At 38.4% G+C, this 288,358-nt stretch overlaps 4 protein-coding genes across 16 annotated transcripts; 2 read left to right on the top strand and 2 right to left on the bottom strand.

Moving 5' to 3' along the window:
- Positions 1 to 76,865: 76,865 nt before the first annotated feature.
- On the top strand, positions 76,866 to 99,905 carry AKIRIN2 (akirin 2). Its single transcript, XM_003404086.4, has 5 exons — positions 76,866 to 77,694; positions 94,223 to 94,366; positions 98,072 to 98,221; positions 99,225 to 99,296; positions 99,554 to 99,905. The coding sequence occupies exons 1-5, from the start codon at positions 77,460 to 77,462 to the stop codon at positions 99,562 to 99,564; spliced, it is 612 nt and encodes a 203-aa protein (XP_003404134.2). The 5' UTR covers positions 76,866 to 77,459; the 3' UTR covers positions 99,565 to 99,905.
- A 166-nt stretch (positions 99,906 to 100,071) lies between these two features.
- On the bottom strand, positions 100,072 to 193,770 carry ORC3 (origin recognition complex subunit 3). Of its 7 annotated transcripts, none has more exons than XM_023543936.2 (20): positions 193,666 to 193,770; positions 188,251 to 188,305; positions 175,466 to 175,563; positions 174,206 to 174,350; positions 171,759 to 171,863; positions 170,171 to 170,322; positions 168,792 to 168,925; positions 166,825 to 166,984; positions 165,468 to 165,617; positions 162,752 to 162,885; positions 162,189 to 162,252; positions 148,015 to 148,131; positions 147,097 to 147,176; positions 123,913 to 124,046; positions 119,630 to 119,709; positions 118,350 to 118,450; positions 113,012 to 113,153; positions 111,206 to 111,322; positions 110,177 to 110,253; positions 100,072 to 109,595 (listed from the first exon to the last, which is right to left on the bottom strand). In XM_023543936.2, the coding sequence occupies exons 1-20, from the start codon at positions 193,687 to 193,689 to the stop codon at positions 109,490 to 109,492; spliced, it is 2,175 nt and encodes a 724-aa protein (XP_023399704.1). In that variant the 5' UTR covers positions 193,690 to 193,770; the 3' UTR covers positions 100,072 to 109,489. The 7 variants fall into 7 exon arrangements, with proteins under 7 accessions (XP_023399704.1, XP_023399713.1, XP_023399709.1 ...); XM_023543945.2 differs by having other exon boundaries at positions 168,792 to 168,922; XM_023543941.2 differs by having other exon boundaries at positions 119,630 to 119,706; positions 193,666 to 193,769.
- Positions 193,771 to 193,832: 62 nt separating this feature from the next.
- RARS2 (arginyl-tRNA synthetase 2, mitochondrial) lies at positions 193,833 to 251,398 on the top strand. 2 transcript variants are annotated; one of them, XM_064288854.1, is made up of 20 exons: positions 193,833 to 193,939; positions 197,731 to 197,804; positions 202,547 to 202,649; positions 203,985 to 204,068; positions 216,280 to 216,377; positions 217,462 to 217,517; positions 220,199 to 220,282; positions 223,296 to 223,372; positions 234,713 to 234,871; positions 235,832 to 235,938; positions 237,301 to 237,396; positions 240,411 to 240,471; positions 241,730 to 241,806; positions 242,374 to 242,498; positions 246,289 to 246,356; positions 246,439 to 246,548; positions 246,985 to 247,080; positions 248,248 to 248,299; positions 249,758 to 249,821; positions 250,283 to 251,398. In XM_064288854.1, the coding sequence occupies exons 1-19, from the start codon at positions 193,904 to 193,906 to the stop codon at positions 249,779 to 249,781; spliced, it is 1,587 nt and encodes a 528-aa protein (XP_064144924.1). In that variant the 5' UTR covers positions 193,833 to 193,903; the 3' UTR covers positions 249,782 to 249,821; positions 250,283 to 251,398. The 2 variants fall into 2 exon arrangements, with proteins under 2 accessions (XP_064144924.1, XP_003404406.1); XM_003404358.4 differs by having other exon boundaries at positions 248,248 to 248,322.
- A 998-nt stretch (positions 251,399 to 252,396) lies between these two features.
- On the bottom strand, positions 252,397 to 285,675 carry SLC35A1 (solute carrier family 35 member A1). 6 transcript variants are annotated; one of them, XM_064288879.1, is made up of 9 exons: positions 279,910 to 280,021; positions 273,088 to 273,190; positions 272,790 to 272,976; positions 263,729 to 263,888; positions 263,384 to 263,536; positions 258,301 to 258,367; positions 256,094 to 256,270; positions 255,505 to 255,639; positions 254,553 to 254,867 (listed from the first exon to the last, which is right to left on the bottom strand). In XM_064288879.1, the coding sequence occupies exons 3-9, from the start codon at positions 272,834 to 272,836 to the stop codon at positions 254,734 to 254,736; spliced, it is 873 nt and encodes a 290-aa protein (XP_064144949.1). In that variant the 5' UTR covers positions 272,837 to 272,976; positions 273,088 to 273,190; positions 279,910 to 280,021; the 3' UTR covers positions 254,553 to 254,733. The 6 variants fall into 6 exon arrangements, with proteins under 6 accessions (XP_003404407.1, XP_064144949.1, XP_064144932.1 ...); XM_003404359.4 differs by lacking the exons at positions 254,553 to 254,867; positions 272,790 to 272,976; positions 273,088 to 273,190 and adding exons at positions 252,397 to 253,399; positions 285,575 to 285,674 and having other exon boundaries at positions 279,910 to 280,087; XM_064288862.1 differs by lacking the exons at positions 272,790 to 272,976; positions 273,088 to 273,190 and adding an exon at positions 285,575 to 285,675 and having other exon boundaries at positions 279,910 to 280,087.
- Between the last annotated feature and the right edge of the window lie 2,683 nt (positions 285,676 to 288,358).

Raw genomic sequence — 288,358 nt, 5'->3', positions numbered from 1 at the left:
GCATCCATTTGTTGAAACACCTCAACTGGTGTTCAGTCAATTCCTGGAGGCTTGTTTTTTGCCAGTGCCTTCAGTGCAGTCTGGACTTTTTCCTTCAATACTGTTGTTCCTTGATCATATGCTACCTCCTGAAATGCTTTCATGTCAACCAATTGTTTTTGGTACAGTGACCCTGTGTATTCCTTCAACCCTCTTTTGATGCTTCCTACGACTTTCAATATTTTGCCCATAGAATCCTTCAATATTGCAACTCGAGGCTTGAATTTTTCTTCAGTTCTTTCAGCTTGAGATATGCCAAGTGTGTTCTTCCCTTTTGGTTTTCTAACTTCAGGTCTTTCCACATTTCGTTATAATACTCTACTTTGTCTTCTCAAGTCACCCTTTCAAATCTTCTGTTCAGCTCTTTTACTTCATCATTTCTTCATTTCACCATTCGTTTTAGCTACTCTATGTTCAAGAGCAAGTTTCAGAGTCTCTTCTGACATCCATTTTGGGCTTTTCTTTTTTCCTGTCTTTTTAGTGACCTTTTGCTTTCTTCACATACAATGTCATCCCATGACTTTCCATGACTTGTCTGGTCTTTGGTGCATATGAGCAACTGATGGTCTGTAGTTGGCCCCTGGCCTTATTCTGGCTGATGATATTGAGCTCCTTCATTGTTTCTTTCCAAAGATGTAGTCAATTTTATACCTGTGTATTCCATCCAGTGAGGTCCATATATATAGTAGACGTTTATGCTGTTGCAAAAAGGTATTTGTAACGAAGAAGTCACTGGTCTTCCAATATTCTATCACACAACCTCAGATCGATCTTGGATGAGAGTAGAGAATACCAGAAAGATGTTTATCTGTGTTTTATTGACTATACAAAGGCATTCAACTCTGTGGATCATAACAAATTACAGATAACATTCCAGAGAATAAGAATTCCAGAAAACTTAATTCTGCTCAGGAGGAACCTGCACATAGATCAAGAGGCAGTCTTTCAAAAAGAGCAAGGGGATACTGAATGGTTTAAAGCTGGGAAATGTGTGCATCAAGGTTGTATCCTTTCACCATACCTATTCAATCTGTATGTTAAGCAAATAATCTGAGAAGCTGGACTATATCAAGAGGAATATGGCTTCAGGATTGGAGGAAGACTCATTAACAATCTGCATTATGCAGATAACACAACCTTGCTTTCTGAAAGTGAAGAGGACTTGAAACACTTACTGATGAAAACCACAGCCTTCAGTATGGATTACACCTTAATGTCAAGAAAACAAAAATCCTCACAACTGGACCCATATGCAACATCATGATAAGCGGAGAAAAACTGAAGTTGTCAAGGATTTCATTTTACTTGGATCCACAATCATTGCCCATGGAAGCAGCAGTCAAGAAATCAAAGGACACATTGCATTGGGAAAATCTGCTGCAAAGGACCTCTTTAAAATGTTAAAAAGCATAGTTTGTTCTGTTAAACTTCATCTACAGTGCAATAAAAGTAAAAATTAAAAATAAAGTGTTAAAAAGCAAAGATGTCACTTTAAGGGCTAAGGTGCGCCTTACCCAAGCCATGATGTTTTCAATTGCCTGATATGCATGTGAAAGCTGGACAATGTATAAGGAAGACAGAAGAATTGACACCTTTGAATTTTTGTGTCGGCAAAGAATATGGAGTATACCATGGACTGCCAAAAGAATGAACAAATCTGTCCTGGAATAAGTATAGCCAGAATGCTCCTTAGAAGCAAGGATGGTGAGACTACATTTCACAGAGTACGGACATGTTATCAGGAAGGATCAGTTCTTGGAGGACATCATCCTTGGTAAAGCGGAGGGTCAGCGAAAAAGAGGGAGACCCTCAACAAGATGAACTGACACAGTAGTTGCAACAATAGGCTCAAACATCGCAACAATTGTAAGGATTGTGCAGGACCAGGCAATGTTTCATTCTGCTGTGCACAGGGAGGCTATGAGTCAGAAATGACTCAACGGCACCTAACAACCACAACAGCATCGTTTCTATCACCAAGGCCATATTTTCCAACTATAGATCCTCCTTTGTTTCCAACTTTTGCATTCTAATCACCAGTAAATATCAATGCATCTTGATTGCATGTTTGATCAATTTCAGACTGCAGAAGGTAAAAAACTTCAATTTATTCATCTTTGGCATTAGTGGTTGGTGTAAAAATTTTAATAATAGTCGTATTAACTGGTCTTTCTTGTAAGGGTGTGGATATTATTCTATCACTGACAGCATTATACTTCAAGATAGACTTTGAAATGCTCTTTTTTGATGAATGAGATGCCATTCCTCTTCGATTTGTCATTCCTGGCAGAGCAGACTATATGATCATCCAATTCAAAATGGCCAATACTAGCTCATTTCAGCTTACTAATTCCTAGGATACCAATCTTTATGCTTTCCATTTGGTTTATGATGACTTTCAATTACCCTAGATTCATACTTTGTACATTCCATGTTCCAATTATTAATGGATATTTGCCGCCATTTCTTCTCATTTTGAGTCATGCCATGGCAGCAAATGAAGGTCCCAAAAGGTTTACTCCATCTACATTATTAAGGTCGACTCTACTCTGAGGAGGCATCTCTTCCCCAGTCGTATTTTGAGTGCCTTCTAACCTAAAGAGCTCATCTTCTGGCACTGTATCAGGCAATCTTCTCCTGCTATCCATAAGGTTTTCACTGGCCAAGTTTTTCAGAAGTAGATCGCCAGGTCCTTCTTTTAGTCTGTCTTAGTCTGGAAGCTCTGTTGAAAGCTGTCCACCATGGGTGACCCTGCTGGTATTTGAAATACTGGTGGCATATCTTCCAGCATCACAGCAACACATAAGCCACCACCATATGACAAACTGACAGATGAGAAGTAGCTTCCCCTGGTACCTTATCCAATTCACCACAAGTGAGTCTTAGTAATTGTGATGCTATCACATACCACGGGTTATCACCGTTCCACCTACTACTAACAGTGGGGTTCTTACTGCCATCTGACCAGTGAAAGACCCAGCTCTAAAACCCCACACTGAAGGTTTGCTTTGTATTGTCAATTCTGGTACCAACAGTCTTATCCCAGGTTCTCCTGAGAATTGAATCTGAAATAAATCCTGTGTGCAAAGAGCTATTCAGAAATTATTGCAGTCAGTAGAACTGAAGATCAGGAGTAGTGAAACAAGAAAGGAAGAAAGCCAATATAAGGATACATTACCAAGTTGGTCACCACAGGCAACTGATACTCAATCTTGTTGGGACCTTCCAAGATGCCTTCTAAGAGGCATCTCATAACTGTTTTCCAGGCACAAAAGAAGGAAGCATTTGTTCATTATTTCCCATTCCCAAATGGTTAAGGATAACCCCATGGATATTAACTCCCCTGGACTTATGATCTGCCCATGCATGAGTGTTCGTGATCCTGTGGGTGTCACCCCTCAGGATCAGACAAACCCTAGGGGAAGAACTAGAAGGTGAGGTAAGGCACTATCAGAATAAAACTGCATGCAGCTACTCTAAACCTGCATGGAAGTAGTTAACACAACAGTGGCTAGAGTCATAGACGGGGCCAAGAGGAGGTAAGGTGTGCATAAGAAGTGTTCAGTGCTTTTACATTTGATAAATCCAAGCCAAATTTATTCAGTAAAGATATATTTGTGTGTGAAACAATGCTGAATCCTAGAAGTTAGCATTTTGTGCCCCCGCAAAACGCGGTTCTGACATCTGATTAAATATAGCTAATTGAACACATGTAATTTATGCCTCTTCCAGTCAAAATTCCACTAAATAAAATTAAAAGAATAGAAAAGGTCCTCAAAGACAAAGAAAATGGAAGAGGAAATGAAAGCAGACAAAAGTGTTCAACAAAAATTTTGGAAGCTAGAATGCAGATGGATAACCAGTAACTGATTGAGCAAAGTAGGAAAAACTGAAACTAAGCTTTCAGAAAGGCAGAGAGGTAGTCAATAATAAGCATCCCCGTCAGCCTCAAGAACTTAAGACACCAAGAAACTCCTAAGTTGGAGGAAGAGGTAGGGCTGAGAACAGGATCATGATTGAAAGTATGTGTGAGGAATACTCAGAGCACCTGAGCACTCTCCCCCATCACTTTCCACTTGCTGTGCAGCAAAAAACAGTTCTTTCCCTACCCTAGCAAAGACTGTTGTTTACAAAGGTTGAACCAGACAGATTCCAGGGGAGCAAATTGATTGAATAACCAATGTACTAAAATATTGAGGAGAAATTTTCACTTCTGTCAGCAAGTCTCATGATGAATTACCAATAGGCATTGTAAAAAGGGGGTCCCTGGGTGGCATAAATGTTAAGCACTCAACTACTAGCCTTACAGTTTGTCATTTTGAACCCACCCAGAGGAGCCTCAGAAGACAGGCCTGGCGATCTGCTTCTGAAAGGTCACAGCCTTAAAAACCCTGTGGAACAGTTCTCCTCTGGACATGTGGGGTCACCATGAGTTGGAATCAACTTGACAGCAACTAACAACAACAATACTGTCACAGGAAGTCTTAGAGACAGAAGCATTTAGAAAAAGAAAAAAAAAAACTTTACTTGCAAAGAATATAAGGAAGTCAGACTCAGAAGGAATGGCTCACCAAATCAAAAACACAAGTTTTTAAATAAAATATCTACAAAATTACCAAAATAATCAAGTTTACATAAATCTATTCATGACGGAAAAAACAATTTTCTCACATGACTGTCTCGTTGACAAAGGTCATGACTTATCCTCAGTCATCCACATAGTAAAAATCAGGGATAAAATTGTTTTTGTTAGGGGGTCCAGGTTTACAGAAAAGATTCAGGTTTTATTATCTAGGGGCCAGAACCAGACAGAATGACCCTGTTATTTTTGGCTTGTCTCAGAGTGAGAACTGCTTAGTCATATTGTAATCAGAGCAAAATGTGTTTGTTTCTACAGTGCACATAGTAAACTGAATAAACAAGCAAAAAAAAAAAAGTGAGGCAATTATTAACTCCAGGGAAAACAAAAGATTATATTGCTAGGTTTTCTTCTTTCCCTATCTTCTTTGCCTCAGGCAGCTGACCTCTATAAGCTGCATGACTCAAGTTCCTTTTGTTCTCTGACTTCTATTTGGGTTCAACCAGTGGGATGTCTCCACTGCCATCAGTGTTTCAAGCAGGGCTTTGAACTGGTTCATTCTGGTTTGAACCTCTGCTGAGAATTTGCATTTCTAACAAGTTTGCAGGTGATCCTAATGCTGCTGGTTCGGGACAAATTCTGAGAACCATTACTAGAGCACTGGATCTCAAAATTTATACATAAGAATCACCTGGGGACCTTGTCAAACTGTAGATTCTGATTCAGTAGATCTGGAGTAGAAATGAAAATTCTCAGCTGGGGTTCAAACGAGTTCCAAACCCTGGTTTAGAGCAAGAAATCAAAGGGTAGGAAGGGTGGGATATTTTTGCCCCCTTTATGTTCCCCACCCTTGCCGCTAGGCCATGGCATTTTGTCACCAGATATATTCTATGACCTGTGGTCACAGCTCTGATCTGGTGACCCTTCTTCCACAACTACAGCTCTCTGTAGGTCCCAGGAACCAATCAATTCTTCCCCTCCTCTTCAAGTTTGTTTCCTAGTCCCTGAGTAGTTCTCTAGACCTTAACCCTGATCATACATCTATAAGTAATCTCCCAATTAAATAGACATCAATAAACCCTTTTGCTTCCAGGATCCTCGCTGATACTGTTTAAAAGAAAGAAAATGTAATCATAGCACACCCAAAGGCTCAGCTATAAATGATATTTTAGAGTCATAATTTTTTAAACACTAAATATTTACTTAACAAAAATGGATGATGTCTTAGTTATCTAATGCTACTATAACAGAAATACCAGAAGTATTAACAAACAGAAATTTATTTCTTCACAGTTTAGAAGGCTAGAAGTCTGAATTCAGGCCGCCAGCTTTAGGGGAAGGCTTTTTCTTTCTGTCAGCTTGTGGAAGGTTCCTGTCTCTTTAGCTTGTTTCCTGGTTCTTTGGAGATCTCTGTGTGGCTTGGCATCAGTCTTCCTCCACCTCCGTTTGCTAGCTTGCTTGTTTAATTTCTTTTATACAGGCAGTCCCTGGATTACAAACAAGTTCGGTTCCTAAATCTCTCTTTAAATCAAATTTGGACATAAATCGCAATAGTTAGATACGGCTCATATCTAATGTCAGTCAAATGTTTGTCTTATATAGTATATAGTGTACCTTTTGATGCATAAAAAACATTAAAGACACTTCTAGACACATTAAAACATCTTTAATATAATAATACAGTAATAATAATGTTTTGATGCGCGTCACAAAATAGCGCCCATTTATACAACTATTGTATACACCTCAAATTTTAAATACAGTTGGCTTTATGGGGGTCAGTTTTTAACTAGGAGTTGTATATAAGCCGGACATTACTAACCGGGGACTGCCTGTATCTAAAAGGGACTGACTCAAGATACAACCTACTCTATCCTGCTCATTAACATAACAAAGACAACCCATTCCCAAATAGGATTATAATCATAGACATAGAGGTTAGGATTTACAACACATATTTTGGGGGGACACAATTCAATTCTTAATATTCCACCCTTTGGCTACCCAAAATTCATGTTCATCCCATATGCAAAACACATACATCTCATCACGTCATTCCAAAAGTCTTAAATCAACTCCAAATCCGAAATCTCATCTTCTGAATCATTTAAATCAAATATGGGTGAGACTTTAGGTGTATTCCATCCTCGGGCAAACTTACTCTTCATCTATGAACCTGCGAAATCTATACTACAAGTCATTTTTCCAAAATACAATGGTCAAACAGGCACAATTTCTCCTTTACAAGGAGAAATTGGAGGGAAAGACAAGATAACGGGCACCAAACAAGTCCGAGACCCAGCAAAACAAACAACATTAGCTCTCGAGTCTTGGAAATAATCCTCTGTTCTCTGAGCCCATCTAAGCAATGGCCCTCCCCTCCAGACTCGGGGTGTTGGCCATCCTCTCTGGATTCAGGTGGAGGCTCCTTGGCCCTCGGCTTCCGCTCTGCCTTCTTGGCTCACTGGGATGCCAACTCCGCTCCCTTGGCTTTGGGCAGCCCCATTCTCCAAGTCCATCTGAGTGGCAACTCCACCTGTTCAGCCCCAGGAGGCCCCATTCTTCTGCCCATTGGGCATGGAAGCCTCACTCCCTCAGCTTTGGACAGTGGCCGCATTCCCCTAGCACACTTTAACGGTAGCCCCACACTCCAGAACTGAATTGACAAAGATCTGACTCTTTGAAAGCTAGGAGGCTTTGACCCTATCCTTTGAAATCATACTCCTTCCAACGGTTCTGCTGATCTCCGAGCTGCTCCAGGGATGGTCCTTTTCTTTTCTTAGAGAACAACAGATGTAGCTTCTTTGGCCTGTTTCCTGCCCGTAGAATTCCAAGAGGCAGACAGCTTTCTTTCGTTTTGTTCTTTTCCTCTCCCCTTCAGTCTAAACTGATGGGTTTTCTGCTGTGGCAGTTAGTTAGACCCATCAGTCACAAGCTTAATCTCTTAACAAAAGACTGTGAAGCCACATCCTGGGTGAACATTCTAGGATACATGTCCTTAGTTTGTATAACAGAAGTTTCTAAATCTTTAAGTTCTATTTTCATTTTGCACAGTTCATTTTTAAGTCCATCTCCTTCTCTTGCATTTTACTTTAAGTGGCAAGGAGAAACCACGTGGCCTCTTTAAGATCTTGCTGAGAGATCTCCTCAGCCAGTCCAAGTTCATCACTTACAAGTTCTACCTTCCACTAAACATTTGAACATAATTCAGACAAGCTTTTTGCCACTGCTTAAAAAGCATCGCCCTTCCTCCATTGTCCAATCACATATTCATCATTTTCTTTTAAAGCCTCACCAGAAGTCTATTTAATGTTCACATTTCTAGCAACATTCTGTTACTGGTGCCAGTATTCTCTAAAATGATAGAGATTTTCCCTATAGCCAGAATTGCCTTTGTCATCCATAATTCTACCAACAGCCTCTTCAAGGCAATCTAGGCTTTTACTATTAGGTGCCTTGAAACTTTTCCAGCCTCTACCCATTACCCAATTCCAAAACTACTTGCACATTTTACGTATCTGTTAGAGCAGGACCCCACTCTTCCAGTACCAAATTCTGTCTTACTTATCTAGCACTGCTATAACAGAAATACCACAAGTGGATGGTTTTAACAAACAGAAACTGATTTCCTCACAGTTTAGGAGGCTAGAAGTCTGAATTCAGGGCACCAGCTCTAGGGGAAGGCTTTCTTTCTCTGTCAGCTCTGGGGGAAGGTCCTTTCTCTTCAGCTTGTTTCCTGGTTTCTTGGAGATCTCCATGTGGCTCGGCATCAATCTTTCCCATCTGTGCTTGCTAGCTTCCTTGTTTAAAACTCATTTATATCTCAAAAGAGATTGACTCCAGTTACTCCCTACACTAATTAACATAATAAAGACAACCCATCCCCAAATGGAATTATAGCCATAGGCGTAGAGGCTAGAATTTTTAACACATATTTTAGGGGACACAATTCAATCCATAACAGATGATATAACCATATTGGGAGGATGGGAAGGGGAGTGAAATGTGTGCTTTGGCATGGAATGAGTGGTAAGAAAGCTAAATCCTCATCTTTTATAGTAGGAAGTCTATAGATAAGATCTAAAACTGAAAAAAGCAATAAAAAAGCATCAGCAGTATATTATTTAGAAATATATATACAAATACCAGAAAATAGCTGGGGTTTTTTGTGTTTTTTGTTTGTTTGTTTTAGCTAATTTTGAAAGTGTTTGAAAATGTTGAAAGTTTTTGACTCTTAGATGAGGGAAGTAGGAGATGGAGAGAGACAAAGTCCAGTGTATACATATTTACTTTAAAAAAAATTAAAATTCAGTTTTAATCAAAGACAAAAAAACAAATGTACCTCAAACTGAATTCCCCTTTTTGACTTCTTGACCAAAAGAAGAGGGGAAAATGCCCAGACATAACCTAGAGTCTACTGAGACTTTGAAACGTGGTCCCACCTGCCATGGCTCCCATTTCAGGATCGTTGCCCAAGGCCTTGGCAACTGGGCTTAGTAGCTGAATGCTTTAACTCAGTGATGAATTCCAGTTGGCTTTAAATGTTTGTTCATCTTTGAGAGACCCCAGTGCATATGAAACTAAATCCACAAAGCAATCTTTTTCCTCAAACATTCCTACTTTGTTAAAAGAATATATTAAACTACCACATTTGAACTTAACTTAGGGTGACCGTTCCAACATTTTGAGAAATGTAAACATTAATTTAATTTGACCAATGAAGTTATTAAAGAAAAATCAAGCCACAAACACAAAGCCACTGTCAGCTCCTTAAAATCAATGTGTCTAGAGCTGTTCTCTGGACAGTCAGTCAAGTATTTGACTACACTAATGAAGCCGTATCTTACCTTAGGGTTAGCTTCAACTGTTAGTGCATACAGAGAAAAGCACATGTAGGCAAATTGCCATTGAAACCCCTTTAGAAAGACTCCATGTTGAAGATCATTACACTCAGAAAGTTCCACAGAGAGTTTCTGCTCTGCTGTTGGAACGATTGTTGTTTTTTTGGGTTGAGCACCAGATGAAATAACTGAGATGCACTTGGAGTTGTAAAAAACTAAGTACCTTCAGTGACAGAATCATACTGAGTTTGCTGAGATTCTTACTCTATGAGAAACCCTTGAGTACTGACAGAGCTAGGGAATAGCATGTTCACATGTCCCAGCTCACATTTACTCAGGGGACACACACTCATTTAGTGAAATGGTGGGTGGACTTTCCCCACTATTTAAAGAAGTTTTCTCTCTCTCTTTTTTTTTTTTGAATAGTAAGTATTCAACTTGCAAAGTTAAATGTGTATATAATGCAAAAAAAAAAAAAAAAACTCATTTGGAATTAAATAAGGATCAATCTAAATAGGTTCAATGTAACTGTCCAGATATTCAAGGATATAATTTCTTTATCTACTGCTAAAATTAAACTTAGCTCTCAAAATCCCAGTTCCCTTAGCTGAAAACTTAGTTGTATCAATTCTAGCGCCTCAAGTCACTTCCGGCTTAAAATACAGTCTCTTAAGCATTTTTCCTTTACTGTCTCTTTCTTCTATTCTTCCCAGAAGTTCTAAACTCCAGGAGGGGAGGGGGCTTACATATTGTCCTAGCATCAGGGGAGAGATACTAATCCATGTGTCATCGTCTGTCTTCACCAGCCTTCCTGAGGTGTAACTTGTTTCACCAGCCCTTGGGCAGCAGCCTCTCTCTCTCCACTCTCTTAGTGACTAAGGTCAGGCTGTGGTAATCTATCTTTTTTGCCCCTTTGTTATGCCAGACCCACTTGGGAGATTGGTAGGTCATGGTCTCTACTTTGGGGTCACCTTGTTCCACACCACAGTGAGTGACCCTCTGACATACACCAGCCATCAGTTATCAACCTTATTCTGGGCCCCACTAAGGCAAGCAAAATGATTTTCAGATCTGTTCCAATCCCATGGGACTGAGGGATATTTGTGGGGAGGAGAGAGTTGACTTTGTCATAACCTGTCCGCCTAACATTCTATACTTCTTTTTCTTCTCTATTATGAACCCCCAGGTTGGCTCAGGGCACTCTTCCCAGAGCTGCATGTGGTTTGAATAATATTCAGATTTATTTGCACCCATCAAAATTTTGATCTTAAGAGTCGGGGCGCAGAGTGAAAATCCCTACACTAATATTTCAACTATGATTCTCTTCTCCTGCCAGCCCAAAAAAGGGGTCTTATCTCCTCTCTGTGTGGCTGGAAACACCTAACATCATTATGCATGTTTCCTTACACCATGTGCAAATGGTATGCCTTAAATCAAAATACACAGCCACATTTTTACAAGGGGGAAGGAGACTTCCCCCCTCCCCTGGTGGGGGGAACCTTACTCTTGCAAACCAAAAGCTCTTTAGCTCTCAAGTTTCATCTCTGTTATAGACTTTCTTTTCAAATTTGGAGAGTTTTCAAACATTATTTCATCAAGAATTCTTTTTGCCTCTTCCTCCTTCCTCATCTTATGGGATTCCCATTGTACGTATGCTGATACACTTGATGGTGTCTCACAGGTTTCTGAGGCTCTGTTTATTTTTCTTCATCCTTTTTTCTTTCTATTCCTCAAAATGGATAATCTCAATCTATTTTCCAGTTTGCTGATTTTTTTTCCACCTGCTCAAATCTGCCATTGAATCCCAATTATTATGCTTTTCAAACCCAGAATTTCCATTTGGTTATTTTTTAAATTATTTCTCTTTGTTGATATTCTCCACTTGGTAAGGCTAAGGGAATAATTTCTTTTATAAGGATTACCACAAGTCTGGTTCCTATGAGGCAGAAGTTAAAGTCCCAAATGTCCAACTTTTCCAAACTGCTGTACTACTCCATCATCTCTAACATCAGCTACTACCTCTCCCCTCAGTACTCTCCCTCTAGTTTTGGGGTTTGGCAATTTCCTGCAACACCTACCTCACAGAAGTTATGAACTGTACTTGCAGTCAAGTAGTTTATTAGGGAAGTAACATGGTACAAATTGGGATCAAGATCAACTTGGAAGTAACAGGAGCAACTCAGCAAGCAGTTCCTCAATCAGAGCAGCTTCTTTTTACCATCTGTTGCTATGCCCTGCTGGGGGCCTTCTCAAGCAAATGTTATAACTCTTAGCTCTGTTTTACACGAGTCCCCTGATTCTTGCTGTCTCATGCTGCTATAGCTCTTACTACTGCTGCGCCACCATCTTTCACTGTCTTCTATCTTACAGTTCCTGTCTCTCTCTCTCTGTCTCACTTTAAGATGGCAAAACTGACCAATAACCTTGTTAGAGTTCCATACACCTTATTTGTATGGTCCCACCACCACGAGAGCGCCATGCACCTTATTTACATTATTAGCAGACTCTCCAATCCCCTAAGTGGGCCATAAGCACATCATTTGCATAGTTCCACCCAGTCACTTGGTGGGAGTTACAAAGACTACGGCTTTGTAGCTATGGCTAGAAGGGCCATATTAATTCATTGCACCGCATATACTTTCCTTTAGTTCTTTGGCATGATTTCCTTTAGTGTTTTTTGTTTTTTTTTTTAACATATTTAAAATAGCTGATTTAATGTCTTTGTTTAGTAAGTTCAGTGTCTGAGCTTCCTCAAGGGCAGTTTCCGTTGATGCTTTTGTTCCTGTGTGGGGGCTATACTTTGTTGTTTCTTTGTATGACTCATGACTCATAATTTTTTGTTGAAAACTGGACATTTAAAATAATATAACGTGGCAACTCTAGAAATCAGATTTTCCTTTCTTTCCAGGCTTTGTTGTTGTTTGCTTTTTTTTTTGTTGTTGTTTAGTGACTTTTCTGAACTAATTCTGTAAAGTCTGTATTCTTTGTCATGTGGGGCCACTGAAACCTCTGCTTGGTTAGCTTAGTGGTCAGAGAGTGATTGAATAAAGCTTTCCTTAAACACCTGGAATCAATATATTTCCCAGTCTGTGTGAATGTTGGGGCATGACTTAAATACTCAGCGAGACAGTTGACAACTCTGCCTCAACCTTCACCTCCTGCTTTCGCAGAGCCTCAAGGTAAGTCAGAGGTGAGAGTTTAGGGCCTTTTCAAGCCTTTTCTGAGCACACACACACCACCCTGGTTATACACACAGCCTCATGCATGTTCATGGCCTCCTACAGTGTCAGGAATATGTCAGAGCTTTTCAGATACCCTGTAGACATCTCAAGGAGTCCTGTGGTGCAATGGCTAAAGTGCTCAGCTGCTAACCAAAACATTAGCAGCACAAACCCACCAGCCACTCAGAGGGAGAAAGATGTGGCAGTCTGCTTCCATAAATATTTCAGCCTTGGAAACCCTGGGGGACAGTTCTACTCTGTCCCATACAGTCACTATGAGTCAGAATCAACTCACTGGCAATGGACTTGGGGCTTGGTAGACATCTCATTCTCCCAGTTTTCCTTTTAAGTTTTTTTGGTTAGCTTCTTTTTTGCACCAACTACTTCCCACTGTCTCAGGTGACCGCACAGTTAACCAACTGCTTCTAAATGTTTTTGACAAATGCCCCACCCTGGGAAGAAGGTCTTTTGAACTGGCACTATGTAAGCTCCAAGTTAGGTTAAACAAAGACAGTCTTGCAAATAGGTCTTCCAGGGAACCACCAGACAGGCAAATAATGACAATTATCTGGGAATGAGGCTTTAAAGGAACTCCAATCCCATTCTGCCCAGTCTGGTGGCTGCAACAATGCTGGTTTTCACCACGATTGTGGGATGTTGGGTTTCAGGCTACCATGGAGCTGGAGGGGAAAGGGTAGGAATAGGGCCAGTTAAAATGCCAGGAATCTCATTGTTCTTACTGAGAGTGAGCTGTTTTTCTTAAATAAATTCTCCCAAGATTGCTGCAAGCCTTTAGTTAATCTCCAGAGTTCTGAAAAACTTTATGATGACAATTTTTTGCCAGTTTTCTCATTTGCTTCATGGAAGAGAGAATTTTCAGAGGTGCTTACTCCACCATTTTCACTGGCATCACCCTGTTATAGACTTTTAAAAGCATTTTAAAACTTAAAGCTAAGCACTGGCTATTCTGTTTTTAACTGTGTCTACCCTTTCTGGGCAGTGTTTCGACTCGATGGCACCTAACAACAACAACAACCTTTTCTGGATGATAATAATGATAGTAGTAGCAATAATAAAACACTTATTGAGAACTATATGCTTAATGAAGAATTTTACATGTATTATCTCAGCCTATTCTCAAAATAATCTTATTAGACAGCTACTGTTATCTTTCTAGTGCAAAAATAATGAAAATTTAGCATACAGAGTTTTTAAGTAGGGCCTAAAATCAGTAAGAACTAAGTAGTAGAGACTGGATAAGAACCTGGACTGCCTGGCTCTAAAGTCAGGGGCTGTGAGGCAGTTTGGAAAAACTAGGACTTACCAGAGTGAAAAATACCTTAGTTAATATTTTTAAAAATAACAACCCACTATATGTTGTTGTCATTAGGTGTCATTGAGTTGGTTCCACTCATAGCAACCCCATGCACAAGAGAATGAAACATTGCCTGATCCTGCACCATCCTTGCAATCCTTGCTATGTTTGAGTCCTTTGTTGCAGTCACTGGGTCAATTCAACTCACTGAGGGGTTTCCTCTTTTTTTTGCTGATCCTCTACATTATCAAGTATGTTGCCCTTCTCCAGGGATTGGTCCCTCCTGCAAACTAGTCCAAAGTAAGCGAGACTAAATCTCACCATCCTCACTTCTAAGGAGCATTCTGGCTGTATCATGGACTGTGAGAAGAACGAACAAGCCTGTCTTGGAAGAAGTATAGCCACGGTGTTCCTTGGAAGAGAGGACAGCAAGACTTCATCTCACGTACTTTGGACATGTTACCAGGAGGGACCAGTCCCTGGAGAAGAACATCATGCTTGGTAAAGTAGAGGGTCAGTGAAAAAGAAGAAGACCCTTGATGAGTGACACAGTGGCTGCAACAATGGCTCAAACATAGCAATAATTGTGAGGATGGCACAGGACCAGGCATGGTTTCGTTCTGTTGTAACTAAGGTCGCTATATGAGTCAGAAATGACTCAATGACAGTAGAATCTTTATATAAAAAATTTAGCAAATAAAAAACAAAATATTTTACCAGGAATAGGGTAGCTATGAGTCAGCATTGACTCGACAGCAACAGGTTAGTTAGGAATACCTTTGAAAGGAGCCCTGGCCCCAGCTAACTTAAAGGTTGGTGGTTCAAACCCACCAGCCATTCTGTGGGAGAAAGATGTGGTGGTCTGCTCCTGTAAAGATTTACAGCCTTGGAAACCCTGTGAGGCAGTTCTACTGTGTCCTGTAGTGTCACTATGCGTTAGAATCAAGACACCAGCAACAGATTTTTCATTTATACATTTAAGGTCCCTTCCATGCTGAAATCTTTTTGAAACTTGGTTTAGTTAGTTAGTTTCCAATTCAACAACAATCTCACAGTAAACACTTTGCGCCAGACAGTGAGGATCTTATGGTGAACAAAGCAAACTCTACCATCCTGGGGCTCATACTACAGTTGGGAAGATAGTCATGAAGTAATAAAAGGTGTGGTTAGTATCATGAAAAAGAAAACACGGCTATTATGGGATCATAAGATAAGAGACCAGAGGTACTCTGAAAGGTTGGAAAAGGTATCTTTGAGGATGCGATGATTAAAATAAGACCTAAAAGACAAGGATGAGTGGAGGAAAGTCTAGGCAGAGGAAACCACAAGTGAAAGCTAGAGGTCCAGAAAGAATGTGGTGCATTCAAGAACTAAGAGCAATTTAGAGTGGCCACAAAACAGAAACTGATGGGGAGAGGCAAACATGAAGATAAAAAGACTGAGCTGGAGGTCCTTCTTTGTTCAAAGGCATTTGTTTAGACGGCTAAAAGTTCCCAGAGTACAAACACACTATATTTATCTTAAAATGCTCTTTTAGAAAATCATTAAGGTGTTGCCCATTGACAAGGATTCTGTTTCTGGCTGATAAATTTTAATGAATTGCCTCATTCTTCAATATAGCTAAAATCTATCTGCAGGTGGTGTTAGGACAGAGAGATAAGAGGATCACAGCAAACTGGTAAAAACAAGCCAAAATATAAGACGAGAGAGAGAGACAACAATAAACCATGATAGTTTCCATCATTTGCTGGTAATTACAAAGCATACCTTGATTTCTGGATGCTCTATTTAACACCATGGGAAAAGAAAACTAATGAGAGGTTGGTTTACTGCCTTTGTTAGATAGTTAGAACCATTCACACCCAGGAAGACTGAGAGAAATGGATATATTCCAACTGTGAATTGATGTTATTTGCTTTTTCTTAGCTCCACCTCCCATTCTCCTTCTTCTGGACTCTTATCTCCTTTTGTATTTGGAGCCCTCAGAAAGGAGACCTAGAAACCCAGATCCCATCTGTCTTGTAGGGGCCTTGTTCATCTTTCGGTTGTGTTTGCCTTGGTGTCCTAGCTCCAGATCTTTTCCTGATGTCTCAGAAAGGTATATTGTCCAAAGCACAAATAGATCCACGCAGATCAGGCAATCTTGCTGGGGTAAAGCCTCTGACTGTCTTGTACTACATGTATTGTCCTGATATCAACTCATATAACATCTCCACTGTCTTTTGGTGATCCTCTCACCAAGGAGACACGTATCTGGTGAAATACATCCTGCCTTCAGTTTTATATAAACAAATGTAATGGCAGCAGACAAGAATTAATGACTGCAACTAAGAGAGCATTAGCTTCAAAATAATAAAGCACACAACTCCTTGAGATTTTACTGCTCATAACCTAATGTGCTGACTTGCTGGAATCATCAAGAGAAGACACCTTATTTGCTTTCTTTCTCAGTACATGCTGGAAAGAAAATGAGCATCTTCAGTACCTTCTTTGAAACTTTGACGTCAAAACAAACTTTACAGCTATAGATTCTCTACACTACACTTTGTAGAGAGGTTGTTCCACTTTCAAGGGTTATAGTATATCATGAGGGCTCTCTATGGTGGTGTAGATGGTTAAGCACTCAACTTTAGCTAAAAGGTTGGTGGTTTGAACCCATCCAGAAGAGCCTCAGAAGACAAGCCTGACGATCTGCTTCCAAAAGTTCACAGCTTTGGAAACCCTATGGAGCACTGTTCAACTCTGCACACATGGGGTCACCATGAGTCAGAATCAACTCAACAACAACTAACAACAACAGTATAACACGAAGTTCTCTATATTTCACCCTAAAAATACTTCATAGCTCAAATCTACTGTCCTCTCTCCATTTTCACTGCCACTGCTCTTGCTGCATATGATCATATCTTGCCTAGTCTTCTGCAGTATCCTCCTAATTGGCCTTCCCATGTTCAGCTCTTTAATCGCTTCTCCACACAGCAGCCAGAACTAATATTCAACTGCTTTAAGTCATTTCCTTGTTTAAAACTCTCTAATGGCTTCCCTTTGAATATAAGATAAAATTTGAAATCCCTAACCTGGTGTATAAAACCTACCAATTCAGGTCCCTGCCTACTTCTCCAGCCCCATCTCCTTTGCTCACTGCATTCCAACAACACGCTGACCTTCTTTATTTCTCTTGAGATTACAAGTTGTTTTCTACCTCAAGGATTTCGTATATCTTATTCTCTCAACCTGGAATTCTCTTACCCCACGCTTTGCATGAGAAACCCCTGCTCATCCATTATATTTCAGCTTAAATATCAGTTCCTTGGAGAGGACTCCTCCATCCCTGCTCCTTTTTTATCATCTGTCTCCTAGTCTGTCTTAGTCTGGAAGCTCAGCTGAAACCTGTTCTCCATGGGTGACCCTGCTGGTATCTGAATACTGGTGGCATAGCTTCCAGCATCACAGCAACATGCAAGCTCCCACAGTACAACAGACTAGGAAGAAGGACCCAGCAGTCTACTTCTGAAAAACATTAGCCAGTGAAAACCTTATGAATAGCAGCAGAACACTGTCTGATATAGTGCTGGAAGATGAGCCCCCCAGGTTGGAAGACACTCAAAAGATGACTGGCGGAGAGCTGCCTCCTCAAAGTAGAGTCAACCTTAATGACGAGGATGGAGTAAAGCTTTCAAGACCTTCATTTGCTGATGTGGCATGACTCAAAATGAGAAGAAACAGCTGCAAACATCCATTAATAATCGGAACCTGGAATGTAAGAAGTATGAATCTAGGAAAATTGGAAATCGTCAAAAATGAAATGGAATGCATAAACATCGATATCCTAGGCATTAGTGAGCTGAAATGGACTGGTATTGGCCATTCTGAATTGGGCAATCATACAGTCTACTATGCTGGGAATGACAACTTGAAGAGGAATGGTGTCGCATTCATCGTCAAAAAGAACGTTTTAAGATCTATCCTGAAGTACAACACTGTCAATGATAGGATAATATCCACATGCCTACAAGGAAGACTAGTTAATATGACTATTATTCAAATTTATGCACCAACCACTAGGGCCAAAGATGAAGAAATAGAAGATTTTTATCAGCTGCTACAGTCTGAAATTGATCGAACGTGCAATCAAGATGCATTGATAATTACTGGTGATTGGAATGCAAAAGCTGGAAACAAAGAAGAAGGTTGGGTAGTTGGAAAATATGGCCTAGGTAATAGAAACAATGCTGGAGATCGAATGATAGAATTTTTCAAAACCAATGACTTCTTCATTGCAAATACCTTCTTTCACCAACATAAACGGTGACCTATACACATGGACCTCGCCAGATGGAACACACAGAAATCAAATTGACTACATCTGTGGAAAGAGACGATGGAAAAGCTCAATATCATCAGTCAGAACAAGGCCAGGGGCCGACTGTGGAACGGACTATCAATTGCTCATATGCAAGTTCAAGCTGAAACTGAAGAAAATCAGAACAAGTCCACGAGAGCCAAAATATGAACTTGAGTACATCCCACCTGAGCATCTGAAGAATAGATTTGACTCATTGAACACTAGTGACCGAAGACCAGAAGAGTTGTGGAATGACATCAAGGACATCATACATGAAGAAAGCAAGAGGTTATTGAAAAGACAGGAAAGAAAGGAAAGACCAAGATGGATGTCAGAGGAGACTCTGAAACTTGCTCTAGAACGTCGAGCAGCTAAAGCAAAGGAAGAATTGAGGAAGTAAAAGAACTGAACAGAAGATTTCAAAGGGCGGCTCGAGAAGACAAAGTAAAGTATTATAATGACATGTGCAAAGAGCTGGAGATGGAAAACCAAAAGGGAAGAACAGGCTCGGTGTTTCTCAAGCTGAAAGAAATGGAGAAAAAATTCAAGCCTCGAGTTGCAATAGTGAAGGATCCTATGGGGAAAATATTAAACGAAGCAGGAAGCATCAAAAGAAGATGGAAGGAATATACAGAGTCATTATACCAAAAAGAATTATTTCATGTTCAACCATTTCAAGAGATGGCATATGATCAGGAACTGATGGTACTGAAGGAAGAAGTCCAAGCTGCTCTGAAGGCATTAGTGAAAAACAAGGTTCCAGGAATTGATGGAATATCAATTGAGATGTTTCAACAAACAGATGCAGCGCTAGAGGTGCTCACTTGTCTATGCCAAGAAATATGAAGACAGCTTCCTGGCCAACTGACTGGAAGAGATCCATATTTATGCCTATTCCCAAGAAGGATGATCCAACTGAATGTGGAAATTATAGAACAATATCATTAATATCACACACAAGCAAAATTTTGCTGAAGATCATTCAAAAACGGCTGCAGCAGTATATCGACAGGGAACTGCCAGAAATTCAGGCCGGTTTCAGAAGAGGAAGTGGAACCAGGGATATCATTGCTGATGTCAGATGGATTCTGGCCGAAAGCAGAGAATACCAGGATGTTTACCTGTGCTTTATTGACTATGCAAAGGCATTTGACTGTGTGGATCATAACAAACTATGGATAACATTGAGAAGAATGGGAATTCCAGAACACTTCACTGTGCTCATGAGGAACCTTTACATAGATCAAGAGGCAGTTGTTTGGACAGAACAAGGGGATACTGATTAGTTTAAAGTCAGGAAAGGTGTGCGTCGGGGTTGTATTCTTTCATCATACCTATTCAATCTGTATGCTGAGCAGATAATACAAGAAGCTGGGCTATATGAAGAAGACCAGGGCATCAGGATTGGAGGAAGACTCATTAACAACCTGCGTTATGCAGATGAGACAACCTTGATTGCTGAAAGTGAAGAGGACTTGAAGCACTTACTAATGAAGATCAAAGACCACAGCTTTAGGTATGGATTGCACCTCAACATAAAGAAAACAAAAATCCTCACAACTGGTCCAATGAGCAACATCATGATAAACAGAGAAAAGATTGAAGTTGTCAAGGATTTCATTTTACTTGGATCCACAATCAACAGCCATGGAAGCGGCAGTCAAGAAATGAAGAGACACACTGCATTGGGTAAATCTGCTGCAAAGGACCTCTTTAAAGTGTTAAAGAGCAAAGATGTCACCCTGAAGACTAAGGTACGCCTGACCCAAGCCATGGTATTTTCAATCACATCATATGCATGTGAAAGCTGGACAATGAATAAGGAAGACAGAAGAAGAATTGAAGCCTTTGAATTGTGGTGTTGGCGAAGAATATTGAATATACCATGGACTGACAAAAGAACAAACAAATCTGTCTTAGAAGATGTACAGCCAGAAAGCTCCTTAGAGGCAAGGATGGCGAGACTGCATCTTACATACTTTGGACATGTTGTCAGGAGGGATCAGTCCCTGGAGAAGGACATCGTGCTTGGCAGAGTACGGGGTCAGCGGAAAAGAGAAAGACCCTCAACAAGGTGGATTGACACAGTGGCTGCAACAATGAGCTCAAGCATAACAACGATTGTAAGGATGGCGCAGGACCAGGCAGTGTTTCATTCTGTTGTGCATAGGGTCGCTGTGAGTCAGAACCAACTCAACGGCACCTAACAACAACATCATCTGTCTCAGGAGTCCTGGTGACACAGTAGTTAAGCACTTGACTGCTAGGCGAAAGATGGGTGGTTTGAAACCACCAGCTGCTCTGTGGGAGAAAGACGTGGCAGTCTGCTTATGTAAAGATTTACAGCTTTGGAAACCCTATGGAGTACTTCTACTCTGTCCTATAGGGTCACTATGAGTTGGAATCAACTTGACAGCAACGGACTGTTTTGGTTTGGTTTATTATCTGTATCATAGAACTCATTTCCATAATTTTGAATTATACCTTAATTTGGTGTTTATTCTTTGTCTATCCTCCCCCCATAATAAATCTTCATGCATACGGGGACCTTGATGCCTTAGGTCTCACTGTTCCCACACCCAGAGCAGTACCTAGCACAATGATGGAATTAATATTTGTGGAAGAAAAGGAATCACAACCACCAACTTATCCCTCAGCCTCCATTCAAGAGCCCTGTGATGTACAAGAATGAGATATCCAAGGAATCCAATGTAGCTCATCTTAGACAGTTTTCACTCCATTCTAACTGAGGTTTTTGTGGGGATAGGCTTTTCACCATATCTCCACTCTCCCAAATTAATCAGCTCTGCAGAAGCCTCTAACTGATTTTGTCATCAATGGTCTTGTTCTCCCCTTCTGTATCCCCAATTCATTCTGACGTCAGAGGGATGCCCCCTTAATATGTCACGTAAGGCCATTCATTATGTTCTCTTTCCAAACCCTGTACCCATAAGCCACACTGGTCTACCCCTGGCCCTTGAAGCTATTTCAAACAAGCCCTTACCCCCAGCTCTGTTCAATAAATGCGCCTTGGACCTAAGCTCTGCCTCCACACTTACTCTTTTTTTTTTTAATAAACTTTATTTTTAAGGGCAGCTTGAGGTTTACAGAAAAATCATGTAGGAAGTGAAGTGAGTTCCCATATTCCACACCCCCCAGCACACATTATTTCTCCTATTATTAACATCTTGTATTTTTTTTTAAAAAAAGAAATTTTTTTTTTGTATTGGTGTACATTTGTTACAATTGATGAACTGATATTTGTGCATTACTATTAACTAATTTTTTTTTTATTAACTAACTAAAGTCCATAGTGTACTTTAGGGTTCACTATTCTATGGTTTTTTTGTTTTTTAATTATTTTACTTTAGATGAAGGTTTACAGGACAAACTAGCTTCTCATTAAACAACGAGTACACATGTTGCTTTTTGACATTGGTTACCAACTCCACAACATGTCAATACGCTCCACTTCTCAACCTTGGGTTCCCTGTTACCAGCTTTCTTGTTCCCTCCTGCCTTCTAGTCCTTGCCCCCGGGCTCATGTGCCCCTTTAGTCTCATTTTGTTTTATGGGCCTATCTAATCTTTGGCTGAAGGGTAAACCTCAGGAGCGTCTTCATTACTGAGCTAAAAGGGTGTCCAGGGGCCATAGTCTCAGGGCTTCTCCAGTCTCTGTCAGGCCAGGAAGTCTAGTCTTTTTTGTGAGTTAGAATTTTGTTCTACCTTTTCTCCAGCTCCACCCAGGACCTTCTATTGTGATCCCTGTCAGAGAAGTCAGTGGTGGTAGCTGGGTACCATCTAGTTGTGCTAGTCTCAGTCTGGTGGAGGCTGTGGTAGTCCTGCACTTATTCTTGAGTCTCTAGTCCATTATCCTAGTATCCACCCAGCTCCTGATACTCAGCTTTGCCTCCCAGTTTTGGCCCTACTCTCAATGCTTTTTTTCTCAATGCTTAGATCAAATGACTGTATGAGCAGCCCTGGTTTGGGCTTCTCTGCTCCTAAGGGCAAGACTTTTATCCTCTAGATTTCTCCACTTTGCTGTTTGGGGAACCTCTCACCCAGACACCAGCTCTCTGGCCAGAACTCAGGCCAAGCGTACACAAGTTCCCCTACCAGAGAGGAGGTCAGAGAGATCTGGCTTTTGCCCACCTCTGAGGCCTCATTTCCCTCTGGTCTTCCATGAGCATTCCATTTGGCATCTCATTCTTTTGTGTCCTCGGTCTGGAACACTCTGCCCACCCCAACTCCTGCCCACCCACTAAACCTGGTAACCAATTCTAACCTTTCTGTCAAGCTTATCTCCTGGATATTCTAAGAAGCCCTTCCACCCGTCCCATCTATTCCTCATGACCTTTTCATATTCAACACATGACAGTCTCTACAGAAAGGTGGAAAAAGAACTGATGCAGATTTAAATCCCATCCCTGTCACTTACTAGCTATGGTGTTTTGATCAATCAACTTAAGGTTTTAAACCTAGGCTCTTAATCTATAAATTGGGAATATCAACTTTATAACATTTGGCTGCTAGCACAGACATGCCATGTTGTAGGCATTCAATAAATGTGCACTGAAAGACATGAAGAAAGAACCTATTAATATCATTTGCCTGCAGGGATACAGTGCTATGGCTATAGCAAAGAAATGAAAGGCTTGTTTCCAGTTATATTATTCTTGTAGATGCTGAGAGAAACCATGAGAGCAGTAGAGCCAGGGAGAGATGCATGGAGAGGTAGGTTTGTACCCCAGGCCTTAGAAGATGAGTAAAATACATACAGGAGGAGGAGAAATGGAAGCTTTCCAAGAGTAAAACTCATGTAAAGCTTTTACTTGAGTAAAGCCTCAATGCAGCACAGTCATGGGACCATGAGGAGGTAGAGTTGAAGAGAGTGAAGGGAGCATGTTGAGGAAAAGCAGGAAATACATCTCAAGAGATAGAGAAGGGCTATCTCTTGGAAAGACCAAAGTGAGACACAGGATTCCCCTGACTTCTTGCCTTACATCTATTGCTTTAGGATTTCCCTTCTCTCTAACTGAATACCTCAAGATGCATCATCTATAATCATTTGATTACTTGCAGACCATTTAGCCTAGCCCAGGGAGGGACATAGCCCATGCTTTATCCAGGTGAATAATTAATGTTTGTAAAATTCAAATGCTCCCTCAAATAATTGCTATGAGAATGTCGCTGGGCATCCTGCAAATGCCTTGGCCTAGCACCGGGCATGGTGTCAGAGGCAGGGACCTTGCACTCTGCTCCCTAACCTTGTATTACTCTGCTTGTTCCTTAAACATTTGCTGACATCATATGGAGATTATTGTGAAATTCTCTTCCAGTGAATAACATTTGCAGAAGTTTGTGAAATCTTGGGTTGCTAATCTTAACTCTTTTATAAAGTGGTTGGGTTTAAAAAAAAAAAAAAGTAGACTCAAGGAAAAGTTTTGATTGTGCTCATTTCTCTACTAGTTTGGACCTTTAAAAAATGATACCTATGCTAACTCCAGGTAAGTAGCCCAATGCTAGTGCTGAATGAGGGCTATGTATCTGGCAGGTATTTTACCTGTAACATCTTATGTATCCTTCACAGCAATTTAAAAATTAGGTACTATTATTATTCTCAGGAGCCCCTAGATGGTGCAAATGGTTAAGTGCTTGACTACAAATAGAAAGATTGTCGATTCAAACCTACCTTGAAGTGCTTCAAAAAAAGGCCTGGTGATCTGCTTCTGAAGGGTCACAGCCTGGAAAACCTTATGGAGCAGTTCTACTCTGCACACATGAGGTCACCAAGATGGCAACTGAACTGGAAATTATTATCCTCATTTTATAGACAAGGAAACTGGGGCACAGAAATATGTTAAGCAACTTGACCAAAGTCACACAGAAGTGATGAAGCTAAAATTAAACCAAGCAGTCTGCCTCCACAGCCCATGTTCTCAATCCTCTTGCTATACCACCTCCTTAGTACATATCTGGATCCTTAATTTTACAGATAGAGAAACTGAGTTATGGAACAATGAAGAGAATTACCCCGGGTCACTGAACAACTCAATCAGTGGCAAAGCCAGAACCAGAACTTTATAATCCTGGCTCTTTCCTGGCTCAAGGTTTCTAACAACCAATGTGTATAAGGACATTCCCTCTCTTATTATTATTCCATTTTTAATAGTTCCCAAGGAGATGGGACTTGGGCAAGGAAGAAACAAAAATCCATTTTAAAAGCTAAGGCTAAGCTTCCCCTTGGAAAAATTCTATTTTCCTAATGCTCAGGATTCCTAAGGAAAATAGAATCAGCCAACCCCAGCCTTCTGGCACCCTATCTAGTAAATCTTACATGGCCCACAGTCCAGAGAAATGGACAAGTCTTTTCTCTTGCTCAGGAGGTCAGGGATCATGGACATCAATAGGCAAGATTACAGACCTCTGGGGTATTTTGAGTGCCTGAGTTACAACATATGAAGATTTTTTTTTTTTAATGATTACTTTTAAACACTTGAAGATTTATGAATTTTATTTAAATCCCAAGGAGGTCCTTTAAGCTGCCTCATCCTTCCTGTTTAACCAAGGAGGAGCAAATAGGGTTTGGGGAGCAAAATCCATCTTTTTACATGGGAGTTGCCTGGAAAACAGATAACATTCTCCCCAGTTTAATGATACTTACATTCTAATCTTAAAAGCTGCAAGCCTATAAAATTTTATTTGGATTAGAGAACCGTTTCTTACTCAGGGCTTGCTGGCATCTTAGATTTTGTTATGACAGTTTTAGAACAGAAAAATCAGGTTAAGCTTGATCCTCCTCCAGAAACATCAGCAGCTACAGTACTGGAAGTGGTCTCACTCCTAAGAGGTAATGATCCTGAAATAGGCTCTGGGGAGGTTGCCGTGTACCAGGGCTACACTGGGAAACGGTATACTGCAGGACAAGGGACAGAAGGCATTCAGTTCTGTGTCCTGGAGCCAGCCAAAATTGAAGTAATAATAGAAATTTCATCCAGCCTGTTCTGTCTGTCGAAAATAGTCCAGAAGTTTTCCTACAGCAGCCAACCAGAAGCCCAACTAGGAGCCAAAGTCGACAACTGGAAGCAAAGTTGCCAAACCCCAGTTTCCCACTCTGTGTTGCATTATTTTGTGTTTTTTGTTCTTCTCTTAGCATTTTGAACTTAGATGTCAGTTTTAGACTTAACTAAGATGAAATAAAAACACGAAGCTCTTCTGCTGCTGTGCATTCCAAGATAATGCCATTGAAGGCAGTGACCATCTGCATGGGGGTGGGCGTGGCTGAACTGAATGTCATGTGAGGAGCAATTCTCCCCATGTGTGCAAAAACGAAGATTTCTCAGGAGTATGAAATGATCATTTTTAGTTTTGTTTTCAGTTCACATACAATCTGGCTTAACTTTCCTCTACTGAGGATATACTAACGGTATTTATTTTTACTATGTGCTTGACACTGCAAAAGGGCAGGCCTAATTTAGGTTAATGTCCTGTTAGCAAGGAACAGCTTCATGGAAATTCATTAAGTGGAACACCATGTCTTTAGGAAGACTGCCATTCGATGAGAAGTTGGCTAATGGGAACCCTTCCTTTTGAAAGCTAAGCTGCATCTTTCACAAATTCTTAGGAAATCAAAGCTCAGCTTCCCTCAGATAAGTTTTATGGTAAAAATAGAAGCCTTGGTTTAAACAAATAAATGATCAGAGTTAACAGTAGAAGGAGTCCCTGGGTAGTGCAAACAATTTAAGTGCTTGACTGATAGCAGAAAGGTTGGCAGTTCAAATCCATCCCAAGGCACCTCAGAAGACAGGCCTGGCAATCTGCTTCCAAAAGGCCATGTTTTTGAAATCTCTATGGAGCAGTTGTATCTGCACACATGGGGCTGCCATGACTCAGAATCGACTAGACGGCAAATGACAACAACAACAACAGAAGTATAAACATGAATTTGCCTATAAATATTTTACATTTTCTGACCTTCCTATAATTTTTTTTTCCCTTGGGTGTTTAATTCTAATACAGAGAGTGCCAAGCAAATAGCAAGTACACAAAAAATATTGAAGTGGGTGACTTCATCCATGTTGAACCAAGCATATTATTATGTGTATGATGAATAACAGCTTAAGCTGAATTAATAAGAAAACAGGAAAATGGTCAAAAATTGCCAGCACCATGAGCATAGCTCATTCCTGAAGGATAAGATCACCTTTAATTTGGAGAGGTCTCTGGGCTCATGGTCTCGCTTTTCTCAGCACATTACATATCCGTGGTGTTTGATCACTCTGTACGTTAATCAGCCCTTAAAACATCCCTAGGAGGTAAGGGGATGAGGCGTATCATTAGCTCCCTGTGGCAATGGGGCAGACCAAACACATGGAAATTAAATGACTCACCTAGAGTCACTCAGAACCAGTGGAGGAACTGAGATAAAAATATACAAGATTCCGCTTTTAATTCAACCAACCCTTAACCCCAACAGGGCCTCATCTGCTGTGAAGCTGAGCATGTGCCCAGATCACCACCTAGGAAAACAGGTCGTAGTCATTGACTCAGGGTGCTGCATTGGAGGGAGAAGGCACTGAGCCAACATCACCATACTCTCAGAAAGAAAAAAATTCAAAATCTTTAAACTTTAGAGTTTATTTTTGAAGTGCCTTTCTCAGTAGGCAGATAAATAATAAGCGATTTGAGAAGGAACTTTACCTTAAAAAAAAGGGGGGAGGGGGAGGCTTAAAAGGGCAATGGTGATGGGCTTTTTCCCAATTAAAGGGATCTGAAACATTTCTGGTCAATGAGCTTAGAATAAAGTTCAAATTCAGTTCACAAGCTTATCTCCAAATTTCATTTTTAAAAGTACCTCAAACATAAACTCCCACTCATCTTGATCAAAAGCCTCTCCTGCTTCAAGAAACAGAGCAACAATCAGCCCTCTTGTTCATTTAGCCAAGTCAATGTTCTTAATCAGCATAAAAAATATCAAGAGCCAAAGGATGGTTTTTTAATAAAGAGTGGTTTGATGAGGCTCCAAACTGGTGGCAGCATTCTCAGCCCAGAAAAATATGAGTCGACTCCTCAAACACGCAAACAAGACCAAGGGCAGGGGCCAATTACAATAACCAGTATTTCTTCAAGGCTCAAGTTCTCTCTTGTACTTCCTCTTCACTGTCGCCTCACCACCACCACCACCACCACCTCCCCCCAACCCCCAGCCTCTCTCCCTCAGCATTCTACACTGCTCACTCTTGCTTGGATCAAGGCTTCAGTGCCCTTTCTCCTTCTTAAAAATATGTCATTGGGGCTCTTCTTTCTTCTCCCTCTCTGAAATTATTAGGTTGGACAGAACAAGGTAGCATCTGTGCCTAATGGAGGCTCTGTGGTGGCCCAGAGCAGGGTGAGGAGGGTGTTCCTGCAGGGGACAGTCCAGCACGGACTGGCAGAGTCTAAGTGGAGTACAGAGGGTGTCCCCATAGAAGGACAGCCCAGTGGAAAGTATCAGACTCCAAGCAGAGTCCCTTCTTGGGTAATGGGACAGATGTGGGATGAGATACTTGTTATATAGAGAAGATTGATCAAATAAGTAACTATATTAAGGATAATTGGAGCCATGTTTCTCACTGTTGGAGAAGGCAGTTACAAACATTGAAAGACAGAGAACTAGAATGACCCCTGTAGTTGTTGGATTGGAATTGGAGGTATCCAAGTCAGTGGCTGGTTTTCAATATATTTAAAAAGATACAGAAAAAATTTAGAATTAAATATGTGTATATGTACATATATATTGGGGTAACTAGAAGAATGGCCCCCCAAAGGTGTTCACATTGTAATCCCTGAAATCTGTGAATACGTTACCTTACACAGCAAAAGGGTCTTTGTAGATGTGATTAGATTAAGGATTTTGAGATGAGGAGATTACCTTGGATTATCGTCATGGGCCCACTGTAATCACAAGTGTTCTTATAAGAGGGACACAGGACTGATAGAGTCAGAGAAGGAGAGGTGAGGATGGAAGCAGAGGTCACAAGGTGAAAGAGAGGTTTCAAAGTGCTATACTGCTAGCCTGAAAGATAGAGGAAGCAGTCATGAGCCAAGGAAAGTGGGCGGCTTCTAAAAACTAGGAAAGACAAGAAAACTGTCTCCTAGAGCCTTCAGAAGGAATGCTACCCTACTGACACCTTGATTTTAGAGCCTCTGACCTCCAGAACTGTAAAATAAAAGGATTATGCTGTTTTAAGACATCAAGTCTACAGTAATTTGTTACAGCAGCAATAGGAAACAAATACTCGTGTATATTGCTTAGCTCTGTCCAGTCCGAGTTCCTGGGACTAGCAACAGCCCAACAGCAATGAGCATACCTGGCTTATCAATACCATTCTCCACCAAAAGGAACCAAGGTTCTTCATAAAAAATGCCAATTTCTAGGACAGGAAAAGCCCGAGATAAGTAGGAAACAGATTTTTGTGTCAGAGAGCAAATACTCCAAGGATGATTGGAACTTATCAAAAGAATATAGGAGCCAGCTTGAAGGAGCTGCCATTTGACAAAACTGGGACAATCTAAGCACCAAAATAAACAAATGATAGTAATAGATCATAACCCTTTGAATAAAACGGAAACATTAGCCATAACGACATAAAGTAATCAATAAAAAGTTTGATTAAGAATGGGATATTTACATCATTTCAAAATACATGCCCACAAAACATGTATTAATTGCAAAAGGAAAAGGAGTAGCACTAAACCAGAGCAACTTGGCAGCTAGCGATCAGAGTACATATTCTCAGAAATGGAACAAATCAAAATAGCATGAGATCTGATAGAATGCAACGAGAACACAGCATTTCTTCTTTGCTCATTCCGGTCAAAGATGCATAATCTGAATCTAATCAAGAAGAAACATCAGAGAAGACTAAACTGAGGAACACCTTACAAAACACTGGCCCATATTCTGAAAAAATTTAAGGTCATAAAAGTGGAAGAAGGGTCGAGGAGCTCTTTCAGATTGGAGAAGATTAAAGAGACCTGACAACTAAGTAAGGACAACATGTGATTCTGAACTGTATCTTTTTGCTATAAAGGAATATTGGGACATTTGGTAAAACTTCAGTGGGGTCTGAGTGTTAGATGCCATGTTTCCAATGTACCAGTGTTACCGTCCTGATTTTGATGGCTGTATTATTTTTTTTTATGTAGGGGGACGAAGCATTAGAGGATGATAGGATATTAGGTCGGTAAATTACTCTCAAATGTTTCTGAGAAAAAGTTCTTTGTATTGTACTTGCGGAGATCCTGTGTGGCGCAAACGGCTAAGGGCAAGACTATTGACAGAAAGGTTGGTGGTTTGAACTCACCCAGAGGCACCTCAAAAAAAAAGGCCCGAAAATCGGCTTGTGAAAAATCAGGCATTGAAAACCCTACGGACCACAATTCTACTCTGACAGACATGGGGCTGCCATGAGTCGGAATCAACTGGATGGCAACTGGCTTGGGTGTTTTGTTTTATTGTACTTGTAACTTTTCTATAATTTGGAGATCATTTCAAACTTTTTAAAAATGTATACTATTTGCTCCAAAATCCTTTTCTTATGATATAATTAAGTCTTCTCCCTCTGACCTTGGCTTCAGTTCTCCTGGTAGAAATAGGTATTTCTCGGTTCCTCAGGAGTCAGAACATCTCCAGGTGGCTCACCTTAATCTGAAGGTGTCCTGAGTCTGGGGCATGGAGTCTGGCAGGAGTTGTCACAATGCTGATTGAATCCAGGGTGGTGTGGATGCTGAGGAGAGGTATGAGAAAATGATTTTGAAAAGCAGTCAGAAATGTCCTTGCTTCACTTTGTTCATTTCCTAACACCTGATTAAAACACTCAAGTCCACTGAGGAGTGTCAAGAAGAAAAGTTGAATGTCATCTGTTAGCATTTTTGTTTTAAGGTCAATTTAACTTCCTCAGAGCTCTCTGTTTGAAAAAAGCAGATAAACCTTTTAGAGAGACTTGGCCTGAAGGGAAGAGATTATTAGAATGTTACTGTTCTCTAAATCCCAACTCCTCTTTTCCCTAATTTTTCTCAGCAGATTAATTCAGTGAAATGGCTTCTGCCTTTTCATTTCACTTGTACATTTACTTATAGTTACAGATGTTTGGGTGATATTTCAGGCTTCAGAGAAATCTGGCAGAGTGCAAAACATAGTTTAAGGTAGAAATTAGACTTGACTCATGTCCAAAAGTTCCAAAAAACTTACACCACTCTTTAAAAATATGTATTTGCCCTGTTTATTAAAAACCAACAATACTTATAAAAAAGATAGTATGGGCACAACCAAGGAAATACAAATATGGACTGGGTATTAGAAATTAGGGAATTATTGTTTATTATGTTAGGTATGGTAATGGCATTTGGTTATGTAGGAGAATGCCTATATTTTAGACATGCGTGCACGTGTGTGTATTTAAGTACAACATATCATGACGTCTGTAACTTTCTTTAAAATAGTTAAAAAAAAATACATATATACACATCCATGGTTCATAAACACATGCAACGGTCTGGAAAAAACTTAGATACGTATGTATATGTATGTGTATATATGTATTTTCTGAACCGTTTTAAAGAAAAGTACAGACATAATATACATATATGAGTCAAATATGGCAAATGGAAAAGTGTTAATAATTGTTGAATCTAAGTGGTGGATCTGTGGGTATTCATTGTACTGATTTTGTTGGCTTTGAAAACACTTGAGCTGGTTTATCTTCTGTATTCCCAAACGCAGTCTCCTTACCTTACTCACAAGCCTGCCTCAAAAAAGACTTTTTGGGAATTGTGGAAGACATGCCATGCTACGTACATTTTGGGATGAATTCAGCTGCTTTGCACCTATACCTCGTTCTTTTAAGGGACTTAAAATCATTATGCACCTATTTTTAAGTTTGAGTCTTAACTGTTAAGCATCCTTAGCTGGTAAGGAGATATTCCCTTTACCATCAGGGATGTCTGATGTAAGTGCTCTGATCCCTGGGGGAAGGTAGGATCCAGAGAGCAGTGCTGTTAACTAGTTAATACTCCTATGGTTTTCCTTAAATCTGCCCAATTATACATCTAATGTATTCATATATTAGATTGATATATAGATAATATATGCAAAAATTGTATATATATATAATGTCATATCGTATTATACAGACTGTATGCACATCTGCATATAGTCAGGTGTGGCTCTCTCTTCTTTGTTGTCGCATATGGGCATTCATATTTCCAACTGTTTTCCTAGGAAAATAGTCAATTATCTAAATTTCAATAAATAAGCCAGCTCCAAGTTTCCCATCTCACATCCCCCACTTAAAAAAAGCTTCTCCTTGAGGAATATAATTAATATCACCAAGCTGTACATGTGAAGATTGTAGAAATGATAAATGTTTTATTACCTATGTCTTTACCACAATAAAAAATAAGTTAATTTAAAAATATAGTTCTCATTTCCAAGGGTATTGATTGTGCCTCCCACACAGACCTTAGGCCCAACAAGCATCAGCCCCTTCCACAATGCCATCCTGCTTTTCCCTCTGCCTGCAAGGCCCGGGTGGATAGACACACACATACTTATACACAAAGTCCTACTTGCCATGCAGGCCCAGTTCAGTTGTCACTTTCTGGATTCTGGAGGCACAATTAGTTGTTCTGCCCTCTGGGTTCTCTCAGCATTTTGTTCATAGTCATAAAATGGCACTCACTGCTTTAGTCGTTTATAAATCTGTTCTCTCTCTTCCCCACAGGCTCTGAGTGCTTCAAAACAAACTATACCTTATCGCGTACAGGCCGACACACAGAAAGTGCTCAGTAAAAGCTTGTAAGTGAAAGAACAAATGAATGTTGTTGAGTTGGGGTCTAGGAGAGGATTAATGATTTGAAAACCCTATTGAGTGTCAGCATTTCTAATACCTCCCTTCAGATCCTGACTCTAATCTTACGAATCTTACCACAGAGAGTCATTAACAGTAGCTACTGCTTTACTGCACAGGAGGTTAAAACCAAAGAACATTAGAGTTAAAGCTTAAGATTTTTCCTTGACAAGTTTCACTTTTTCACAGCCTGAAAATTAGAGCTCTAATAGCCATGCAGAACACCCATCAAACACTTCCATGGGATAATAAACGTAATAAAATATTCACAGAGGACATATGGCCTCTCCCGACAGTTGAGGGTGGTGACCAAGCAAAAGCACTAAATTCAGGAAAATCCGTCTGGAAAGGGAAGGAATTTTTTTCTTTTCTTTTTTTAAATCAAATGTCAGTTCACATTTATGGCAGGCTCTGTTCTAAGGGCTTTAGGTATATTATCACATTTAAACCTCACACCAGCCCTAAGAAATGGGGTCTATTATCATCCCCATTTTATAGATAAGAAGACTGAGGAATGGGCAATGAGCTCACCTAAAAGTCACTCTGAAGCAAGATGGCCTCACTCCAGAGCTTGTACTCTTACACCATGCTGAGCCACCTCCCGACCTGGCGCGCGCGCGCACACACACACACACACACACACACGCATGCACATAGTCCTTGCCTTAAAGGATCTCAACAAGTAGAGCACAGCGCATAATGTGTACTGATTTCTTAGACCAAAAACTGTGAATATTTTCAAGCTTGAGACAGGCATTCTTGCTTCAGCAGGAAGGGAGGAAGGAGTAGAGCAAGTATTGTTTGAAAAAGCTCCTCAAGTGATTTTGTTCACTCTCCTTCACACCCCACTGTTCCCACTAAAAACAAAACGAAACACTGTGCAACGCTTGTGCCTCTTGACTGATTAGTGGTAAGAAGTGTACATTAGGGCTGTGGCTTTTAGGGAGAGGTTAGATTAAAATGTACTTTTAAATGTTATCTTAATTTTTGAAAATAAGTGATGGGAACCATTTTTGTGTGTTTAAATTTTCCATAAAAAATGGAGAAAAATCCGTTTTTGTTGAAGGGGAGCATGAGGGCATAATGATATACATTCTTGTCTATGAGAAAGGGGAGTCTCACAATTTGCCCATCTTTGACATCTACTGGTTGTGTAACTTCGAGAAAGTTACCTAACCCTCTTTGAGCCTCTGTTTCAGCAATTGCTTAATGGGGATAATTGTACCCATGTATCTTAGGCTGGGTTTTCTAGAGAAAGCAAAACCAGTAAAGCGTATAAATATATGTAGAGAGAGATTTATATCAAAGAAATGGCTCATGCAGTTGTATAAGCTGGGACGTCCCAACTCCGTGGGTCAGCATAAAGACTTCTGATTCACTAAGTCCAAAGCGGCTGGTGAACTCAAGATCTGCAGGTCAGAGAGCAGGGCTCCTGCTCACAGGCTGTGAAGACAGATGAATCCCAAGATTGGCAGCAAGCAAGACACCAGGTAAGCTGCTAGCTCAAGTCCCAAGAACCAGAGGTCTGACATACAGGAGCCAGCTACAGGATCCACAGGGAGCAAAAGTCCCCAAGAGTCACTTATATATTGCTAGAAAGTCCACTTATATATTCGATGCAGGCCACACCCCCAAGGGAACTCCCTTTCAACTGATTGGCTACTCACAGCAGATCCCATCATGGAGATGATCTCATTATATTAAATCTCATCACAGAAGGGATCACATCATCATGTGACTGCCAAATCATAACTGCCAAACCACCAAGAATCATGGCCTAACCAAGTTGACTCACAACCTTAACGATCACACCAAGTCAGAGGGTAGGTGAGGAGTCACTGGTATAATTCATGTCAAGTGCTCAACACAGTGCTGGGCACATAGGAAACAACGAGTGATAGCTACTGTGATGTTGATGATGAGGATGATAATGATTCTTCTATTGTACACAAACCTTGATAATCGAAGAAAATAGAAACACAGATAACTGTCCAAATGGGTTTTCCTAGCCAAGAATATATGAAACAGCAATCTCAAGGAAGGAAAGTTACTTCCTATTTCTGAACCACATTTAGAAAGGGATTTGTTTCCTGATATTTTAAGGAAAAGCAAGAAAAAAAGTATCTGTACTTTGCTATGTCAGATCTCATCAAATTACTCATCGAATATTAGCTACATATTTTGAGCCATCTAATCAACCCATTCGAGGTCTAGAGGGAGAAATTGAGGCCCAGAGGAGTGAATGGCCTCACCGGGTGTGTAATAAAAATTTTGTCTGGCCTTTGTCCCAGGTTCTTGGGAGGTAACCTCTAGACCTATGTAATAAAGAGTTTGGCTAGCATTTGTTCCCAGTTAGTGGGAGGTAACCTCTAAACCCTTGGAATTTCCTGAGTGGTTGGTTGTGTTTGTTGTTCATGGTGGACCCTTAGGACCACACCTGATAGTTTATACTAATAAGATGACTCAGGATGGAGACTGGTCATGCCAGAAAGACCAACCATGTGATTAGAAGTTTAAAGCTTTGAGCCATGTGGTGTCAGCCCAACCTCTGGGGAAAGAAGGGCAGCTGGAGGTAGAGTTTAATCATGTGGCCAACAGCTCAGCCAATCATGCCTATGTAATGAAGCTTCAATAAAAATTCTGGACACTGAGGCTTGGTTGAGTTCCCTAACTGACCATATTCATATTGTCACACATCGATATACCGGTAGGATCACATGTCCTGACTCCAGGGAATAGAAGCTTCACCTTTGGGAGCCTCCCAGACCTTGTCCTGTAAGTCTCTTCCTTTGTCTGATTCTGATCAGTATACTTTTGGTATAAGAAAACTGTAATCATAAGTAATTTTTTTCAGTTTTATTATACCAAAATTAACTCATAAGTATAAGGAGCCCTGGTGGCACAACGGTTAAGCACTCTGCTACTAACCAGCTGCCCCTCTGGAGAACGACCTGGCAATCTGCTTCTATAAAGATTATAGCTTAGAAAACCCTATGGGACAGTTCTACTCTGTCCTATAGGGTCCCTATGAGTCAGAATTGGCCTGACAGCACTTAACAACAACAATCATAAGCATAAGCATATGATTTTTATATGAGTCATTCTAGAAAATTCTCAGAATCTGAGGAGGTAGCAAAAAGTTCGAAATTTGTAGCCAGTTGGTTAGAAGGAGGGAGTGGCCTGGGGATCCCTTATCTTGGGGCTGCTGTCTAAGTAAGGGCAATCTTTATCTGCGAAGTTTGGCCTAACTTTGGGTAGTTGGCTTCAGAAGTCATTGCACCAGGTTTATAGAGGTTGTTTTCAATAGACCTGGGCTAGAATTGAGGGCCTGGGTAGTCAGCCAAGGTGCCTTCTCCCTTGATACAGGGCCCCTCTTCTCATCTTCTCATAGTGCATCATCTGGTTAGTCAAACGGCACTTATCTTCAGGTTGCTTTAGGGGTAGTTAGTGAAATTAGACAGTATTTCTTAGCAAATGAATCTCAGGGTGTTTGTATCACTCATACAATTATGTTTAATATGCTCAAGCTAAGTTAATATGCCAATAATAACCACTGTCAATGAGATGAAAGCTAAAAAATAGAGATATTTAAGGCTGTTTCCCACTCAGCAAGGTTCAGTTTTGTCACAACTTGAAATAAAATGGGAGTCTCTGTTGGGAATGTATATGATTAAATATCAATTTTCTAGCAACTGAACCACTGGACACTCTTTTCTAAGTGAAACAAACTCTACCCTGTGCTTCTCTGTGGGTGCAGAGCTATAATTAAAGGCACGTGGTTAAACATTCTTCCGTTAACTTAGAAATGAGAAGCATAGGGGAGAGAGGGTATTAACTGAAATGATTTTCTTTTTAAACTCTTGATCTTTCTGCATTTATTTTCAAATTCATGTTATCATTTAACTTGCTGCCACCAAGGTTTTAGACTTTCCAGATTTAAAACTAAATTTAAAATTAAATATAACATAAACATGAATTCTAGATTTGTCAAAACTTGAATATTGGATAGCTAACCAGCAATTTGAAGTTTTATTCTCTGCCCTCCATTCTTTCAGGCAACAGTAAGACAAGGCATTAACACGTTTCAGAAATGTGTTTAACAAAGAAAACAGTAATTTGTGCTGTCAAGTCCAGTGTGAAACAAACACCCTCTGTCTTCTATTCTCCCCTAGAATGGGTGGGCCATATGCCCTCTTCTCACCAGTGGCCACGTGCTACACTCCCCTGAAAAGAGATTTCTCAGGATGCACCCCTTTCAAACATCTTTTTTTTTCTTTTATTGTTGTCAAAATATAGATAGCACATTTGCCAATTCAGCATTTTTTATGTGTTCAATTCACTGACACCAATTACATCAATCATGTTGTGCAACCATCACCACATCTGTTGCCAAATTTTCCACCACCAAAAACAGAGACTCAGTGTTTCCTAAACAGTGATTTCTCCTTTCCTCCTGCTCCTGGTAACCACTATTACACTCTGATCTCTATGTATTTGCCTATTCTAGGTATTTCATATTAGTGAGTTTGTACAATATCTGTCCTTTTGTGACTGACTTAATTCACTCAGCATAATATTTCCAAGGTTCATCCATGTTGCAGCACGATTCAGAACTTCATTTCTCATTATGGCTGAGTAATATTCCATTGTATGTGTATACCACATTTTATTTACCCATTCATCTGTTGATGGACATTTGGGTTGTTTCCATCTTTTGGCTACTGTAAATAATGCTACAGTGAACATTGGTGTATACATGTCTCTTTCAAACATTTTTTAAAGCCTAGTTTTCCCTTTCAAGGTTGGTGTGTTATAGAAACAAGATGTATTAAATGTGAATGCATCCAGGCCAAATTAAATACCACCTGGTGAAATCTGATTTCCAAAACCCTGGTGGAGTAGTGGTTAAGTGCTACAGCTGCTAACCAAAAGGTTGGCAGTTCAAATCCACCAGGCGCTCCTTGGAAACTTCACGGGGCAGTTCTACTCTGTTCAATAGGGTTGCTATGAGTCAGAATCGAGTTAATGGCATTGGGTTTAGTTTTTGTTTCGTTTTGTTTTGGTGAAATCTGGATTCTCTGACTCTTCCTTCAGAACTTATTTGTGCTCTTCTGCTGGAGAGATTTGCCAGAATTTTATCACAGGGAGCCCAACTAACAACAGAATTAGCTTTATAACCATCAGAGTTGCCACCATTGTTTAAAGGGTATCTGTGCCAGATACCATGCTCCAGGTTTACTGTGTTACCTGATTTAGCTTGAACAGACTGCCTTCCTGGAAGCTGATGAGTTCAGTAAAAGCAGGCATTTTTGTCTTGTCAAGGCAGGTCTGTCTTCATAGGTCACAGGAATGCAGGGGAAAAGCTGCTATGAATTTATTTTTTTCTTTTTGGGAAAGAAAAAAAACACCAGTTGCTACCAAGTCGACTTCAACTCATGGCAACCCCAAGTATGTCAGAGTAGAAATATGCTCCAAAGGGTTTCCAGTGGCTGATTTTTTGGAAATAGATTTCCAGGCCTTTCTTTCGAGGCATCTCTGGGTGAACTGGAACTTCCAACCTTTTGGTTAGCAGCAGAGTATACTAACCATTTGTACCACTTGGAAAGGGACCCTCTGATATGTTGCATCAGTTATTTTGCCAGAAACTCTTCCACATTTTTTCTGCAGTGCAGTAATCTTGATTCTAGAGGAGGAACAATCGGAAAAGACTTCCATTTCAAGTAGAACGGGGGACAGAGGTGCAGGCCATGTTCCAGCCTCTGCTCCCCTCTTCTCCATCCTCCGCCCCCTCCCACTGGGCTTTCCACAGACTCAGAGCTGGTTAAACTGCTCCTCCCAAACCCAAAGAGTCTTCCCCAGAAGTCTGGATGTCACAAGATTTCTAGTCATCACAACCGAGGCTGCCCAGGTCTCTGATTATATTTCCCACTCAAGCCAGATTAAAAAAAAACAAACCCATTGCCACCAAGTCGATTCCAACTCATAGCGACCTTATAGGACAGAGTAGAACTGCCGCATAGGGTTTCCAAGGAGCGGCTGGTGGATTCAAACTGCTGAGCTTTTGGTTAGCAGTTAAGCTCTTAACTACTGCACCAGGGTTAATCAGAGCTCCCAATCCAGATACAACTACCTTAAATGAGTACATTCTAGAAACTAATACCAAGGGTAGGATGATACTTTGTTTTTTTGTTGTTGTAGTTTTCAATCATATATTTTGATATTTATTTTTTAATCATTTATTTTATTTTAGGATAATACTTTCTAACTACAGAAAGGACTATGGCTTCTCACTTTAAGAAAATAAAAACAAAATCTTATTAAGCTCTTTCCACTAATGCCATGAGGAGTCTCAATATTAGATTTCTCTTCTCCTAAGCAATAAGGAAGCAAAGACAAAAAAAAGAAAAACCAGAATAGAAGTCCTCTTGTGCTTTGGAGGTCTTTCTCAATACCGAATGTTTTATGCATCATGAACTGAGGTCATTTTTCTTTATTAGAACTTACAGAGAGCTGAAGTAACCAGTAGATGCTCTGATTACCAAAAAGCTGGAAAGATTTTTTTTCTCTACAAGTTCCTCTGAACTACTATATTTAAATCCTAAAAAAAAAAAAGTATTACTATAATTCAAAGCAATGCCTTTGGTCACTATGAGGAATTTTAAAAAGAGAGATGACTAATATAGTCCGATTTTAGGGGGTTACCATCTAATTGAGTAGATATATATACATATAAATAATAACCAGTCAATCAACTCTGACTCATGGCAACCCCATGTGTGTCAGAGAAGAGCTGTGCTCCATAGGGTTTTCAATGGATGATTTTTTTTAAGTAGAATTCCAGGCCTTTCTTCCAAGGCACCCTTGGGTGGACTTGACTCTCCAACCTTTCAGTTAACAACTGAGTATGTTAACCATTTGCACCACCCAGGGACTCCTATATATATAATACAAAGAGTAGACAAACAAAAAGGAGAGGCAAGAAAAGAACTAAGCATGAGTGAAAAAAAGGAGTAGCCTTTTAAAAATTCCATCTCAGGAATCGTGAATGGTAGAGTATCCAGTGGTGTTCTGAGAATTTCAGTAATTAGTAGATTGAGGATGCAAATGCAAATAAGACACCTTCCCTTGGCCTGAAGGAGCCAGTCTAGTGAAAAAGATAGACATGTAAATAAATTTATTACAATAAACAAGGCAAGAGCCGTAGGAGATAGAAATGAAATGCTGTGAAAACTGAGAGAAGAGAGCAACTAGCTCTGCTCAGGAAAATCAAGGAAGGCTTCATAAATAAACTGACGTTTTGGATATTCCTCCTTTTTAAGCAGTGAAACTTTATTATCCTCACCTTGAGTGTAGGCCGAGCTTTGTAACTTGTCTCTTCGAGATGCTAATAAAATATGGCAGAAGTGATGGTATGTTACTTCCAAGACTAGGTTATCAAAGGCATTGTGATTTCCACATTACTGTCCTACTTGGATCACTCGCTCTCGGGGAAGCCAGACACCATGTCATGAGGATACTCAAGCATCTGTGTGGAGAGGCCCACATGGTGAGGAACTGATGCCTCTTGCCAACAACCACGTGAGTAAGCCATCTTGGAAGCTGGCTCCTCCTGTCCCAATTATGCCTCTGGATGACTGCAGCCACAGCCAGTATCTTGACTGAAAGTATGTGAGAGGCTCCAAACTAGAGCTAAGTCACTCCCAAATACTTAATCCTCAGAAAGTGTGAGCTCATAAATGTTCATTGTTGGTTTAAGCCACCACCTGTGGGGTAATTTTTTACACAGCAATAGATTACTAATATGCCAGATGAGTACCACTTTGCCAATTAGAAGAACTGAAAGGGTCATAGTGAGAAGCTGAAGGTGGCTGGAGTGTAGGACATGTGGTTGTCACTCCTAAAGCTTTTAGTGTATTAGTAATTGCCCTAAGTAGTCTTAAAAACAGAATATTCTTATAAAAATTAATATTATTGAATACGACTTTTCATTGCACTTAGGAAAAAATCCAAATCCTGTAACATAGCCTAAAAACTATTTCTCTAGCTCACCCTGTGCTACAGTTCCCCTTGCTCACTACACCTAAGTCACATTTAGGTTTTCTTCAGTTCCTCTTCCCTCATTTTTTTTTTTTTTATTGCTTCTGCTAAAATGCTCTTCTCTTGACCTTTCTTCTGGCTGACTCTTCCTCTTATAGGTCTTGGTCTGAGTATGCCTCCAAGGGGAACTCTTTCTTCACCATCCACCCATTGTTCTCTGACACAGCCTTTGTTTCCCTTATGGGAGGAACAACTCTCTAAAGTTATATCATTTATCTGTTTGCCTGTTTATGTCTGTCTTCCTCTCCAGAGAGCACATTCCAGTGTGGCAGGGACCACATCAAACTTGTTTGTTGTAATATCTCCAAAACTTGGCACAATGCCTAGCATGTGGTAGGTACTCAATAAATGTTTATTAAATTTGTGGTTATTTTCTGTCATGGACTGAATTGTGTCCCTCAAAAATATGTGTCAACTTGGCTAGGCCACGATTCCCAGTATTGTGTGGTTGTCCTCCATTTTGTGATCTGATGTAATTTTCCTACATGTTGTAGGTTATGAGGCAAGATTAGGTTATGTTAAAGAGGATTAGGGTGGGATGCAACACCCTTACTCAGGTCACAGCCCTGATCCAATGTAAGGGAAGTTTTCCTGGGCTGTGGCCTGCATCACATTTTATCTGTTAAGAGATAATAGGAGAGATAAGCAAGCAGAGAGAGAGGGATCTCATTAATACCAAACAAAAAGAACATGTCCTTTGGACCCAGGGTCTCTGCATTGATAAGTTCCTAGACCAGGGGAAGATTGATGATGAGGACCTTCCCCCCAGAGCTGACAGAAAGAGAAAGCCTCCCCCTGGAACTGGCACCCTGAATTCAAACTTCTAGCCTCCTAAACTGTGAGAGAATAAATGCCTGTTTGTTAAAGCCATTCACTTGTGGTATTTCTGTTATAGCAGCACTAGATAACTAAGACATCTTCTCTCTCTTCCTGTGTAGCAAAACCTTTGCATTAGGTATTCTCATATTAGGACTGTTTGCCTGTGTTACCTCCACCTCAGGAAGAAGCAAGTGAAATGAAGGTCTACTACAAATATTGAACATATAATCTGCTTAATCCGTGTTACTTTATATTTGATATTGTTTGATGATCCCATCTTTCATGTCTTGCACACTAACTCATGTATTATGATATCAGAAAGCAATAGGAACAGCCCATCCTGCTCCCAGTTAAAGGATCTCCTCTCCTACCTCCACTTCCATTTCCAGAAAACTGGTTTTTAATAATAAAATATTTAAAATATATTGAAAAGTACAAAGAATGGTACAATGAACACCCATGTCCAATAAACAAAAAATTCTCATGTAACACAACGCCATTATCACATCTAACAAAATTTCAAATAATTTCTATCATTATCTACCCAGTTTTCCCAAAAAATCCTTTTTTTAAAAAAAAAAACATGAATTTGACTTGTTGAGAAGTCCAGGCCAGTTCCCTTGTAGAATGTCTTAACTTCTAGATTTGTCTGATTGTTTTTTCATGGTATTGCTTAACATATTCCTTAATACTCTATATTTCCTGTAAGTTCAAATGTAGACATAAAAGTCTCAATTAGATGCAGATTAGACGTTTTAGCAATAATGCTTCACAGATAAAGGCCTTTACCTGATAGTGCATGCTACCAAGGGGTACATAATATCTAGTGTCTCATCACTGATGATACCATAATTTTTCATTAGGCTTGGATGGTGACCCCCAATTTTGTTTTAAAGTTCTGTTTTTCCCCTTGTGACTGGCAAGTCATTTATGGAGTGACCCTTTGGTAATATGCAAATATACAATGGGCTTTTTCTCCCGTTTTGCAGAAGGAACCTAAAGGCTGTGTCTATGCTGGGGGTTGAGGGGGAAGTGGAGAAGGGGCTGAGCCTAGTGCTTCAAAGTGTTATGGTTCACATCTTTATGTACTCATGCTGTACGTCGCTGTCCATGAGGCAACCCACATGTGTTCATCAAATGGCTGCCTGGATTTCACTGGCCATGAGACAAACAATAGAAAAAAAGAGAGAGAGAGAGAAAACAAAACCTGTTGCGGCTGAGTCAATTTAAACTCATGGTGATCCCATGTGCTTTAGGGTAGAACTGTGCTCCATAGGGTTTTATAGAACCAGATCACCAGGCCTTTCTTCCACAACACCACTGGATGGATTTAAACCACCAACCTTTTGATGAGTAGCCTAGAGCAAACCGTTTACACCACCCAGCTTGCTCTTTAACAGCACCGAAAGGATGTACGTTAGATTTAAGGGAATGCAAGACTCAAGGTACGATGCTAAGAGAGAAAATACAGGAGACCAAATTGTACATACATTATGATTAAAGTGAAAAAACAGTATGATTTGGGGGAAAAAAACTGAAAAAAATATATCTTCTATTGGTATTTGGAAAGGGGAAATGGGACTATGAGGTTTTTTTAAATTTGTTGTAATATTGTTATCTTACTTTTGTAAAAAAAAGTCATAAATGTATAAGTAAATAAAAGCATGTAGGGAAAGCTAAGATTTTATGAGAAGAAACAATCATAAATAAAAATGCGTACAGAGAACATGTTAGATGAAGCAAATTTTTATTTTTTTAATTCATTTTGCTTTTTATGTGTAAGTTTTTAAGGCAAATTAGAGACATAGTGACATCTCACCCATAAATACCTCAGCATCCATCACTAAGAAGTAAAAGCATTTTTTTTCTTCATAGCTAAAAAAAAAGAAAATCTCACTGGACAAAATAAATATTAACTCCTTTTTTTTTTAATAATCTAACAATCGATTCATGTTCAAATTTTCTCCCAATTGTCCAAAAAAAATTGTTCTTTATAGCTAGTTTTCCAAACTGGGATCTAAACCAGAGAAACGAGTTTATAAATGAACTTAGAAAAAACTTTATTACCTTAGATATGGACTTTCTTTTATAATTTCATATCTTAACCACTAAATTCACAAAGAAAAACTTTATTGTTATTGCAGTAAATGGATGCAACATGCATCTAGTTAGGATATTTGCTAGCTCTTTCAGTTCAAAAATTTACCATCACCGATAACATTTATATCCTCATGATTTTTTCTAACAGGAAAACCAAACCTGTAGCCATAGAGTGACTCCAATTTACAGTGACCCTACAGGTCAGAGTAGAACTGCTCCATAGGGTTTTTAAGGCTGGAAACCTTTTTTGGAAGCAGCCTGCCATATCTTTCTCCCGCAAAGCAGCTGGTGGGTTTGAACCACCAACCTTTCTGTTAGTAGCCAAGCACTTAACCACTGTGCCACCAGGGCTCTTACTAATGGTAAAGAAACCTTAAATCACTATGAGATTCAAATATGTTTGTTTATAAGTTGAGCCCCAGAAGTGAGTCTTGCGCAGTGACTCAGAATCGTAAACAGATTCTTAACAGTAAGCACCATCTCAGAAGAAGAAAGAGCAAAGCTTGATGTCTGGGTTCAAGCTAAGATGTCAGGGACGAGAGAAATGAAACATTTCAGCTTCTCAGTATAGAGGACTCAGATGTAAAAGCTTACAGAATCCCCCTTTTCTTTATAATGACCCTTTAAACTTTCCATGCCTTTGCTCAGGTCTGTTTATTTTTCTAAAAGAGTATTCATGTTTCAGCCACTCCCTGCTCAAGTGTGGAAATTAGCAAGTCAAAGATGATATATACAAGACATGATATCATGCATCTTTCATCCCTCTGCACCCCAGAGTATTTCAGCTGTTCAAAAATAACAGTGTGCTTTCATTTTTACATTATTTATGATGAATAGAGAAAAAAAAATTACAATTTAAATTAACCTTTTAATTATATACTAGGGCCTACGTTATTAGAAAAGAAAAACAAGGAAGCTTATTTATAGCTTTTTGTTTCTATTATTCTGGTCTGAATGTTGGCAATTTGCTTGATCAGTGACATTAAAATATGTTATAATTAGAACTCTCAATTCCAGCTCATAGCGACCATAGAGGACAGAGTAGTACTGCCCCATGGAGTTTCCAAGGAGCACCTGGTAGATTCAAACTGCTGACCTTTTGGTTATCAGCTATAGCTCTTAGCCATTATGCCACCAGGGTTTCTTCTTCTTTTACATGGGATCTTTAATATTGAGACCTCAAAGTTCTTTGTAAGCATGATCTGTTTGCAAATAATGTTGGTCACTTTGAAGATAGGAATGTTAAGGAGAGAAAATAGCCTACACCCTCAAAATTATACAAGTCAGGACTAAAACTGGGCCTATAGCCCCTCAGGATTGACTTATCTTAAAGATTCTTTGCTCTTTTTAGGCCCACAGTACAGGCCTAAAATGTTTTGGGTGCTCTGACATAAGGTAATGATTCTTCACTCTATATGTAGACCATTTTTCTGTAGCTATATGAAATATTTATGTATGAGTCAATGGCATGGTTTATGTGTGTTTATTTTTCCTATTTGTTTTTAGTGACTGCACACTCAAGAGATGCAAGAGTCTATATAATCAGGAACACAGGAGAAATAGATACTGATCATTTTGATAATTTATTGTTCTTTTCTTAGATTGCAAAGGTAACACATTGTCTCAGTCATCTAGTGCTGCTGTAACAAAAACACCACAAGTAGATGATGGCTTTAACAAGCAGAAATTTATTCTCTCACAGTCTAGGAGGCTAAAAGTCCTAATTCAGGGTGCCAGCTCCAGGGGAAGGCTTTCCCTCTCCATCAGCTCTGAGGGAATGTCTTTGTCATTAATCTTCCCCTGGTCTAGGAGCTTCTCAGTGCAGGGATCCTGGGTCCAAAGGACACACTCACCTTCAAAATTTTTGCAACAAATGTGCCTAATGGATATAATTAAATCCATAACACCCATATTTATTGTAGAAATTTTGAAAATCCAGGAAAAGCATAAAAAAGAAAATACATATTACCCATTTTTCTACCTCCCTCTCCCAGATGTAGCCACTGGTATCATTTTAGCTTATCTTAAACATTTTGTCATGCATGTGCATCTCAGCTGTCATTTGGAATCTGCCTACCGCTAAAGATATAGACAAATTTGGCTCAAACCCAAATCTGAAAGTCCAATCACCTCCTGAACATTCTGCAAATTCCTCCAGGCCTGGCAGCAGGTGGGGACGGTGGGAATTTTTTATCGCATGGCACCTCCAGCTCTGATTTCTTGCCTCTTGCTTTGCCCCTGCTAATTCCTGTTCTCTGCTCATGAAACATAGCCCTGTTATGGTTTACACATACACACTAAATGTGGGGCCTTTCTGTGCCAGACTTCACTGAAGGTTCAGGAAGCTTGGAAAGAGGGAGAATGTGATAGAGGTTTACTTCCCTGTGATATAAACAAATTACAATTGAATATTTAGTGTCCCTGTTCTTCAAATCTCTTAGTTTTTTGACAGCTTGTACAACTTCCTCTTCCCCAACCTACCCTGAATTCACTCAACAGCTCTATTCTCAAAAAAAAAAAAAAAAAAAAAAAAAAAATTCCACTTTATTATACTAAGCTATTCAGCTTCCTTTGACCTACAAATTCAGGGATCTAGGATCAAAGTGCCTAGGTTAAAATCCTAAGACTTGTCCTTGGGCAAGTACACTCTCTTTCTAAGTCTCAGCTTTCTCATGTGTAAAATAGGATAGTGTAATAGAACCTCCTTCATAAGCAAAGCACTTAGCTCATGGTCTGACGCATTTAATAAACACGAGCTAAGATTTTTTTCCTTTTTTTTTTTATGTTTATTCTTATTGAGAAATATTTCATCTGGGCTGTATGAAGCCTGGAGAATCTCTCTGGACCTCTGTTAAGTGCTCCTTTCTAGTGACCAAGAACACTTACACAGAGGGAGAGTAAGACTTGAAGATTAAGAACACACGGTCTGATGCCAGAATGCCAGTCGTTATGTTATTGTCAGCACTCTCACAGTGCACTTCTCAGGAAGCAGACACTGAGTGAGACAGAGTCTGGGATGCAAGATGTTTATTAGTGATCAACACCTATGGAAGGAAGAGGAAGAAAGCAGGAATGCTTATTTAAGGCAACTAACCTTTTTTTAACCATCCTGGCCTGCCAAGGACTGAGGGTATTCTGGGACACAGAATGTGGCTAAAATCAGGACAAAAAAACAAAAACAACCCATTGCCGTCGAGTTGATTCCAACTCATAGTGACCCTATAGGACAGAGCAGTACTGCCCCAGGACTGTCTCAGGCAAAATGGAATGGTTGGTCGCCTACCTAAGTGGGAAGTCAAACTGCGACAAAGTTTCCTCAAAGCCTCAGCCAGCCAGGCAGGGAACTCTATTTTGAATATTACTTGTCCGAGTTGTCTCATGTCAGGCTAAGATGTCTGGGCCCTTATACCTTGCTTCTCTCAGTCACTTGATATAGGCTGCACTGGGAATGGCATGGCCTCAGGCCAAACACCTGAGGCTGAGGCTGAGGCTGACCCTGAAGAAGTTGACAGCTGGAGGCAGCGAGGCAGAAAGTCCTTTAAAGGGAGATCTGGATCGTGCAGCTCTGTGTCTACTGCAGACACCATTTTGTGCCTCAGTTTCCTCAATTGCAAATGAAGATTGTTGTTTGTTGCCGTCTGAGTCAGCCCCAACTCACGGTGACCTCATGTATAACAAAATAAAATGTTGTCCAATCCTGCACCATCTTCATGATCCTTAGTGTGTTTGAGTCCTCTGTGGTTGCAAATGTGGATAATAATGGTAAATGCCTGAAACCATTGTCGTGAGGATTAAATGAGTTAAAGTGTGAAAATGCGTAGAACAAGCCCAGCGCAGAGTAAGCTCCTAAGTATCAGCTGTTTCACCAGATCAAGTGTCTTCCTAGTGTTTACTGTCAGATCCTGAAATTCTTGCTCTTTGTTTCTCCTCTGTCAAATCACCACCCTCAGGTTTATTATTACCTCAGTCTGGTTGTAATACTAATTACCAATCTACAGCTTTTTTTTTTCACTTCAACAGATTTATCCACACATTAGTTTCTCAATTACAGCCAAGAAATTGGGGTGGTCAGACTTCCTTTTGACTCAATACTGAAGCACTTCTGAGGTTCACCCTTCAGCCAAAGAGTAGACAGGCCCATAAAACAAAACAAGACTGAATGGGCACGCCAGCCCAGGGGCAAAGACATGAAGGTAGGAGGGGATAGGAAAGCTGGTAACGGGAAACCCAAGGTCAAGAAGGAGAGAGTGTTGACATGTCATGGAGGTGGCAACCAATGTCACAAAGCAATATGTGTACTAATTGTTTAATGAGAAACTAATTTACTCTGTAAACCATCTAAAATACAATAAAATAAAAAAAACTTGGGCGAAAGCATCTTCCTTTTTTCTTCTTACTCCCTGCCTTTTGGTTAGGTTTGGAGACCCCCCTCAACTATTGGGTAATGGAAAGGATTAAGTGAGGAGAAAAAAGACACAAAATTAAGGATAGAAAAAAGAATTTTTAAGTTTTTTTTTTTTTTAAAGGGAATTTAAACACGGGAATTTGGAAGCAAGGGTAGAATGCATAGATAAACGGCAGAGTCACTGAAGACCAGTTTCAGCCTGAGTAGCCTTTGTGATCATGAGGCTAATGAAATAAATGATCCTCTCCCTGACCTCTGTTTCCTCCAAAATAAATCATGTTGTATCATTTCCATTGGCCGCCATTGGCTTGCTCACTCCCTCCGTTCTCAAGAAACTAAAGTTACCGAAAGTCATGCGGGTCAGTCTATGAGCAACAGTAGGAATACAGCACTCGATTAAAGTTTGGAGTGTGACATCCTCAGTATGAAAATGCTTCCCTCCCTGCAAGAGCTGGACACAAATTCCTTTTTTATAGTAGCCCTTGGCTTTTCATTTATCAAGGAGGGAGGAACGAGGTAACAGGGTTTCATACCCTCTTTTACCTGGATGACGTCCCTCTGTGTCATCTACACAGATGCTACATTAGAGCAAGGAGGTGGGTTATTTACTGCCTCCTCTCATCACCTGAGCTAAAGCAGGCAAGCAAGCAAAAGAGCAATCTCGGAAGCCATTTTAAAAAAAAAAGGCCTATAAGACCTCTTTTGGCTTGTTCTTCTTTTGAATTCCAAGCATTATTTGTTTAGGTTCCCTTGCCTGAACTGTTGGCACAAGAGGTGCAATTTTATCCTTCAAGCAGGGTGTTCCTCTGGCACTGAGCCAATGTAGTTGGCTCATTCACTTCCTTCCTGGTACATTTCTTCAGGGCGTTCTGCATGTCAGAGGCCTATTATACGATGATTCAGGAGGGGATACAGGAAGTATTGTTCCTACTCTGACGTTGGCTGCTCACCTCTTTCTGGTCAAAACTGGTTTACCTCACGAAGGAAGTCACAGAGTTTCTTTCATCTTTACGAGTTGGTAATTATCATGATGGACGTCTAAAGTAGAAAAAAGAAGGACCTCCCTGGCCCTTCTGCAGGGCAAAGCGGCTGGGACTGCAGCTTCTGGTGAGAAGCCTAAGCTGTTATGTGTCACCACTTGTCTCATGTCTAATACTCATGGTGCTGAGGCTCTTTTGTACGGGTGACCCAGCTGAGCTCTAAGAACACACACATTCACGTTTCCCTAGTAAAGGAATTTGTGTGAATAACTGCAACCTTTCTCTCCTGCCTGGTCCTTTCCAAGAACCACAGCACACATTTCCAGTCCTAAAATCTTATGATTTGGGGCACCTGGCCCAGGCTAGAGATGCCCAATCTGCATTGCTGCCAGCTTGACATCTTTCCAGGAATCACCCAGATGACCTTGATCTTGGGTCCTAGCCAACTGCACAGATCATTTCCAGGGAACCTAAGGGTCACCTTCCTTTGTGTTGTAAAGAGATGCTCAGCCGGATTTACCTGCCTTTACATCTCTACAGAGGCTCAGGATTCTGATCCCGACACCAGTGGGCCAAGGGGGGATGGAATTGGAAAGTTGATTACAGAATCATGGTAGGGGACAATCTGTGTGCAGAAAGGCTTCCATGTAACTGGAGAGAGGAGAAAAGTTCAGCCTGCTCCTTTTCATCACGCAGCTTTGAAATCCTCTTACCAACTGGAGGGGAGCCTGGCCTAGGCTTCCACTTGGACAATGCATGAGATGAAATGAGTGGGCTGGTGTTTGAACAAGAGTAATCAGAAAGGTACAAGAAAATATTGGTCTGTCTCTACATTTTGTACTTCGTCCTTACAATGTGCTGATTAAAATGAGAAATGTGAAAAAGAAAGCACAACATCTGGGAAAAATGCCTTTATGTGCCCAGACTCAAATTTTATTTTATGGACATAAAACAAATCATATCCCATCTCAGAATGACTTGCACTTTATAATTTATGCATTATAGGGTTTCAGGTCGACTGTAAATCTAGCATGAGCCTTTTTATATACTATAGAAAATTGGGTAGATTTGGTAACTCTTTCCCTCACTACCTGTAGTGAAAAAGAGGAAAACCCTCGACGAGATGGATTGACAAAGTGGCTGTAACAATGTGCTCAAACATAACAAATTGTGAAGATGGTGCAGCACCGGGCAGTGTTTCGTTCTGTTGTACATAGGATGGCTGTGAGTTGGAATTGACTTGTCAGCATCTGACTACAATAGCAACAGCAGTAACTATTTCCCTCAATATCTCTTTTTTTCACTCTCTGCTTTCAATATAATCTCTGCTAAAATGATCTGATAATCTATTCCATATACATAAAATGTGACACATAGCTCATGTGGGGTTAGATTTTTAAATTAGTGTCTGTATATAAGGAAGAAAGGCCTAGTGATTTACTTCCAAAAAAAATCAGCCAGTGAAAACCCTATGGATCACAATGGTCTGATCTGTTGTGCAGAGGCTCATTGTGAGTCAGGAGCCCACTGAACGGCAGCTAACAACAACATCTGTATATATCTCTCTGAATGTTTGAGAAACTGGTTATTAGAAAAGGAAGCAGAGGGTAGACGTTACAGTGGTGGAAACAGGCATTTAATGAAAGAAGTCAAAGTACCCGCCATGTACCTCTGGAGTCACATTTCTCCTCTACATCCCTTGCTCTCCCTTGTCATGTAGCCTGCCTTCCTACCACATCCTTAAAGTATGTCTCTTTCCTCTTCTAAAGGAGTCCTGATGGCTCAGTGGTTAAGTGTTTGGCTGCTAACTGAAAGGTCAGAGGTTTCAACACACAGAAGAAAGTTGTGACAATCTGCTTCCCATGCATCAGTTCTGCTCTGTCTTACAGGTTGCTATGAGTTGGAATCGACTTGATGGCTGTGGATTTTTCTTTTCTAGTATTCAACGAGAGAGACGAGGATTAAACTCAGGTCCCAAGATAATTTTCCAGCCTTCAGATCCCCCCAGAGTGCATCTTAAGCTTGGAATCAAACGAAAGAGCTTACACCTTCCTTGAAATGTCTCTTCCCTTTAAATTCTTTTGAGCCACTTCAGCAGCCTGTGAAATTTCTCCCTTCAAACATTGCAGGATGCCCTTCTCACACTCACCAGTCTTTCTTTTCTTTGCCTTTTGATGAATTTTGAGACGGTTACAAGAGTTTAGTACACAGGAGCAAGGTGTGTTTCCCAAAGGAATCATAATGAATAAAAAAAAAAAGCAATGGAAATCTTGTACCTATAGGATGTAAAGGCATTTTTTCCTAATATTTTCTAGAGGAGAGGTTTTTGAACGCTAGTTGCAGGACTCAATCTATAGGCATAATATTCCTTTATGAACCATAAGCTGAAATTGTTAAAATAACTATGGGTGGACAGATGCCAAATGGCAAAGCTGGGGAGGAAAGTAGTGGTAAGAACGGATTTTTACTGCTCCATTTATTCACAGGAAAACTCCACCCAATAATTTCTGCAAAGCAAACCTATAATACGTTGAATCCTCTGTTGATCTCTGAAAGCTTGAGCCTCTGAGTTAGGGTGAGTAAAAGATCTTGATTGAAGTCATTAAAATAAACGCTGGTACGAGTGCCCAGGGAAAACTGGCAATGGTACTGCTGAGAAATTCCCTAACTTTTCCATTGTCCTAAGACTCTGTGCTTGTGCTGACATTTTGAATCTACTTGCCAAAGAAGTTGCCTACATTCTCTTAATAGACGAATACCCTGGGGTGTTGGGGAAGACATCTGTAAGAAAGCAACCTAATAAAGGCAGGCTGTATCAGCATAAATTTCATAGGACAAATTGACTGGTTTAGATCATACTTTTCTACTTATTAAAAAAATAACAACTGTGAAATGTTGAAAAATAAAAACAGTGCTTCAGAAGTCCACCAGCTTGATCCTAAACCGTTCCCACTTTGAGGACACAGAGAAGACAAGATTTGAGTAATAAACCAGTGTGATCATTAAGGTTGTGTGTCAGCTTGGCTGGGCCATGATTCTCAGTGGTTTGGCAGTTATGACGTAGTTTGGTGGTCGTATAATGATGTAATCACGTCCGTGATGAGATTTGATATAATGTGATCATCTCCATGATGGAATCTGCTGTGAGTAGCCAATCAGCTGAAAGGGAGTTTCCTTGGGGGTGTGGACTGCACGCAATATCGGTGGACTTTCAGACAAGGCTCGTGGGCTTTTGCTTGCTCTGGATCCTGCAGCTGGCTCCTGTTCGTCTGACCTCTGGTTCTTGGGACTTAAGCTAGCAGCTTACCTGCCATCTTGCCTGCCACTGATCTTGGGATTCATCAGTCTCCACAACCTATGAACCAGGAGAAGCCTCCAGTCTGATCCACAGACTTGGGGCTTTCCAGGCTCTACAACCACATGAGCCACTTCCTTGATATAAATATCTGTATGGTGGTACAGTGGTTAAGAGTTCGGCTGCTAACCAAAAGGTAGGCAGTTCGAATCCACCAGCCATTCCTTAGAAACCCTATGGGACAGTTTTACTCTGTCCTACAGAGTGGCTATGAGTCGGAATCAACTCAAAGGCAATGGGTTTGGTTTTGGTTTATATATATATTGTTGCCGTTGTTGTTAAGTGTCAAGTTGGTTCCAACTCACAGCGACTCTATGCACAACTGAATGAAACAGTGCCCAGTCCTGTGCCATCCTCACAATTGTTGCTATGCTTGAGCCCATTGTTGTAGCCACTGTGTCAATCCATCTTGTTGAGGGTCTTCCTCTTTTTTGCTGACCCTCTACTTTACCAAGCATGATGTCATATATATACACTTTTCTGGTTTTGCTTCTCTAGAGAACCCAGCCCAAGACAACTGGTGTGGTCAGTGATATGTGTTTGCAGATGACTATTTGCATGAGTTTATTTGCATGGGAGGAGAGGAAAAGAACACCTGTGTATTGGAGAAAGAATACAGAAATGGAGAAGATAGAAAACCCCAAAAAACCCATTGCTGTCAAGTCAATTCTGACTCATAGCAACCCTATAGGACACAGTAAAACTGCCCCACAGGGTTTCCAAGGTTGTAATCTTTATAAAAGCAGACTGCCACATCTTTCTCCTGTGGAGCAGTTGGTGGATTTGAACTGCCAACCTTTTGCTTAGCAGCCAAGCACTTAACCAGTGCATCACTAGGGCTTCATGGAAAAGATAGGCAGGACCCTGTTTGATCCCTTGGCCCGATCCCAGGTGCCCACGTCTGAACCCTGGAAAGGGAAGGGCTTTATGTAGCCACTAAAGGAAATATTTCCATAAGGGGAACCTGTAAGAAAAGTGGGAATAGGCTATGGTGCTTTGGGTCCAGGTATGACACAGAGTGAAAGTATTAAGAGGCAGCACACATCTGACATGGGCATCAGTCTCCTCATGCTAGGCATTGACATAGGTAGCAAGGCAACAGTCTCAAATGGCTTCTTAGGCCACAGCCAACAACAGAGAAGGCAAAGGTGAAGAACATGAGAGGACTGTTTGTGAGCACACGAGACAACCTGGGACTCTGGGAGAGACTTTAGGTGAGGCCGGAAAACCTGCAGCATGGAAGTGGGAGACAGAGCCAGTAAAATTCTGGATTTGTCATTAATGTAATCCTATTTATATGGCACTGGGTGTATTTATATCTACGGGCTGGTGAAAGCTAAGGAACAAGAAAAATAAATAATTTCTCAGCTCTTCGGCCTAATATAAAATCGTGAAAGTAGGTATATTATTCAGAATTTTTAGTTACAGACAAGAATCCACTCTTGCTAGTTTAGACCTCAAAAGAATGCTTTAAAGGGCGTTAGATAGCACATAGACTATCTCAAAGTACCAGAATATCATGCTCTGAGGCTTCTTGGCAAGGAGTGATGCCAAATTACACTGTAGGACAGCTGCAGTAGGGACCCTTCTTTCATGGCCACTAGCAGAGGCACTGTGGACGTGTTGACAGCACTCTGCAGGGAATCCCAAAAGTAGGGCTGCTACCATTTCTGCCTCTGTGCCTCTGCTGAGCTCCACGGCCCACACCAGAAAATAGATTCTACATGGCACCTACTTTCTCACAGGTTTCTCTTCTGGATTGCAGTTTCACGTGGCTACATCTGATTGCAGAACTAGGTCACATGCCTGCGCCCTGGTTGCAGATAAAAAGGCTGAAATAGTGTGTTCTACTTTTACTTTGAGCAGGCAGGACTCCTTTGATGTGGGAAGGGCTTTCAAGAGATGATGGGTGGCACAAATATAACAAATGTCCACTAGAGTAGGCATGAAATAATCAGGCAATCAAAACCTTGCAAAGCAGCAAGAGGCCACTGTTTCACTCTTTCTGCTAGTTAAGGAGCCCAGGTGGCACAGTGGTTAAGAGCTCAGCTGCTAACCAAAAGGTCAGTAGTTTGAATCCATCAGTCACTCTTTGGAAACCCTATGGGGCAATTCTACCCTGTCCTATAGGGTTGCTATTAGATGGAATTACCTCAACGTTGATTTTTTTTTTTTTTTACTCATCAAGGATACTTATGATTGATGCAGAAAAAAGCCATGGAAGGACTTTCTGTAATGAAAGAAAGGCTTTCAGGTGGTACTCAGCCTATAGATTGTTTCTTCCGTGCTAAATATAAGGACAGAAACAACGTCCTTCCCACCCAACTCAGTTTTGCAGAGCATTCCCAGAAACGATACAGAAGTTATCACATCTACAGGAGAGTCACATCTGTACTATGACATAAATCTGAGAAACAGTAGATAGGAAAAAAAACAATTAAAGCAATCTAAATACAGTTGTTGAAATCTGTGTAGTGCAAATCAAAAGTTCTCCATACCGAACTATAATTGCAGACAGAGAGACTGAGATCTCTCCATCACCAGTAGGTCACATCAGTTGGGAGTTGTATGGACCTGCACAGAGTGGATCAGCACAGTGCACAGAATCAAGCCAATATGAGAAAAAAATTGGACCTGAATCACTACTATTATCTAAGGCAGAAATGCCCAATAGATTTTACTCTACACGCCAAGATCTATGGATTGGTTGTGGCTACCTCGATTACCTTGTTGAAGACTATCAAGAAAAATGTTCTTATGTGAACTTGTTTTCACATGGTTGACACAGTTTTGTAGTCTGGTTTTTTCCTCATTCATTGGATCATAAACATCTTTCCATGTTGCTTAATTTTGATGGTTATCCTTTTTAATATCTGCATTGTATTTCTTCAGCCAATGATTCCTAATTTATTCAATCATTTCTTCATTATTTTATACTTAGATTACCTCTGAGAATTTTAGAAAGGTAAGTGGAATTTTTCAAAAGGCTCTTTCCATTATCCTAAAAAGATTAGCATAGGAATAGTACCTGGGTCAGTCTTGGACTTAGGGAGATTCCACAAGTACATCTAAAGGAAAGGAGGTTTCGTGGAAAATCAGGCCCAACTCTTTCTTGGAAATATCAGAATGAAAAGAGTAGGAAGTCCTGATATACATTTGCAAGATGGCAACCATATACCCCAATGAGATTTCTATTCCTGGACAGAATAGCTTTAGGGTATCCTTGGGGCATGACCCAGCGTAAGGCTGGGAGCCACCTATCTTGAAAGCTTAGTCTCCAGGGTCTCTGTAATTGGTGAGGAGGCTGCAGAAAGTCAACCACCCTGTTGTGGGTTTTGAGATATGACCGTGATTTCCACAATCTTCATAAAAAGCAGCGCAGTCTTTCCACTCCAAAACATGTTCATTATGAGTTGTAAATTGTCTCGTTGTTGTCAAGTCAATTCCGACTCATGAAGTTGTTGTCAAGTCCATTCCGACTCGTGGAGACCCCATGTGACAGAGTAGAACTGCCCCATAGGGTTTTCTAAGCTGTAATATTTACTGGAGCAAATAGATCATGGGGTTTTTCTCCTGTGGAGCTGCTGGGTTGGTTCGAGTCTCCAACCGTTCAATTGTCAGCTGAGCACTTAACCATTGCATCACCAGAGGTCCTTGTGGATTGTCTTAGGAAGAATTTAGATGCAAGGAACAGACTTTCACTTAGCTGAAGTAAAAAAAAAAAGGGTTGATTGAAAAGCAGAGGTTATTATGGGGTTATAAAAATCCAGCGTGGGAAATACATCTAGGTACTATTGAACCAAGAAGGGGATCTTTACAGCTTTTTTTCTCTTTCTCTCTCTCTTCTGCTTTTCGAGGTACATGGTCTTTCTGTTTCTCTCTGAGCATGTCCGCTCCATCCTTCTTTTTCTCTCTGAAGACTGTTTTTTTCTGCTGACTCATGGTTTCTTGGCTTCCCCTCACTCTGGCTAGCTTAAGGCTTTGGCCTGCGGTAGCACCAGCTCCAACCCCAGCCGGGCATGACCTTGCAGCTTGGCTCAGCACAGCTAAATGATTCAGCCTCTTTGTCCCCATTCCAAACTCCTGGGAGAAAGAATCCAATCAGCCCAGCTTAGGTCAACTGTCTACCCTTGGGTCAGTCACTGAGGCTGGCGGGACACGATATGTCATACGGTATGTAGTACTGTCTCTCCCGGGGTATTAAGTGGGGGATGTGGGTAGGGAGGGGCAGAATGTAGGTAGGGAGGGAATGCTTGGCATCTCTGAGACAGATACGGGTCTGAGAGAGGCACACATATTTGTGATAAAGAAAGAGCATTGAATTTGAGTTAAAAAAATCTCTGCTACCTTTTAGTCATAAAATCATAGACAACATTCCTGATTTCAGTGATTCATTTCTTCATACATAACCTGAGGGAGTTGAACAAGATGACCTTCCAGTTCTCGCTATCTACAATTATTTTCATCTTAAGAATCTCATAATATAAGGAATGACCAAGTCCAATATTGATGATTTGGCAGGTGTTAAATAAGCAATCATTCAAAAAACTGCCTTGATAATAAGTCCAGTGGTTTATTATTCCCAATATTACCATTATTGTGAACATTTTTGGAAGGCTGTTACATGAGCTAGCAACGTTGAAGTCCCTAGCTAGACATTCAGCAAATGTTTCTTGCTTAGGGTGGAATTCTAAAAGAGCAGGAGTAACAGACCTTGCTCTAAGAGTTTGCCTGTCAAGTGTACAGGCTGAAAAAGGTAAGTGGTGAATAGATATTTCAGTTTTAACAAAAAATTCACTCAATTCTACGTGGTGGTGAATAATGCCCTAAAATACATTATTAGTGAACTGCCTATTGTAAATAATAACAAAGGACTGTCTGTGTTAATTGAAATTGCTTTCTTTCCATGCCAAATTAATATAGCTATTCTATGGTATATAAGGAGCCCCGGTGGGTCAGTGAAGCCCTGGTGGTGCAGCACTTAAGGGCTTGGCTGCTAACCAAAAGATCTGCAGTTCAAATCAACCAGCCACTCCTTGGAAGCCCTATGGGCAGTTCTACTCTGTCCTATGGGGTTGCTATGAGTTGGAATCAACCAGATGAGAATGGGTTTGATTTTTGGTTTGGTGGCTCAGTGGTTAAGAGCTCGGCTGCTAACCAAAAGGTGGGCAGTTCGAATTCACCAGCCACTCCTTGGAAACCCTAGGAGCCGTTCTACTCTGTCCTACAGGGTTGCTATGAGTCAGAATCGACTTGATGGCAAGGGGTTTGGTTTTTTCTTTTTCTAATTCTTATATCCAGTCCCTCAGTTGGTGCCACATCTCCATTTCCACTGTTTACCTGCTTCCTCTTTTCCTATATAAATATAAAAATATTATTATTTGATTTGAATTGAAAATTTTAACTCAATCTGAGTTCATTAATTCATCTGTAGCAGAGGGGGAAGGCCTGTAATCTTTATAACCACCACGCATCTGTCAGTTTGTTGTACTGCGGTGGCTTGTGTTTTATTGCGATGCTGGAAGCTATGCCATCAGTATTTCAAATACCACCAGCATCACCCGTGGTGGACCGATTTCAAAAGAACTTCCAGATTAAGACAGACTAGGAAAAAGGACCTGGCAGACTACTTCTGAAAAAATTGGCCAGTGAAAACCTTATGATACAGTGCCAGAAGATGAGCTCCTCAGGTTGGAAGGCACTCAAAATATGACTGGGGAAGAGGTGCCTCCTCAAAGCAGAGTTGACCTTAATGACATGGATAAAGTAAAGCTTTTGGGACCTTCATTTGCTGATGTGGCAGGACTCAAAATGAGAAGAAACAGCTGTGAACATCCATTAATAGTCAGAATGTGGAAAGTACAAAGTATGAATCTAGGAAAACTGAAACTCATCAAAAATGAAATGGACCACATAAAGATTGTTATCTTAGGCATTAGCGAGCTGAAATGAACTGTTAATGGCCATTTTGAATCAGACAATCATATGATCTACACTGGGAATGACAAATTGAAGAGGAATGGTGTCACATTCGTTATCAAAAAGAACATTTTAGGACCCATCCGGAAGTACAACACTGTCAGTGATAGGGTAATATCCATACGCCTACAAGGAAGATCAGTTAACACAAATATTATTCAAATTTATGCACCAACCACTAGGGCCAAAGATGAAGAAATAGAAGATTTTTATCAGCTGCTGCAGTCTGAAATTGGTCGAACATGCAATCAAGATGCATTGATAATTTCTGGCGATTGGAATGTGAAAGTTGGAAACAAAGAAGAAGGATCAGTAGTTGGAAAATATGGACTCAGTGATAGAAACAACACCAGAGATCTCATGATAGAATTTTGGAAGATCAACGACTTAATCACTGCAAATACGTTTTTTCAACAACACAAATGGTGGCTGTACACTTGGGCCTCACTGGATGGAAAACACAGGAATCATATTGACTGCATCTATGGAAAGAGACTATGGAGAAGCTCAATATCATCAGTCCGAACAAGGCCAGGGGCCAACTGTGCAACAGGTCATCATTTGCTCACATGCAAGTTAAAGTTGATGCTGGAGAAAATTAAAACAAGCCCACATGAACCACAATACGACCTTGAGCATATTCCACCTGAATTTAGAGACCATCTCAAGAACAGATTTGCGGCATTGAACACTAATGACCAAAGACCAGACAAGTTGTAGGATGACATCAAGGACATCATACATGAAGAAAGCAAAGGGTCATTAAAAAGACAGGAAAGAAAGAAAATACCAAAATGGATGTCAGAAGAGATGCTGAATAAACTAGATAATTGGGAGCCCCTAAAACTTAAACACCCTTATCAAAAGACTTTACCAAAAGAGTAAAAAGAGAACCTACAGATTGGAATAAAACCTTTGGCTACAATATATCCGACAAGGGTCTAATCTCTAAAAGGTATTGAACACTTCGACACCTAAAAAAAAAAAGACAAATGATCCAATTTAAAAATTAGCAAAGAATATGGACAGACACTTCATCAAAGAGGACATTCAGACGGCTAACAGACACAAGAGGAAATGCTCAAGATCCTTCACCATTAGAGAAATGCAAATCAAAACTGCAATGAGATACAATCTCAACCCAACATTACTGGCACTAAAACAAACACACACACACACACACACATACACACACACACAGAAAATAACAAATGCTGGAGAGGTTTCAAGGAGATTGGAGCTCTTATGCACTGCTGGTGGGAATGCAAAATGGTATTACCACTATGGAAAATGATATGGCACCTCCTTAAAAAGCTAGATAGAAATACCATGTGATCTAGCAATCCTGCTACTAGGAATATATCCTAGAGAAATAAGAGTCATCATACGAACAGACATATGCAAACCCGTGTTCATTGCAGTGGTATTCGCAATACTGAAAAGATGGAAACAACTTAAGTGCCCATCAACAGATGAGTGGATAAACAAATTATGGTACCTACACACAAGGAATACTGTGAAATGGTAAAGAACAATGATGAATACGTGAAATACCTCCCAACATGGATGAATCTGGAGGACATTATGCTGAGTAAAAAAAGTCAATCACAAAAGGACAAATATTGTATAAGACCACTATTATAAAAACCCAAGAAAAGGTTACATAGAGAAAAAAAAAATCTTTGATGGTTACAAGGGAGGGGAGGATGGTTACAAGGGGAGGAGTAGGGAGTGGAAATTGCTAACTAGATTTAAGACAAGTTAACTTTGGTGAAGGGAAACACAACACACAATATAGGGGAGACAGCACAACTTGACCAAGGCAAAAACATAGAACCTTCCTAGACACATCCAAACACTTTGAGGGACCAAGTTGCTGGGGCTGAGGGCTGGGGACCATGGTCTCAGGGGACATCTAGGTCAATTGGCATAACATAGTTCATAAAGAAAATGTTCTACATCCTACTTAGGTGAGTAGCATCTGGGGTCTTAAAAGCTTGCGAGCAGCCACCTAAGATACATCTATTGGTCCCATCCTGTTCAAAGCAAAGGAGAATGAAAAAAACCAAAGACACAAAGAAAATATCAGTCCAGAGGACTAATGGACCACATGAACCACAACCTCCACCAGCCTGAGCCCAGAAGAACTATATGGTGCCTGGTTACCACCACCCACAGCTCTGACAGGGATTACAATAGAGGGTCCTAGACAGAGCAGGAGAAAAATGTAGAACAAAATTCAAATTCACTAAAAAAGACCAGGCTTACTTGTCTGATAGAGACTGGAGGAACCCCCAAGACTATGGCCCCTGGACACACCGCTAACTCAGAACTGAAGCCATTCCCAAAGTGCACCTTGCAAAGATTAGACAGGCCTATAAAACAAAAAATAACACACGCGAGAAACTTGCTTCATAGTTCAATCAAGTATACTAGATGTTTTGGGCAACACCTGTCCAAAACCAAAGACAAGAAGGCAGGAAGAGACAGGAAAACTGGACGAATAGACACGGAGAACCAAGGGTGGAAGGGGTACAGTGCTCACATATTACAAAGATTGCAACCAATATCTCAGGACAATTCGTGTATAAATTTTTTAATGAAAAACTAATTTGCTCTGTAAATTTTCACCTAAAACACACAATAAAATTAAAAAAAAAAAAAAGGAAGTCTGAAACTTGCTCTTGAACATAGTGAGTGGAAGAAATGATGAAGTAAAAGAGCTGATCAGAAGATTTCAAAGGGTAGTTTGAGAACACAAAGTATTATAATGAAATGGGCAAAGACCTGAAATTAGAAAAGCAAAAGGGAAGACACACTTGGCGTTTCTCAAGCTGAAAGAACTGAAGAAAAAATTCAAGGCTTGAGTTGCAATATTAAAGGATTATATGGGCAAAAAATTGAACAATACAGGAAGCATCAAAAAAAGATGGAAGGAATACACAGAGTCAATGTACTAAAAACAATTCAACATTCAACTTTCAACCATTTCAGGAGGTAGCATATGATCAAGAACCAATGGTACTGAAAGAAAAGTCCAAGATGCACGAAGATATTGGTGAAAAACAAGGATCTGGGAATTGACAGAATACCAATTGAGATGTTTCAACAAACGATGCAGCACTGCAAGTGCTCACTTGTCTATGCCAAAAAATTTGGAAGACAGCTACCTGGCCAACAGACTGGAAAAGATCCATATTGATGCCCATTCCAAAGAAAGGTGATCCAATAGAATGCAGAAGTTATCAAACAATACCATTAATATCACACGCAAGTAAAATTTAGTAGAAGATAATTCAAAAATGGTTGCAGCAGTGTATCAATAAGGAACTGCCAGAAATTTAAGCTACATTCAAAAGAGGATGTAGAATGAGGAATGTCATTACTGATGTCAGATGTATCTTGGCTGAAAGCAGAGAATACCAGAAAAATGTTTACCTGTGTTTTATTGCTATGCAAAGGCATTTGAGTGTGTTGATCATAACAAATTATGGATAACATTTCGAGGAACGGGAATTCGTAAACACTTAATCCTGCTCATGAGGATTCTGTACAAAGATTAAAAGGCAGTCTTTCAAACAGAACAAGGGTACACTGTGTGGTTTAAAATCAGGAAAGGTGGGTGTCAGGGGTGTATCATTTCACCATACTTATTCAATCCATATGCTGAGTAAATACTCCGAGAGGCTGGACGATATGAAGAAGAACGTGGTATCAGGATTGGAGGAAGACTCATTAACAATATGCATTACGATATACAGATGAAACAACCTTGCTTGCTGAAAGTAAAGAGGACTTGAAGAACTTACTGGTGAAGACCAAAGACTATAGCCTTCAGTATGGACTACACCTCAACATAAAGCAAACAAAAATCCTCACAACTGGACCAATAAGCAACATTATGATAAACGGAGAAAAGATTGAAGATGTCACGGATTTCATTTTACTTGGATGCACAATCAACAGCCATAGAAGCAGCAGTCAAGAAATCAAAAGATGCATTGCATTGAGGGAATCTGCTACAAAGACCTCTTTAAAGTATTGAAAAGCAAAGATGTCACCTTGAAGACTAAGGTGCGCCTGACCCAAGCCATAATATTTTCAATCACCTCATATGAATGCAAAATCTGGACAATGAATAAGGAAGACATAAGGACATCATGCTTGGTAAGGTAGAGGGGCAGCAAATAAGATGAAGACCCTGAATGAGATGAACTGACACAGTGGCTGCAACAATGGGCTCAAACATAGCAACAATTGTGAGGATGGTGCAAGACCAAGCAGTGTTTCATTCTGTTGTATATAGGGTCACTATGATTTGGATACAACTCAACGGCACCTAACAACAACAACAATCTTTAGGAGAGCAGATTTCCAGGTCTCCTACTTTGGAGTTTCTGGGTGAGTTCCAACCACCAACCTTTCAGTTAGCAGCCTACGGCTTAACCATTATGCCAACAAGGCTCCTACTGTAGTAATGGTTACCATTTATCAGGTACTTACTATGTGCTTGCTAAATGCTTTACATGTGTTGTTGTTGTTGTTAGGTGCCATCAAGTCAGTTCCGTCTCAGTGATCCTATGTGCAACAGAACTTAACACTGCCAGGTCCTGCACCATCCTCGCAATTGTTGCTACACTTGAGCCCACTATTGAAGCCACTGTGTCAATCCATCTCATCAAGGATCTTCCTGTTTTATTCTGACCCTCTACTTTACCAAGCATGATGTCCTCCTCCAGGGACTGATCTCTTCTGATAACATGTCCAAAGTACATGAGATGTAGTCTCACCATCCTTGCTTCTAAGGAACATTCCGGTTGTACTCCTTCCAAGACAGATTTGTTCATCCTTTTGTCAGTACATGGTATATTCAATATTCTTGGCCATCACCACGATTCAAAGGCGTCAATTCTTCTTTGGTCTTCCTTATTCATTGTCCAGCTTTCGCATGCATATGAGGTGATTCTGCATGCATAGGAGGGTCAGGTGCCCCTTAGTCCTCAAGGTGACATCTTTGCTTTTTAACACCTCAAATAGATCTCTTGCAGCAGATTTGCCCAATGCAATGCATCTTTTGATTTCTTGACTGCTGCTTCCTAGGGTGTGGATTGTGGATCCAAGTAAAATGAAATCCTTGACAACTTCAATCTTTTCTCCGTTTATCATGATGTTGCTCATTGGTCCAGTTGTGAGGATTTTTGTTTGCTTTATGTTGAGGTGTAATCCATACTGAAAGCTGTAGTCTTTGATCTTCATCAGTAAGTGCTTCAAGTCCTCTTTACTTTCAGCAAGCAAGGTTGTGTCACCTGCATAACACGGGTTGTTAGTGAGTCTTTCTCCAATCCTGATGCCCCATTCTTCTCATATAGTTCAGCTTCTCGGATTATTTGCTCAGTGTACAGATTGATTAGGTACGGTGAAAGGATAGAACCCTGATGCTCACCTTTCCTGAGTTTAAACCATGCAGCATCCCCTTGTTCTGTTTGAATGACTGCCTCTTGGTCCATGTACAGATTCCTCATAAACACAATGAAGTGTTCCGAAATTCCCATTCTCCGTAACGTTATCCATAATTTGTTATGATCCACATAGTCAAATGCCTTTGCATAGTCAATAAAACACAGGTAAACATCTTTCTGGTATTTTCTACTTTCAGCCAGGATCCATCTGACATCAACAATGATATCCCTGGATCCACATCCTTGTCTAAATCCTGCTTGAATTTCTGGCAGTTCCCTGTGGATATACTGCTGCAGCTGCTTTTGAATGATCTTCAGCCAAATTTATCTGGCATGTGATACTAATGATATTGTTCAATAATTTCCTCATTTGGTTGGATTACCTCTCTTGCGAATAGGCATAAATATGGATCTCTTCCAGCCCCTTGCCAGGTAGCTGTCTTCCTAATTTCTTGGCATAGACAAGGGAGCCCTTCTAGGGCTGCATCCATTTGTTAAAACATCTCAGTTGGTATTCCGTCAATTCCCGGAGCCTTGTTTTTCGCCAGTGCCTTCAGTGCAGCTTGGACTTCTTCCTTCAGTACTATCAGTTCCTGATCATATGTTACCTCCTGAAATGGTTGAATGTTGACCAATTCTTTTTGGTATAATAACTGTGTATTCCTTCCATCTTCTTTTGATGCTTCATGCGTCGCTTAATATTTTTTCCATAGATTCCTTCAGTGTTGCAACTCGAGGCTTACATTTTTTTCTTCAGTTCTTTCAGCTTGAGAAATACTGAGCATATTCTTCCCTTTTGGTTTTCTACCTCCAGGTCTTCGTACATGTCATCATAATATTTTGTCTTCTCGAGCTGCCCTTTGAAATCTTCCCTTCAGCTCTTTTACTTCATCTTTTTTTCCTTTGCTTTAGCTACTTGACGTTCAAAAGCAAGTTTCAAAGTCTCTTCTGCCATCAGTTTAGGTCTTTTCTGTCTTTCCTGTCTTTTAACAATCTCTTTCTTTCTTCATGTATGATGTCTTTGACGTCATTCCACAACTCGGTCTTCAGTTATTAGTGTTCAATTCTTCAAATCTATTCTTGAGATGGTCTCTAAATTTAGGTGCGATATACTCAAGGTCGTACTTTGGCTCTTGTGGACTTGTTCTAATTTTCTTCAGTTTCAACTTGAACTTGCATATGAGTAATTGATGGTCTGATCTGCAGTTGGCTCCTGGCCTTTTTCTAACTGATGATATTGAGCTTTTCTATTGTCTCTTTCCACAGATATAGTCTGTTTGATTCCTGTGTATTCCATCGGGCCGGGTTCATGTGTATAGTCATCATTTACATTGGTGAAAAAAGGTATTTGCAATGAAGTTGTTGGTCTTGCAAAATCCTATCATAAGATCTCTGGCATCGTTTCTATCACCAAGACCATATTTTCCAACTACCGATCCTTCTTTTTTTTCTAACTTTTGCATTCCAGTCACCAGTAATTATCAGTACACCCTGATTGCATATTTGATCAATTTCAGACTGCAGAAGTTGGTGAAAATCTTCAATTTCTACATCTTTGGCCTTAGTGGTTGGTGCATAAATTTGGATAATAGTCATATTAACTGATCTTCCTTGTAGGCGTATGGATATTATCCTATCACTGACAGCATTGTACTTCAGGATCGATCTTGAAATGTTTTTTGACGATGAATGGTATGCCATTGCCCTTCAGGTTGTCATACCCCACAAAGTAGACCATATGATTTTCTGATTCAAAAGGACCAGTAGCAGTCCATTTAAGCTCACTAATCAATGCCTCGGATATCAATCTTTATGTGTTCCATTTCATTTGGGGGGATTTCCAATTTTCTTAGATGCATACTTCGTACATTCCGGGTTCTAATTATTATGAATGTTTGCAGCTGTTTCTTCTCATTTTGAGTCATGCCACATCAGCAAATGAAGGTCGCGAAAGCTTGATTCCATTCATGTTATTAAGTTTGACTCTACTTTGAGGAGGCAGCTCTTCCCCAGTCATATTTTGAGTGCCTTCCAAACTGAGGGGCTCATCTTCTGGCACTACATCAGACAATGTTCCACTGCTATTTATAAGGTTTTCAATGGCTAATTCTTTTCAGAAGTAGACCGCCCGTCTTTCTTTCTAGTCTGTCTTAAACCGGAAGCTCAGCTGAAACCTATCCACCATGGGTGATCCTGCTGGTATTTGAATACCGGGGGTATAGCTTTCAGCATCACAGCAACGCACAAGCCCCCGCAGTATGACAAACTGACAGGTGCATGGGGGTTTACAAATAAAAAAAAATATATTATTTAGTTGGTGGTTATATTATTGCTCATTTTACAAAAGAGGAAACTATGGCTTAGAGGGGTTTAGTTACTTGCCCAAGGACACAGCCAGAAAGTAGTAGAGCAGGATTCCAGTCTCCTCTGTCTGACTCTGCTAAACCACCTGCTCCCGGGCTGGCCCAGCTCAGCATCTAGAGCCCAGAATTGAGGCAACATTGCATTCTAGGGCAGAACTGTGGTCTCCAAGATCACGACCTCAGGCCCCCGCTGACTGCCACCTTCAGATTCATGTCTTTCTCAGAACAAGAGGCAGACTGGCATTCCAGTGGCTAGCAGCCTTTTGGGCCACTTGCAGAAAGGCCTTGCTGCTCATCTCTAAGGTGACGTTTATGCTGGACCCTTCGCTAAACAAATGGGACAACAGCCTTAGATGAGTTCTGAGGGCTGTGCAGGCTGCATCCCAAAGATGGGCTGGGGTCACCAACAGTGCCATCACTCATATCTCTACCCTAGGCTGGTCTCTCAGGCACCAGCTTTCCACCCTCTTCACGGTCTACCTCCTCTATAATCTTGATTTTGTTGTTGTTGTTGCTAATTGCCATCAAGTCAGCTCTGACTCATGGTAACCCCATGTACAACAGGACAAAAAAACATTGCCTGGTCTTGTACTATCGTCGTGATTGTTGGTATGCTCAAGTTCATTGTTGCAACCACTCTCCATTTTTTAGTGCCTTCCAACTGAGAGGGGCTCACCTTTTGGATATAATGATAGCTGTCATGGATTGAATTGTATCCCCGCAAAGTATGTGTCAACTTGGCTAGGCTATGATGCCCAGTATTGTGTGATGGTCCACCATTATGTCATCTGATGTAATTTTCGTGTGTTGTAAATTCTACCTCTATGGCGTTAGTGAGGCAGAATTAGAGGCAGTTATGTTAATGAGGCAGGGCTCAATCTACAAGATTAGGTTGTGGCTTAAGCCAATCTCTTCTGAGATACAAAAGACAGAAGTGAGCATAGACATGGGGACCTCATACCATCAAGAAAGAAGCGCCGGAAATATAGTGCGTACTCGGGCCCAGGGTCCCTGCACTGAGGAGCTCCTTGACCAGGGGAAGATTGATGACAAGGACCTTACCCCAGAGCTGATAGAGAGAGGAAGCTTTTCCCTGGAGCTAGCACCCTGAATTCAGATTTCTAGCCTCCTACACTGTGAGAAAAGAAATTTCTCTTTGTGAAAGCCATCCACTTGTGGTATCTCTGTTATAGCAGCGCTAGATAACTAAGACAATAGCCAACACTTAGAAGAGTTTACCATTCAAAGCACCTTACAGATACTAACTCATCTCTTCAAATCAGACCTTAGAGTTAGGTACTATTAGTATTCCCATTTCAGTTGAGTAAACAGAGGCACAGACAGATTAAGTGATATGTTCAAGGTTACACAGCTAGTGAGCAGCAGTCAGGTTTGCAGTGTTGGTGGCCAGACTCCATAGACAGCCCTCTCATTACCGTGTACTATATCCCCAACAGAGCCAAACAATCAGATGTGATCACTTCTTTGGAATTTTGGTATTACTCCTACTCCATATTAGAGTTGATACTGAACTCTCTTATCTCCACTTACCCCATAGATCTATACTGGAGGACAGGAAGGACTATATTGGCTTGAGTTGCCCAAACTGGCCTTGTCTTTGCAGACCACAATAAAACCCACTGCTGTCCTTTTTTAGTATCAGGGACCCCTTCAAGTAACTGATAAAAGCTAAGATTCTCTCCTCAAAAAAAAGTACGTATTCATGATGTTGTATAGTTTCAGGGATTCATTTCAAAGGGCCCCCCTTACTATCAGTTAAGCCCGTTACATAGAAGGGCTTGGAAAATTTAGATGCCCTCAGGGGCAAAGCAGAGAATGTTGATGAGTAAATGACTTGATGGGAGAAAGGACAGTGGGGCACTAGATAGTGCACAGTCCCTTCCCAAAAGCATTACAATGAAGAAAGAGAGAGAGAGAGAGAGAAAAAGGCTAATTTCTTATACTGGAGCAAAAAAAAAAAAAAAGCCTGTGTGTTAAACTACTCTCCAGCTCAGGGAGGATCTACAGCTTGACTTGAGTGCTTAGAGCTGCTCCTCTCTTGACTCCCACCACCCTTCCAGGTTGACCAGGGCCCCAGTCATCTTCCCTTGGGCTTCTGATGGGCCAGGGATGTTTTGAGGATTCCATTGTCCAGATAGAATGAGTTAGATAGCATCGCTCCTGCAGACAGTCAAGGGAATGGAGATAGGGGAGCTAAGCACTGGTAATTCCTAGCTCCCTCATGATTCCTAGACACTGGAAGATGCCCCCCTGTGGCTGAGCAGTCCCTAGCTTCTGTCTTCCTGGCCCCTTCAGCCCAGCCCTCTCCTTTCATTGAAAGGCTGGGCATAGACAATTTAAATAGAGTATTGCTATTACGCCCCTACTTTTTTTTGTCATTCCACATTTGTGACAAAAGAAGTTACTAAGGAAAGAGTAATTCTTTATATTAAGTGGTGATATGCACCTTGAAACAAACACTTTACATACCAATATTTAAAGTTTTTCATGTGACAAGTGTGCTTGCTTTTTGCTTGTTAATTTATCTAATCTCAGGTAGATAAATTAACTAATACTCAGAAAAGATCATGTATATCTAAACAGGTTCTATGTTTGTTTTAATAACATTCATAGTAGTGAAACTAAGCTCAGAAAGGTGGGTTGATGAGAAAGGAAGAAGAGAATGTCAAGCCATTTCTGCAAGCTCTCAGAATTTTAACTTTTATCTAAAATAAAGCACATGATGTTGTCTGTTTCACATTCATTTTCTATCCTTCATCAATAGTCAGCTCCAAAATTGATCCTTTTAGGTTAGAGTTAGATTTAAAATATTTTTAATGGGCAAAACAAATTCTGGACTTTGTGCCCTTTTGAGTTATAGCTGACAAATTAATCTTAAACTATTATATGTGCTTCTAGTGTATATGACTAATAAGCAGTTCGTGCCATATGCAAATCACCCATTCCAGTTCAGCATCCAAACTATATCCTGTTCAACGAAATTGGTCCTCTGATCACGTGCTTATATGTCGTGACAATGTCAAATTGCTATAAAAGTTTCTAAACTGTTATTATTGATTTCTGCACTTATTGTGGCTAGGAACAAACCCACAGACCAGATTTTGAGTAGCACTGATATGGGGCACAGTGTTAAATGTTGAGTTGCATAATTTTCGGAGAAATATCATTGGATGGCAGGTGATGCTTCAGTTTTTGAGTTTTTTACTTCTGGAAGAAAGAATTTTTGTATTCATACACTTGCATTTAGGTGTTAGAAGAATTCTTGAGAGGAACACCCAGGCCATGAAGCAACGTTGCGAAGTTTGCAAGGATAAGGAAACTTGTGCAGAATTAGTCGTTTCCTTTCCTCTGCAAGTCACAGTCCTCTGTTCACACCCACAGACTTGTGTAATAATTGTTCATACTGACCTGTCAGCTCCATGAGAGCTGGAACCACGGAATTTTTATCTGTAACAGTAGCACCGAGCACAGTGATGGGTGCATAGCAATAAATGTTTGTGAAATGAGTGGATTCCAAGAAGCTTAGCTTTTGTACAACTCCATTGGAGCATACGGAGAGATAGTTACTAGGGAAAGAAGGAAGAGTTTAGTGGTATGGGAGATATGTGTATCGTTCCTTTTTCTTGTTTCTCCGTTCTTGGATTATGATCTCTTGAAAATCAAACAAAACCAGGGCTTCAAACCTGCATTTCTAACAAGTTCCCAGGCAATGCTAATGCTATTCGTTAGGGGACAATCCTATGAAACACTAGTAGAGCAAGGGTTCTTGAAATTTACTATACATAAGAATCACCTGGGGATCTTGTTAAACTGTAGATTCTGATTCACTATATCTGGGGTGGAAATGCAAATTCTCAGCAGGCATTTGAACAGGAATGAACCAGTTTGAAGCCCTGAACAAAACATTCAGGGGCATTGTGTCCATTAAACCATTCTAAATTCCACTCTTTTCTCAGAGCAGGGGCACATTTAGACACAGAAAATCTCATTGATTCAGTTCAGCTCTTTTAGATTGCCTAGACCCCTTTCTTTTATTCTTTGTATCACAGGGGCCATGTCATGATTATTTCAGTATCCCTGCACCTTCACAGAGGGCTTGGCACACACCTGAAGACCATGGTATTGTTTTATTACCACGTCTGTCAGAGAGAGACTAAGTGAACAAGAACAGAGTGTCTCAAATGTAATGTGCTTAGGAATCACCTGGGGATCTTTTTAAAATGCAGATCTTGACTCAATGGCTCTGGGTGGGTTCCCAGGTGATGCCAATGCTTCTGGTCCATGGGTCACATTTTGTTTAGTAAGGAACTATGGGAATGAAGGGAATCTGAACTTCTATTTAGGTACTTGTTAGCAAATGAAGATGTGGTTAATATGATTTAGGGGAGATTTTTACTGATCTGTATATAGGTGCTAGCTGTGTTAGTGACAAATGAAAGACCTTTTTTTAGGCAAGAGAAATAAGTCATGTGGACCACATGTCATTTCACAATACTCTCTGGGAACTCACAATTGCCTTGGAACAGAAACACGATACTGCAACAATCAATCATCTTTCAAAGTTCAGTACTCAAGTGTCAGATTCCAGGAAGAAACAAATATAGTGAAGCAGTCATAGGAGACATTTTTTGTGTGCCTTCTAGAACATACGTTGGGTCTCCGCTTTAAAAAAAATTGAACACCTGCTACTTATATCCAATATGATGCTTTGGAAAATTTAAATTAACTCATCTCATTCCTTCCAAGTTTCTTTGCTACCCAAGTCAACAGTGTAGAGCACAAGAACACACCTTTAAGATTTTACAAACTTCAGTAATAGTCTCAACTCTGATCCATACTAGACTGTATGATCTTAGCCCTGATACTTGTCTTCTCTGAGCCACAGTTTCAACAATAAAATGGGATTAACATTACTACCTCATAAAATTTTTATTAGAATAAAATAAACCAAAAATATATTGGGCCATGATGGGATCCCTGGAAATAATAATTTTATTGCCCGCAAATATTGCCAAGCTAGGCTCTAACTCCCCTATGCTAAGCAGAATTAAAGTGTAGCTTATACCCTGTTACCTGTTTACCTTGATTTAGACCCTAGAACGTTCTCTGAATTTCTTTCTTTGTTCTCTTTCTAGGATATTTGTGTACACATCTCTCTTGCTAGATTGTAAGCTTCTTTAAAGGTGTGAACAATGTCTTATAATCTTTCTACCCTCCATGCTGCCAAACAGTAACCCACTGCCGTCGAGTCGATTCTGACTCATAGCCAAACACTAGCAGCTCTGAATACATGGTTATTTAAACAAATGCATGGAAGAACACCCAAAAAATTTTAAATAGCTTTTGTATACATCCCAATTCCATCTTTTATGTCATTTTCATAATCTAGAACAAGCTTCCGAAGTGCTAGTTTAATTAACCGATCACTATCATCTTATCTTATAATTCCAAAAGGCAGAAGGGATTTTGGAGATCAGAAATCAGGCCATAATCACTGACACTCATTACACTAGATTGCTTGGTTTGTCAGAGACCATTCAAGTTGGGCTGGTTGATCCTCTTTACGAGAAATAATCATGGCCTTGGTTTCAGAAGTATTGTGAATTTTGGCTTAGAAATTGTAAATGACCAGAACAACTGAAAATGAAGCTCTAATTAGAATAGGAATAATGCAGCTCAAGAATGGTTGAGAATACCAGTCTGACAGCTGTAGTCTGAACATCCCACTCTCTTTTGAGAAAGCTCATAAGAAATCTTTGAAACACAATAGAAGATAATAAGGACCCACTCTAGAAACGCAATCAGAGGTAAGAATTAAGGCTTATCAGCCAGTGAAGCCCTCTTCTTAACATAGGCCCCAAGGTGTGCAAGTGACCAGTACTTGATCCTAGGTTGATGCTTATTATCAGTGGGTAACAAGTGATCAGTGGGGATTGGAAAAGCTGCTCCTGGGGGAAGAGTTGGGTCTTTCATCATTTCCTTCATACCAAACACCTGACTGACCCTTACAACAATGGGTTTATAGAAGGAAACCCAAACTACTGGGGAAGTGTAGGTATCATTTCATTCTCTTGAAAAACCTCATTGGGGAAGTTTTGTGGTGCCATCATGGAAGCACAAGACAATAGGCACAAGAGGAAACGGGACCCTGAGGCCAACAACTCTGAGTCAGGCTTTGACTCAAGTGAGACAACAGAGATGGCACCTGCAGTAAAAGGTGTGAAGGATTTCTAAAACTAAGTGACCAGGCGGGGCTTGGGGACAACCCTCAGGGGCTTGAAGTACGCATTGCGGAGGAGAGTATGTGTTAAGCCTTTCATTATTCATCCAATATTTATTGTTTACTTCATGCCAGCACTCTGCAGTGAATACAACAGGTATAATCCATTGCAAGTTGATTCCAATTCATAGCGACCCTATAGGGCAGGGTAGAACTGCCCCATTGGGTTTCCAAGGCTGTAAATCTTTACAGAAGCAGACTGCCACAGCTTTCTCCTGTGGAGTGGCTGGTGGGTTCGAACCATGAACCTTTCAGTTAGCAGCTGAGTGCTCAAGCACTGCGCCTCCCGGGCTCCCCGCGACAGGGATAGCCCAAGTTATTTCACTTAAATTAGCTTGCCAGATAATTGAAACTTTTTCTTAAATACTATCAATAGGACATTTACTAATATTGTATTGGAATGTGAAAACTGAAACACTTTTTGAACAGCCTGCTAAACTTAGTTTGAGGTTTTTCTTGATGTCTCAGGGTCACTGTCTTGCACAGCATTATCTAGGGTTGCCAGCTAAAATATAGGACACTTAGTAAAATTTGAGTTTCAGAAAAGCACATACAATACTTGATCTGAAATTTAAATTTAACTGAGCTTCCTATATTTTTCTTTGTTAAATCTGGCAACCCTACCATTATCACACGGTGCTATAATAACGCAGGGATGCTTCAGGTGCAATTGAGCTCTGTAATTGTCCTGATGTTTAAGTGGCTCAAGGCCGCTGTGCTTTTTGAATTTTGTAGTTTTTTTTTTTCTTTTAATAGTCTTTTTCCTTGCTCTTCAGTGATTTCTATTGTTTGTTGTAGTCAGTGTACAGCAGCATCTCCAGTCCTCTTTTCCCACTCCTACTTGATTCTTCTAATTGGTTTGGGCTGGGAAATAGAATCCCCAAACGAGATAGAATATTCTGAATTTTTAAGTTAAATAGTTTCAGAGTAAGGTACAGAGGTTCTCCCTTGAGAACAACACCCTGCAAATTTTAAAGTAAGGACTTCTTATAATCCTTCCACAGAAATTTCCATAGAAATCGTGCTGTGTTCCTTTGAAAGTCCCTCAGGATAAGTGAGTTATAGCTTATTTCCTGGAGTGCTCTGTTCTTTATAGAGCACGATACAAGTAGAAATCAGCTTCTAATGTAGAAAAGATTAAAGCCAGATTAGAGAATTTGCAATGGTGTTTTTACACTTGACCAGGATTCTGGATGTTGTTCCAGAAAATCTTTAGGAAGTCAGACAGATACCTATCTGGTTTGAGCAGAGTATAGGTATTCTTGCCTAGAGGCTTGAGGCTGGACTATGTGACCTATTGAGGTTACTTGAGGCCATATGGCTTTGATTACTCTGTAATAGCAACTCAAAATAATGACACAAATTCAGAATAATGAAGCCAAAGTAAAATTAGCCAGCATCTTATCTACAATGAAGAATTGTATGTATTTCAAACATGGTGCTTAGAAGAGGTTTGGGCCAGCCTACAAAATCTTGTGAGGAACCAATTACAATGTCTATTCTTCCCTAACTGTGCTCATTCACACTACGATTAAACATTTTAATGCTTATTCTCAATGTAGACCTGAAGTAGCTTCTGAATTAGAACTGCTTTTCCTAATGCTGACCCTATGATTACTCAAACTCAGTACGCAGTTAGCAAACATCTCTCCACACCTCATGTATTTGCATTTATCTTTACTTGATGTCAGAAAAACCGTCTGAAGATGGTTTTTAATATGAAGAGGCTCTTCAGGCTCAGGATGATGAGACTTTGTGTCACCCAGCCATGTCTACTTTTACTGGCTTTAGTCAAAGAATGACTCATCAGAATCAGATCCTAGGGAATATTTTAGGAGGTGTTAGAAAAGCCTAATGCTAAGTTATTCCAGCATGTTGGTAAAACAGTTTTTCTTCAGAGGCTTCTGAGATTTGTACAAATCAGAAAATACTTGTTAGATGATGGGAAAACTATTCTAAATAATTCAAACCTCTAAAATTCCTTAAAAGCCTTTTAGTCACAACAAGAGCAATTCTGGTCTTCGTAGATCACTGGAGTCACTTGCTGTACTCAATATTTAGGTTCATGTAACCTGATTCAAATTATTAATGTGTTAAATATAGTTTTGTTTTTCAATTGTAGTCGAAGATTATTTTAGGTTTCTTCTTTTTTTTTCCTCCATCAGCTTTCTTCTACCCTAAAACGGTTGCTATAATATTTTAGCAGATATCTATCTTAAGGCACAGGGTGATGTGGGCCGTGGGAGGATGTTTTTGTGAGTTGCCATGGAGTCTATTCCGACTTACGGGGACCCCATGTGGATAGGGCGATAAAAATAATCCTTTAAGAAACATTCACTGAGTATTTATTAAAGAGTAAAACGCACTGTACTATTGGCAAGGAGCTTACACAACGATGAGAGAAGTAGATTTATGAACAAAGAATTATATTACAATGTGGTGAGGGTAATGATGAAGATAATTTATCACTAGTAAAACTAATTCAGCCCTGAAGGGTTGAGAAGACTTCCTGGAGGAGTTAATCCCTGGGGTGAGTCTTAAAGTGTCAGTAGGCACAAGCCTGGGCAGTGTTTTTCAGTTGTTCGTGGGGTCGCTATGCTGGAGGCTGACTGGAGGGCAGCTAACAACAACAACCGAAAAAAAAGAAAAAACCAAACCCATAGTTTCATGGGTTTCATGGATTAAAGTTTAGTATTTAGTAAAAATTTATCTAGTAAGTGTCATAGTTAAACTAGTATCTCATTAAAAGCTGATCTTTTCAAAAGATATTTTCCACAGTATAAGTTAAGATTTACATGGCTTAGTTGTTGAGACTAACCTTGTGATCAGGACTGCTGATCTTTGAAATGCTGGACAATTCTATAAGCACATATTGAACTACTATCCAAAAACAGTATAAACAATAATAGACAAAGTGGCTACAAAACATCTTTTAGTTACTAAATAAACGGGCATTGAAAGCCAGTATTTGACATCTATAATCATTTGATAGAATGCCATTCACATAAAATAGTTTGTATTAGACTGGTGACAGCTTCTATAGGCCGAGGACATGCTAGTTCTTATTAACGCTGTATTTAATTATTTTAGTACCTGATCAAGAGTATAATTTTCATAAACTTTTTTTTCTCTGCTTACAAAGTGGGTTCAGTATTTACTACTTACACATTTTATTTGGGTCCCTGGGTGGTGCAAACAATTTGCTCTTTACTACAAACCTAAAAGGAACCCTGATGGTGCAGTGGTTAAGTGCTGGCCTGCTAACTCAAAGGCAGTGTGAACCCACAAGCCACTCCACAAGAGGAAGATGTGACAGCTTCTGTAAAGATTACCTGTTGCCGTGGAGGCGACATTACAGGACAGAGTAGAACTGTCCCACACAGTTACCAAGGAGTGGATGATGGATTTGAACTGCTGATGTTTTGGTTAGCAGCTATAGTTCTTAACTACTGCGCCACCAGGGGTTCTCTGTAAAGATTATAGCCTTGGAAACTCTATGGGGCAGTTCTACTCTGTCCTGTAGGGTCTCTATGACTCAGAATCCACACAATACCAATGTGTTTGATTGGGTTTTCGGTACTAACCTAAAGGTTGGGGGTTGGTGTTCATCCAGTGGTGCCACAGAAGAACGATCTGGTGATTTGCTTCTATAAAAATTTTGCTGTTGTTAGGTGCTGTCCAGCCAGTTCCAACTCATGGCAACCCTACCTACAACAGAATGAAACACTGTCCAGTCCTGTGCCATCTTTACAATCCCTGCTGTTTGAGCCCATTGTTGCAGCCACTGTGTCAACCTATCTTATTAAGGGTTTTTCTTTTTCAATGACCCTCTACTTTACCAAACATGATGTCCTTCTCCAGGGACCGGTTCCTCCTGATAACATGTCCAAAGTACCTGAGTCAAAGTCTAGTCATCCTGGCTTATAAAGAGCATTCTGGCTATACTTCCTCCAAGACAAACATTATGAAGCAGTTCAGCACATGGGGTTGCCATGAGTCGGAACTGACTGGACAGCAAAGGGTTTGGGTTTTTTTTTTGGTTTATACATTTTATTGCCTTTTTAATTCTTACCATCCACATAGGATATACGCCAATATGCAACAGAGATAATACAATTTCTCATATTATTCGCTTTTTATCCAAAGCAAAACAGTTCGGTTCTGGACATTGTTCAAATCCTATTTATTACAGAAATAAAACTGTCTTTGCAGAATTAAGTGGATGCAAGCAGCTACCTGGCAAGGGGAAAAAATCGAGTTCAAATGAGGACCCTGTAATCTAATAGTGTCGCTCGCAGTCCTAACTGGGTTCCATAATCTCATTTTCTAGCCCCTCGATGTGACAGGTTTTGGAACTCTTATTATTGAAATTAACCTTTCTTGGACTGTTAGGTTGGTTTAGTTTTGTATTTCCCAGTTGTTAACTCACTAGGGGGAATGGTATGAGAATAACTACCTCCTGAGTTTTTATGGTCTGTATATTTCTTAATCCGCTTTTGCCACGGGTTTGCTCTCCTCTCTCCCTCTCCGGCTTTTACCTCTTTAGCTCAGTTCCTTTTACATTCAAGCTGTGTAAGGGGGATTTAAATCCAACCCGGAACTCGGACTCTCCCGTCTTGCAAGACGGGAGTCGTAGTTTGTCCGAAGGTATCTCACCGCCTTTCGGGCCGAGTCTTTCTCACGGAGAAAAACTACAACTCCCATAAGACACCCTAAGGGGAGGGGGTGGCACCTCCCTTACGCGCACGCGCCTTGAGGCCGCAGGATTTGAATCGGCGGCGTTGTTGTTGACGCCATATTGGGGCCGGCGGCGGGTGGAAGAGTCATACAGTGGAGGGGAAAGCGGCTGGACGTGTTCGTTTGAGCTCCTGAAGCCGCCTCACCTCGTAATCCCTCCGCATCGACCGCCGCTCGCAAGCTACTGACCCTAGTCGGGGACTTTAGGAGCCGCGTTCAAGCCTCACACTTCTCGGGGTTGTTATCGACTTCCGAAGGGAGCCAGTCTCATCGCGGGAGCGCCTCAGGCGCGGCGCAAAGCTCGCACGGACGGTGGGGGCGGCCAGAGCCTCTCCCCGGGGAGCCGCGCCTGAGGAGGCGGAAGAGCCCCCCCTGACGCGGCTGGCGTGAGCCGCCGCCACCGCCCCTCTCGCTCCTGCCCCTGTCGGCCCCGGCCACTGCCCTGCCGCGGAGGCGGCGGCGGCGGCGGCGGCTCTCTTCTCCTCAGCCGGCGTTCGGCGATCAGCCTTTCTCTCTGTGAACCCGTTGGTTAGGCTTTCTCAGACCCCGCGTTCCCCCTTCCCTTCCTCTGCCTCCCCCCCTCCCGTCACCCCTTCCCGACCCCACCCGAGCCCGGCGCCTTCGCTGCCCCCGGCCATGGCGTGCGGAGCCACTCTGAAAAGGACTCTTGATTTCGACCCACTGCTGAGCCCGGCGTCCCCAAAGCGGAGGCGATGTGCACCGTTGTCGGCGCCCACCTCGGCCGCTGCCTCTCCGTCGGCGGCGGCAGCGGCCACAGCCGCCTCCTTCTCGGCCGCCGCTGCCTCGCCGCAGAAGTATCACCGAATGGAGCCGTCCCCCTTCGGCGATGTCTCCTCTCGCCTCACTACAGGTGGGTCCTGGCCGCCGGGGTAGGGGAGAGGACCGGGGTCCCGGGGCCGCGGGATGCGGCTGCTGAAGTGGGGGTTCCGGACTGTTCCGCGTGTCCTGAGCTAAGTAGCCGGGCAAGCACATTTCTTTTAATTTGTTTCTCCAGCTACAGAGACACAATAGAAATGGGTTTATGTCATGGGGGTCGGGAGGTGGGGCGGGTAGGAACCGTGTTCTGCCGGTACTGTGGGGAAGAGGACGATGCTTTTCTCTAGGCTGAATGACTGGAATTGAGTGTTTCCGTAGTCGGCAGAGGCCCAGCGGAAACGATCAGATAAGGCGATATTATTCATAAATTTAGGCGAGAGAGGAGTCACATTTCACTCGAATCTCGTCTTTCTTGCCTGAATCGATTGGTTGCAGCTATTAACGCTAGGACGGCGGGGTGGGGGGCTTGAGGCGAGGCGGCAGCCCCTCCTCCAGTTCAGACATGGCTGATTTTAGTATAGAGGGGGTGGGGGGTGGGGATGGATGTCACTGGGGCGAGTTCTAGGCCTGTCATTAATCACCCACAAGAACGCCACTTTGGTTGAGTCAAGACCTGTTTCTCTAGCAGGGTCAACAACAAAGAAAATGCGTTTCCCGGGTACGGTAATATGACCACACAATATGTCAAAACCAAAACCATTGCCGTCGAGTCGATTCCGACTCATAGCGACCCTGTAGGACGGAGTATAAGTGCCCCATAGGGTTTCCAAGACTGAATCTTGACGGAAGCAGACTGCCTCATCTTTCTCCTGGTCTAGAGTGTTGGAACCACTGACCTTTCAGTTAGCCGCCAAGCGCTTAACCACTGCGCTACTAGGGCTCTTTGCTAAACGTCTAGACCCCGAGAAATACTGAACTTCTAATGACAAGCAAATGGTATTGGAAACACGGGCTGAGCATTTGCTTTTAGTTGGAAATGCTTTATTTCTGCCTAAGAAAATATGTTGGGAGAAAAAAGCCTAGGCATTGAGAGTAATAAATGAACCCCACATTCCGAGGGACTTTTTCTTTTCATGTTGAAACATTTTCTGAAAGTGACTATGGGGAAATGCCTTTTGGCTGCTCCCTACAGCATGTGTATGCCCAATTTTTTCTGTACTTTGAAACCCTTGTGTGCCCCTGGCACAGTCCTAGGATAGGCTTTTGTGGACTTGAAGTGTAAATCTGTTTCCTTTGTGTGGAGCACGCAAAGGTTTTGTATATGAGCCTTTGGTAATAATATGACCCTAGATAAAAAGCCTTTTTCATGGCTTGATTTAAATGTCTCGTTATCCTTAGTTTAAAACAAACAAAAATCTGTGGGCAGCATGTAGCTCTGTATTTGGTAACTTCAATTTGAAATTGACTGGTTTTAAATTTTATTGTATTGAAGTCAGGTTTTTAATTTCCCTTTCCAGATGGTTGGGGAGAGGGGGCTTACATACCCAGGCTTCCGTTTTTGCTGTTAAATATTTGGTCTAACTTAAGGGCATGCTGTTTCAGAGTGGTAGTGAGCCTTGAATTCACAGGTAATTTTATTTAATGATCATATCAAAATCATCTTTTGTGTAAAGGCATTCACTGATTTATTGTGAAACTTTACTTGAAAACATAAAGGAAACACAGTGTTCAGGATGAGCTGGTATTTAACATTACATTTAGAGTTTGTCTTTTTAGTGAAATGGTGTCAGTTGAAATGGTATCATGGAATCTGTACTTAACTATCAAGGCCATTTAAAAATAGCTGTAGCTAACCAGCAATAAATTTCCTTCAAGGGGGTGAATTAATACAGTGTTGGGTTTGGGAGCTGTAAGCTAACCAGCAATAAATTTCCTTCAAGGGAGTGAATTAATACAGTGTTAGGTTTGGGAGTTAAAGTATATTTCAGTGCTGAAACAGTCTTGAGCATATGGTAAGCCAGCCCGAAGCTGTACCATTTTCCCCACTTTAAAGGTAACTTATTCCGAAAGAATTGTGATCCTTATATTTGTAGCATTGGTTGATGCAGTTGGCTCTGAGTTATCTCACATATTTCAATTGATTAAGTGGACTTTAACAATAAAACAGTTGGAATTGTTAAAGCCAGCTAATTCAAATTCACTTTCATTTTCAAAACACTGGTTATGTCTTCTTCAAGGTACTTTTCGACATCTGTTTTTAAAGCTTGATCATATCCTGAAATCTGAAGTCATATGCTAATTGAGTTTTATTGAGTTGGCTAAAAGTTATTGGGCTATTTCAACAAATTTGAATACTAACATAAAAAGTTGACAAGGGAAAACCAGTTAAAATTGATTTTTTTTTTTTTAAACTGAGTTTGAATGACATTCTAAATGTTTTTTAATTTGGCTTTGCGATCACATGGCCGGTTTTGGGTATGCTCGTGTCTAGTTTTGTAATGATGTTGTTATAATGGGAGCTGCAGTGTTGTGCAGGCATAAAAGAGTTCCCCAGTTGTTACGTCACCAGACTTGGAAACAATTTTCCCATCTATCTAATATTTAGATTCCTGTTTTTGCAGTGGTGATTCTTAAACTTTACAGGCCTGGGTACCCATATATCCTGATCTGAAATAAATGGCAAGGGTTGCAAGTGGACAGTCCAAAAAAACCGAACCGACTGCTGTCGAGTCGATCTTGACTCATAGCAACCCTATACGGCAGGTTAGAACTGCTCCATAGTTTCCAAGGAGCGCCTGGTGGATTTGAACTGCCCGCCCTTTGGTTATTAGCGGTAGCACTTAACTGTTATGCAACCAGGGTTTCCAAGTGGATGGTGCCTCACCAAGTTGAGATTGGCTGAGGCTGTGCAGGGGCTCTTCTGTGAGTTCAAGTATAATTTGACTAAATTAGAACTAGAGTACTGAGGTGGATTTTTTTTCAGAGTGTATTTATAATTTATCTTTCATTCTTGTTCTCTGAACGCTTGCCAGGTGTTTTCTGATGGTGTAGTTACTTCGTGTTGGAGCTTTGCTAGTAATTTCAAGTTTTTTTGGTCAGATATTCTTTAGTAAGGAACTTAGACAGCTTTTAAACCCTAGCTGTTAGTATTTGAGTCATTCCAAGAAGACGATTACAAAGTTTGCCCTGATTACTGTTCTTGTTTTAATCAACATTTTTCAAACTGTTGCAACTTAGTATCAGGAAAAAGGAAAAGGCTGGCCCAGCTGTTAAGCTTTCCTAACTGCAAGACTTGGAGACTTTATTATGCTGATTAGCATTGTGACCTTTTTAGGGGGCCTGAATATGCAGCATACCCCAAACTGACTTTCGTTGCACCTGTTAGACTTTCTTTGGAATGCTTGAGGTGCTATTTCAGAAATACTTTCCAGGGCCTAGGGCAAGGGTCAGCAAACTACGGCCCTATTTTTGTGCAGCCCAGGAGCTAATAATGTTATTTACATTTTTACATTTTTAGATGATTGGAAAAGAATCAAAAGAACACACTTTGGTGAAATTCAAATTTCAGGGTCCATAAATAAAGTTTTATTGAGATACAGTCATGCTTATTGTCCATGGTGGAAACCCTGGTGGTGTAGTGGTTAAGAGCTACGGCTGCTGGCCAAAAGGTTGGCAGTTCAAGTCCACCAGGCGCTCCTTGGAAACCGTATGGTGCAGTTCTGCTCTGTCCTTTAGGGTCGCTATGAGTCAGAATCGACCCCACGGCAATGGGTTTTTTGGTTTATTGTCCATGGCTGCTTTAACGCTATTGTAACGGAGTTGAGTAGTTGTGACAGACTGTATTGCCCCAAAGTGCAAATATTTATTGTCTGGCCCTTTACAAAAAAAGTTTGCTCACCCCTGGTGTAGGGTGTCAGCAGTGAGGTTTATAAAACCCCTGGATGTGGAAGAGGAAAAGTGGATGAAGAGTGGAAGTATGGGAGGAAAGAAGCATTGACTGTGGTGGGGGAAATGAATACCCTTTAGTAGCTGCACCAGTACTAATCTTGGTAAGTTAGTTGACAGATTCGGAAAGCGTTTATCTGTCTTGATTGGTTTTTGTAAAATCTCAGAATATTACCGTTTAGCCAAAAGATTGTCATGACATTCTCAAGGACAAAGTTATTTTGATAAAACCAAAATATTATGCAACATTATAGGAGACTGTCAATCAAATCCAGTTCATTGTTTTCATAATTAGTACACAGCGAATGGTCTAGTGAAGTGCTTCTTGTAGATGTTAACCTGTTTGTGAGTTTGCTAAGTACATTCATATGCATTGTTTATGTCCTGGGTATTGCCAAAATGGTAACTTGTTGAGCAGCTAATCTGAAGGTTGGAGGTTTGAGTCTAACTAGAGGCTTCTTGGAAGAAAGACCTGGTGATCTGCTTCTGAAAAATCAGCCATCAAAAACCCTGTGGAGCACTGTTCTACTCTGACATGCATGGGGTCGCCATGAGTGGGCAGCTGGTTTACCATTGGCAATTGGTCTGCCTTAAAATAGAGTTGAAGGGTTAAAATTCCTTTTAAGAACTCATTGTATTTACTGGAAGCTTGCCATTAAAATTGGACACTGCAGCTTGTGAATGGGGAAGGGTTTACAGGAACATAGATTGTTCACTAGACATTGATGCATGCCTGCAAACGGAGACACCAGCTGGTTTAAATGAAGTATAAATGGCTCTAGGAAAACAAATGAGATGTCTGTTGGAGGAGGCAGAATCTCACTTCAGATGCCGTTTATTTTGAGCCAGAAGTGTTTTAATATTTTGTGGGTATTTAGATAGCTGTTAAGCTGCTTCTAGTTTCTCTGTGTGTTTGGCAAATAGACTGTTTTTGATGGTCTTTGTACATTGGATTTTAAACCTGATATTTTATTTGGGACTACTTATGTAGCTGCAGTTAATTCATAGTTCTATGAATTATGCGTTTGAGAACCCTGTAAATTTATGGCTGTTAAAGCAGAGTGCAGCTGTATTCATTATTGAGGTATTTTATTTTGAAGGTAGAAAAATAAAACCTAACTTGAGCACAAAAACACATAGGGTAACATGGCTACATCAGAGTTTGGTCCCTCTTTAGATACGCCTAGTACTAGCCACCATGGTTGCTTTGGAGGCATAACCTGAGATGTAAGGAAGAATAGTAAACTACTTCAATTCTTGAGTGGCTTTATAGGAAAAAGAATATGTGTATTACTCAGGTGTTTTCCTATGTGTTTAGATAGACCCAGGAGGACACAGTGATAGAAACACTTGTTTTGAAAAGTTGAGAGTAAAAGAGATTCATGAAACCCAGTGCTGAGTATTTTTTTACTATTTGCAACGAAGCTTTTGAGTCTCCTTTCTCTTATGTTAAGAAGAATGCAAAGTGGGTTGAGTTTGGACCTCAGGTCCGATCTTTTATCTTTAAAGGATTTGAGTGATTTAAGTTACACCAGAGTTCTCATGTGATAAGATCATACTGCAGCTACATTGAGCAGGCAGTTCTTACAGGTAAATAAAAATGTTACTGTTTGTCACTTTGTTCAGATCTGAGCTTATTTATTTATTTAGGGCATATTTTGCCAGATTTTGTAACCTTTCTTGGCATGGTAGGTTTTTTGGTTGGCGGGTAGTGGTTTTTAACCTTCCGGCACTAGAAAAGCAGCTCATGATATACCTTTAGTTTGTCTTCGGATATAATTTCTTTCTCCCTTTAAAAATCTTGTCATTAGTTTTTATATCACAGGTGTCATAGACAGAGCATCCTGAAATGTACTAGTCTTTAGAATTTTTTGATGTTTATTAAAATTACAATCTTTTTCTTAATACAGTTTTTGGGATTTGACTTAGTTTTTAGGATCAGGCAGTGTTCCATTCTATTGTACATATAGAGGGTTGCTATCAGTTGGAACTGACTCGATGGCATCTAACAACATGTCTATTCATATACCCAGCTTTTCTCAGCTTTACTAAAAGCTAAATTTCAACTGTAGAAGTCATTGTTTAAATCTTTATGAACCTCATTTGTGTTTCATATACTGTGCCAGTCAGGCAGAAGGGGGAAAAAACATGAATAAGACAGGCTCTCAAGGGTTTGATAGAGCAGCCACTACTGATATTTTCTTTTTTGCTGTTTAAACTTGAATGAAAACATTTTAATCTTTGGTGCTTGATTACTATGCCTACTTTAATTCCTTGCGTACATTCCTCCCACATTAGCGTTATTGTCACTTTTTGCAGCCTGAGTGTTGAAATTGGTTTACTGGTTAGCTTATACTTTTACTACCCTTGAAATGTTAAAGAAAAATTGATTTTAGGTGAGGCTTGAATCTTGTGTACTGGCTAAGTTTCTGAAACTCTAATTCTATGATACATCCTGACTTTGGTCTAGCATTCACTTTTCATTTTATTAACGCTTCCGTTACTACATTTTTTTCTCCTTAGCTATTAGAAAACTCCTTCCAACAGACTAAAGGGAAAGGTTGGCGAGAGGGACTGTGGAGTGCTTTCTTTCCTTTGTTTCTTTTTTAAAAAATAAGATAGTATTGTGGAATTGATGAGCAGTTGAGAAATAGAAAGGAGTGGCAGAATTTGAAAAATTGTGGAAAGTCAGTTTTTCAAACATTACTGTTCCTGAGCTATGCCTTCATAGGGGATTGCCTTGTTTCTAATGCTAAAGTATTAATTCTCTGGAAGAAGAACTTTTCTAAGTTATAATTGGTTAAAAGTATGGGAGATTTTAGGTTACTATGACAGAACAGGGAAACCAGATGCTCACTGTAACAACCATCCATGGCCCAAGATGAAATAATGCGTTGTATCAGAGGCTGGCACTGTAATTAGTCGTGCATGAGTAGAAATGCTAACCTACCAACTTAAAATAATTTTGTACTTTTAAAACACTAACAAAACATTCTGGTTGGATATAGTTGCCTATCCTAAGATCTGTCTTAAGCAGTGTCTCTTGAACCATCCCTTATGTAAAAATTTGAATGTACTTTGAAGCTATGTCATAACTTGGTCTGTTATAGTAAGTGATCATTCCGTTCCAGGCCTTTAAATGGATGACGGTTATGTTTCATCTTCATTACTACCTTCTTGACAACAATGGTTTTGAAGTTTCAGTGTGTGAAAGTGCCATTGCTATATGGTAGTGATTCCTCTCTTTTGACTGAAATCTTGATTTTTAAAAATTAGCTTCCCTTATGTGATCTATTGTAATTTTAGGTACTTGATGGAATATTGGCTGGGTGTAGTTACACAGTACTGGAGAATGGAGAAGGAAGTAGTGCTAGGATTTGGGCCCTGAAGTTAGGCTGTGAGGTCTGGCATGTTCCAGCTTTGTAACCTTTAAGAAGATATTGAAGTGTAGACCCATTTCATTTTCCTCATCTATAAAAATATGCACATGATGATAGTAGTACCTACCTCCCAGAATTGTAAGGATGAAAAGTACTTCCTGCCCCATAGTGCTAGAGACATCACAGTAGGGCAACCTCAAATGGAACTTTTTTTTTAGCACTGCCCAGCAATCCTGCTGCCCTCTGCCTTTCAGTGAATAAACCTTGCTTCCTGCTTTACCAAAAAAATAAAACCACTTGCCATGAAGTTGACTCTGACTCATGGCAACCTCATGTGTGTCAGAGTGAAACTATGCACCACAGGTTTTCAGTGGCTGATTTTTTTGAAAGTAGATTGCCAGACTTTTGTTTTGAGGCGCCTTTTGGTGGACTCTAATCTTTCCGTTGGCGGCTGAGTGGGTTAAACATTTGCACCACGCAGGAATGTGTCTAAAGCAGTTTACACAGTGCTTTTTAGCTGGAGTTTTCTAGGGATCCTACTTCTGTCAGAAGAAACCTTAGTCTCTTGATTATTCCCTTTTTTTCTCAACTGGATCTTTGCTTTGGCCTTTAAATATCCTCAGGCCTCTCATTATAAGGTAAATGAAACACCCTCATTCTCGTCCAGCTATTATCCGGACTCTTTCGTTTCAAAAACCAAACTCCAAAGTTTTCCAGTAGCCTGTTTGCTTCCATTTTTCAGTTCTCAGCTCACTCCCAGTGTATTTGTGCCTCCAAAATAGCTCTTGTGAAGTCACCACTGACTTCCATGCCACTCAAATCACTCCTCACCTTGTTTGACCTCGTTGGTGCAGTGGTTAAGAGCTCGACTGCTAACCAAAAGGCCGGCTCTTGAAAACCCTAAGGGGGCATTTCTGCCCTGTCCTATAGGATTGGTATGAGTTGGGATCAACTAGGGCAATGTGTTTGGTTTTTCAGTGTAGCATGCATACTGTTGACCACTCCCTTCTTTTTGAAAAAACGTTTTTTCTTTGGTGACAACACTGTTTTCCTCTACTTCTCTGGCTCCTTTTACTGTCTCCGCTTGGCCATTATACTTAAGAGTTCCTTAGTTCTAGGTTTAGCACCACGCCTCTCCTCATTTAATACTTTTTTTTTAAGCAGTTAACCAAAAGGTCAGCAGTTCAAATCTGCCATGCGCTCCTTGGAAACTCGGGTGCAGTTCTGCTCTGTCCTACAGGGTCGCCATGAGTCGGAATCGACTTGACGGTACTGGGTTTGGTTTTTTTTTGTTAAGCAGTTATATGCAAGCCTTTGACTTCAGTTTCCACTTTCAGATGACCCCCTAATTTATATCATTAGTTCAGACCACTCTTAATTCCAACCATGGAGAATTTTTATTGTCAGATCTTCCCAGTAGCTTCCCCCTCCTCACACACACACCAGAAAACCAGAGTTTTTGCGAAATCTATTGATTTTTAAATGTTTGCAACTAATTTATATTTAAAAAATAGGATAAACAAAAGATGTCTTGAGTTGCCAGTCAGCACCCCTTGGTGTGAGAGGTGGTCTTAATTACTATTTTAAAGCAGACATGATAGGGAAGCAAATGAATTTGTTTACCACTAATCACATACTGATGAACATGAATTTCATTTTTTTAAAAAAAAAGTGTTATGAGAAATGAACTTAATTGGATTTGGGTAATACGGAAATTATTATGGAGGATACAGCTCTTAAGAAACTCTTAAAGTGATAGAAGGATCACGGGAATTTGAGATGGTGCAGAGTAGGTGTAGGTGGAACAAGCTTGGCGAGGGTAAAATACCTTAGTGTAGATAGCAGTAAGTTAGGAGTTCAGGACCACCTGTTGATAAAGGTGAGGGCCTTAAATACAATTGCCAGATGACTTTGTGATCTGAACAAGTCCAAGGCTGTATTAGAAAGAATCAAATGTATGTATGTTCCTGTCATGTAATGATTCTTAGTAGGTCCAGTCAAGTTAAATTAATTTGCAGAATATTTTCTTGCTAGGAAGTGATGTTTAACTTAGAACTACAAAAGCCATTAAAGTGAGGGTGGCAAAATGAATTTAGATCAGTTTAGATATTTCTGTACTTGTAATAATCCTCACTGTTACTGCCTGCCTTCTGCTGCCCTGTATTTCCTGGTATGTCCAATAATTAACCAGCCACCCCCCCCCTTTTTTTTTAATTGTCATGGTAAGGGAGTTAATATTTTCAGTAAGTTTCAGGCAAATAGTATCAATGAATGATGTAAAACTTAGTGGGGACTAGTGAACCTCAACTTGCTGCTGACCAGCAGCATCAGCACTATCATGTGGGAACTTGTTAGAAATACAGAATCTTTGCTTCCACCCTGTCTCCTGAATCAGAATCTACAAGATCCCCCAGGAGATTTGTGTGCATTGAAGTTGCCTTTTTTTTTTTTTTTAACTTTTTTATTAGCAGTGTTACATGCTTGACAGACTATTAAACACACATTTGCACTGAAGCTTTAGAAGCACTAGAGAATTTATGCCCAAAAGGCAGTTTCAGCTGAGTTTTGCCACTTGAGAATATAGCTCAGTGTTGCCACATTGGTCCAGTTTCCCACCTCTAAGACCAGCCAGAAATCTTTTTATGTAAAATCACCTGACTTGAAATGTTGGCCACAAATTCACAGTTGTTTTTAAAAAAAAAAAAAAAAGTGTTCAGGCCAAACATGTCTGTGGGCTCGATTTGGCCTGTGAATCATCAGTTTGCACCCTCTGGTTTCCTGGTATGCTATAGCTCAGGTTTTGTGTGCATATTTGTATTCTGTAGCTCAACTTTTGCGTGCATGTGTGTTTTTGGTACCCTAACAAGGAGACAGGTTTGTTCTTCAGCTTGATTGTACTGCCCTAGAGTTGCTTTGAGTCAGAATCAACTGAGGGCAGTTGGCTTGGATTGTTTTTTGTTTTGGAGTTGGGGTTTTTTTTTTGATGTTAGAGTCCCTCGTAGGCAGTCGGCTTTCCCAATCCTAGCAAACCTTACCTTTCCTTTTGTTCATGACTGATTGGAATAGGAACTGTACCTCAGTTTTGGAACCACATGTTTTGTGCAGCATGCACATTTTGGGTTTTGGATCGATTTCCGCTTCCTCTCCCCATTTACTGCTTTATCTTGGTCTTACTAAGTCTGTATTTTTCAAGATTGTAAGCTATTTGAGAAGCTATTCACAAACAGTAAGGAACTAGCAGATAGTAAAGAACTAAACAAAAGCAACAGGGTAACGTATCCCCTTAGAATCTAGTGTAATATAAACTAGAGGACTGAGACTTCTTGGGTCTCAGGGAGGAGCCACCTGTTGATACAGAGAGTTGTTGAACTTGTATTAGTGAGATCCCATTGTGCAGTTAATTTGTAAAATGTATACTTAACTTGCAGGGTTTTACAAATTGAGTCATTTATTTTTCAAATAATTAATCGACAGTCACTGTTGTACCAGTGGAATAGTAGAATTTGGCCTCTAGTGATTGTAGTTTTTCTTCTTCCTGTGGGAAGATAAATGAATGCCTCTCACACCATGAAATGTGTTTATAAAGTGTAAATTTAGAACCTAAGCCAGAGACTTGTAAAATATTGTTGATAATACCCTAACATTTATATAACTGTGCAACTGTATTATGCATATTAGGATTCATGTTAATTCAGATACAAGTTAAAACTATAGGAGTACCTTGACTGTCTTGTGTTTTAAGCAGGTTCCAGGCAGGTAGTATTAATGAGTGATGTAAACTTAGATGGGAACTAGTGAACCTGAACTTGCTACTGACCAGAAATGTTTGTTTCTGTTGTTGACGTTATTCGTTGTGTCCAGGTTTTCTTAAGTAATCAGTGGCAACTTAGAAATAAATAAGGCTTTATGGATTTGGAGTAAAAGTTTACTTTTATATATCACAAATTTTTAAAGCTCCTGTTAATGGATTCTTGATCCAGTTTTGCTTTTAATATAGCAGGTATTTTAAAGTGAATTGAAAATGACATCATCTCATTCCTTTTAGTCAGATAGCTCTTGCCTGGAGAAGAAAATTGTCCTTAAGATTCTTCCAAGGACAACATAAGACCTGTTCAGTTTCTGAAGAGACGATCCTGGGAAAACAGCTGATTTACAAAGATGGATCTCCTGAGCAACTCTCAATTGTGTTTTAATTTATAAAGTAAATATACCAGTATCTGCTATGTAGTTTAGAGGTTTAGATTTGTTTTATTTTATTTGGAATAGTTACTTAACTTTAGGTCTTTAGTTCCTGCCGGTTTCCTGTACTTCATTATATATAGGTTTCCCATATCATTGGTGTTCTTGCCTAGAGTTGACAGACTTTGAAGATTTGTTTTTTAATCCCATTGTCTGTCTGTTTAGGTGCACTTTCACTTTACATTTTTTCAAAGATACTCCATAATAGAAATGAATGGTCTTATTGGCATATAAGGTGATACTTGTGCACCTAAACTTAAAATTGTTTACAAAAACTTAATATTTGATCTAGTAATGATGTCAGCAGGGAAAAGACAAGGCTTTATGAATTTGGAGAAAAAGTTTAGTTTTACATATCACAAGTTTTTAAAGCTCATGTTATGTACTCTTGATATGGTTCTGTTTTTAACACATTTTCTTTTGCTTCAAACTCCGTGGTCTTTCCTGTGCTCTCAGTCCCATCTTGATGCTGTTCCTCCTGCCCTCATTAAATGCTACTTTTTATGCCATCAACTGCTTTCTCTTGTTTCTGTTGTTGGCTATATTCTATGTGTCCAGGTTTTCGTAAGTCATCAGTGGCGACCAAGAAGAGTAAAAAAAATAATAAGGGGGGGTGTTGAGAGTAGGCTTAATATTGCACCCTAGCTAGTTTTTCTTTTCACATTTACTTAGTGTTTTTCACATTTACCTAGTGTTTTGTTTTTAATATTGCAAAGGATGAAGTGCTGCCTCATTGATATCTCCTACCTGTTAAGCAGGAGAACTTTATTAGCAATTTCAGTGACATTTTCTAGATTTGGGAATGAAAATGCCATGAGTCATGGAATTTGCTGATTTTTAATTGACTTTCACTTTGCCTAGTATGGTGGTAAAAAGTCTTAGCTATATGTCACGGTACAAAAGTAATATAGTTGTAGGGTTTTAAAAAGGGCTATACAGCCATTTAGGATGTAGATTGCTATGAAGATAACTCTGCGTATTTTGCTGTGACTGATTGCTGTAAATTCAGGCTGTGCTTCATAAGGCAGATAGGAATACCAGGTGATTAAAACTGGAGAATGCAGCCGATAGTGTGCAGGTGAAGCTTTATTTGACTTAGTTTTAATGAACCATAAATTGTGTTGGCAGCACGATATCAGATTTTACAGGTATTTGGAATAATGTTACTTAGTAGTTTGATGGTTAGATCTAAGTAGAGTCTTCAGTTGCTTGAAGTCCACAATACATTCTGTGAAATAGGACGTTAAGTGATTTGGACGTTGTGTGAACATGAGATTGGATGCTGCTGCCTATGAGTAGAAGAATACACTGTTATTAGGTAAACTTTTTATTTATAAGTAGGGAAAATTCACATTAAAGTAACGATAGAAAGTTCAGTACATAATCTAGTAATGTAGGTGTTTGACTGTCAAGACCTATGTATTATAGGTTATATATGTATTGTACCATTATACGGCTGACAGCACAGTTGGTGTGTATACAAGAGAAATGAATTACACATGTATGGGAAGCTGTTGTGTCTGCTGTGTCCGTTTACGTCTGCTACATCCCATTCTCCGATTGAGGTTTCTGAACTCTTATTATAACCTTATGGGACCAAGGATCTTTGTGGTCGGACATTGTCCAAACAGACGTTATGTGGCGCATGACTGTCCCGTTGTTATTGAGTCGATTCTGACTCATAGGGACCCATAAGATGGAGTAGAACTGTCCCATTGAGTTTCCAAGGAGTTCCTGGCCAATTCAAACTGCCGACCTTTTGGTTAGCAGCCGTAGCACTTAACCACTATGCCACCAGGGTTTCTGACCTCTTTCCAGCTGTTATTAAAGAAACTTAAGCAAGCAAGATATCTAGATTGAGCTTAGAAATGTGAGTTGTGGAATCGTGAATTTGGAGAAATGCCATGAGTTAGCAGCTTTAAAACTTTATACCTCCTTACTGAGATTAAATTGAACTTGTAGCTAGCAGATAGCTATTTGCTCCTTGGCTGTGGAGATCTTGGCCAAGTTAAATTGGGCCATTCACTGCATAACATTGTTGATCACATGTTACCAGTTTTAGAGCATTTGAGGGCACAGTAAGGCTTAGATGACACAGTTGCATCATAATATATGTAAGAAGCAGTGCAGGCAGTAGCACTCAAAATTCTTTAGCCCTTTAACTGACAACATCAAGTGTTGGCAAAGATGTGGAGCAGCTGGATCTCTCATACATTGCTGGTCAGAATGCAAGCTGGTGTGGCCACTCTGGGAAGTTTGGCAGTTTCTTACAAAGTAAAACCATGTGTTTACACAAGAGAAATGAAAACATCTCCACCCAAAGACTTGTACTTGAATGTTATAACAGTTTTATTCATAATAGTCCCAAATTGGAAACAGTCTGAATGTCCATCAGAAGGAGAATGGATAAACAAATTGTGGCATATCTATACAGTGGATATTGGATGCTGCTGCCTACAACTGGGTTCCAGTTGGATCCAGTTAGTAAGAAGGAATGAATTACTGATTCCATGCAATATCATGAAGGAACATCATACCGCATTTTGCTGAGTGGTGAAGGAAGTCACACTGAAGAACTACACTGTATGATTTTGTTCTTATGAGAGTCTAGAAAAGGCAGAATTATATAGTGACAGCAGATTGAGGGGGCAGTCAGCTGTAAAGGAACATGAGAGAATTTTTTAGGGTGATCAGAAGTTCTGTATTACGGTTCCAAGGCTAAATGAACTTGTTGAAACATAGTAAATTGTGCATTTAGAATTGGCGAATTTTTTTGCTTGTAAATTATACCTTAAAATTCTTTAACTTGTTGGTGATATCTCTAAGTATCAGATGTATGGAGGTTTGTAAAGCTAAATTTAAAAAAGTTTTACCATATCTTAATCCTGGATTAGATAGATTTCTGTTGAGGCTGTCAAATGAACAAATTTTGTAAAAAGTATTCTTTTGATACATCTTAATTGTGCTTTAGTTGACTTTTTTTTTTTTTTTAAGCAAAAGGAAGACTAAGGTCACCTGAGAAACAGCTGTGTGGTGACCAAAAACTGTACATAAGCCACACAAAGGATAGCTATTAAGGTCAAGTTACTCTGGGCTCAGAAACCAAAAAGCCAGACCCTTTGCTGTCAAGTCGATTCTGACTTGTAGCGGCCTTACAGGACAGAGTAGAACTGCCCCATAGGGTTTCCAAGAAGCAGCTGGTGGATTTGAGCTGCCGACCTGTTGGTTAGCAACTGAACTGTTAACCACTGTGCCACCGGAGCTCCACTCTGGGCTAGTGCCTCTTGAAGCCTCTGCTTATGAATAAACTTTAAGATGCTTTGAATGGTAGTTTTGATCAGGATGATGGTAGCTTTGAACAGAAAGTGATAAAACAGTGAAGCTTGTTGTCTACCAGAGGCAGAAATATCTTTGCCTTTGTAACTTTTTAGAATATTCCCATAGAAGAGAGTTCTGCTTTTAAAAAAAGTACGGGTATTTGTGCCTGTTCTGCTGGTATAGAATTTTGCACTAGTTTTGTAAGACACTTCTGGTGAATCTTAGGAAGCCCATTTATATCAAGGGATGCTTAGAGCTCAGTAGAGAGCCTTTTTATTTCACATTAGTAATTTTGCTTATATATTAAAAAGTTTATGGATTTACAAATACAGAAAAGAACTGAAAATGACCATAACCCATATTAAACAAATGTTAACATTTTTTTTTTAATGTTTAATAACGAATTAAAATACCCCCACAACCATCCTGGAGTTATTCTAATGTGTGATTTTGTACTTAAACCATACATTCATGTATATATAAATATGTTTGTTTACACACAAAATTTACACAAATGCTGTCTTACTGGATCTTTTACACCTAGTGTCTCCGCTCTCCTGCCATTAAAGTAACAGTACATAAAATGTTTAAGGGACTGATTTGATGCCCCTTTAGAGTATATATCTCTCAAAAGTCCTTAGAGCGGTTCTCTACTAGGGGAGCAATATAAATTAAGGAAAAAAACAGGTAAAAAATAAGTATATACCTAAGAAAATCACCAGTATTAAATTTAGAAAAGGATTGTTGTCATTTTACATGTCTTTTTAGCCTTCACTTGAGTTTTCATTTCTTAAGGATTATTGTAGAATCTAATATTAAAGCTATACTCTGTTACACCTGAAAATCTTTTTATTGCCACCTTAAAGTTTCATTTGTTTGGTCTTGCTTTGGATTGAGATTAGTAAACTTACTGGGATTTAGTTTCAGATGGATAACATTAATTTAGAAACTATGGGGGGCGGTGGGTGTGAGAAGGTCTTCATTGAAGAGTGGAAGCCTCATGCAGGGATTTTCTGGAGAGGTCAAATGGTAACTCTTTTGAGTTAGAAATCTTGCCAGAATGACTCATTCTGGCCTCAAGAATATATTGGACACAATTTTTCCCCCTTTTTGATGGTTGCGGGCCATGATAATTGCACTGTGGTGATAGTGTAGTGTATCTTTTTATTGGGTACCTGCTATGTATCATTTTATGTGGGTTTCTCTCAACCCCCAAGATTCAGAACCACTCTTAGCTGTTAATGCTATAATATTCTTAAACTCTGTTGAGCTTCACATTAATAGCCATGACTATTTAATGTATAATAATGTTTTTTAGCTCCCGTCTGCTGTATCATTTTGCTGCCTACGCTGTCACTTCTCACTGATCTGTGCTTGAATGGACAGTCTTATCCCTTTTAATTATCTCTGGGCATGGAAGAGTCTATTCTAATGTTTCTAGTGTATGAATAAATAAAAATTCAGTTGGGGACTCTTAAGAATCTGAGTAAAATGTATATGTAGTGCGCAGGCTCTCTGGCCTTTATTTTGAACGAAAGCCTTTTAAGTTTATTTTTTGCTAATCAGCGCTCAAGAAGAAGGATGTCGTTGAAATAGCTGTATTCCAGGTAGTGTGCCTGTGCTGTTTCTGAATGAGTGCCTCTGTTTATGTTTTTGGATAGATTGGTTCTACTAAGTAATTGTTGGAAACCCAGTCTTGAAAGTTTTTATCTTGCCAAATTTTAACTTTTTTTCTTTTAGAACAAATTCTGTACAATATAAAACAAGAGTATAAACGTATGCAGAAGAGAAGACACTTAGAAACTAGTTTCCAACAGACAGATCCATGTTGTACATCTGATGCACAGCCACATGCATTTCTCCTAAGTGGACCAGCTTCACCAGGTAATAATAAACTTAATAAGTAAAAGGAAATGTTACTAGCATGGGGAATGTGTAATCCAAATTGTCGTTAGTCTCTTTAGCTCCTGCCTCTACCCCTTAAGAAAAATATTACACAAGTAATACATACCCGTATATAATTTTCCCAAATTGGACTTTCTGTAAATGCTATGATTTGTAGCCTCCATTTTTTTTTTTAAGTCAACCGTATGCCATGTACTTCTTTGTTAGACACAGGTGTAAAAAAAAAAAAAAAAAAAACCAAACCCAGTGCTGTCGAGTTGATTCCGATTCATAGCGACCCTATACCTATAGGACAGACTAGAACTGCCCCATAGAGTTTCCAAGGAGCACCTGGCAGATTCGAACTGCCGACCCTTTGGTTAGCAGCTGTAGCCCTTAACCACTATGCCACCAGGGTTTCCTAGACATGTGTATCTTGCCATAACTGACTATTATGCCATTCTGTGGATTTACCGTAATTATTTAACTATCCATTATTGATAGACTCAAAATTTATAATATGTGCAGAAATATCCCTGTAATCTGCTGTCATCAGAAAGTCTAAATTCATGAGGGGGAATGAGAATCAAGATTGGTACAAAGCTGATTCCTGTGAAGTGGTGGTCAAACATACTTCCACTGTCAACTTTTTTACTCTTTCTGCACCAGCCCTCTTTCCCACAGCACTTTCTGCCTCTCTGTTGGATTCCATAATTCATTGCCATGGCTATACAGAACTTACAGACCATACTCATGGTTATGTGGTGTATTAGGGAGGTAACAGGCTACAACTCAGGAGACAGGATAGAATTCATCCATCAGGACAGCTTCCAACCAAGACAGCTCTCAGCTTCCTCTCGGCTGTGCCAGCTGCTGGTCCTCCTCTTGGCCTCTGTGCCACTTGGGCAAGGGTTGCAGCTCTTTTGACTCTTCTAATAAGTGCCTGAAGGCACCCTATTCTGCCAGCAAGCCTCCTGCCTGAAGGCGGTCAGCTGTCTCTCACTCTGTGGTTTGGCAAGCCCTCTGCTGCCACCTTGTGCTAGTCTCCTGGTTCCCACTGCTAGTGCCGCTGCTGCCGCCATCCTGTGCTATCTCACACTGTCTCCAATGTTAACAGCTTTGTCTCCTGGATGTAGGAGGTTATCAGTGCAGGGACCCTGATTCCAAAGGACATGCTCCACTCCAGGCTCTTCTTCGTGGTAGTGAGATCCTCATCTACTTCTGTGAGATTGGCACTATTATAAGCCTAGCAGGATGGTAGAACTGACCAGTCCCCTTGGTAGAGCACAGTCACTTAATTTGCACAGTAATTGACCAATTCCCAGAAGTTCACTTAATCCTATTGGGTGGTTTTATGCACCCTATTTGCATAGTAGACTAATCAATCCCTTTGTGAGATTGTGGCCTAGCAAATCATTTTGCCAGAACTACAAACCCAGGGCCAGAAAAGCCACATATAAGAGAAACCCAACCATACTGCAGTCTTTGTACATGTACATACCCTCACATACTTGTCCTGTTATTATGGATTCCTAAAAATGATGTGTGTGTGTGTTTAATCGTGTTTCTGTTTATATCCTTTTGTTGGAGGGAAAATTGAGGACTGTTTGAGGTGAAGGCAAAGGAAAGTTAAGGCAGTAGCTTCTTGCTGACAAAGGACCATCAGAAGTGGTTCTTACCTTTAGTAAAGTTCTCAGCAAAGTATTATTCTAGCAACAGCCTTTGCTTGCCTGTCTTGCCTGCCTGCTTTCTCATTAGGAAAACCTACCTGAACTACAACAAAAAAAATCATTCAAAGGCCATGAAACAGTCAAATAAAATTAGATTAGAAAACATGAAATTATTCAAAAACTAAAATTACCACAGTACTCCTGCCGTTTTGGGGGCAAAATACAAGTGGGTAAAACATGGTAAAGGCATGTAAGAATGGAGACAAGACTATCAGCAAGAAACCAAGACCATTGTCATTTATTAATCAGTTTACTTCACAGAAGATCAATTGACTGGCAACCTCAACTAAGCTGAGAATTTGAAAGTAAAGATAGCTTTAGTAGCTGTGTAGTACTATGCACCTTATTCTTCGATAGACACAGTTCTAACAAGCATAGTTAACTGGTCCTAGCCATGGCAGGTTATAATGATCAAGTCAAAGGAGAGGAATAGAGGATGCCAGAGGCAGATAACACAGAGCACGAGGAAGAAACCATTGATAGTAAATTAGTGCATATGGGTTTGTGTGTAAAAAATTGCAGCAGTACTAATCAATGAAGATCATAATCCTGAGTTTCTCAAAAAAGATGAATTTCAAATGTTTCTTAAGTGGGGAATGATGATTTTGGAAAATTAAAACAAAGTGCCTTAAGTAATACTTGAAGAGGAATGCATTTCTGACGAAAGCATTATTTTATATGGAGTATTTCACCATCTGATAATGCCAAGTGGGCGTTAGATTAATAATCTTTAGGAACTCTTAACCATAAAATATAAGTGTCGTATGTTAGGTATATTTTTGTCAGGATTTTCTTTTTTTTTTCTTTTTAACAAAGTGGTCTCTTAGTATAATTAAACACAAAAACTTCAGTAGAAAAAGTACCAAATTAAGAAATAAAAATTCAGTGTTCCTTCAAGAGATCACAGAAATGCGCCTTCTCATAAATTTCTGCTTAGTGTCTTAAAATTTTTAAATTTTTGTTATTAACACAAAACATTGTTCTATCAAAAAAAAAATTCTAGTAGGTATAAAAAGGTAATTTCTTTACTAATGAAATTGACAAACACTAGCTGCTTTGGGGTTTAGTTGCCTTAGGACTCTTAGTATGTTAACAGTGTAGTTATATGACTATATAATTTTGAGCCTATCATTATCAACTTAATGCTTAAGCTTACTTTTCCAGTATTAGAAATGCTATTGTTGTTAATTTAATGGAAGTTAATGGTTTTGTGTTTGGAAACCTAAAGAACCAATTATTATCCTTCAGTAAGGAATGAGTATCCCGATTCCAGAATGTTTTCAGAGGTCATGCTGTACATTCTTCTATAACTTCTTTTTAAACATAAAGCTTTTATTAACATGTTATCTATTTTCCTTTTTTTTTAGAGAAGAAAAAACCCCTTTAAGGGTTTGGGAAATGGGAGTGTTGCAGTGAAATGGTGGTAGAATAATTCCTAGTTTGTTGTGGGCTGTTAGGATATTATGGCTTTAAAGTATAGCAGTGTCTTCTCACAGGTGTAAATATCATTTGTTAATCTGGAACCAAATAACATTAAGCTTTAGACCAGAGATGTTCTTTATTTCTGTTGTAGGAGAAGTTAGTCACGAAAACACTATGGCGTGGTATTTGCCAGAGTGGAATTGGGAAGTTTGGTACTGGGACCCATCAGTGTAGCGTTTGTTACAAGTTATGTGTTCAAAAATTATAAATTTCTCTACTTACTTTTAGACTGTAAGTTTTCCCCTTATTTTTTGGCTGCATTTTGGTGTGATTTTTCTAGTCACAAGCTGATAGAATTATTCCTTTAAACGTATTTTAAGACTCCTTGGGAAATGCTGTGGTAAAAATTGATAGAAAATGCTTTTTTATGTATGAACATTAAACCCATTGCCATCAGGTTGATTCCGACTCATACAGCAACTCTTTATTAAAAAGATGTTAATAAATTTGTTTCTATGATGGCTCTAAATCATGCTGTTTTTTTGTTGTATAGGGACTTCATCTGCATCATCCTCACCATTAAAAAAAGAACAGCCTTTATTCACTCTGCGGCAGGTTGGGATGATCTGTGAACGTTTGTTGAAAGAACGTGAAGAGAAAGTTCGAGAAGAGTATGAAGAAATATTGAACACAAAACTTGCAGGTATGAGATGAGTTTATTTTAGAGTTTCCCAGAAACTCATGGTAAGAAATGTGTTACTTCCTGTGTGTATGTCCTGTCATTTAGAGTACTGTCTGTATACACTGGTACAATATATTTTCTAAGAACCAGAGAATTTCAGTTCAAGAAGGGAAATGAACTTTCTTATAGCTCTAGTGACCTTGAGAAAGAATATTACCTAGCTATGTAAAACAGCAGCAGTATTAGTGACCTAGATTTTTCTTTTAGTGTTCCTTGTGCTAAACAGATTTTACCTGTTTACCTGAAATTGGTTGTTTATTTCTGGACTTTCAATCTCCCGTGATAATTTAGCCATCAAGCTAGACATTTAAATATTTAACTGGCACTATATACATAATTTTAGAGTTTTATAATAATTTGGCGTTTGGGATTAATAAATTTTTTTTTTGATCATTTAAAGTACAGTAAATAAAATTATATATCGTAACTTAACCAGAATGTTTCAGTTTTCTAATTTTAAGCCATGGATTTTACTAGATATAGGTATGTACGCTTTTAGATTAAGGAGTTAAATCAAGGTGCATAATATAGGCGAGAGAACTTACTTAGCTCTACAGCTTATTTTCCTTTTAATCTAATTTTTTCTGTGGCACCTGATTAAGTTACAGGTGGGTGTTTTTGAATGTTGTATATTTTCTTAAGCTTTCATTGTCCTGTTTGCTCTCATTATGGTAAATTGCCACTTTTTCAGTGAATTTCAGAGCAGAAAGATTATCTTTTTATTTCAAGCCCTTTCATAGGTTAGGAATTAAGTCCCACCAAGGGCATAAGTGATTTGGACTAAAACCTAGTACTGTACTCTTTCCGTTTGATACATTATTACTGAGGCTATGTGATGTCAGATTAAAGTGCCAATTTAGAATTGTTTCACTGTGTATCTTGGATTTGCAGACTTTGTCTAGATCTAATATATTAGGGAAAGCATTTTACAAATCATATAATTGACATATACTTTTATTTGTAGAACAATATGACGCATTTGTGAAGTTTACGCATGATCAAATAATGCGACGATACGGAGAACAGCCTGCTAGTTGTAAGTATTTCATTTTTGAAGATATAAACTGGAAATAAGACAGTCTTTCAAGGAAAAGACATTTATTATAAATGTTTTCATACCCAAAAAGATTTTAACAAAGTCTTTGAGAAAAGTCATGTAGGAAGTAGGCAGCAGAATTCACAAGGCTTATTTTTGGTTACTTAAATACCTTGGGCAGTATTGGGGATGAGGATTTGGTATGTATTTGAGTTTTGGCCTGGTCTTTGCACTAATTGTCTTTTTTCCCTCTTTAGATGTTTCATGAATCACGTTTTCTGCAATTGTGGGCTGCCTTGTTCCTTGTTGAGTTGTTGCAAGAGGTCCCAATTATGACATGCAGCAATGCCAATACCCCTCTGTGAATACAGGTTATTTCAAGCTTTTGTCAGTGGCAACCACTCTTAGGTAGCAACTGGTTTTGGAAATTTCCTTGATGTCAGTACCACCCGGATGTGGACCTTTGCTACCTGTATTAATACCAGTGGCCTCATTTGCTATATCATTACAATTTGGCTGCTTATATTAATGATATGTTTGAAAAGGATTAAAGCTGGTATTCTAGAACATGCCTTTCACTGGTTGTGTAAATAAAACTGTAGAATGACACTTCAGACTGAAGTTAGTGTGATTTTTATTATGCACTACAAGCAAGCTATAACCTGTAACCAGTTATTAATAATTTAGAATGTAATCCCAGGACAATGTTAAGCAAATAGCCTACAGTGTTTCCTGTGAAATAGTGAAGGAGGAGGGTATTTCTGTATTCCTGGACTTCTTGGGGTTTCAGAATGGGTTTATATGATTTTTTTTTTTTTTTTTTGGTAGTTTTTATTTATTCTATCAGTCTTTTTAACAAATGTTTATTGCTGCATCCCCCCAGTGTATCATTGTTTTACTGCCCTTGTAGTACTGGAATTTAGTTGAAAGAATAAAACATTTACTTCTAATCTGCTTGTTTTTTTAATGAACAGATAGATGGGTAGTATGTGAATAAAACCAATGTTTTAAATGTGAGCATTTTCCAGGAGTCAAATGAAGTTGATTTTCTGTTATGGTTTAAAAGTCAATCTTTTAATACACCAAATCATCTAAGATTTGAGTGCTATTATAAAAAACTTGAGTTCTGATTCTAAATTACTTCTCCTGTAACTAACTACATTATAGAATATTTGGTACATAATAGATCAGCTTAACAGCTGTTGAGTTTTTTCTCAAAGAGATTAGTAGAATCTGGTTTTTTTTTTTTTTTTTTTAGGGATTTGATATGTGAAAGCATGATTCAGCAAATTTAACTCATTTTCCATACATGGTGGCTTAGGTTTCCTACGAAGAAGGGAATAAAATATGCTTCAGTGAATTTTTTCTTGAATTCTAATAGCATATTTCCACTAATTAAATCAATTATAAATGTACTCGGAAATACTCATTTATAATTGACCTAATTAGTGAAACAAATTATGAACTTTTTTTCTTTTTAACTTGGTGATTATATTTCACCAATTCTTTCTTTAAAACAAACCCCAAAAGTGGTATAGGGCTTTCACAAGATCCCCAGGTAGTTCATATACCTGTTAGTGTTTGAGAAGCATTGGTGTAGTGGATGGTAGCCATAAAAAATTTAACCTGGTTTTAATGATCCTTAGTACCTTAGCACTATTGACATTTTGGGCTGGAAAAATCCTTTTTGTGAGGGGCTCTTCTACTAATGATATTGTTTGATAATTACTGCATTCTATTAGGTCACCTTTCTTTGAGATGAGCACAAATAGGAATCTTTTCCAGTTGGTCAGCCAGGTAGTAGTGAGTACCTCCAGTGCTACCTCTGTTTGTTGAAACATCTCAGTATTCTGTCAATTCCTGGAGCCTTGTTTTTCCCTGTCTTCAGTTTAGCTTGGACTTGCTCGCTAACATTGGTTCTTGATCACATGCTACCTCCTACATATTTGAACATCGACCAAGTCTTTTTGGTGCAGTGACTATGTATATTCCCTCCATCTTCTTTTGATGCTTCCTGCGTCGTTTAATATTTTCCCTGTAGATTTTCGGTATTGCAACTCAAGGCTTGAATTTTTTCTTCAGTTCTTTTAGCTTGAGAATCATGGAGTGTGATCTTCTCATTTGGTTTTCTAGCTCCAGGTCTTTGCACATGTTATTACACTACTTTACTTTCTCTTCTCGAGCCACCCTTTGAAATCTTCTGTTTAGCTCTTTTACTCGTCATTTCTTCTGTTTCGCTTTAGCTACCCAACATTCAAGAGCAACTTTCAGAGTCTCTTCTGACATCTATTTTGGTCTTTTCTTTCCTGTCTTTTTAATGACCTCTTACTTTCTTCACATACGATGCCCTTGATGTCATTCCATAACTTGCCTGATCTTTGATCATTAGTATTCAATGCATCAAATCTATTCTTGAGATAGTCTCTAAATTCAGGTAGAAATACTCAAGGTCATACTTTAGCTCTAGCTCTCGTGGACTTGTTGTGATTTTCTTCCGCTTCAGCTTGAACTTGGAAATGAGCAGTTGATGGTCTGTTCTGCGTTGGGCCCCTGGTCTTGTTCTGATGAATATTGAGCTTTTCCATAGTCTCTTTCCACAGATGTAGTTGATTTGATATCTGTGTATTCTGTCCAGTGAGGTCCACATGTATAGTCTCAGTTTATGTTGGTGGAAAAAAAGGTATTTGCAATGAAGAAGTCATTGGTTTTGCAAAATGCTATCGTGCAATCTCCAGCAGCATTTCTTTCCCAACTACCAGTCCTTCATTGTTTCCAACTTTTGCATTCCAATAACCAGTAAGTATCAATGCATCTTGACTGCATGTTTGATCAATTTCAGACTAAAGAAGTTGGTAAAAATCTTCAATTTCTTCAACTTTGGCCTTAGTGGTTAGTGTGTAAATTTGAATACTAGTTGTATTAGCTGGTCTTCCTCTTAGGTGTATGGATATTACCCTATCACTGACAGCATTTTACTTCAGGGTAGATCTTGAAATGTTCTTTTTGATGGTGAATGCAGTGCCATTCCTCTTTAATTTGTCATTCCTGGCATAGTAGACAGCATGATTTTCTCCTTCAGAATGGCCAGTGGCAGCCCATTTCAGCTCAGTAATGCCTAGGATATCGATATTTATGTGTTCCATTTCATTTTGATGATTTCCAATTCTTTAGATTCATACTTTGTATGTTCCACATTCGAATTATTAGTGGGTGTTTGCAGCTGTTTCTTCTCATTTTGATTCATGCCACATCTTCAAATGAAGGTTCCGAAAAGTTTGACTCCATCATGTCATTATAGTCGACTATGAGAAGGCAGCTCTTCCTCTAGTCATATTTTGAGTGCCTTCCAGCCTGAGGGGCTCATCTTCTGGCACTGTATCAGACAATGCTCAGCTGCTGTTTATAAGTTAGTGGCAATTCCATTCTTGTAGTTCCTCAGCAAAAAAACCTTAGCCCCAAACTCTTCATGGAGCCCTGGTGGCACAGTAGTTAAGAGCTTGGCTGCTAACCACAAGGCTGGCAGTTCCAGTCCACCAGCCCCTCCTTGGAAACCCAATGGGGCAGTTCTACTCTGTCCTCTAGGGTCACTATGAGTTGGAATCGACTCAGTGGCAGTGGGTTTCGTTGTTTTTTCTGAACTCTTCATATCCTTTCTCTAATTTAGGTTCCACCTAAAGTCTCACTCTCTCTACTGCTGTTACTCTAAGACATTGTCATGTCTTGCCTGGATTATTTCACATGTCTCCTAACTGGTCTTTGTTGTCTCATTTCTGTCTCCTTATCCATCCCAGTCTGTCCTCATAGCAGTCATGTCAGTAGCTTTGAGACACACAAAATACGGCAAAATAACTTCAAGTTGAGAGTAATCCTTTATAGAGCTTAGTCTTAGATGGCTTATTCTCTAAGTAAAAGTCAGAAGACCTTACAATGGCCTACCAGTTGCCCTCAGGTCAACTCCTACTTATAATGACCCCATGTGTCAGAGTAGAACTATGCTCCATAGAGTTTTCATTGGCTGATTTTTTTTAGAAGTGGATCACCAGGCCTTTCTTCCAAGGCACCTCTAGGTCGATTCTAACTTCCGCCCTTTTGGTTAGCAACCATGTGTACCACCTAGGGACTCCTGCAACTTTCTCTTGTTAGCTGTCTTCTTATAGGCCCGTGACTGTTGGTGACCTAATGCACAACTGAACAAAATGCCATCTGCACCTGTGTCATCCCCACCCCCTTGATCAGTTGTGGATCAGACCATTGTGATCCATAGGGTTTTTGTTGTCTGATTTTTGGCAAGTTGATTGCCAGGCCTTTCTTCCTAGTCTGCCTTGGTCTGGAAGCTTGCAATCTGTTCAGCATCATAACAACCTGCAAGCCTCCACTCACAGACTGGTTGGCTGCATCTGAGGTGCACTGGCCAAAATTGAACCCAGGTCACTTACATAGAAGGCGAGAATTCTGGCACTGAACCTTTCATCATTTTTTACTCATATGTTACCTCCAAATTTGCAGCCTGACATCCTGGTTCTCTTTACCCTGAAACATATAACTTACCTGTTGTACTCCCTCTGGTAGAATGCAGTAAGGGCAAAGGTCTTTGTTCATGAAGTATCAAAAGTACCTAGAACAGGTACCTGGCACATAGTAGGTGCTCAATAAATTTTTTTTTTTTAAATGAATTTCAAGCCGCACTTCAATTACTTAAGGGTTGTCAAGTTAGTCTTTTACTAAATTTAGTGTACCAGAATACCCATCGTATTTTGACTAAGGTCTTACACTGTATTAAGGCATGGGCACAGAACTGAGCTGACATTTCATAGGTGGACTTGAGGGCTTTTGTCCCAGTAGGGATTGTCACAAATGGGCTTCATGTTTTAATTTTTTAGCTCATTTGAGTATAAATAATGGAAATAGGACAGTATCCTGCTAAGAGAAATCAGAGTGGCTCATACATGAAATATGTACTTTGCATGTTTGCATGAAATTCAACTAAGTGACCAGCAAAGGAAAAAAAAAGTAAACCAGGGTTACTTTACCCATGGAACCTAAATCTATGCCTCAGACAAGTGAACCTGCTGGCCAGCGTGGGGCCTGGTTCCTCTGTACCTCGTAGTGTAAGCATTTTGCTGTATGAGTCCACTGTTTTAAGTTTCTAAACACTGACTTCATCTGGTGCTCATCTCTCTGAAAGCTGGAGAAGCTACATTGTTCGCGTTGTTGGTACTCTATTAAGATGACAGTGGGATATTGGAAAACCTTCCCCATTGCTGACTGCCTCATCTAAATAGGCCATAGAGGGGAAATTCTAAATCATTCACACATTCTTGTCCTAGATTTTACTAAGTGTCTTTAAAAGAAGGGAACTTCATAGTTGAGGGTGCATTTGACTGGAGGGGAATGACTTAGAATATTGATAAATCATGGAATCTGACTTGACACAATACAAATTATTCTTTCTTCTCGTCATCCAATTGGCAGAGGCAGTACTCCATGCCATCATTTAGGGACCCATAGGATGACAGAGCCTGTGCCTTTAACAGGGGCTCCAAGGTGTCAAAACACGTATTTATCTGGCTTCTTATCTCGTAAATTCCTTTATTTCAAGTCGACAGCTATTTGTGCATGTGCTTAAATTCTGCTGAGTAAGGAACCTTGGAATTTTAAACGAAGATGGTAAAATACCTAATCTACCTTAACTAATGCTACTCAAATTGTCTTTCTCAAAGCTCTGTGATTGTTTTGTCAAGTGTCCTAACTCAGACCTAAAGTATTTTATGATTGAAGACAAATAATAAATATTAAATGCTTTCTGAAGATCATGGGTCTCTTGGGATAGCAGACTGCTTAGTACCTGTAACTTATCAGTACCAGGCTATGAGCTCCCTCGGTGAAGAAGCACCCACTGAGCTGGACATTTTTTAGCACAGTGAATAGTAAACCCTTTCTTAAATTTTTCCTGATATAAATAAACTCTGCCGACTCTTAAACGGGCAGACAGAATTAATGCAGCTAGTTTTATATTGTTAGTTGCTGTCAAGTCGATTCTGACTCATGGCGACGTCATGTGTACAGAGTAGGACCACTGCACAGCTTTCAAGGTTGTGACCCTCAGAAGCCGATCGCCAGGCCTTTGTTGGTGCCTCTAGGTGGGTTGGAACTGCCGGCCTTTCAGATGGTAGTAGAGCACTTAACTGTTTGTGCCACCCAGGGACTTCTAGATTTATAATGGCACTCCTGAAGAGTGATATCTTCAAAATGTATGTTTATTAGGAATGTTTCATTTCATTCAAATTATAGGAGAGCAGTGGTCAGGTTTCTAATAGTTTGAGACATTTTCTAAATCTTTTATCTTCATAAAATTAAGACATCTTTAAACTACCAAAAAAAGTACCAAGAGTAAATATAATAATGCCCTATATACCTATCTAAAATTAACAAATATTAACATTTTGCCATATTTGCTTCAGGTTTTATTAAAGGAATAAAAAGTGAATATAGTGAAAGCTCTTCTGTCCCTTCTTTCATCTACAAAGAACTGCTTTCCTAAACTTGGTGTTTCTTTCACATCCAAGTTTTTATACTTTTCTCCATATGTATGAATCCATAAACAATACATGGTATTGTGAGTTTAGATGAGTATTTGTAGGTTAAAAAAAACTCCTGCTATGTTTGCACTACATATTTTTGTGGCAACCTTTTTTTCTACGTATTCATTAACATGTCTTTTTAGTTCATTTACTTCAATTGTTATCTATCCCCCTAATGGCAGATAAAATTAAAATTCCTGCTATTACAAATAATGCTGTGAACATATTTGTACACAAGGATCAAAATGTATGAATTTTTCTCTAGGGCACACTCTTGAAAGAGGAATGGCTAGCCCATAGGGTATAGTATCGTCTGTATTAGGTATGTAACTCTATAAAATGTTGATCAGTTTGCACTCTCTTAACTTCAGATGAGTCCTTCCATTGTTCTCTACAACAGTTTGAAACAGCAGGGACTAGGCAATCAGAATCCAGCAAGTGTTCAGACAGAATTTTCAGTTTTTGGGAAATACTGGAGATAAACAAGCTGCATTTGGTTACAGTCAGGGTCCACTCAATGGCAGCTGTTTTTTAAGTTAAATTTTTTTTCATCCTAACACATTGCTATAGTTGATTCTGACTCATAGCAACCCTATTGGGCAGGGTAGAACTGCCCCATAGGGTTTCCAAGGCTGTCATCTTTACAGAAGCACACTGTCACATCTTTTCTTTGGAGGAGCAGCTGGTGGGTTCAAACCACCGACCTTTCAATTAGCAGCCAAGCTCTTCACCACCACCCCACCAGGGCTCCTTTTTGTCAACCTAATGGGTGTTAAATGGTATCTCAAAATTAATTTGCTTTTTTTTTTCATTACTAATAAGGTTAAGCACTTTTTAAGTTTACTGGTTATGTTTCATTCGTCTGTGTATTTTTTTTTTTTTTTTTTTGGTCATTTTCTTGATGTGTGGTGGTGCTAATTTAAATGTATCCAAATTTAGTTATTAATGGTTTTGTGGTTTTTGGTGTGTGTATGTATATAGATATACATATAAACAAAAACCCTTTTCCAGCCTTGATATTTAAAAAAATATTTTCTTAAAGTTTGCTTTTTCCTGTTAGAACTTTAATCCACATAACTTCTTTTGTATGAGGTGAAACAGGCATACCTCCCTATGGATAGCCGACTGTGCCGCCTTAACTTACTGAAACATTTCTCACAGATGTGTTAATAGATCAGGTTCCCATATATGTTTCTGCATTCTGTTTTGATCAACTGATCTGTCTGTCCCTGCAGCAAAAACCACACTATTTGAATTCTTATAACTTTATAAAAAAGTCATGGTATCTGGTAAGACATATTCTCCCCTTAGCTTTTCTTTAAAATTTGTCTCAATTCTTGTTTATAAGTTTCACGATCTGCAGTCTTATTTGTGGAAAAACCTTGTTGCGGTTTTGATTGGAAATTGCACAATAATTATGGACTTATTTAGGGAGGAATTGACATTCTGTCAATGAGTCTCATCTATCAACATCTATTAGGTCTTTTTCTAGTCTGTAATTTTCTCCTAAAAGGTTTTATAAATCTCTTCAAAGATGACCAGTTTTCATTGAAATTATGTTTGTAAAAATTATAATTTTGAATTGGTAGTTGCTGGCAAGTAGGGCTACTATTGATTTTTATCTTTTGTGATTTCAGAAACTTATTTGTAGATCTTTTTTTTATGTATACAATCTTTGAAAAATGAAATAGATTTCTTGTTTTAATCATACTTAGAAGTATTTAAAATTTTTCAAATGTGTTTAGAACAACAAACGTGTAGTTAAGAAAGCTTTAAAGTCTGAACATACTCTGCCATATTAACATGTTATTGATATCTGCTAATTTTACAATGTGTGTCTTGATTTGATACCCTTAGTGTCCCCCCCCCACCCTTTTGTTACTGACTTCAAATTTAATTGCATTGTGGTCAGAGACTGTAGTATGTATGATACTGATTCTATAGTATTTGCTGAGATTTGCTTTGTGGCTCAGTACATGGTCACAGTACTAAGAATGGGAGATTCTGACATCTGCAATTATCAGTGTGTTCAGTGTGGTTTCAACTAGTACGGCACCAGGTTTTTATGTTAGTTTATTTACTTGTGGTTCTTGCATCATATAGTTTGTAAAGTTTCAGACCTGTTTGTGGCAGAGGCTGGGATTTTGATTTCCTATGGGATCATGAATTTTTATTCTGATACAGAGCCCTGGGAAGAGACAGATTTCCTGCTGCTTCCTTGTGCAGATGGGAGGAATGTTCCTGCTTCTGTATTTAGAGAGGGCAGGTCTTCAACTTAACGCAAGGTGTCTGTCTCAGCCCCTTACCATGTGAGGGTACAGGGGCATTCTGTCCTTACACGGCCAGGTACTTTCTGCCCTTGCTTGCAGTTGAATGTTTCTGGTACCCTGGGATTTCCCTCATTTTTATGGGGGTGGGGGGAAGGGGAGGAGTTATTAATGTTATTTCTGCCCATCACGTTGCCAGAGTTCTAGGATATTCTTTAATCTAAACCCAATATCTCCTTTTATACTCCAGAATTGAGTTTTAATTACATATTTATTTTGTCCTTAAAGACAAACATACACACACAAAACCAAATACCTGCAATTAGATATGTGGCTAGTCCTAGGTTTGCTAACTAAAGCAATTTTACTGGACTTGGATTTTTTCCCCCAGCTATATATTTACAGGAAACCCTGGTGGCGTAGTGGTTAAGAGCTACAGCTGCTAATCAAAGGGTCGGAGTTTGAATCCGCCAGGCGCTCCTTGCAAACTCTGGGGCAGTTCTACTCTGTCCTATAGGGTCCCTATGAGTCGGAATCGACTCGACGGCACCGAGTTTTTTATGTATTTACATAGTAATTTTCATATGTTAGTGAGTAGCCTTAAAGAGAAGTCCCAGAATTCTCTTGGTAGTAAATCATTAAATACTGAACGTTGGGTATCCTTGTTTCATGATGTCTTGATGAGTTCTGGCCATAGAAGAGATCCAGATTCATTTAACTTGGGCCTTATTCTGGAACGTGATTTCTAAAGGAGTTATTGGCTCTAAGACTCCATGATGGGTCATCCTGAAGTAGAACATTTACTGCCTTTAAGCATAAAGCCAGAAAGTTTGTAACCTTTTAAGACTGAAGGAAGTAGGGAAGCAGAGGCGGTCAGAACCTCGTAGTCACCTGGATAAATCTGTAGAATATTCATGTTACTTAACTGTACAACTTAGTAGAGTGAGGAATGCCAATGCAAGAAACTGGGGGAGGAGGAATGAGAACTGCTAAACCAACTGTAAATTTATATTCCCAGTAAAGGAATTTATTATATTTATACAGTACATATGCTCAAGAACAATTCACTCGTAATTTAGTACTAACTTTTTGAAAGTTACAGCAATAATATCACACAGCTTTTAGTTACAACATAAGAGTGTTATCTGTTGGATTCTAAAGTATTCCAGAGATGTTTTGAAATACACCTGTTTGGGGTTAACATATATCTATTTTCTGGTTAAACATAATGTGGGTGATTACACATTTCTCACCAAAATAAACTCCTATAGTGATATGTAAATATGACCAGTCTCCTTTTTCTCTTAAACTAAATGTCATTCTCTTGGCTTCACTCATTTGCCTTTTAGCAACCTCCCCATGTTAGCCTTGCCACATGGTCAGTCTTCTGTTTGGTAGGTTTTATAAATCCTAAAAGTTCTAGTTCAGAAACAGCTCTAATAAACCGAGCACTGAAGACAGTAGCTAAGGAAACTTGCCAGGTTATAATTTTGACAACAGGAGGCTAAAATTAAAATCTCAATGCTAAGATATTAGTTGGTAAACTGAAGTAGACAGTTCAAGTATATACTCCTAAAATAAGCTCTAACCCTTACTGGAAAGCATTAAATGTCATCAGAATCTACTGGCAGTAAGACATGAATGAAAATGTGGTCAGCACTTACCTGAATCTAACTTTTTCACACAATATAAAATAATCCCCTCTCCCCCGACTTCTAAAAGTACATTAATACCCTTAAAGAATTAGAGAATTTAATACTGATGGTTTCATTTTGGATGAATTTTTTAAAACCTATACTTTGAAATATGATCTTGATACAAATTTTGAACCTAATATTTAGGTTTGGCGTTATTTTAGATTAAACTCAGAACATCTAGAAACTTGAATTATTCTGGACAGGTATGGTTAATATCAACAAGTAATAAGGTTGTCTGGAGCATATCTTTACAAATCTTTAATGTAGATCCAGAGAGTCTATAAACTTTATCCTATGTATATTTGGATATTGTACAACTGGTTTTAAAAGGATACTGGATAATTTCATTCATTTCTTCTGAGACTGTAGAACCTGCATTCGTTTCAGCAGCTGTCACAACTGTTGCAAACGCCTTTTGAAGGGACAAAACAGAAAAAATAAATATCTGTACAGCAGCCCAACATCTTTTACTGCGCTTCCTTTGATGATTGTACAGTTAAGGCCAGGTCAGGCACTGCTTTGGCTGGTGGCAGGCACTTTTTTCCATTACACCAAATTTCAGATACTCAAAATTAAGTGATAACCACGTTAAACCAATTACACATTAAGAGATAATGTCATTGTTTCTGAATAATCTTATGTTTCAAAGAACCAAAACATCTACAAAAAAAAAAAAAAACCCCAAGAAACAAAGCTTGATAAAGTCAAAAGTCAAACGGAGCTCTGCATCCTCCATAAACCTCCCTTGCCCCAGGAAAATGCCTTTTTTTTTTTTTTTTTTTTTTTGAAGCAGCTAATAATGTGTATTCTTAAATGGTGACGAGACATCTGTCAAATAGGGCCTTCAACAGAGTTTAATCTTTGTTATACTCTGAGGAGGGAAAGAATTTTTTAAAGACTAACAACAGTTGTCCAGTGTCTTGCCAAATATTTCTTGTACGTCTTGATTGCTAATAATCTGTTGTGAAGGCATTCCAATATACGTTTTTTTCTTCTTCCAACAGAGGAAAATGCTAGTTGATACTGTACTTCTTTATTTTATGGAATAACACATAACGAACCCAAATTGTTTAGCTTTTGCTTAACGTTCACTATTGGGTTAGATCATATACTTATTTTGACCTGGCATGAACTCAGAACTGGCTTGGTGGAAGGGTCAGAGGGCAGGAATGGGAGTTGATCAGTTAGCACTATTTCTTGAGGGACTTTTGAAGTATGAGGTGATTTATAATTTCCAAGCAAAATACACGACTTTAAAAAAAATAAAAGGTGAGTTCCAAAGTACCAAAAGCATAAGAACATTCCAAGAAAGCTGTCAGGGAGTTAAGACAAATACACAGCTTGGTATTTTCCCTTTGACCTACCTCTGACCAGTCCACAAGGTTGATTAGCCTGCTACACTCTAGGTGCAGTTTATATGCTATGCAGATATCTGGTGCGATATTTGGAATGCAGCCTTCTTCACTCTTCAGAGCTTCGTTCTGAAAATAAGAGTAAACTAAAGATGACTACTTTTTAGAAACAAAATCGACACGAATGAACACCCTAACCTAAATTTAATTATTAAATGGAATCTTTTGGTTTCTATATGTCCTGTTTAATGAGTTGCATTTACTCTTCACCAGTTAGCTAATTCTTGTTTAGGATTAGGTCTTGATCCTAATCCCTCTAGCTCCTAGTCACTAGAATATTTCCAGGATCAGAAGACGTATTTTTTATTTTAACTATGAATTGTTAATTTCTGAGACCCAAATGCATTTCTGATTATCCTAAAAAATTTATGGAATTCTTGGTGAATTTTCAATAAAAAGACATTTCCAACATTTGTAATTACTAGTCATCCCTGCTAGTGCTGCACTGGTATTTACTAATACAATATAGTAATTCTAGCAATTACTATATTGTATTAGTAAATACCAGTGCAGCACTAGCAGGGATGACTATCTCAAAGAAAAGACTGTCAACACTGTAAATCCTAAACCCTACTTAAACCATTAGTGTTTTTTTACCCTATTTAAAATCCATGATTCTTACTGAGAAAAGCTCACCCCCACTTTATATTCTAATATATCCTCCCACAGACTGCCAAAATCAAATGTACCAGTAGAAAAACATCTCATGAACTACCACTAGGCCAAGAAGAGTTCTTAGTTTTTTTTGTTGTTATTATTCAAGCTCCTCACCACCACCACCATTGAAAGCCACTGCTTTCTGTCTCAGTAGTCTTGCAATACTTTGCATGTATCTTTGCCATTTTGCAAAAGGAAATCAGTCGTACATTGGCATGCTTCTCATAGATTTTATGTAGTCACTTTCTAAGTATCTTCTGTGGCAAAATTTCAAGATGCTTAATTGAGTTGATAATGCTTCCCAAATTATTTCATGTTTACCTATAATATACCTTTCCCAAAACAAAACAAATCTGTTACCATCAAGCCAACTCTGACTCGTAGCAACCCTACAGGACAGGGGAGAACTGCCCCACAGGGTTTCCATTGGTTAGCTGCCTGAGCTCTTAACCCCCTTACAAAAATGCTTAATGTGATCACTTAAGCTGGTTATGAGAAAGCTAGTGTTTAAAACTCTGAACTGTCTTGAGCAGGAATTATCTGTTTAAAGAACTTCTGGGAATTGGTAAGTGTATACGGACTTTACGCAAGTAGCAAGTGGCTCTGCTGCAGTGCATTCCCCTGGAGTTTTAGCCTGATGGATAGCTGGCCATCTTCTACACTTAGCTCTGCAGATACTTTCAGAACAGATCTTTCTTTGTTTTAAAATACAAGATGAAATCCCAAAGTATTTTTTCTGCCAGAAAAACACATCTGTATCATTAAGTAAGCTGCTTAGGCCATACTGTTTGACCCATTATCTGCTGTTATGTCTAGGAAACATTTCCTCTCTATTTTCCTAAGAGTAGTAACATTATATTCCAAAGGCTTAGCGTCTATGATCTGGTTTTATCACACGAAGGGCACACATGGTCAAAAGTAGGCAGCATCAAGTAGAAGTCCCTCCTAAAGTCTAAAGGATTTTAAAAATACATGAAAGAGGTATAACCCTGAGCTGCCAGACTTCTGCTCATTAAATTAGAACTGTAAACTTACAGCATTTTGTGACAATGAAGCCTGCAGCCTGAAGTAAACTGTCAGAGAAATTAATCTCTTTCTTACCTTGAGGTAATAGTAAGGATTGTTGAGAGCAGTGTGGAGGGCGATTCTCGGAGCAGCATTTAAGTGCTCTCGGAGGGTGTGGGCAGCACTGAAGTATACCACCTCATGCAGAGGCTGTGTCTCAGGAGGCAGAAGGTATTCTCTGGAACAGCCAAAGTCAGATGGCAGCTGTTAGATATGCATAGGTTTATTTTCAACATACCATTTTTGTCAACCCTCTGCGGAGGATGAAGCAATTTATCTAAAAAGCAAAATCAGTAAAACCAAAAACACACACAAATGAAACAAAACCCAAATATTAAATCCAGTGCAGGTTAGCTCACAATTGCACTTATATAATTTTTTATTGTGGTAAAATGTATATAACAAGATCACTGCCATTTCAACCATTTTAATGTGTACAATTCAGTGACGTTAATTACATTCACCGTGTTGTGCAACTATCACCAATATCCATTTCCAATTTTTTTTTTCATCACCCTTAACAGAAACTCAGAGCCTCTTAAAGTGGTAACTCCCTGCCATACAATATTATAACAACTCCTCCAGACTCTAAAGTACAAGACAACCTTTAGGAACAAATGTGCATTATATTTCTGCCCCATATCTTTAAGGTAGAATTAAAGTATTAATGAATACTGTCTCAGGAATTAATGAATTTAAAGTAAATACTTAGAAAACTGGAAACACTAGTGGCATAGTGGTTAAGTGCTACAGCTGCTACCCAAAAGGTTGGCAGTTCAAATCCACCAGGCGCTCCTGTCCAATCAGGTAGCTGTAAGTCGGAATTGACTGGACGGCAACGGGTTTTGGTTTATTTAGAAAATTGCATTATCTACATTCTCTATCATAGCAAACATTTAAACTCATGGCAGTGGCATCAGGCCTTGACCTAAGAGTTTAGGACATTAATTTTTGGATCACAAAACATGTTTTAATTGATATCTCTCATGGAAATAATACCTCAAAAGCTTTTTATATGTTACAATTATTTTTTACTTTAGAAGGCAGCAAATGTTAAATGTTGGTTTTAGAGTATTGAAAAATAAGTGAATTGTTCAATAAAATTTCAGTCATTAAAAAAAAAAAACAATTTGGCATTCTTATTTTCTACCTATGAACTAGATGAAAAACCAGTTAATGAAATCTGAACAATAAGGCATTAATAAGTTCACTGTGAGTACATAATGAACCCACCAGCTGGTGTGTGCCACAACAGTGACATCTCTCTCAGAACTGGAGGGGGCAAAATGGAAAGGAGATGCTTTAGTGCACACAACCTCAATGTAGCTAACACATCCCTTCATAAAGAAAGTGCTGGGGTTTTTAGTCCAGTCTCAGGCTTTAAGTATTTTGGCCACATGACAAATTTGTGTCAGCTCCTTTTCCCACCAATGTGGCAGAACAAGGCAGCTACCTTGGCCCAGCCACTGGAGGAATTATAGCCTTCTTCCAGGTGTTCTGGCTTTCCTCACTCCTTTTGGAGAGGATGGAAACCCTGGTGGTGTAGTGATTAAGTGCTACGGCTGCTAACCAAAAGGTCGGCAGTTTGTATCCACCAGGCACTCCTTGGAAACTCTATAAGGCAGTTCTACTCTATCCTGTTGGGGTTGCTATGAGTTTGAATCAACTGGATGGCAACAAGCATTTTTCTTCTTTTTTTGGTTGGGAGAGGCTACCACTGCCTAGAAAATCTCCCTACCCTTGGTCTGCCCTGCTGTGCTCCATAGCTTGGAGGAAGAGAAAAGTGAAGAGGGTATTTACTACGTATACTCCTCACCATCTCCCTCCTCCCCATCTCAAGAGCTCCTGGTCCTGTGCTCATTCCAGTTCTAGACTCACTCTTCCTCCAGAGTGAATGAGAATAAAACCCACTTGCCAAGAGTGTATGATTTTGACTTGGCCCTCACTAAGCACCTGCATGCTGTGTAAGTACTGCTAACATCTTAATTACTCAGGATTGGGTTAACTTAGCTGTGGCCTCAGGAATGATTTCTGTGATGCTGAATGGCCTCCCTAGGTGGCTGTCTACCAACATGCAGTTATTCCCCAATTGTCAGTCATGCCTATCACAAAGACCTTGTTGAAGTTCCTGTTTTGTGTAAGGACTGGAAACTGAACAAGTTTATCAGATCATCGAAGAGTTTCAGAAACTCAAAAAAATTATTGTCTCACATACGTGCTATTCTCCCTTTTAAACATCTTTATACTTAATGTTTAGAAATTCAGGCAATTCTCTAGACAGCCTTTTTAGTTACCTACATAGAATCTCCTCCATCAGAGGCAAAATAAAATGTTTGCCTTTATTTTGTTTTCACTGGGCTATATTAGTTAAACAACAGTGACAAAATACATTAGAATTTTTGTCCAACCGCAGACTTGGAGCTTGGCATACAAATGAACTTCTACTCATTTGCTGTGAGAAGAAATAAGCAATGAGTCTGGCACTTGAGCACAACATGATGCTCATTTTGGATTCAAAGTTTATAAGCAAAAGACAAGCATTTCACCTCCCCAAAAGGAGTGGTTCTGAGGGAAGTGGAAGGAGCATTTAGGCTACAGGGCTACAAAGCTGAAGCTTGTATTATGGAGAAAACAGTAACTTAGAAAGTTTCAGCTCTCAGCATTTTAGCCAAGAGGTTCTGGTATACTGTGAAACCTCCTGGAGTTTGTCTGCTGCTTATATTTATCTTTAAAGTGGACATCTTTTTTCAGTGAACTCCAAGCCCTGTTCAAATATCTGTGATGTGGCCCTTGTGGGCAGTGTGAAGAAATGGAGAGAGCCTTTTGACAGAGCTGTGTGACCTTTCCCAGGTCACAGCCTCTCTCTGGGCTTTGGCTGCCACCTGACTCTTCAGGCCCCTTTTAGCGCTAACATGCCACAACACTAGTCTCTCCTCTCCTGAGATACATGTTCTTGGTGAAGATAGTAAATCCCAGTATGGAACAGTGTGATTCCACAACACAACACATTTAACCCAGTAAACAGAAATGAAGTGGAAACAGATTCTCTACTTACCTGGCTATCTGACAAAACACAAGGCTTCCTAAGGAAGGTATCTGGAATGGCTGAGTAAAAATAGGATTATATTTGAGAGGACTAGATACTGAGGAACTCTAAAGGAGCTGAAACTGAATGGAGTAAGGGAACCATCAAAATATATAAAGAGACGGAGAATGGCACTAGTAGAAAGGGCCTAGTCCTGGACCATTAGGCTGATTGCCTCAGGCAAGCCAACTGTCTATGCAAGACTGGTGCCACAGCCTGAGGACCGTCCGTGTACATGGTACTCCTCCTGAGAACGTGAAGAGCTTTTCTGTAGAATCTCCCAAAGGCTCTATATAAAGAAAATAGTGATTGGTCTTATACTGCAAGTTCTCAAAGGAAATCTTTAAGCATGGAGCTGGAACAGAAAAAAATCAGGTGCATGTGGCTAAGTACAAATCCATACCCAGAAATTTCAAGGGCTAACAAACTGCAGTGTTTGAATACAGGCCTAGGGAAAACATCAGGAAGGAACATGAGCAGATAAACAATTCAAACATGCCAAGTGACTCAGAAGAAGTGGGGTCATGGTTTATATTGGCAGCAGCTGACTTCTATTCAGTTACCTGCTGGCCCCATCCAGTCAAGGCAAGAGCTTGGTATGTCCCATATTGTTGGCAAGGGTAAGTGAAGGACAATTGCAACCGTTCTTTCAATAGACTGACACTCATTTTTTTTGTTTTTCTATTGATGCTCTGATAAAAACCGTGACAGTGCTCGGAGCTCCACTCCACCCAAGACATATATATATAATAGCTGTCTGCACAGCCTGCCTACAATCCCCCTTAAGTTCTGCTGGCAGTTTACAAGTTGCATAACTCAACAATTTTTGTATTTCAAGATTTACAAAAAGAATCTAAAATATATCAGTTCAAACAGAATCATTTCAATACTGATCAGCGTTATTTCAATAGCTGCTGAGAAAGGTAAAAGTCAGACAGAACAAAGATCCTGAGGGCAATGGTTGGTTTGGTTTCAGAACCCACAATTTATGAACTGTAGGAACACAGAAAGGACCTGACATTTGGCCTATAAATGATACTAAGTTACATTCCAAAATTATTTTTAGTGACTACAATGATCACAGTTTGGTACCAGCGAAGAGCCAGGTGCTTGGGACTAGAAATGACAATAGGGCAAGGTTAACTCCATGAGTTCTAATGGGCTGCATCCTAACCAGTAGGTCAGTTCAATATTACAGTGCATTACTTTTGTATAACACACTTCTCTGTCTTTAACCTTCCCTTTGTCACGCTTAGTTGATCATTGTGGACTGCTTTTAATTTCTCCCTGATGACTAGGAACAATGATTCTGCCCTGGCTTTGTCCTGGAAGACAGAACTTTGCACTTTCAAGAAGGACATGTAATTTATCAGAAAGCCACCTTTTGTTTTCAATAACTGAACTGCTATTTTGTCAGTACTTTGTCCTGTTTAGTGGCTAGCCTGCTGGTGGGTTTCAGCTGCCATTAAAAACAGAATAAACAATGATACATAACAGTTTCTTTCTACTTTTTAACTATTAAATCTTTTTCTTTGCATGCCTCCCATGGCTTCTTTTTTTTCCCCTCATTGTAGCATATCCCAGTTGCCTGAAAGGTAGCTTAGGTGGGTGAATTTATACAGCTACATAGAGCTGACTTTTTGGGGAAATCCCTGCATCAGAATGATTTGGTTTTCCCACAAAGGAAATCATTTTAAAATACAGGCAGAATTGGCTGATTTCTAAATTTATCATGAGTAGATTTATTTTAGTGCTGTTAATGAGTGGCACTGCTATTTTTTAAAATCAGAAGCCCTGTACCAAAAAACCAAACCCACTGCTGTCAAGTCAATTCTGACTCACAGTGACCCAACAGCCAAAGCAGAACTGCCCCACAGGGTTCCCAAGGCGGTATGGTCAGTCTGCTGTGTGTTTTCTGGGATTGGCCCAGAGCCAGTATTTACTCCAAGCAAAGACAGAGAAAGGATAAAGCGTAACATACCTAATTATAAGAAAGAGGAAAAATACTGTCTTCCCTTGTCCCTACCATCCTCCTCCCCAGGACTAATGAACTACATCAAATTTAAACCTGTGATCTTGAGCTGACAGGGAAGGGATTAAACTAGGTCACCTGATTGGACGTTTTAATAAGGATGGGCAAGGAATCAAAATTACAATTCTGAACTATATCAGACAACTATAAAGCCTGATCTAAGAGGAAATGTTCTTGATTGGCTATGGATGGGCTATTGCACCAGTGTCACTTGGAAAAATAACATGATTTTTAGCTCTTACAAGCAATGGACTCACCTGACCAGACTGTCAATGAAGTTTACAACTTTTTCTCTGAGTACTTCAAATCTGGTTTGCTTCTTACTTGTTCTTCTCAGTTCCTTCATTTCCAACAAGGACTGTGGATGAAAGAACATACCTTTTCTTGTGAGTCTGAAGACAGAAAGCTCCTCTCCTATGGACGGGAGCCCTTCTACTTGGGTACAGGCAGCTTGATGCCCTTTCCATAGACAGATGTGCACAGAAAGAACTAGACCAAAATGGGTTCCAATTATTTTTTTTTTTTTAAGGTCTAGAAAGGGCCTCTCTCCCTAGATATTTTTCTTCAAACACATAAAAAGTGAATTTTCAAGGAAGATGGAAAAGGGCAGTACACTTCAGTACTGAGTTATATGGCTGAGTACTCACTACTTACACCCCATTACTTCAAGAAAAAGACTGACAAGAAGAAGGAAAAAAAAAAAAAATTCTTGCCTTTTTTGCCATACTAACAGAATAGATTCCATGTGTTTTATTTCACTTAGATTAAAATTTTACTCTACATTTATCATAACCTGATATCATGGTACAAGGAAAGTTCTTAATTTGACAACCAACATCCTGAAGTTAGATCTGAAAAAGAATATATTAGACAAACTGTGGCTTACTTCCAACTCTATAATGGATATGCATAAAAGAAAAGTCAAGAATTTGAGTATTTAAAACTAATGAATTAGGTTCTTCTGAATCAGTTTGATCAAAAAGAAAACATACATTAGATAAATAATGAGAGCCCCTTTCTGATTTTTTTTTTCAGAATTTTTTTTTCAAAATAAGCCCAGACCATTACATGAGTAAAACTCCAATAAATAAGTCTTCTCCAGCAACAAGAAAAACTGTACAGTTACTCAAAGCTGATTCTGCCAGTGGGACTGGGGATAATGGGGGGGAGGGGGCAAAATCATGGTGGAAGGGCCGGGGCTGGGAAGGGGGACAGTAGAGGGGCCAGGTCCTGCCCATCAGAGTGGGGCCGCCTGCGTTTCCCCTTGCTGCTAATTAAGTCTCTTTAGTTCATTCTCACTGAGCTTGCAGGAACAGTTTCCACCTGTGTTGGCTAGTAAATTCCAGATAGCATACATGTAGAGTGAGGATGGCAGTGAGATAAACAGGATGTTCAATTTATAAGTGAGTTACAAAGCCTGCTTTGTTCTTGCGTGTGCTTTTAAAAATTAAAACAAAAACATCCAGGCACAGCTAATCTAGAACACAAACTGGAGAGGGGGAGTCAAGAATGTAGTTGGAAGAAAAAGTGACTTAACCTTCTGAAGATGATAGAGGTCTGTCTTCTGAAGCCCCTTTGGCTGTGACCCAGAAGCATCTTCTTCCTCTTTGGCTTCTGCTTTTAATAGAAAACCAATATACAGCAATTAGGGTAAATCCATTCATGTCAAGAAAATAAACATTTCTACTAATCCAAGAAAAAAAAAATTTCATCTATTTTTATTTTTTGTAATGTGGCAAGGGATCAAGGTTCTATCAAATTATTTCTTCTAGAAGTTGAAAGTCAATAAATATTACTTTATGCTGTAGTGAGGTCTTCAAAAAATCAGCCACCGAATTTTAAGTGTTACCACAATGAAAACAAAACAAAACCTTAAGTCCCAAATTCTTGTGCCGTTATAAATAGCTTTAAAAAACAAACAAAAATTACAGTCCTTTGATTATGCCAAGATTATAAACTACACAGACCTACACTCTGGCAAACTCAGCCTAGATCTTCCAATTCACTGACTATTTTTGACACAACAGTATTTGAGTATGAAGAGGGTGCTGTGTAAATTTTGACATAATCCACTAAAACATAAACTATACCATGGGTCTTTGGCAAAGGGAAAACCACATCTGGTGAAATAGGTAGCTGTACTTCTTCCACACAGCATGAGGTTCTCATACCCTCATAGTCAGAATCAACCCGATGGCAATGGGTTTGGTATAGTTTTTAGTGTTGTTGTTGTTGTTGTTAGGTACCATCAATTCCGACTCATAGTGACTCCATGCACAGCAGGATGAAACACTGCCCGGTCCTGCACCATCTTCACAATTACTGCTATGCTTGGGCCCACTGTTGCAGCTGCTGTGTTGATCCATCTCTTTGAGGGTCTTCCTCTTTTTCGCTGACCCTCTACTTTACCAAGCATGATGTCCTTATCCAGATAACATGTCCAAAGTATGTGAGATGCAGTCTCACCACTCTTGCTTCTAAGCAGAACTCTGGTTGTACTTCTTCCAAGACAGATTTTGTTTGTTCTTTTGGCAGCCCATGGTATTTTATTCTTCGCCAATACCACAAGTCAAATGTGTCCATTCTTCTTCGGTCTTCCCTTTTCATTGTCCAGCTTTCACATGCATGAGGCAACTGAAAACACCATGGCTTGGGTCAGGCGCACCTCAGTCCTCAAGGTGACATCTTTGTTTTTTAACACTTTAAATAAAGAGATCTCTTGCAGATTTTCCCAATGCAATGCGTTTTTTTATATCTTGAGTGCTGCTTCCATAGGTGTTGATTGTGGATCCAAGTAAAATGAAATCCTTGACAAGTTCAATCTTTTCTCCGTTTATCATGATGTGGCTTACTGGTCCAGTTGTGAGGATTTTTGTTTTCTTTATATTGAGATGTAATCCATACTGAAGGCTGTGGTCTTTCATCTTCATCAGTGAGTGCCTCAAGTCCTCTTCACTTTCAGCAAGCAAGGTTGTGCCATCTACATAATGCAGGTTGTTAATCAGTCTTCCTCCAATCTTGATGCTCCGCTCTTCATATAGTCCAGCTTCTCGGATTATTTGCTCAGGATACGATTGAATAGGTATGGTGAAAGGATACAGCCCTGACACACACCTTTCCTGACTTTAAACCATGCAGTATCCCCTTGTTCTGTCTGAACAACTTCCTCTTGATTCATGTACAAATTCCTCATGAGCACAATTAAGTGTTCTGGAATTCCCATTCTGGTTTTCAGTGTAGGGCACGTTTTAGGAACTTCACACTTAACTGGTTTGTTTGGCCTAAACGTAAACCAGGAGGATGCAGCTGGAAAATATGCATTGTTCTCAAAGAATTAATTTCTTTTTAGCCATGGATAATGCCTGGTTCAGAAAGATATAATTTAAGGTTAAAATATCTAATAAATTCTTGTTCCCTCTTCAATAAACATGTAGCAGAGCCTTAAAAATAAATTAATCTGGTATGACACTGTCTTATTTAACCCTCCTCCAACTATAATTTTAAACGCAGACTGTAAGGTGTAATAAGTGTTAGGGAACCATAGACGGCATATAACCAGGTATTTCTATTTGTTCACTTTATTATTAACAACCACCATCCGAAAGTTTGTCGTACTGTGGGGGCTTGTGTGTTGCTGTGATGCTGGACACTTTGCCACCGGTATGCCACATATTAGTAGGGTCACCCATGATAGACAGGTTTCAGTGGTGCCTCCAGACTATAAGGTGGACTAGGAAGAAAGCCCTAGAAATCTACTTCTGAAAATTAGCCACTGAAAACCTTATAGATCACGACAAAATACTGTCTGGCTCACTTTCTTTGGACACATCATCAGGAGGGATCAATCACTGGAGGAAGGTATCATCTTTGGTGAAGTAGAGGGCCAGTGAGGTTGAGAGAGACTTGCTGAGATGGACTGGCACAACAGCTGCAACAGTGGACTCAAACATGCCAGCGATTGTGAGGAAAATGCAGGACTGCGTAATGTTTTATTCTGTTGTACATAAGGTCATCATGAATCAGAGTTGACTCAATTGTAGCTAGCTATCATTTTGAATTATCATTTTTGAAAAGAAAGAAACAGGCATTTCTTTAAGATAATGGTTTTGCTTCAACTTGTGAAATTCTTTATTCTTTAGGCTGTTAAGCATCTTCATCTCTTGACTTTCCCATTTATAAAAGCTGTATTCCTTTATTTAGTGCTAGCCCATCACCAAGTTTGTTCACTAGCTTATGTTACATGAGCTATAATTAAAATTATAGTATCTATGGTTTCTTTTTACAAAAATCCCATGAGTTCCACTTTGTAAAAGACTGAAATTTACCTAATTTATCTTACATTCTTCTAAGTCTTTTACTCTATTTATGCTCTTAATGGAGGCCTCTCACTGGCCCAGTGATCATAATTAGGGAGCACTGAAATTGTGAATCAGTGAGGAAAAAGAAAAAAAGAAGAACCCACAATAAGCTGGTGGTTAAGAGAGGTGAGTTCTAGTCCAGGTGCTACCATTGGCTAGCTGTGAGATCTTGAACAAGTTACTTTCTCTTCCTGGGCTTTAGTTTATGTTTGTAGCTAGAATCTATGATCTCTATGATACCAACTTCTAGCCTTTAAAAATTTTTATCATTTGGAAAGAGGTTCAACTCATGCTGCAATGGGCAAAAGAGCAATGCCTACACATAACTTGGAAGGAACCCCTTTAGTCCCTCTAGAATACTCCTTATTCTGCCTGCTCATGCCACTTCAGTAAGATAAGCTTTGTCTTTCATCATCCATTGACTGAGCTCATCAGTTGCCTAGCATTGCAGCCATGGAAAGACATGGAGGGATTTTGCAAGAACACTTTCCTATATCCAAAGGATTTTCAAGACAAGGAACATTTGCCAAAGAAAAGACTAAATGAACATTACAAATGAGACATTTTTTCACCATGTCATGTCCAATTTATGTGCTCATACACCAAGCTGCCTCTTTGCTCAAACTCCATTAAAATTTTCCTTAAATAGGGGAAAAGGAAAAGGTACACACTATTTCTTTTTTTTTGTTCTACCAAAAGAATACCATACTTTGGTACTAAAAACAGAGCAAGAGAAGAGCCCGTGAAAAGTTCTTGACCATTTTCAATCCATGGCACACCAATAGAACAAAGAAAACCTCCAGCATTAGGGAACATGGCTACCTACACATTCGGGCATCCCGGGCATTTAGCAGATACAAATGATTATGTGGAGGTCATAGCAAATAAAGAAAACTGTAGCCCTCCAACACTGAACAGTGCCAGGCTGCCTCAGATTATTTAGGACTAAAAGATTCATGCTTTCGTAAAATCCAATTAGAGTAAGCCTCATGCATATTTTGGTAGTCAGCATACCAGTGATCCTCACTGCTGTGAAAGCAGTTCACAGCTATTAATTTTTCTGGCTTACAAATGATTTATGCAGTGTTTTTGAAATCTACAAAGAACTTGATGAAATGCTTAAGGAAGAAAAAAACATCTAAAAGGAGTCCTTAATTATGCCCTAATCTTTTTTGTTGTTGCTGTTAAGTCCTCCAAACTTTCCATCTGGAGAAATAATTTTTTTTTCCCCCTGCCCATTTGATGCTCTTCATTGTTTAAAACAAATTTGGAAGAGAAACATTTGGCCTATTTGAGATTGTCAAGATGTGATATTCTGAGGCTTGGTGTAGTACTGACACTGATCATGAACTAAATAATTTCTCTCTTCAACTCTTGGCATACAGAAAAGTGGGGTTTTCCGTGTTGTTTTAGTTAAATGACTGTCATAGCCAGTAGAAATGGCAGGATATTACACTCTCACCATCAAGACTCTGAAATTGGGTCAGGAACTCCTCTATTCTCTTTGCTGTGCTGCCAAGCTGCTTTCCAGAAGAGGACTTAAAAACACTGAAACATTTCTGAAGTATGATCATCAGCTCATCCTTTGCCAACATCCTAGAGCAAAATCAGTGACAGGAGATATAACTGGAAAATTAACGTACTTAAAAGCCATTTTCTACATAGTCAATGTCTGTGCTCAATGTATGTGACATTCAGAAGTATTCATAAGAGTTCTCATGATAAAGCTCAGCATAGGAAATTTACAAAGATCTGGGTTCATGGCCTGGTTCTGACACTTGCTATGTTTGTAATATAGAACAAGTTACTAAACATCTCTGATCTTAGGTTTCTTGTCTATAAAGCGGAAATAACTTATATATTCAACAGGTTAGGTGGAGACTTAGAAATTAAATGAGAAGATGCATTTGAAGAACCTAGCACAGTGCTTATCACACAGTAGGCATTTGTTAGTTCTCCCTTCCTTCTGATTTAAATGTAAACAGGAGACAAGAAATTTCTACCAAGGATAAGACACTTCTGCTAAATTCAAGCTTATCTGAAAGGAGACCAAAATTTTAAGTATCACAATCATTTCTCCAATTATTACCATTTTAGCTATCCTTTACATTTCTCTGGGCTTTACAAATATCAGTCAGTAAACAAGGTAAGCAATTCTCCTTGTTTTACAGCACAGGCAGAGGGGCTGAGTAACTCATTCAAGGCTGCACAGCAAATTGTTAGAAATGGCAGAGAACACAGATAGTCTGGAACTAGAACCCTATTCTCAGATCCATTACTTACAAGATCTCTCTACTAAGATCATCTTAACAGAATCAAGTGCAATCAGGTCAGGGTTAGTAATTATTAAGGGGCATGATACAGATATACAAATTATTTTCACAAATGGTTGTAAATAATTACACCTGCAATGATAAAAAGTATTAATATTAACCACAAAGAAACAATCAGACAAGTCCAGAATGTGGGGCATTCTTCAAGACAACAATCTGAGGTTTGACATTATTCATAATAAAAAGATTTGTAAAAAATTGTAATGTTGCTATATTGGAAAAAACAGATATAAAGCAAGTAGACTATCACTGCTGAGAAATTAAGCTGGTTAACAGTTTTCAACAAATATTGAAACTCAAACAAAAAAAAGTTACACGTACAATAAATATAGAAACTGGTACAGGTGGACAAAAAGTAAACTTTTCCCTGGTTTTAAGAAAAAGTATAAAGTTTTCCCTTCTTCCTGAAATAATTACCCAAAGCGTAATCTTTACCTGTGAATGAAAGACAGCTAACATGTCACAGAAAAATAAGCCAAGACATTTAATTCTTGATTACATTTGTGATTATTTAAAATTTCTGGCTATCTATTGCCCAGATGGAATTAAACTGTACATAGAAGACAGTTAACTCAAAGTCAGATATACTTGAACAATCTGTTACACCTGACCTTTAGCCCTCTTCAAGTAGACAAGCTCAGCATTTCCAGTGTCCAAAGAATCACCAGCTTGCCTGGGAGGAGTGAAGAGGCTGAGGCAATACCAGTGGGAGGTCTAATACACATCAGCAGCACACAGTATTAACTTCCCAGGCTGCAGGCAGCCAGCCACAACTCGAAGCCATCTTGAGCTCAAAATAATTGACCTAACCCATTTTTCATTTATGTGAATATTGAGGAAGGTCAAGCCTAGCCTAGTATCCATTTTCGAGTGTCAGAAAAAACTGCATCATGTCATACAATTTTGAAGTCAAACTTCATTAGTCTTAACTTAAAAAATTTTATTGTGTTAAAATTTGCTATTTTAACCATTTTGAAGTGTACATTTCAGTGGTATTAATTACACTCACAATGTTGTGCACACATCACCACTATCTGTTTACATCAGTCATAACTTTTCTGTGGCATGTGCCTAAAGGAGGTAGATCTCTCACCTCCATGTAACTTCCAGGCATTCGGATAATTATTGCTTCTTTTGTGCATAGCTAAAGATTATGTTCTTATTGTTCCAGAGTGGGAAATGATCTCACACTTCCCCATGTACTCTGGTTTAATGTCAAACAACAAAATTTGAGGAAAGGCTGATTAGAGCTAATAATTTAATCAATAAAAGTCATTAATTAAAATTTCTTTTAGTTAAATTTTTTGTGTATTTTTCATACACATATAGTAAAAATCAATGAATTATCATCACTATTATTCAAGATCATTCTAGAGTCTAATCACAGAAAAACAAGAGGTTTAAACATTAGAAAGGAAGTCAAAATTTATTATTACTGTATATGATGTGGCTGTAAAGTTAAAAAATCCAAGAGAACTGTAAAAGTATTGTTGTTGGGTGCTGTCAAATTCATTTTTGACTCAGCAACTGCATGTGACAGAATAGAATTGCCCCCATAAGGTTTTCTAACCTAGAATCTTTATAGGAGCTGATTGCCAGGTCTTTCTCCCTCGGAGCCGGTAGGTGGATTCCAACTGCCTTTCAGTTAGCACTTGAGTGCTTAACCACTATACCACCATGACAGTGTAAAAGGATATGTGAATATAAGACACATACATATGTATATGTACACACACACCTACACATATAGGTAATAAATAGTTTACATTAAACTATGTAATGGAAAAAAGAACATGTTCCAAATGGCAACAAAAAATTATAGAATACACATTAATACACTTTGTAACAAATATGTAAACCAAAAACCAAACCTATTGCCATATAGTGACACTGTAAGACAAGGATTCCAGGCAGCAGCTGGTGGATTTGAACTGCTGACCCTTGGGTTAGCAGCTGAGCTCTTAACCACTGCCTCACCAGGGCTTAACGAATGTGTAAGGCCTATTTAAAAACTGAAAGTTCTGAACAGATTAACACATTTTAGGTTCTAAGACTTAACACTGTGAAGATATAAACTGCTTACAAATTAATCTAGAATTTTAACTCTTTTTAAAACAAAATTCCAAGCAGTATTTTTAAAAACCCAACAAAATGGTTCTAAAATTTATCGAGAATAATTGCTCCTGAAAAAAAGGAACAATGTGTATTCTCTAAGTGTGTGCAGCAGGGTGTATCAAAAGATATAAGCTACAGTAATTAAAATTACACAATACTTGTATAGGAATATATATAGGTCAAGAGAAGTGAGTAAGAGTCCAGAAAGACATCAAGGTATAGGTGGGAGTCTAGGAGATGACAGAGGTAGCATTTCAAATGAGTGGAGAAAGATGGTAAATATTAGAATTAACCAGAAAAAAACAGATCACTACCTCACATTATACACAAAAATATATTTCAGATAGAATAAAAATTTAAGTGTGTATGTTGTGATAGCAAGGGACAGAACTAACCCATCAGTCGTAAAATACCAGAACAAAAATATTGAAGACTGTTAATATCCAGCACCAGCAAGAGTACGGGAAAACACTGAAACATTACTGGTGCAAGTGTACACAGGTACAATAGTATTTACCTTTTAGAGTCAGAAGGTTTACAACTATGTATTTATTTAGTGGAAATAATTATACAAACGTGCAAACACACATTCACCTTGGATACTCGCTATAGCACTGTTTGTACTAGTAAAGAATTAGAAACAACCTAAGTATATATTAAATCTAAATACATATCAAATAAGGGATTGATTAAATAAAATGTTACACTTTCAAAACATGGGATATTATGCAAAAATAAAAAACAATGAATCAGGGCAATATGTAATACTAATCATGATAGCTAACATTTATATCTGCACATATATGGGTCTGATGTCATTTGCTTATCACAACAACCTTATGATATGGGTACTATTATTATTCTCATTTTAAAGATGAGAAAACAGAGGCACAGAGTACTTATGTAACTCATGCAGAGTCCCAAAGCTGATAACTGGCATAGCTGAGATTTGAACCCAAACAGTCTGGCTTGGTATCCATGCTCTTATACGTGTTATACTGCATCTCAAGATACAGCATCCATGGTAGAATAGTAGGCGTAAAACAAAACAACCACCATGATAAAAAGCAAAACAAACCAACAAAAAAACCCAAAAACAAAAAATACAACTTGTGAACACTATACATAGTATGATTTAATACCTGTTTGTGCTGGAAAAAAATACAGAAGTACAAATTACTAATGTGGATGACTGGCTTTCAAAGTTACATAACACAAGGGGTAATAACAGAAGAGGGCTGTTTTTTTTCATGTCAATTGCTATTAGAGTGACTCTAACAAGCACTTGGAGCGCTGGTGGTGCGATGGTTATGAGCTCGGCTGCTAACCAAAAGGTTGGTATTTTGAATCCATCAGCCACTCCTTGGAAACCCTATGGGGCAGTCTACTCTGTCCTATAGGGTTGCTATGAGTCGGAATCAACTCATCAGCAATGTGTTTTGGATTAACAAGCACTACGGATAATCCAAACCTAACTGAACAAGATTATTTGAAAACAACTAAAAAGTGAAAAATTTAGTCCATTCAAAAAAAGGTGGTTATATATAGTATCTCAAATAGAAAATTAAGGATTGACAGGCCAGCATTTTCAAACTGTGGGTTTCAGTCACGAAACCATTCCTTCATTCAAGAAACATTTACTGAATGCCTACTACATACCAGGCATTGTTTTGGGCACTTGGAGTACACATTAGTGAATCAAATCCCTGTCTTCATGGAACTTACATCTTAGTGGTGTGGGAGGAGGCACACATACTAAGCACTATCTATATCGCATGTATATGTACATACATATATATGTACACATACATAATGTTAAAATTGATAAATGTTATGGAAAGAAATTGAGCAGGGTAAAGGGGAAAGAAATAGGGTGGACAGGTAGGTTTCAATTTTAAAATGGTTAGGCCTGATTAAGAAAGAAATATTTGATCAAATATGTAAAGGAGGCAAGAGAGTTAACCATACAAACATCTGGGAGAAGAGCTTTTCCTGGCACAATGGAGCAATGGGTGCAAAGGTCCTAGGGTGGGCGTGTGTAGGGTATATCCAACAAACAACAAAGAGGCCAAGGTGGCTGAAGCGGAGAGAGCGAGCCGTTGATGAAGTCAGAGAGGCAGTGGGGGTTACTGTACAGACTGTGGCTTTTATTCTGACTGAAATGGGGAGTTCAGCGAGAGTTTTCAGCAAAACAGTGACATTATATGACATATTTTAAAAGGATTATTCTGACTACTGTTTTGAGAAAAAGCTGTGGGGGGGAGGTAGCGTAAGTGAAAGTAGGGAAACCAGTTAGAAGGCTTTTTCAGTAACTCAGGCAAGAGATGATGATAACTTGGACCACTTCTTTGACAGTGAAGCAAAGCGGCAAGAAGAAGTCTGATTCTTGATATATTTTGAAGGCAGAATTCAGGTTTTTGGCTTGAACAACTGGAAGGATAGTGAAACCACAAGATTATAGGTTTTGGGGAAAAGATGACAAGTTCAGTTTTCAATATGTTAACTTCAATAGTCCATCTGACATCCAAGAAAACAAAAAAAACATTGCCATGGAGTCGACTCTGACTCATAGTGGCCCTATAGGACAGAGGAGAGCTACCCTATAGAGTTTCCAAGGAGCACCTGGTGGATCTGAACTGCTGACCTTTTGGCTAGCAGCCATAGCACTTAACCACTACTCCATCAGTTTCCGACATCCAAGTAAAGGTGCTAAATAGGCAGGTGGATTTAACAGTCTGGTGCTCAGGAAAGAGGTGTAGGCTTAAAACTAAGCTTGGGGCATTGTATGATAGGAGGCAAAGGTGTTGCGAAACTACCAAAGAAGACTGAGATGCAGCAAACACTGAGGTAGGAGGTAAAGCAAGGAAGTTTGGGTCCCGGAAGCCATTAAGGAGAAAGGGGTGATGTACTGTGTTAAATGCTGGTGATAGGTCAACTCAATAAAGACTTAGAATTGACCATTAGATTAGGAACATGGAGGTCACTGATGACCTTGATGGGAGTGTAAAAGTCTAAGTAGAGCCAGTTTAAGAGAGAAATTAGAGACAATGCTAGTTGATGGGTTCCAACTAGCATTTTGTCTTAAATAAAACTGAAAAGAAAATATCAAAATTAAAAAGTTTGAAAGCTACCATACGAGATTACTTTTCAGAGAAAGAAAAAACATATTTAAGATGGGTCACCTTAATACCTCAAAAGAGCTATTTATCTTTAATCTATTTGATTTATAAGTAATTATATCATTATCAGGTAAATGGTTCAAAAAAGGTCTGTAATACTTAATGTGTTAAAAAGCTCTATAGATTGTCATTTTAAAAATATTTCCTTAACTAAGTCTAAAAGAGAATTAAATAGCAATCAATAAAAGCAACCATCCTCCAGGGCACTGACGTGTTCTGCTTCATCATGCAGAAAGCCAATAATTTCTGGTTAAATACTGATTATATAAACTTCTGATTATGTGAACGGGCTATAAGGAGAAACTGGTCAATCCATCTCTAATGTGAAGATGTTCTGACTAATGAGTTTTCAAGCTCTAAACAGATATTACTCTTATAAGGCAGGTTAAAAAAATATTCAAATCCCAAACCTGCAAATGTATTACACATCAATAAAGGCTTGAAGTTAAGAAACCAGATAAAAATGTCTGTAAAACAACCTACTCACAGATCACCTTCTTCAAAGATAATATACCAATAAACCATATGTGATTTCAATAAGTGAAACAAAAGCTGAAAATATATTAAAATAATTTGTTTCCTTTCTAGCTGAATACGTATAATTCAAATGGCTAAAATTATCTAGAAATTTAGAGGAAAATATTGACGACAGTTAAAGAACCAGAAAGAATTAGTGCTTTCTATTCGTTATTGGGAATAAAAGTGATAAGCCTTTTTTCTATTAAGGGTTAATAATTGGAAGGAAAAAATTAAAAATTATATTAGTGGAAGTACATTTAATTGAGGGTATTTCCAGTTTTTATATTCCATAACACTAAATTTTTTTTACAGAGAAATATATCTTTTAATAAAAAATAAAGCTAGATATCTTTTATTAAAACATTTTATTCATAAAAAATATTAAAAACCTATTCTATTTCATGCTATCTTAGATGCTAAGTTATACTTTCTAATATATATATATATATAAGCATAAAATAAGGGAAGTACCTCTTTATACTGCCAAGTTTGTCAGACAGTCTCTACTTCTGATTTAAACACAAGATTATAGACCTAACCAGACTTAACAAAGATCAGCAAGAATTTTTAGGCAATGATACGTACAAAAGTCATATATGACTCAAGAGTCAGGATTCATCCTCTCTGTCGGACTATTAAGACTCACGTTTAAATCGTTTCCCTAATTTCCTGGGGTCTTTATGGGAATGCTCAAAGGAAGACACAAGTACACTTTCTTTTAGCTTCCACTCTATTTTAAGCAACAAAGGAGGAAAAAATGAAAACCTGTATGATTTGGAGATTTTAGAGATTATCAGTACTCCTCCACCTCATCTAACCTCTCCCATATTGAACCTTTCAGTACCTCCTGCATACCATACTGCTGCCCACCCACCCCCATGCCACTCCTCCTGATAAGCCTTTGATATTCCGTATTAGATGCCACTCTTGAGAAGCTGCCCCAACCTTACAAATGGGAGGTTTACTAGGTTAACTGTGCAGTGTATTAGTTCCTTGGCACCATGGACCTCACCCTGCACGGCACTTATTACTCTGTACTGTGCTTCCTAGTCTGCTTGTACACCTGAATGTCCCACTTGACCGAAATTCTATATAGTAAGGAATAAAAAACCTGTTGCCATGGAGTCGATTCTGACTCATAGCGACCCTGTAGGACAGAGAACTGCCCCATAGAGTTTCCAAAGAGTGCCTGGTGGATTTGAACTGCCAACTTTTTGGTTAGCAGTTGTAGCACTTAACCACTATGCCACCAGGGTTTCCAGGTGAGGAATAGGGTCATCTTTTTCACCAGATCAGCGTTCCACAAACCAGGCATTAAATACATATTTTCTAAATGGATAAAGAACAAGGCAATGAATGACAAAAATGATAAAAGAATTTCATCACTCCAGGCCTTAGTGAAGAGTAGTGACGTCTAAAGCGAATGGTTCTCAAGCTGGTCCATGTGGGAGAGCACCTGGAAGTCATGGTGCCTTTTGTGGAACACCATCCTCATCTGAGGAGCATTTTATGTCTAAAGGAACATTGTATGTCAAAGGGAATAAATCCTATGGTTAGAAAAAAGTTTAATAGGTTAAAATATACACATATTTTATACAGCCCCAAGTTAACGAGAAGAAAAAAATGCAGTCAAACAAAATCTGATAAGCTATTTCTGAGTTTTCAAAAGTAATATTTCCTTAACTATCTATTCATTTTACTAGCAGAAAGGTGGAAGCAGGCATCAAACATTTAATATAAAAACAAAAACTTAAAATTGAAGTACAAATTCAGATCTTCTTTCTGTTTATTGGGACAAAAACTCATTTTTCACTATTACTGAAATACCTTACTCCAGTTTTGGAACCAATTTGAGACCAAATGCCTAAAGCCATCTACCTTCCCCATGGATATTTTTCTTCTCCTCTGAAGGATTCATTTTTTCCTAAAATTTCTATTACTACTTTTTCATTCTCCTTTATTTTCTAGAACAATGTTTCTCAAAGTGTGGTCTTCAGTCATCTGTTCAGGATGTGCCAGAATGCTTGTTAAATGCAGATTCCTGCTGACTACCCCACCTGGGGCTCTAACTGACTGCTTCAGAATCTTTGGGGGACGAGAGGACAGAAATCCTTATGTTTAATAAAACTCAGCTAATTCTTATGCAATTGATGGTTTGTTCTGCAGTCGGCCCCTGGCCTTATTCTGACTGATGATACTGAGCTAGTCCAGTCTCTTTCCACAGATGTAGTCAATTTAATTTCTGTGTTTTCCATCTGGTAAAAGCCACGTTTACAGTCACCATTTATGTTGTTGAAAAAAAGGTTATTTGTCATGAAGAAGTCATTGGTCTGGCAAAATTCTATCATGCGATCTCCAACACCGTTTCTATTACAAAGACCGTGTCTTCCAACTACAGATCCTTTTTGTTTCCAACTTTTGCATTCCAATGACCAGTGATTATCAGTGCATCTTGATTTTGGCTGATCAATTTCAGACTCCAGAGGCTGGTAAAAATCTTCAATCTCCTCTTCTTTGGCATTAGTGGTTAATGTATAAATTTGAATAAGAGTCGTATTCCTTGTGGACATATGGATATTATCCTATGATTGACAGTGTTGTACTTCAGGATAGATTTTGGAATGTTCTTTTTGACAATAAATGGAACATAATTTCTCATTCCTGGCATAGTAGAACATATGATTGTCTAACTCAGAATGGCTAATACCAGTCCACTTCACCTCGCTAATGCCTAGGATATTGATCTTCATGTATTCCATTTCAGAACAAGGCCAGGGCCAACTGCAGAACACACCATCAATTGCTCATATCCAAGTTCAAGTTGAAGCTGAAGAAAATTAAAACAAGTCCACGAGAGCCAAAGTATGACCTTGAGTACATCCTATCTGAATTTAGAGACCATCTCAAGAACAGATTTGATGCACTGAATACTAATAACCAAACACCAGACAAGTTGTGGGAAGACATCAAGGACACCATATATAAAGAAAGCAAAAAGGTCATTAAAAAGATGAAAAAAAAAAAAGAAAAGACCAAAATGGTTGTCAGAAGAGATTCTAACTTGCTCTTAAATGCAGAGCATCTAAAGTGAATGGAAGAAGTGATGAAGTAAAAGAGATGAACAGAAGATTTCAAACAGCTACTCAAGGAGACAAAGTAGAGTATGACAATGAAATGTGCAAAGAGCTGGAGCTAGAAAACCAAAAGGAAAGGACATGTTTGGTATTTCTCAAGCTAAGAGAACTGAAGAAAAAATGCATGTCTCAAGTTGCAATTTTGAAGGATTCTATGGGCAAAATACTGAACAATGCAGGAAGCAAAAAAGAAGATGGAAGGAATACACCTAGACCCTGTGCCAAAAGAACTGGTCGACGTTCAATCATTTCAGGAGGCAGCATATGATCAAGAACTGGTGGTACCGAAGAAAGAAATCCAAGCTCCACTGAAGGCACTGGCAAAAAACAAGGCCCCAGGAATTGATGGAATATCAGTTGAGATGTTTCAACAAACAGATGCACCACTGGAGGTTCTCACTCATCTATGCCAAGAAATTTGGAAGACACCTACCTGGCCAATCACCTGGAAGAGATCCATATTTGTGCCCATTCCAAAGAAAGGCAATCCAAGAGAATATGGAATGTATTGAACAATATCATTAATATCACACTCAAGTAAAATTTAACTGAAGATAATTCAAACAACGGGTGCAGCAGTACATCAACAGGAAACTGCCACAAATTCAAGCCGGATTCAGAAGAGGACGTGGAACCAGGGATATCATTGCTGATGTCAGATGGATCCTGGCTGAAAGGACAGAATACCAGCAAGATGTTTACCTGTGTTTTATTGACTATGCAAAGGCATGTGACTGTGTGAATCATAACAAATTACGGATAACATTTCGAAGACTGGGAATTCCAGAACACTTAATTTTGCTCGTGCAGAACCTATACATAGACTAAGAAACAGTTGTTTGAACAGAACAAGGGGATACTGCATGGTTTAAAATCAGGAAAGGTGTGTGTCATGGTTGTATCCTTTCATCATACTTATTCAATCTGCCTGCTGAGCAAATAATCTGAAAAGCTGGACTATATGAAGAATGCACCATCAGGATTGGAGGAAGACTCATTAACAACCTGCAATATGCAGATGCCATAACTTTGCTGTAAGGGAAGAGGACCTGAAGCACTTACTGATAATGATTAAAGACCACAGCCTTCAATATGGATCACACCTCAACATAAAGAAAACAAAAATTCTCACAACGGGACCAATAAGCAACATTATGATAAATGGAGAAAAGGTTGAAGGTGTCAAGGATTTCATTTTACTTGGATTCACAATCAATACCCATGGAAGCAGCAATCAAAAAATCAAACAACGTTTTGCACTGGGTAAATCTGCTGCAAAAGACTTCTTTAAAGTACTGAAAAGCAAATATGTCACCTTGAGGACTGAGGTGTGCCTGACCCAAGCCATGATAGTTTAAATCACTATATGCTCGCCAGTGCTGGACAAACAATAAGGAAGACCAAAGAACTGATGCCTTTGAGTTACGGTGTTGGTCATGAATACTGAATACATCATGGGCTGCCAAAAGAATGAACAAGTCTGTTTTGGAAGAAGTACAGCCAGAGTGCTTCTTGGATGTGAGGATGGTGAGACTTCAACTAAGGTACTTTGGACATGTTATCAGGAGGAACCAGTCCCTGAAGAAGGACATCATGCTTGGTGAGGCAGAGGTTCAGCCAAAACGAGGAAGATCTTCAACAAGACAGGCTGACACAGTGGCTGCAACAATGGGCTCAAACATAGCAACCATCGTGAGGATGGAGCAGGACTGGGCAGTGTTTCACTCTGTTATAAAAAGGGTTGCGATGAGTTGGAACCGACTCAATGGCACCTAACAACAACACAACAATTCTTACGCACACTGAAGTCTGAAACTCACTACTCTAAAAACGGTGATTCTCAATAGTTTTTATTTAAATGAGGCTTCAACAATTACAGCAGTTTGTCTGATTTCACCACAAACCTACAGATAATTGTGGAGAACTTGATATAATGCAAATTCAGGATGGACAATCCCTGTCCTAAAAGAAATGATATTTTAATGGTGTAATTTCATATATCTTTTGCATGAATAAATCTGTATCATAAAATGTTAGATTGTTAATATTTGTGAGGCATCTCAGAGACTGCCAAACCAAACCCTGTGCCATCGAGTCGATTCCAACTCATAGCAATCCTATAGGACAGAGCAGAACTGCCCCATAGAGTTTCCAAGGGGTGCCTGGCAGATTCGAAATACCGACCATTTGGTTAGCAGCCATAGCACTTAACCACTATGCCACCAGGGTTTCCTCACAGACTGAAGTGTTAGGTAATTTTTCATAACAAGATCTTTAAATATGATCTAAAGTTTATCTGCAAAATCAGGAAACAATGCATTATTTAGTTTCTAAATCTCTGGTCTCTTTGAACTAAGCAGAAGTAATCAAATGTTGCTATTATTACTTGGGTCACTTTTTTTTCTTTTTAACTCAATAAAAGCTGAGCTAACCTAATATATTACTGTTTAAGTCAAAAGCCCTACTCAGAAATTAGAATTTCTTTCAGCCTCAATTAAATTCCTTCAGTTATCAACCAACTTCAAGTTATAAGTCTGTTTCTGTAGCAAGCTCATAAGGTTACACTTGGATAAGCAGGCTAGATACTGATGTCTTTCACTTATATATCTGCACTCTGTGCTGAAATGACAAGTCTGGATGGGGAGTTGATTCCACAGAAGCTGACTATGCTGGTTCATCTTAAAATTTTGGATATTTAAAACATGGGTTAATGGCCACAAACCCAAATAATTTTTTTTTAATTATCATCCCTCAAATAATTAGAGTACGACTGAAAAAAGAACTGGACTTTAAAGATACCATTTTAAATTCCAGCTCTTCTAATTGCAGAAAAGTCAACTCAGTGTTCTGGCCTTGGTTTCCTTGTTTGGAAGAAAACTGGGTAACTCTAGATGACAAATTCTGATATGATGAGGGTGGAGGGCTGATTAATTCCCCTAAGAAGGGGGGCCCACTTTTCCATATCCATCAGTACAAAGAATCATTGCCATTTTGATCCACTGCTACCAATGAGAATGAAATATTCTTCAAGTCCAACTGATTCACAGTGTTTCTATAAGTTGACGACTTATGGCTTACAGCAACCCTTAAAATGTTGCTCAAACACCAACCAGTTGTTGTTGAGCTGACTGTGACTCATAGTGACCTCACGTGTATCAGAGTAGAACTGTGCTCCCTAGGGTTTTCGGTGGCTGATTTTTTAGATATAGATGGCCAGGTCTTTTTTCCAAGGCACCTCTGGGTGGACTTGAACCTCTAACCTTTTGATTAGCAACTGAGCGTGTTAACCACTTGTACCACCCTACTACTAAATTATTACTGATAGTTCCCCTACTCTAATATTAAAAAAAACTTGTTAATCTAGTTACCAAATTCAAATTACAAATGTGTCCTTTGTAGACTGAAATTTTGGGGACGGAATGGCAGGTATAAGACATTTTAAATACTTTTGGTTATTTCCAACATGCAACCAGTTGTTGTGGAGCCGATTTTGACTCGTAGAGACTCCATGTGTATCAGAGTAGATCAGAGTAGAACAGCACTCCATAGGGATGTTCAAAAGCAAGGTTCTATAAATTTCAAAAGCTTGATATTTTGGTTTACTTTTTTATTTCTACATGATTGTTTGGAAGTTTTCTCCAACAGAAAGGTAAAATTTTCCTCTTAAGGTCTTTCACAGCTGACCAGGAAAAGCAGATGTACTCACCCTAGCTCACTGCTGGGCTAGCGTTTTTTACCACTTCCTCTTCCCAAATGACTTTTTCACTTAACTGTATCTTCACACAGAAACCCTGGTGGCATAGTCGTTATGAGCTATGGCTGCTAACTAAAAGTCGGCAGTTCAAATCCACCAGGTGCTCCTTGGAAACTCCATGGGGCAGTTCTACTCTGTCCTATAGGGTCACTATGAGTTGGAATCGACTCGACGGCAGTGGTGTTTTTGGGCTTTCAGGTCTTTATATGGAGCCCTGTTGGCACAGTGGTTAAGGCGCTCAGCTGATAACTGAAAGGTCAGTGGTTTGAAACCACCAGCTGCTCCGTTGGAGAAAGATGTGGCAGTTTGCTTCTGTAATGATTTACAGCCTCGAAAATACTATGGGGCAGTTCTACTCTGTCCTACAGGGTCGCTATGAGTCAGAATCGACCCAACTGCAACAGGCTATAGTTATGGGTTATTGCCCCATTACTATTATCGTTCACGTTTCTTTAATCTAGTTTGGAATTGGTATTCCTGATTCTTGAGTGTATTACAAGTTTAGCAGTGCCAGGGAGACTCACAAAGAACAGAGCAAGTCCCTTCCTTATGAAGTAACCTATGAATACCCAGCTGGAGAAGGAAGAAAACACTAATCATGAAGATTAAAACACAAAACCCAACAAGAACCCACTGGGTGTTTGGAATAGGTATGTTCACTTGAATAGAAAACAAAAGGAAGTCTCAGAAATATTCTAGTTCAGGTAAATATATGAACACATGAAACCAAAACCAGGTTCAACCCCAAATCATGGCAACTACATGTGTTATCAGCTCCACAGCGTTTTTTTTAAATAGTTTATTTTTGTTGTTGAGAATGTACACAGCAGAACATAACACCAATTCAACAGTTCTACATGTACAATTCAGTGACACTGATTATTATATTCTTTAAGTTGTCTAAACATTCTTACCTTTTTTTTTCCAAGTTGTTCCTTGCCCATTACCAGAATGTCACTGCCTCCTAAATTTCCTACCTAACCTTTCAAGTTGCTGTTGTTGATTTGTTCCCATATAGATGTTGTTGTTGTTGTTAGGTGCCGTCGAGTCAGTTCCGACTCATAGTGACCCTATGCACAACAGAACGAAACACTGCCCGGTCCTGAGCCATCCTTATAATCGTTGTTACCCATACAGATAGATGTTAAAAAAGCACAATGCTCAAGGCAGGCATTTTTACTAGTTAAGCTGAACTATTTTTTGTTTTTAAGACGACTTCAAGGGTTATTTCTGGTTTAAAGTTTAAGGATAAAGATTATCTCAGTATACCCTGAGGGACCAAATTACTGGACTGAGGGCTAGGGACCATGGTCTTGGGGAACATCTAGCTCAATTGGGACAACATAGTTTATAAAAGAAAATGTTCCACATCCTACTTTGGTTAAGTAGCATCTGAGGTCTTAAAACCATGTGAGCGATTATCTAATATACTTCACTGGTCCCACCCCCTCTGGAGTAGGGGAGAATGAAGAAAACCAAAGACACAAGGAAAACATTAATCCAAAGGAGTAATGGACCACAACTACCACACCCTCCACCAGACTGAGTCCACCAAAACTACATGATGCCAGGCTTCCACCACCAACTGCTCTGATACGGATCACAATAGAGGGTCCTGGACAGAGCTGGAGAAAAATATAAACCAAAATTCTAACTCACACAAAAAAGACCAGACTTATGGTCTGAAAGAGACTGGAGAAACCCCATGTATGGCCCCTGGACACTCTTTAAACTCAGTACTGAAATCACTCCTGAGGTTCACCCTTCAGCCAAAGATTAGAAGGGGCCAAAAAAACAGAATGAGACTAAATGGGCACACCAGCCCAGGGGCAAGGACGAAAAGGCAGAAGCGGACAGGAAAGCTGATACTGGAGGACCCGAAGTCCACAAGGGGAGAGTGTTGATATGTCAGGGGGTTGGCAACCAATGTCCCAAAATAATTATTTGTATTAATTATTAATGAGAAAGTAATTTGCTCTGTACACCTTCATCTAAAATACAAAGAAAAAAAACAAACATACCTCAGGACAATACTTTCAGGGATTCGTCCAGGCTTCATGGCTACATGAAGTCTAGAGTCCATGAAAACTTGCACGTTCTGTCCTACATTTTCCCCCATTTGATCAGGATTCCTCTGCAGAATCTTTGATTCAATTTTGAAGCCAGACGCATAGCAACTCTATAGGACACAATAGAACTGCCCCATAGGGTTTCCTAGGCTGTAATCTTTGGGAATTTTTATAGAAGTAGAGTCACTATGAGTTAGAATCTAAGTGACAACACTCAACGATGACCATAACAATGGTAGCTGGGCACCATCCAGTTCTGGTTTCATGGGCAAAGCGGGCACTTGTTCATGGAAACAATTAGCCACACATTCCATTTCCTCCTACTATTCATGATACTCCAGGAGAACAGAGATCAATTGTTGTGTCTTAAATGGCTGCTTGCAAGCTTATAAAACCCTAGGCATTAAGCAACAAACTAGGAGGTAGAACAGAAGCACTAAACATGACTCTCAGGGTCTCTCCAGTCTCCGTCAGACCAGTTCTGGTCGGTCTTTGTGAATAAGAATTTTGTTTTACATTCTTCTCCAGCTCTGTCCAGGACCCTGTATTGTGATCCCCGTCAGAACAGTTGGTGGTGGCAGCCAGGCACCATCTAGTTATGGTGGACTCAGTCTGGTGGAGCCTATGGTACTTGAGGTCCATTTAGTCCATTTAACTGAGATGTCCCATAAAACCAGGACCTAAACCACCAAACCAAGGAACCAAATCTCATGAGATGTTCAGTTGTACGTAAGCAGCCTCAGCAGCTACTCTTTTCTGTTGTTATAAATGTATCTATCATGCAACTTTTGCCAATTCAACTTTTTTACGGCAATTAATCAGCTATGCAACCGTACCCTTAATCAATGCAATTTTTCCATCACTGTAAACTGTAACATAGTGCTCCATAAGCAATAATCCCCCCCTTTCCTCCTCCTTCCCACCCCTGGTAACCACTAATAAACTTTGGCCTCCATACATTTGCCTTTTCTTGTCTTTTCATATAAGTGAGGTCATACGATATTTGTCCTTTTGCGGTTGACTCATTTCACTCACCATAATGTCTTCAAGCTCCATCCATATTGTAGCATGAATCAAGATCTCATTTCTCTTATTGGCTTAGTATTCCATTGTATGTATTTACCACATTTTGTTTATCCACTTATCATCTGACAGGTATTTAGGCTGTTTCCACCTTTTGGCTACTGTGAATAGTGCTGCAATGAACACTGGTGTACAAGTATCTGTTTGAGTCTCTGTTGTCAAGACTTTTGGGTATATACCTACGAGCGGAATTGCTGGGTCATATGCCAGTTCTATTTTTAGTTTTCTGAGAAATGTCCACAGTTTTCCACAATGGCTGTACCATTTTGCATTTCCAGCAGCAACGGATAAGGTTTCCCATTTCCCACATCCTTGCCAGCACTGTTATTTTGTTTGTTCTTATCTTAGTCACCCTACTGGAGGTGAAATGGTATCTCACTGTGGTTTTGATTTGCATCTCTAATGGCTAATGATGTTGAGCATCTTTTCATGTGTTTGGTGGCCATCTGCATGTCCTCTTTGGTGAATGTCTATTCAAGTCCTTTGCTCATTTTGATTGAGTTATCTGTCTTTCTGTAAAGTTGTCAAAGTTTTATATATTTTGGTTATTAGATTCTTATACGTATGGTTTCCAAACATATTCTCAGAGCCGGTAGCTTGCCTTTTCACTTTTTAGGGAAAGTCTTCTGATGAACAAAAATTTTTAGTTTTTATGAGATCCCAACTATTGATTTTATCTTTTGCCATCTGTGTTTCTGTTATGTTAGATAATCCATTGTTAAAAGCTAGGCCCAACAGCCTTGCCCTTGAATTTTCTTCTAAGAGTTTTATGGTTTTAGTTTTCATATTCCATAGGGTTTTCAACAGCTGATTTTCCATTAGATCATAACTGTTCTTTTCAAGGCGCCTCTGGGTAGACTGGAACCTCCAACTTTGCAGTTAGCAGCCAGCATGCTAATCATTTGCACCATTAAAATCTCTTATTGGGATTCTGAAGGATGAAATAAAACATAACTTTTCAGTGGCAATCTAGTTTCCATGGGGAGTTATTTTTCCAGATAGCATGAAATTAATTCCCTATCTTAAGCTGCACCTGCAAGATCACTAACATTTGTATTATTAAGTATCTGGACTTAAAGTGCTTTCTGTGTCAATTTTCCTCCTACTGTGCCCATCTGTTCTTTTCTTGTGGGCCCAGAGGAAACCAATACTTAGTAAACATTCGGTTCTCAGACTGTTTTATGATTGTTTCATATAAGCATTTATATTTACTGGGGAAAATTATGTAACTGTATTCAGAAACTTGGCTCACACTGAATTTCTCTTTCACACTATCTAAGTGATTATCATTTTTATGGAAGACTAAAAATTCACCAAACATAAGAAGAAATAAATACAAATGACTTTAAATTTGAAAGGCCTGTGTGTCAGGGATGCTTAGTGATCTTCGATACCTCATAATTATATAATAGTAGGTAAATAATTTAAAGGAAGCACTGGTGGCACAGTGGTTAAGCACTTAGCTGCCAACAAAAGTTGGCAGTTGGAACCCACCAGCTGCTCTGCAGGATAGAGATGTGGTAGCCTGCTTCCATAAAGATTACAGCCTTGGGATCCCTATGGGGCAGTTCTACTCTGCCCTATTGAGTTGCTATGAGTTGGAATCAACTCAACAGCAGTGGGTCTGGTTTTGGTTTTTAATAAAAATTTTTTTTTTAATTGTGCTTTAGGTGAAAGTTTACAGAGCAAATTAGTTTTCCATTCAATAGTTTGGTTGCATTTCATGCAATGTGTCAGTACTCTCTCCATTTCCGCCCTGGGTTCCCCATTTCCTTTCATCCAGATTTTCTACCCCTCCCTGTGTTCTCATCTTTGCTTTTTAGCAAATATTGTCCTTTTGATCTTGTACAATCGCTTGTTCTAAGGAACACGTTTAAAAAAAAAAAAAAATTTTTTTTTTTCTATTGTTTGGGTGAAAGGTGATCTCCAGGAATGGCTTCAGTTCCAGTCAGAAGGGTGTCTTAGGGCCAGTCTTGGGGGTTCCTCTTGTCTCTGTCAGACCAGTAAGTCTGGTCTTTTTTGTGAACCTGATTTTTTGTTCTACATTTTTCTCCCACTCTGTGTGGGACCCTCTGTTGTGATCCCAGTCAGAGCGGTCGGCAGTGGTAGTAGGGCACCATCTAGTTCTTCTGGTCTCCGGGTCATGTAGGCTGTGGTTCATGTGGTCTGTTAGTCCTTTGGACTAACTGCTCCCTTGAGACTTTGATTTTCTTCACTCTCCTTTGCTCTGGATGGGAAGAGGCCAATACTTGTACCTTAAATGACTGCTCACAAGCTTTTAAGGCCCCAGATGCTACTCACCAAAGTGGGATGCAGAACACTGTCTTTATGAACTATGTTGTGCCAACTGACCTAGCTGTCCTCTGAATCTATGGTCCTTTGCCTTCAAGCCTACGAACTTCATCCTGCGAGGTGTTTCCATGACTACTGTGCCCCTTGTGTACTCTATATTAATATAATGCAGCACCTACAATTACATAGAAATACCAACAACCAGACCTATATCTGTAGTTGAATGTGCTCCCTTATACTCTCCCACAGCTCTTTAGCTTACCTATCTACCTATGTATCCATTTGTAGATCACTGTTTATTAACACCATTGTTGCAGTATTGTCTATGTTATAGTAATTACCACAGCTGTGCTTTATTCTTGTGTTCTTCTCAGTATCTTCCTTTGCCTTGGTCATACTGTACTGACTTCCCCTATTGTGTGTGTATTGCCTTTCCCTTCACCAATATTAACACATGTCTTCTATCTAGTAATTTTCCTTCCCTGCCCTTCCCATCGCTGGTAACTATCAAAGAATTTTTTTTTCCAGTGTGTAAAGGTTTTCTTCTTTTTTTTTTCTATGAACGTGGTCTCATACAATATTTGTTCTTTTGCGACTGACTTATTCCACACAGCACAATGTCCTCCAAGTTGATCCATGTTGTGAAATGTTCTGTGGATTCGTCATTATTCTTTACTGGTGCGTAGTATTCCATTGTGTGTATGTACCACAGCTTGTTTATCCATTCATCCCTTAATGGGCACTTAGGTTGTTTCCATCCTTTTGCTATTGTGAATAATGCTGCAATGAACAAGGGTGTACATATGTCTATCTGTGTGATAGCTCTTATTTCTTCAGGGTATATACCAAGGAGTGGGATTGCTAAATAATATGGTATTTCTATTTCTAGCTTTTTAAGGACGTGCCATACCATTTTTCATAGTGGTTGTACCATTTTACATTCCCACCAGCACTGTGTAAGAGTTCCAATCTTCCCACAACCTCACAAACATTTGTTATCTTCTGGTTTTTTGATTAGTGCCATTATTGTTGGGGTGAAATATCTCATTATAGTGTTGATTTTCACCTCTCTAATGCCTCATACCCCCACATGTCTGTCAGCTTGTCATACTGTGGGGGCCTGCGTGTTGCTGTGATACTGGAAGCTATGCCACTGGTATTCAAATACAAACAGGGCCACCTACAGCAGACAGGTTTCAGCAGAACTTCCAGACTAAGACAGACTAGAAGGAAGTACCTGGTCTACTTCTGAAGAGAATTACTAGTGAAAACCTTATGAATAGCAGCGGAACATTGTCTGATATAATGCCAAAAGATAAGCCCCTCAGGTTGGAAGGCACTCAAAATAAGACTGGCAAAGAGCTGCCTCCTCAAATTAGAGTCAACCATAATGATGCAGTAGAGACAAGCTTTCAGGACCTTCATTTGCTGAAGTGGCATGACTCAAAATGAGAAGGAACAGCTGCAAACATCCATTAAAAATTGGAATTTGGAATGTATGAAGTGTGAATCTAGGAAAATTGGAAATCAATAAAATGAAAGGGAATGCATAAACATCAATATCCTAGGCATTAGTGAGCTGAAATGGACTGGTACTGGCCATTGTGAATTGGACAGTCATATGATCTACTATGCCAGGAATGATGTTGCATTTATCATCAAAAAGAACATTTCAAGATCTATCCTGAAGTACAATGTGGTCTATGACTCAGAACTGATTCGAGAGTACCTAATAACAACGCCTAATGATCAAGAACATTTTTTCTGTTTTTTATTTTGTGTTTTAGGTGAAAGTTTACAGTGCAGATTCATTTCTCATTCAAAAATTTATACATAAATCGTTTTGTGATATTGGTTGCAATTCCGCAATGTTTCAGCAATCTGCCCCTTTTCCTTTCCGTCCTCGGTTCTTTGTGTCCATTTGTCCAGTTTTCCCATTCCTTCCTACCTTCTCATCTTTGGTTTTGGGCAGGTGTTGCCCATTTGGTCTTGCATGCTTGATTGAACAATGAAGCACATTCCTCACATATGTTATTTGTTTTATAGGCCTGTCTATTCTTTAGATGAAAGGTGGACTTCAGGGGCGGCCTCAGGTCTGAATTAGCAGGGTGATCGGGGGCCACAGTCTCCGGAGCTCCTCCATTCTGTGCCAGATCAGTAAGTCTGGTCTTTTTTTGTGAATGTGAATTTTGTATTACATTTTTCTCCTGCGCTGTCCAGGACCCTCTATTATGATCCCTGTCATAGCAGCTAGTGGTGGTAGCCAGGCACCATCTAGTTCTTCTGAGTTGAGGCTAGTGGGGGCTGTGGTTCATGTGGTCCATTAGTCCTTTGGACTAGTATTTTCCTTGTGTCCTTTGTTTTCTTCATTCTCCTTTGCTCTGAATGTGATGGAACCAATAGATGTATCTTAGATGGCTATTCTCAAGCTTTTAAGATCTCAGACGCTACTCACCAAAGTAGTTTGTAGAATATTTTCTTTATAAACTATTAGGCCAACTGACCAAACGTCCCCCGAGAACATGGCCCATGGCCTCAGCCCCAGTAACTTGGTCCCTCAAGGTGTTTCAATGTGTCTACAAAGCTTCTATGACTTTGCCTTGGTCAAGTTTTGCTGACTTCCCTATGTTGTGTATTGTCTTTCCCTTCACCAAAGTTAATACTTGTCTACTATCTATTTAGTGGTTTCCCGTCTCCACCCTTTCTCTCCCTCATATCCATCAAAAAAAATTTTTTTTTTCTGGATGTAAATCTTTTCTTGAGTTTTTGTAATAGTGGTCTCATACAATATTTGTCCCTTTGTGACTGACGCAAGCGTTTCTTCATGTGTTTGTTAGCTGCCTGAATGTCTTCTTTGGTGAATTTTCTCTACATATCCTTTACCCACATTTTAACAGGATTGTTTGTCTTTTTATTGTTGAGGTGTTGAAGTTTTCCATGAATTTTAGAGATTAGACCCTTTTCGGGTATGTCGTAGCCAAAAATTTTTCCCAGTCTATAGGTTCTCTATTTACTCTTTTGGATACGTCTTTTGATGAGCACAGTGGCTAATTTTTAGGTGGTCCCATTTACCTAGTTCATCTTCTGCTGTGTTATCTAGTGCTGCTGTAACAGAAATACCACAACTGGATGGCTTTAAAAAACAGAAATTAATTTTCTCACAGTTTAGGAGGCTAGAAGTCCAAATTCAGGGTACAAGCTCCAGCAAAAGGCTTTCTCTGTCACCTCTGGGGGAAAGTGATTGTCACCCATCTTCCCCCGGTCTAGGAGCCTCTAGTCAGGTCCAAAGGACATACTCTGCTCCTGGCTCTTCTTTCTTGGTGGTATGAGGTCCCTCTCTGCTCAATTCTCTCTTTTATGTCTCAAAAGAGACTGACTCAAGATACAACCTAGTCCTGTAGATTGAGTCCTACCTCATTAACGGCCTCTAATCCTGTGTCATTAACATCATAGATGTTAGGATTTACAGCAGATAAGATCACAAAATGGTGGACAACCACACAATACTGGGAATCATGGCCTAGCCAAATTGACACATATTGTGGGAGGACACAATTCAATCCCTAACATGCTGTCTGTGTATTTTTTTAGTTATGCTTGGTGTCCTATTAGTGCCCTATATTAGGGCCCCTAATGTTTTCCCTATTAAATAAATAATTTATGAATGAGTTATTGTTAATGTGTTATGTCAACTTGAGTAGGGGAAGGCATGAAGACCACTAGGCAGTTGCTCCTTGTTGCTCCTAATCAAGGTCAGCAGTGACCTCCTTTACAACGTGTATTTCACCAAATGAGCTACTCCTCCACCCAACCACATCAGGGGAATGGTAAGCTTGCTTCCCACGACTACTTTCCTCCCATGATGTCAATATTGCTGGCTTCTAATGATCCATAAACTAAGTTCTCCTCATGTACTATTGATAACTGACTGAACAATCACTAGCTTTACTTTAAAAACCATAAGTTAAAAAAAAACATTAAAGCAAGCAATGTAATGCATAGTTGCTACATTAAAAACACCATAAAATTACCAATATATAGTCTAGATATATACAAATATTCTTAGACACAACAAAGCTACTTATGAAACTTCTTGGCAGATGGAGTTCTGGAGGAAGGTGTTACTTACTGCCACACTTAGAACACACAAAAAGGAAAGAAAAACTACCTCAGCAGCTGTAAGGCCGATGTATACTCTTCTGAGTCCCATATGTTCTTTTCTAAACATGTGCAGTATAGCTCTCTGATCTGTAAATGAACAGCACATAGTGAAGAACCAAAAGTAATGCACTATGTTTACACGCTACTAGCTTGGTAAAACAAGAAAAAAAAAAAATAATGTTATTAAAAACAATCACTTTCTTTAGACTTGGCATTATCACATGAATTAGGCTTTATATTCTTATTTACATAATATTGAAAATTATGGCTGATATCACTGGTCACTTTGTAGTAAAAAAATGATGAATTAAAAGTGATAATACAATTATAAAAAGGAACACTCAATGGCAGAAATCATCTCAAAAACAAGTCACTCTTATATATTTATATCGGTTCTCCAAAACTTTGATTAAGGATGCAAAGAGTTAGGATCACAAAATTCTTTCATTAACATCTATCCTATAGATGGTTCATGAGGTTTATGCTATGGCACAAAGGCCAGTTGAGCATAATTTTGCAAGGAGCAGAAGTACTGCTTCTAGTTTAGTTCTTGGTATAATACAAGGCTAACCATGAAACATTCTCAAACAGCTTTGCTTTTTTCAGCTCACTAAGGGTGGAAGGCCATCACTCTGTATAGGTGACAAAGAAGTACTAAAGAAGGAAAGTTAAATTCCTTCCACAAATATACTGGAAGGGAGGCAACACCACTGGGATTCATGTGGCTCTTTCTAGCTGTGGCATTCAGAACAAAAAACACTGCTTCAATTACCAGTTATGTGTACAGCTAGAAAGGATTCAGACTGTGCTCTCACTGCAAGATTTAGATCTACTTCAAATTCTTATGCCTGCAATGCTACAAAAATCAAAGCAAGAAGCTACTCATATTCCTACTCATAGATTCCAAATGAGGGAGCTTTGGTACCTGTCGACCCAATGGGTACTTGGGAAGAGAAGAGGTGAACTTATGAAGACATCTCAAAACCAGGAAGTAATTTGTGTGGTAAACATGCAGGTTTTCTAGTAGTGATTGTGTTTCCTCCTAAAGATCACAGAATATATTATTAATATATGTCAGTAATTAAAAGGCTATAATAATAAAATCTAATTCATGGTTATAATAGTTTCTGGAAAACTGACAAGAGAAGATCAGAATTACAAATTAGCCTGCTTAATTCATGAAAATTTATAATACACATAAAATCCTGGACAAAGACTGGGTATTTCCTATTTAGTATTAAGTCTGGTCATATACACACATCAGAATTAATACTGCAATTCAATCTCCTCACATCTCCAGCAATGCTACAGTATATTGGCCCAAAAATAATACAAGAGTACAAAAAAGCACTTACTGAATACCTGTCCTGTGCTAATCACTTGGTGAGTATCACAGTGAGGGAAGGTCTGTTATCCTCTACCTCACTGTCATCAGAAGGATGTAGAGGTCCCCTGGAAGCCCAGTACAATGTAATTAACAGTTGTTGAAGTTCTGCTGCTGATATATCCTTTTCCTAAAGTACTGCTAGAGTTGTGTTTGGAGAAGGGAGGACTGTGGAAGAAACACCACAGGTGATTCTAAAAAATATTTGCTTCTTGTAGGGAATCCGTTTTACTGGTTGATTCACTTTAACAATTAAGGGGGAAAAAAAGTAAAAAAAAAAGAAATATGAAGCCAGAAAGGTTTATAATTTAGAATCTAGCAAGTATGATAATGGAGGATAGTGTCTTAAGAAACCTATAGGATGACTAGAAAGTTTTTCAAAAGCTGTCTAGAGCTTTCTCAAATAGTGTTAGACCATATCAGAGTTTTCAGGCTTCAATTCCTTTTACAATTGCTTATTCTGTAACATTTCCTTAACAGGGCTATGACTTGTGGCATGGTATTCATTTTTTTTTTTCTTTTCCTTCTAAGAAGTCAAATAAAGGACTGTAACTACTGGGCTGTGTCTTTTTTTTTTTTTTTAATTTCAGTAATATCTTGCAGGTACCTATTGTTTTTAGCACTTACCCATGCAGAAGATAATGTATCAGATATCAATAAATCAAGCAAATCTAACCTATACAAAGCAACAAATCTGATATATTTTCCTAAACTCTAACTCACTTAGAAAGCAATTCCTTTGTCAGCAATCTATGGGTCATCACCACAAATCATATGGCAAAGAAAAACTTTTAGTATCAAAATGTTTTTTTTTTTTCTCCCATTATTTCAACTCTCCTATCATAACAAAGGAAACCCTGGTGGCACAGTGGTTAAGAGCTATGGCTGCTAACCAAAAAGGTCAGCGGTTCAAATCCACCAGGCGCTCCTTGGAAACCCTATGGGACAGTTCTATCCTATAGGGTTGCTATGAGTCAGAATTAACTCGAAGGCGGTGGGTTTGGGTTTTTTGGTTTATCATAACAAAGGCAGCCATAATCAAAGGGTACTTTAGCCACCACTGAGAGAGTATACTTTTATTCTACTTTTACTGTAAGTTATAACAGAGAGATTGCAGAAAAGCCATCAATTGATAATTTGTTTTACTGTGTGCTTAATCAGCTTTTAAACCCGGAATATTCTGGAAGAAAAGGAATCCATTACTGAATAGTAATCATATTTCATGCTACTTCATGTTACTTGCACTGCCTATTTACTTTTTGCTCTGTGGAGTACTTGTATGTACAAGTACGTGGGTAATGCAGTAGAACTGAGTGACATGCTTACTGAATTTATTTGGAGAAGGAGGGAAAAGAAATACTTCACATAGTATGGGAGATGTTGCACTGTACCACTCAATTAACCATGCCCTGGAGCAAGTATGAGATGAGCGATATGAACATGTTTTCCTTCCAGGTAGTCTTAGTCTTTCATATTTCTCACTGTGTAATAACTATGTCCCCACGCTGAGTGGAAATCTGTTGTTTAAAAACTGTTTTTTTTTTTTTTTTAATTCATATAACATGCAGTCTATTTTATCAGATGCTCAATTGAGGAAATGGACATCTAGTTACAAAAAAAAAAAAATTTTTTTTTTTTTTAAAGCTGGCTATGTCAAACTTAATGAGAGAAGGTTTGTTGTATTACACCTTTTTAAGGTATCTTCAAGAGTAATTCTCACTATCCCGGATCTTTGCCTTATGTGCTGACTTTAGAACCTAATCTCCACCTGAGAAAGATTCCGCTGTTACTTGTATCTGTGTTCTTATCAGCTGCAAAAGAAAGTATCATGAATGATTAACTTTTTCATGTAACCTGTCCTCTAAGTTTACTGTCTTACCGATATACATCTGCCTTTACCTATCCAGGATGACAATTCCTGATATACTTTGCAGATACCGTTTTACAGTAAAACTCAAACTTATAAAAGGTTTTGAAGTATGAAAAATCTTCCCACTTAGATAAAACGGCATCATTTCCAGTATGCACATGCAAACGCAAAGCCTGTTGATACAGTACTCCTTTTTTTTCCTCAGGCATCTTTTCTATACATCAGTCATAGTTCTCAATATGTTTTACTTCATAACTGTGTTTATTCTTTTCAACAAAGGGAGATTTTTTCCCTAGGAATATTCATTATTTCCCAAAAAGATACGCTTTCTTCTGTTCTTCTTGAAACATGACAACTTTTGCTCTTTTATTGATTTTTGATAAAAATATGGCAACAGAAATATTTCTCTGTTGTATGAAAAACAGAGCAAATACATACCAACCTCCTTGTTCCTCCTCAGACATGCTTCAACTTCAAGTTCTTTCCACTTGCTGTCCCTCTGCTCTTCCTGCAGATTCTTGCCGGCAAACGCCATAACTTCCTTCAGGTCTTTGATCAAAATCCGCCTCCTCAGTAGGGCCCTTATCTATAATTTCAGCACTACCCTCCATGCACACCAAACTTCATAACCCCTTTTCTGCTTCTTTGTTTTCTTAGCACTTAAAACTACCACAGTAAACACTTCACTTTTTTATCTTGTTTTATTGTCTCTCTTCCCCAATGAAATGCAAGCTCTACAAGAGCAGGGTTTTTTGTTTTGTTTTGTCTTTTTGCCTCTTTGCTCACGCCTGTATTCCCAGGGCCTAGACCAATACCTGGTGGTGTAGTGGTTAAATGCTACAGCTGCTAACCAAAAAGGTCGGCAGTTCCAATCCACCAGCTACTTCTTGGAAGCTTGGAAACGTTCTACCCTGTCCTGTAGGGTCACTATGAGTCAGAATCGACTTGATGGCAATGGGTTTGGTTTGGTTTGGTTTTGGACCAACAGCTAGCACACAACAGACACTCAAAAAGTATTTGTTGAATGAAAATGTACATTAATAAACAGAGGCTGACATTCATATATTAGACATTCAGAGTCTCTTTTCTAAATAAAAGGGCAACTACTGGTTGTCTTGCTGGATATGGGATACATTTCCTACTTTTTCAAAAGATGCCAAAGGTCTGAATTAGTAATGCAAAGCTCCTTAATTCACCAATTTTGGCTCAGAGTTTTAAAAAACAGTATGAACCTGAAAACCACATTGTTGTTTGTCAATGTGTAATAGTTTTTATTGCTAGGTACTGCTGAGTCGGTTCTGACTCATAGCGACCCTATGTACAACAGAAAGAAACACTGTCCTGTCCTGCTCCTTCCTCACAATAATTGCTATGTTTCAGCACATTGTTGCAGCCACTGTGTCAATCCATCTTATGAAGGGTCTTGCTCTTTTTCCCTGAACCTCTACATTACCAAGCATGATGTCCTTCTCCAGGGATAGGTTCCTCCTAATGATGAAGTCTTGCCACCCTCACTTCTAAGAAGCATTCTGGCTGTACTATACTTCCAAGACATATTTGTTCGTTCTTCTGGCAGTCCATGGTATATTCAATATTCTCCACCAACACCACAATTCAAAGGCGTCAATTCTTCTTCGGTCTTTCTTATTCATGGTCCAGCTTTGACATGCATATAAGGCAATGCAAAATAAAAATACCATGGCTTGGGTCAGGGGCACTTCAGTCCTCAAAGCGACATCTTTGCTTTTTAACAGTTAAAAGAAGAATTTTGCAGCAAATATGATCAATGCAATATGTCATTTGATTTCTTCACTGCTGCTTCCATGGGTGTCAATTGCGTATCCAAGTAAAACCAAATCCCTGACAACTTCAATCTTTTCTTCATTTATCATTATGTTGGTTATCGGTCCAGTTGTGAGAATTTTTGTTTTGTTTTGAGGTGTGAGCCATACTGTAGGCTGTAGTCTTTGATCTTCATCAGTAAATGCTTCAAGTCCTCTTCACTTTCAGCAAAGTTATGGTATCTGCATATCACAGGTTGTTAATGAGTCTTCCTCCTATCCTGATGCCCTATTCTTCATACAGTCCAGCTTCTCAGATTATTTGCTCAGCATACAGACTGAATAAGAATGGTGCAAGGATACATATTGACACACATCTTTCCTCATTTTAAACCACGCAGTATTCCCTTGTTCTGTTTGAATGTCTGCCTCTCAGTCTATGTCTAGGTTCTGCATGAGCACAATTAAGTGTTCTGGAATTCCATTTCTTTGCAATGTTATCCATAATTTGTTATGATTCGCACAGTCAAATGCCTCTGTACAGTCAATAAAACACAGGTCAACAACTTTCTGGTATTCTGTTTTCAGCCAAGATCCATCTGACATCAGCAATCATATTCCTTGTTCCACGCCCTCTTCTGAATCCGGCTTGCACTTCTGGCAGTTCCCTGTTGATGTACTGGTGCAACTGTTTTTGAATTATCTTCAGTATAACTTTACTTGCATGTGATATTGATGACGTTGTTTGATAATTTCCATATTCTGTTGGACCACCTTTCTTTGGAATATGCATATATATGGATCTCTTTCAGTTGGCTGGCCAAGCAGCTGTTTTCAAATTTCTTGGCATAGATGAGTACCTCCAGCGCTGCTTCTGTCTTTTGGAACACTTCAATTAGTATTCCATCATTCCTGGAGCCTTGTTTTTTGTCAATACCTTCAGTGTAGCTTGGGCTTTTTCCTTCGCTACCCCTGGTTCTTGATCATATGCTACCTCCTGAAGTAGCTGAATATCAACCAATTCTTTTTACTACAGTGACTCTGCATATTCCTTCCATCTTCTTTTGATGCTTCCTGCGTTGTTCAATATTTTGCCAAGAGAATCCAATCAATATTGCAACCCAAGGCTTGAATTTTTTCTTCAGTTCTCTCACCTTGAGAAATGCCAAGCATGTTCTTTCCTTTTGGTTCTCTAACTCCAGGTCCTTGCACCAAAAAACAAAACAAACTCACTGCTGTCAAGTTGAGTCCGACTCATAGCAACCCTAGAGGACAGAGCAGAACTGGCCCATAGGGTTTCCAAGGAGCAGCTGGTGGATTTAAACTGCTGATCTTTTGGTTAGAAGCCAAGCTCCTAACCACTGCACCACCAGGGCCCCAGGTGCTTGCCCATTTCATTACAAAATACTTTACTTTGTCTTCTCGAGCCACCCTTGAAATCTTCTGTTCAGCTCTTTTATCATTTCTTCCACCTGCTTTAGCTTCCCTATGCTGGACAGCAAGTTTCAGGGTTTCTTCTTTTCTTTCTTTCCTGTCTTTTTAATGGCCTCTTGCTTTCTTCAGGTATGATGTCTTTGATGTCATACCACAATTTGTTTGGTGTTCAGTCATGAGTGCTCAATGCATGAAATCTATTCTTGAGATGGTCTCTAAACTGAGGTGGGATATACTGATGGTCATACTTTGGCTCTTACGGACTTGTTTTAATTTTCTTCAGCTTCAGCTTGAGCTTGCTTAGGAGCAACTGATGGTCTGTTCCACAGTCAGCCCCTGGCCTTGTTCTCACTTAGTATTTAACTTTTACATTGTCTCTTTCCATAGATGTAGTCAATTTGATTCCTGACTACTCCATCTGGCAAAGTCCATGTGTATAGTCGCCATTTATGTTGTCGAAAAAAGGTATTTCCAATGAATAAGTCACTGGTCTCACAAAATTCTATCATGTGATCTCCTGGGTTGTTTCTATCAGAAAGGCTGTGTTTCCAACTACTTATCCTTCTTCATTTCCAATTTTCACATTCTAATCACCAGTAATTATCGATGCATCTTGGTTGCATGTTTGATCAATTTCAGATTGCAGAAGTTGGTAAAAACCTTCGTTTCTTTATCTTTGGCATTTGTGGCTGATGTATAAATCTGAATAATAGTCATATTAACTGGTCTTCCTTGCAGGCATATGGGTATTATCCTATCACTGACAGCACTGTATTTTAGGATAGATCTTGAAATGCTCTTTTTGACGACGAATGCAATGCTGTGCCTCTTTAGTTTGTCATGCCTGGCATAGGAAGCCAAAGGCTTTTCGATTTAAAATGGCCATTTCACTATACCACTAATGCCTAAGATATCTATCTTCAAGTGTTCCATTTCACTTCCAACAATTTCCAATTTTCCTTGATTCATACTTTGTACATTTCACGTTCTAATTATTAGTAGATGTCTGCAGCTGTTTGTTCTTTTTTTTCTCATTTTGAGTCATGCCACATCAACAAATGAAGGTTCTAGAAGCTTTACTCCATCCATATCATTAAGGGCAACTCTACTTTGAGGAGGCAACTCTTCCCAGTCATATTTTGAGTGATTTCCAACCTGGGCGGTTCATCTTTCAGCGCTATATTAGACAATGTTCTGCTGCTATCCGTAAGGTTTTCACTCACCAGTTTTGTCAGAAGTAGATCACTAGGTCCTTCTTCCCAGCCTGTCTTAGTCTGGAAGCTCCGCTGAAACTTGTCCACCTTGGGTGACCCTGCTGGTATTTGAAATACTGGTGGAACAGCTTCCAGCATCACAGCAACACGCAAACCACTGGAGTACAACAAAATGTCTAATACACCGTCTCAAATGAGTCATCTCCAACCACATTAATCCTGTCCATCATTTATTCAAAAATCATTCATTTATTATTGTTTACTTGTAAGACAGAGCCCCTATCATTAATGAACTAGTTGCTTTCTTTGGAAGAGGAGCCAATGTCTACATAAAACTGAAAGGTACATAGGTAAAGAAAAAATTATTAAGCAGCGTTAGATTAGCTATGTTTTATTTTGCATTGCGTTTAATTCTCTTTCAGTTTTCATAGTATTTTTGGTGCCTAGAATTACATGTGTGGGGTAATCAGTGACCTCAAGAAGATTTAAAGAAAGTAAATAAAAACAACTACAATTTTTGTAATTCATTCCTTTTCAATTCACCATTATTAAAAGCTGATAAAACAGCTCTATACAGAATTTTTAGATTAAGACGTATCATCTAAGAACACACATTTTAGCATTTTCTCACTTATCTTGATATAACTAAGCACTATTTTTCACATTAGAGAGTAATTTTGACTGGCAGTGTTTCCCAGACTTGACTTATCATATTACAGCCATCTAATACGGCACCAACCCACAGCTTTCTCCCAGCTCCTGTGGCATGGGTGCTAGGCATCTCATCTGTCTCTGCCTTTTGTTCTCCGTATTCCTACCCCAACAGCTTAAAAAAAAAAAAAAAAAAGATCAGGACAATTACTTGATGATTTAAATTTGGATTTAAACTGCCAATTCCTGACACACTAGGCTAATGCCGAGCTCATTTCATCACATTTGGTAGGCTGTGATTGTTTTCCTTTTTCTTCTCTTTTCCACTTATTACTTTTTCTATTAGATTTTCCCCCTCCTCCTGCTCTTTAGGTCTAACAAAGGAAACAGAAAGAGGCGGGGGAAAGGCGAATGGTAATCTCCACCAAACTCATTTTATGCCTTTTATTCATAAATCACTGGTAAGTATCCTAAAGGGTAAAAAGAAGTACTTGCTCTCCCACTAATTTGCTCTGTGGCCTCAGATATTTCACTTCCTTTTTCTGGGCTTTAGTTTTTCATTTGTAAAATGTTGAGTGTTGAATCAAGTTATCTTTCTAACAGTAAAAAAATCCATTGCCATTGAGTCAATTCCGACTCATAGTGACCTTATAGGACAGAGCAGAAATGCCCCATAGGGTTTCCAAGGAGTGCCTGGTGGATTTGAACTGCAGACCTTTTTGGTTAGCTGCCGTAGCTCTTAACCACTATGCCACCAGGGTTTTCTAACAGTAATATATTACAATTTTCAGAAGGTGAAGACTTACTTGCCACTCTCTATGGATTTAAAATCTAGTTGGGCAAATAGGCATATAGTCATGAAATATTAACAAGTCAGAATAATAAAACTTAAACTGGTACCTGTGTGGGATTGAATCTAAGTTTTCTACATAGTAGGAAGTTTAACCCTTTAAGGGTGAAACCATGCCAAACAGCTTTAAGGAAGATTTGAATAAAAACATATATTCTCTTAAAATATATGGATTCATTAAGTATACTGTGCATAATATAACCTCTTCTTGACAACAGAAGATCAACATGAATAGCAAATCATCACTGGTAATACAGATGATGAAGATGGTATAGACAGCACAGCATTAAAATGGTCTTTATGGTGTTGGGAACTTGCTTTTTTTAAAAAAAAAAGTCTCTTGAAAATAAATGTGTGTGCAAGTGTGTACAAAAGTATGTGATGACATGACTATACATATGTGGTGGAGAGAAGAGGGCTGCTTCACTTTCCTTCTGTGCTTGAAGCAGCAGCATGTACTGCTGCATGGCACTTGGGCAGCTTGACATGAATACTTGATTACAAAGGCTGAAGCTGCCTCACACCAAGTGGTTTCCTAGGCCTCCTACAAATGATCTTCACTATTAACTTGCCACGCTACTTGAAAACCTCATTTCTGACTTCTTGAACACTAATAAAGAGCTTTAGGCACCTTCCTGTCAGCTGTACTAATTCTTCAATTAAGTGTTGTAGATGTCAGATCCTCCCCCATGTTAACTGTGACATTTTAGACAGGCAAGTCACTTAATCCTGTGACTCTCATGTATACGAAGGGATAAAAACATCTAACTTATGTGGGGGCCTTATTTTACAATGAGACAATACATAAAAATTACCTATTAATAGGCAAAAGCTGTTAATGTTCCCCTATTTCTTCCAAAACATTTGTTCATGCGGTACAAATGGATGAGAATTTTTCACTATTAAAAAAGTCTTTTTAGTACTACAAGAACTAGCAGTTTTTATTATCCGATAATGACAGCTATGCAAATACGATGTGAGGCCACAATCTTCTTCAAAGCTCTCCTTAATGTCTGACTTGAACCAAATCTCAGGCACAAGCAATAATAAAAAGTTGCATCTTTGTTATTATAGTGAATTTGAAATTCTGTATAAGGTACTTTTGACAGCTCAATTGCTTATTAGATATATTTTCACAAATTAAAGTTTTTAAAAGTTAAAAAAAGAAAAGCTTGATTACCAAAGCAACAAAAAAAATGATAAAAATATATCCAATCACTGATCCTGCTATTCCACCAAAACCTACAGTTGTTTAATATTATAACTTATCTATATTCTTTTAAGCCTGTGGCACTAAAATCAAACTTTAATGAGGAATCTAAATGATTGAAACTGTCAGAGAAAAATTATTACTAATCCGTTTAATGAAAAGACTAAATAAAATCACACCACTCTAGAGCCAAAAGGAACCTTAAAAACATTAGTTTAACTCTATTACAGGATCTGAAAGCTATAAGGTCACCAGAGCTTTCAATGTATGGGAGAATGTACAAGCATATTCTTTAAACTTAGAAGAACCTGATTGTGACTTGCCAGAGTACACTTTTTGGCCAATGTACCCGGCTGCACTGTATAAACTATATAGGGGATAAACTACTCAGAAATGAGAAAATTCACAGAATCTTTGGTCTCTCATCAGCTTATATGGCCTTCCAATGTTCCACCCTAGTTTGAAATTTCTAGTGAATCTTCTAAAAGTGTATATGGCTCTGTCAGTTGAATTTTTTTCTTTTTAATTTGAATTTAAAAGTACAGTGTTAAAAAACCCAAACCTGAAGTCTATTATATACAAAACTGACAAAGTTTTGAAGCGGTAACTATAAAGTTGAAGGGTTTTTTAAATATCTTGAATCCAGCCAGAGAATAATTGAGATTAATTATATTTTTAGACTTGGAACCTAACAGATTAGTTCTACACTTTAAAAAATGAGGTAAAGAAAAACGATGTTTCCTTCTAGGGAGCCAGTCAAGTTTGGTGGTTTTCAAACAGGGTCTCCAGACTAGCAGCACCAGCACCACCTGGGATCTCGCTGGAAATGCAAATTTTTGAGCACTACTCCAATCTGTTGCCGTCAAGTCAATTATGATGCATAGTGACCCTATAGGACAGAGAAGAACTGCCCCCACAAGGCCTCCAAGGATGTAATCTTTATGGAAACAGACTGCCACATCTTTCTTCCATGGAACAGCTGGTGGGTTTGAATCACTAACCATTTGGTTAGCACTGTGCTACCAAGGCTCCTGGGCACCACCCCAGACCCACAATATCAGAAACTCTGGGGATTAAGCCCAGAAATCTGTGTTTTAACAAGTCCCCCAGGTGATTCTCAAATATTAAAGTTTCAGAACCACTGGTATAGTTTATCAGCTTAGGGAGAAAAGCAGATCTTTGGGCAGAAACAGTCTGGATATAAAGAGTATAAATTTCTTTGGAGTATACTTTGAGGTCTTTCTTAGAAACCCGAGTACAGAAAATGAGTACAAAATTATAAACTTTAACAACACCATAAAAAAAAAACCCACTGCCGTTGAGTCCATTCCGACTCATAGTGACCCTACAGAACAGGGCAGAACTGCCCCATAGTTTCCAAGGAGCGCCTGGTGGATTCAAACTATAGACCTTTTGGTTAACAGCTGTAGCACTTAACCACTACACCACCAGTGTTGCCACTTTAACAAAAGGCATGTCTATATAACTATATCATCTATGTAACTATAAATTATACGTTGTTGTCAGCTGCTGTCAAGTTTGGCCCCTGACTCATGGAAACACCATGCACGATAGGATCAGTCCATTGTGATCCACAGGGTTTTCACTAGTGGATTTTCAGATGTACACTGCCAGGCTTTTCTTTCTAGTCTTACTTAGTCTGAAAGCTCTGTTGAAATCTGTTCAGTATTACAGTAACAGGCAAGCCTCCACTGACAGATGGGTGGTAGCTTCGCTTGAAGTGTACTGGCAGGGAATTGAACCTGTGGCTTACATGTAAGGCGAGAATTCTACCACTGAAGCACCACTGCTCTTATATTATATGCACTAGTATATATATGTAAACCCTGGTGGTGTAGTGGTTAAGAGCTATGGCTGCTAACCAAAAGGTCAGCAGTTCAAATCCACCAGGAGCTTCCTGGAAATTCTATGGGTCAGTTCTACTCTGTCCTATAGGGTTGGTATGAGTCGAAATCGACTCAAGTATAAAGGGTTTGGTTTTGGTTTATTATATATACACATACACACACATACATATGTGTATATATATATATATAAAATACCACATTAAAAAAAAAAAAACCCACTGCCGTCAAGGCGATTCCGACTCATAGCGACCCTACAGGACAGAGTAGAACTGCCCCGTAGAGTTTCCAAGGAGCGCCTCGTGAATTTGAACAGCCAACCTTTTGGTTAGCAGCCGTAGCACTTAACCACTACGCCACCAGGGTTTCCATAATACCACATAAAGCAAGTAACTATGTATTCATATTGATACCTTAATTTTTCTCATCATAGTGAAGGTTACATAACAGTTACAATGTTTATGATTTACATTTATAAAATTCTTAATGTTATATTTGTTTTCGATTTACTCTCACTTGCTAAACAAACCTGGATTATCACCATAACCTTATGAGGAAATCATACTAGGAATTATTATCCCATTTAATAGATAAGAAACCTAAGGCTTAAGGTGGTTTTCCCAACAATACATGGATGATGAGCAGCTGGAGTTCAAATGCAAGATTTCCAGGTTCAAGATCAGGGATTTTTTACTATGTCATGCAGTAACATATTACTATCAATTATTTTTATAAAACCATAAAAAGAGAAGTGTTATACTGAGAATAAAATATTCAAAATATTTCTACTCTAGAGAAAGCAACAGACATATTGATTAAATATTTTACCAAAGTAGGATAAAACTCCCAATAATTTTCTCACAGACATTTTCTGGCCTTTGAATTTAGCAGGTAGCCTGCAGGTAACTTTTTCAGAGTAAGAGTACAAATCTTTGTCCTCCTTCACCTCTCTCATTGTTAAGTCTGAAGGAAATAAGCCTTCTAAGACAAAACATGCATTCCAAAAATGAATACCTGTCTTGAATCAATGTAATACAAGTCAGGCTACAACTTTAGGCAAAGGTAATAATATACAGGGCTGTAAATGCAACAAGAACAGGTACAATATAAATAAATGCTTAGAAATATACAAAAAGTCACTGAAAAGCAGATATAAAAGTGAGGATATTTCCATAATAGACTAGCCTAGACGTTCTCTCTCTTTGTAATCTCAATGGTTAAAGGTAATGTTTAAAAATCTATTCCTGGCTTCTGAAGATACACTCCGGCAGAAAGTTCTAGCAGGAAATGTACTTGGCAACTCTGCTAGAACTCTGCTCTTTCAGCAGAGAGCTAATATATCTAATTTTAAAAGAACGAGTAAACATGCATACATCTTTTTCTACTGGTTCTTAAATTTCCTCTCTATTGAAATAACCTGCATCAGTTTGAGGGCTTCTCATACTGCTCTGAAAAGGTTACGGAGATTATTAAAAAAATTACTGACCCAATCTAGAAGGGATCTTATAGCAATGTCAATTCTGCATTAGAAATAATATTTAATAAAAGCCAGTCTCAGTATTTTTTGAGAATTTACAATGGAGGCAAATAAATATTTAGAACTATACAGAGCACATGCCTTCTAGGAAGTAACATTATTTTATTCAATTTTTGAAAACAGTATGTATCAACAAAACTTACACCAGCACAAGACTTAACTTTAATCTCATCTTAATTTTATTAGTGTTTTCCCATAAAAGGATGTGAGGAGTAAGAAGATAAATGTAACACAAGACACGTCTAAATGTCCATCAGTAAGCGGTTTCATTCAAGAGAATACTCTGCCATTCTGTAGTGCTGATACGGAATGATTGCCAAGATTAAGTGCAAAACAATGTGTACAGGATACTTACGTTCTGCAAAACAAGGGAAGACCCCAAAATACATGTGATTACTAGTATATGCACACAGCATCTTTAGAATGATATATAAGAAACTAGTAACACTGGCTGTATGCAGGGAGGGAAACACTGTAGTTGGAGGACAGAAGTGAGAGGAAGACTTTTCACTATATATTATTTTTGCCTTTTGAATTATATGCCATTTCCAAGTATTATCTATTCAAGAAAGAAAAAATAATAAAATAACTCCTTCTTTTGATATTCCCTATGCTGTATGCCTAGGTCATAATTTTCTAAGCTCATTACTTCTTTCCTGGCATTGTATTATTTTTCGAAGCAATACCCACTTAGCAGTGGGTGCCTAAGCTGCACGGCTTCTATGTGCTCTTATGTATGACAGCCTTTAGAAGAACATTAAAATGAAATTGCCTATAGACTCCAACTGTTACGTGCAAAGAAAGTTGAGATCTAAATGTGCTTTCAAAACAGACTACAGGAGAAACCCAGTGTTCTAGTTAATATTGTCTTTCTCCATAAAAGACTCTTGTCTTTTAGAGATGAGGTTTTCTGTCAACTTTAATATTCACATTCCTTATTAAGTATCAAAGAACACTGGCAGCACAGTGGTTTAGTGTCCAGCTGCTAACCAAAAGGTTGGCAGTTCAAACCCACTAGCCACTTCTCACGAGAAAGATGTGGTAGTCTGCTTCCATAAAAATTTACACCCTTGGAAACCCTACGGGGCAGTTCTATTCTGTCCTACAGGGTCACTATGAGTCAGAATCGGTTTGATGGCAGTGGTTTTGGCTTTTTGGTTTTGCTTTAATTAGGTATCAAATCCAGTACTTTACTGTGCAGACTATATTAGGATATACAGATGTTTTATAAAATTAATTCAATAAATATTATGTGTACACTTTTTTCATGGAAAAAATAAAATTGAAACAAATACATTTCTACCTTTAAAAATCTTTCGTTGGTCAATAACGCAACTTGCTTCTCTGAAGCTTGATTTTCCACGTACCTAAAATTTTTACAATCCCATACACAAGAAGAGAAAATTAAACATTCTAATTATCTGAATAGCATGTAGAAAAAAAGAACTACTTTTTCTAGATTGGTGGGTACATTCTCTAATTTCTTCTCAAAGTGAAATTCAAGGTGACAGTCATAGTTCACTGGTAATTTTTAACTCCATAAATCAGTTGCATTTCATAGTCTAGGGGTATAATTATTAAAAAAAAAGACCATAAACCCCAGACACAGGAAATATCATTTCTAAAAAATTAACTTTCGCTAACTCACAAATTATGTTTCTTTGTAAAACATATTTTTTCTTTATGCCACATGTTCAAATCCAACAAAGAAATCTCACAATTAAAAACAGAAGGCCTTTATTTTGCTCAAAACAAAAAGGTAGAAGTTATTTTTTCTTTTCCCTCCTCAAAAATAACTGGATTGAGATCCCTTATTTTTCCCCAAACTCTATGATAAATGTCTTAAATATCTATCTCCCTTCTTACCTTCTAAAGGATGGAAGACGTCGGATGTTTTCACATTGATTATCTGATAAAAAACTTATTCTTCTTTTGGCTTCTGGAAGATTACAGCACAAAACACTGAGGGGTTGGGAATAGAAATGCTCTAATAGAGAAAGCTGAAAGAAATATGTAAATTAAATGTATTTGTTATATTTTGGCAGTAAATCTTTTGCCCTGTGCCTGCTCAATTTTAAGGTTCTTTTTTTTAAGAACGGAAGTTTTTATGGCACTAATACATTTAAAAGTGTCAGAGCAACACTGCAAACACTACATAAGACAATATACATTTAATATTTAAAGATTTCAATTTTGTGAACAAGGTCAAAACAGGCTAACTCTGAAACAAACTACGGAAATTTAAATAAGCAGATAGATTACCTAGCTGCAGAAGCAATCCACTAAAAATAACTGTAAACGTGGTGCTGCTGTGTAACTCAAGTGTCCACCAGATGCTCAAATACTCACAAGAAAATATGAATCTAATATTAGTATAAAATTAGTATCCAATAAATAAAGATATTATAATGGTAGGAGCTTTGTCTATTTATAAAAAGGAATAACGAAAAATGAATGATAAAGAAAAGTTATTTCTTTAAATTGCAAACATGGTAGCACAGCTGATAGATACATGTATTCTAGCTAGTAACTAGAATGCTGTGGTCTCCACAGTGGAAGGGGGGATGATTTTCCAGATTCTAACATAACTTGCAAGATATCTCAGAAGGCTATCCAAATGTTAAATACGCTGATTCTAAGCAACATTTTCAAGGCCAATTTGGTTTTCTAGCTACCTTGATACGTGAAAGATGGTTCCCCAGAGAGTGGATATAAACATTCTCGTCACTGGAAAATGGTATTCCCATCACAAATTTATAAACTAACATGCTAGATTATATATCAGCCTTAAGGTATTTGGTGGGCAAGAATCTGATCTTGAGCTTGATCCTTCCTGGGTGAACTGATAATGAATTTCTGAGCCTATAGACCTAAAGACCAGATACCCAAGGCTGGAGGAAATCCTCCAAAATAGTCTGTTCCCTAAGGTTGTAAGGTAAAGGGCCCAACTAATTTAGCAACAGAAGATTGATTTTACATGGATCCACAATCAACACCCATGGAAACAGCTGCCAAGAAATCAAATGACGTATTGCATTGGGCAAATCTGTTGCAAAAGACCTCTTTAAAGTGTTGAAAGGCATAGATGTCACCTTGAGGACTAAGGTGCACCTGATCCAAGCCATGACATTTTCAATCGCCTCAGACGCATGCGAAAGCTGTACAATGAACAAGGAAGACTGAAGAAGAATTGATGCCTCTGAATTACAGTGCTGGCGAAGAATACCAAATATACCACTGACTGCCAGAAGAATGAACAAGTTGGTCTTGGAAGAAATATAGCCAGAGTGCTCCCTGGAAGCAAGGACGGTGAGACTTTGTCTCACATACTTTGGACATGTCATCAGGAGAGACCAGTCCCTGGAGAAGGGCATCACGTTTGGTAAGGTAGAGGGTTGGTGAAAAAGAGGAAGCCCCTCGATGAGATGGACTGACACAGTGGCTGTGACAAGGGGCTCAAATATAGCAACAACTGTGAGGATGAAGCAGAACTAGGCAGTGTTTCATTCTGTTGTACACAGGTTCACGAGTTGGAACCAACTGACAGCACCTAACAACACATATATTATGTAACATATATAAATGTGTGTGTATACACATACATATATATAGTTACATAATTTTTGTTATATAATTGAGTTATTATACTTCAATTTAATTTCACGTATTGCTGATTTTCTTGCTTTAAAACAAGAGCCAAAGTTGAGGGAAAAAAAAAAAAACATATTAATCATAAGAATCACTACAGCGTTTTATAGAGAAAGAATACACATTAGAAACAATTTATAATTTCCAAGGCACTACACAAACATATAGTGAGTTATCATCATATTGCACTTACTACTACATGTAAGTTTTAATCAACTTGACAACTGGAGTGTGTTCACAATGATTACATTTTGCTAAGATAATTTTAGTAGTTGTCAAGAAAAGAAAATCTTATTAACTTTTAAACAACTGGAGAATGGGGCCTTCTTTTTTGGGATTATAGCAGATGTTCTGAAGCTAAGTTCATGAGTGGGCATTTGTCAATTCATGAGACTCTGTTGAAAATGCATTCCAAGTATGTAAGAATAAATATAAATATACACACACACGTACAGGGATCAGCAAACTATGGCTTGCAGCCCGTTTTTTACGGCCAATGAGCTAAAAATGATTTTTACATCTTTAAAGGGTTATATAAAAAAAGAAAATATGTAACAGAGACCAAATGCAGCCTGCAAAGCTGAAAAAATGTAATGTATCTGCCTCTTTACAGAAAGTTTGCTGACCTCTCATAGGGCTTCCTAGACAGAGTCTAGAAGCTTTCATCAGATTTTCAAAAAGATTCCCCTCCTACATTCCCAAAATGGTTAAGAATCACTGAAATGGCTGACGTATTTTTCCTACTATTGATATCCCAATTAATATGTTCTCTATATTTAGCTAAAAGATAACCAAAAAATGATAGAATCTTGAATTCATCTAGATATTACCATTTAAAAGGCCTTAAGTATCCAAGTAAATAGTCAGTCTGAAATAAACATGCAAATTATTTAGAATCAGCTTATGAATTTTCAAACTCATTAGTGCTTCTTACCTGAAGTCCTTTTATAAAGTTCTGAATTGAGAAATCGTGATACAAAAAGATGTTAGTTAGAGCCTGTAACACTTTTTCACTTAGCTTAAAGGGAAACTGAGTTGTAAGAAGTAGCTGAAAGATATAAAACAGAGAGGGGGACAGAACACACTATAAAATTTATAAATATGACATGTAAATAATAAGGCAAAGAATGATACTATGACTCGTAACTGTGAAAGCTGCAATTGTGGCTACTTTCTTTTTTATTTTTTAGGTAAAATATCAATTTTTAAATTAACTTATATAACAGTAACAACAACCCAAAAGAATCTATCCATAACACATCTTCAGAACCAAAGATGGCCATTATCCTCCATTCAATTCCTGATTTTTATAAAGTACCCCCTAGTAACTAACTACTTAATTCTTTTTCTCCCACCAGAAGCCACTGAAGAAGCTGCAGCCTTTGACAATTCTTGTTAGAGATAAGATTTCTTTTCCATCCCTAATGATGCAAATTAAGGAAGAATAACACATTATGTACCACTGAATGAGGAATACAACAAAATTGACAGATGTCTAATTTGTATCATTCAGCAAATTTTCAAAGGCCTATAGGGGAGATTTTACATGTGGAAATGAACAGTCATACAAAGCTTCTTCTTCAGAATAAACAGAACCACAGTCATAGAAGGCCAAGTGAATTTGGCCACAACAAAGCAGTCACAAATACTGTAGCTGGAAAAATTGTCCCTTAAGTGCCAGGAAATCAGATGGCTATCATCTTTTTGGAGGGAAAAATGTAGAAGCTGTCAAGTAAATAAGTGGCAGGCTGTCTTTAGTTTACCTCATGCAAACAGCACAGTCCAGCAACAGTTTGTGGAAGGTCAAAACTAAAACAATCTTATTTCTACTTGGATAGAAACGTTATAGTAGCTAAAGTATGGAAAATTTTTCTTATCTATTTGTTCTCAAGAGCAGCATGACAGTCAGGAAAGAGTGCACTAAAAACTTCAAATTGTTTTATGTAAAACGTTAAGTCAAAACATTGCTATTATTACTACAAAGTCTATAAATTCTGCAAATATTTATTTTTAAAGGCCTGCATTTTTCCCTTGACTAATGATATATATCTGTATATACGCACACACATATATATGATAACTTTTCTCATAAAGCTTATGTTTTTCTGAAGAGGCAATACTATACAAGTATGAAAATCATTAAATAAAAACAATCAAAATATGTGAGGAAATGCGTTCCATATAGTTCTACTCTGAGAGATATACAGATTTATCATTAACATTTATATTTACAATCTATTCTTGGCAGTTTCTTTTCATCTTATGTCACTGGTAAAATTTTTTCTTTTTACCTTATCAAGTACTGTGGTCAGGTGCTCCTTGCAAGACAAAGACTGGAATAGTTCTATACACAACAGTGATGACACTGCATGAGGAAGTAACCGGTGGATGACAACAGGAGATGTAGCAATTCCAAAAATGAGTATTAGTGGAAATTCATGTAGATGTTGACTAGTTTTCAAAGGAAGACACGAAAGTAGAATTTCTTTAGCAATGTATTTCAACACATTGTATTTCAAAATAAGACAAATTTTAATAACTACTTTATAACCCACTGCTAAGGAGTATCATTCTAAATACTAAAATTTTCTAGGTCACTCATTTTCCTCTGCTAAAGTAACACAGAGATAGATGTTTCCAGACACTCTAGCTCTGAAACCAACCTATTAATGGATCTTCTCATTTTATAAATAAGAACAGAGTCCAGAGAGACAAAGTGCTTTCCCCAAGGTTGCACAACCTCAAGCGTTACACGAGGTATTAGGTACCATTCATCTTAACCTCTCACTCAAACCTCACAGTTTAGTATTCACCCTATGCTTTGAGATCAGTGACATGATACTAATTTTCAAGGTAATTTTTTCTATCTATGGAGATTTCTAACAGACACTATGTCACTCAGCTATAATAGCTAAGAGAAAACTTTTCTTATACATATGTAAGACATCTTTTTAATGGACAACATTAAAAAATGTTATATCCCCTCCTTATAGTCTTAAATCAAACTTATTAAACATGACGTGCCTCTTAGCATTATCAATAAGAACACAAATTACTTCCACAGAGTCATTTAGTCAAACAGCGCTATAGTTGGGGGCTACTGCAAGTCAGAGTCCTTTGTATCAAGGCTGATGATTTATTTTGCTTGCTCCTCTCTGTCAGCTATTGCTTTTCAGTATTCAAGCTGTATGCAGTTCTATCTTCACAGGAGTAAAGTGCCTGGATTCTCTTACTGTTCTAAGTTCTTCTTCCTTACTTTTGGTAGTTAGTCACAAGTCTGAGTTCCAAAATATTGGAGATTTACCGTCACTATTCCATACCATGAGTGATTTCAGCACGTTAAATGGTTCAATGTTAGCATTAAGAAAAGTCTTAGGACCTACATATCTCAAAGTCAATTGCAAAAAGAGACACTATCAAAACAAATTATATTAGTAAATTATGACTCGATATAGCTTTAGGCAAATGTAGCCATAACTATTAAGGTAAGTTAACATATAGAAGTGGCCAAAATAAATTACACCCTTAAAACAGGAAATGCACGCCACTAGATTTTAAAATAGGGTTAGTTACTCCATTTCTGAGACTCACGGTACTGCCCTGAAGATCTAATGAGATCATGAAAGTAGTTTCCCACTATAAATATTTAAATATATGATAATGTTATTTAGAAAATATTCTTGCTCATTAGAGCTATCGGTAACTCAAGAGTCTCTACAGGTGGACACAGATGAAAAAATAACACCTGACAAAAATATCCCAACCTGGAGCAGTATCTGTTTAATGGGCAAATAAGAGACTGACAACCTTAGTGAGATAAACTACATCTCACTGCCTCACTACGATAATTAAAAATTGGCTCAATTTTGTCTGATTCTCAGATTTTGATCAAAAAGCAAATAAAAATTTGATAGACCTTCGAACATTAAACCAAAAATCCAAAGCCGTTGACGTTGAGTCGATTCCGACTCACGGCAACCCTACAGGACAGAGTATTGCCCCACAGAGTTTCAAAGGAGCACCTGGTGGATTCGAACTGCCAACCCTTTGGTTAGCAGCCATCGCTCTTAACCACTACACCACCAGGGTTTCCCTTTGAACATTAAGAACCTGAAATTACTTCAGTTTCTAGTCAACTGGTATTAAAATGAAGATTAAATCACCATTTTCTCCGAAAACTGTTGCTTTTTAACAGAAACATTTTCTTAATTAAAAGAAAGAGAATTTCAGCACAAAAGCCAGGAAACACACCATCTACCTGCTGATAATTATAAAGTCCTGAAGTACTTTTGTGGTGAAGCTTTCCATATCTTTCAAGATAAGCACAACAGGAGGAGACTGCCATTGGCCAGACGAAGTCCTTTTTCTGCTTGGCACTTTTGGGCCTGTCTTCTTTTAAGCCATTGTGGAAAGAAGGAGTTAAAAATAAGCCTTACCGTGGAAACAATGATATAATACCACATGTTCATGTATCTCCCTTTATAGTTCACAGTAATATCATTTCTTTTATTTCTTCCACATAATAAATAGAAAGTCATTCCAACAGTTACTAGCAGAATTTTTCTGTGTCTGACATGGGAGCAATAACAAGAAAAAGGTTCAGTAAAATCTATAACTCATATAAAATATTTATATTTTCTGCTATCTGCAAAAATGACAGGAAAAGCACGGGGAGAAGAGAAAATTTTCCACAAAATTGATTTTTCTGTTGGTACACTACTATAGTTTGCTTTGCTTTAAAGTGAGAGCTAGTTATTTTTAATAAAAAGGCATAATGAGTAACACTAGTTGCCATTCTGTTACTCTGAAATTTAAAGTTTGGAAAGAACCTTAAATATCATCTGTTTCAATCACAATCTATTAAAGATATCTGACATAAATCAATAGCATTTGATTTAAAGAAAATGTAAAATTGTGGATCAAATTAAGCCATTATGGTAAGCATTAGACCTAGTTTCACTCTATATAAAGCAAAATACGTATTTTCATGAAACCTCACTAATGATGACAAAAATGTTGATTAGAAAATATTACTACAGTATTTTTCCCCATACTGCCTGGCCACACGACATCATAAAACTATGGTTTTATGATGCTAGAGAGTCATTAACTTTCACCAGCTATTGTCATGATAGGATGGAATTTCTTTTGCTTGCTATACGCATATATTTATTTACAGAGCATTTATTCCCAAAGAACTATAAGCATAGAACATACTAAAGAACAAAGAAAACATGATTATTCTTCAGAGGACTAAGATGACAGTGGGTACTGGCAGCATGATTCTAATGCAGAAAAGAAAATAAGAGATAATGTGTTAAAGCTATAGTCATTGTCACAGAGATAGAATTTGCAACAGAACCAACTCCTGATGCTGTTTTTGTCACTCGATGACATTTTGCCACACATAAAATGTCCTTGTAAGAGCCTAAGCACTTACTAGGAATGAGACTGCATACTAATAAAAGAACACTTTTAAATTCTAGTAGCCTTAGAAAAAATAAGTAGCTACTATTAAAGCAACGGCCAGTGCTACATAAGCATATCCTTCTTAGGATAAAATAGTATTAAGTCTAATTCCCAGCTTCTTCAATCAAATGCCAATTTCCTAGGAGAAAACTGTCAGTTTACGTTTACCTGTGTAACGTTCATATACCAACTGGAAAGGAAACCCATTGAACAATATGTCTTTTTCTGAGTGGCCTGCATACTCTCCTCCTCTCTGGATTCTACATCTACACAACAATCCATCAACTGTGAGATCAGCTTTTGCAAAAAATGCTTCATATCTGCAAAATAGAAAAAGCTTGCTGCCTCTTAAAACATATTGGAAGGCCCTGAAAATTCTTGGTTGTATATTATCTGAGCAGAATGTTTTTCTACACTCCTCATCAATATAACTGACATAACATTTAACATATGAACTATTAATGCTCTCCTTAATATATAAAATTTCATTAATTCATACCAAGACTAGGCCAAAGGTTATATGTATTATCTACAACAAAAGTATTCCCTAAGTGTAAACATGAAAACTAAGTTATTTTCAAAGTCTCTAAAAAACATCAAAAGTGTTATTTACATAAATTATTTTACTGATTACAAGTCTTCCTTATAGTCATCTTCAAAGATGCCCTAAGTGCTTTTACTTAATTCCAATCAGTTTATAAATATGAAAGTAATATAAGCACATAAATCCCTTATATCAGTCCAAATCCAAACACATTTTACAGTACAGGTAGTCCTCGACTTATGACGTATATGAGTTATGACAAACAGCACTTACAACAGTTTGCTTTGTTTTTGTACATCTTTTTGTTAGTAATATGTACTACATACAATGTTGCAGCATGCAATTTGCTGATATTATCATTCTCACAGAAACCCTGGTGGCATAGTGGTTAAGTGCTACGGCTACTAACCTAAAGGTCGGCAGTTCGAATCCACCAGGTGCTCCCTGGAAACGCTATGGGGCAGTTTTACTCTGTCCTATAGGGTTGCTATGAGTCGGAATCGACTCGAAGGCAACAGGGTAGAGGGGGCGGGGGATCATTCCCACATGTTCACTTGCAGGTGTTCAATGATCAGACTTATAAAAATACTGAAAATAAAGGCAATAATAATGAAAACTAAAAAAAAAAAAAAAAAAAAAAAGAGGTATTCAACATGTCAGAACCAACTTACAACGGAGTAGGCAGAACAGAGCCCCATAGTAAGTTGGGAACTACCTGTATTAGTGTCCACATCCTTTGTGATTTGATGGCTTCAGGTACACAAGATTAGCTCTGCCCATGGAATATATTTAGCTTGGTGACCTTTCAAATTGGGACAATAAGATGATTTGGGACTGCAAATATGAGGCCATGTAGTTTACTCTCTGCTGGGCGAAATAAAAGCTCCCAATTTCCCAATTCTCAGCTCCCCAAACCTTTCTAGTTATTAAAAGTTTCATTAGATTAAGAATACATCTTTTAAATGCCTGGACTAATACTGACAGTGAAGGTGGTATAGCAGGAGTGGGGCGAGAACAAAGGAAGTAAAAGGTAGTAAAGAGCTCTGCAACAGTCAGGGTTACTCGGGGAGGCACTAAACCTCACTCTGTCAAAATTGTAGCACTGTGCTCTTCTCACAAATAAAAAGGGATAAAGAAAGAAAGAAGGAGAGAGAGAGAGAAGGTAGAAATCTGTAACATTTCTCCAAGGTTATTATAACATTTATTCTTTACCTGGACAATCTTTAGCTTGCAATGAAACTACATACGGTGTGACATTTTTCTGAAGGGCCTCTGTTAGACTTCTAAATGTTAAATCATGATCTGTTACATTCACACCTATGGGATAATATATCAATACTGAATAATCATTTTTATTAATAATAATTAGACAACAAGACATTTAACATGTCAAGTAAACTACCAAGTAAAGACATTTCAAAAACATGATTAATAACAGCAACCAGGAAAATCTACTACATAAAGAGATATCCAATAATGATAAATATCTAGATGCATAAACTATACTTATTTGTTCGGGAAGGTATTTAGTACATTTCTTGTTTCAAAAAAATCACCAGGGATATATATTTGACTCTTGAAAATGTCTTAAGAGTAATTTCATTATTTTGCCAAATAAATAAAGAGCTCTTTAAAACACTGATTTGAAAATAAGGGGTTATGAATCCAAGCCTTACTATGACCCTGACTTAGCCTGCTTAACAACTGAGAATTCAACCATTAATCATCACAGCACTGGATACAATAGGTAAAATGTACACTGAGCTGATTTCTGAGGAAAGAGCCTAAAAACAAATTAAAACTATGAATTCTTTTGGTATTCACCAAACCCATGGTTCTCATGTCCACAAGTCAGGGTTTTAGTGCTCTGCATACAGTCATCAGAGTGGAGTGGACATTTTCCCACTACTCTTTGGAAAAGATTCTGTGAACTGAAACCCTCTCTCAAGTAACAATTTATGATTTCCAGAAAGTATTTTGATGCTCAGGCAGGTGCCAAGCAGCAGACACCATGAAACTGCTTAAGACTTGCTACTGTAAAATTTCCACTGCCTGACAGAAAGACAGCAGGTTCTGAATCATCCACACCAGAAATAAGCAACTTTATTTTTTTCAGGAGAGAGAACAAATAAAAATGTTGGCAGGCTGTTTTTTAAACATATATTTTTTCAAAATCAGATAATGTGCAACTGTGCTTAAGCATTCTTTGAGTACAGACTTTTTTAAATACAGTATCAAAACTATCTTCCTAGCATACATTATGGTCTATGATTGTAATGCTGCAGCTCTGAACCTATTTGGGAGTTCAGTAAAACACTGGCTTTCACCGACAGACATTATCCGCTATTTAACATTATGCTCCTTAAGACAACGGACTTGTATATTACAAACAATATACGTCTTCAACTTGAAAAATATTCTCCTTAGACCTCTTCTCCTTTTGGCCATAGGCAGGACCGGGATTTAAACTTTCTTTAGAAAATACTACCTGCCACTCTTATACCGACAGTGCTCTCACAACCACGTATCAGGCCATCCCTCTCGATTGTGTCCCCTCCCCTTCACCTCCATTTGTTGTAACCTGGCATTAGAGAAAGCACCCAACAGTACAAGTGGGTCATCACTGGGCCTCCTTCTCTCATCCATAAATGGAAGAAGTTTTTGAAATCAGATGGCAGGCCACACAGTAAAGCTGGACAATAGCATAAAAATCATCTCCTGTGTCTTGCTCTCAAAATGTGGTCTAAGGACCAGCAATTTGGGCAACAACTCAAAGCCTGTTAGAAAAAAAGAATTTCAGATCCTACCCTAGACCTACTAATGAAAATCTGCATTTTAACAAGATCCCCAGGTTATTTGTAGATACATTGAAGTTTGAGAAGTATTGCCCTGAATATTAGGAATACGACGTAGATAATAAACAGTACTAGACATGGTATTAAAACAGAATTAGTTTCTTGCCTCAGAGCTCACTAGTATAGTAAACCCCGAATGATAACGAATTGGAAGTGGAGAGTATGGTTGGAATCCATACATATTCAAATTTCTTTTTAAAAGGAATGAAAAAAATTTGCTAATATTTAAAAAAAATTTTTTTCCACTATCCTGCATTCCAAATACACGGTAAAGATGGAATAATAATAACAGTTATTTAAGTACCTAAGAAGTTTACAACCCACAATCTCAAAGCAATTTATATATAACTTATCTAAATCCCTTCTGGGCAATGAATGTTAATACAATAAAATGATCCAGAGATTAAAAAACAAGTATAAAAATTAAGGTCAGAGAGTAATTCCACTCAAGATATGACCTATTGACACAATGATGGTTTCTTTATTAACAAATCCAAATCTCATATATCCTCATGCTATGTTTAAGGAATTAAAGAGAAAAATAAACAAATGTTTTCTCCATCATTTTCTGAAAATTAACAAAAAATTGAGGAAAGCATGAGCTAACCCTGGATCCATTTCTTTTAATTTGCCGATAGTCTTAGTATTAAGAACTTTCATTGGTTTTGAGGGTATGCACAGCAAACTATAATTGGTTTAAATTCTACAAGTCAGAAGAGGTTGTTCCTCACTATTCCCAACAGCAAAACAACCACTAATATCAAAAAATAAAATATATACATGCATGGGCACACACACTCATACCTAGAACAAGAGCAGCAGTAGGAATTTCTCTGAGTCTTATTTGACAGCTCCAGTCTGTTGAATTCTTCTGGAATCCAGAATGAGACTTTTGCAGAAATTCAATTAGACTGTCAAACAGGTTTTTATTTAATTCCTCTTGCAATTGCTATAAGGAAAACACCAAGCTCTATGAGTTATCAGTAGTAATCTGACACATCCTTTCTGGTTTTGGAAAGAAAACTGTCACAGATTCAATTCCAAGGACTCCACGTAAAATGATTATTAGATGGATGAAATAAAAAAAACATTTTTTCCTTAGATCTCTAGTGATTACTGTTTTGGACTCCCCCATTAAGGAATACCTCTTATTTATTCATTTATTCATTCAACAGACATTTACTAACTACCTCACAAATGAAAGGTAGTTTCTACCCTAAAAAAGTGGGCATATTAGGCAAGAATACTTACAATTAAAATACAGTGTGCAGAGTGCTATGATAATATAGGTGCAAAGAGAAGGACTAACTTAAGGTGAGGAGGTGATATACTTGGGCCAAGTCTTAAATGGACAGCAGACTGGAAACCACAAACTCAAATAACCTTCAAGGGCCACATGGAACACATGAATGAGGAATAAAGAGTTAAATAAACAAACAAATCTTCCCATCATTTTCCTGGAAATTAACCACTAAGTATAAAGCAAGAAAGAGTGGCGGCAAGTAGTAGTAAACTGGAAAATACACATCCCTCCCAAAGGCATTTAAAAACAAAAAATACAACACTGTGTTGACCAAACAGTGTAAGTCTGCTCGAAATACTGGCCCTGGGGATATCAATTTGCTCAAGTGAAGAAATGTTTGAATTGAAATATAAAGAACACAGTAACTGGGTATGAGGCTGAGGGCATAAAAGAGCTTAGAAATATGGAATATAAAGAACACAGTAACTGGGTATGAGGCTGAGGACATAAAAGAGCTTAGAAATAGCTTTATTTCTTACTTGTTTAACTGAGTGGATAAGTAAAGTGCCACCATTTAAAAGCTGTGAAAATATGTAAAAGTCTCCTTGCCTTAGCAGTTATCATAGTAAACATGTATGCCAGTATATGAAAAATGCTTAATATTTAGAACATGAGGTTTTTTTTTAGATTTACAAATTATGCTTAACCAGTATTTCCTGCATTTTATCAATATTCTTGTGAATTGGAAAGGAAGTTGGAAAGCACCAAATATGAGATTTATGGTATTAGAGAAATGTTAGGTTATTAAAAGAAGTGGTCACCTCAGTTTCAGATTTCATCTTTTGCCATATCAGCTGATAAGTTTCAAATCGGAGCTTACTGTCTTCAGACACATTTTTCCCTGTATTAAAATAGTCCTCTAAAAACAAAGAAATAAGAAAAAGTTTTTTTTAAAAAATAATTTTTATCATGCTTTAAGTGAAAGTTTACAAATCAAGCCAGTCTCTCACATAAAAACTTATATGCACCTTGCTACATACTCCCGATTACTCTCCCCCTAATGAGACAGCCAGCTCTCTTCCTCCACTCTCTCTTTTTGTGTCCATTTTGCCAGCTTCTAACCCCCTCTATCCTCTCATCTACCCTCCAGGCAGGAGATGCCAACATAGTCTCAAGTGTCCACCTGATCCAAGAAGCTCACTCCTCACCAGCATCTCTCTCTGACCCATTGTCCAGTCCAATCCATGACTGAAGAGTTGGCTTCGGGAATGGTTCCTGTCCTGGGCCAACAGAAGGTTTGGGGCCATGACCACCGGGGTCCTTCCAGTCTCAGTCAGACCATTAAGTCTGGTCTTTTTATGAGAATTTGGGGTCTGCATCCCACTGCTCCCCTGCTCCCTCCGGGGTTCTCTGTTGTGTTCCCTGTCAGGGCAGTCATCGGTTGTAGCCGGGCACCATCTAGTTCCTCTGGTCTCAGGATGATGTAGTCTCTAGTTCATGTGGCCCTTTCTGTCTCTTGGGCTTGTAATTACCTTGTGTCCTTGGGGTTCTTCATTCTCCTTTGATCCAGGTGGGTTGAGACCAATTAAGAATCAGTTTTTTTTTTTAACTTAATTTTATATTATATGACCCTGGGAGTATGGTCCCCAGACACCCTTTTAACTCAGTACTGAAGTCACTCCTGAGGTTCACCCTTTAGCCAAAGATTAGACAGGTCTATAAACCAAAATGAGACTAAATGGGCACACCATTTAGCCCAAGGGCAAGAAGGCAGCAGGGGACAAGAAAGCTGGTAATGGGGAACCCAGGATCAAGAAGGAGAAAGTATTGACATGTCATGGGCTTGGTACATGCAATATGTGTACTAATTGTTTAATGAGAAGCTAATTTGCTCTGTAAACCTTCATCTAAAGTACAATAAAAAAAGGAGGGGGGAGAAAAAAGTTATTTTTATATCGTAAAAGAAAATCTCTGTGCAAAGTCATACAATAAATGATGGAGTTGAATTATTTTTGTATATATGGAAAAATAAATATATGTGGATAAAAACGAAAACTTGTTGCAGTTGATTTTGAATCATAGTAACCCTAGAGGACAGAGTAGAACTGCCCTATAGGGTTTCCAAGGAGCGAGCAGTGGATTCGAACTCCTGACCTTTTGGTTAGCAGTCGAACTCTTTTAACCACTGTGCCACCAGGGCTCCATGTATGGGGATAGGTAACGTCAATATCCTTTGTATCTAATTTTATTTATATAGCTTATATTTTTACGATATTATATTTTTACAATTAAAAATGACTTTTTCTTTTTATAAATGTATTTCTGTCATTTGCTCTTTGAATTTCTAGCAGTTTTTATTTAATATTTTTGGCTTAAAGAATATACATTTAATATTATGGTGTTTTCATTATTTGTTTTTATTCCATAATCTAGTATACCTCATATTCTTTGCTTTGAACTCTCCTTTAATAAATATGATTACTACTACTACAATCTTGTCTTTTTGTTTGATACAGCTGAGCCCAGTCTTCTACTGAATTGACTAGACAGCAACAGGTTTGTTTTTTTGGTTTGGGTCTCTATAATTTTAGTCCTTTCAAAATCATTAGCCATTTGTCCAAATACTATTTACTGCAGTGGTTTTTAAGCTTTCAAATCATGAGCCACATTAAGGAATGCATCATAAGCCAATATACATACATATAAGGTATTAAATGAAAAATACCACAAAACAATACTCACCTATAACACATGATAGCAAACGTATTCTATTCTATTCTATATACATATTTTTAAATGCCACCATGACGCACTAAATTGACTTCATGAGTCACACATGGGTTATGACCTTCAGTTTGAAAAAAAACTGACATACTGAATATTCTATCCTTTCTCACACTGATTTAAGATGGTCTTCCAAAAAAACCAAACCTGTTGCTGTCAAGTTGATTCCGACTCATAGCGACCATAAAGGACAGAGCAGAACTGCCCCATAGGGTTTCCAAGGAGTGCCTTGGTGGATTCAAACTGCAACCCTTTCGTTAGTAGCTATAGCTCTTAACTACTACACCACTAGGGTTTCTGAGATGCCCTTAAATACTCATATATACTTGGAACTATTTTTGAACTTCTTCTTTTGTTCTCGTGAATCCAACTCTATTCCTATATCTGTCCTGAATTGTTTTAATTACTATAGCTGTTATTGTTAGGTGCTGCTGAGTCAATTCTGACTCACAGCGACACTAAGTACAACAGAACAAAACATTGCCCAACCCTTGCTATGTTTGAGCCCATTGCTGCAGCTACTGTATCAAACCATCTCACTGAGGGTCTTCCTCTTTTTTGCTGACCTTCTACTTTACTAAGCATGATACCCTTCTCCAGGGATTAGTCCCCATGTTGCAAGTAAGTGAGATGAAGTCTCGCCATCCTCCCTTCTAAGGAGCATTCTAGCTGTACTTCTTCTGAGACAGATTTGTTTTTTCCTCTGGCAGTCAATGGTATATTCAATATTCTTTGCCAACACAATAATTCAAAGGCATCAATTCTTTTTCAGTCTTTCTTATTCATTGAACTGTAGCTTTGTGGTACATTTTAATGCTGAATACATCCAGGTCTTCGCCTCATCATCACCAAACATTGTGTTTCTTTTTCAAAAAATCTTAGGCTATTCTTACAAGTTAATTTTACGATAATTTTGCCACATTTTCAAAAATAGTTATACTGGATACTGATTAATTAGTAGATAAGAACTGCTTTAGGTGAAGGGATGGACAATACTCAATACATGGAAGGTCAGCTAAACTGGACTGGACCAAAAGCAAAGAAGTTTCTGAAATAAACTGAAGGCTTCAAAGGTCAGCGGAGCAATGGCGGGGGTTTGGGGACCATGGTTTAAGGAGGCTTCTAAGTCAATTGGCAAAATAATTCTATTGTGAAAACATTCTGCATCCCACTTTGAAATGTGGCGTCTGGGGTCTCAAATGCTAACAAGCGGCCATCTAAGATGCATCAATTGGTCTCAACCCACCTGGAGCAAAGGGGAATGAAGAACAACAAGGTCACACGACAACTAAGAGCCCAAGAGACAGAAAGGGCCACATGAACCAGAGACCTACATCATCCTGAGACCAGAAGAACTAGTTGGTGCCCGGCCACAATCAATGACTGCCCTGACAGAGAGCACAACAGAGAACCCCTGAGGGAGCAGGAAATCAGTGGGATGCAGACCCCAAATTCGCATAAAAAGACCATACTTAATGGTCTGACTGAGACTAGAGGAATCCCGGCGGTCATGGTCCCCAAACCTTCTGTTGGCACAGGACAGGAACCATCCCCGAAGACAAGTCATCAGACATGAAAGGAACTGGACTGTGGGTGGGAGAGAGATGCTGATGAAGAGTGAGCTAATTATATCAGGTGGACACTTGAGACTGTGTTGGCATCTCCTGTCTGGAGGGGAGATGGAAGGATAGAGTGAGTTGGAAGCTTGCAAAATTGTCACGAAAGGAGAGACTGGAAGGGCTGACTCATTAGGCGGAGAGCAAGTGGGAGTATGGAGTAAGGTGTATATAAACTTATATGTGAGAGTCTGACTTGATTTGTAAACGTTCACTTGAAGCTCAATAAAAGTTAACTAAAAAAAAAAAAGGTTATACTGGTATTTTGACTAACACAAAATCAAATTTCTAGGCTGATTTGGGGGAGAAATGACATCTTTAAACTATTAAGAAATTCCCATCCAGAAACACTATACATCTCTTCCTTTAATAAATGTTTTTTGTGCCTCATGATTTTCTACTTTCCTTCATAGTTCTTGTTATTTACTGCTAGGTATTATACTGCACCTGCTAGAACTTCCACTATGTGAAATAATGATTGTGAAAATATACATTTTATTCCTGAACTCACTGAGAGGCTGCTAGTATTCTACCATCAAGTTTTAATGTTAACTGATAGCTTAGAAAGGAAATTCTTTTTTCATGTAAAGGAACTGTCCTTCTAGTCATAGTTCATTCAGTTTTTTTTTAAAGCAAATATGGATTTATAATTTTATCAAAAGAAAGTAATTATACAGTAAAAGTAATCATGGTAAAATGGTAGACAAGGTTATGGAAATGCAAACAAAAAAGCAGGGAAGTAACTACAAGTAAATCAAAGCAGAATAACAAAGTAGCCTAAAATAGAACAAAAATGGTCATTTTATATTAATAACGAATAAAATCAGTGTAAAATGTTAAAGTGGTAAATCAAGACATGAATTTTTTATGTGCTGAATAATAATGTATCAAAACATATATTGGGAAAAACTGTTAGGAATTGGGAAATGACAGCAGGAGGACACTTTAATCTGTTACTACGATTTCTCTCAGTAGTTTACAGATCAACCAAAAACCAAACCTGTTGCCGTTGAGTGGATTCCAACTCGTGGTAACCCCACAGGACAGAGAACTGCCCCAGAGGGTTTCCAAGTCTATAATTTTTACAGATGCAGACCACCACATTTTTCTCCCCCGGAGCAGATGGTGGGTTTAAATCACCGACCTTTCTTTTAGCAGCTGAGTGCTTTAACCACTGTGCCACATAGGTCAGTAGGTAAAAAATGATAAGTACTGAAAGGAGCAAAAGAATGTGAGCTCTCGCTATTAACCGGTGTCCTCCTGCCTCAGCTCCTGCTCAGTACTTTACTTCACTAGTGAACACTGCCTGGAGTGCCACTGCCGCTGCCCGCCCCACTGTCTCCCATTAGTTCCTGCCCAATTGTTTCCATGGATGTGCAGTCACCACCACCATTCGTCTGTCAGTTTGTCCTACTGTGGTGGCTTGCGTGTTGCTGTGATGCTGGAAGCTATGTCACTGGTATTTCAAACACCAGCATGACAACCCATGGTGGACAGGTTTCAGCAGAACTTCCAGACTAAGACAAACTAGAAAGAAGGACCCGGCAGCCAACTTCTAAAAAAACTGGCCAGTGAAAACATTATGAATAGCAGCAGAACATTGTCTGATACAGTGCTGAATATAAGCCCCTCAGGATGGAAGGCACTAAAAATATGACTGGGTAAGAGCTGCCTTCTTAAAGTAGAGTCAACCTGAATGACATGGATGGAGTAAAGGTTTTGAGAACTTCATTTCCTGACATGACACAACTCAAAATGAGAAGAAACAGCTACAAACATCCACCAATAACTGGAGTGTATAATGTCCAAAGTATGGACCCAGGAAAATTGGAAGCTCCCAAAAATGAAAAGGACACTTGAAGATAAATACTCTAGGCATCAGTAAGCAGAAATGAATTACTGGTAGTTTTGAATCAGACGATCATATGGTATACTACGCCAGAAATGACAAATTGAAGAACAGCATCGAACTCACTGTTAAAAAGAACATTTCAAGATCTAGGATAATACCTGTACGCCTACAAGGAAGAGCAGTGAGTATGACTATTATTCAAATTAACACATCAACCGTTAATGCCAAAAATGAAGAAACTGAAGATTTTTACCAATTTCTGCTAAAACAGATCGAACATGCAGTCAAGATGTATTGATAATTACAGGTAACTGGAATGTGAAAGTTGGAAACAATGAAGAAGGGACAGAAGTTGAAAAATATGGTGTAGGTGACAGACCCGGCGCCGGAGATCACATGATAGAATTTTGCAAGACCAATGACTTCTTCATTGCAAATACACTTTTTCACCAACGTAAACACCAGCTATAGATATAGGCCTCACCACATGGAATACACAGGAATCAAATCTGGACAAAGAGACGATGGAACTCAATATCATCAGTTAGAAAAAGGCCAGGGGACGACTGCAGAACAAACCATCAATAGCTCCTATGCAAGGTGAAGCTGAAGAAAATTAAAACAAGTCCATAAGAGCCAAAGTGTGATGATCAGTATATCCCGAGTTTAGAGACCATCTCAAGAACAGATTTCATGCACTGAACACTAACGACCGAACACCAGACAAACTGTGGAATAACATCAAGGACATCATATGTGACGAAAGCAAAAGATGATTAAAAAGACAGGAAAGAAAGAAAAGACTAAAATGGATGTCAGAAGAGATTCTGAAACTTGCTCTTGAATGTAGAGTAGCTAAAGCGAATGGAAGAAATGATGAAGTAATAGCTGAACAGAAGATTTCAAAGGGCGGGTGGAGAAGACAAAGTAAACTATTATAATAAAATGTGCAAAGACCTGGAGTTAGAAAACCAAAAGGGAAGAACACACTCAGCGTTCCTCACGCTGAAAGAACTGAAGAAAAATTTCAAGCCTCAAGCTGCAATATTGAAGGATTCCATGAGCCCCCGTGGCACAGAGGTTAAGAGCTTGGCTGCTAAACAAAAGATCGGCAGTTCAAAACTATCAGCTGCTCCTTGGAAACCCTATAGAGCAGTTCTATTCTTTTCTACAGAGTAGCTATAAGTTGGAATGGACTCAACAGCAACAGGTTTGCTATAAGCAAAATACTGAATAACACCAGAAGCATCAAAAGTAGAAGGAATACACAGAGTCAATGTACCAAAAAGAACTGGCTGATATTCAACCATTTCAGGAGGTAGCATACGATCAAGAACCAACGGTACTGAAGGAAGAAGTCCAAGCTGTACTGAAAGCACTGGCAAAAAAACAAAGCTCCTGGAATTGATGCAATACCAATTGAGATGTTTCAACAAACAGATGAAGCAATGGAAGTGCTCACTCATCTGTGCGAAGAAATTTGGAAGATAGCTACCTGGCCAACCGACTAGTGCCCATTCCAAAGAAAGGTGAATGCACAATGCAGAAATTATTGAACAGTATCATTAATATCACACACAGGTAAAATTTTGCTGAAGATCATTCAAAAATGGTTACAGCAATACATCATTAACAGGGAAGTGCCAGGATTTCAAGCCGGATTCAGAAGAGGATGTGGTACCAGGGATACCGTTGCTGATGTCATATTGGCCGAAAGCAGAGAACACCAGAAAGATGTTGACTTTTGTTTTATTAACTATCGCAAAGGCACTGGAATGTGCGGAGCATAACAAATTACGGGTAACACTGCGAAGAATGGGAATTCCAGGAACACTTAATTGTGTTCATGAGGAACCTGCACATAGACCAAGAGGAAATCGTTCAAACAGAACAAGGGGATATTGCGTGGTTTAAAATCAGGAAAGGTGTGCATCAAGGTTCTATCTTTGCACCATACTTATTCAATCTGTATGCTGAGCAAATAATCCAAAAAATGAACTCTATAAAGAAGAATTTGGCAACAGGATCTGAGGAAGACTCATTAACAACCTGTGATATGGAGATGACACAACCTTGCTTGCTGAAAGTAAAGTGGACTTCAAGCACTTACTGATGAATATCAAAGAATACAGCTTTCAATATGGATTACATCTCAACAAAAGGAAAACAAAATTCCTTACAACTAACCAATAAGCAACATCATGATAAATGGAAAAAACACTGAAATTGTCAAGGATTTCATTTTACTTGGGTTCACAGTCAATGTCCATGCAAGCAGCAGTCCAGAAATCAAAAGACCTCTTTAAAATGTTAAAAGGCAAAGATGCCATTTTGAGGACTCAGGTGGACCCAATCCAAGCCATGGTATTTTCAATCAACTCATATGCATGTGAAAGCTGGAAAATGAATAAGGAAGACCAAAGAACTGATGCCTTTGAATTATGGTGCTGGTGAAGAACACTGAATATACCATGGACTGCCAGAAGAACAACCAAATCTGTCTTGGAAGGACACCCTTAGAAGCGAGGATGGTCAGACTTTGTCTCACTTACTGGACATGTTATCAGGAGGGACCAGTCCCTGGAGGACATTATGCTTGGTAAAGTAGACGGTCAGTGAAAAAGAGGGAGACCCTCAATGAGATGGATTAACACAGTAGCTTCAACAACAGGCTTAAACACTGCAACGATTGTGAGGATGGCGCAGGACCAGGAAATGTTTCACTCTGTTGTACATGGGGTCGCTATGAGCCAGAACCAACTTGAAGACACCTAACAACTGACTTGAGGACACCTAACAAGAATAATAGCAACAGTTACCACAGAATACCAAAGAGAGGAAGGGTTTACAGTCTTTTATTAGGTACATACCCATTATAGATCAAATTGTGTCCTCCAATGATACGTGTTATAAATCCTAACCTGTATGCCTGTGGTTATAATCCCATTTGGGAATGAGTTTTCCTTATGTTAGTGAGGCAGGATTAGCATAGCATGTGTATTAAGTCAATGTCTTATAAGAGATAAAAGGAGCAGATTAGGTAAACATAGCTGGGGGAAAGAGAGATGTCAAGGCCCATGAAGATCATCCAGAAGAAGAAGCTCAAGAGTCAAGGACCTCCCAGAGCTGACCCACTTGTGATATTTCTGTTATAGCAACACTAGATAACTAAAACAACACCCAAGTATCTTCAAATCAGGGGACAGATGATCACAAAATGCAGAGCATCTTCCTACTTCAGAAAATGTTTCCAGAATTGAAGCCAGTGAAGGCAAGTGCTAAAATCTGCGTATGTTTTTTTCATTCCTGCTCTGTTTGTCTTACAATCAGGTTAACTCTTCTCAGATTTTCATTTTTTAACATTATCTGTTGGTCTTAGATCAGCAAAAAAATCTAATGTACTTTTAAGGCACAGCTTAAATTAGGTTTACTATTTACTAGTGAAATCTTTAAACAAATCTTAATAAATTATAGTTGAAATTAATAAAAAAAAATTCTTAACAAAACCTCACTTCATATCACGAGAGCCAGTAAAAAGTAATGATTGTAGCTCATGGGCTCAGAAATCAGACACTTGGGTTCAAATCCAGGTTCCTCCACTTATACACTTACAGCACTATAACATTAAAGTCCTTTCAACATCTAGGTGGCTTCATAAATTTTAATGGAGATAACAGTGCATTCCTAACAGTTTAAGGGGGTTAAATAAATTAACACATACAAAGTGCTTAGAAGCACGTCTGACATGTAGTAAACTCCCAATAAATGTTAGCAATTTTATTAATTATTATCACATTACCAATGACACGTTACTGTATGCTGTGTGTCCTTCATGGATAATAGAATAAGTCTTAAATTTTATCTGAAAATCATCTATTTGAATAAGTTTAACAATTTCAAAAATTTGTTCATAAGTCAATCACATAAAAAGTAAATAATTTATAACGTGGATTTCCTTTGTTCACTATTTCCAAAAACACAATTTTTACCTTTTGTTTGGGGCACAGGGGAGATGAAGGAGGGCAAAAAGCAGAGAAAGCTTCAGGTTTCTTTGAGACTAAGTTATAAGGGTGTAATGCTGTAAACAGCTGGCTTTCCCCTGTTAATCAGAAACCAAATTCTTATTTTAAGTCATACTTTCTATCCTCCAACCAATATGGACTATTATTTTCTCCTTCACCACAAGTTTCTTATCTAACTAGTCTTAGACTAAAGGATTAATGCTTAATGTCTGCGTTACGTGACAACTTAGAAAAATCCTACATATTTATTTCCTTAGTCAAACAATGGTATAGTTCAGTTTTTCCTTCTTAATTCAAAATTAGTGCGAAGGTATGCTTAATTCTACTTCATAATTCTTTCCACTGAACTCCACAGTGCTGAATACAGTATAAATATATTCAATCACACACACACACACACATATATATATATACACACACGCAGAGAATACCAAAAGGATGTTTACCTGTATTTTATTGACTATGCAAAGGCATTCGACTGTGTGGATCATAACAAACTATGGATAACACTGTGAAGAATGCGAATTCCAGAACACTTAATTGTGCTCATGAGGAACCTGTACATAGATCAAGAGACAGTTGTTCAGACAGAACAAGGGGATACCGATTGGTTTAAAGTCAGGAAAGGTGTGCGTCAGGGTTCTATTCTTTCACACCTATTTAATCTGTATGCTGAACAAATAATACAAGAAGCTGGACTGCAGGACTGGAGGAAGACTCATCAACACCCTGCGTTATGCAGATGACACAACCTCGCTTGCCGAAAGTGAAGAGGACTTGGAGCACTTACTAATGAAGATCAAAGACCACAGCCTGCAGTATGGATTACACCTCAACATAAAGAAAACAAATATCCTCACAACTGGACCAATGAGCAGCATCATGATAAAGGGAGAAAAGATTGAACTTGTCAAGGATTTCATTTTACTTGGATCCACAACAACAGCCATGGAAGCAGCAGTCAAGAAATCAAAAGATGCATTGCATTGGGCAAATCTGCTGCAAAGGACCTCTTCAAAGTGTTGAAGAGCAAAGATGTTACCCTGAAGACTAAGGTGCGCCTGACCCAAGCCATGGTATTTTCAATCACATCATATGCATGTGAAAGCTGGACAATGAATAAGGAAGACCGAAGAAGAGTTGACGCCTTCGAATTGTGGTGTTGGCGAAGAATACTGAATATACCATGGACTGCCAAAAGAATGAACAAATCTGTCTTGGAAGAAGTGTGGCCAGAATGCTCCTTAGAGGCAAGGACGGCAACACTGTGTCTTACATATTTTGTACATGTTGTCAGGAGGGATCGGTCCCTGGAGAAGGACATCATGCTTTGCAGAGTACACAGTCAGCGGAAAAGAGGAAGACCCTCAACAAGGTGGACTGACGCTGCGGCTGCAACAATGAGCTCGAAAATAACGATTGTAAGGGTGGAACAGGACCGGGCAGTGTTTCGTTCTGTTGTGCACAGGGTCAATATGAGTTGGAACTGACTCAATGGCACCTAACAACAACAACATACTCAATCAGCTCACAAGTTTTTAAAAAAACAGCAACACTTGGGCCCAACTCCCAGATATTCTGATTCGATTGGCATGGGTTGGAATCTGGCATTGATATTTTTTAAAGTTCCCTAAACTGAAATATGAATAAGGTCAGTGGATTGTACCAACATCAGTCTCCTGGTTGTGATACTGTATGATAGTTATTCAGGTTTTACCAATGGGAACAACCAGGTGAAGGGTACAGTGGATGTCTCTGTACTATTTCTTGCAACTGCATGTAAATCTACAAGTATTTCAAGATGAAGTTATAAAAACGGTCCCTCAAATGATTCTAGAAGAACTGATGCCTTTGAATTATGGTTTAGTGAAGAGTATTGAATATACCATGGACTGCCGGAAGAACAAACAAGTCTACCTTGGAAGAAATAAACCCAGAGTGCCCCTTGGAAGCAAGGATGGCAAGACTTTGTCTCACGTACTTTGTACACGTTATCAGGAGGGGCCAATCCCTGGAGAAGGACATCATGCTTGGTAAAATAGAGGGTCAGTGAAAAAGAGGGAGACCCTTGACAAGATGGACTGACACAGTGGCTATAACGGTTGGCTCAATTGTAATAATTGTGAGGATGGCACAGGACCAGGTAGTGTTTCATTCTGCTGTACAAAGGGTCGCTAGAAGTGCTTCTAATGTATAGCTGGGATTGCACACCACTGCAATAAATACTCTGATTTGTCTGAAGGAGTGAAATCTTCTTAACAACTTGATCACTAACCAGATATCTGGAGATAAAGGAAGAAACTGAAGACAGTATTTTTCTTTTTTTCTAATAATTCAATTTTATTGAGGTATAATTCATGAATAATTAAAAAAAAAAAAACACCTATTTTAACAGCTCAGTATGTCCAGACAAAATATGTTGTTGTCAAAAAAATAAAAAAATTTTTTTTATTAGGTACCATCAAATTGGTTCCGATTCATAGCGATCCCATGTACAACAGAACAAAACACTGCCCGGTCCTTTAACATCCTCACAATCCTTGCTATGTTTGAGCCCACTGTTGCAGCCACTGTGTCAATCCATTTCACTGAGGGCCCTCCTCTTTTTCAACGACCTTCTACTTTACCAAGCAGGATGTCCTGCTCCAGGGACTGGTCCCTCCTGAAAACATGTCCAAAGTATGTAAGACGAAGTCTCGCCGTCCTCACTTCTAAGGAGACCTCTGGCTATACTTCTTCCAAGGCAGATTTGTTTGTTCTTCTGGCAATCCATGGTATATTCAATGTTCTTCACCAATACCATAATTCAAATGCATCAATTCTTCGGTCTTTCTTAGTCATTGTTCAGCCTTCTCATGCATGAGGCAATTGAAAATACCGTGACTTGGGACAGGCACACCTTAGTCCTCAAATTGACATCTTTCCTTTTTATGACAAAGTATACACTCATGTAAGCACCACCTCAATCAATAATCACCTCATTACTCCAAAAAATTTCCTCAAGCTCTTTTTCAGTCAATTCCCCCCACCTCACCACACGCAACCACTGATCTACTTTTAAGATAGTCTCTTTTAAAAAATGGTAGATATCCTTTGAAAGAAATTTACTTTCCAACTTGCCTTTTAAAGGTATATTCGGATACTCTTTTAGATTTTAATCCTGGGCTATATACCTTTATCCCTTTACTCTATGCCTTGGAACATAACTGCTACATCAATATGGTAATCCAAGCTTAGACAAGAGAATTACCAAACTCAATTTAGGGTTAGTTCTTTAGATTTAAGAAGAGTTAGAAGGGGAAGCTAACAAATTTGATATTAAGACATCTTACCTATTGGCACAGAGATCTTTCTCTTCTTAAAATTTGGCTTAAACACAAAGCAGCCCTTTAAAAAAGAAAGGAAAAAGTATAAAGTCTGAGTAGCCAAGCATCAAACAAGTCTGATTAACCAAAATCTTAAGGATAAGCAGATTAAAAAAAAAAAAAAAAGTCTTTAAAGTTCTAAGATACCACATCTCTTCTACTGTATTACAGAAGGAAAATTCTTAATTAAACAAACAGGGGAGTATCCATTTCCTTCCCTTTGATTTTGTCTTTGCGGCCTGATCTAAGAGGCAAACAAAGAAAAGAAAAGCTAGTAAAATTTAAACCCATAAAGATTTTATTTTCATAAAACTTAAGAGGAGAAAAAAATACTATACATTAACAGAAGATTAAGGTCAAAAACAGTAGCATTCTCCTATTCCAAAAGAAGTATTTATTATTTAATTAAACTCCAGGTATCTAGCACTTCGCTGGGAAAGAAACAATTTTGGCTATTATTTCACCCTACATACCTTCTTTATCTGGTAAACTCTTACTAATTTATACATGAAAGTTCTATTAAAAAATCACCTCTTCTGGGAAAACTTTTCCAATTCTCTACTCAGAATTGCTCCTTTCCCTATGATCTCAAAGTGCTTGATTAATCTTTTATGTTTTAAATCACTTTCACTATGTATCATAGTTATTTATGGGTCTGTCTTCCCCAGTAGGTTCTGAGTTCCTTCAGAGCACAGACTGAATTTAACTCATCATTGTTTCCCCACTGTTTAGGACAGTGTTTATACATATATCAGGCAATCAGTATATGGTTGTCATGTAATTTTTTTGATAATTTCCTAGAAAATCCCTTTTATACTTAGCTACTTTCAATTTCATATTATTATTTAACTAGTGACACACAGCCCCCAAGCTATTGGTCCTGTCTATTCTACCAATCCTAAAGCCATTTCTATGGAAAATGAAAAACAGTAGAAAAAGTCATCTCAGGATAGTGGATTATACGTTCCATAATAAGAACTGTGCCTTATAGATTAATTTGATACATAATTTCCAGAATCAGAAAATATTGTGACAATGTCAAGCTTTTTGTGTTGGTTATACACAACTAGTGTCCAGTTCATTTCTGGGCAGTAAGAGAGATTCAGACAAAATGGAGCACAACCAGAAGACAGCAAGGGCAGCAATAGTAAAGGATCTCCAAAGAAATCTAATAGCTGAAGGAACTGTGGCCATTTATACTGGGGTGGTAATGACCAGAAGGGGCCCTGGTGGTGCGGTGGTTAAAGCTACTCCATGGGACAAAGTCTGCTTCCATACAGATTTACAGCCTTAGAAACCCTATGGGCTCACTAGGAGTTGGAATCCACTCAACGGCAGTGGGTTTAGTTTGGTTTAGCAATGACTGGAGGGAAGAGTGCATATCTGTATTTAAATATTTAATTATTTCGTAGGGTACTTCCAACAGACAATGGATAGAATTACTCTTACGGAAGTAGCTTTCAGTTCTACATAATTGGAAACACCGTACAAAAGTGAAACTTCAGAATTCCCAGGCACTGCAAAGGTTAAAAGACCATCTTTTAGAGGTATCACAGAAGGAACTCCTGCAATGGATACAGGTAGTGCTAGATGGCCTATAAAAAGCACCTTCCAATTTTATGTTCCTGCTAAAACTTAAGTCAAATCATATCACATCTCTGTTCAAAAACTCTCAATGGTTTCTAATCATACACACTGCCAACTAAAGCCCTTCCAATCCCCTCCCCATTACTTTTCTTTCATATACTATCACTTCCTGCCTTGGTGACTCTTCTCCACCTACATTGGTCTCTTCGTTGTTTTTTGAACACACCAACCAAGCTCCTACTTTAGGACCACTGTCTTTGCTGTTCCCTTCTCCTGGAATGTTCTGTTCCTAGATATCTGTTTGGCTTGCTCTCTGAGGCATGTCTTTACCCAAATGGTACCTTTTCTGTGGAGTTTTTCCCTTCCCTGTTTTACTTTCTTTCATAGCACTTATCACCATCAATATTGTATGTTTTCTTCTCTTGCTCATGGCCGGTCTCTCCCTCTTCCAAGAATTTAAGCTCAATGAAGGCAGAGATTTTTGCCTGTTTTGTTCACTTTTTCCCTATCATTTAGAACGGTGGCTTAGCATCTAGCAGGGACTCAAAAATATTTTTGAAAGAATGAACTGAATTCATGATGATATAAAATTTATACTATAAATTGAGGTGCTGAATTTGCTGTTTCCTAATATTAATCTGGACAGCATCCAGGGGTGTGTGTATTGGGGAGATGTGGTAGGTGGACTAGTAATAGGGATAGCAGAAATGCGTAATAGTTGCTGCCACAGGACATTTAGGCAGGGGACACTGAAGAGTTTGTCTTTGGCTCCTTTCCATGTCCACCTGCAATTCAATAAGGGAAAGGAGCTGTGGACAACTGAGATATGAAGAGGGCCCAGAACAGATCCTAACAGATGGCAATGGTAGTAATAATATAGCTAAACACTTTGAACTGCTGGTCAAGTGATGGTATTTGTGATGAAGGAAAAAGTCTAAGAGGAGGCCAACAACCAGAAAATACAATGAAGAAAGAGAAATAAAAATGTTTAGGTAGGTTAAATTAAAAAAATGGCAGTTCCATGAATTCCTAATATGGTCCTTAAAAATTCTTATTTATGTGAGGTCTCCCTCATAATCATCCCAAGATAGGCAATTCTGCTATAATGCCATAGATTCTTTCCTGAAAAAAAAAACTCACAGGCTACAAGATAACACAAAAATAAGAGGAACTTACACCAACAAGCTTAGAAAACGGACCACTCAAAACCTATGGAACCTTATAACCATGGCAAAACAATACCTAATCACAGTTAAATATCTTCTGGCATTTGTACCTAGTATCACAGTAAATATTTTGTAACCTTAATGTTAGGGTTTATGCTTTTTCTTTGAGATGTAGTCTTGGAAGGCACTGCTTCTTACAGGCCATTTTAATCAAAATTGAAAATTGGATCCAGGATATAGACTTATTCACTAATCCACTGTTTTAACATAGGGAGAAACATCTTTGCAGTTTACCTGCATTCTCAGCTTTGTCAGAGTTTTACTTTGTAGAAAGCTTAGTGGTTCTTGAAACCACTGAACCAGGTGCTGTTTGCACTAAAGGAAAGTACTTACGTAGATTTTCATTTTTTTTTTTTAAGGTCTTCATTTATTACTAGGCTTTCTCTTTAACAGTGACAGATGTTAACAGGCCAAGTAAAATCACGTATGAGGAGACCGACACAACCTCCATATTACCGTGACATCATTCTCCTATTTACCAATAGCAAACAAGGTAGTTTGAATCAAAAAACACAAGTTGTAGTATAACAGACTGAATTTATTAAGCAGCTCTTGGTCAGAGTGAAGGAAAGTCAATACATACAACTAAAAATCCAAAACCCAGTGCCGTCGAGTCAATTCTGACTCATACAACTGGCAAATAATAATTGAGTCACCTCACATATTACAATCTCAAAATCCCATGTTATTCAATAACTAGGCACACATTGTCTCCGACCACATCTGGTCTCAAAGATGGAATGAGAAGGTAAATACATGTGCTTTTCAATTATACTGACTTCCTTTCACCTTGTTGCACTGTTAAGGATGCAAACATTGTAAAACTCTTGAGCAAGAGAAATCAGCAACTCCCATAATTTCCAAATAGATAAAAAGGCCTCTAAATAATGAGGACCAGGGGACAAAAGAAAGTACAATCTGAAATATGACTGCATGCCTAAGCTTATTAAAATCTAGGAAGTTTTACTTTAGATATTAGATTCTAGTTCTGAATCTCTCATTAACTCACGTATCACAATGGACAGTGCTTATTCTTCCAGTGTCTTAAATTCCTTATCCATTAAATTAGTATACTGTTCTTTCTAGTTACCTCACAGGATTACATTAAAGACCAAACAGATGTGAACTGCCTGAAACACATGGAGAACGCAAGCCAAGCCCCCCAGAGTGTTAAAAGACATAGCAAGATATGACTCAGAACAGTTGGGTTTAAAAGTCAATTTTTTTTCCAGGAAGCTTCTTTTAATGGTTCCTGTGACTCAACCCTACTGTTATTTACATAGTTTGTGCTACAATTATTGACCCATGAAAGTGTGTGTAAGCTGTGGTGGCTTTTCTGAAAAACTATTTGTCAGACATCTACATTAAGCTTAAAACAGTACCCATATCACCTTCTACATGTTTCTCCTTATTTTCCCTTCGTAAGAATCAATATGACATTATAAGCAGGGCAAAGGCTTGTTAATAAAACAAAAGCATAGTCAAAGATTACAGTGAAGAACTATATCCCTCTTCAGCTTACAAGTCTTCCAGTGGCTTCCCATTGCTCTCAATAATAACATGATATAATATGAATATAAATATAATAGTTTTACTGTACATGGTACAGAGCAGCACAGTCCAAAACAACTTTCTGCAATAATAGAAATGTTCTATATCTGTGCTATCCAATATGTTAGCCCGGTACATGTGGTTATTCAGCACATTCGATACAGTGCCAACAGCTAGTGGTTAGTGGTTACTGCACTAGATCACACAGCTCTAGAATTTATTTTTGCCAAATACACCATCATGTCTTGCAATTACTTGCAATCTAGGCAGTCCTTATTAAGCAGTCAATATGATCACACACACATTACTTTTCATTCTCATTTTTCATAACTCTTCCTGTTACTCTACTTTCTGATTATACTGGTTATTCAATTTCATTAATATTACATTTTACGTTTATCCGCTGGGCCAAAGCACACGCTCTTCTTTTACAACAGCTCCCCCACCCCATCCTTTGCCTGACGAACTTTTACTCAGTTTTCAGGTATTGGCTAAAATCTCACTTTCTCAAAGGGGCCTTCCTTGACCACCACACCCCCTCAAAAACTTTTTTTAGGTTCTTCCTATCCTTTTGTTCTCTCAGAACTTCTTTCTTGTTAACACTTATGACAATTTGTGATAACCATTTTAAATGTGTAGGTTCAATGCCTTTTCTGAGGGTAGAAACTGGGTCTATTTTGTTTAACACAGTATTTCGAGTGCTTAACGGAGTGCTTAGCGCACAGCAAATATTTATGAGGGAAAAAAGAAGACAGACTGGAATACATCCCGGGACATCCCACTTCCACAAACCAGAAATTAAAAATCCTCCTAGCCAGACGGCTAAGGCAGTTTCCGTGTCCTCACTCCCTCAAGCAAAATAAGTTGGCCTCAACCGGACCTGGGTAGACGCCTCAGTTTGGTCCGCAGCTCCCTCCCCATCAGCCGCAGAACCGAGGCCTACGTAACCTCCGTTTCATCCCTTCTCCACAGGGAATGAGACAGTGACGAAACCCCACTGGCGCCAGCCCCCACGTACCTTGGACACCGAGGAGGTAGCCATGGTTTCACCGGACCGCGGGATTCCAGATGCACTCAGGATTTCCCGCGCGCCCTCGCGGCAGAAGGGCAGAGGTTAGAGGCGGGCCATACGAGTCTTTGATTGGCTGATATCGTCCCCCGGGGCGGGCTTCCGGCGCGCGGAGGCGTGGCGTCCAGGAGAGGGCGGGGCGAAACGCCCAGGCAGACCTACAGGAAGAGCCTCTGTGTAACAAGACATGGCGTGCAGTTTCCGCAGGTCCATCGCTTCTCAGGTACGAACTCCGGAGCGAGCGGGAAGAACGAGCTTCCCCGCGGAGCCCGACCCCGAAGTCCTTTCACCGCAGCGGATCGCTTCTCAGTCAGTTAGAGGGCCGCTAACCTCCCTAATCTTGTTTGTTTCTCTCGCGTCCTTCCCCTTCTCTGGAGCTGCTGGAGCTTGCAGAGGCAAATCCGTAGAGAGGGACAGGGTGAAAAGTAAACCTTGAAAGACGTGTGGATTTTGTTCCTCCCCACCGCACAGCTTTGCATCCTTTACTTGGATGGGAAGTTATTAGACCATAATTAGGTCTTATAGTAGTGTTCCTTGTTGTTAGGTGCCTTCGAGTTGATTCCGACTCACAGCGATCCTACGTACGATAGAAAAAAACGCTGCCTGGTTTTGCTGTCCTCACAATCATTGTTACCTTTGAGCCCACTGTTGCAGCCACTGAGTTAGTCCATTTCGTTGACCCTCTACTTTAGCAAGCATAAAATTTTTTAATGTCCTCCAGGGACTGGTCTCTCCTGATAACTGTCCAAAGTACGTGAGGCCAAGTCTCACCATCCTTGCTTCCAAAGAGCATTTTGGCTGTACTTTTACGAAGACAGTGAAGTTGCTAATGGCTGTAAATATCCATTTGAAAGGATCTAATTTAAAAGCTGATTACTTCTCTTGCAGCCTTTGGCAGCATGTCCTAGCATTATTTTTATTAACTCCAAAGGTACATGAGACCCTGTTTTTTATTCAGAACCGTATTTCAACAACTAATAAGAAGGGATGAAAAACTGCAACAAAAGTCTGCAGTTCATCAGAAAGAAATTTTAAAACTCATCGGCCACCTATGGAATTTTACAAGGGAACTCCCTCTCCTTTTTTATTAATGAATATAGTTTGCCTGGCATAAAATTCCCCTTAGTTCATTTTTACAGTGTTTCTGAACATTTGTGAGGAAGTCCCTCTGCCTTTTATTAGCACAATGGTATGCACATGTTGTTGTTAGGTGCCATCGAGTCGCTTCCAGCTCATAGTGACCCTACCTACAACAGAATGAAACACTGCATGGTCCTGTGCCATCCTCACATTGTTATGCTTGAGCCCATTATTGCAGCCACTGCGTCAACCCATCTCAATGAGGTCTTCCTCTTTTTTGCTGACACCCTACTGTACCAAGCGTGATGTCCTACTCCAGGGACTGGTCCCTCCTGATAACATGTCAGAAGTGTGTAAGAAGTCTCACCTTGCTCACCTCTACTAAGCATTATGGTTGTATTTCTTCCAAGACAGATTTGTTTGTTCTTTAAGCAATCCAGGGTATATTCAATATTCGTCCTCAACACCGTCATTCAAATGCATCAATTCTTCTTTGGTCTTCCTTATTCATTGCCCGCTTTCACGTGCATATGAGGCAATTGAAAACACCACGGCTTGGTTTAGGCACACCTGAGTCCTCAAAGTGTCATCTTTGCTTTTTAACACTTTAAAGAGGTCTTTTGCAGCAGATTTTCCAGTGCAATACGTCTTTTGATTTCTTGACTCCTGGTTCCATAGGCATTGATTGTGGATCCAAGTAAAATGAAATCCTTTACAACTTCAATCTTTTCTCCATTTATAATGATGTTGGTTATTGGTCCAATTGTGAGGATTTTTGTTTTCTTTATGTTGAGGTGTAATCCATACTGAAGGCTGTGATCTTTGATCATCAGTGCTTCAAGTCCTCTTCACTTTCAGCAAGCAAGGTTGTGTGACCTGCATATCGCTGGTTGTTAATGAGTCTTCCTCCAATCTTGATGCTGCCTTTTTCATATAGTCCACCTTCTCGGATTATTTGCTCAGCATACAGATTTAAAAAGTATGGTGAAAGGATACAACCCTGACACACACCTTTCCTGATTTTAAACTGTAGTATACGTGCAATTATATAGATATAGTACTTCATATACAGTCCATGTGCCAATTTTGCCCTTTTTTTCAATAATGTTTTGAGTTTTTTTTCTAGTACAGGATCACAAATTTTCGTGTGATTGCATGTATACTGGTGCCTCCAATTCCTTTTTAGGCTCTGAACCATGAATGCAAGTGCCTGCTGCTGCCATTCCCCAACCCCCCACAGGCTTGGGTTTCTGCTTTCTCTGGTCTGCTAATTTAGTAGCACTTCCCATCTGTTTTCCATCTTCAAAATTTTGTTGCTTTCATCTTCTCCAGTATTTGACTTGTGGGTTTATGCTGGTTTTTATTCATTTGCTTTCACTTTATATGGATTTTAGTAAGAAGTGACTATAATCCCATGTATTCTCTCCCATATGTAATCGGGAATTTCTATTTTATAGCTTTAATACCAGTTACTAGTATTACTTTACCTGAATTTTTACTTTTAAATGTATTAAAGATTTGCTGTTGTTATTGTTAGGTGCTGTTGCGTTGGTTCCAGCTCATCTCACTCATAGTACATGAGATGAATTCTTGCCATCCTCACTTCTAAGGAGCATTCTGGCTATACTTCCGAGACAGATTTCACCAACACCATAATTCAAATGCACCAATTCTTTTTCAGTCTTCCTTATTCTTTGTCCAGCTTTCATATGTATCTGAGGTGATTGAAAGTACCATGGCTTCGATCCAGGTGTACCTTAGTCCTCAAAGTGTCATCTTTGCTTTTCAACATTTTAAAGAGGTCTTTTGCAGAAGATTTGCCCAATGCAATATGTCGTTTGATCTCTTGACTGTGGCTTCCATGGACGTTCACTGTGGATCCAAGTAAAATGAAATCCTTGACAACTCAATATTTTTACTGTTTATCATGATGTTGCTTATTGGTCAAATTGTGAGGATTTTTGTTTTCTTTATGTTGAGGTGTAATCCACAGTAAAGGCAATAGTCTTTGATCTTCATCAGGTCCTCTTCACTTTCAGCGAGCAAAGTTGTGTCACCTGCATATCTCTGGTTGTTAGTCTTCCTCCAATCCTGATGCCATGTTCTTCATATAGTCCAGCTTCTCAGATTATTTGCTCAGCATACAGGTCGAGTAAGTATGGTGAAAGGATACAACCCCGACACACACCGTTCCTGATTTTAAACAATGCAGTATCCCCTTGTTCTATTCAAATGCCTTCTTCTTGGTCTATGTACAAGTTCCATATGAGCACAATTAAGTGTTCTGGAATTCCCATTCTTTGCAATATTATCCATAATTTGTTATGATCTACACAATTGATTGCCTTTGTGTAGTCAGTAAAACACAGGTCAACATCTTCCTGGTATTCTCTGGTTTCAGCCAAGGTCCATCTGACATCCATAGTGATATCCCTTGTTCCACATGCTCTTCTGAATCCAGCTTGAATTGCTGACATTCCCTGTTAATGTACTGCTGCAGCCACTTTTGAATCATCTTCAGCAGAATTTTACTTTTGTGTGATGTTAGTAATACTGTTCAATGATTTCCACATTCTGTTGGATCACCTTTCTTTGGAATGGGTGCAAATACTGATTTGCTACACTGTAAAACAACTCAGCAGCAATTTTAGGTGTTTGCCACTTGCAGATTTGGGCCTTAATCTAATGCTGTTTGATTTTTCTTGGTGTTGGACTAAATGTTCTGATTACACTGAGATTAAATATCTCTTTATTTACAGTATATTTTGGCTCAGTTGAGGACTATTAGCGCCAACAAACTGTCACATGTACACTTGATATTGACCAAAAACATTGGAATTTTTTTTTTTTTTTAACCAAGTTCAGTAGTACTTAACTGAACATGAATTTTGAACAATAGATCAACAATTCTCTTTCTCTGTTTTTTGTTTTTAGCTTTCCAGGGTGTTGGATCTTCCACCGGAAAACTTGATCAAGTCAATATCTGCAGTTCCAGTTTCCAAGAAAGAGTTAAGTATAATGTTTGTAACCGTCTAACCTGTTGCTGATTTTGTTGATAGGCAGAACAAACAGGAAAAAAAAAAACAAAACACAAAATTTGCTATCCTTCAGGTTATAAAAAATATATATATCCTTCAGGTTATAGAATAGATAATTCCTGAAATTAACCATAAGATGTGACTGTGTATATTCAACCTTTTTTTCATTGACTTAAATAATAATAATAAAATCTGTATTTTAGATGTGGCAAATTATATTAGTATTCACATATTAATTGTTTTGATGCTTGTTTATGTTAGTGATTATAATTATGGCAAAATAAGAAAAATTAGAGTTAAGGTTGGCATTTAACAACAAATAATAGAACTGGAATTTTTCCTGAACTAAAATTGCAGTTGGAATCTCAGGTTTTTTGAGGAGATCTTAAAGACTACTATCCAATGCTTGAATACTGTTACACCATTTTTCTCTAGGGTTTTTGATTTTGTTTTTCCTTCTTATTTCACTTTTTTCTTGAGGACTCCCAATAATAGAGAACTAGTGGTTACCCAGAAAAGACTACCTATAACTCGTAGTTCCTTCCTTGGATGTGGGGAGATATCTGTATCTTTATGAGTTTGGTCATTCTAATTCATATTAGTTTGCCATTTGGGTAGAAAAACTTCAGTAGTTGGATAAAGTGTCCTCTCAGTCAATTAATAATGACTAGAAGTTAACCAGATAGGAGAATTTGAGCCCTAAGCTTGGAGAAGATGTAAAGAATAATTATCAGTACCCTTATGTCAGTGTACATTATCCCCTTAACTTTGTCAGGACTTTAAAGTGGAATAGAATGAATACCCTTATTCCCAGAAGAGGACAAAGAAATAAGTGGAAAAGGAAGAGAAAGTCTACATTTGACAGGGTATACCTGGCCTTGTAGTAAAAGAGAGCGCTTGCAAAATGGCTTGCTGATACTTGTATGTTGAGTCTAAGAACAGAGGCAATCACTGACCAAGGGGGCCTCATAATTATATGTAAATTGAGGTAACATTCCAAACCAGTTACCTGTTTTGTAAAATCTACAAAAGTCATTCTGTGTGCTAGGGAGAATATCTCAGTTTTACTCGTTTTATGTTTCAAAGGTTTTCAATAAGCTGAATTATCTTGGTCCATCTTGTGAATAAAATATCCTTTACCTTCTTGGAGCTCCTTTGGAAGCTCCACCTTAATAATCTGAAATACTAAGACTTTGGCCTGTAGAAAATAAATTTGCAGGAGGGCTCAAAATTTTTCTGGGCTATAATCTAAAATTCTGCATTTTAAATTTGCTTGAAGGATCCGCTACTATTTTGCCATAAGGAACCCTAGTATTCTTTATAGTACTAAAGGCAAGTTATCTGGTCTACATTTCTAACTTTATTCTAAAATACTATTAAGTTGCAGGAGAATTAAGAAATATTGTTTTTGTTAATATGGCTTATTTAATATATAAATCAATTTTCTCAAGTCTCCTAATTCTCTTAATTAAATTTTCAACTATAGTGAAATTCCTGTATAATACTGATTTAGTAAACAGAATTACCATATTTTATGCAAATATCACACTCCTTACAAGTTTTTTTGCCAGCTGCACGACGCCTTCCAGCATTATTTTCATATTTGGGCGCGCTACTCGGGAAAATACTATAATGACTTTGTTATAAACCAGTAATACTGAAGGCTATGTGTGGATTTCACAGTAACACACACCACCACAGCAACTCCTCAAATGTAGTAAGAAAGTAGTTAATTGCTTTTTAAACGTATTTCTTAAGATAATAAACAGTATGAAAGTTGAGAGAATAATGAACCCCTCTGTACCCATCACCCACCGTCATCAACCAACACACGGCCAGTTTCATTTCATCTATACTCCTACCCATTCTCCTTCTCCACATTGGGTTGTTTTGATGGCTACTGCATCTTACAGCCAAGTTTTAATGTCTTCTTAAAGGTTTTTTTAAAAATTAATTTGTTTTTTCTATCACAAAAGCAAAACAGATAATCTCCTTAAGAAAATTCAGGAAACTGTGAAGAATAAGAAGGAAAAACAGTTCCCAGTAATCTTACTACAGTAAGACAACTGATACTAACAGTTGGTATATCTTATTTTATTTTTGTCTTTGTATATGTTTTGCAGCCTTTAAAAAACAGTTTCCTAAATAGCTATAAAAACTGCTCAATGTATGGTTTTTTTTTTTATCCTTTTTCACTTCACATCTTTTTTTTTTTTTGGTAACTATCACTGTTAGTAGTGGCTAAATATTCTAACATTAACCCTGTTCATGGACATTTAGGTTGTTATCCGTTCAGACTTTATACATAATTCACATACAAGAATCACCTCTTTTAATAGTGCAGAAGTTCCTTGTAGGTTTATAATCAAAAGCTCTCAAAAGGGAAAACTGGGATGAAGGTGAAGTCCGGTTGATGCGCACTTCCCTGAAGCGTTTACCTCTCTCTTAGGGCTTTCTTTTCTGAAGCCTTTCTTACTGGCAAATAACCCATCACATAATTTCAGAATTTATGTTTTACATATTCCTAGATGAACAAATTGTTGTTAATCATTGTTACTAGACCAAAAGGTGACTTTTTTTTAATCCTCTTGCCACTGAACCGATCGGAAATATTTGTGATTCTATTGACATAATAAATTTTAAAAATTTGATTATACTAGTATGTTATTCATGTCCAGAATAAAATTATAGATGCCATCCTAATATCCATAATTTTTTAAAAACTATCCAAAGAAAATCATTTGGACTGTTACGTTTCCTGAATGTTTGAGAGGCATGCTCTCTCATGCTTGTGGTCAAATTAAACCTTTTTTAAAGTATTCTAACTATGTTTTAAAAGTCATGATCTAATCTTTGGTATATTGAAATCTTTATAATTTTAATTAATATTGTTATATAGGGCTTACTTTTAATTTAATTTTATTTATTTAAATATCTGTGTGTTCGTGTGCTACTCTATCCTGCTTTGTGTGTTATTCCCATCTCATTAAACTAATTTCTTCAGTTCCCACTTTATTTATTGGTACAGCTACTTGACTAAACTATCAGAATCCTTTGGTAAGAATGAATACGATAAATATATTCAAGCTTTATATGAATTTCTGCAATTAATTTTTAGAAAATTGAATTGTAATGTCTTGGTTAGCGAATAATCTGAGAAAAGTAACAAAGGGTATAGTTTGCCTGCCAAGCCAGTGTGTGAAGAAGTACAGACAGACTAATTCCCCAGGAATCAATACTGGTCTTATTTAATGTTTTTATTTAACATTAGAACTAGAATTAGTATTATTTAACCAGGACTTGACTTACCAGTAACTCTGTGAAGTAGTTACCAACATCATCACCACTTTACTGAGGTCCAAAGAGGGCAAGCAGCATGCCGAAGACCATGCACATACTGATTGGTAGGTGGATTTGGGTCAGTAGTCGCAGCTTAAATGTCAGGAAATGAGTTCGGGTTGGTAAATGCAATTCACGCTACACTGCTAGATACTGGATTAAGACTCAGGATGATTCTTAATGGTCATCATAGAGTAGGTTCTTTAATGTGATGTTAAGCAGAAGCCACACAAGATATTTTAGGCATATCCCTAAATTTCAGGAGTGACATGAAAGAAGTCACTTATGCCCCCTCCAAAATATGCCCTTTTGTTCCAGTGACAGATGGGCTAGACAGACAATGGATCAACCCACTTATTCTGCCGGTAGAGTCTCATTCCCTGGCTCCTTATTAAACATCAGGAGGTGTTCAGTAATAGGTCAGTATAGGTAGTTAAATATAGATGTTTATAGATTGAGTTCAAAAAACTTTTTTTTACACCTTAAACTATTTCACCTCTCCAGAAGTATTTATAGAGAAAAATGTAATGAGCACTCATGTGCTTATTTTCCATCGTTGTCAGGTCTTTTCCCCAAATTCACTTCAGTTTTTTTTGCAGTGGAGAGGGCACAATCTTGATTCTTTTTTTTTTTTTTTTTTAAATAAAACATGGATACTGTTGAAGCTACCTGTATACATACTGATTCCATTCCCCACCGTTTTTGCCTAAAAATAGAAATAACTGCTATTATGAAGCAAATGATTGTTTTTATTAATTGGTTGCTTTGTGTTTGTTTCTCTGTTGCTTTGTTTTTGCACTGTTTCATCCTCAACCCAATGAAAAGGACAAATGGCAGTGGCTAAAGTGTCTCTTTAGTGAACTACTGAGTATTAAGAATAATATTCTTTTTCTTATGTTGAAGATTTAAATCGTAGCATTTTAAAAATATCTGGCTTTGTTTTAGAGATATAAATGGTCACTTGAAGGGACCTTGAAATAGGGAAGTATTATAGAAGAGTTCAAGAAGTGTAGGTGGTTTTTTTTTTTTTTTTCCTTAGTCTTTTTATTAGCCTGTAGTAGAGTTTTGTTTAATTAACTTGTCAGACATCAGTTTTCACATCTATAAAATAACTGTTGTACCTGTCTCACAGAGATAACATAAAGCTAGTTAGGTAATAGAAGAGGAAGAATTTTATAAAATGATAAAAGATAACAGTTCTAAATAAATAAAAGGTTTTATTTCTAATTTCCTTGCTTTTTTATTTTCAAAGCATACCACCTTCTAATAAAATTGTGTTGATGTGGAGAACCCCAAGTGATTAAAATCTTTTGTTATGCTAATAATATTTTAAGGTAACAACAGCTTTTTTCCATTTCAATGCCTGTCTTTAGAGAAGAAGCTGATTTTCAGCTTTCTGTGGATTCTCTATTGGAAAACAAGAGAGACCATTTAAGACCAGACATTCAAGATCAAGCCAAGAGACTGGCAGAGAAGGTACCTTAGCACTATTATGTCTTTTTGACATTATAATAAACCTATTATTTTAAAGAAAAATACTCTGCAGGCTATCTCAACCATAATAATGAATTTAATAGTGTTTCTTTGTTCAAGACACCTTGGAAAATGTCTAAATTCGTTTTAGCCCTGTACTGTAAGGTTTTAGGATGGTTTTTCAAATTAGTTATAAAGGATTCCTCTTGAGCTGACATTGTTCAATTTGTTGATTAACTACTTAAAGGAGGACTGAAGTGTTAATTAAGTTTACAGATTGAAGCTGGATGGACTTCTGGATTTAGGAGAACAAGCTTGGTAAATTAGAGCAGTGGGTTGCAATTTTTTAAATGAGTTTCTGAGAAGATGAACTTTAAAATATAAAAAGAAATGATTAGATGTAAATAGAATCATGATTGCAGAGAAGAGGTGGTTAGATGATTTAATAAACCTCTTTCTAATTTCTCTGATGGGTTTGGCAGCTAAAAGAAGAATTGAAAGGATTGTATACAATGGCCAAATCTAAATCGTTCATGTTACATCATCAGAAAAGGCAGATGTTGGGTAAGGTCATTTTGATAGGTTTACGACATCTGGGTACGCTGAAGAATTGGAGCAGCAAAAGTCAGTATCTTAGGAAATGACATTTAATTAATGAAAGAGTATAATAAAGGAGCTTTGGTAGCTGAATAAATATTTATGTGATCGCAAAAATCACCACATACTTTTATCAGGAAGTATACCAGGAGTAGAGTTATTTCTAATTAAAATGTTTAGACCCTTTACCAGATCTCTTGTGAATTCTCAAAAATAAAGAGTAGTGGCTCTTCAGTGGCAACAGGGATCTCTTCAAGTTCCCTAGGTTTATCAGGTACTTTGAGCATCTAGTAGATTAAAAACTGAAGGTATATGCATAGAAGACAGTATTTAAATTATTTACATGTTGGTGTAAATGCTTTAGTGTAGGCTTCACATAGTGTCTTGTCCTATGACTCTGAAAGATAGGTAAGATACAAATTGTTCACTGCTTGTCAGCATAGGCAGGGCAGGGGATAGAATGATATGCTCTTTCTTCTATGTTAGATGAAGAATCTGAGGAGAGGGAAGGAGGAAGAGAGACTCTTTGAATGCAGAACAGTATTCTAGTCAGGAAAAGAGGAAATTGTGTTTAGAGGAACGGGACTGAAGAGGCTAGCTAAAGTCCAGTTGCAGATATATTGACTGCAAGAGAAGATTCACCTGCTGCCTTCGAAAGCTGTTTTTATCATATTACAACTACGTATCTCATTAGGCATATTTTATAACATACATGTTTTACTTGATTTGTTGTCTTTTCAGCTCAAATGTGATACAGTGGTGAGTGAAATCAGCACTGGTCAAGGGACTGTAAATTTCAAAATAAACAGAGAGCTATTAACAAAGGTAAGAATGAGTTATATTCCAGCCATCATGCTTTCACTGTCTCTTTAGCCGTGGTGGTCTTCCTGTAGCTCTTGAACTCATTGTGTCTCCTCTTACCTCAAAACCTTTACACACGCCAATGCCTCGGCCTGGAGTACCTCCCCAAGGTAAGTCCTTGTCCTTCAGCTCTTGATATTTCCTTTCTGACCCCCACATTTATATGTTCTCTCACAGAGTACTGTGTGTCTCTCCTTTGAAGAACTTATCACAGTTACTGTTTTGCTTTTTTTTTTGACAATTTCCTAAGTCAAATCATGGCCCGAGCAGGGACGCTATTTAGCTAGTGACAGCTATGCCAAACAAAAATCACATTAACAAATTCTAAGCTTAAAAAAATGATTTGGAAATTACTACAATGATTTGATGAATGATTTGTATTATAATATATACCCTTTGTTCATTATTTATGTGTGTGTATGAATTTTTTTTTTTAGGTTATTTCAAGAATAAAGGAAAATATATTAATTTTTTCTGTATTAATTTATATTTTGTATCGATCACTGAATATTTTAATACCATGCTGCCTGTAGAATAGATAAGGAGCCCTGGTGGCACAGTGGTTAAATCCTCAGCTACTAACCAAAAAGTGAGCAGTTGTAACCTACCAGCCACTTTGTGGGAGAAAGATGTGGCAGTCTGCTTCTCAAAATATTACAGCCTTGGAAACCCTATAGGGGCAGCTCTGCTCTGTCCTGTAGGGTCGCTGTGAGTTGGAACTGACTCAGCAGCAGCAGGTTTGGTTTTGGTTTGGCAGAATAGATGGAATAGGGATTATTAGCCCTGTTTCATATTTATCTTTTCCATAACTTTTTATCATGTAAATTTTAAAACATACAGAAAAGCTGAAAAAACAGTACAGTGGACACTCAGATACTCATCACCTGGATTCAACAATCGTTAACCTTTTGCCATAATGTCTTTCTTTGTACATGTATGTTTTTGAGTCATTTGAAGGTGAGTTGCAGCCATCATAACTTCACTCCTAAACATACAGCCTGTATTTTCTAAAAATTAGGAAATTCTCTCACATACTCAATACCATTTTTGTGCCTAAGAGAACTCAATAGTTTTAATTAAATTAGTATTTGATTAATGCCTATTGCCTTTTATGCTCTAATTTCCATGAGGGCTTATAATGTGTTTATCTTAGCCTCCTAGCACAGTGCCTGGTATGTAGTAGGTGCTAGATAACTTATTTGTTGAATAAATGAATGGACTCTGTATTGAAAACAAGAAAAATGTTAGAAATGGTTTCTGCTCTCCGGTAGCCTGTAATTGTTGGAAGCATAAAATGTATATAGAAGAAGCCATAAGCAGCTCCTTATTTTAATAAAACAAAAAATACTGGAAACTTATGGCTTATACAATAGGCGTAAGAAAGTTCAGAGATGGAGAAATCAGGATGGCCTAGAAGGATTGGGGAAATCGCAGAGAGGAGTTGAGTCTCACTTCAGCGAAGCCTTGAAGGACAGATAATCCTGCAGTGGTACCTGGCCTTTTGTTGAGAGTTTCATCTTAACTGAATTCTATAATTTATCACAATGCAGGCTTTAGTCTGTTACTTTAAGAAACAAAACAAAAACCACATGTATCGTGTAGATCAGGCTTAGTAAATGCTGCAGACTTGAAAATAACTATAAGGCCAAAATTTTTAATTATTTTGCTTCTTGCCAAGGTTATACAGCTTACAGACGTTGGCCCATCAACCCTATAATTCCCCTGAAGAAGAGTTATTAGTATTCTATGCTTGTCTCTGGATCTTTGAACTTTTCTCCTATTTTCACTCTTTACATCAAGGTAAATTAGTTAACCCAAAATCAGCCACAAGGACAAGAAGAACAGATGTTTTGACCTTGTTAAAAAGTGCCTACAACCTGCTGAGCTTTTGATAATATTTTATGTCAGCTTAGGGAACCAGGGAATCTAATTTTCCATTTTTAAATAAGTGACTCTTTCTTCTAATTGCTGTCTCAGTTTTTATGGAAGTAGAAATGCAGTTCCCCAAAGTGTGCTCCAAACTTCTGGCCACTTGATCAGCAGAAATATTCCTTTCTTTTCCCTACCCCTGAGATCGGGAAATGGACTCCGGTAGACAGAGTTTAGCCTTTATAGCCAGCTTAGCTGAGAGACATGTGGTCTCTATTTTGAAGTGAGGCACATACTTAATATTTTAAAATTACAATGGCTGTGAATTTTCGTGCTTTATTAAACTTCACAAACTATAGAATTTTCTCTGGTTTAAGCATGCCCACTAGCTTGTTTATTAAAAATCTGCCTAAATCCTTCTGAATTTTCAGATCACATCAAGAAAAAAATTCAACCCTTCCTAGAACTATTCTGAAAACTTTTTTTCTTTTTTGAACATTTAAAAGTTCTCAGCACTAGGATGTAACCGGTGTTCTATGTCCAGTACTCCTCAGGCAGATAATTATTAATTTGGCATTGCTTCTACATGCTTCGCCTCCCATAGAATATATCTCTTCATGCACTGCAAACTGAATTATTAGCACTGGTAGCACCAGTGGTGATTAAATGTTAGCTTAAGCTTGGTTCACTAATAGTGGTTTAAAATGTCTTCACACAGATCATTCTCAGAGTTAGTAGATTGTTCGTAAAAGATTGTATATCCAGTCAGAGGAAACCCTGGTGGCGTAGTGCTTAAGCTACATCTGCTAACCAAAAAGTTGGCAGTTTGAATCCACCAGGCGCTCCTTGGAAACCCTATGAGGCAGTTCTATTGTGTTGTATAGGGTCGATATGAGTCAATCGACTCGAAGTCAACTGGTTTGATTTTTAATTTTTTTTTTTAAATCCGGTCAGAATGAAATTAAAAGCAGTAGGAACTACAAATTTCTGGGGCTAGATAATAAATTTTTCAAAGCTAGAAATTGATGTGATCCACTTATTTTTAAAAAGTGAAAAACTTGTTTTGGTAGAAAACCTCCACCTATTAGTAGCTTGCTGACTTTCAAGAGAAACTGTAAGCTGAGCGTTAGCTAACTCAGTTAAGAAGGGTTGGGGAGACATGAGCCTAACCAAATAGAAAAAAATGTAAACAAAACCCTGTTTCTTAGGTGTACCTCAGAAATACATAACGAATAACATCATTTTATTCCACATGCATTTTTTCATTTGCCAAATTCAACCTTGCATGCTCTACAAAAATTACAGAAAGGCAGAAAAAAAGATACTAATTTAAACAGTTCCAGTTTTGCTCATTATTTCATTGACTGTTTTATGCCCATAGGCAGTAGATACCTTTCAAGCTAGGTGACTGAACCCACAAAAACAATGTGTGAATGATTTTAAGTACTTTTCAACTATTGATCAAAGAATTGACCAGGCCAGGTAGGTAGTGATAGCATCCCTAGAAATCCTCATAAGAACCATAGAAAAATATTGATCAATGAAGAGTTAGATTAAATGATAAAAATCATTCACAGAAAAAGATGATGGAAGTAGACAAACAGAAGGTATCAGCCATTTTGGAATATTTGTTAATTGTTCCTGTTCTCAAGAGGAATGTTCAGTTTCTCTCCGTTAAGAATGGTGTTTTCGCTGTTGGTTTTGTATGGATGCCCTTCATTATGTTGAGAAATTTCCCTTCTATACCTATTTTATTTAGAGCTTTTATCAGGAGTGGGTGTTGGACTTTATTGAATGTCTTTTCTGTGTCAATTGAGATGATCATGTGATTCTTTTATTTATGTGGTGGATCACGTTGATTGATTTTCTAATGTTGAACTATCCTTGCATACCTGGTATGAATCCCACTTGGTCGTGGTGGTGGTGGTTTTTTTTTTTTTTTTTAAACGCCGAATTTTACTGGCTAGAATTTTGTTGAGAATTTTTGCCATTTATATTCATGAGAGATATTGGTCTGTAATTTTCTTTTTTTGTGTGTGGTGTCTTTGCCTGGTTTTGGTATAAGGGTTATACTGACTTCTGGGAATGAATTTGTAAGTATCCCTTCATTTTCTATGTTCAGAAATAGTTTGAGTAGTACTGGCGTAAGCTCTTCTCTGAATGTTTGGTAGCAGTAAAGCAATCTGGGTCATGGTTTTTTTATTGTTGTTGTTGGGAGTTTTGTTTTTTTAATTACCTTTTCAGTCTCTTGTTGTGAGTCTGTTCAGATTTTCAACGTCATTTTGTGTTAATTTAGGTAGGTAGTTTGTTTCTACAAATTTGTCCATTTCTCCTAGGTTTTCAAATTTGTTGACGTACAGTTTTTTATGGTACTGTTATGATCCCTTTTATTTCTGTTGGATCTGTTGTTATGGCTCCATTTCATTTCATATTTGGATTATTTGCATCCTCACCTGTTTTTCCCCCACATGTCTGTCAGCTTGTCGTATTGTGGGGGCTTTCATGTTGCTGTGATACTGGAAGCTATCCCACAAGTATTCAAATACCCGGAGGGTCACCCATGGCGGACGGTTTCAGCTGAGCTTCCGTACTAAGATAGACTAGGAAGGATGCAGCAGTCTCCTTCTGAAAAGATTTAGCCAGTATGAATAGCAGCGGAATATTGTTTGATATAGTGCCAAAAGATGAACCCCTCAGGTTGGAAGGCACTCAGAAAACTAGGGAAGAGCTGCCCCCTCAAGTAGAGTCGACCTTAATGGCGTGGACGGAGTCAGGCTTTTGGGACCTTCATTTGCTGATGTGGCATGACCAAAATGAGAAGAAACAGCTGCAGACATCCATTAATAATCGAAACATGGAATGTACAAAGTATGAATCTAGGAAAATGGGAAGTTGTCAAAAATGAAATGGAATGCATAAACATTGATATCCTAGGCATTAGTGAGCTGAAATGGACAAGTATTGGCCATTTTGAATTGGACAATCATATGGTCTACTATGCTGGGAATGACTACTTGAAGAGGAATGGCATTGCATTCATTGTCAAAAGAATGTTTCAAGATCTACCCTGAAGTACAATGCTGTCAATGATAGGATAATATCCATACACCTACAAGGAAGATCAGTTAATACAACTATTATGCAAATTCACACACCAGCCACTAAGGCCAAAGATGAAGAAATTGAAGATTTTTACCAACATCTGCAGTCTGAAATTGATTGAACACGCAGTCAGGATGCACTGATAATTACTGGAGGTTGGAATGCAAAAGTTGGAAACAAAGAAGAAGGATCAGTAGTTGGAAAATATGGCCGTGGTGATAGAAACGATGCCGGAGATTGCCTGATAGAATTTTGCAAGACCATCGACTTCTTCATTGCAAATACTTTTTTTCGCCAACGTAAATGGTGACTATACACATGGACCTTGCCAGATGGAATACACAGAAATCAAATTGACTACATCTGTGGAAAGAGATGATGGAAAACCTCTATATCATCAGTCAGATGATATCTGGTCAACGTTCAGCCATTTTAGGAGGTACCATATGAGCAGGAACCAGTGATACTGAATGAAGAAGTCCAAGCTGTGCTGAAGGCATTGGTGAAAAACAAGGCTTCAGGAATCGACAGAATACCAATTGAGGTGTTTCAGCAAAGAAATGCAGCGCTGGAAGTACTCACTTGTCTATGCCAAGAAATTTGGAAGACAGCTACCTGGCCAACTGATTGGAAGAGATCTGTATTTATACCTATTCCCAAGAAAGGTGATCCCATCAGATACGGACATTATCGAACAATATCGTTAATATCACATGCAAGTAAAATTTTGCTGAAGATCATTCAAAAGTGGCTGCAGCAGTATATCCACAAGGAACTGCCAGAAATCCAAGCTGTTTTCATAAGAGGACACAGAACCAGGGATATCATTCCTGATGTCAGATGGATCCTGGCTGAAAGCAGAGAATACCAAAAAGATGTTTACTTGTGTTTTATTGGCTATCCAAAGGCTTTTGACTGTATGAATCATAACAAATTATGGATAACATTGCAAAGAATGGGAATTCCGGAACACTTAATTGGGCTCTTGAGGAGCCTGTACATAGATCAAGAGGCAGTTGTTCGAGCAGAACAAGGGGATACTGCATGGTTTAAAATCAGAAAAGGTGTGTCAGGGTTGTATCCTTCCACCATACCTATTCAGTCTGTAGACTGAGCTAATAATCCGAGAAGCTGGACTATAAGAAGAAGAATGGGGCACCAGGATTGGAGGAAGACTCATTAACAAGTTGTGTTATGCAGATGACACAACCTCCCTTGCTGAAAGTAAAGAGGATTTGAAGCACTTACTAATGAAGATCAAACACTACAGCCTTCAGTATGGATTATACCTCAACGTAAAGAAAACAAAAATGCTTACAACTGGGCCAATAAGCAACATCACGATAAACGGGGAAAAGATTGAAGTTGTCAAGGATATCATTTTACTTGGATCTACAATCAACACCCATCGGAGCAGCAGTCAAGAAATCAAAAGACCGATTGCACTGGGCAAATCTGCTGCAAAAGATCTCTTTAAAGTATTGAAAAGCCAAGATGTCTTCTTGAACACTATGTTACTCCTGACCTAAGCAATGGTGTTTTCAGTCGTCTCCTGTGCGTGTGAAAGCTGGATGATGAATAAGGAAGACGGAAGAATTGATGCCTTTGAATTGTGGTACTGGAGAAGAATATTGAATACACCATGGACTGCCAAAAAAATGAACAAATCTGTCTTGGAAGAAGTATGACCAGAATGTTGCTCAGAAGCAAGGATGGCGAGACTGTGTCTCACATACTTTGGTCATGTTGTCAGGAGGGATCAGTCCCTGGAGAAGAACATCATGCTTGGTAGAGTGTCAGCAAAAAAGAGGAAAACCTTCAATGAGATAGATTGATACCGTGGCTGCAGCAGTGGACTTAAGCATAACAACGATTGTAAGGATGATGCAAGACCAGGCAGTGTTTCTTTCGTTCTGGTTGCTGTGAGTTGGAACTGACTCAATGGCATCTAACAACAAACAGCAACAACTGTTTTTCTTTCTTCAATTTGGCCACTGGTTCGTCAATTTTGTTGATCCTTTTAAAGAACTAACTTTTGGTTTTGTTGATTCTATTTTTCTATGCCCTCATTTATTTCTGCTCTGATCTTTATTATTTCCTTTCTCTTGGTGGCTGTGGGCTTCTTTTGCTCTTCTCTGTTTGTTAGAGTTGTATAGCTAATGTTTTGATTTTGTCCCTTTTTTGATGCGTGCATCTGTTGCTGTAAATTGACCTCTGAGCGCTGTCTTTGCTGTGTCCCAAAGGTTTTGGTATGATGTGTTTTCACTCTTGTTTGAGTCTAGGTATTTTTTTATTCCATCTCTGATTTGTTTTATTACTCAGTGGTTTTTAAGCAGGGAGTTATTCAGTTTCCATGTAATTGATTTTTTTCCCTTGCTTTTCTTGTTGTTAATTTCTACTTTCATGGTGTTGTGATCAGAGACGGTACTTTGTATTATCTAAATATTTTGGATTTTGTTGAGGTTTGCTTTGTGACCTAAGATGTGGTCTATCCTGAAGAATGTTCCATGTGCATTGGAAAAAATACGTACTTTGCAGCTGTTGGGTGGAGTGTTCTATATATGTCTATGAGTTCAAGTTGGCTGATTGTGTCCTTTAGATCATCTGTATCTTTGTTGAATTTCTTCCTAGATGGTATGTTCTTTACTGAGAGTGGTGTGTTGAAGTCCCCTATTGTTATTGTGGAACTGACAATTTCATTTTAGTGCTGTTAGAATTTGTTTTATGTATTTTGGAGCCCTGTCATTGGGTAGGAAACCCTGGTGGCATAGTGGTTAAGTGCTACGGCTGCTAACCAAAGGGTTGGCAGTTTGAATCTGCCAGGCGCTCTTTGGAAACTCTATGGGGCAGTTCTACTCTGTCCTATAGGGTCGCTTTGAGTCAGAATAGACTTGATGGCACTGGGTTTGGTTTTGGTCATTGGGTACATGAATGTTCATTATAGTTATGTCTTCGTGATGGATCATCCCTTTAATCATTATATAATGCCCTTTTTTTGTCTTTTATGGTGGATTTTGTTTTAAAGTCTATTTTATCTGACATTAGTATGGCCACTCCTGCTCTTTTTTGGTAGCTGTTTGCTTGATATATTTTCTTGCATCCTTTGATTTTTTAAATAAATTTGTGTCTTTCTTAAGTTTTATCTCCTGTGGACAGCACTTTGATGAATCCTGTGTTTTTATCTGTCCTCTCACCCTGTGTCTCTTTATGGGTGCATTGAGACCATTGACATTCAGTGTAATGATTGATAGGTGTGAATTTATTGCTGTCATTTTGTGGCGCTGATATTTTCTTTGTTCCCCTTACTCTCTCCTGTGCTGAATTTCTTTTGTTTGTGGGTTTGTTTGTTTTCATTTCCTTTGTTTTTGTAGATTTTGTTTTTACTGAGACCTTGTTTTTCTTCTTTATTTTGATGAGTAGGTTTGTTAACTGTCTTTGTAGTTACCTTGAAATTTACCCTTATCTTCCTAAGTTTGAACCAGTCTTTTATTACTTGGTATCACTTTGCCTTCCTCTCCATTAGAAAGTTCTATACTTACACCATTTATTCTCTCTTTTATTGTTCTGACGTTGTTGTCATTTACAGACTAATTTCTGTGGTTCCCTGTTGTAAATCTTTTAGTTTTGATTGATCCTTGAGAATTCATTTCCTAGGTTAGTATCTGGCTGGTGCAGTCTTGTGTCCTAGATTGAGGCTGTCACCTGATGTTGTTTGTTCTCAGACTGAAGAACGTCCTTTAATAATTCTTGTAAGTTTGGTTTGGTTTTTATATATTCCCTTAATTTCTGTTTATCTAGAAATGTCCTAATTTCACCATCATATTTGAATGAGAGTTCTGTGGGATATATTACTTTTGGTTGGCAGTTTTTTCCTTCCAAGGTTTTGTATATGTCATCCCATTGCCTTCTTGCCTGCATGGTTTCAGTCAAGTAATCAGAACTCAGTCTTACAGTTTTCCCTCTGTATGTGACTTTTTGTTTTTCTAGAGCTCCTCTCAGGGTTCTTTGTCTTTGTTTTAAGTGAGTGCCATTATGATATGCCTTTGTGATTTTCTTTTGGAGTCTATCCTGTGTGGGGTTTGTTGAGCTTCTTGGATGGTTAGCTTTTCATCTTCCATGATATTAGGGAAGCTTTCTGTCAGCAGTTCTTCCGTGATCTTGTCTGTGTTTTCGTTTTCTCCCTCTGTTCTGGAACTCTGATCACTCACAGATTTTTGCTTTTGATTGTATTCCATGTCATTCTCAGGGTTTCTTCATTTTTGTTTGTTCATTTTTCTGATTTTTCACCTAACAAAGTGGTATGCAGTTATTTGTCTTCAAGTTCACTGATGCTGTCTTTCATTGTTTCAGATCTGCTCCTCACACCTATGACACTCTCCATTTCTGAAATCTTATTGTTTATCTTTTGGATTTCTAATTGCTCTTTTTGTATGATCTTTAGTTGTGAATTTATTTTGACATTTTGTTCCTGTATTATTTTCCTGAATTCTTCTATTGTTTTGCCTGTCTTTTCTATGATTTTGTCTATGTTTTCCTCATTTTTGTCTGCTTTTTCCTTCGACTCTTGGATAGTTCTGAATATAGAGTTCCAGTGCCTTTTCTTCTACTGGAAAGTCATCTGGTGTTTTATTTTGGACACTACTGGAACCATCCTGTCTTGTTTCTTTATATGTTTTGAAATTATCTGCTGTCTTGAAGACATTCAGTAGTTATTTTCTTTGTTTATTGATTGTAGATTTGTTTGTTTCATCCTGTTTTTTTGTTTTGTTTTGTTTTATTTGGTTATGTTTGAGCAGGCAGGCTGCAAGTTCTTTGTTGTTTGCCTGTGTGTGGGCACAATACTTCTCACCACCTTTTCCAGTAGGCAGGGCCAATTGCTCAGCTATGGTGCAGCAGGGCAGGTCCAGTGGATGCTCTGTCTCCTGCTGGGAGCTCCATGAAGCTGCTTTTCTGTACTCCCTGTCTTCTGATCTCCAACAGGAGTCCAAGATGGCCAATCCGTGCTGAGTTAGCTGATTAGAGAGCTCCACTCTGTAGCTCTCCTTGCTCTCTATTATCTATCAGTTTCTTACTCCTTTCAGTGCTTGGTTGAGTTCTTTATCTCTTCATTTGATGCTTAGGATTCTTGCACTGATGTTTGACTCTGTTTTACTTGCTTTTTCAGGTCTTTGCTATGGAGGGACACCATAGTGCTTCTGTCTGTAGTGCCACGTTGGCTCTACCTCAGGAATTAGAGCTTTTAAGATAGTCTTTTATTGAAGATACTTTTTTGTGTGTGTGCCAGAGAAATAAGTGAACCTACGGTCATTTGCTAAAGAGAATTCAAAAATTTTTCCATTAACCATCCATTACATAAAAAGAAATAGAAAGTAAACAGGTTGATAGACCTTAAATTTAGAATAATTTGAATATTGATTCCTTCTCACTAATATTTATCTCCTTGCTTCCAATCATTTTGTCACCAGTCATCTTTCAGTAGTTAAAGCGCTCAGCTGCTAACTGAAACGTCAGTGGTTCAAACCCACCAGCCAGTCCACGGGATAAAGATGTGGCAGTCTGCTTCTGTAAAGATTACAGCCTTGGAAGCTCTGTGGGGCAGTTCTACTCTGTCCTATAAGGTTGCTATCAGAATCGACTTGACAGCAGCTAGTTGGTTTTTTTTTTTTTTTTTTTTTTTTAGGTTAATGTAGGGTAAGCACTATTCTATTTAACATCTATCTATATGTTGTATTAGTCCCTTTTCTGTTTTTCCTACTGCGTGGTGGGAATGAAGAGAATATTCATCTTCTCTGTGTCCCTGGGGATATACTTTTTCTGAACCTCAGTTTTTGTATCTGTTAAATGGGAAATACTGCCCATCTTAGAAGATCGTGAAGCTTTAAGAAAACACAGAAGCACCTAGTCTCAAACCTAGCAGTTTGTAATGCTTCTTGAATATTGGTTGTTTTGTATTGTTTTGTTGCCTGCTCAGTTTAGTGATCATCTTAAGCAATTCTTATGTTAATAAAATTCTTCACATCATAAACTACATTTTTTTAGGACTCAAATTCCAGTGTGTGAAGCTAAGCCACTGTAAGAGTAAATATGAGGTTATCATAGTAATTCGAAACCCTACACTATAAAAAACTGCATCATCACCGTTAGCAAAATAAAGTAAGAATTTTGTGAACTATAATACTGTTAATAACTAGAAACCTGGAATATGTTTTGTAAGTTTCTGTGAGATTTTCTTGTTTTTTAATTAAATGGCCAGTAGACATTTGTATTATAATTTTTTACTTGCCTTCTACCATTACTTGTGATAATTAGTTTCACAGAAGCAGCAGCATCATGTAGTAGTTAATGGATACTGCTTCTGATCTTGTTGTTACTCTTTCCTGTGAGACTTTTGACAGTTACTTAGCCTCTCTAAGCTTCAGTTTCCTCATCTGCTAAACATCTACAGCATCAGTTATTACATTAATAGACATGAACATGTAAAAGGGCCTAGGACCGCCAAAGATGTTAACCCTTGTTATTGCTACTCTGACTGGCCTTAGTAACAGGAGAACACGGTGGTGGAGGTGGTGGTGCTATTGCCGCCACTGCTGTAAAATTCTCATTTCTATAAATTAGTATTAGCAAATTAAAACCAAAACCAAAAACCCATTGCTATCAAGTCGATTCCTACTCATTAGCGACCCTGTAAGAACAGAGTAGAACTACCCGTAGGGTTTTCAAGTCTGTAAATCCTTACAGAAGTAAACTGCCACATCCTTCTCCCATGGAATGGCTGCCGCGTTCAAACCACCAACCTTTTGGTTAGCAGCTGAGCGCTTTAGCCACTGCACTACCAGGGCTCCTCCTCTTACTCTTACTGTCCCTTAAATGACTCAGCAAGGAAATAGGTAGTGATTGGTGGATCAGTGATGGGTATAGAATTCAAGAATAATACTGTTTGCTCTTTCTTGAACCCAAGATTTAATTAAGAAAAAAGGCAGACTCCTTAACATGGCAGCCCCCTGACTTGGAGACCCAGGAACAATGTTAAATTGAGATTCTAGAACAGACAGAACAAATAGGTTTCATTTTACATGCCCACTGTGACCTGGTCATAGTGGCTGCCTGGATTAGCAAATTAGCAACATTTAGTTCCCAATAACAAAGTAATTAAGAAAAATTGCAGTTTTTTCCAGTCACTAAATCTCATACTTTTACATTTTAGACAGTGTTACAACAAGTAATCGAAGATGGTTCAAAATATGGATTAAAAAGTGAACTTTTCTCTGATCTTCCCCAGAAGAAAATAGTGGTTGAATTCAGGTGAGTACCTACCCTTCTTGTGTGTTGGCTAATCAAGCTGGCTGGGCAGCTGAGGGTTTTTTCATTATCTTCTGGGGTCTCACTGAATTACACATGGAAAAATTGAAATCCATTGAGGGATCATAGTCTTTAGTGCCTGTCATCCAGTGTCTGAAAAAGCAGTTTTATATATATTTTTTCTGGTTTTTCTCATGGTTTAAAAGCAGAAGGGTAAATCTAGTCCCTGTCACTCTATCTTGGCTGGTAGTGGAAGAATACTTGCTGTTTAACCCTTTAGAAGGACATTTACTTTGTTTTCAAATGATTAAGTGAACATCCTTGTGGTTTCATAATTTCACAGTTATGTACATAAATCTATGAGATCAAGTTTTAAAATTATAAGACCCTTAAAAAGGGAATATAACAAGGCTTTGGAGTCAGATGACCAAAATTTAAGCTCTGACTTTACTGCTTTTAGTTAACTACATTCAAGTTAATTTATCTAATTTTTTTGTATTGAAAAAGTTACAAAATTTTCTAACATACACAAAACGGAGAGAATAGTATAATTAACCCCCAAATGCTCATCACCCAGATTCAAGATAAACATGTTGATTGAGTAGTTGGAGTGATGAATCAGGTTTCTCATTATTTTGGAAAGTTTTATGCATAAATATTTTACATTTTAATTTCTGATACAGTAAGTATTGATACATATTATCCATATAAACAAAATTTCCTTGAGATCCTTAGTAAGATTTGAGAACCACTGGACTGAACTTAGTTCCCAGTAATCTACATTGTTTACATCAAATCAGTATTTCCAGATTTCTTCATCTTTCTGTAATATTTAAGTGTATCTGCTTCATAAGTGTACCACTTCTGTGCATGGTACATCCTCATGACCCACAGGTTCAATTTCACTAAAGAGGATTCTTTCTGAGTTCTGTTTTATCTTTGTTCTAAATTTCTAATTTTTAACTTAGCTTTGCCCTAAATTACCTTGGCCCCCAATTAGGTTAAACTATGGAGGCATGACCTAGTTCATTTTTAGAACTGCTTTTTTTTTTTGTAACAGAAAAGTAACATTTGTAATTTGTTGCAGTTCACCTAATATTGCCAAAAAATTTCATGTTGGACATTTACGTTCTACCATCATAGGTAAGTGTCATTAGTTTCACATAAAATACTAAACATGGAATTGGGGCAGTCTTTGATAATGCAATCCAATGGTTTAATGCTTAAATGACAAAAAAAAAAAAAACTTCAAATTGATGTGAGCCTTGTGCTAACTAAATATTACATGAAATGGGAAAAAAATGGTTTAGAAATGGACAAAAGAATTTAGTTCCAAAACAGAAAGATTAAATCAGGGAATCAATTTTAACTGGCCTGTATGTTACGATTTTATCTTTATAAAAATATGTATACATATGGAGAAGAACTGAAAGATGTAAAAATGAAAGTAGTTATGTGGGAATTATAGTAATTCCCCCAACTTTTTTGTGTAGATTTTATATTAGAAAAGAAACTCAGTCTCAGTTGTGAGTACTAACTGAAACATTTAAGACTGAAATTAAAATGACGCTATTCTAATAAAGACTGATTCCTGTAGTATATCATAGCTATAATGCTTCAGTGTATTATGTGTTCATGACTTTTGTTTACTTAAAACACGCATGTTATGTAGTAGTGCAATTTAAAAATTGAAATTAAATTTTTATAATGTTAGAATTGGAAGGAACTTTGGAGGCCAACTCACATAATCTGTCTTCTGTTTGTAGGAATCTGTATATTGCATACTTGAGAGAAAGTCATTTACCTTAAATTTGAATAATTTTAAGAATTGGAAAGATTGGTACTCTGTAGCATAGATTATTATTGAACTGGGGTCAGTTCTTAGTGTTAACAAAGTTTTCAAGCAGTATTTTAAGAGTGGAGAAGACAGAGCGTGATGAAAAAAAAGTGGTGCAGTTATTCTATAAAAGGAAAGTCACGTGAATAAGTCAAAAGCACAGGAGTGAGTAAACAATGAGTTGTCATTGTTGTTAGGTGCCACTGAGTCAATTCTGATTCATAGCTACCCAGTGTGACAGAGTAGAACTGCCCCATAAGGTTTCCTAAGCTCTAGTCTTTACGAAAGCAAGTCGCTAGGTCTTTCTCCCATGGAGCAACTAGGTGGGTTCGAACCACCAACCTTTTGCTTAGCAGCTGAGCACTTAACTGTCGTGCTACGAGGACTTCTTAAATGATGGGTAGGGCATGATAAAGTTGTCTGACTGTTGTTAAAGGAAATATTTGGACCAGGAAGAGGGAACATATATGGAGAACTTATCATGCTAAGTATTTTCATGTATTATCTCATTTAATTTAACAACAGCTCTTTTAGGTAGGTACTATTAACTCTGGTTTATGGATGAGGAAACTTAGGTGCTGAAAGTATCTTTCCCAAGAGCATTTGGCTAGTAAGTATTGCAGCTACGATTTGCACTTAGGCAGTCTAATTCCAAAAGCCTGGGTTTAAACTGTTGTGCATAGGGTGGCTATGAGTCGGAACTGACTTGACAGCACCTAGCAACAACAACAGGTTCAAACATTTAATTGGATTGTAAGATGATGAAGTACTAAGAAAAAATAAGAATACAGTTTGAGTACCAGCTAAAGAAGGTGATTCTTGCTGCTGGGACTATATAGATGAAAAGTCTAGAAGCAGGGAAGCTGAAAAAGAAGGTAGCCACAGTAATTTAAGCCAGGCATGGTCAAGCTTTAGTTACGGAAACTAAATCTACTCTTACAAAAGCAGAAAGAGATTTATTACAGGATATGGAATGGTTCACAAAGTTGTTGGAAGGGCTGAGGAAGCTTTGCGTTAAGCTGACATAAATGACTCCCAAAATTACGTCACAGAACTTGACCAGCAAGGGAGCAACTGCTCTTCTACAATCAGGAATCCACTCCTCTAAAAGCAGGTTACCACTGTCACTATGAGGAAACTGCTACTACTGCTGCCATGCCTTCTAGAATTCGTACTGGCTAAAGAGGCAGCCCCATATCCTGTCTTTCAGTACCAGTGTGACAGGACACTAGGACCCCTACTAGTGGTGCCACACACACAAAAACAAAAAGCCTCCACAACTTTGCTTAACAGAGAAAATAGAAGTAGTCCTCCCTCCGCTTCACTTCTACCTTCTAAATCCCACGGAGTGTATCTGATTATGTGAACCTAAATGACTTCTGGAACTCTTAACAGCAAGAGATTCTGGAAGATGTAATTTTTAGGTTTCTGGTCTCTGCAGTATGTGCAGGTTGATGAACAGTGAGACTACCACAGGTGGTACAGGAAGGAGACAGCCTTAGACTACTGGGTGCTATCTGTTAGGGAGCAGGCTTGCAGAGGGTGGACTTCAGTGACTGAAAGGAGGTACAGCAAGCTGTTTAGAAAAAAAGCAGTGTGGCTCAGGTTCTTGAAGGCACAGCCAAATTATATATTTCTTGTTAAATACTGAGATTCCATCTTGTTATATAGGGTTTTCTGTCCTTGGAGTTGATTTGGAATAGCAGTTAGTCAAACCTCTGTTCCCAACTTCCGTTAATGTTGATGAAAATTCTGTTCTTGTGAAAACTGGGACACTGTCTGGAATAACTACCCCAAAAGTAATTAATCACTTCCTTTCCTTCACATAGATGAAAGTACTATTTTGGATGTTCTAGTAAAAAAAATTGAGTTGGTAAATTTTGTGAAAAGAATTTACTGTGCTGTGCTTTGATAATAGAGAAACACATAGTTTTTATGCCAAAACTGATAATAAGAATGAGAAACTGTATATTTTATTGATTACTAGGAAATTTTATAGCAAATCTCAAAGAAGCTTTAGGACATCAAGTAACAAGAATAAATTACCTTGGAGATTGGGGCATGCAATTTGGTAAGTTTGTTCGTGGTTTTATTTTTCATTTCCTTATAAAGTTTAATTTCTTTTAATATCATGTCACCTAATCATCTGGACAGAACATAGGCAGAATCCCACTGGATGAAGTACAGCTTCCTATCTGTTCTTTTTTTCTAATGACTTTTTTGCACAAAAGCTTATTTTTTATTCCGTAGAATAACTGACCACACAAGTAAATTTGAGGGGAGGAAACTTTACACATTCAGAGCAAGACCTGATATATATAGGCTTTTGTGGTTTTAATAAAACTAGCTTACATTTTTAGTTGAATGTAGAAGTGAGTATTCAGGGAAGAAGTTTAGTTGCATACACCCTACTCAACCATTGCCCTGCCATTTTTAAATCTAGTGAGGTCCAGCCTCCTTGAGCCTTCCTGCACAAGGGTGGGGTCTGTTGATACACCAGGAGCCAGTGAGCCAGAGGAAGAACAAAGTGGGATACTTTGGCTTCCTTCAACTGCACAGTGGGAGGATCAAAAGGAAAAGAGAGGAAACAGAGCGGAGGCAAGACCTTAGCAGTTGAGTGCCACAAATGATCTCTAGCATCATGAATTTACTCAATCATTCCTAGCTCATATACGTAAACCAGTAATAGAGTAATGTTTTGGGGGGTGGGAAGGGTATCAAGATAAATGATGTTATCAAAGTAGTGAAGGATTGGTAGCATGTGAAATACAAACTTTGAAACATCTCTGGCAACTACCATGTACATTTTAAGGTCCAGCCCTATGTCACCTCTGTAAAGCATTCTCTGACACACGCATTCTTGCCCACGTTCTCCCAGCACTAAGTTCCTAGTACTCAGCTCTACTCAAATAGGCTTCGGTATCATTGCATTCATATCCACTTGTTTCTCTCCTGTGCTAGACCACGTGCTTCTTGAAGTTGTGGACTGTGTCTTGGTTATTCTTGTGTCCACAGTGCTTGGCACGTAACAGGCCCTTAGAATGATGGATGAATCTGTACTATGTAGACTTTTACAATATTAATCCACAAGAAAGGTTAGGTAATATTTTAAAGCTTCTATAAGGTATGAAGTACTCATTGCTAGTTCTAAAGTTTGCTGATACTATTATGTTCCCTATCTAGTGAAGTGAAATTGTTTCCGAAAGGAAGGCTGGTACATTTGAAGGAATTTTTTTTTCTTAACAGATTTGTCATGACCTCTTTTGAATAGTATTCTTTCAGTTAATGAAAGTATTTTTTAGACATTAAAAAGGGTAGAACTTGAACCTACTACAGCACCCTTAATATTCACTGTAGAGAAATCAGAACAGGTCCTGCATTTTACTAATCCACCTGCAGTTCACAACAGCTGGTCTTCAGAGGTTTAGGCTCTAGGTTTGACAGTCTAGCTTTAATAGATGTCATCCTCTTTATATTAGTTTGACAGATTTAGACATTTCACAGGCATTAGCAAATATGTGATTATGGTATTCATTAAATTTTAGCTGCAGGATTTTATGATAGTGGTTTTTCTCTACAGGACTACTGTGGTTAATGATCTGTCAACATTTCCATTATAGCCGTCATTGCTGAAGAGTTTTCATTTTGGCTATTTCAAATGCTATCCTCTGTTGAAAGTTGGCAGACAGTTCCTAAGCACAAAATTAAGTTTTGAAAATGTATTAGATTGAATGCTAAATGTAATTGGCCTTTACTTTTCCCATTTCTGTTTCGGAGAGCATGCTGGGCATTTTTCTACACCCTGCTCCCAAGGCCCTGAATGATAATCACATTTGCTCTTCCTCGAAAGCAAATAGAGCTGGTCCATACCTCAGTGGTACTTCTCATTGCTCTCTGAGCTCCAAAGTATTGCATAATCCTGTGTTCAGTAGCATCCCCCTTTCTGCTGAGCCTTTAATGGAAAAGTATACGTCAGCAAGGCTCACTGACAGCAACTCCTTTAGAAGCTTGGTAACTTGATATTGTTGTGGAAACAGATTGGTGACTCAGTGGTTGAGAGCTCAGCTGTTAACCAAAAGCTCAGCAGTTTGAACCCATCAGCCACTCCTTGGAGACCCTGTGGAGCAGTTACTCTGTCCTATAGGGTCGCTATGAGTCAGAATCAACTCGGCAATTGGTTTGGGTTTTGTTTTTTTTATATTATTGCTCTTGACCCCAAACTGCATATATATCCTTTAAAACTGCAGTTATGATGATGTTTTAGCTAAATATCTTGAGAGTATAAATATTCACAGTTCATACTAGAAAATTTCATTGCTAGCTCAAAAACCTCAATTAGTATTTAAAAAAAAAAAGTTTTTTTTTTCTTTTTTTTTTTGACAGTATCCCTGAACCCTGAACTGATACTCAAAGACTATCGAAATAGAATTGACAAACAAAAGACAAATACATGATCAAATAAAACAATTTTGATGTTTGGTCACTTTGAATGGGAGAAGCAATCAGGAATGTTTGAAGTTATATCCGTTTTTGCTTTCTTTCAATTATTTGTTTAAGGAGTAATTTTTAACATTAAGCCCAATGAAGGCAATAGGTTTGTTTATTTATTTATTTATTTTTGGTTTAAGTCCATTCCTAGTTTTATTTTAACATCTACAAACTTAAAAAGTAAGTTTCTAATTCTAAACCACTTTCCATCAATTTTCACAGATTTTGAGTGTCCAGTGTCTCGTATCATGATGTATTTCACAGAGTAGCTGCTCAATAAATGTTTGTTTTACTAGTGTCTCCTAGGGAGGTGTTGGGCACCACTGGTGCAAAGATAAAGTAGTCCGAGGCCCTACCTTTGATGAGCTTATAGTCTCTTGGTTTCTATGAAATTAATTTCAGTGTGTACCATATATTGGACTTGACTTGTGTCAGTTTACGGGGTAGCAGAAAGTAGTAATCTGTGTTTGGGGATAATTCTTAGGGTACATAATTATGAGAGGTTGATCATTATATAGAACTATACCTGTACCCTGCCATGACTGTTCTCTGCTTTTCCATTTTATAATCTTTTCATTTACTGATTATTATGGTAGGTCTTCTGGGAACTGGCTTCCAACTGTTTGGTTATGAAGAAAAGCTCCAGTCCAATCCTTTACAGCATCTTTTTGAAGTAAGTTGGTAAGAAACAATGCTAGAAAAATCTTGAACTGCTTTTTCAGAGTACTTTTTTTTTTTTATTTGCCTGTCTCAAGCCATGGTATTTTTAGTCACCTCATATGCATGCAAAAGCTGGACAGTGAAATAAAGAAGACTGAAGAAGAACTGGTGTTAGCAAAGAATATTGACTATACTATGGACTACCAGAAGAATGAACAAATCTGTCTTGGAAGAAGTACAGCCAGAGTGCCCCTTAGAAGGGAGGATGGTAAGACTTCATCTCATGTACTTTGGACATGTTATGAGGATGGACCTGGCGAAGGACTTCATGCTTGGTAAAGCAGAGAGTTAGTAAAAAAAGGAAGACCCTCAGCAAGATATATTTACACAATGGCTATAACAATGGGCTCAAACATAGCAATAGTTGTGAGGATGGTACAGGACTGGGCAGTGTTTCATTCTGCTGTATGTAGGGTCGCAGTGAGTTGGAACTGACTCCAGGGCACCTAACAATGATGTGCAGCTCAGTAACACTGCAGTTATTAAAAATTATTCATTTTAATCCCAGAGGTCTAAAATCTGTTTCTTAAAAGGAAGAACAAAAACTTAATGGAAAACATTGCTTTTATTTTACCAGGGAGTTCTCCTTTTCATTTTCAGATTCAAGTGTTTGTTTTATTACTATTTTAGTTGATTTGAGATGGTATTTCTCCAGGCATAGAATCTTCTAAGAATAACACATTGAGTAACAGATTCTATATGGAGCAAACTTTTTTAATAATCTGTCATACGTATTGCTACTTTCTTCATGGTAATAGCTATAATTCATTCAGACTTGGAAAAGAGTATTTTTTGTTGTTGTTGTTTTCTCTGGGGAGGGATACATGTGTTTCTCTCTGAATTTGTGTGTGCTTTTTTTGTTTATATCCTTCTCCCTTTCCTGGCTTTCGCCCAGTTGGAGCTGCTTTCCGTTCTACTTCATTTAATCCCTTAGATACTTAGCTTCTGTATCCTCCGTACTTTCCTGGAGTTCATTAATAAAACTCTTCCTGTCCAAATCATCTCCAGGGATGTGTTTCATTTCGTTGTCCCAGTTGTTATCTCTGCTGTTTCTGGGGCTTACAAGAGGAAACAGCGTTAGCCATGTTGGTGACAGACCAGGGGAGCAGACTGAGGTTCTGTGCCTGAGTATGAGAAAAAGCCCTTGTCCAAATGTTTTCCTTCTCCAGCCAAAACCACAGGGAGTGCTTCATCATTTTCCTTTTTATTTTTTAAGATAGTTTTTCTCCTGCCACTGGCTTTGTAGTTAAATTCAACAAAAATATATTCTAATTCTCAAGGACCTCTAAAGGTTTACAGTTTCCTCCGGAATCCATGTCTGTACTGTACTTTAAATGCCTACATTTTGGTTTATAATGTTAACCAAAAGATTTTTTCCCTCTTTCCCATTAAGAGTTTTGATTGATAGACAAGGGTTTAAAAATTAATAGCTGTTTGTGGTTGTCTATAAATAAGGCGTGCCCCCCACAGTTACTGAAATTTTTACTTTATTATGTTTTAAAACTTTGAATAATGGTGAGTATTTTTTTACCACAATTTTAGCGAACTTTTCATCCAATCCAGTAAAAATGCATGCAGTGGAGATCTTGTGTCATTGAGAGAACATTTTTAACTATTTAGAGTACAGCTTTACATCTGAGAATTATTACTCTCATTTTTCTCCCACCCCTTCAACAGTTTTCATTTAGTACTGCAAATACTAAATCTTTTCTTCTGTAATGTTTTAAATAATTTAGTGAAATGTGTTCTAAAGTTTCAGAGAAACCTGAGCATACATTTTTTTCTGCAGTTTAGTGCCATTTTCTGCCTTTTAAGACTCATAAAAAGCGGGAGCTCACACATCTTTGTTAAAGGTTGTTAATTGATGGGTACAGTAAGGAAGTAACAGAAGAGTCAGGGGGCACTTCTCCTGAGAAAGGTCAGAGAATAAGGCTGTTGCTTTCACTCGCTTTTTTTTTTTTTTTTTGCCTGGAAGCTTTATAGGGGAGCAGCATTTACAGACGTTGTTGTTGCTGTTGTTAGGTGCCCACAGTAGGTGACCAGAAAGTTAGAGATAGTGGTTCTAAGCTTGGTGTTTGGTGTTCAGTAGTGGTAAATAATTTGGCACTGGCTGATGGGAAACAAAAACTTTAGAGCAGTTTGTATTTACCTTTCTTATTTGTGAAAATCTCTGTAATTGGCTTTGTTCAAACTCGTTTTTTTTATCAGATTGTAGTTGTAAGTTCGTTGAAAGCAAGGACCGTGTCTTCTTGATCTTTTATCCTCAGTCCCAAACGCGGGGCCTTGCACATGTTTGATGTTGCAATGAGTTTAATCCCGTGGTTCTCTTTTGCCCCTTTATTTTTCATTCAAGTTGTGGAATGTAAAACCTGTTGTATAGCCCCAGGGGAGGCAGTAGTACGATAATTGACTTTATCAGAATCTGACTTGCTTTATTGACTCAGTTTACTGATGAAAAACCTAAGGGCCAGACCTAGGATTCCAACACCAGCAGGCTGGCCCCAGAGTGCTGTGTGCTCTGCACTGCACTGCCCCCCGCTGGCACGACAAAGTGCCTTTCTGAACCATTCTTTTCTGTTTGCTGCAATTACTTACGTTGCATTTTTTTCTTTCATTCCCAAATTGCTGTACCAGAGACACAACTAGAGTTGTGTTTTTGTAGTTTCAACCTCTGGCGTCCTTGTTTTGAATTTGGTGTAGGCCATCCAATAGTGTATTTTGTGTGCCTAGTACCTTCCTCTAAATGGTACCCCAAGTTTCAGTTTTTCTGCCAGATTAGAAATTAAACTATATGATAGTTTAGCATTTTGTTTCTGTAATAAAAATATTTAGCACCCACACTCATTTCTCTACTGTGTTTCTGCTTTGCTGCATATGCTTTGCGACTAGTTTTCACTTTTTCTACAGTCTTTTCCTGTGGCAGCTGGCTGTGTTGTGCATGGACTTAGGACTTCCGTTGACTGACATCTGAAACCTTTTCCTTAATTGTTTTAATTTATTTATTTGCTCCTGTCACAAAACAGGAAAATGGTTCCCCCCCCCCTTTTGTTTTATTGTGCTTTAAGTGAAAGTTTGCAATTCATGTCAGTTTCTCATACGAAAACTTATACACACATTGTTATGTGACCCTAGTTGCTCTCCCTATAATGTGACAACACACTTCCCCTCTCCACCCTTTGTTTTCTATGTCCATTCAACCAGCTTCTGTCCCCCTCTGCCTTCTCATCTCACCTCCAGACAGGAGCTGCCCACATAGTCTCATGTGTCTACTTGAGCTGAGAAGCACACTCCTCACCAGTATCATTTTATGTCTTATAGTCCAGTCTAATGTTTGTCTGAAGAATTGGCTTCAGGAATGTTTCAGTTTGGGGCCAACAGAGAGTCCGGAGGCCGTGTCCTCTGGGGTCCCTCCAGTCTCAGTCAGATCATCAAGTCTGGTCTTTTTACTAGAATTCGAGTTCTACATCCCACTTTTCTCCTGCTCCATCAGGGATTCTGTGTTGAGTTCCCTGTCAGGGCGGTCATTGGTGATAGTTGGACACCATCTAGTTCTTCTGGTCTCAGGCTGATGGAGTCTCTGGTTTATGTGGCCCTTTCTGTCTCTTTGGCTCTTATTTTCCTTGTGTCTTTCATGTTCTTCATTCTCCTTTGCTCCAAGTAGATTGAGACCAATGGAGGCATCTTAGATGGCCGCTTATGGAAAACAGTTGTTAATAATTCCCTCTCCCTTGTATTGGCTGATGGGTTAAGTAACTAATGTATTTCCTATTTAGAATTCACACTAGTGATTCATGGAAAATATTTGTAATAAGCTTTGGAACACTTATCAAAAAGCCTTTCCAAGTATACTGAAAATTTCTTATGGCAGAATGTTGTTAGTTGCCATTGAGTCAGCACTGACTCCTGGCAATCTTATGTATAGCAGAATGAAAGTTGCCCAGTCTGGCACCATCTTTATGATTGTTGCTATGTCTGAATCCATTGTTGCGGCTGTTGTGTCATTCCATCTTATTGAGGGTTTTCCTCATTTTTGCTGGCCCGGTGCTTTACCAAATATGATGTCCTTTTCTAGTGATTGGCCTTTTTGACGATGTATCCAAAGTAAGCAAACCGAAGTCTCACCATCCTCACTTCTAAGGAGCAGTCTGTTTTTATTTCTTTTAAGATTAATCTGTTCATTCTTCTGGCAGTCCACAGTATATTCAACATTCTTTGCCAACCGCCAACACCACAGTTTGAATGCATCAATAATTATTGTTTTCCTTTTTCCTTGTCTAGTTTTCTGATGCATGTGAGGCAACTGAAAAGACCATGGCTTGAATCAGGACCACCTTAGTCATCAAAGTGACATCTTTCCTTTTTAAAACTTTGAAGAGGTCTTTTACAGTAGATTTGTCCAATGCAGTGCATTGTTTGATTTCTTGACTTCTGCTTCCATGGATATGATTGTTCATCCAAGTAGAATGAAATCATTGACAACTTCAATTTCTTTTTATTTATCATGATATCCTTTATCAGTGCAGTTGTGAGAATTTTTGTTTTTTTCACTTTCAGGTGTAATCCATACTTAAGGCTATGGTCTTTGACTTTCATCAGTAGGTGCTTCAAGTTGTCTTCATTTTTAGCAAACAGGGTTGTGTCAACTGCATGTTGTAGGTTGTTAACAAGTCTTCCTCTAACCTTGATGCCATGTTCTTCATATAGTCCAGCTTCTGGGATTATTTGTTCAGCACATTAGACTGAATAAGTATGGTGAAAGGATACAACCCTGACACACACCTTTTCTAATTTTGAACCATACAGTATCCCCCGTTCTCTTGCAGCAACTGCCTATTGATTCATGTAGGGGTTCCACATGAGCACAATGAAGTATTCTGAAATTACCGTTCTTCCCGGTGTTACCCATAATTTATTATGATCCACATAATCGAATGCCTTTGGCAATAAAACACAGGTAAACATCTTTCTGGTACTCTCTGTTTTCGGCCAAGATTCATCTGACATCAGCAGTGATATCCCTCGTTTCACATCATCTTCTGAATCCAGCCAGAACATCTGGCAATTCCCTGTCAATTTATGGCTGCAGTTGTTTTTTAATTATCTTCTGCAAAATTGTTTAAATGTAAGATGTTCTAAATCATGGGTGTGTGGATGTCATCTTTTAGTTTTATCTGTTTTAGTATTTTTTACAAGTAATTTCTCGGGGTTCTTCCTGGATATGAACAACTATAACATCTAGTGTAGTATCTTTGAGAATATATAGCCTGGTTTTTTGTTTTGGGTTTTTTTTTTTTATATATATAAAAGGTTTAAAACTTGACTCCTTGCATGTTGCTTATTAACATGGATTTGATAACCATAGAAATTCTTCTGAAACAGAATGGTAACCTCTCACAAGAGATAAATATCGTGCCAATAAGAGTACACATTAGCCCTGTACCCTAGTACTGGCACATGATCTATTAATACAAGTAGTATATTTCCTTAAGTTCAAAATGACCCCCACAGTTTTGTTATTTCTACCCATCGAGACATTTTTTCCTGACTTTAGATTGTCAAACAATTTCACAAAGTTAAGCAAATAATTCAAGACAAATTGATTCTAGATATACGTAGGAATATCTGTGCAGTTAGAAATTTTAATTTTTTCAGGGAAAGTTCCTGTTACAGTTGGTATGAATTTTAGTTCTTAATAATATTTATATGCAAGAAATAACTTTTGAATTTTAAGTCTAAGTATAAATCTAATTAAATCTGTCCCAAGCTATGACTTTTGAGAGTGATAAGAGTCAATAAGTCATTATTAGGGACTTCCCACCTCCAAATCTCACATAGTTCCGCAGGCTCTTTTGTGCATCCCAAAATGGTCATAGAAGACTTCTGTCTTCAGTCCACACTGGTCAGGAATGATATGCCCAGTACCAAGCTCACGTGAGGCTTTGAAGGCTAGCAGCTCTGCTGTGTCACAAGCTTTGCCTGGAGAAGTTCTTGCTGCACCCCGCTCCACAGGCCAGAGGCCAGCCTCCCTGTATAAACACAGTGAAGCACTTCCTGTTGAGGGCTTGCCACCACCCCAAGGGCTGCCCAGTTTCTGCTACTCCTGGGAGTGTTTCCCATCCCCTCCCCCATCTAGGCAGTTCTCCTTTCCTGCAGCCTGGCACCTTCTTCCCTCCATCTTGATGCCTGACTGCCTTCCCTAAAGCTGCTTGCCTTTCTCCCCTACTCCTACTTGTCTGGGACAACCCAACAATGTGTTATTGTCTTCCTTGTCCTGTCCCTAGTATGAAGATAGAAATACCTAACAAGGCCAAAGCTGATAGCGTGATAATTATCCCACCACATGGAAATGTCCGAAAAAATACTCATGAGAAATGTTGCATTTATTAAGCATTAGTGCATGGTGATCTATAAGACATTAATTATCACCCTTGGATAAAGATGTAAGATACCAGGGAGCATAAAGGTAGCAGATTCCCAAAATTAAAAGACGATGAATGGATGGTAAAATATTGTTTATACGCTGTTAATAATTATTAGGAGAAATTAGTTTAAGTGAGTTATTTTTTTACTAGTAAGGTTTCTTCTTACTGTTAACTGTTTCAAGAACACGTGGTCCCTGACCGATGATGTTTTCAAGTTACAATGAACCACACTTAGGACCATCTGGTTTTTTGGGGTTTTTTTGGTACATCTTATCATTAGTAATATGTACTACATACAGTGTTACAGTGTGTAATTTGCTGATGTTATCATTCTCACATGTTCACACACAGATGTTCAATGTTATGATATATAGAGATAGTGATAATAAAAGACAGTAATAATGAAGGCTTAAAAAAAAATGAGGTATTGGACTTACATCAGAACCAACTTACGACAGACAGAGTTATTGGAATGGAACCCTGTGGTAAGTCAGGGACAACTTGTATTGATATGTTAAATTTTAATCATACGAAATTGTTTGAATTTCATTTAACGATAGGACTGTGTCTTAGCCAGCAGTTCTTTAAGACATTTCCGATCAAGGCAGGAAAAAATGAGTTTGTTTAATTCTAACCACCAATTTATTAAATGTTCTTTTCTAAACAGATAAAAATTAAATGCATTTTAAGGTAGAGGAGTGTAGTGTCTGAGTTAGGCTAACCATCTTTAGCAGTTACTCTTAGTATTGTTAAGAATAAGTGTGGGGTTAGAGTTCGGCACCAAGGTGTTAAACTTGTCCCTATGTGGCAAGAATTTAGAATCGAATTTAAGGATTGAGAGTTGTTGTTAGGTGCTGCCAAGTCAGTTCCAACTCATAGCGACCCTGTGTACAACAGAAGGAAACACTGCCTGGTCCTGTGCCATCCTCACAACCCTCGCTATATTTGAGCCCATGGTTGCAGCCACTCTGTCAGTCCATCTCTTTGAGGGTCTTCCTCTTTTTCGCTGACTCTCTACCAAGCATGATGTCCTTCTCCAGGAACTGATCCCTCCTGATAACATGTCCAAAGTATGTGAGATGCAATCTCATTTCCTTGCTTCTAAGGAGCATTCTGGATATACTTCTCCCAAGACAGATTTGTTCATTCTTCTGGTAATCCATGGTATGTTCAGTATTCTTTGCCAGCACCATAATACAGATGCATCTATTCTTCAATGTTCTTCCATATTCATTGTCCAGCTTTCTCATGCATATGAGGCAATTGAAAATACCTTGGCTTGGGTTAAACGCACCTTAGTCCACAAAGTGACATCTTTGCTTTTTAACACTCTCTAATGAGGTCTTTTGCAGCAGATTTGCCCAATGCAATATGTCATTTAATTTCTTAACTGCTGCTTCCGTGCGCATTGATTGTGGATCCAATAAAATGAAATCTTTAATCATGATGTTGCTTATTGGTCCAGTTGTGAGGATTTTTGTTTTCTTTATGTTGAGGTGTAATCCATACTGAAGGCTGTAGTCTTTAACCTTCATCAGTAAGTGCTTCAAGTCCTCTTCAGTTTTAGCAAGCAAGGTTGTGTCATCTACATAACACAGGTTGTACAAGTCTTCCTCCAGTACTGATGCTGAATTCTTCTTCATATAGTCCAGTTTCTTGGATTATTTGCTCAGCATACAGACTGAATAAGTATGGTGAAAGGATACATCCCTTACGCATGCTTTTCCTGATTTTAAACCTTGCAGTATCTCCTGGTTCTGCTCAAATGACTGTCTCTTGGTTCCACATGAGCACAATTAAGATTGAGATAGAAGGGCATCACACTTACTTCTTTACATTTGGACAGGCCATCCCCAGAACTGCCTATAATTATATTAATTAATTAATTTTGAATTAAAAGATCATGCTTTTTGCCAATCCTCATATGTAGATATAGTGAAAAAAAAAGGTTAATATTCCTTTAAAGAAGTTTAAGACATTTAGTTTATAATGGAAATACAGCTGGTTTTTGCATTAAAAGAAAAATTGTGTTTTCATTCTGAAAAACACTGTTTTATTATCAAACCCAAATTTAAAATATCTGTTTTATTCCGTTTGTGTCTAGATCTAGCCTCAAAAGGAAGATATCTTCAAAATGCATACTTTCTAAGAGTAAAAGGTTCATGGTAACTAATTAAAACTGTGTAAGTTCAGAAGTGTATAGTATTAAATTTATTTTTTGAAGAGAAAAGTGATTATTTTCTAAAACTGATAAACATTAATAATTACAGTTTTCTATCAGGCATTTACACAGAGATTAAGGGCTTATTAGGACTTTCCTATTCTGTTGGTTATTGCTGATTGATTTTCAGTGTTCAGTTTTTAACTACAAATTGCGAAATGCCAAGATCCTTCAAGTATTAGGGGTTTTTTGTTTTAATTGTTTTAAGAAGGGAAAAGACTGGTGAAGTTTTTTCTAAAAATATTCATATCAGAAGTTTATATGCATATTAAATTTTTAAATGTATATTTGAGTTTAGAGTCCTGGATTTTTTTAAAAAGAAAAAACAAACATTTCTGAAAAGGACATTTTGTGTGTATTTTTATGTATAAATTTTGTGCACACACATGCATATATGTATCTCAAGCCATTTGTGTACGTACGAGTATGTCTTGATTCCTGTAGGCTGCGCTGTTAGGGGAGCCCTGGTGGCGCAGTGGTTAAGAATTTGGCTGTCCAAAAGGACCGCAGTTGGAATCCACCAGCCGCTCCTTAGAAACCTATTGGGCAGTTATACTCAGTCCGATGGTGTCACTGTGAGTCTGAATTGACTCGATGGCAATGAGTTTTTTGGTTTTGCACTGTTAAGTAGCTGTCAAATGGATAGGTCATTCAAGTGTCAGGAGTGTACAGTTTACTCTTACAAGTGGTTCTCTCAGTTTTCCCATACCGTACCAAAATCTTCTTTCTCTGTTTTCTAACTGGCATTATATGCATTATTCTGCATTTACTAATAGGACCATGGTGGAAATTAATTTTTTATGATACGTGCCTTGGTGGTCCCCAAGACCATCCCCAGGTCCAGTGATTCACTGGGAGAACTCATGACTATCATATATTACAGCAAAAGGATGCAAGGCAAAATCAGTAGAGAGAAGGCACCATGTGACAAAGCCTGGAGGAAATCAGGCCCAAGCTTCTAAGAGTCTTCTCCCAGGAGAGTCACACAGGGTGCATTTAAATCCTCCAGCCATAGATTGTAACAATTATGTGAAATGTTGTCTGTCAGGGAAGCTCATTCAGCACTCCATGCCCAAGGTTTTTATTGGGGGTTGGTCATATAGGCACCTCTGTGCTAAAATTTCAGAATCCCAGAAGGAAAGCAGGTACTCAGCATAAACAGTATTGTTTGCACAAACAGTTTAGGCACAATCAGCCACTCATTGTCAGAGTGGTAAGAACATTCCCCAATTCTGAGTTTCCAAGTACAAGCCAAGGCCCAACTTTGCAAATAGGCCTTTTTAAGTATAGCAGGCTCAGACTTAATACTAACTCTTTTCTGCACAATATGCTTTACAAAACAAGATACTAGGAAGTTTTTAGCCTTTACTTAACACAGCATTTATTTAATATACCATTCCAGTGATAACACAAACCATGTATGAAATGTGAGCCATTTTCACCTTGAGATGGATGATTGATACTCTGTCCCTTTTATCACTGGTGTCTAGTGGGTATAAGCCATATTATTCTTGTCCCAGTATATTCTCCAACAACAAAAATAAACTTTTTTACCCAAATGTTGCTGCCATGATATCTTGATGATATTACTGTAAGAGTTTAGAGGCCTCGTGTTTTTTGGTAATATATTTGCCAATTTTTATTTTATGTTACTTTAACAGGCTTCAGGGAATAATATAAGGGTAATAAATTTATCATTAGGTTCAACCTGGAAATGAGTTACAGCTTCTTAAGTAAACCCTTTGTAGTCCATATGTGTAACTTCAATACCGCGTGATCTATAGTATTGATATTTTAATGTCATTTATTAACACCACACTTTGGAGACTGGAAGATGATCAATAACTGCATTATGAACACAGAATCTTAGAGCTGGAAGAGCCCTTCATAAGCTTTCTGACTTCGAGTCTGTCATCGGGTGGGTGCACAGCTAAACCAGCCGAGACAGATGGTGCTGGAATCATGCCTGAAGTGGGTGCTCTACACAGTTTTCAGAAGCCCATATTAGAGGGTAATTAAGCTAATTATCCAACAGGCCTTCCTTCCTTTTTACCAAGACCACCTATTTTAGTAATCTTTCACAGATTTAGAGAACAGTTTTAAAAGTCTTTCATTAAAACAATTGCTAAATCATCCTTTGGCATTTTCTTTGCCAGGTTGAGCCATCGTACTTTCTTTGACCTTGTCTCAGAGTAGTTGCAAGGATGAAAATTTGGCATTTTGAAAAAAAGGAGAATTGCCAGTTTAGTCTAAATGAGGCATTTTAACCTGGCTGGGGGAGGTCTGTAAACTTGGGTGGGAAAAAAATTATACTTTATTTTCAATAACCTCTCTCTGAAACTCAGCATTTTCCTCCATTACTATATCATAAGTGAATTCTTATAAAATATTTGGATAACTGTATTTCAGTGTAGTTGATTTTCTTTGTAATCCTATGTATTTTATTTAATACATTTAGAAACATTTTGAGAAGGGGTCCATTGGCTTCACCAAGGATCCAAGGCAGGAAAAAAAGATTAAACTCTGATGAGGCCACTTCTATAACCTTTAAATGAGAATTCTCAGAATTGTGCTTTGTTTTCTTCCTTTCCTTATTGAAGATAACAGTGACTAGTAATGTGCTTCATTTAATATATTGCTGTACTTTCAGGTTTATGTACAAGTTAATAAAGAAGCAGCAGATGATAAAAATATAGCAAAATCAGCACATGAGTTCTTCCAGCGACTGGAACTAGGAGACGTGCAAGCACTTTCTCTATGGCAGAAATTTCGGGACCTGAGCATTGAGGAGTACATTCGGATTTACAAGGTACCTGTAGATTCTCCCATCTGCTTTCTTGTGGTGTGCTACAGCTCTAGAATGATACTACTGTGTAGTAATGTGCATCATAAGCTCATACTTTCAGAATAGATTTGTCATTGAGTTGAAAATTAGGATTCAGATATTGTTCTTTGTGCTAGAAGAGCTATAAAATAATCCTGAGGCAGTATCAGCAAAATTCTGATATTTTATTTCAGTCTGACCTTTCCTGTTGGTCTTCTACCACTCCTTCACTTTCATTTTTCTTCTTTTGCTTCCTTAGGCCTATCTGTGATGGATATAAATTCATTCATTTAATGAACATCTGGGGTGGGTGGTAACAGCAGTATATAGAAGAGGTGACAGTCCTTGCCCTTATGACCTTACATTCTAACAAGGGGACAGAGAGCAAATTACCATAAACAAGAAGCATACCTAGTGTGTTAGATGATTAGAGGTGGTGTGGAGAAAAACGAAGCAGGGAAAGCAAGATCAGCTGTGCTGCTGTCTGTGGGTAGAATGACGGGGGAGGCATTTTTAGTCAGGGCTTTGAACCAGTTTCTTCAGGTTCAAATCTCTGCTGAGAATTTGCTTTTCTAAGAAGTTCCCAGGAAGTTATACATAAGAATCACCTGGAGATTTTGTTAAAATGTAGATTCTGATTCAGTATATCCAGGGTAAAAATGCAGATTCACAGCAGGGATCAGTAAAGAGCCCATGTGTCTGAAACAGAATAAGCAAGATGCAGAATAGTAGCAGAGGAGGTGGAAGAGGTTGAGGGACAGGGCATAATGTAGGACATTGTCCAGGGCTGTCCAGTGGCACTTTCTGCTATGACGTTCTCTATCTGTGCTGTCTAATATGGTAGCCATTAGTCCCGTGTGGTCATTGAGTACTTGAAGTATAAGTAGGGTAGTGTGACTAAGGAACTAAATTTTTAGTTTTTTGTTTGTTTCTGAACCTCTTTAGCGTCTTGGAGTACACTTTGATGAATACTCTGGAGAATCATTTTATCGTGAAAAATCTCAAGAAGTGTTAAAATTGCTGGACAGTAAAGGACTTCTACAGAAAACAGTGTATGATCAGGTTACTATTCTTTAGTAAAGTTATTTGTTCTTCTTTGAAATTGGTATTAATATATTCTTTCAGTAAGGACAACAGGATGTGGTATGCACCCATTCCCAGCGTTTTTTAACGCTGCTTTTTGCTGTTCAGAGCACTTTTATGCATGCTGTCTTTTGCTGCTACGCAAAATCCTGGTAAGGTTGCGAGAAAGGATGCTGTCTGCTTTTTATGTGTAACGATACGGAAGCACACTATAAGTGATCTGCCTGGGATCCCACAGCCTGGCAGGAGTATACCTGGAAAAAAGAACTAGAATTCAGGTCTTCCGACTCAGCACTGCCTTTCTTAAAAATTCCGTCCTGTACCAAAAAGGATTTATGGACATAGGTATAATACCACAGACTTTTGAAACAGTAAAATGAGGAAATCAGGAAGGGACAGGAAAAATAATACAAAATCGGGGATGATGTTAGTGCCTCATAAACACACACTAGGATTCTGTTTACTTGCTAAAGGTAGGTTACTAACTTAGCTTTGCACTTCCTGCTACCCAAACAGAGAAATAATACCAGTCATGGGAACCAGGCATTTGTATGATAGATGCGATCCAGTTACTTAGGAGAAATGCCCCTTTCGATAGTACCAAAGAGCAATTTCTCCTATAATCCTTATACCCACCCAACCCCCTGCTGTTGAGTCGATTCCGACTCAAAGCAACCCTATAGGACAGAGTAGAACTGCCCCGTAGAGTTTCCAAGGAGCGGCTGGTGGATTCAAACTGCAAACCTCTTGGTTAACAGCCGTTGCACTTAACCACTACACCACCAGGGTTTCCTGTAATCCTTATAGGGAAGACACATAGTAAGAATATAGTTAATACATCTTCAGTAATGTCTGAAAGAAAATTTTTAGATTGCAATATACAGATTTTAATTTTTAATTGAACAGGAACAATAGTAACAAAATTTCATGATTTTTACTACTCAAGGGTGTTTTCTGGCATGTTAAAAATTAGCCCAATATTGAATGTTACAATAACTTGAATTAGAAGAAGAATCTGTGATGTTTTATGGTTATCTTTCACTAAACTGAAGTTGCAGTCTCATTCTACAGCTGGGAATATAAAAAATTTTATATAAGTGCCTTATCCAGAACTACAGATTAAAAAGAAGATAACCAAATGTTATATCATACCCACTCTTAATAGATTCATAGTCATATTCCTTCTTATTTTTCTTCATTGTTGACTATAGCTGAAATTGACACTGTTACTTGGGATAAAAATAGCTTTTATGGTTTGCCAAATGTACTTCTGGACTTCTGGAGGTCTCAATTTATTCATGTTGCTTCAGAGTTTCTCTTTGCATTTCTAGAAAAGGAACAGCTGTAGTGGATCTCTCTGGGAAAGGTGATCCCTCCTCAATTTGTACTGTAATGCGAAGTGATGGGACTTCTCTCTATGCAACCAGGTTTGTATCTTCTCTGAGGGTGAACAGTAATATGACTTCATGTTCTTTGTTCTAAGATTAATGTTAAAATAATCATTTTTTCCTCAAAACTGTTACCAAGTCCTAGTTGCAAGTTTCAACATCTCTTGCTGTCATCATTCAAGGAATATCTATTCTATTTATTGCCAGCTACCCACCAAAACCAAACCCACTGCCATCAAGTCAATTCTGACTCATAGCAACCCTGTAGGACAGAGTAGGAATTGCCTTTTAAGGTTTCTAAGGTTATAAATCTTTATGAAAGCAGACTGCCACATCTTTCTTGCATGGAACAGTGGTAGGTTCAAACTGTTGACCTTTTGTGGTTAGCAGCCAAGTGCTTTAACCACTGCACCACCAGGGCTCCTTATTACCAGCTCCAGTTCCTGAAAAGGTTTAATATCATCAGAAAAGTGACCAAAAAACTTTCTTGTTAAATACCATAGAATTACTTCAGCTGATTACATCATTCTTCAAACTTTAAAAGTGAGGTAATTCACAATGAACCATAAGTATTTTACAATGACACATTGGCAGGAAATACAAATAATACTAGGAGGTGGCCCTGTTGGCTCAGTGGTCTCCTCACGCTGTAAAAGACCATCTTATATGCACATGAGTATACCAGACCTCATTATGATGTGGTCAAATAGGCCAAGGGAAGAGTAGGCCCTGTCTCATACTCTTTCCATCCATCACCATGACTGAGCCCTGTAGAAAGGCGCCATCTCTGTTAATCAGTAAGAACTAGGTTTATTAGTTTCACCTATTTCTGGGACAAAGCTAACAGGAAGGAGAAGAGGTAGGGCAATAAAAAAGTCACACAGCAAACACAGCCATATCCAGATACTGCTGACAAAAGGCTGTATTGTCTCCCAACCACTTTTGTAACATAGTTAAAGTAATGATATTTTATTGTTGCCATTATTAGCTACCATCATTTGCTCCAAACAATTTTAACCAACCAACCTGTTTACTGCTCCTTAGAAAATTCATCTCTCACTTTATTTTTTCATACTTCCCTATATCAATTCCATGCAAATGGGGTTAAGAAGTAAGAAGGACCCACATATCTAAGTGGTACGTTTCTCTTTTGAGACACTAAAAAAAATAATAGAATTGTGTGTGTATATGTGGCAGCTGATTGTTGGGCAGATTCAAGAAAGAACTGCTTAAGCAGAAGTTACAAAAATTGTGTCCACTCAGAATAGAGGCGCCATGTCCTAAAAGTTATATAACTATCCTGATCTGGTGTGTTTGTCAGGCTGTCGTTAGCTCTAGATTTTTTTATGTATTTACCTTAACACCTAACTTCCTCTTTCTTCTTTGGTAAAATTGATTTTCTTTTTGTCACTGGTTGAAATGTTTGATTTTTCACCTGTATTTACTTTAGTTGTTTCTGCCTTTCTAGTGGATTTCTCATAGTACACATCTATGTGTGTGAACGTGAATTGAAAGAGTCATTATAGTAGATGAAGTGCAAGAAAATATTGACAAGCACACAGAGTGCAAGGCTGGATACCTGAGCTTGTGTTTTGAGACCCAGGCAATCACTTAACTTCTCTGGCCCATGGTTCCCTCCTGAGTGAAATGAGAAGGCCAGGTGCTGTCTAATCGACTTCAGTGGTGACACCAAGTGTGTCAGAATAGAACTGGGCTCCATAGGGTTTTCAATGGCTGAACTTTTGGAAGTAGATAGCCAGGTTTTTCTTCCAAGATGCTTCTGGTAGACTCGAACCGCTGTCCTTTCGATTAACAGCCAAGTGTGTTAACCATTTACATCACCCAGGGATTCCTGTGAAATGAGAGACCTGGACAAAATGACCTGGTACTTTTTCCAGTTTTCAAGTTCAGTTTCTCCAAACTCAACCTAGAACTTTGTCCTATATTCTTCTCTGATCAAAAGGCTTTTCTTTGTTTTGTCTTTTGCTCAAACCAAAAAAATATAACAGGGCATAGGTTTATGACTTCATTTTTGTGGTAACCCTCTATTCAAGGGTTTTTTGTTTGTTTGTTTTTTGTTTTTAATTATAAGCCTTCTCAAAAGCCTTTTAGGTATTTTTTCCCAATTGCCCACCCCCATGAAACTCTAATACCACAGATACCATATATATATGTGTATATATATATACATACTATATCTGTGCTTTACACACAAAAACAGTAAGACTTTTTCGCCCCTCCAGAACCAGTTTCCACCTCCACTGTCAATGCACGCTCTGCAATCTCAGGATCATGAGTGGGTAATGATGGCATTTTGGTGATTCCTAATATTTGAAAAGACCTAGGAACTGTTTAAGCCCTCCCAGAATTCTTAGGCTGTTATCCAAAAATAACTTTAATTTAAAACTTCAGTATCTTCATAATCCTGGATTTGAAATTTTATAGTTTATGATCTATTTTTCCTTATTTCATACAATATGCAAGCCGGGTATTTTGTATTTAAACAGATAAAAGAGATAAGTGGAATTTTTGTCAGAGGATTTACAATCTTTTAAAATAAATGCTTCAGAAAATATTATGATTGACCGAGAACTTTAAAAGTCCTTGGTAGTGCTAACAGAAGAGTAGCTAGAAGATGCCTGCTTAGCTACCACATCAACATGTTTTAAATATGTTTTTTAAGAAAATATATTGCAGGCAGGTGGCAAAGTAGGTGATTCTTTCTAGTAGAGAGTGAACTAATCATACAACATTTACCTACGAGACACTTCTCAGAGCTCTTCTACTTACTACTTTTCCTGGAGCTTTTATCTATTTTCATTTTATTATTGCTTTTTCAGGAGCTCTTATTATGACTGCTTTTCCCAAAGGGACTTTTGTTATTATTACTTTGTATCAAAGTATGGTTTTGGGATTACAAGGGTGAGTGGTATACCCAAGGCCGTGGGATAATAGGAGTTCTTAATTAGAAATGGCTCATTGCTATTACATAGGGAAAGCAAACTACTGCCCAGATCTGTTTAGTAACTCCTAATTTATGACCGTTCTTTCAGAGATCTTGCAGCTGCTATAGATCGAATGGACAAGTATAATTTTGATACAATGATTTATGTGGTAAGTAGTCACAATAAAGATCAAAATGTTATGGTCCCCACCTCATGAAAACTGCAAAGATAGAGATTGGCTGCCATGCTGGAAACTATAGAAAAAAATAATTTTCTGCTCATTTGGTCAAACTGCAGAGGGATTTCAATGTTAGGTATATTTAAGGTGGCAATTTTATTTTATTTTTTAATCTTTAAAAATGAAAAATGTACGTTGCTTCATTGTAAAAAATTACCTGGCACAGGAGAATGGATATGTGAAGTGAATATTGTAATAGTTTATTATTATTATTATTATTATTATTATTATTATTATTATTATTATTATTATTATTTGGAAATAGTTTAAGACTCACAAGAAGTGTAAAAAGTAGTAGTTTCCGAATATCCTTTATCCAGGTTTCCCCAGTGATAATATCTTACGCAACGGTAGTACATTGTCAATACCAGGAAATTCACATCAATACATTATTGCTGACTTGGTAAAGACCTTATTCAGATTTCTCCAGCTTTTATGTGTGGTTGTGTGTGTTTAGTTCTGTGAAATATTATTACATGTGTAGATTCATATAACCATCACCACCATCAGAATACAGAACTTCTCACAACAAACTCCTTCAAGTTACCAGTTAATAACACACCTTCCCCCCAACTCTAACCCCCACCTCTGTTCTCCATCGCTACAATTTGTCACTTTGAGAATGTTACATAAATGGAATGTAACCCTTTGAGACTGGCTTTTTTTCACTCAGCATAATGAATGCCCTTGAGAGCCATCCAAGCATGGTGTGTAGCAATTGTCTGTTCCTATTACTGCTGGTACTGTTCCCATCTCTTCTCCCCTTTCTTTGCTCTCCATGAGCAACTTCCCTTTCCACTAAGAAAAAACTTTGCCGTCAAACATCTTTTTAGAACTTCGCTTTGGCCTTCTTGGAGATAAAGATCATGACAGCCAAGAGAGAAGGAATTTAAATGGAATACTCAGAAGATGAAAGTTCCCCTTTCCTGCTGACTCGGTGGAGTGCTGCCATTCTTCTTTCCTTCTTATAGAGCGCTCAGTTTAGACAGTCCTGGTGGCATACATACGCTTTCTGTGTTTCTTTTAAAAATTACATATGTTAAGTATGTTTTTAAAAATTTAAAACATATTGATTGACAATGAGGTGGTTAGTCTATTGAAACTCAAATATGTTAATTTATTCATGTCCAACTGTTCTTATAGATCAATTTATCACTGACCCTTTTTGTGAACATATGTTCTTTCCAAGACAGATAAAGGGCAAAAACAGCATTTTCAGCACGTGTTCCAGATGCTGAAGACCATGGGGTACGACTGGGTGGAAAGGTAACGTCTCTACGGCTCCTAATGGCCTGGCCGGCCAGCCACGCCAACAGTTGCACCCAGTTGTAAAAGATTTTAATTCAAACTTCAGTTCCTTGTCTTAAGATTTTAGAGTGGAAAAGCAGACTTGATTTTTTTTACATTAATTTATGTCCTGCTTATAGTAATTTCTCACTCTATGGGGCAGTTCTACTCTGTCCTATAGGGTCACTATGAGTCAGAATTGACTCGACGGCACTGGGATTTTTTGGTTTTCATAGTAATTTCTATCTTAGAAACATTTTAGTTAATGCATTTTTATTAGACATCTGCTCTCGGGCTTGATTTTCAAATTCTTAATCTCTATCTCCTTTTTTCAATAAAGTCAGTGGGGTAATTTAGTCACTTGCTAGTGATTATTTTTATAAAATTAAGCTGTGTGCCTAAGACATGCAGCAAATCACATTGTATTTCAATTTGTTACTTTTTACAAACTCCTCTGTGAGAGTTAAAGTTCAAACTACTCTCTGCAAGGGTATCGTTAGATACTTTTTTAATTTTCGGTTAACTAAACGCCCACTCTCATTTCAGGTGCCAGCATGTGCCCTTCGGAGTAGTGCAGGGAATGAAGACTCGAAGAGGAGATGTTACTTTTCTGGAAGATGTCTTAAATGAGATTCAGTTAAGGATGCTACAGAACATGGCTTCTATTAAGAGTGAATTCAATTTTTTTGTTCTTGTACTCAAACCTTGAAGTGACTTTTATGTTTTGGTGGACATTTATGCAGTGTGAATTATTATGACTGTCTCTCCATTTAACTTTTACTAACCTTGTAAATCAATTTATCACTGATCCTTTTTTCTTAATACATTTTCTTTCTAAGACAGATAAAGGGCAAAAAAAAGGCATTTTCAGCACAGCAGCCCTATGTACAACAGAACGAAACACTGCCTGGTCTTGCACCATCCTCACAGTTATTGCTATGCTTGAGCCCATTGTTGCAGCCACTGTGTCAGTGCATCTTGTCGAAGATCTTCCTCTTTTTCACTGACCCTCTACTTAACGAAGCATGACATCTTTCTCCAGGGCCTGGTCCCTCCTGATAACATGTCCAAAGCACGTGAGATGAAGTCTCACCATCCTCACTTCCAAGGATCATTTTGGCTATACTTCTTCTAAGACAGATTTGTTTGTTCTTCTGGCAGTCCATGGTATATTCAGTATTCTTCGCCAACACCGTAATTAAATAGCATCAATTTTTCTTCTGTCTTCCTTATTCATTGCCCAGCTTTCACATGCATATAAGGTGATTGAAAACACCATTGGCCTGAGTCAGGTGCACCTTAGTCCTTAAATTGACAACTTTGTTTTTTAACACTTTAAAGAGATCTTTTGCAGCAGATTTGCCCAATGCAATACATCGTTTGATTTCTTGACTGCTGCTTCCATGGCCATTGAACTTCGATTGTGGATCCAAGTAAAATGAAAATCCTTGACAACTTCAGTCTTCTATCATGATGTTGCTTATTGGTCCAGTTGTTAGGATTTTTGTTTTCTTTATGTTGAGCTGTAATCTGTACTGGAGGCTGTAGTCTTTGATCTTCATCAGTAAGTACTTCAAGTCTCTTCGCTTTCCGCAAGTAAGTTTGTGTCATTTGCATATCACGAGTTGTTAATGAGTCTTCCACCAGTCCTGATGCCACATTCTTCACGTAGTCCAGTTTCTAAGATTTCTTAGCATACAGACTTAGCATGGTGAAAGGGTACAACCCTGACACACACTGTTTCTGATTTTAAACCACTCAGTATCCCCTTCTGCTCAGACAACTGCCGCTGGGTCTAGGTACAGGTTCTGCATGAGCACAATTAAGTATTCTGGAATTCCCAATCTTTGCAATGGTATTCATAATTTGTTATGATCCCTAGTCAAATGCCTTTGCACAGACTATAAAGCACTCGTATTCTCTGCTTTCAGCCAAGATCCATCTGACATCAGTAATGATATTCCTGGTTCCACATTCTCTTCTGAATTCAACTTGAATTTCTGGCAGTTCCCTGCCAGTGTACTGCTGCACCTGTTTTTTAATTATCTTCAGCAAAATTTTACTTGCGTATGATATTAATGATATTGTTCAATAATTTCTGTGTTCTGTTGAATTACCTTTCTTTAGAATGGGCACAAATGTGGATCTCTTCCAATCGGTTGGCCAGATTTCTTGGCATAGACAAGCAGGTGCTTCCAGCGTTGCATCCATTTGTTGAAAACATTTGTTGGTATTCCGCCAGTTCCTGAGCTTTGTTTTTTACCAGTGCCTTTTTTTTCAGTGCAGCTTGGGCTCTTTCCTTAAGTACCATCAGTTCTTGATCATATGCTGCCTCCTGAAATGGTTGAACGTTGACCAATTCCTTTTGGTACAGTGACTCTATGTATTCCTTCCATCTTCTTCCCTGTATTCCTGCATGCTTCCTGCATCATTCAATATTTTGCCCATGGAATCCTTCAGAACTGCAACTCAGGACTTGAATTTTTCTTCAGTTTTTTCAACTTGAGAAATGCTGAGTGTGTTCTTCCATTTTGGTTTTCCAACTCCAGGTCTTTTCACATTTCATTGTAATATTTTACTTTGTCTTCTTGAGCCACCCTTTGAAATTTTGTTTCAGCTTTTTAACGAGACCATCTCTTCCATTCACTTTAGTTATTCTGCGTTCAAGAGCAAGTTTGAGTGTCTCTTCTGACATCCATTTGGTCTTTTCTTTCTTTCCTGTTTTTTTAATGACCTTTTGCTTTCTTCATGTCCTTGATGTCATCCCACAGTTCCTCTGGTCTTCGGTCATTGGTGTTCAGTGCATCAAATGTGTTATTCAGATATTCTCTAAATTCATGTGGGCTATACTTAGCCTTGTACTTTGGCTCTGGTAGACTTGTTCTAATTTTCTTCAACTTCAACTTGTGTATGAGCAATGCATGGTTTGTTCCACAGTTGGCCCCTGGCCTTGTTCTGACTGATAATATTGAGCTTTTCCATCATCTCTTTCCACAGATGTAGTTGATTTGATTTCTGTGTATTCCATCCGGTGAGGTCCAGGTGTATAGTCGCCGTTTTAGTTGTTAAAAAAGGTATCTGAAATGAAGAAGTCATTGGTCTTGCAAAATTCTATCATGCGATCTCTGGCATTCTGTTGCCAAGGCCATATTTTCCAGTCCTTCTTGTCTCCAACTTCTGCATTCCAATCACCAGTAATTATCAATGCATCTTGATTGTGTGTCTGATCAGTTTCAGACTGTGAAAGTTGGTAAAAATCTTCAGTTTCTTCATCTTTCCCATTAGTGGTTGGTGAGTGAGTTTGAATAATAGTCATATTAACTGGTCTTCCTCGTAGGCATATGGATATTATCCTATCACTGAGTGTTGTACTTCAGGATAGATCCTGAAATGTTCTTTTTGACAGTGAATGTGATGCCATTTTCTTCATTTTGTCATTCCTGCATAGTAGACCACATGATTGTCCAATTCAAAATGGCCAACAGTAGTCCATTTCAGCTCACTAATGCTTAGGATACTGATCTTTATGCATTTCATTTCATTTTTTTTACGACTTCCAATTTTCCTAGATTCATACTTCATACATTCCACATTCTGATTATTAATGGATGTTTGCAGCTGTTTCTTCTCATCCTGAGTCATACCACATCAGCAAATAAAGGTCCCGAAAGCTTTTCTCTATCCACGTCATTAAGGCCAACTCTACTTTGAAGAGGCAGCTTTTCCCCTGTCATTTTGAGTGCCTTCCAACCTTAGGAACTTACCTTCCAGCACTGTATCAGACAGTGTTCTGCTGCTATTCATAAGGCTTTCACTGGCCCATGTTTTTAAGAATTAGATCACCAGATCCTTCTTCCTAGTCTAAGTCTGAAACCTATCCACGGGTGACCCTGCTGGTATTTTAAATACCGGTAGCATAGCTTCCAGCATCACAGCAACATGCAAGTCACCACAGTACGACAAACCGACAGACAAGTGGTGGTGTTGAAAGTAGCTTTCACTAATTTGTAGTACCAGTTTCTCGACTTGCTGCTCAGGAATTATTTATATAATCTGAGTTAATATAACCCCGGTCCCGTTTTCATTGACATTCTCAGCAGCATCATTCCATTGTCCAAGTGGTCATGCAAAGTTCCTATATTATATAATTGGATACGAGTCACAAGTCCTTATGGTTTTGTTTAACCTTCACTGGAAAAATAAGTATCAGCTATATCTAAAGTCTTACAAGGGATAAGAAAAATAAACTTGTATTTTTCTATTTATCAGTGACTGTTCTTGCCTTTTAATGTAGCAGGGGAAATATTAACACAAAGGTAAATTAGCCTAAATTTAGAAAGCAAATTGCCTACTATGAATGTGTTTGCTCTTGATACTGTCAGCATACATTTTTGGCAGATTTTATGTTCACTTCCATCATGACCCTGGAAGATTAAAGATAGCTGCCTTTGTCTGTTTCAGCAACTAAAGAACTTGAGAACCCACAGGAGACTGCAGAGAGGGTCGGGCTCGCAGCACTCATTATTCAGGTCTGTTAAGACTCCTGGGAGACCCTTTCATTGGGCACCAGAATAAATCCCAGAGCTCAAGGTTTACTCTCTGTCATTTTAGGACTTCAGAGGTTTACTATTATCTGACTATCAGTTTAGCTGGGATCGTGTTTTCCAGAGTCGCGGTGACACTGGAGTCTTCCTACAGTACACACATGCCCGCCTGCACAGGTGAGAAGAGGCTGCAGGGAAATGCTGGGCTACTCTGCCCTCCCCACGGCGGGACCTGGCTGTTGCAATTCCAAGGATTCTGTTTTCTGGGCTTCTCCAACATCTCATTCAAAACTAGGGACCTTATTGTTTTTTGTTTCCTTTTTGTTGTTTTTTAATTAATAGTTATTTATTAAGCACCTATGTAAGAAAGACTTTCATGAATATTATCTTATTTAGTCCTTAGAATAACCCCAACAAGAGTATACTGTTTCTTCTATTTTACACATGAAGAAATAGATGTAGGGAAAATTGAAGCTTCAGGTCAAACAGTATTAGCTTCGAAGCCTGAGGCTATATTAGGAGAGCAAGGCTGTGATGTTCATCATTTGCACCTGTGTGTGCTTGGGGACTTGTTTAATCCTTTGTTGTTTTTAATTCTAACCTTCAATAACAGTTTGGAAGAGACTTTTGGATACAGTTATCTGAATGACTTCAATCCTGCTTGTTTACAAGAGCCACAGTCTATTTCAATTCTCCAGCATCTTCTCAGGTATAAAGCTTTTCTAATATTATCAAGTATGCTTCTGGTTAGTATAATGGCTTTTGGCATTTTGTTGACCAGTAGAGTGAACAAAAGGGGCCCTGGTGGTACAGTTCTTAAGCACTTGGCTGCTAACTGAAAGGTCGGCTGATCGAACCCACCAGTAGCTCCACGGGAGAAAGACCTGGTAATCTACTCCTATAAAGATTTCAGCTTTGGAAACCCTATGGGACAGTTCTATTCTGTCCTGTAGGGTCACTATGAGTCGGAATTGACGGCACAGAACAACAGAGTGAACAGGCCAGTAGCTGGCTCTTGCCTCTTGCCTCTAGACAGCATTTTCTTAAAGGTATGACCAAAAAGTGATGTTTTCCCTCTGAGGGCTTGGATTAAGCCCATGTTCAGGGTCAATTCTTAGGTCTTAAGAATGTTACCACTGCTGATTTAGAACATGCTAAGCATCCTCTAGCCCCTGGTCACACTGATGTGAAGCTTGGTCGTGCTGTAATGTTGGAAGAGATCATCGTCTCACCCTCTGTGATAAGGGAAGGAAAATCTCTGCCTTTGTGAGACTATAAGTACTTCATTTGCCTCTTGATTTCAGTTCACAGTCTCACATACAGATCTGCCTGATGTCCTTACACTGGGCGAGAGTCCACATCTTTTAGCTCTCACAGGCACTGCTGGTGAAGCCAGACCTATGGAGATAAGTCTCTGGAAAGGATGTGGGTGGTTAGGATAAAGGCAGTTTTCTCTGATTGCCACATAATAGTTCTTTCCTGGGACTAGGAGTTATTTTACTCATAAAAGCCAATTTGTGAGGAAAAATAAGCCAACCTGGTTTTCTGAGCACTGAGGGTAGTTCTATTTGCTACATTGTAGATCGTGGTCCAAAACGTGGCTGGAGGCTTTTTACATTCAGTTTAACAACCATGGCTAGAGTCCTTGCTCTGGACTAGGCCTAAGGGATACCAGGATGATTTAGAAAGTCCCTGCCATCAAGGAATTTGTAAGAAAGAAAAAGTGCCTTTGCCTTCAAATGTACACAGGGTCTTTTCTCATGTTATCTTTTACTCTTAATGGTGTCAAGTCAGCCTTACATCTAAGATCTTTAACATCTTAGTGTAGCACATGGACAGTCTTCCCCGCCAACTTCTCTTGTCATCTTTCTTTCAGGTTCGACGAGGTGCTTTACAGATCTTCTCAGGACCTTCAGCCCAGGCACATTGTCAGTTACCTAATAACTCTAAGGTATTTTAACACTGTGTTCCTGCCAAAAGGCTTTTATCCATTTATGTGGAGCCTAATGGTGTGGGACAGAGATATGACAAATATATGACTCAGCATATTACATCTCATAGCATTTTCCATTCCTTCAAGAGGATTTTTTATTGAGATCTTGCTATTTTCAAATATTAAGTGACATCTGAGACCACCTAATCTGACAAACAACCTTTCTTTCATTCTAAAATTTCCTATAAAACAAATTCTTTGGCGTAAGAAGTAATGTGCTTAAGTTATAGAAATTCTTCCTTCATTTCTTTATGAATTAGCAGTTAATGTTCATTCACTCACACATTCAGTGACACAGGTTGTGGCCACTACAGTTCAGTGAGCAGGAACTGACAACTACACAGGTGGTAACAGTAGTGATTATGGGTTATGATAGCATGAACATAAGAGACTATGTTAGGGCACCCAGCCCAGCCTTGCAGAATCAGAGAAAGCTTCTCAGAGGAAGGGAGTAGGTATTAATCAGGAGAAGTTGGTGGCAGGGGAAGAGGAAAAGCCCAGCGCTGGGCAAGAACATGATGCACTAAAGGAACTACAGGCATAGTCCTAGGAGGGATGAGAAATGAAGCGTATACAGACCTTTTCACTATGTACTAAGGCATTTAGACTTTATTTTCAGGGCAGTGGAATCCATAAAAGGGTTTTAAGCAGAGGTACAGAAAAATCAGTCAGCTAGAGGATGGAGAATGAGTTGGGAGATCAATCCAGGGGCACTTGGATAGAAATTTCATGGTAGCTGTTTTGCAGACTTTGAGTAAAGTTGAGTCTACTGCATAGCAGCAGCTATATTGTCCCATAAAACTATTTAAGAAAAATTTTTTCTTAAGAATTTACTGAAGTCGAGACCTTTAAATTCCACTTAGACATACAGAGGCAAAGAAGCCAGAAAGTCTTACTAAATGTAATTAAAACAACTGTCATCTCCTGGTACATTATCTTACTTCCTACTCTACCGAAACAGAAGGATGAGAGGGCAGAGTATGTGCAGAGTGGACTGATGACAAGTCTCTCCCTACCTTCTCACTGGACGAGAGGGGGAAAGGCCATGACATGTTATACCTTTAATAGTAATGGATACCCAAATGTTCTAATTATTAGAACGTAATCCCCTACACTTCTAAGACTAGCAATGAAATTAGAATCTTAAGAACTTGCTGCCTGGTAGTAGTAGAAGCAGGACCAGAATCTAAAGCTTGAGTTTAGTGTGTTTTACCATTCTCAGTATAGAAAAGCAATGAATTCCAGTCTCAACTTTGCAACTTTGGATACATCTTTTAATGGCTGTAAGCTTTGATTTTTTTATTTTTAAGTTGTGGGAATAAGATTAGCTAGCAAGTTCATATGTTACAGTATGTTACATGTCCTGATCATCGTTTCCCCTTTCCCATTTCAGTCATCTTGCGGCTGTGGCACATAAAACACTGCAAGTAAAACACAGTCCTCCTGAAGTGGCTGGGGTATGTTGAGTGTTTCCTGTATAATCCCTAGCATCCTCAGATTAATATTACTAGTTTTGTAAATTTTTCTGAAGGAGCATTGTATTCTTCAACTACAGTAGTGTACTTACCGACTCAGTAATTAGAATTGGGCTGTAACAATGTGTATGTACTTTCCAACATACAAGACTATGAAACACATTTTTTTACATCAAGTATTATAGTGCTAAGTTCCCCTTATCTGAAGCTGTACACTATGATGATGCTGTCACCCCCAACTCCACAGCCTCCTGTGGACCAGTGCTACCCTAAGGGATGCTAGGAATACATCTTCCTTTACCTATGCTAAACCCTAGGGCACTCGGAGATACTGTTCTTTTTAAATTAGAAGAAAAAGAATTACTTTTAAAAACATTCTTATTTATTCATTTATAAATAGCCTATTACTGAATTAAACATTTAATCATTTTTTTGTTTTATAGGCCAGACTTCTTCTTTTCAGAGCTGCCCGTTGTGTCCTAGCCAATGGAATGAAGCTTCTGGGAATAACACCTGTATCTCGGATGTAATTTTGAATTATAATGGCTTTAAAAAATGCTAAATGAATTCTAGTTATCTACTCTTAGATGCACAGGAGACGCTGGTGGTGTAGTGGTTAAGTGCTACGGCTGCTACCCAAAGGGTCGGCAGTTCAAATCTGCAGGGCGCTCCTTGGAAACTCTATGGGGCAGTTCTACTCTGTCCTATAGGGTCGCTATGAATCGGAATTGACTCGACGGCACTGGGTTTTTGGGTTATTCTTAGATGCCTTGCTTTTCAAAATAGAATTTAAACTATCATTCTGTGTCAGAATCTATATTATATTAAATCTAAGTGATTTATCAATTTAAAGTTTTTATCCTTAAAAAAAATCTGAATTCCCACATGGTCAAAAAAAGCCAAATCAGTTGCCATAGAGTCAGTTCCAGCTCATGGCAACCCCACTTGTGCAGAATAGCACTGCTCCACAGGGCCTTCAAGGCTGTAGCCTTTCAGAAGCAGATCACCAGGACTTCTCTGAGGCACCTCTGGGTGGTTTCAAACCACCACCCTTTGGTTAGTAGTTAGCCACTTAACCATTTGTGCCACCCAGGGACTTCACTTGGTCAAAAGGTACTAAATAAACATTAAATAAAATTGAGTCAAGACTTTTTTAAATTCAAACCATTGTGGTCTAATGGGGAAAAGGGTTAAAGTTTAAACTCTGGCCTAAGGTTTCTTACAGAGTGATTCTTCCAGAAACTGTTCTTATAACTGAGATCATCTAACTCTTCCATCAATAAAATAACTGATGAGGTAAAATCTCAATTTTCTTATATTGTGCCTAGTTCTGAATAAGTTTAGGAAGACCAGAAAGAAGCATCTTTTTGTCAGTATAGCTGACAACTACCCCAAGAGTACAGATCTCATGCGTACCTTTTAGTTGATATATACAGGTAACCCTTACTATATGAACTCAGGAACGGAACACATTTGGATAGCAAGGAATTACTTGTATAGACATTGTATTAGTATCTTCTCCCAAAAATGACTCTAGTAGTTAAAGCATGATCTGAAATGCAGTTTCTCAAACCATTTCCTTCATGTATCTGCATATTAAAAAAAAAACCAAAAAAACAAAACCCGCTGCTGTCGAGTCGATTCCAACTCATAGCAACCCTATAGGACAGAGGAGAACTGTCCCACAGGATTTCCAAGGAGTGGCTGGTGGACTCAAGCTGCCAACCTTTTGGTTAGCAGCCGTAGCTCGCTGTAGCTCTTAACTCCTGCTCCATTTGTGTGACTTGTTTAGGTAACACATGAGTAGGATGCAATCTGTTTGATCAGTATGGCCATCCTCATTTGCCAGTATTCCCATTCAGGTCTGCTATAATTTTTTCTAAACATTGCTACTAGAAGCCTTCTGAATACCACTGACAATCTGTTTGTACAAATGGAAAAGTAAGTTAGCTTGAACCAAAGCTTCTCCAGTTAGAATGAACACTTTTACATTGGCCAGTACGGTTAACTGTCTTAGTCCTAGAAAAGACTCATCCATGCAATCTCAATTTTAAGTGAATTCGCTTCCAGATTGCTAATTTTCTGCTTAAAAGTAACATTAGAATTCCCTTAGCACAAACCAATCATGGAATAAAAATGTACATTTGGGACATGACTTACATGTCTAGTATCCTCCTCCACTTCTGAGAAACTGTCCCCTCCCCAGATCAGTGATAGCCTCGTGAGCATTTGAATCTTGAGTGAAATGAGGCAAGCCACTTAGAGCCAAGTCTTTGCTAAAGCAGCTCCCTGAAACGACTGTTCATTAATTTTTACAACCTTCAGCTCCACAGCCCTGACTGCTGTCCTTCGATAAATTCCTTTTTTAAGGGTAGTCAGAGTTACTTTTGCAACCAGAGAACCCTAACAGATATAATCTAACATGTACCCCCATTACCATCCAGTTGATTCCAACCCATGGCAACCCTATAGGACAGAGTAGAACTGTCCCATAGGGTTTCCAAGGATTTGAACTACTCACCTTTTGGGTAGCAACTGAGCTCTTAACCACTGCTCCACCAGGGCTCCATCCAACATATAGAAGATAAAAAATGTCATGTTTTGGGTTTTTTGTTCTGTTTTTGTACTATCTTAATGTTCATATCTATAATACAAAAAGTTACTGAATAGAATTCATATAAATTAGGTTTATTGCTGAATTTCCCTGTTAACATTATAAAAATCTTTTTAAAAACACTGAAATTTCACAAGTTATTGAGAGTCCAACAGTTAAACATTTTATAAAAAAAAGTACAAAAGTGACATTAGAAATTTTTTTGAAGAAAAGTATATCATCTAACAGGAAAGAAATATGAATCCAGACAATGAATGGCACAAATACAGCACTAAAGGAGTAGTACTCGGTCACCACCCAGAAGTCATTGTCTGAGTTACGAAACAGATTCATTTTGAGAAAAAGTTACACATTCAGTTTGTTTTTCTGAACTAGCCTGTCTTAGTTCTGCCTCTCTTTTCAAAGAGAAGAACTTGGTCTTCACAGCTGCTGAGACAAAATACTGTATGTGAACAAAGAGCAAAGAGGGATTCCCCCCTTTCCCCTGGTACATGAACAAGAGGACGGTTAGTACAGAAATGGCTTTGGCACTTTAACTCTTAAATATCGTCCCAGACCACTTGTAGCCTCACGTGATTTTTTAACACCACATCATCTCTATACTTTTTATGTACATGATATATACAGTAATAAAATTCCTTCATTCTGAAACAAAACAGTTTGACCCCAAACAGGTCCACATTAGCAATTAATTCAGGTAGCTTTCTTCTTATGCCATACAATTTTTTGTTTTTGTTTGTTAAGCTACCCTCTGGGATTCTTAAGGCTCTAGTTTGATGCAAATGCTTTAGTCTTAGTAGGAATCTCTCTTGAGATTGAAATCACACACCAATGACTCTGTCTTTTGAAGCTGTTTCTCCTTGGATGGATGTAGTGTCTTGTCTGGGTAATCCATAAAGATATATAGAAACACATACGAGAAGGGTACCCAGAGCAAAGGTGAGTGCTAAAAAGGGGAAAAAAAAAAAGTTTAATCTGTATTTGTATCTCTAAAACTATATAACAATGATCGGTTTAACATTCTGAAAACTTCTAGTAGTGTGTTTATACTATCAGACCATATAGGAAATAAAGTATTCTACTTTTATGATGGCAGGTTTAGAAAGGTCATCAACTGTAGCAAAAAAAGAAAAAAAAGGAGGGGGGGAGTAGTAAAATCAAGGGAGTGACAATCTTTGACTACACACTTAAGAACACCAGTGTGTCTGTCCTGGACCACTCTGACATAAAGGACATACTAACTTCCTGTATGCTGATTTAAAAAAAAAAAGCAGTAGGGTGTAGCTTTTCCATAATATCAGCAGAAACCTGTGAGAGTCTAAATAGTTGAGCAAAATTCAGATTCAGGTGACCCAAGACTGCCTGCCTTTCCTCTTTTCATCTTAATCCTGAAAATCAGGAAACAAATTGAATCACAACTTGCCCAAACTTGACAATCATTATGTAACTAAACGCTTACATCAAAAGCTTGCTAAAACTCTATATTCTGTTCAAAACCAAACCATATTCTATATGAACTACAATGGCACAGTCTTAAGAGCTTTAAAAATGGCAAGCTATGATTTTAGTTTATCCCTAACTAGAAAAGAACAGCTTTGCTTTCAAAAGGGGGGGGGGGGGGGCTAATTTAAATAGAAAACTGAAAGATAGCCAGGGCATTCTAATTAACTTCCTTGACCATCAACAGTAGGAGAGAACATTGACCAAAAGGCATTTTATACTATTTGAGTATTAGGAAAAGGAACAAACGCATGAGGAGATTTGCTGAGCGTAAGGATGAGTTAGAACTACAAGTTCACCCAAATCAAGTAATAAAAATATCTAATGAAGGTTCTAAAATCGTACGTAACTGGCTTTCTACAAAACATTTAGCCTATGTGCCAGGTACTGGTCCAAGCACTTTGCCTGAAAAGAACCCTAAGAGGTCGGTGATATTATTCCCATTTTCCTGATGAAGAAATTGACACAGGCTAAGTACCTTCCTCAGAGTTGCACAGCTAATAAATGGTATAGCCAAGGTTTGAACTACACTATAAAATGATTTTCTAGAATTTCTACAAAGCTGGTGTTCCCCTATTTGCATATATAGCAACAGCCAATTTTAAAATGAAATGTAAATACAGGCCAGGTCTGTTTTATTTACCGTAGATATTTGACAGATTTTTCTCACACATTAGTTTATGGTATATTAACTGATTAGTAAGGAAAATCATCATTACAGCACAACCCAAAAAAACACCAAACCCACTGATGTCAAGTCGATTCCGACTCATAGCGACCCTACAGGACAGAGCAGATCTGCCTGATAGAGTTTCCAAGGAGCACCTGGCAGATTGAAACTGCCGACCTCTTGGTTAGCAGCTGCAGCACTTGACCACTACGCCACCAGGGTTTCCTTACAGCATAAAAGCACCCTGAAATGTTAAGGTAACATCACTTAAATGTTAAGGTAAGATGACTTAATTCAGAAGCCAACATAATGCTGGATGTGGGCTAGGGAAAATTATATTAGAAGGACTAGCATAGCAGTGGTGCCAGAATGCTAGCTATACTAATGAATTTTGTATTAGTTACATATTACATGAAACAAATAATTTTCATAAAAGAAAACCTACATTTGGATAATAGTTTCAAAGCCAATTCATACCCAAGTCTTAGGAAGGTACAAAACAAGGAAATGAAAGATGTTTTCTGCCCTTTCCTTAAAACAAAAACCCTGCTGAAAGTAATCATTTCCAAAAGTCCACGTATTTATTTCCTTAAGTGCCCAATCACTCTAATTTCACCATGAATCCTCTCTTATAACTGAGTAGTCCCTGACTTTGGCATAGAACCAGCACCCCTCAGCTTAAGCTCTGGGACCATTTAAACAACCTAAGTACTGCTTACTCACGTTCCACACAACTGAACTGCTGCACTTGTAGAATGAATTATAGTAACAAAGCTAGGAATTTCTATAAACACTATGACCAACTATCATTTTTAGTAAGAGATTAAATAAATCAAGGAAGTGAGACTCTTCCCTGTTAATAACTACAAACAAGGACATACTTATCTGTAGTCCAAACAGCATCACTGAAGCAATGGTGGAAAGGACAATGGCTGCTGCTGCAGAAAAGCCCTTCATGATGTTGTCTGTGTACTTGACCACAACAGAAGTATAGAGGCCTCCAACGCTTGCGAGAACTTGTATACGGAAAGAAAGAAAATCTTAACACTCCAGTAAATGAAACATCCTATCATGGTAAAACAAGTTTCATCCCCAGAAATGACACACTAATTAACCTACAGAATACTATTTTCCTTAAAAGCAGCCATTTGAGTTTGTATTAAAACTGAGTAGTAGTTCCTGCATAACAACATTGTATTTCAGATGCCCAAAAGGTATGTGGTATACTACTAAATTGTACACATTCATTGCTAACACATTAGATACTTCTGATTGTGAAGGCAAAATTGCTTTGGGATAGCTATGTCACAAAAGTAAGTCAATAAAACCAAAATTACATTTTCAAATGGGTATTCACAGTATCAAAGGAATGATTTCAAAATGCTGCAAACGCTTAAAACAGACAGCTAACTTTTTTTAAAAAAAGGGAAGGGAGGATCTACCCAGAGCCTTCAATTCCTAGATACTTACAGATGACAAACCAGACATAATATGTGTAACCATAGAAAAATCCTTTTTCTTTAATTTCATCTCCATCTGACAAGTAGACACCAACTAATGTCACAACAATCCCTGAGAGATACATCTGAATGTTTCTCACCCAAAGGGAAGTGTCTGAACTCTTTAAAACTTTTTCAAAATATACTCCTGAAAGAAAATTAGATATGCAAATATGGAATTAAATAAAGATATTGGAAATTAAATATTTTTCATTTAGAACAATAACCTAGAGATAGATAAAGTATATGATTAGGGGAACAAACATACTTTAGGTTAATTAAATGTAAATATTATGTAGGTTGGGGCATATGGCATACTGAACATTACCAATTTACATTTTTACAGATCTCACAGAATAAATAAGAGGGATTTTTTACATGCCACATTTCATAGGAGACTGCTAAATTATTTTTAAGAACAATTTCTGCTTGTATTACAGCAGTAGGATCACAAAATCTCTGTGTACTACTTAATGCCAATAAAAGACTTGCTTTGGTCAGCTGGAAAACTGTACTATTAGAGTGAATTATCTTAATCATACCCCTGTAATACATGTCTAGTAATGAATACTCCTAACTTTGCAAAATAAACTTCATAATCACCGCTTGGAATTTTTTCAGAGCAAATAACACAACTAAATTAAAATTTAAATAGAATTTGCTGAGTGAAGCCATTTTCTTTAAAGCAGGGTTCCAAAAGCCAAGGTCACATACAATTTCAGAAGGGTTATGCACTTCCTAACTAGAGAATCGATTTTGCATGTGTGTGCATTTTCTGGGGTTGAGGGTGTATAATTTTTCTCAGATACTCCAGAGGAGTATATGATCTTCCCCAAAATGCCACAAACCATTGCTGTAAGCTCTGGTTATAGTTACAAGGAATGCATGTTTAACAAGGACATTAAAGATTTTAGTTATAGACATGATGTTAGAGACCTAAGAACTGTCTCTAAAAGATTAATCAACTGAAAAGAGTAATGAAGAACAAGATTGTTTTGATTGGAAAGAGCCAGAAAATGGCTATAAACACAATGGTTATTCCTATTTTCTACCTTTGATTGTACCACCTGGGAAAAGTATTTAACTATTCAGTGCTTAGTCATTCCAAACATAGAGGAATATTAAACCACCCACGCTTTCCTTAATTGTGCAATGAAAGACTGAACCAAATAGAATGTTGGATGTAAACGTTTAATTGTTCAAAAATAGTGCTAAAAAGTCACATACTGTAACTTTTTGGGGGGTAACTCAATTTTTATTTCTAATTTGCTAGTTCCTAAGAATCACAGCTTAGCATGATGTTATTAAGTATATTGCTAAGTTTAGATTTCACCTATCTTATAAAATATCTTACTTACAAGCAGTATTTCACCCCCATATCCAGCTGCTTTCGTAGTCAAAAATAAAAACAGTCCTAACTCTTAAACAGCACAAACGAAAAATAAATAATAAAAACTTACAGCTATGATACATTCTTTACTAAAAAAGAGCTTTAAGTCTTTCTGCTGGGACTTTTTCTAAAACACATTCATTTTCTTATGTGACACTTAGCATTCATACTTTGTCTTTTCTTGACCTTACACTTGTGACCCCAGATGTCCATGGTTTTTTCTGTGACTGATTTTGTGTTCTATTCCTCCTTTTCTGGCTGTTACTTCCATGTGTTTAATTTTCTAAAGGACTCTCCTCCCTCCTTCCTACCTTCCCACTCTCTTGTCCTTCATCTGTTAAAGTAGAAGAACTTGAGGTCACCAGGGAAAAACATATACGGAGTTGGTGGCATTAAAAACTCAAAGCAGCAGGATTTAGCTTAAGGACATCATCATTTCCAGGGAAAATGAAAGTAAGCACTTGACCTTTCTGACAGTTAATTTCCTCCATTTTCAGAGGTCTTTTTGCACTTATTTTTGGGTTCTTGGCTGAACTGTGGATGGTCAAAGTGGGCAGAAATACATTCTTAGATAACTGCAAGTAGGAATAAGAACCAAGGCCTGAACTGAGTCCAACACTGCCACACATTTACTGCAAAACAGCTGACATAAAACTAACTAAAAGTAAGAAAGCTTCAATGGGAAGGAAACTGTTAGTTATGATAAAGCAAGATAAACGATCCCTATCTAAAGTCCAGTGTTTTCAGAAAATCTGACAACAGAATAAATTGACGGTTTTATGATTTACCTGCAAATCCTGAGCACAATACAGCAATCGCTATTGCACCAAACCCTAATAATGGATTCTGTTCCACCTGCAATATTAATTTTGTAAAAGTTGTTTTAGTAACTAATGAGTAGCAACCATCCAAGAGACCAAAGAAATGAAAAGCAAAAATCTGCATTACATATCTACATGGGAATAAATTGAAAACAGCAACTCGAAAAGTTAGATAGGAAGCTTAGGGGGCAAGAGTTTACATTAACAGTGAAGGAATAATTTGGAAAAGGAGGACGAGAATGGTTGCACAATTTGAAAAATGTAATCAATATCACTGAATTGTAATATAGAAACTTGAATTGATGTATGTTTTGCTGTGTATATTTTCAGCAATAACAAAAAAAATTTAAAAAAAGAACATTACAGTTCTACTGAAAGTCTGTCCTACATCAGACACAGTTATTCTATAGAATAAGACAATACCAAACAAAAGGACTATCACAGAAATTAACCAAAGCACTGCACTTAGTGTGTCTCTCAAATCACAGCCACAGTAAAGGCTTTGTGTAATACTTATCGTCATGTGTACCTCCTGTTCCTAATACCAGTAAGTACCCTGGCATAGAATTTGCATAGTCAGCCTGATTCTTAATTTTAACTATTGCCACTACTCTAACTCAAGCCTTTATAGCATCATTCCTGGAAATGTAATAGTTTAACTTGTTTTAAGTTGCTACTTTGAAGCAATCTTTGCTGAAAACTTCTCAAAGGGTCCCTATCAACAATAGGCAGAAGTACTGGCTTTTAAGACTCTGCCTTGTTGAATTTTTATCAAATATTTATAGCATACCTGCTATGTACCCAAATATCTTGTTATATACTAAATGAATAAAGACGAAGATGATATATCAGAAGGTTCTTAAGTAATTCATGTATAGGACAGACTAACAGGTATACATAATTATAATACTGTAAGAAAAGTACTAACAGATACGTGTATATGGGCCCCAACCTACTGTTTTATCTTTATTTCCTCTTTCTGCCCTAAACTAACCCTCATGGGCTTTCCTTAGCCTTTCCTGAGAGATAAATACTATCTTGATAGTATTACTGAAACTCGTAAGACTCACGACTGTAACATGACAAGGAAGGATACATCGTGTTCAAAATAATAAGTCTGATACAAGGAGAGCACTAGTTTATGTTAAGTACCTGAGGGACAAATCTTGACCTAAAATGTCTGCATGAAGACAAAAGGAGAAATAAAAGTACATTACAGTTCTCCAAAGTGTGTTCCCTGGTCTAAAAGTAGCACTTGGAACTTGACAGAAATAAATACTATCAGGTCCCACCGCGGACTACTGAAACATAAATTCTGGGGATAGGGCTCAGCAATCTGATCTAACTAACCTTCCAGTTGATTCTGAGGTACATTAAAGTTTGAGAACCACTTCTTATTGTTGTTAGGTGCCATCAAGTTGGTTCTGACTCATAGCAACCCTATGTACAACAGAATGAAACACTGTCCGGTTCTGCACCATCCTCACAATCACTGTTATGCTTGAGCCCATTGTTGCAGCCACTGTGTCAATCCGTCTCATGGAGGCTCTTCCTCTTCTTTGCTGACCCTCTACTTTACCAAGCATATCCTTCTCCAGGGGCTGGTCCCTTCTGATAACATGTCCAAAGTACGTAAGAGGAAGTCTCGCCATCCTTGTTTCTAAAGAGCATTCTAGCTGTACTTCTTCCAAGACAGATTGTTTGTTCTTCTGGCAATCCATGGTACATTCAATATTCTTTGCCAACCACATAATTCAAAGGCATCAATTGTTTGGTCTTCCTTATTCATTGTCCAGTTTTCGCATATATATGGGGCAACTGATGATACCATGGCTTGGGTCAGGTGTACCTTGGTCTTCAAAGTGACATCTTTGCTTTTTAACACTTTAAAGAGATCTTTTGCAGCAGATTTGCCCAATGCAATACGTCATTTGATTTCCTGACTTCTGCTTCCATAGGCATTGATTGTGAATCCAAGTAAAATTAAATCTTCAACAACTTCGATATTTTGTTTATCATGTTTATTGGTCCAGTTGTAAGAATTTTTGTTTTATGTTGAAATGTAATCCATACTGAAGGCTGTAGTCTTTGATCTTCACGTAAGTGCTTCAAGTCCTCTTCACTTTTAGCAATCAAGGTTGTGTCATCTGTATAATGCAGGTTGTTAATGAGTCTTCCTCCAATCCCAATGCCCCATTCTTCTTCATATGGTGCAGCTTCTGGGATTATTTGCTCAGCATACAGAATGACTAAAAAAAAAAAGTATGGTAAAAGAATACAACGCTGACACACACCTTTCCTGACTTTAAACCATGCAGTATCCCCTTCGTCTGTTCAAACCACTGCCTCTTAGTCTATATATACAGATTCCTCATGAGCACAGTTAAGTGTTCTAGAATTCCTATTCTTCACAACATTACAATAATTTGTTATGATCCACACAGTCAAATGCTTTTGCATAGTCAATACAGCACCAGTAAACATCTTTCTGGTATTCTCTGCTTTCAGCCAAGATCCATCTGACATCAGCAATGATATCCTTCATTCCATGTTCTCTTCTGAATCCAGCTTGAACTGCTGACAGTTCCCTGTCAGTGTACTGCTGCAACTGCTTTTCGCCAGCAAAATTTTACTTGTGTGTGATGTTAGTGATATTGTTCAATAATTTCTGCATTGGGTTGGATTACCCTTCTTTGGAATGGGCACAAATATTGATCTCTTCCAATTGGTTGGCCAGGAAGCTGTCTTGCAAATTTCTTGACACAGGCAATGAGCACCTTCAGCACTGCATCCCTTTGTTGAAATATCTCAATTGGTACTGAGCTGAGTAAATCCTCATACTAAAGAGTGCTAATTAATAGAACAAAATCAAGCTAGAACGACAAGTAACACCAACATGCAAGGCATGCAAACAAGCTATCTTTGAAACAGATCCTACAGCTCCAGTCAAACCTTCAGTTCACCTCAGCCCTAGCTGATATCTTGCTTACAACCTTATCAGCAACCATAAACCAGAACCACCAGCTAAGCTGTCCCCAAATTCCGGACCCATAAATAAATATTTACTAAGTAAGAAAGACGATTTTTAAAAAATCAAGCTAGAGGGCAGTCTAAAGGTATAGCCACGGAACTTCAGTCCCATCCTATCCAAAATTTTCAGTGAAGACACAGAAGAACTACTTGTCAAATGTGTAGAAAGAATAACACTCGAGGGAAAAGCTAATAACGGGTAAGGACTAGTAAAATCCCAAAAGGTTAAACAATGACCCAAAACTAACAAGATGAGCTTAATAAATACAAAAAAAAAAAAAATCCTGCATTTTGGTTTAGAAGAAGCTCATGCACAAGACACATTTGAAACATATTTATCAAAATTTATGTGTAGCGGCTACATGTCACTGTATATAATCAATTTGAGAATGGATATCCCACCACCCCCCAAAAAAAAGTAACATAATCTTATGCTGATTTAACAAGTGTGTAGAATTCAGAACAAAGCAGGTAGTTAGCAAGCTACACCTTATACTACTCAGGCACCATCTGGAGAAGATGTGAAGTCTAAGACTTTCTGAGGGGCAATGGCAGATGAGTGCATCTGGAAGAGAAAAATAAGGTAAAGGAAAGGTTTCAGGCAGGAGGTGGGCATCGGGAAGACTCTGTCTAGAATCCATATTATAAAAGGAAACATTAGGGTTGTTTAAATGAAGGAAAAAAGCCTTGAAAGGTAAGGAGGTGATAACTGTCCTCAAATATTCAAAGGATCATCATATAAAGCGAGTAGGGATCTGAGTGATTCTGACACAAAGAACGAGAGGCAGGTATAGGAAGCTACATTCTGTTTAAAATATGAAAGAACTTTCAAGAGTGGTCCAAAAACAGAATGAGCTGCCCTATGCTCTGCTTGAGCTCACTAACTTTTCAAAACATAACCTATGTGAGGCAGAACCTAACATCTTTTCTAAGGTTGTGAAGTGTTACTTAAAACTCATATTTAACTATGAAGTATTTGCCTTACTTCCTAAACAAATTATTTCTCTGATGGTCTACAACCGAGTTAAATGGGCAGCTCATATTTGATTAATGTTTTGAAATGTCACCAAGATTATGAGCATGCTATGCATCATCTGAAGACAATAAATATTAACCTAAAACTCATTTTTTTTCTAAAACTCATTTTTTGCGGGGTGTGGGGAGAGGACACACACCATATCTCCACCAGGCTAGAAGGTAACTACCTAAAAAGGAATTGACTTTCCACTTTCCACTTTCACAGGCTCCCCATATATTCCCAGCTGCCTTATACTCCTAATAGAACCATGCTCCTTTGTTGGCTAAAAATTGAAGAGAGTTTGGTGGTAGAGGGAAGCCCCTGATCTTCGGAAGGTCATTCACTAGAGCTTCACTTCCTACTTGTCTTTGGGAAAATAACTGATTGAGGCTTATATAAAAAATCAAGTATATACCTAAATATTCAACTCTAAACAAACTAAAAGTTCATTCTAAGTAAAGGGGATTTTTTGCCCTATTTTAGTTATCAATTATCAGTAAGAACACTAAAAAAAAAAAAAAACTCTACTCCCCTATAATTCCAATGATGACAGTGAGATTATGTGCAAAGGGTAAGAAACTTCTTAAGTTGAGGGCGAATATGAAAACTTGAAGAAAACCTTTACCTTGCCCAGTGTTTCTGAGAAGATGTCTAAAAGAAGCCTAGAAGTTCTACATATACAGTGTGGAAGCTGGCAGTTTTAGTCATAAGTTAGCTATTAACTGTATAACTTTGGACAAGTTACTTTGCTTCTTTAGACTTCAATTTTGATGGGGTTGGATTACATTGTACTTTCTATCTCTAACTTATTTTATGTATAGTCCCCTCTAAGAAACAGAAAGCCAGTGTTGCTGTATTATCCTTTCTAATAAGCAACATTATACTAAGAAAGTTCATTTTAAATCAAAGAAATCATATTGTATTCATCAATGTGACTGCTCGAAGTGTATTAGACTTAAGGAAGTTTCTTATTTTATTCATGGTATACATTTTGTTTCTTACCACAACTTTTGTAGCTTGGGCTGGTTTCCATTGTACAAGGGTGACTCCTCCACATAGCATAAAAACTGAAACCCACTGTAGTTTGCTGAGTGTCCGGTTTAACATTAAAACAGTACATAAGGCAGTACAGGGAATCTTCAACTGGTAAGTCACCTAGAGGCGAAACAATGAATTAATGAATTCAGCTAATATCAGTCTCTAGCACATATATATAATTTCTGATTCATTTATAGAATTATCAAGAAAAAAGTATTTGATAATGTTATAAAGGGTTAATAAAAAGCTGTTCACCATAAAAACATTTTCTAAGATTCTGCGCCTTGCATTAGCAACAACTCCACTTACCTGGTACACTGCAGCATCCAGATTGCTAAGAGCTAAGAAAGCCATATTGTTCTGAACAGCGTACACTAACGATGGCACGCTTAACTTCATCAGTTCCTTGGGGCTCCCCAAGACATTGTCTCTTAAAGACGTCTTGAATCTACCCAGACTACCAGTTTCTCTTTGAAAACAAAAGGGGGGAGAAAGGAAGATGGTGAGGAAGAGAATTAATGAGCATATTCTAGACACATTCCCTCATACACAGGATAGCTATATTGTGGTAAGTCCACTGATGCAATTTAGGAAGCTTATTTTAATAATTTCCAACTAATTTTAGATTAATTAAAAGAAACATGCCAACAATGCATCCTTATAAAAGACATACAACTACAAGTTCTATTTGGGAAAGTACATCTACAATGTCTACTTCTGGTCAAAGCTCCAGGAGTTTTTGAGTATTTTAAATAATGAGACATTAGAAACCCAGAATTGCTATTACCTATGAGAAATTAATTTCATCCCCTGCCACTTTAAAGGTCATTATGTCAAGTTCACCCTGATTATTTTTTAATTATTTGGACAACATATTCATATTTAAAGTTTTCTTTTTTTTTTTTTAACTACAATAAATTGCAAAAAAAAAAAAAGAAAAAGGCTTTAATATTTATGGAAGTCACTTGGGTGAGGAATTGAGAGACTCAGATCAATATTGCCATAAATGAACTCAGAGCTTATGAAATATAGGAGACTAAATCGTTCATTTACATAAGCATATTCTCATTAAAGCTCTTAAGTACATATCTGTATAATGCTGCAGGAAATCTGAATTAATACCAACAAAAGTAAACCATATCTGTGATGTACACAAAATTTGCTATTTGACTGCATATTGCTTATGCATGCTCTTAGCTATTCTTATTTTTGCTCAGGAAAGGAACTGGCAAATCTGGATCCTTTTGTAAATCAGCTCGTTTATTTCCTGAACATAAAAATAAAACAATGTTTTATAGTAACCATCAATACAAAAAGAAAACTTCATCAGAAGGGTCCTAACGGCAAGTTTTCCTTAAAAAGACCATAATATCTTGACCATGAGACAGATACATTTCAACTCAGTATTTATGATAATCACAATGAGCCTCTACACGTTTGGTTAACATATTACCATCAACAGTTGTGAACTGAATTTTTTCATATTTCAATACTTCAAAAATAGTTACCTAAGTTCTGGGAACAAAAAGTCCGTAATGTCAAATTGACTACCTGTGCCTATCTGTTCCCTGTAGAACATTCCAGCCCCCAAGAAAATGCTTAAGTAAGACAGAAAATATGGTCTGGGCCACAGAGACAAAAGACATTCTTACAGACCTTCTGTTGCTAAGTCCTACACCCTCCATGCCGCAACGGTAAATATGCTGAAAAGTAATGAGCACAGTCTGGTGGTGGACTACAAACTGTATCAGAAGAGGGACAGAATACACAAAGATCACTCTATGAGATATTCTAGACAGCAGAGTTCTCCAGGTACCTTAAGACTGGCCCTTTAAATGTTTGACATTCTTTTTTTTACCTGTGTTTCAATATAAACTAAGAAGTTTTATATACTTTCCTGACATCTTCAACAGTGTATAAAGGATACTTTTTCAAAAAATATTTTTCTCTCAATCTTAAAAATGAAGAAAAATATTAAAGGCAAAAGTATAAAGATTAAAGTAAAAAGCGAAACACAGGGGTCCAACCCAATGACCATCTTAACAAGGTGATGTATTAGAAAACACAATGGAACACTTCTTACCATAGTTATCATTAATAAGCCCCATATGATAGTACAATCTCACAAACTATGTGAAGTATGGGACACTGCTTTCACTATACTATCACTTTTAATATCCTTCTAGAATGCTAATTTATATACCTGGTATACCTTCAGGGTGACACCATAAGGAGCTACCAAGAGTACCTGTTTACCTGTACCCAGTTCTCACACTCCACCTCCTCCCATATCCATTTATCTCTCATAAGATTCCTCAAATGGAACCTTTAAAGGCTACAGGTAGTAGTTATTTATCCTTTCCCTTAATCTCCATCTATAGGCAATGCAATTTTACCACCCTCCCCCCCACAGAAATAAAATCCAATAAAGCACAATATGTCAGAATTAACCTCAAGGTCTTTGGCTCTTCTGGCTAAATCCTTTTTGTTGGATGCTTAGGAGCTATTCCTTCACTGTCAGGAAGGTTTAGATACCCTTTTCTGGTTTCTCTAAAGCAGATATTAGAGAAGCCAAGATACACTAGAATGCTAACTACTAAGAAAGTTCAAGTATTACAGCAGTATTACATAATCATAGAAAGTAAGATATTTTGAAATAAGCTGCAAAAATTAGCTTTATTCAAATTAGCTAAGCATGCTAAAAGAACCAGTAAAAGAGAAAAAAAGACTTTAAGGCTAACAGAAAAACATCAGAAAGTAGAATCAAGGTATTTAGGAGGTAGAAGAAAGAATAAGTGGGAATCTTACCATGCAGAAAGTTTTAAAACAGGTGTAAATGGTTTCAGTGCTAATCAGATTCGACCCTGTTTAATTAAGCTTATTTATTAAGAACATAGCTCTTAAAGCATGTATTTAGCTTTACTCACTAAAGTTATTAAAAAAAGAAAAAAAAAAGTAACAAGAGCTACATATCTTCCAGAAAATACTAGTAATCATCTGTCCTTTTCTGTTACTATTAAGGAGACAAAAACAAATTATCAATTCTAAATACACCATAACCTTGAGTATACCATAAAAGGAATACACAAAAACCAAGTTATTTTTTTCTTCTATTTTTCTGACCTGATATTTTCTTGGAAATCAAATGACAAGCACCTTAATGAGCACTTTTTGTTAAGTATGTTAAATTTAATTATATAAATAATATTGCTAGATAAGAGAAAGTGCATGTATAAACAAAACCAAAAAAGCAGACCCACTGCCATTGAGTCAATTCGGACTCACAGTGAACCCACAGGACAGAGGAGAACTGCCCCATAGGGTTTCCAAGGTTGTAAACCATTACGGAAGCAGGCTGCTGCATCTTTCTCCTGTGGAGCGGCTGGTGGGTTCCAACTGCCAATCTTCCAGTTGGCAGTCAAGTGCTTTAACCGCTGCCACCAGGGCTCCTAGTATATTCGAAAAGCATACATAAAATTTATTTTTACATCTAGTCTTCTTTCCCACTAAGCTTCTTATTTAAACAATTAGTTTGACTTCCGTCACTGATACAGGATCCATGTGTAACCTTTCGTTACCTGAAGAAATTCTGAAGCTCCATGTTGACTGCAGAGAGATTCCACTGCCGCCTATCCCCCCTAAATTTCCTATCAACCGGCTGAAACCAATTCTTTCTGATCTGTGTTTGGTCAAAAATAGGCCTCATTCTTCCAGCTCCTGATTTGATGAGAACTACTAGGACGCATAAAATCTGGCTAGGTTACCAAGGCACTATGGAAATAGAATACAGCAAAAGTTACTCGTGTGCTTAAGAAATTTAAATCTTGTACACAAATTTCTTATTTTCAAAGTGAAGCATAATTAACTCGTATAAAAGACTTTGGGAGCCTGGTGTAAAAACCAGTAAGGAAGTCAATTTGAAGACAAAAATAACCATCATATGAAGCATGTGACTTTCAATTTACAAGTGATCTGATGTAATCATACATGTGCCAAAGATGTATGTACAAAGATAATTATCACTTCTTTATTTTTCAGTATCAGAAGAATGGAAACAACCTGCATGCCCATCAGTAGAGACTGGTGTATATGATACATCCATATAATGGAATATCATGCAGCTCTTAAAAAGAATGAGGTATATCTGTACTAACACGGAACCATCACTAAGGTAAAACATTTAACCGAAAAGAAAAAGTAAAGTGAAACAGCGTATACAGTGTGTATTATACACAGTGCCCAGCATATAATTAAAATTCACCAACTAGACCATGTAAACCCTATTTACCAAAATAAAGTAGCCACCCATTAATTCCTCCCCACACCCTTTTATTTTTCCTTGCAATTCTAATTTAATGTCTGTTTGAAATTACAAGTATAAGTTCACATTGCAAAATTTACTGGAAATTATAAGTTAAATCAACAAGAATGGGGAGAACCCAAAATTGAGTACAAACACCAAAAACCTGACATTATTTCAAATGAATAACAAGATTACAATGATGGAGACAGAACTAACCTGAGTACTCTACAGTATTTTTTACTATGTGCATAAAGCTGAAAACATAAAGAACAGTATATGAATACTGAACTTAAATTGGTAAGTTTGTTTCTTCAGTTTAAGTTACAAATTCTAAAACTACTTATTATATACTCTAGGATTGAACAAATAAAATATCTTGAGAATAATGGGAACCTTTGTTACTACTGGAGGAGGGAAACAAATATGGAAAAAGGGAGGCTAGAATGAATCCTGTGCTGTTGGATCAGAATTGTAGGTATCAACCAATTTATAACTCACTGTTGTGTATGCACACACACACACACACATGCATGTATAAATATAGATGAGTGTGTACATATACACATACATGTATTTCCTATCTGTGTGCTGAGAAGGTCTAGAAGCAATGATACCCAGTAGGATTGCTCACATCTAGTGCCTAGTTTCTGGTTTCTAAACATGATTCTCCACTAAAACGAAAAGGGTTCCTTGGAGAGATGTTATTTCAGGGTTGAAATAGGGAAAGTACAAGATAAGCCTAGAACATTTGCTACATTAAAAGGTAAGAAACTGCTCTAAGATTGATAAAATTTAAACAACAAAAAAAAAAACCCACAGGAGAAGGAGATACCACTGTCTAAATCTGGGACAATCTGATGATCAAATTAAGTAATGATAATAATAAGTTATAACCTATATATAAAGAATTCAGGTGTCCATGCTCATATAAACAAATAAGAAATTGGAAGAGAAGAGGAAGTTCCTTAAAGTGCCAATTAGTAAATGTACAGGGAATGACGAAATTAGGAAACTACAGACATATCTCATTTTATTGCACTTTGCTTTAATGCACTTCTCAGATACTGCGTTTTTTACAAATTGAAGGTCTGTGGCAACCCTGTGCCAAGCAAGTCTATCAGCACCATTTTTCCAACAGCACGTGCTCACTTCATGTCTCTGTGTCACATTTTGGTAATCCTCACAGTATTTTAAACTTTTTCATTATTATTATATCTGCTATGGTGATCTGTGATCAGTGATCTTTAATGTTACTATTGTAATTGTTTTGGGGCACCACAAACTGCACCCAATCAAGATGGCAAACTTCATCGATAAATGTTGTGTGTGTTCTGACTGCTCCACTGACCAGCCGTTCCCCCAGCTCTTTTCCTCTCCTCAGGCCTCCCTATTCCCTGAAACACGATAATATTGAAATTAGGCCAATTAATAACCCTACAACGGCCTCTAAGTGTTCAAGTGAAAGGAAGAGTCACATGTCTCTCACTTTATATCAAAAGCTACAAATGATTAAGCTCAGTGAGAAAAGTATGTCAAAAGCTGAGATAGGCCCGAAAGCTAGGCCTCTTGTGCCAAACAGTTAGCCAAGTTGTGAATGCAAAGGAAAGGTTCCTGAAGCAAATTAAAGGGCTACTATAGTGAATGCACAAATGATAAAGTGAAACAGCCTTACTGCTGACAGAGAAAGTTTTAGTGGTCCGGATAGATCAAACCAGCTGTGACATTCCTTTAAGCCAAAGCCTAATCCAGAGCAAGGCCCTAACTCTCCTCAATTCCGTGAAGGATCAGAGGTGAGACAGCTACAGGAGAAAAGTTTGAAGCTGGCAGAGGTTGGTTCATGAGAGTTAAGGCAAGAAGCCCTCTCCATAACATAAAACTGAAAGGTAGAGCAGCAACAGCTGATGCAAAAGCTGCAGCAAGTTACCCAAAAGATCTAGCTAAGAGAACCGATGAAGGTGACTACACTGAACAACAGATTTGCAATGCAGATGAAACAGCCTTCTATTGGAAGAAGATGCCACCTAGGACTTTCTTAGCTAGAGAGAAGTCAACGCCTATTATAAGAACTCAAGAAACAGTTTAAACAGAGAAGAAAATGTTCTTTGATGGTTACGAGAGGGGGGAGGGAGGGAGGGAAGGAGGGAGAGGGGTTTTCACTAGTTAAGATAGTAGGTAAGAACTATTTTAGGTGAAGGGAAAGACAACACAGTGCAGGAGAGGTCAGCACAACTGGACTAAACCAAAGGCAATGACGTCTCCTGAATACACTGAACACTTAGAGGGCCAGCATAGTAGGCACAGGGCTTTGAGGACCATGGTTTCGGGGGACATCTAAGTCAATTGGCATAATAAAATCTATTAAGATAACATTCTGCATCCCACTTTGGAGAGTGGCATCTGGGGTCTTAAATGCTAGCAAGCACCCACCTAAGATGCATCAACTGGTCTCAACCCACCTGGACCAAAACAGAATGAAGAACACCAAAGACACAAGGTAATTATGAGCCCAAGAGACAGAAAGGGCCACATAAAGCAGAGACTACATCAGCCTGCGACCAGAAGAGCTAGATGGTGCCCGGCTACAACCCACGACTGCTCTGACAGGGAACACAGCAGAGAACCCCTGAGGGAGCGGGAGAGCAGTGGGATGCAGACCTCAAACTCTTGAAAAAAATACCAGACTTAATGGTCTGACTAAGACTAGAATGACCCCAGTGGTCATGGTCCCCAAACCTTCTGTTAGCCCAAGACAGAAACCATTCCCAAAGCCAACACTTCAGACAGGGATTGGACTGGACAATGGGATAGAAAACAATACTGGTGAAGAATGAGCTTCTTGGATCAAGAAGACACATGAGCCTATGCTGGTATCTCCTGTCTGGAGGAGAGATGGGAGGGTGGAGAGAGTCAGAAGCTGGCCGAGTAAACACAAAAAGAGAAGAGTGGAGGGAAGGAGTGTGTTGTCTCATTAGGGGGAGAGCAATTAGGGGTATATAGCAAGGTGTGTATAAATTTTTATATGAGAGACTGACTTGATCTGTAAACCTTCACTTAAAGCACAATAAAACTTTACAAAAGAAAAATACATTTCATAAGGCTAGAGCTGCCATAGCTAGTGATTCCCCTGATGGATGTGGACAAAGTAAATTGAAAACGTTCTGGATAGGATTCACCATCCTAGATGCCATTGAGAACGTTTGTGATTCATGAGAAGTGGTCAAAATATCAACATTAACAGGAGTCTGGAAGAAGCTGATTCCAGTCCTCATGGATGACTTTGAGGGGTTCAAGGCTTCAGTGGAGGAAGTAACTGCAGCTGTGGTGGAAACTGCAGGAGAACTACAATTAGAAGTGGAGCCTGAAGATGTGACTGAATTGTTACAATCTCATGATAAAAATTCTAATGGATGAGGAGTTGCTTCTTATGGATGAGCAAAGAAAGTGGTTTCTTGAGATGGAATCTACTACTGGTGAATATGCTGTGAACATTGTTCAAATGACAACAAAGGTTTTATATTACATAAAAATCGTTGATAAAGCAGCGGCAGGTTTTGAGAGGACTGATGCTAATCTTCAAAGAAGTTCTATTGTGGGTAAAACGCTATCAAACAGCATCACATGCTACAGAGAAATCTTTCATAAAGGAAGATTTAAATAATGTGGCAAATTTCATTGCTATCTTAAGAAACTGCCACGGCCACCCCAACTTTCAGCAACCACCACTCTGGTCAGCAGCCATCAACAAGACCCTCCACCAGCAAAAAAGATTACTACCCACCGAAGGCTCAGATGATGGTTATCACTTTTTTAGCAATAACATATTTTTTAATTAAGGTATGTACATTGTTTTTTAGACACGATGCTACTGCACACTTAACAAACTACTCTATAGTGTAAACCTATCTTTCATACTCACTGGGAAATTAAAAAAAAATTCATGTGACTTGCCTTGGTGCAGTGGTCTGGAACCAAACTCCCAATATCTCTGAGGTATGCCTGTACCGATCAGCAACCACCATAGAAATAACTGTTTCAGGAAAGACTCATCAACAGAGGATAACACTAGTGAGTGAAAGTGTGATAAGAAACATTATCTTTACCTAGTTTCAAAGTGTCTCTCTATGAGATACTTATTAATTATAAAGATGAAAATGGTAACTTTACAGTGGAAAAACAGAGCAGACTCAACTTTAATCAAGAAATCAAAGTTACATCACCAGTAGTGGGACAAAAGTATCATATGCCTCATGATATAACACACTGAGAATACAACACCATTCCTGTGGTATCCCTGACCTCCAAAAAAACTGAATATAATCATAAAAAAACATCAAATAAACATATATAGAAAGACAGTCTACAAAATAAATGGTCTATGCTCTTCAGCAATATCAAAGACATAAAAGAAGAAGGAAGACGGGAGAACTGTTCCAGATTAAAGGAACTAGAGACATGACAGCTAAACCTCAAGTACGATCCTGAACTGGATCTCAGTCGAGGAAAAACAATTATTTTGCTATAAAGGACCTTAGTGGGGCAACGGCAAAATCTGTCTATGGTTAGTAAATTAGGTGATAGTACTATTTGAGTACCACTGATGTCTTGATTTTGATCATTTTATTGTGATTAAAGGTCCCTGTTGTTAGGAAACATGCAATGAAGAATTTAGGGACAAAGGGGCATCTGGTCTACAACTTACTCTCAAGCTGTTCAGAAAAAAATTACACACACGTACAAACGCATACACAGAGAAAATATAATAAAACATACATGGTAAATTGTTAACATTTGGAAATAAAGAGTTCAAAAAGAGAAAAAATAAAATTATTGGAAATTACTGATATGCATAACAATGTCAGTAAGTACTTATCTCTGTCCTGGATTATCAAAAACTGCTCATTTGTCTGAAAGACTCATAATCTGAAAACTAAAGATCAAGGAACTTGTCTTCCAATCCTATCACTGCCAATGAAAACTTCTCTCAGCCCGAGACTTCTCATCACAGCTAAAATAGAGGTACATGAATGAAATGAAAACTAGCTGTATTTACCTGCATGTTTCCCTCACCTGTTTCTAAACGGGGACACGAAAAGTTGGTTCCTTAATACCACCATTCTCTGGCACCCTGCAACAATCCTGAATGTCTGAAGGCAGCAAATTTAGTTGCTGCAGTCTCAGAGGAAGATGTGTGGCACTTCACAAAACACAGTTTGACAGTGATTAACAGCTGGTATTCTGCATAGTTGCTTGCTTTCTAAAGAAAAGAAGTTAGATATCTGCTAATGAGGTTTTCAAACATGCATTTTTCACAATAGCCCCCAAAAGGGGCATTATTCTTTGGCTTTACAGGGCAATCATAACTTACATCAATAATTTGTTTAAGTGGTTTCCTCATAATTTATTACACAGTTTTCTTGGAGATCACACCAATGTATGCATTTCTCTGCCTCCTGTTCTTTAAACACATCCTAAAAGGAATAAGATTTTGCTTTTTTTCTGAAGAAATGAAAATGAAATCCATAATCTTTTTAGCCCCAATATATATCAGGCACTCTTCACTGAAAGACGTCTATGTTTATTCTAAGAAGTTAAATAACCTGAACATATCAGGGAGAAAAAACTCAAGTTAATTGCACTGATAAGGTTTTAGTTTTTTTAAATATTATAAATAAGTAGGGCAAAGAAAAGAACTGGGATTAAAAATAAGATTAAACTATAGTATTCCAGTGTTTTAGCAAGCCAGCTATATGCTCCAGCCTATACGCTAAACAAAGTTTTCACCACTCGAATACAGTGAATGTTTGAACACTCCTTGCCCCAGGGGATGCAAGCCCTACTCCTACTCTGCGGTAGGGAAAAGGGAAGAGAAAAAGCCAAAGAGAATGGGGTCTCAGTCATTTGACCTACATTGTCATTCAGGGCTCTGTCCAGTAGGACTCTCTAGTTATGAAAACCCACTATGCCTTAAATCCTGACAACGAAACGGGCATTTCATTTAAAACTTGGGTCTGGAAGCTTTTATATTTAATAGTTTTTCTTTTAAAACTAGTAAGGGTTTGTTCCCTTTTTTTTTCAAAAAATTCAACTCTAAATCTAGTAGTATGTTATCTATTTTTTTTTATGTTAACTTTATACTATTTTCCTGAGAGTATGGGAAAACACACTATATTCATTATCAAGACCTAATTTTTTTGTTAAAGTTTTCTTCAAGTTCTAAACTTTTTGTTATTTCTGATACAATAATTCTCCTGCAGTATCCTGATATCATTATTCTTTCTCTCAGATGATAAAAAATATTGCTTCTACTTTGAAAACAAAGAAAAAGTCTTTTTTAGCTCTATAGAAAGAATTATTTCAACACTGTATGGTAAAGGATTTTTAAGCAAATGTAAATTCCCAAAAATATGAAATCAATTTTAGTTTTTTGTGTACAGCAAATCACCTCATAAAATTTTCAAGTAACAAATATTTTCTGATATTTAGAAGTTTCCCCATTAGAGCGATATGTTGACTGACATCCAACCTGTGTTTTTTAACATCCTATTTGCCTTTGCTCTATTTTTTTTAAATACCAATTTGAATAAGTGTACAAAGAAAATGACAGCATTAAAAGTATCTAAAAAATCTTTTACTTCTTTGCAAGCTTCACACCAGTAAGTCTAAAAGACAGATATAAAGTTCTAGGCGCTTTCATTTGCTGCAACCCTTTTCAGTTCATTCTTCGTGGCTCAATCATAGCATGGCCACACTTTTCATTCATCTTTTTCTAATTCCAAACTGCTTCAGGTGAAGTATTAAAACCCAGGTGTCCTTTCAACATCTAGAACTAACTTTCAATATTTCCAAACTGTGTGCCGTCAAGTCGATTCCAACTCACGGCGAGTCTATAGGACAGCGTATAACTGTCCCACAGGATTTCCAAGTCTATTATCTTTACAGGAGCTGATCACCAGGTCTTTTCTACCATGGAGTAGCTGGTGAGTTCCAGCTGCCAACCCCTCCGTTAGAAGCCTGTCCCAAACTCATAGCTGTGGTTTAGTTTCATTACCAACTCTCACCATACACTGCTGAATAAGCTGAAAAAAACAATCACAATGTGCTGTAACATTTCATTTTGAAATTTATTCACTTTCAATCTGTGACCTCATAGGGTAAAACAATTTTTCTTTATCTTTATCTTTTATAATTCAAAAAAATTTAACATTTTTCACGGACATCTTCTTAAAAGTAAACCCTTTGTTCCAAGAAATAAAGTATTTTTCTTAGAGTATCAGGTGTTTTCTACCAGTGTGTTTCAAATAAGAATGTAATAACATATTTCTCCATAAAAATTAGCATTCACTGTAAATTTCAGTGGTTTCAAATGCATTTCACTTCTTTCTGAATTTTTTTCCAATGCGTTTTCCACCTAGAAACTCCTTGTGTGTTTTTTTTTTTAATATTTTATTGTATTTTCAGTAGCAGGTTCCCATTCAACAATTTCTACACATATCATTCAGTGATGCTGGCTACATTCTTCACACCTTATCAACACTCTCATTATTTCTGTTGCAGTTGTTCCATCCTCATTAACCTCAACCTTCTCATCTATGCTTTGGAGTAATTGTTGACCATTTGGTCTCATATAGAGGGTTTGTTTGTTTTTTTTTTAACAGTGTAGTACTTAAGGGTGACATTTTTTACTTTATGAGCTAAACTGCTATTTAGCTAAAAAGTGACTTGACAAGATAGTTTCAGTTCAAAGATTAAAGAATATCTCAGGGTAATAGTCTCAGGAATTCCACTGTCTCACCAGGTCCAGTAAATCTGGATTCTTCTCCACAGCCAAATTATTGTTGGCTATAGAAATAAAAAAAATTTTTTTTATAGAAATGTCAAATGCCAACTACTAAAATTCTGTACATCATAATTCATTACTTTTCCCTGATTGGCTTTGGTCGTGCTTACAAAGTGCTCACAAACTGAACACTGGTAAACGTTCATCCAAAACCAAAATCCTCTACCTTATGCTGGTGACAAATATAGCAGTTAATTACAGATGATGATGATGATGACGATGACGATGATGAAGTACAGTATTCGATTTTTCCACACTGCTGTTAATTTCAATACCACTATTTGACCTGACTGGTGAATTTTTAGAAATTTTTGTGCTTTTATTTTGACGTAATTTGACATAATTCCCCACAGAACCCACAGCCCATTGCCACTGAGTTGGTTTCAGTTCATAGCAACCCCATAGCACAGAGTAGAACTGCCCCATAGGGTTTCCAAGAAGCAGCTGGTGGATTCGAACTGCTGACCTTCCGGTTAGCTGCCAAATGTTTAACCACTGCGCCACGAGGGCCCCAATTTCCCAAAAAAGTCTCCATAAAACAAATTACAATTGGTTATACTTGTAAGATTGAATAACTGAAGAGGAGTAAGAAATACTGCACATAAAACAATGCAAAGCCAAAAAAGCACCAAAATAAAAGGTCTGCACAGGTGGGTTGGCAGAACACCAGCCCGAATGCCGGGTTATACCAAAGGTGTCATTGCTTTTGCCATGACTTCAACTTATAGTTTAAAATGTCATGCATGCTTTAACAGTCCTATTTAATTCCTGAGTTATAATGTTTTGCCCCTTTGGAAAATGAAGAACAAGGAGAGGAAACAGGCTCCCCTATGCCTCTTCTTCCAATTCCCTTGTATTTCTTCTTAAGGAAGCAAAGCCTTAACACTTTATGAATTTATTAAATTCTAGGTTGTTCAACGGACATTGTTGTGGAGTTTTGAACATAAGAGACCTTCACTTTTGCAATGTTGTCTTTTAAAGGTACCATAAGGCCTCTCACTTATCTGATATCATCCAGAATCAAGAATGCCATAATAAAAGTAAATTTCCAGAAAACTGAATCTTGGTAAGCCAGAAACAGTGAGGGGTGTGAGATTTTAGCCTCTTACAAGCTAATAAGTTTCTTACCTACAAGATAAATTTTAAACTCAAATATATTCAAGCTTTCCACTACCTGGTCCCACATTATTTTTCTGGTCTTTTCTCCTGCCCCAAGCCTTTTCAGAGTATTCTTCTTCACATGATCATCAGTAATCATGTTTGTGTTTACTGATTTATTTTCTGTCCCATTCACCAAACCTGAATGCCAAGCAAGCAGTTGTTGTTGTTGTTGTTGTTGTTGTTATTAGGTGCTGTCAAGTCAGTTCCAACTCATAACTACCCTATGCACAACAGAATGAAACACTGCCCGGTCATGCAGCATCCTCACAATTGTTGCTATGTTTGAGCCCACTGTTGCAGCCACTGTGTCAATCCACCTCATTGAGGGCCTTCCTCTTTTTTGCTGACCCTCTACTTTACCAAGCAATCAGACAATGTTCTGCTGCTATTCATAAGGTTTTCACTGGCTAATTCTTTTCAGATGTAAACCACCAGATCCTTCTTCCTACTCTGTCTTAGTCTGGAAGCTCAGCTGAAGCCTGTATACCACTGGTGACTCTGCTGATGCCTGAATACTGGTGGCATAACATCCAGCATCTCAGCAACACACTAGCCCCCACAGTACAACAAACTGACAGACACGCAGGGGATGCAAGCAGAGTCCATATCTATTGCATTCATACCTATACACCCAGCATTCAGTATAATAACTTTCACATAGAAATCACTCGATTAATACTTGTTAAATGAAATAAAAAGTATTTAAATGTAATTTGTCTGTTTCTGCCTACAAGTCTATAGACTTTTCCCCTGCCCTCACCAAAATACATCCTAAAAGCTGTATGAATTCTCATCTGCCCATATGAATCAGATCCACCCCTCTCCTAAATCCTCCCCCAAGCAAGCCAGTCTACATTCATCTTTCTGTGGCTTCATACCACTCACCTAGCATGCATCAGACACTGCCGTATTATTAGCTATATGTAGGTCTGTATCCCCATCTCAACTATAAATTTTCTGAGTAGTACATTGTCAACAGCTGCCTCAGAGTCCAGTACCTAGAAGCTGCTCAACAATGACTGACTTTAACATCATTTAAACTTTAATTTGAAAACTGAAGAGTTTTCCATTTGCACTTTTACAAACTGTCTTTATTTTGCTTAAACAGAAAAAAAGTTAAGGATAAAATTTAGAGAACTGACTTTTCTCATAATTAAAACTATCCTACAAGCATAATTTTGCCCCTCGAATACAATAATTTGAAATTTAGCTTAAAATCAAATTGTAAACAACTCTAATGTCCTTTAAATGGTGAATGGATAAACAAACTGCAGTTTAACCACAGAATGGAAGACTACTTCTCAGCAATAAAAAGGAATAAACTACTGATACATCAACAGATATGGATGACTCTCAAATGCATTATGCTAAATGAAAGATGCAAGACTCAAAAGGCTATACGCAATATGATTTCATTTATATGATATCATGGGAAAGAAAAACTATAGGGACAGAAAACAGATCAGGGGTTGGGAATGGAAGAGAAAGGCTGACTACAAAGGGGCAGAGGGAATGCTCTGAGATGAGGGAACTGTACTGTATACATCTGGCAAAGCTCACAGAACTATACACTAAAAGACATAAATTTTATGATATAAAACATACCTCAATAGAGCTTACCGAAAAAAAATTTTTACAAAAACAAAATATAGCAGCCCAGAATGAGAACATTTATCACTAGACCAGTCAAGCAACAAATACACTAGGAGCTAGCAAGCTGTTAAGCCCCTGGGATACATAAGGAAGGCAGCTGATTGGTCAGCACACTGGCTACATGTCTGGCATGAGGATATGGAGGCTCAAAACCTACAGAGAGTGAGATCCAAGAACGGCAAATGGCTCTGCAGCAGTCAGTGCTCACTGCTGTACCACTAGGAGTTCCCAAAGTAGCACTTCAGCTTCGTCTAAAAGCCAACAGCTCCCACCTGTACATATTTTAAAAACTAAGAAAATTTTTATATTTGCCATTTCCGCTGGAAAAAAAAAATGCATTTTCAAAAACGAAAGACTGCAAGAAAACTATCAATCCTAGACCTAATCCTCACTTTTAGAACCAGAAAGAACTTGATCAAATAAAATCCCTTATCTGTATGTAAATACTACCACTACCACCACCACCATTTAGTATGGGCTTACTGTGCGTCAACCACCATGCTAGGTAATTTACCTACAGGATTTTATTTCACTCTCAAAACTCTATATTATTTTCCTCAACCGAAAAAGCAAAGAAACTAAGGCTTAGAGAGGTTAAGAAATGTATGCATAGCCATAATCCCCAGTGAGTCTAGGATTAAAAATAGGTCTGTCTCACTCCAAAGCCCCTATTCTCAACCCTCTCTTATACTGCATCCTTAGCTAAAACAATTCTTATATGATGTTACTGACTCAAAGCCCAGAACTAACACATATTAACAATGTGATCTTGAGGAACCTCAGATGCTGTATTGATAAAATGGGGATAATTACAGTACTTACCTCAAAAATGTATAAAGATTAAATGAGATAATTCATGAAAAGCACTTAGCATAGAGCACACAAAAATGTCAACTATTATCTTTTATCCCTCTTAAAGCAAAGGTCAGGAATTTTTTTCTGTTAGGATAAAATAGCAAATATTTTAGGATTTGTGGGTCATATGTTCTTTGTTGCAAGAAAAACTGGCGGCAAGCTGCATTTGGCCCAAGGCTCATAATTTCCCCATCCCCTTTCTAGAGCAGGGTTCTCAGGCCTGGACACTCCTGACATTTTAGACTGGATAATTCTTTGTTCTGGAGGGTTATCTTGTGCATTGTAGGATGTTTAGCAGCATCCTTGGCCTCTACCCACTAGATGCCAGCAGTATCCGCCCAGTTGTGACAACCGAAAATATCTCCTGGTGGGTAGGGGGAGGTAAAACTGCCCCAGGTTAAGAAACACTACTCTAAAAAAAAAGAAAAAAAACCAAACCCATTACCATCGAGTTGATTCATAGCGACCCTATAGGACAGAGAACTGCCCCATAGGGTTTCCAGGGAGCACCTGGTGGATTCGAACTGCCAACCTTTTGATTAGCAGCTGTAGCACTTAACCACAACACTACTCTAGAGCAATCAAAAATATAAAGAGATGTAGCTTGAATTTTCTAATTAAAAAAGTATCTTAACTAAGTGGAAAAAATAATTTTACATACTAAAAGGTATTTATACTTACTTAGCTAAAATTCCCACACTTAGCAATAACTTTATAACTTCAGTAATACACACAGCTGTGGTGGAAAAGTAGAGTTCTTTGTCTGATGTCCTTGTATATCTCAAAGCTATGGTGTAAGCTGCAGCCACCAGGGTCATCACTATCAAGCAGTATAACTTGAATAACAAACTGACATTCTCTGGAAAATATGTGAAACAAAAACATTATTGAGTAGAGAATATTATGTATATAAAAGTTTGCTGTTATAGCCCAAATGCTTTCCAATTTCAAGTACAAAATACTTTTTAAAATCAATGACATTTAAAAATTTATTTCAAAACAATATTTTCCAATTACATGAATACAACAAACACAGAAAACACAGCTGACTTTAAATATCGACTTCAGTTAGGCATTAGTTTTGTTCCTGGGAGTGCCCCAATTACAAGATCATATGATATACTAACTCTAGCTTGTTGTTAGGTGCCATCGAGCCGATTTTAACTCATAGCATAGCAACCCCATGTGACAGAGTAGAACTGTAATCTAAACTGTAATCTTTATGGGAGCAGATTACCAAGTCTTTCTCCTGAGAAGCCAGTGGGTGGGTTCAAACCGCCAACCTTTTGGTTAGCTGCCGAGAGCTTAACCATTGTGCCACCAGGGTTCATGTTTTAGATATCTTTACGATTACAAATTTATCAAAGCAAAGCATGAAAACAACTGTAGTAATGTGTATTCCAAATGTAACAACAGCAGAAAGAAAAGGAGTACCTAAGAGATAACAGCAGGGCTTATGGAAGTTTATCATAATAAAAAACAAATTCCATCTAGCTTCTCATTTCACTGCATTATGCAGAGAAATAGTTCATAACACAAACAAGAAAGACTGAAGCTCTGTGAAACTTGAAATGCAGGAAATACACAATTTATAAATAATTTAAGAACTCCCTGCAAGTATATCGGAGCCACAGCCATCACTCAGGCACCAAGACCACCTCTAGCCCTTGATGTCTTCTGATCAAACACCTTCAATAAAACCACAAACACTGGGGATAAGTACGAGGTCCTCCTTCTGCCCTCCCTCATACTTCCTTACTCCCAGCCTTTCTCTAACACTGCATCATCCAAAGTTCAGACTATTTCTACTTTCTTTACCTACCTCCCTTCTCTCACCCCCTAGCTCTCCATAACTTCCATTCAAATCTTCCAAAGTTCAAACTATTTCTACTTTCTTTACCTACCCACCTCCTCTCATCCCCCAGCTCTCCATACCTTCCATCCAAATTTCCAAAGCTCAAACTGTTTGCAATCTCTTTACTTACCTGGTGGCTCCGTGGTAAAGAGCTATGGCTGCTACCCAAAAGGCTGGCAGTTCAAATCCACCAGCCACTCCTAAGAAACCCTATGGGGCAGTTCTACTCTGTCCTACAGGGTCACTATGAGTTGGAAGCAACTCAACAGCAATGGGTTTGGGTTTTTTTTGGTTTTTTACCTACCTACTTCCTCTCATCCCCCAGCTTTCCATAACTTCCATCCAAATCTTCCAAAGTTCAAACTATTTCTACTTTCTTTACCTATCTCCCACCTCTCATCCCCCAGCTCTCCTTAACCTCCATCCAAATATTCAGGCTCAGATTAAACAGGGATCAGCAAACTTTTTCTTTATTAAATATTTTAGGCTTTCCAGGCAACAAAGAAAAATTGAGGATATTATAAGTACTTACGTGACAAGAAAACAAATTCTCGCAAATTCTTTGACAAAATTCAAAATGTAGTAATAATTGAGTACAATGCTTTGTAATATAAGTCCACTAATGAGAAGAATGCAATGATCATGAAGATAGCATAGGACTGGGCAACGTTTCATTCTGTTAAACATAAGGTCACCGTGAGTCAGAGCCGACTGCATGTCGACTAACAAGAAGAATGGAATTCTTTTTTGGGGGGGGCGGAGGGTAACATTTCACTTAACTGGGGCTCAAAGTTAGCATTCCTTCATCAAATCAATTGCAAATATTCATCTGTAAAACCCATTCTTAGCTCTCAGGCCATGCAAAAATAGGAAATGAGCCGGATTTGGCCAAGGGGCCACACAACCCCAGGTTAAGAGTTCAAAGGGACATAGGTTGATTCTGGACTGCTACTGTACCTACAGTATGTGCTAAGTACACTTTAATTCACTGCTTTGGGAACCTAATCATAATTTAAACGCAAAGGATGATAAAACTTCCACACCAATTATCTTTACATTTGTAAAACAGGAACTTACAAGAAAACAGATTCTTCAATATAAGTATTTTCCACTGGAGGAATTAAAGAAATGAGTTAAAACAATTTGCAAATTGCAGGCAAATCTGTAAAATTACATCAGGTATTAACTGAAAAGTAATAAGGTAGCACAGAAGAAATAAAGCTTTTATCTGCCTAAACTTTCTTTCCAAAGATCTGTTTATGTTTGAAAAAACAGCAGCGTTTATGTAAAAGGAAGTGAAGGAGATCACAATACTGCCTTTGTTCTAAACTTTCCTACACTAGGGATAAATGTATGCCTTCAAAAAATAAACAGCAATAATCTTTAATTACTCAGTGGAGGAGAAAACATTTCCCATCTTCTAGATTAACAGTGAGCAAACTATGGCTCTCATCATGTTTTTATACAACCTGCAAGCTCAAAATGGTTTCACATTTTTAAATGGTTGACAAGAAATATGAAGATAACAATTTGTGACATGTGACGATCACATAAAATTTAAATTTTAATGTCCAAAAATAAAGTTTTATTGGAACATAGGTAAGCCAAAAACCAAACCCACTGCCATCGAGTCAATTCCAACTCGTAATGACCCTATAGGACAGAGGAGAACTGTCTCAGGGTTTCCAAGCTTGTTATGTTTACAGAAGGTAGCTACCACATCTTTTTTCCTCGGAGCAGCTGGTGGATTCAAACCACTGGACTTTTAGTTAGCAGCTGGTCACTTTAACCACTGTGCCACCAGAGCTTCCTGGAACATAGGTTAGCTCATTTATTTACATACTGCCAATGGCTTCTTTTACCCAACAATAGCAGAACTGAGTAGTTGTGACAGAAATCAACCTGGCCCTTTACTGAAAAATTTGCCAAACCATGTCCTAGATTATCATTTTCATAAAAAGAAAGTTTAGGGCTGTCAAACTAAAAACTACTTTATTTTAGGTATTATATAGGTTCCGGATTCCAAAAACAACACAGTGAATGTTTAAACACTAAACCAAATATTTATAGCCTGCAAACATACTCTGACCTGTAATACTATTTTCTTATCAGCTTTGAAAATATTTACGTAATGATTACATGAGAATACGTATTATATTCTTGAAAATAACTACTGATCTAAGTGGAAGGGTAATCAAATAAATTTAGATATTTGTAAAACATACAGGGTTTTGGCAGGGAATATCATTTTTAAAGTATATTAAAGGAATTTTTCAAAAATAATATTCTAAGTATGACTTTCCATCCTTCAGTTTAACATTAGATCAAAATATCTCTTCACTCCATTCACAAATTATCCAGTATGAGATTTCAATTACCAGCAATTTTAATTTTTCAGGGTTAATATCATAAAATCCATGACATGTAATCATATTAAATTTTGCTGAGGATTTAAATCATGCCCACAGTGACTATAGATCTAGCCCACAACTCAACTGTATGCAACGTCTTAACCTTCATCGTATTCTGCCTCTCACAAGTTCACATTAGTCCCCACAAATATTTGTTTCTATGTGGAAAATGGCCCCACAAAGAAAGCCAACAACTGCAAATGACAGTGACAGAAATGAACGGGTCTAAAAATCAATAGTCCTTAACTAAAAATATAAGTCTTGGATAAAGCACAGAACAGTTTCTGTGAATTGATCAAGTCTGCTCTATAATTTACATCTTTCGATAAGTGTGCCAAAAATTTTAATAGCTTATTAAATCACTCTTGTTCTATATTTATAGGCGCATTTAAGGTGTTGTTATACTTTTCAGTTATATTTTACTATAGTTTATGGAGGACATTATTTTTAAGACCTGAGAATTTGGAAATTCAGGAGACCCAGATATAACCTGGGTTATATCAAATCTGCCAGGCGCTGCTTGGAAGCTCTATGGAGCAGTTCTACTCTGTGCTGTAGGGTCGCTATGAGTCGGAATCAACTCGACGGCACTGGGTCTGGGTGGAGATAAAACCTTTGTGAATATTAAACTACTGAAACTGCAAACTATGCAATTTTCTATTATTCATTTCTAGTAGACACAGGAAACCCTGGTGGCACAGTGGTTAAGAGCTACAGCTGCTAAACAAAAACATCGGCAGTTCAAACCCACTAGGCGCTCCTTGGAAACCCTATGGGGCAGTTCTACTCTGTCCTATAGGGTCGCTATGAGTTGGAATCAACTTGACGACCATGGGTTTAGTTTGGTTTGGTTTGGTTTTTAGGAGGCACAACCAATATTTATTGGCAATAAGGCTAGATCTGTAAAATGTTGCACCAATTTCAAATAATTCACTTCTGTAATTTTCAAGTTTTTGTTTCTCATTATGCTGCTGTCCCTATTGTATGTTAGTTATCAAAACACTTTTTTTCCTTTTACTTCCTATATTGCCACAAAATAGACTCTTAAGGTTGGACTTATATGAAATGGGAGAATGCATAAAAGCAGCATATGCCATTACAGACAATGCCCATGGGCAGGGCTTTAATGATAACTGTGGACTCCCCAACCAGGAAAATAATCTGGCAACCCTGCAACAGGATATTCTTCAAATATTTGTTCAACATTTATTAAGAGCTGAAACCAAGAGCTCTATGGGGGACAGGTGGAGGAAGAATCAGAGTGTCACCCAACTCCTGCTAGCTACAGTTCTATCTTCCAGAAATTCAGCTCTGGTCCCAGCTTACCATACCCTAGTCAGCAAAACAAAATCGTGAGGACTTAATCAAACTCCCCCTCCTTAAATGGCAATTAGTCACCAGATATTATCACCCGAAAGTACCAATCCTTGGGGGAGGAGGATGGATCTCACCTCCCACCCAAAATACCAATGCTCCTTCTAACCACAAACATTTCTTCTTGGGAATTCTGTTAACAATGGTTTTCTCCATCTCGCTACGGTTATCAGTGCTGTTTTAACCCTCCAGGGATGTTTTTAGTGGCTGTGACACAGACCAGCTGCTGCTTGGGCTCTGCACCCGGAGCATGCCCTTAAGTTTCTAAGCATCTGCAGGGCAGGAGACGCAGAAGAGACCGCAGTCGCGGTGAACCGGGCCAGAACGAAGAACTGTCTTGCCTCCCGCTGGATGATAGGAGTCCAGTGCCGGACCTGCGCCCGGGTCCGCTTCCGGCTCCGCCGCAGCCTGGGCCCGACTGGATTCGGCTCCCACCCACAACCAGCTCGTCGAGGCAGGCACGTTCTCGGACAGCCGAACCGGCCGGCGCGGACTCTGTCGCGCCGAGAGCAGCCCGCAATAGGAGGCTGGTTGCCCCGCACTGCCCAGAGAGGCGGCTGAGCGGACTCAAGCCAGGGAGCGGCTCAAGAGGAACTGCCGCCCGACAGGTGCCGACAATTGCTGACGCTGGTCCACCACCGCCCCCCGCAGGCTCCGAGCTCTAGCCGCGCCCGCTCTCGGCCCTCCCGGTGCCCCTCAGCCTCACCTTTTGGTGCAGCCATGGTGCCCGGACAGCCCCGCGCGGAACTGACGCGCGCCCCCCTCCGCGCTCCGTGCGCAAGTCGCGGGGGACCGCCCACTATGGTCATAGAGACGAAAAACGCTCGGCCTAGAGCGCCTCGCTGACCGACCGCCCAGCGGCCGACCACCCAGCTAAGAACTGAGGTTAAGGCCAGAACGCTGAGCCACTTCCAAAAAAGGGAAGGACCCGGAGAGAGGACAGGCCTTTACGGCCGAGTCTTGGGTGACAGGTGTGTAAGACTCAGTTGGAAGGTGTTGTTAAGTAAACTACAACTCCCAGCCGGCTCAGGGAGCGGAGTCGAGGGAGCGGAGCGTCACCTTCTGGGAATTGTATTCCCTGCAAAGGGGGACTAGGCGGCAGATGAGGATTAGCGGTTAGATTTAGTGATTCGATCCGGTCAAAGATGTTGGAAAAACCTCCAGAAATCGTAAACAGGGACAGATTATCCAGTAGGCAAGGTAAGCACCCGTGATGGTCTGTAGTGCAGACCACGTATTTGTAGTGCAGACCACATGTCTGTAGTGAACAATTTAAGATTTTTCATCATATCAAAGATTCTCCTTGGAGGTATGGCAGGCGTCTGTCTCTCTCCCAAACGCACAGCACCTTCCTACAAAATTAAAGCCTCTTTTCAAATTTGTAAGCCTTGAAAGGGAGGGATGAGACCCAGTAAATAAGCAGGGGCTTACTTGTGCTTACTAACCTGTAGTCAACAGTTTCACATGGGTTTCACCACGTTTGATGTTCACTACAGATGATCTGGTAAGCAAGGTAAGAGCCGTGCTTACCATGTCTATTGTATAATCTGCCCCATATCATAAAAAAAATTTTTTTTAATAAGGTAGAAATTACTTTCAGCAATTCTTTATAACTTCCACCTCACACGTTACCTTCCATAGTTATCCCTTGTTTAAATTAAATACAATTTATATTACATATTTGTTTAGAAGTCTTGTGCCTGTGTCCTTGTGGTCAGATTGTCAATTATATTTAGCTAGCCAGACTTTCTAACTACATGATCTTCTTACAACAAAAGGGCCTCAGAAATGAAATGTTAGAGGTATCAACAGACATTTCAGCCACTATAAAGTCAATCACTAGAAGATGTTAGTTAGCATATGTTAGAAATAATTCCTTAGTAAAATGAGTGGGCAACCTATGTGGATGAATTAAAAATACCATAAAGGGACCTCAGTCCTTACCAGAACAGAGGTACAAGCTTCTGAGACGTCCAGCAGCCTACAACTTTTGTAGTATGATCCTTTCCTAAGATTTTTTAGATGCTTGTGTTGTTAATGTTATATATTAATGCCATGTCATTAGATATCACATAGATAAACCTGTCCTATTAACATTATTGGGAAATTTCATGTGACTTACTAGTATCTCATTATAATTAGGAGGGGCTCCCAGGAGACCAGAGTTGACTCTACAGAGCCAGAGATTTGATTAATTGCATTTTGGAACACACTTTTGGACCTTGTTTCTGTGTGGTCGTACCTGTGCTTATTGGTGCTAATCACCTCTTCCTATAATTGGTACAGTTGCCACTCCTTATTCAGTTCTATACTACGTAAGTAGGAAACTGATGGTATTAAAAGGAGTCCAAGCTGCACCGAAGGCATTGACAAAAAACAAGGCTCTAGGAATTGACAGAATACCAGTTGAGATGTTTTGACAAACAGATGCAACACTGGAAGCACTCACTTGTCTATGCCAAGAAATTTGGGAGACAGATACGTGGCCAACTGACTGGAAGAGATCCATATTTTTGCCCATTCCAAAGAAATATGATTCTGCTTATTAAACAATATCATTAATATCACATGCAAGTAAAATTATGCTGAAGATCATTCAAAAACAGTTGCAGCAGTAAATGGACAGGGAACTGCCAGAAATTCAAGCTGGATTCAGAAGAGGGCATGAAATGAGGGATATCATTGCTGATGTCAGATGGATCTTGTCTGAAAGCAGAAAACACCAGAAAGATGTCTACCTGTGTTTTATTGACTATACAAAGGCATATGACTGTGTGGATCATGACAAATTATGGATAACATTACAAAGAATGGGAATTCCAGAACTCTTAATCGTGTTCATGCAGGATCTGTTTGACGAAGCGGCCGTTGTTCAAACAGAACAAGGGGATACCGTGTGGTTTAAAATCAGGAAAGGTGTGTGTCAGGGTTGTATCTTTTCACCATACTTATTAAATCTGTATGCTGAGCAAATAATCTGAGAACCTGGACTCTGTGAAGAACAGGGCATCAGGATTGGAGGAGGGCTCATTAACAACCTGTGTTATGCAGATGACACAACCTTGCTTGCTGAAACTGAAGAGGACTTGAAGCACTTACTGATGAAGATCAAAAACCACAGCCTTCAGTATGGATTACATCTCAACATAAAACAAAAATCCTCTCAACTGGACCAATAAGCAGCATCGGGATAGACAGAGAAAAGATTGAAGTTGTCAAGGATTTCATTTTATCTGGATCCACAATCAACAGCCATGGAAGCAGCAGACAGGAAATCAAATGGCACATTGCACTGGGCAAATGCGCTTGCAAAAGTTCTCTTTAATGTGTTAAAAAGCAAAGATGTCTCTTTAAGGACTAAGGTGTGCCTGACCCAAGCCGTAGTATTTTCAGTCGCCTCATATGCATATGAAAGCTGGACAGTGAATAACGAAAATAGAAGAATTGATGCCTTTGAGTTGTGGTGTTGGTGAAGAATATTGAATATACC

The sequence above is a fragment of the Loxodonta africana genome, chromosome 1 (assembly GCF_030014295.1).
Source record: "Loxodonta africana isolate mLoxAfr1 chromosome 1, mLoxAfr1.hap2, whole genome shotgun sequence".
Classification (NCBI taxonomy): Eukaryota; Metazoa; Chordata; class Mammalia; order Proboscidea; family Elephantidae; genus Loxodonta; species Loxodonta africana.
The sequence above is the reverse complement of the archived record's forward strand: the minus strand, read 5'-3'. Positions and strand labels throughout refer to the sequence as shown.

Excerpts from the sequence above, each read along its gene's own strand:
- AKIRIN2 (XM_003404086.4), top strand. The coding sequence starts at position 77,460 with ATGGCGTGCGGAGCCACTCTGAAAAGGACTCTTGATTTCGACCCACTG. Across the intron at positions 77,695-94,222 it reads CTCCTCTCGCCTCACTACAG|AACAAATTCTGTACAATATA; the intron begins GTGGGTCCTGGC and ends TTTTTCTTTTAG. Across the intron at positions 94,367-98,071 it reads AAGTGGACCAGCTTCACCAG|GGACTTCATCTGCATCATCC; the intron begins GTAATAATAAAC and ends TTTGTTGTATAG.
- RARS2 (XM_003404358.4), top strand. The coding sequence starts at position 193,904 with ATGGCGTGCAGTTTCCGCAGGTCCATCGCTTCTCAG. Across the intron at positions 217,518-220,198 it reads TTTACGTTCTACCATCATAG|GAAATTTTATAGCAAATCTC; the intron begins GTAAGTGTCATT and ends ATTGATTACTAG. Across the intron at positions 248,323-249,757 it reads AGTTACCTAATAACTCTAAG|TCATCTTGCGGCTGTGGCAC; the intron begins GTATTTTAACAC and ends TTCCCATTTCAG.
- ORC3 (XM_023543936.2), bottom strand. The coding sequence starts at position 193,689 with ATGGCTACCTCCTCGGTGTCCAAG. Across the intron at positions 175,564-188,250 it reads AAAGATCTCTGTGCCAATAG|AGGACTATTTTAATACAGGG; the intron begins GTAAGATGTCTT and ends CTTTGTTTTTAG. Across the intron at positions 124,047-147,096 it reads TCGGCCTTACAGCTGCTGAG|GATGTTGGCAAAGGATGAGC; the intron begins GTAGTTTTTCTT and ends ATTTTGCTCTAG.
- SLC35A1 (XM_064288862.1), bottom strand. Across the intron at positions 263,537-263,728 it reads TGGATGCTGCAGTGTACCAG|GTGACTTACCAGTTGAAGAT; the intron begins GTAAGTGGAGTT and ends TTTCGCCTCTAG. Across the intron at positions 258,368-263,383 it reads CCCAAGCTACAAAAGTTGTG|GTGGAACAGAATCCATTATT; the intron begins GTAAGAAACAAA and ends TTAATATTGCAG.